At 41.3% G+C, this 288,358-nt stretch overlaps 1 protein-coding gene and 1 pseudogene across 5 annotated transcripts; one reads left to right on the forward strand and one right to left on the reverse strand.

Annotated features, from left to right (window-relative positions):
* Positions 1-2,678: 2,678 nt before the first annotated feature.
* Positions 2,679-3,669, reverse strand: LOC311183346 (phosphoglycerate kinase 1-like; annotated as a pseudogene). The gene has a single exon. The product of its transcript is annotated as a phosphoglycerate kinase 1-like (transcript).
* A 1,532-nt stretch (positions 3,670-5,201) lies between these two features.
* On the forward strand, positions 5,202-241,727 carry LAMA3 (laminin subunit alpha 3; the record flags this gene model as incomplete). Of its 4 annotated transcripts, XM_084252823.1 has the most annotated exons (75): positions 5,202-5,489; positions 28,653-28,805; positions 66,793-66,910; positions 67,618-67,736; positions 68,847-69,017; positions 74,704-74,795; positions 77,576-77,691; positions 78,924-79,042; positions 83,132-83,222; positions 85,417-85,548; positions 86,807-86,869; positions 92,481-92,615; positions 98,918-99,055; positions 101,222-101,268; positions 102,751-102,850; positions 103,536-103,588; positions 103,828-103,933; positions 104,632-104,731; positions 107,808-107,964; positions 110,023-110,155; positions 112,288-112,430; positions 116,216-116,313; positions 116,817-116,970; positions 123,810-123,970; positions 127,156-127,264; positions 129,642-129,739; positions 130,607-130,745; positions 132,842-132,968; positions 133,049-133,188; positions 134,802-134,917; positions 136,055-136,266; positions 137,352-137,556; positions 151,381-151,525; positions 152,165-152,305; positions 154,515-154,676; positions 159,196-159,294; positions 161,360-161,443; positions 169,508-169,738; positions 174,112-174,225; positions 178,729-178,838; positions 181,761-181,841; positions 186,287-186,393; positions 189,659-189,709; positions 190,576-190,727; positions 195,093-195,203; positions 195,308-195,419; positions 195,618-195,785; positions 196,757-196,953; positions 198,076-198,192; positions 198,847-199,001; positions 199,245-199,386; positions 200,335-200,437; positions 202,098-202,214; positions 202,469-202,648; positions 203,144-203,286; positions 206,774-206,944; positions 209,270-209,421; positions 209,581-209,743; positions 210,163-210,296; positions 211,478-211,622; positions 214,840-214,959; positions 215,326-215,459; positions 220,592-220,709; positions 221,112-221,252; positions 221,977-222,116; positions 222,845-222,976; positions 223,983-224,136; positions 228,200-228,369; positions 231,884-232,067; positions 234,204-234,344; positions 237,279-237,438; positions 237,543-237,673; positions 239,421-239,514; positions 240,698-240,817; positions 241,582-241,727. In XM_084252823.1, 75 exons carry the CDS (start codon positions 5,202-5,204, stop codon positions 241,725-241,727), a joined length of 10,005 nt encoding a protein of 3,334 aa, XP_084108949.1. The 4 variants fall into 4 exon arrangements, with proteins under 4 accessions (XP_084108949.1, XP_084108950.1, XP_084108951.1 ...); XM_084252824.1 differs by lacking the exon at positions 195,618-195,785; XM_084252825.1 differs by lacking the exons at positions 5,202-5,489; positions 28,653-28,805; positions 66,793-66,910; ... (33 more) ...; positions 161,360-161,443; positions 169,508-169,738 and adding an exon at positions 171,417-171,587.
* Positions 241,728-288,358: the final 46,631 nt, after the last annotated feature.

The raw sequence follows: 288,358 nt of genomic DNA on the forward strand, positions 1-288,358 counted from the left end.
TTTCAAATCTGAAAGTATGAGTCCTCTAACTTTGCTTATATGTTTCAGGGTTATTTTGACTATTCTGGTTCCATTGCATTTCCATATGAATTTTAGCATGCAAAATGTCATTTGGGATTTTAATAGGAATTGTGTTGAATCTGTAGATTGCTTTGGAAGATATTTTAAGGGGAAGATATTATCACCCTTAAAAATATTGTCTCCAAGTCCATGATTATGGGCTCTCCTTCGATTCATTTAGATATTCTTTAATTTCTTTCAAAGATGTTTTGTAGTTTTCTTTGTATAAATCTTACACTTCTTTTGTTACACTTAGTCTTAAGAATTTAATTCTTTTTGATTCTACTGTAAGTGGAATTGATCTTAAATTAATCCTGGGATTGTTCAGCGCTGGTGTCTAGAAATACAACTAATTTTTGTACACATTTTTTGCATCCTTTTTCTGCTAAAATGTTATGAACATCTTTTTATGTCAGAAAATATACTTTTGAAACATCATTTTAATGACCTTGTAAGATTTTACTATGTGGACATACAACTTATTTAACAAGTTCCTTCCAGTGGACATTTAGGTTGTTTTAACTTAACAAAATTTATAAATAACTTCGATAAGTACTTTCCATTAAATCTTACAAACTTACCTAATTATTTTGTGGGTATAAATCTTTACAATCAGAATTGTTAGGGCAAAATACATGTACAATGAAATCATTTGCTAAGCACTGCCAAAATTTCCCTCCTGAAAATTTATAAGGTTTTCACTTCAACCAAGGGATTAATATTTGATTCCCTTAATTATCTTCAACTTTCAATTTTATCACTTAAAAAAATCTTTGCCAAGGGCCTTCCTGGTGGCGCAAGGGGTTAAGACACAACCTATGAAGCTGTCTGCAGCCTCTGTAGCACGAGTTCGATCCACGGCCGGTCAGGGAGCAACCCACATAGCGCAGCAGACCTCTCCTGACTCACTTGCTGCTCCCCTCAGCAGTGTATTTCAGTCAATATACCTGTTCTGTTCCCCACTCTATCTCTGGTGAATCTTCTCACCTCCCACACCTCTGGCCTATATCCCAACTCTTGTATGAATAAATAAATAAATCTTAAAAAAAACCTGCCAATTTGAAAAGTGAAAGCTGAATCTCATTGGTACTTTGCTTGCATTTCAAGTTCCAAGAAGATAAAAAAAAATTCATGTCTGTTAGTTTGAAAAATTTTGTTTTCTTTTAAAATTTTTTTAATTTATGTATATATTTTTTACATCATTTTTCCTTTTTGTACAATGCATGCCTTCTCCTTTCAGGTGTAGTCTCTGTGAAATTCCCACCACCAATTCACCCGTGCACCATCACCATAGTCCCTTGTGTAAGGACATAATCCCTCTCCTGTATTGATCCTTCTCCCTTTCCCGCCCCCTGCAGTGTGTCTCTGATTAATAGTTGCCTGTTAAATTATTTTATTTATTTATTTATTTATTTTTTTTTTTTGTGGGACCCTCGCTGGTGGCCGGGGATTGAACTGGCGCTGCAGAGGCTATGGGCAGCCTCGCAACCCGGTTCTTAACCACTGCCCCACCAGGGGAGGCCCTTAATTTTGTTTTTTAAATTTATTATAATTGGGCTTCCCCTGGTGGCGCAATGGTTGAGTGCTGGGCTGCGGGCAGCCATTGCAGCGCGGGTTCAATCCCTGGCACGCAGACCTCTCCTGCCGCCAGCTGCTCCCCTCAGCAGTGTACTTCTTCATCAGTCTGCCTGTTCTGCTCCCCATTCTGGCTCTGGTGAATTCTCTCACCCTCCTGCACTTCTGACTATACCCAGTGCTTGTATAAATAAATAAATTCATTTTAAAAATGAATACATTATTAAATAAATTAAAAAAATAAATTTATTATAATTATTTCTTTTTCCTGGCCCCTTTTTGGTTTCCCTACATTCCTCCTATAAGTGAAACCATCTGACATTTTTCCTTTTCCTTCTGACTTATTTCACTGAGCATAATCCCTGGAATACTACTCAGCAACCAAAAAAGATAAACTCATGCCCTTTGCAGCAACATGGGAAAATTTTGTTTTCTATGCACTGTACTAGATTTTTTAGCCTTAAGTGTTCAACTTTTCCTAATTGCTTTGTAAAAGCAGTTCATACATTAAAATCATTAATCCCGTATCATTTATGGTATAAACTTTCTCCTTCCTCATTAGCGTTCCATTTTTGTTTTGTTATGGTGTTTTTTGATGTACAAACTTTTATTATAGTTTTTGTGTGTGCAGTTTTGTTTTGTTTTTTTTGGTTTCAATGGATAGTTGTTATTTACTAGCCCACCAATTTCATATTCCTCTCTCCCTATAACTGGAATTTCATCTGCTTGTGAAACAATGACAAAGCTAATCAGAATAACTATTGATACTTCAAAACAAGAACTAAGCTAGCCCAGCTCACTTTCTTCTAACAGGCAAAATAAAAATACATGCCCTCTAGTATACATAATGGCTTAGTCACTAAGACATTCAAATGGGATCTTGAAAAGTGTAGGTAAATCCAGGGCATAGTAAAGATGAGCTGAGACACTGTCACTGTTTAAGTGTTCCTGGTGAAGCATCTCTTGGTCACTACCTGAATCTTGTGAAAACTGGGGGATGACTTTACCTAATGCCAAGCAGACATGCAGAAGTGACTTCGGGGCTATGCACAGGAACCAAAAGGCAGGAAGTACCAACCACTGCTGAGAGGCTTTACCCCAGGTAAGGATTTTACCTTTGAGGAGTTCTAAACTGGCTCTGCCCTCAGAGCTCACAGGCTGACTTTATCCTTTGTATTCCATTTAGCACAGCAAGTAGCAGTGTCTCCCCAAAAAACAATGGAGATGCAGCCTCTCTGGCTTTGGCCTTGGGCAAAAGCTTCCCATTCAAATATAGCCACAGGTCCATTTCACACAATCTGCTTAGATGGAACAATAGGGTCAATACAGTTCTTGGTATTCTCAGGACCACACTGCAAGCCCACCCAACCAGCAGGTATGTCAGAGGCCACTATGGCTTGGCCATTGTCTTGGCATTCTTATCAAATTTATCAGCAAGGACAAACTAAAGCAGGAAAGGCAATCTTCACACACCATTCTTCCAAGCTTTGGACATCAAGTCTTTGCCAATCTTGGTTCCTTTTTCATCAAACAGAGAGGTGCCAAACTTCATGTTGTTGAGACTTTGTTTAGCATCTTATTAGTCAGCTGAATCTTGTCTGCAAGTTTAGCTCTGCCTAGGATGGCCAGAGAGGGTTTTTCTGGGCCCTTAAAGGCCTTGGCAAAATAGTTCAGCTCCTTCTTCATCAAAAAACCTCCAGTCTCCTGTGGCAGCTTGACTCCCACCAATAAGTGGGCTGTGGGGTCGGTGAATGGTGCCAAAAGCATCATTGATATAGACATCCCCTACCTTGGAAAGTGATGCTTGGAAGGGTTCTATTTCAGCTGGTGCAGCTTTAACCTTGTTCCCAGAAGCATCTTTTCCCTTCCCTACTTCCTCCACATAAAAGCAGAGTTTCTCCAGCAGGATGACAGACACAGCAGTAGGGTCAACACACTTTTCTCCACTTCTGGGCCCACACAGAACAAAACAACCTCGCCTAGCAAAGATTTGAGTTCTACAGCAACTTGCTGTAAGGAGTACTTTTTAGGCATGGAGACACCAGCAGGCCCGCCCCCCAACACCCCATGTCATCACCCCTGAGTGGTGGCTCATAACAGCAACTGACATGGATCCATTGTCCAAGCAGAATTTGGTGTCTGGGGCTGGCAGCTTCAATCTTCTGGTTGTTCTGCACAGAAACACTGAAGTCCACTTTCATGAAGACCTGCTTTCCCTTTGTGCTCAACCTGTGCAGAGACAGCTTTGTTGGGAAACAACATCTTGGCAATGCCACTGTGCTAGATGCCTGGGGTGTCAGACAGCAGAGACAGTGCCTAGGTGCGCTGAGGGGGCACGTGGAATCTTTATTTAATAGAGCAGTCTTTATGGATTCTCCTTTTTATGCTCACAAATTATTTTCCCTCCCTTTTTATTTTTGAAGAACAGACAGAAGATGAACACTTCTTTCCACCTTAACATAACCCCTCCTGCAACATGTATTTACTAAATATACAGATGAGTTCTCTCTCCTTTCATCTGTACCATTTTTATGCCTGTGTCTCAATTTTTGTTGAAGTAATGCTCTTACAGCACTTACTGTCCCTCTTTTCTCCTCTTCCATTCTTCAAAACTCTTCCAGTTTTACTTCCTCAGGAGCATTTTTGTCCATCCTGGACAGTAGCACTGACAACCTCGAGTGGGGTGTTTTGGTGAGAGGTCCTGCTTACAAGACCAAGGCCCAGGTCTGGCCTGCGTGGGAGCTCTGGGTACACTAACAGACTCAGCCATTCACTCCACATCTTTCAGTTTATCATAAAACGTAGCAGATTATGCATCTGAAGGATTTCCGCCAAGGTACCTTTCCAGTTTGGCAAACTACAACTTGCACTCCTTGGCTGTCTTTTGAATGTCTTCCTTCTGCCACTCCCAGTTCCCGGAGAGAGCTCCTTTTGATTCTAACCTCATCAGAATCAAATGCAGTGCCGCGGATATCGTTGGCGCTCGGGGTTCGAGAAGGGGTGGGGATTGTCTTTTGACAAGTGAGACTTGTCTGGGAAAGCACAACGTCTTTGATGTAAGCTCAACAGGCAGTGGCAGTATCCCCTGTCTTCTGCTAACTCTCACCCCTGTTGGAGGTCCGAAGTGGCATTTTCTGACTTGTCCGAAAGAGTGACTATCTGGAGAGGAGAAATAATCTGCTGTCTGCCCTGGCGATGGGCAGGTGGGGCTCTCCGGGCCCCCAGGTTTAGCCTCCAGGGTGGGAACTTGGGAACGCCTTTTGCCGTCCCCGCCCGCGAAGTTCCTAGTGCGCAGCGCAATTGCAGGAGTCGACGTCTGCTGGCCCGAGGCTGGTGCTGTCAGTTCCTGATCCGGCGGGTGCCCGTTCCAGCCCCAGCCGCGTCAGGTTCCAGACCAGGAGCCGCCTCACGCCTCCGGCTCCCCGCACGTGGGGCGGGGGCGCGGATCCGCCGCCGCCCACACTCCGGGCTGCGCTCGTCTGTGGAACCAGGCTCTTGCCACCGAGCCCGGCGCGCCTCACGAGCGGTGCCGCGAGCAGCTGGGCGGGAGGGCGGTGCGCGGCAGGATGGCGGCGGCCGCGCGGGCTCCGGGCTTGGCACCTGGGCCAGTGCTGCTGCTGCTGCTGTTGCTACTAATGCTGCCGCTCCCTGCCGAGTTCGCAGCCGCTCGGAACACCCGCTCCGCGGCCCGGCTCAGCCTGCTCCCTCCTTACTTCAACTTGGCGGAGGCCGCGAGGATTTGGGCCACCGCCACCTGCGGGGAGCGGGCGCCCGACGGCGCGCGGCCCCGACCCGAGCTCTACTGCAAGTTGGTGGGGGGGCCCATCGCCCCTGGCCGTGGCCAAGCTATTCAGGTAAGGTCCTCGGAGAGAACACGGGAGAGGGACGTGCTGGGCGCCAAGGGGGTGAGCTTGCTCCCCGCGCGGGTCAGCGACGGGGCGAAAGGCTTGACCCATTCCCCGAGCGCGCTAATCACCGCGGGCGACCTGGAGAAATTCCCCACCCGCGCACAGGCGCGCTGCCCCGGGCGTTGGGCGCAACGACCCAGGCTCGATCCCGTGCGAGCATCTCCCTTGCCAGTGCGCCGCCGAAGGCGCAGATGGGTAAAACACCACAGGTGAGCGGAGGCTGAGGTCAGGTTTGGGCGAGTAGGGAAGAAAGTCGGAAGCTGCGCTCCAGGAATGCGTAGAACTCGGGTGGGGTTCAGCCTGCACCACCCAGGTAGCGCCGGACCAGGCCTTGAGTCCCCGCCAGACTTCGCCAGTGTCTGCTTGGAGGCCCTTCCATCTCTCCACCTTACTCGGAGGAGAAAACTTGGTAGCTGTTAACTTCCCTGGTTCTCGTAGGAGAGAACTTTTTGGTTGTTTCAAGAGTATCACTGTGATATCACCGAAAAGATGCACTTCACTAGACTGCCTAAAGTGTCACCATTCAGTCTTTGGGTCCGTGAAACTTGACGTGATCAAAGACAGAGTGCTCAGAACCTAGCAGAGACTCTTACCAACAACACCTGATGTAAATGATAGTGTCACTGGTGCTTCATCAGCATTTGGAAGTGTTCCAGGCCCTTATACAGGATCCTCACAGCAATGCTGGGAACTGGATGAGGTCAGCAGGTTAAGAAATATGCTTACCTCTTGGAGTAGGGCAGCTATGAACCCAATTCTGATGTCAAATCCCCTTTATACTAAGCCTCCCTCCCTCTCTTAGGGAGTACAGCTGAACATTAGGAGAGTGTTGATGGAAGAAGGAGTATATTTGGAACTTGGACTCCAAAAGGCAAAGATTATCATTGAGAATCTCCATCAGTGTTTTAGGAACTTTTTTTGACTATGTACCTCCATAAATGACAAGTTGTTGAACATTCAGTGCTAAGATGTGCTTATTTATTTATAAATTATATACATATAATTTAGTTTAGCACTTTTGATACAATTCAAAATTGGTTTTCTGTTAATACTTGAATTTAGCGGTTTTCATATTTGAAAAAGTACATCAAAAGTATGTAGATTCAAATGGAAGAAATGCATTGACACCTGAGTTCCAGAACCAGCTTCATAATTTACAGAGTCCAGTACAAAGTGAAAATGTGTATCTCCTTGTTAAAAATTATTAAGATTTTCACAATGGTGATTGCAAAGCTTGAAATTAAGTGAGGGGCCTTAATGAAAATGGAACTCTGTGTGATTGTACAGGTCTTGTGCTGAGTTCACTAAATCACAGTACTTATATTTCCACCTATCCTTCAATTATGTTAACATTTCTAAGAAGTCGAAACTTGGCCAATAGATGTTCCCTTTGCAAGTGGCACTCAGTACTTCCTGGTAGGGAGGTGTTGCTTTTTAATGTTTTAAACAAATGATTCAAAACTTGCTGTATGTCTTATTTTGAAAATATTAAATTATTAGAAAATGTTTCCATGTTTTTAAAATGTGCAAATATGACAGCTTTCAGAGTAACACAATTCTTTATTTAGCAAAAAAAAAATGAAACACTTCTAAACACCTATTTTCCAAAAATATTCCTTTCTAAGCATATATTTAGAACTGCATTTATTTTTCTACACATTGTTAAACAACACCTTTACTTTGATGGGACATAAATACCTACATTATTTTGCCAATAGCTATTAGGTAATACATTACTGATGGCCATTTTTCATCTTAGAAGGGGTTAACAAATTTGGAATTTTTGTGAAAAAGTGTAATTCTTTAAATTTAAAAGGTCTTTTAAGTACTTTACCATGACATAACTAGGGAACCTGGGTAGTCAAAAGAATTTCACTGTCACTCCCTATTTCAGTACAAGGTGGAGCTATTCTGTTATTTAGGAGACTAGAATCCACATGTCTATTCAGCCAGGCACATGCCAGTAACTCATGTGTCATGGTCAGATGATAGCCTGCTGGAACGCTCCTCTTCGACAGACACTCAGGACCACTGGTCACTTTGTCCAGCTGACTTGTGGTCTGGATGGAGGCCCCTAAAAGCAATCTGTAAATCTGTAAAACAGAATTTATTCATTTTTAAGTAGAATAAACATAAATGAAAATGTTATCTTCCCTTCTCACTCCTCACTGGATCACCTGGCACATCCAACTTTGGCAACAACTGTTTCAATTATGGGGAGAGCAGATGCAAGATGAAGCGATCCAAAGAATTTTCAACTGTCTCCTCTCTCCCAGATTTGCCTAGGAATGGGCCAACCCTCATTTTCCAACTGGTACTTTTTCACCAAATTTCACATATTTATTTATCAATGTAACCCTTGCCACAACACACCAACATGATTTCGTGCATTTAGAGGGAAACTATTTCCTGGGTAACTGGAAAATTGTGCAGATGCCTTTCGTAAGATCTTCATTTTAAGCAGCTTTATGGGAAAATATTTCATTTGGAAGTCTGCATTTTACTGTCAATGGACACCTTTCTTCATTTTGCTGTCATGTGCGCTCACCAAGTAGAACTTGTATTGATCGTTGGGAACCAGTTTTTCTTCAGGGTTCTGATTATTCTTTCTATCCCAACTGACACCTGGATTGAACAAAGCCAGGCTCATGATGTGTAGCATTGCTCTGGTAATGCCAGCTCCAATAAATACAAAGAGGGAGTTCAAGCTAGGATGCTTCTTGGCCTGACTGGGGGTCTGGCAGAGCATGGTTGTAGGTGAGGCCTTGGCCTGGAAAGCATGGGAGAACAAATGTGCAAGGCCTGGGACTAAGTATTCTCTGCCTTAACTATATTTTATTGAGTGTTCATAGGTTGACACCACTGTTTTGAAGGTCCAGAAAAGTTATATTTCCTGTCCTGATTGAGGTTCCAGAAGAGGTCACCAAACCTGGTTCACAGTCATAGATAGAACAGGAAGTGGCTATCTGAAGGTCACTAAGCAGAGCGTGTTTCTAGGCCAGGTTTGCAGAAGAGTGCTATCTGGTATTAAATCTTATTCTTCCCTGAAAATAAGAGGTGTATAAAAGATCTGCTGAATAATGTATTGTACTTCACAGTTGAGGGCGGAGACTCTGATTGCTCATGTGGTAGGTTTTCATCTAAGGATGAGAGAAGCTTGTTGGGGCCAAGAAGGGGAAGCCACGTTCCAGAGGCCCAGCTGTTAGACACCGGAGCTAGTCCAGTATAGGCACCAGCACGTACAGACCTGCCTCTCAGAAAAGTGAGGGGTGATGGGAGGTGGCGGGAGAAGGAAGGAGAGGTTATGATTAATCAGCTTGTTGTACCTGAGTGATGACCATCTTGAGTCTGCTCATGCACAGCTCAAGATGGAAAATGGACAAGAATCAAAATAGTTCCATTTTGTCAAGCTTTCTAAAAACAAATCTTTGGGGGACAGCCAGGATTTAGAATGTCAGGCTGAAAGGATTTTGCAAAACAATTTAAAAAGTGAATAAAATATCATGTCTTAGAAGAAAACATAGGTTTATAGTTGTGAGTCTATAACAGCTATGCTGCTTTTTCAATGGTAACATGGATAAACCGGCAGGGCATTTAAAAAGTCCAAATTTTGTTTGTTGTGTGAAAAATGTTCACTGTGCTTCCTCTGGTCTGAAGGTTCATTAAATAAGATTTTATATTCTTTTTTTTTTTAAAGATTTTTATTTATTTATACAAGAACCGGGGTACAGGCCAGATGCACGGGAGGGTGAGAGGATTCACCAGAGACAGAGCAGGGAATAAAACAGGCAGACTGACGAAATACACTGCTGAGGGGGACAGCGGGCCAGACAGGAGAGGTTTGCCTGGCCATGTGGGATTCTCGCCAGCTGGCAGGAATTTAACCCAGGCCACAGAGGCTGAGAACAGCTTCACAGTGGGCTGCGGACAGCTTCACAGTGCAGTGCTCAACCCCCTGCGCCACCAGGGAGGCCCATATTCTTGTTTCTTAGTATCTGTTACTCAGACACTAAGTGTCAGAGAGCTGTGTGCTTCAGAGACACTGATTGTCTTGTCCACATCTGTATCTAAGATGCTTAATACAAAACCTGGAATAGTATAGGTGGTTGGAAAATATTAAATGAAGCCACCTATACTATCAGTGTCTCTGAAACACACAGCTCTCAGACACTTAGTGTCTGAGTAACAGATACTAAGAAACAAGAATATGGGCCTCCCTGGTGGCGCAGGGGGTTGAGAACTGCACTGTGAAGCTGTGCGCAGCCCACTGTGCAATTGTATGGGGAATATAAAAATAAAATTAAAAAAAAAATTTACAAAAAAAAAATTCTAGACAAAGTAAAAAAAAAATGATAAAAAATAAACCACTGGGGGGGGAGAAAGAGTGGTAGAGTGAAGGTATAGTTAATGACTGTAGAGAAGTTAATGTAAAGAGTAGACAAGAAAAGTGCAAATTAATTCTATTCTGTTGGAAAGTAATTATAAGTGAAATATAATCACACTTTGTGCTTTAATTTTTTTTAAATAATAAATTTTATTTTTATATTCCCCCATACAATTGCAAACGCCCCATTCTGACCCCAATCCTTCCCCTCCCACCCCCCACCCCCCCAAAAGTGTCTCTGGTTCATAGTTTTTTGTTGATTTTGATTTTCACTTTCTTATATTCATTTTCCTGGTCCCTTATTTAAGTTTTCTAGATTCCTGCTATGAGTGAGACCATCCGGTATTTTTCTTTTTCTTTTTGGCTTATTTCGCTGAGCATGATTCCTTCCAGCGCCATCCATGTTGCTGCAAATTGCATGTGTTTATCTTTTTTGAATGCTGAGTAATATTCCATGGTATATATGTACCACATCTTCTTGATCCAGTCATCTATTTTTGGGCATTTGGGTTGTTTCCAAAGCTTAGCTATTGTAAACAGTGCTGCTATAAACATAGGGGTGCAGGTGCTCTTTGGAATTAATGTTTCTGTGTCCTTTGGGTAAATACCTAGGAGTGGAATTGCTGGATCATATGGAAGCTCTATGTTTAGTAGGTCCAGAAATCTCCACACAGCTCTCCATAGTGGTTGGACCAGTTTGCACTCCCACCAACAGTGCAGAAGAGTTCCTTTTTCTCCACACCCTCGCCAACATTTGTTGTTGCTAGTTTTTTTAATATGTGCCATTCTCACTGGTGTGAGATGGTATCTCATGGTAGTTTTGATTTGCATTTCCCTGATTACAAGTGATGTTGAACATTTTTTCATATGTCTGTTGGCCATTTGCATTTCCTCTTCAGAGAAGTTTCTTTTTAGCTCTTCTGCCCATTTTTTGACTGGATTATTTTCTTTGTTGTTGCTGAGTCTCATCAGCTCTTTGCAGATTTTTGTGATCAGTCCTTTATCATTAGTGTTGGGTGCAAAAATGTTCTCCCAGTTGGTGGGGTTTCTCTTTGTTTTTGTTATTGTCTCTTTTGCTGTGCAAAAGCTCTTTAATTTGATGTAGTCCCAGCTGTTTATCTTTGTCTTCACTATCACTGCTTTGGGTGATGTGTCTGTAAAGATGTCTTTGATGTGCAAATCCCGTAGTGTTTCGCCTATATTTCCTTCTATGTATTTTATGGTTTCAGGTCTTATGTCTAGTTCTTTAATCCATTTTGAGTTGATTTTTGTGTATGGTGTGAGGTAGTGGTCAAGCTTCATTCTTTTGCATGTAGCGACCCAGTTTTCCCAGCACCATTTATTGAACAAACTTTCTTTGCTCCAATGCATAGTCTTTGCTCCTTTGTCAAAGATTAGTTGACCATAAATCTGTGGGTTTATTTCTGGATTTTCTATTCGATTCCATTGGTCTGTATGTCTGTTCTTGTTCCAATACCATGCAGTTTTGATGATTATGGCTTTGTAGTATAGTTTGAAGTCTGGGAGTGTGATGCCTCCATTTCCTTCTTTTTTTTTTCAGTAGAGCTTTGGCTATTCGGGGTTTTTGGTGATTCCATATGAATTTCATCAATAATTGTTCTATTTCTTTGAAGAATGCCATTGAGATTTTGATTGGAATAGCATTGAATCTGTAGATTGCTTTTGGTAGGATGGCCATTTTAATAATGTTTAATCTTCCAATCCATGAGGAGGGGATGTCTTTCCATTTCTTTGTGTCTTCTTCTATTTCTTTTAACAGTGTTTTATAGTTTTCTTTGTATAGGTCCTTTACCTCTTTTGTTAGATTTATTCCCAAATATTTGATTTTATTTGTTTCGATAATAAAAGGGGTGGTTTTTTTGATTTCTTCTTCTTCAGATTTATTGTTTGTGTATAGGAAGGCTACTGACTTTTGTGTGTTGATTTTGTATCCTGCCACTTTACTGAATTGATTGATGAGTTGAATTAGTTTTTCTGTGGAGATTTTGGGGTTCTCTATGTATATTATCATATCATCTGCAAATAGTGATAGTTTGACTTCTTCTTTTCCTATTTGGATTCCTTGGATGTCTTTCTCTTGTCTTATTGCTCTGGCTAGGACTTCTAGTATTATATTGAAAAGCAGTGGTGAGAGTGGACATCCTTGTCTTGTTCCAGATCTTAATGGAATTGCTTTCAGCTTTTCACCATTGAGAATGATACTGGCTGTTGGCTTGTCATAGATGGCCTTTATGATGTTGAGGTATGTTCCTTATATCCCAAGAATTTCAAGGGCTTTTATCATGAATGGGTGTTGCACTTTGTCGAAAGCTTTCTCAGCATCTATTGATATTATCATATGGTTTTTATATTTCTTTTTGTTGATGTGTTGGATAACGTTGATTGATTTTCAGATGTTAAACCATCCTTGTACCCCTGGAATGAATCCAACTTGGTCGTGGTGAATTATCTTATGGATACATTGTTGGATTCTGATAGCTAAAATTTTATTGAGGATTTTTGCATCAGTGTTCATTAGGGAGATTGGCCTATAATTTTCCTTTTTTGTGTTGTCCTCATTCGGTTTTGGTATTAGTGTAATATTGGCTTCATAGAACGTGTTTGGTATTGTCCCTTCCTTCTCAATTTTTTGGAAGAGTTTGTGAAGGATAGGCACTAATTCATCTCTGAATGTTTGGTAGAATTCATTTGTAAATCCATCAGGTCCTGGGCTTTTGTTTTTGGGGAGGTTTTTGATTACCATTTCAATTTCGCTGCTTGTAATTGGTCTGTTTAGGTGTTCTATTTCTTCTTTATCTAGCTTTGGGTGATTGTAGAGTTGTAGGAATTTGTCCATCTCCTCTAGATTGTTGAACTTGTTTCCATATAACTGTTCATAGTAGTTACTGATTATTCTTTTGATTTCTGCTGTGTCCGTTGTGATTTCTCCTCTTTCATTTATGATCCTGTGTATTTGTGCTTTCTCCCTTTTTTCCTTTGTGAGCCTGGCTAGGGGTTTGTCTATTTTATTTATTTTTTCAAAGAACCAGCTCTTGGTTTCATTGATCTTTTGGATTGTTTTTTTAGTTTCGATTTCATTTATTTTTGCTTTGGTTTTTATTATTTCTTTTCTTCTACTGGTTTTGGGTTTTTTTTTGTTCTTCTTTTTCTAGATCTTTGAGCTTCGAGATTAGGTTGTTTCTTTGAGTTCTTTCTTGTTTTTTGATGTGAGCCTCTATTGCTATATATTTTCCTCTTATAACTGCTTTTGCTGCATCCCATACATTTAGGATATTGGTGTCCTCCTTGTCATTCAATTCAAAGAATTTTTTAATTTCTTCTTTGATCTCCTCGTTAGTCCAGTGGTCTTCCAATAGTGTGGCTTTTAATCTCTGTGAGGTAGGATAGTTCCTTGCCTTCTTTTTATGATTTATTTCTAGTTTGATGCCTTCGCGGTCAGAAAAGATGGTTGGTATGATTTCAATCTTGGTGTATCTGTTGATGTTTGTCTTGTGCCCCAGTATGTGATCGATCCTGGAGAATGATCCGTGTGCGCTTGAGAAAAATGTGTACTCCGTTTTTTTGGGGTTTAGTGTTCTATAGATGTCTGTTAAGCCCAAATGCTCTAGGTCCTTATTTAGAGCTTTAGTTTCTTTACTTATTTTTTGTCTTGTTGATCTATCCATTGTTGATAGTGGTGTGTTGAAGTCTCCCACTACGTGTTTTCTCTGATGTCTGTTTTCAGAGAGGACAACAGTTGTCTGATATATTTTGGTGCTCTTTTGTTCGGTGAGTATATGTTAATGAGTGTTATTTCTTCTTGAAGTATTGTCCCCTTAATCATAATGTAGTGACCATTGGGGTCTCTTTTTATTTTTTTGAGTTTGAAGTCTGTTTTATCTGATATAAGTATAGCTGTTCCTGCTTTCTTTTTTGGCCCATTTGCTTGTAGGATTGTTTTCCATCCTTTGACTTTGAGCCTATTTTTATCTTTTGTAGCTAAATGTGTTTCCTGGAGACAGCAAAAGGTTGGGTTTTGTTTCTTAATCCAGGCTGCAACTCTTTGTCTTTTTATTGAAGAGTTTAGTCCATTTACATTTAGAGTTAATATTGATATGTTAGCATCTGTATTTGCCATTATGTTTGTCTTTCCTTTGATTTTATTTATTTATTCTTTTAATAACTTTTTTTTTTTTTTGGTCTTCTTTCGTTGTTATTCGTCCCTCTGAGGTTCTGGCTTTAGGATTCCTTGTAGTATTTTTTGGAGTGGGGGTTTAGTCGTAATGAAATTCCAGAGTTTCTCTTTGTCTGGGAAGGTCCATATTCTTTCTTCATGGAGGAAAGAGAGCTTTGCGGGATAGAGTATTCTTGGTTGGCATCTGTTTTCTTGGAGTCTGTTGACTATGTCCCTCCACTCTCTCCTTGCCCGTAGTGTTTCTTCAGAGAAGTCTGATGTTAGCCTGATTGGTTTTCCTTTGAATGTTATCTGTTTCTTCCCTCTTGTCAGCTTCATTATTTTTTCCTTGTCCTGGATTCTTGGGAGCTTTACTATTATGTGTCTTGCTGTGTTTTTCATTTTGTCATGGAAGTTTGGTGTTCTTCTTGCTTCTTGTATATCAATTTTCAGCTCCTTCTTCGCATTTGGGAAGTTCTCTTCAATTATATCCATGAATATTTTCTCTGTTCCTACATCTCTCTCCTCTCCTTCTGGAATTCCTATAACTCTTATATTTCCTTTCCTCATGGAGTCAGATAGTTAGTTCCCGAAGTCTTTCTTCATTCTTTTTCCTTCGTACTTCTCTTTCCTTTTCTGTTTTGGTTCTTTTTATTTCTGTGTCTTCAAGAGTACTTATTCGCTCTTCCATTTCACCTATTCTGCTTTCATTGCTTTTCCCAGAGTTCTTTAGTTCCTCCATTAATTCTTTGATCTCCTGCATTTCTTTTACTTCCCTCTTTAGGGACTCAATTTCCTTCTTCTGATCTATCACTTTTTTAATCATGGCAATTTTAAATTCTCTTTCTGGAAGGCTCAGAAGTTCTTCTAAGTTGCTGTCGTTGCAATCTGGGGAGTGGTTTTCTTTTTGTGGTGTGCTTCTTTCCTGAGGAGTTGTTAGGTTGCGTGTGGTTCTTCTACTCCCTACTGTCTGTTTTCTAATTTGTCGTATGCGTTGGGACACTGTGTTGCTCGGACTGACTGGCATCTTGGGTGAACTTCTCCGCTCCCCTCTGGCTCTTCCAGGAGCCATCTCTGTCTTCTGGGGGAGCTTTCTGCTGGTTTTAGGCAGTTTTTACTGAAGAAATGTCCCTGTTCTAAAATAGCGAAGCGGGATGCAGTCCCTGCGCCTCCGGTTTCAGGCACACTCTTCTGCGCACCTGGTCTGCCCTGGACGTGGGTGCCTGCTCCCTCTGTGGGCTCAGACTGCTGGTCGGAAGGGGCCTGGTGTGGGCTAACTTCCTGGCTGGCCACTGGGTCCTCCAGAAGCCTTCTGTACTTTTTCAAGCAGTCTTAAGAAATTTCCTGTTCTATGGGGTGTTAGTGACTTTTTTTTTCCTGGTCGCTAGGTGGCGCCAGAGATCTCTCCTATTGTCCTTGGGGGGCTGTTTTTTGCCTCCCCCCACCCCGTGGGACAGGGAACAGAGCGGGAATGGTAGGGTACACCTCAACAGCTTTGGGGTGCTGTGTCTGCCTTGTGGCCCACCGTCGTGGAGAACCCACGCCCCGAATTTTCGTGCCCCGGGTCTCAGTTCAAAGCCCTCAGTTCCAGGACGTGGGCTGTAGCCCAGTTCAGTGGCACGGGAATGGCGCCTTTTGCACCGCTCCCGTGCCTGGGCGCCTGGTTCCTGCTCACTCAGGGAGGGACCTTCACCTCAGTGAGGACCTCCGCGCCTCCCCGCAAGCCTAGGTCGCAGGCGCGGGTACCTGGGCAGCCGCGATCCAGGTCTGCATTTGCTTTTCAAGTGCGCCAAGCGCGCTGCTTTTCCGCGCCAGCTTACCGGCAGCCTGGGCTGTGTGCGCGTCTCCCGGGGTCTTTGTTCTTCTCTAATGGCGCCCGGAGCTGTTCGCTCACCGCTGCGGCGAATCCTGCAGGGTTCGCCTCAGCTCCCGTTCACGGGGTGTGGGGGCTGCAATAGTTCCTTTCCACTCACAGTCCCGCTTGCTGCATCCTTTGTTCTTGTTGGCCGTTTTGGTTTGTTGTTTCCCTCCTCTCTGCCGGTCGGAGAGTGCCGCCTCTGTGGGCGGGGGAGGGGAGCAGGGTTCTGCGCTTCCCTCCCTTCTAGTCCTCTTTTATGGCCACTTTCTTCTTCGGGAAGTTTGCTGGAGTCACCCGTTTATCTTCCGTGTCCCAGTTCTCACTGAGACCTGCCGCTTTTCCTCCCTATTAACTTTTTTTAATGAGAGATCTTACTCGCAGCGTCTCCTCGCCGCCATGTTGCTCCGCCCCCCTGTGCTTTAATTTTTAATGTATACTTTACTTGTTAAATCTAAAGATAACATTACTTATGAAGACATCTCATAGAAGCAATGATGTGATGAAAGTGGAAGACTAACAAAAATTTAACCTTGTATGTGGCTTAGCTTGACTAAATGCTATAATCACAAGGCATAAAACACGCATACAGGTAACTCCACTTTTTGAAAGTTTGTGTTAGCCACTTTGCTTTTATGAAAGACCTACATTACCTGTTTTTGGTTACTGAAGAAAAACCAAAGAGGATTTTTACCTTTATGATATGGGTGATTAGGGAAAGTGGTACTCCGTTTGTTTTGCAGCAGCCTTTTTTGAAGCAGCGCTGAGCTCCTTCCGTGAACTACTTTATATAGATGGTGTATTTGTCTTAGTGTTTCTACTTTTATGAAATGCTAATGTTATTTTAGGTCTTATGTGTTATGATTTGGTAGGTTATTTCTTGGGCCTGGGAATGAGCCAATATTTCCCTATAAGAATTATTGGTGATTGTGTCTTTGCTTTACTCCCTGTAAGCTTACGAAAGGTTTCACAGGAATGCTCTCCTGTTGAATATCGGGGAAACATATATTTACCTAACATACGGTCTCTGTTTTGTTCATTGATAATTCAATACATCTTTTGCCTCATCGCACTTCAATTTATGTATAGACATATGTGTTTAACCTGAGTGATGTTGAAATGCACATGTGAGTTGAGGCTGAGGGTGAGTGTGCTTTCTCTAAGCCACAGAGAAGCCTCAGTCGTGTGTTTGTGTAACTTGGACTAATGACCATAAACAGGAAACTCAACTTCAGAAAAACTCTGTTTATAGAACTATTGTGAAAGAGAATCATTTGTTCACTACAATAGGGCTGTTTCCTTTGTGAAACTGATGTGAAAATATTGAGTGAGGACTAGGAAGTTTAAGACAGTTACTATGCCCATTGATGTATTTGTAATAATTATTAATGAGAAGAGTTATTTTGAGACTTCAGAGAAATGACTACAGTCAGCAATTTAAGGATAAATTATTCATTTTCCAAAAGTGATTTTCTTAGTAGTTGTTCTTTGTGGACATTAGCGAAAGTTCAGCAATGCAAGTTTATGTATAAATCATTTGAAAAAGACAAACATAGTTTCTTTCCTTTGGAGAGTCAAGAAACACGGCTTGATATCCCAGAATCTCAGCAATTTGAATTTGTTCTCTAACAAGTCACAGATTCCTGGAGCTCACAGGCCTTCATGGTTGCTGGTATGTAGCTGGAACTGTAAATGTTCATTACTAGTATTGCACAATTTTACTTAATGCTTGGAATTATTGGTCCCATTGACATTGTGGGTCATTTAATCTGAGAAAAGGATATACAGTAAATCTCACTGTCATCATTATGTTCTCAAAAACTGACTTTAAACCAAAACAGGTCCTTGAATGATGTTTGCTCATCAATGTTATAATGAAATGATGTGTTTTTCAAAGACCTAGTGTATCCAGTCATAGGAAAAGGAGAGGACAAAGCTGGTCATTACTTTCAGACCTTCACTTGTAAGAAGACTGGACATAATCCACTGTAGAAAGATAGTGTTGTGTATCTTTAGTGCACACATGAATGTGAAAACTAGATGTTTCCTTCACATCTTTTACCAAAACTAGAATGAAATATTTGTGTCATTTAATAGCTTTATGGATGCATGATTTAAATACCAAAACATACTTCCATTGTAAGTGTGAATTCATAAACTTTAGTAAATTTCTAGGATTGTGTTACTATCCCTAGAATCCAGTTTTAGAATATTTCTGTCCAAAGTTTCCTTATGCCTGTGTACACCTAAATTCATTAGTCTGACTTCTGTCTCTGAAGATTAGCTATTTCTAGAAATTTAAAGTAAATGGAATCATACTTATGTGATCTTTTGTGTCTGATTTCTCTTACTTAGCATAATGTTTTTGAGATATATTCATATTGTTGCATGATTTAGTAGCTTATTTTTAGTTGCAAAAAATAGTACTTCATTATATGACTGTACCTCAATTTCTTTATCCACTGATGGACATTTGTATTGCTTCCAGGTTTGGGCTTTTATAAACAATGCTTCTGTGAATATTTGCAAACAAATCTTTATGTGGACATGTATTTTCCATTTTCTTGGGTAGATTCTTAGGGGTATAATTGCTAAAGCACATAGTAAATTTATATTTCAGTTTTTGAAAAAGTTCCCATTGTTGAAAGTGGGATATTACTATCTCCAGCTCTTACTATATATGTATTTCTCCCTTCAATTCCTTTCCAATCTGTGTGACTTTATTTTTCTTTTAATCAGTCAATTAATGAGTTCACAAAACCTATTAAATGGCTATTACCTGTCAAACACCATGCCAGATGCTGTGGATAGAAAGATAATGGAGACAATCTGAAAAGATCCAGATGAAGTTTCTTTTCAAGGCCTAATTTTCTTGAAAGAGCAGGAGAATGTCTTCGATGGAATTGTAATGTCACCTCATTTTACATATTATCAAACTATTCTCATTTCATGGCAAAGAATTTTGACTTTGCAATCAGACCAGAGTATGAGTTTTAACTCTATCAGCTCTCTGACCTTGGCAAATTGCTTAATCTCAGTTTCTGGGTATATAAAACAGAATCAATAGTGGTATTTATCTCACAGCTTTATTGGGAGTATAAAAGCACTTAGTATATTCCTTATTGGCACAAAGTGCTCAATGAATGTATTTTTCATAGAGTGAAAAAATTCTAAGGTAAGTCTTCTAAAATGGTAAACTACAAAAAAGATTTGTAATAATGATCAGTTAAAATTTTTGAGTAAAATTCTTTTAACGATGAAATGTATGGTGCATTATGTACTGAACGTATTTGACATGACAAATAACGCATAAACATAAAGAAGACTTTCATAGCCTCTATAGTATAATATGTTAAGTTGATTTGGTACTATGTCAATAAGGTTTTTTTTAAGGTTAATTTTGGTGGCAACAATACATTCTCTCAGATCATAAAATTATTTCTGGTTTTGGTTTATGCTTTCATAAAACAAGTGTTAACTCTTGCTCAACATTTTAGAACCATTAGCCTAGTGGGGGAAGAGATTTAGTAAGTGGTGCCTAGTGGGTCTAAGTCAACGGAACTGCCTAAGGTTCTGCTGTCTACAAGGGCTCCTGACAAAGGGGCATGTGGGGCCCTTAAAATCCAGCCTGGGCAAGACTGCATCTTCTCAGAGGCAGGGAGTCCTTTTCTACTTCACAAAAAAGAGATGTTTTGATGGGCTTGTAGGGCCTGATTGCATCCTTCATGCCAACAGGGTGGAACCTGCCCTCGGGAAAGCCAACTCATTGAGCCCCACATGTCCTGCCAGTTTCTCAATGTGATGAGCATATTGTATTTTCTCAGTAGTGTTCCCATTCTAGCAGCTCTGCAAATACATGTGGAATTAGTAAATGAGTAATAGCTAGTGAGAAATATGGGCTTTAATTAGATTATCTATGTACATAGTAACTGTGAGAAGTGGGGGGAAAAGTAATTGTCCATTACTTTCAAATTTTACCATAAACTGTATATTCTATGTACAGGAATGATACCAAATAGGGGCGGGAGGATGGTGAGTAGGGAGGACTGCCTAATAACCATGGGTTTTTCTCCCTCACTTAATGGAGGGAGCATTAGTTTATTAATTTAACATGTTTACTGATCCTTGGCACCATTATAAAATACTTCACACATGTTGAGTTCTTAATCCTCACAATTTTGGTAGAGGTATTCTCAGTCGCTCATTTTACAGATGAGGAATCTGAAGCAGAAAGAGTTTGAATGATACCTCCAGGATCACGCTGCTAGAACATGGTGAAGTCAGGCACTTTGGCTGCAGAATTCAAGCTCTTGCCTATTTTGATATACAGCCACATAGAGCTAATTCCTCCCCCATCAAAGTTCCAGTCAAACTTTGTACTGCCTTGTGATTCCACTCACCACCTCGGGACCATTTATTTTCATGTATTTACCTTTGTTAGATCAGTGAGCTTCCTGAGGGTAGGGTTACATTTTATGGCTCCCCTAAGGGAACTCTATAGATGCTTTTTGAAATAATGTTCAAAAGGCAACACCATCGCAGAATTTTTCTAATAGAGTAACACCCTGATGGAAGTTGGAACAAAAGTAGCTGAATTTCAACAACCTGCTTTTGAAAGACAGGTGTGACCTTGATGTGTTACATTTCAAAGTTGAAGTGTCTGATGCAGTGGCCAAGACAAATGCCCGGGATTGGGCTACAAGAAGCTGGAAGAGGCAAGGAAAGTTCCTTTCTACAGGTTTCAGAGGAAGCATGTCCTAACAACACTTTGACTTCATAGTTCTAGCTTCCAGAACTATGAAACAACACTCTTCTGTTCTAAGTCACACAGTTTGTTGGTACTTCCTTATGACATTCCTAGAAAATGAATGCACTAACTGTCCCGGTCCATTTGGGCAGCCATACCAATATGACACAGTGGCTTGGAAACAGCTGAAATTTATATCTCCCAGGTCTGAAGGCTGGTAACTTCAAGAGAAAGATGCAGGTAGAATCAATATCTGCCGAGAACCCACTTCCTATTCAGAGGTGGCTGTCTTTTCCCTGTGTCCTCATGTGTGCAAGGAGTAAAAGCTCTCTGTGGCCTCGTTCACAAAAGCTCTGGTCCATTTATGTTGTGAAGCTTGGAACACAAATATTCATCCCATAGCAGTAACTTTAGCTCTAAATCAGTCTCCCAGTCAGCAGTCTTAAGCAAGCATTCAGCATGTGAGTGTTATCTGTGAGGGATGGAAGGTGCCATATGAGACTTTTTAGATTCCGGGGTCTTTGTTTTTGAGACTTTGCAATCTAATAATTCAGAATGTAGTTCCAAAATAGATGGAGGACTCTTGGTTGAGTAAATTTTGGGGATGACTATATTAAGAGCCATCCTTAAGGGCCTCCCCTGGTGGCGTAGTGGTTGAGCACTGGGGGAGGAGGGACAGGAGATCTTCAACTTCACATTTCACTTAATCTTTGCAACACTCTTGGGTGTACATCAAAGTATTTGAAACTTAAAGACAAAGCAGTGCAGACTCAAAGAGGGTAAGTGCCTTGCCTAAAACCACACAGCCAAGACATGCAGAAGCCATGACCTGCCTGTGGATCCGGTGACGTTACTCATGGCCCAGAATGCTTTCCATCCTGGCCCAGGCACTCTTCAAGCTACATCAAAGAGTCCCGTGTTAGATTTGGATAAAGCGGGTGAGGTTGCACTGGAAAAGCAATTATGTGATTTTCCAAACACATTCCCACAACCAGATGAGTGGAAAGACAGCTCAGCAAAACACCCAGTTTGACGGAAGTTTAGATGCCTGCCCGATGGCAAGCACAGAAAACCAGGCATGATGAGCATTTACCAACACCCGTCCATCAACAGCCTCATTAGTGACTACCATGTCATGCTGCCACAAACCCTGCTCCTCGACACCATTCAGGAAGTTTGCACAGGTTATATTCCTTAAAGGCTCAGACTTACTCTGCCATCTTCAGAACTATTTTTCCAGCCCATTATATCCCCATATTATGTTACTGGCACATAGTAGATGTCAATAAGTATTTGTTAATAATAGGAGTTCATGAATATTAGCCACAAATGTATGTACACAAATGTCTGCAGGAGCAGTTTTTTCCTTAGTTGGTAAGAATCCACATTAGCAATTATCAGAGAAAGCATTCTGCCAGCTGCTGCTGCGCTTCCAGTTCTTGAGGAGGTCAAAGAGCCAATCTGATAGCAACAATCAAAAACTTAATCACTGACTCTGCAATGTAGGCAAGAGGCACCAGGAAAAGGTGCCAGCTCCCCACTGTTCCATTTTCCCTGTGGATCAGCATCAGGCTGGGGTCAGATAACAGGAGAACGACCTCATAGCCAGGAGTCTCAAACAAAGTGTCCTGCGTTTTTATAGACCTAGGGGATTGGAGGGAAGAAGGAGGGAAGCAGAAATAGAAAAATACTTGATCAGAGGAGGAAAAGTACCCTTGCCTCTGAGAATCTTGGTGGAGGTGCCAGGGAGGTGCCTCCACTGGAGGCCTCTAAGGAGAGGCTGAGGAGGCAGATGTACACCTGGTGGTCCAGGGGGCCTCACCCTTGACTGCAAATCCATGTGCCCAAGTCTAGTGTTGGGAGGACACCTTAGCCCTGAGGCCTGCCAGTCAGGCATTGTGATTGCCTATGAGGGGCCTGAAAGATCGCACACAGGATTCATGCCCTGAAAATGGACTCTTGCATACAAGAACTGGGGTACAGGCCAGAGGTGGGGGGGCGGTGAGAGGATTCACCAGAGACAGAGTGGGGAACAGAACGGACAGATTGACTGAAATACACTGCTGAGAGGAGCAGCAGGCAAGTCAGGAGAGGTCTGCTGCACCATGTGGGTAGTTCTCTGGCTAGGGATCGAACTTGTGTTACAGAGGCTGCATATAGCTTCATAAGTTGAGTCTTAACCCCTTGCGCCACAAGGGAGGCCTTTGGATGGATGTGTAAATACTATTACACACTTCCATGAACTTGTTACCAAAGCCAAAAGTAGGGTATTGGCGATAACTTGCATCTAAGCATATGATTCCCCACCTCCCATACTTCTGTCTCCCACAATCTGGAGTAGCCATCAATTTGAATCATTATTATTTCTTTGCTTCCTTTGTATGTGATTTTTATTATATCTATGTATTTTCCTAAAATGTAAATGTTTTTCATTTTGGTTGTTCTTAGCTTTATAAAAAGTATCTTTTTTTTTGTTTAATGTTATACTACTTAGGTTAATCCAAATTGCTATATGTATTCATATACTTATTATTTCTATGTTCATTTATTGTGGGAATCTACTGCAGTTGATCCATTCATCGTCCTATGTAGTTAAGATATTTCTAGGATTTTTCTTTGGTGAACATGCTGCTATCACTATTCTTGAACATGATGTCATCAAGATTTTACAAGAATTTCTTTTTTTGTTATAGGCTTGAGACAGAATAGTTGGGACATAGGAAATGTGATTATTCAAATTTAGGAGATAGTGCCAAAATAATTTCCAAAGGCACTGTACCAATTCACACTCCTACCACATCCTTTCCAACATTTGCTATACTCAAACTTTAAATTTTGGCCTATTGAGTAGGTAGAAAACATTACAGAATGGTCTGGCCTAATCACCAATGATGGTTATGCTGAATGTCTCTTCAAAAGTTTATCACCATATGTGTTTCCTCTTCTGCAAAATGCCTAGTCCTATTTTTTGCCTATTTTTTCCTATTGAGCTATTTATACTTTATTGATTTGTAGGAGTTTGGTATATATTTCTGAGAATTCTTTGTTGATTTTATGTTCTTTGTTCAGTTACTGATTCTTACATAACATACCATCCTCAAACTTAATGGCTTAAAACAATTACAATATTTTTTCTTCACTACTGTGTGGGGTGACTGGGCTCAGCTGGGTAGTTCTTTTTGCTCTATGTGGTGTCAGTCGGAGTGGCTCACTTAGTTGTATTTAACTGCTATATGTACTGGACTGTCCCAGATGTACTGGATGTAAGGTGTCAGGTGCCTTAGTCTCATCCATGTGTTCTATCCCTTTGGTAGCTTGGGCTTTCTTTCATGTGATGATCTGGGGGTAGTTGGGCTTCTTACCTGGAGGCTGGCTTCCAAAAGGAAGGAAAGAGAGTCTGCCAGTCCTCTGAAGGCCTGTGCTTAAAAATCACAGAATGACACCTCTGCTACAACAAAGAAACTAGTGTCAGTCTGGATTCAAGGAAAGAAAAGAACTTCCACCTCCATGACTGGAGACTAGTTGTCTCTAATGTATTGTAACTATCTTTCAGTTTTTCTTTCTACTTTAAAGTGTTTTTGATCAACTGATAATAATAAATTTTGTTGTAGTCAAGTCTATCTCTTTTGTAGTGAGTGCTTTCTGAATCTTGTTTAAAAATTCTTCTCTTGCTCTAAATTTTAAAGGTATTCACCTTTATTTCCCACTAAAAGATTTTATTTCTAAAAGTTTTATTTCTGGTGTTAAGTCCTGAAGTTGATTTTTGTTATGGTTTGGGTAGGAATATGATTTTATTATTTTTATTTTCCAATGATTATAGATTACCCCTCCTTTTCCCACTTATCCAACGTATGATCTCTGTTATATAGTAAGGTTTCCAAAATGCATGGGTCTATTTTTGGGCTCTCTGTTCTGTTCCATTCCATAGGTCTGTTTGTCTTATTGGCTGTGTCTTAAGTATAGTAACTTCACAATAATCCCTAATACTTTGAAGGGCAAACTTCTCCCCTGGACTCCTTTTTTTAGCAGTGTCCTGGTTTTTCTTGGTCCCTTACTGTTCTGTATAAATATTAGGGGCTCTCAACAGGAGAATTTCTATTGAGACTTTTAAAAAAATTAACTCTTGAGGTCAATCCTGGGGGAAAATTGACAAGTTTTTGATATTATCTCCCTATTCAAGAAAATAATATTCCATTTATTTAGATTTAAAAAATTATCTGAATAGAGTCTAAATTATGATTTGTGAAATTTATTTTGAGAGATATGATGTTCTTTGATGCTATTGTAACTGGTGTTTTCATTTAATCACATTTTTCTAGTTGTTTGCTATTGTTGCACAAAAATGCAATGACTTTTGTATATTATTCTGATAGTCAGCTACCTTGCTAAACTCTCCTCCTATTTCTAAGTTTTTTGTCTGTAGATTCATCTGGGGTTTTAATGTAATAATTTTATCATCTATGATGAATGACAACAGCTTTATTTTCTTTATTCCAAATATGATGCCTCTGCTTTTTGTCCTACTTTAAAAAACTTCTTATTTATTGTTCAATTTTCATTTTCAATTCTTACTGGAAGCCATGAGTTGAATCAGAAGTAACTGAGATTTAGAGACTGAAGTCCCTTTGTGTATTCATAAAGATCAATAAATTAGTCTATGTCTGTTGAAAGAGGAGGCTGCAGGAAAACAAATATAGCTTCTCCCAGTGGTAGTGAGGGAGAAAGGGCTGCCCCAATGATCTTCAGCCTCAGAAGCCCCATGGATTCTTTTCTCTTTTGCTCAACGAGTTATATTTTGAAAACTGTATCAATTATTACGTTAAAAAAAGATAGATACAAGGTTGTCTTTTCACAAAACTCTGCTTCTTAGTGCCATTGCCCAACTTTTAGAGGCTGGCCATTGCCTTGCCTTGCCCTCCTTGAGAAAGTTGTTGAGCCTCAAGTCTAACCATTCAGGTAGCACATTTCTACCTAGAATTAAATCTCCATGAGATGCTCAAAAAAATGATTTGGAAGGTTGGATAGAGTTTTTAGCATTTCTAAAACTCAGACTTTTTTTTTTTTATTTCTAAATCCACAGTTCAATTTTCTTCAGGGTATTATTGAATTCTTTTTGATTCTTCCGATAAGTTGGCTTGTGATACATATGACATTTTAGATGAAGGGTGAAAATATTACTGAAACTTCAAGAAGAAAAAGAAGGAATTATTGAATAAAAACATTTGAATAAAAAAAATTCTCACTGTGACCATTTAAAAGTTACTTAAAGAAGCCAGACTTCTTAGTATTAATTTTTGAATCAGTTTTTAAATGTAATTAATTTCTCAGAAAAAAATTATTTTTCTTTTCAAAAAGAAAGTATACATTTGTTATAGTTTGCTTCTTATTATTTAACATAAGCTTGTGAATCTTTGTTAGAACTTATTTCATATGACAGAAGAGTATCATGTAAACTTGGCTAATATGCACAGTTAATCTATAAAAAACACGATGTTTGGCACGATTGGTTTGATAAATTACTTTAATAGATTCTGCTTTCAAGGACTTTTTTTCTGATGGCACAATACAGAAATTAACAGAAGACTTGGCTTATTTTTATTACTCAAAGTTCACTACCAGAAATTATATTTAGCTTATATATCTATTATATCAGTCACCTTCCAAATGTCAATTTTGACCTTAATCTGGATAACTATGACACTCCCTTGCCCATGAAATTACTAGTTTTTAAATGTGTACCTTAAAATTATTTATTGTTCACAAAGTTTGTACTTTAGTAATTAGCCCTTGGTCTTGGTAACATAATTAGTAAAGGCTACTGAGCTGGTATGTCTTTACCCAGTGAATATTATAACAGTTTTATTTAGGGAAGCAGAATGAGTAGGGTATCATCAGAGATAATTCCAAATAAAAGATGCATTGGAATCACAGATCTTAGGCAATTGTTAAGGCTACCACTTAAGATTAATTACAGGAAATAATGTATGTTGCTGACTATCTATCTATGGGTGGATAATAAACCAGTGTTGTAGCTGCTAGATGGGGGAAGAGAGTTACAGAATAGTGGCTGACATGCTATCTCTGGGGTCCTGGACTTAGGTCCTAATTCTACCATTTGCCAATTATGTGATTCTTGGGAAAATGAGTTAACCTCTCCACTGTGTGTCCTTATCTGTGAAATAGAGCTGAGCCATCTTAGGGTCCCCATTCTGCTCTTTACATCCTACTCTGTGCAAGTTCTATGTGAGGACTAGGATGCAAAGAGAGGCTCCCTGTCTGTAGTCAGTAATCTTAGAGGTGCATGGTGCCCACTGCTCTATACATGTTCTCTTTAATTACTATTATTGTTATTTTAAAATTGATAGAGAGTGCTTCTGACCAGGTGTAAATCTTCTAAACTTTGAGAGTAATAATTTAATTTTCTTGCCCAATAATTAATCTGGTAAAATGCTCTCTGGAAAAAAATGGGAAAAATAAAAATCTTTGAAAGGAAAAAATGCTTGTAAATGTATAGATGTCTTACCTTAGTTATTATATTCCTTATTATAATACTTTTATAGAAAGAATCCCAAAATTAAAAAAAAAATTGCTGATGGGATTGTTTCTTTATTGAACCTGTATGATATGCCAGTCACTGTGCTGAAACAGTGGAGAACAAGACACACAATCTCTGACCTCACAACCTGATTGGGCTGCATACTCCAAGGCACTGCTTATGAGTTACATAAATATGTTTAGATAATGTTGATAAATTGAGTTGTATATGAATATATCACCATGTGGGAAAGAAACCCCAGTTACATGCTTGATAAAAGCATTTGATCACATACTTGGTTACACATCAACATCAACTTTATCTTTGAACAATGAAGAATTAACTCCTAGTATTTCACTAGGGGCAAAGCTACCTTTGCCACAGCACATTTCAGAGGAAGTGTGATTGTAAGTTTTCTTCTTTGTCCTTCTCCCATATGGTGGTTGTTTTCTAAGATAATTTAATTTGGAAACAGATATTCTGTTTGTGAAGTTTATCACTGGGTAAGCAGGACATTTTGATTCACTTAAAATATATTGAATATGTAATAAAGGTCTGTGTTCAGCTTTTAATATGGTTATAAAATTCTGCATTGCAAAAAAAAAATATGCCTTCCAAAAAAGAGTGATTCAATAAGAAGTTAAATGATAATACTAAGTAGATTATCACTCCAGGTAAAAATGGAATGCCATTACCTATTGAATGAACACTCAGCTTCTCACTTTGGTAACCACAACCCACTATATCACCCCCATCTTCCTACCAAGCCCTGTCTTGTGTTGCTTGTATTGTTGACTGGGCTCTATGCTTTTGCTCATGCTGTTTCTTCCAATCTGAACACCTTCCCTGCTTGCTGTTCATGCACTTACCAAATCCTACCTATCTGCACAGGCAGCTTAAATTCCACCTCTTTACCTGACTTTCCTGAACCTATGGATTATCGTATGTCTTTGACCTTGTGCTCTAGATTTTGTCATTCCTCATTTCCCTTGTGGTTATTTGTGTACTTAGCTCATCCACTGGGATCATGGGTGGGGATCCTTTTTGTATCCCAGTTCTGACACAGAACTTGCACATAGTAGGATGTACAGAGTAAAAAGTATTTGCTGAAGGGGACATCTTTGCTCTTAAGTGCAAAACATCTTTAAGGCTCTTAAAGTGTTATATGGGACAAGAAAAACAGTCTATATTATGTAAGATAAATAGAACCTATATCCTAGAAACAAGATAAACAGAGGTATAAACAGGTGATATGGCTTAAGATTAAATGAAAAAGCAAAGGCCTCACTACTATCTTAAGAATATTATGATTAACGTCAACAGCTGACATCTGGAAGCTCTATTAAGTAGTTTTTGCTTTTGTTAAATGGATAAGAAAAAATTACTTGAAAATAAAAAAAGAACTTTTTTCCAGGGCCAGTTCTGTGACTATTGCAATTCTGAGGACCCCAGGAAAGCACATCCAGTTACCAATGCAATCGATGGATCTGAACGCTGGTGGCAAAGCCCTCCTCTCTCCTCAGGCACGTGGTACAACAGAGTCAATGTCACCTTGGATCTAGGGCAGGTGAGTTAACTGGTGTTGGGCAAATTAACTTGGATCATTGTTTCTGTGGTGATTTCTGATATAATAGTTATTTCAAAAAGCAAATTTCAGTTTGAATTCCTTAATCATTGTGAAGCCGTTATACAATGTTTGTATTCCTAGTATTAAGCACAGTGCCTGTCACAATGCAGACACCCACATCTGTCTACTACATGAATTTAAAAAAAAATTGTAAATATTTTCATTGGCAAAGATACTATTTTTTTTTTTTTTGGTGGGACCCTAGCCGGTGACTGGGGAATGAACCGTTGCTGTAGAGGCTGCGGGCAGCCTCGCAGCCTAGCGCTCAATCGCTGGGCCACCAGGGGAGGCCCAAAGATACTATTTTTTTTTAAAGATTTATTTATTTATTTATACAAGAACCAGGGTACAGGCCAGATGCGCAGGAGGGTGAGAGGATTCACCAGAGACAGAGTGGGGAACAAAACAGGCAGACTGATGAAATACACTGCTGAGGGGAATAGCGGGCGAGACAGGAGAGGTCTGCCACACCATGTGGGACCCTCGCTGGCCGCCTGGGATTGAACCAGCGGTGCAGAGGCCATGGACAACTTCACAGTATGGCGCTCAACTGCCTGCGCCACCAGGGGAGGCCAATACTATTATTTTTGATTGTTGTAAATTAAACATAAAAAAATTGCAAAAAAAATTTGCCATCTTAGTTATTTTTGCATGCAAATGTCAATAGTGCTTAGTATATCCACAGTGTTCTGTGCTGAATCTCCTGAAGTCTTTCTCATCTAGCAAAACAGACAGTATTAAACACTAACTCCCCATACTCTCCTTCCCTGGTCAACCACCACCATTCTATATGAATTTGACTCTCAGGTTTCTCCATATAATTGGAATCATACAATATTTGTCCCTTTGTGACTGGCTGATTTTACTTAACATGATGACTTGAAAGGTCATCCTTGTAGCATGCATCAGAATTTCCTTCCTTTTATTTTTTTTTTAAAGATTTATTTTATATATACAAGAACCGGGGTACAGACCAGATGTGTGGGAGGGTGAGAGGGTTCACCAGAGACAGAGCAGGGAACAGAACAGGCAGACTGACTGAAATGCACTGCTGAGGGGAGCAGCGGGAGAGACAGGAGAGGTCTGCTCGCCATGTGGGTTGCTCCACGGCCAGCGGGGATCGAACCGGCACTGCCGAGGCTGCGGACAGCGTCACAGCGCTGTGCTCAACCGCCTGTGCCACCAGGGAGGCCCAGAATTTTCCTTCCTTTTAGAGGCTGAATAGCATTGTGTGTGTGTGTGTGTGTGTGTGTGTGTGTGTGTGTGACATTTTCTTCATTCATCGACATTGCTTCCCCTTTTGGCTACTATGAATAATGGTGCTATGAACAAAGGTGTAGTAAAGATATTTTTATAGCACCCCCTTCCTTGAAATCCTGATGTAATATAAATGGTGTTAATATATGAGACTGAATGAGGATGAAAATAGAAGATCAAGGGCTGAGCCTTGGGACTCTCAAACATTAAGAAGTCATGGAGAAGAGAAGGAGCAAGTGAAAAAGACTGGGAAGTAGACAAATGGGAGGAGGACAATCAGGAGAATGTGGTGTCCTAATGGCCAGATGAAGAAAGTATACAAAAAAGGAGGGAGACATGCCACGCTATAGTACAAAGACAGAGACCAATTTTAAAAAATGGACAAAAGATATTAGGTAGTTCTCCAAAGAAATTTACAGTGCTCTCTAAATACATGAAAAGATGTTCAGCATCATTAGCCATCAGTGAGATGTAAGTAAAAAGCACAATGAGCTATCACTTTATACCCATTTGCAGGTTTGTAATTAAAAAGATAATACCAACTATTAGTGCGGCTGTAGGGAAATTGGAAATGTCACACACTGCTACTGGGAATATAAAATGGTGTCACCTGCTTTGGAAAGTTCTTCAAAAAATTAAGCAGAGAGTTACCATATGATCCAGCAATTCCATTTCCAATTATAAATCAAGAAAAAATTAAAACATGCATCTACTGAATAGTCATTGCAGCCATATTCATAATAGTCAAAGAATGGAAAGAATTCAAATATCCATCAACTGATGAATAAATAAACAAAATATGGTATTTTGTTATTCAACAGAATAAAGGAGTCAGGTTCGGATGAATGCTACAACATGGGTAAACATTGAAAACATACTTTGTGAAGAAGCTAATCATGAAAAAAACACATCATATGATTCCATTTAAATGAAATATCTAGATAAACAAATCTATTAAGACAGAACAGAAGCTAGTGGTTGCCTACTTAATAGGTATGGTTGTTTTGGTAGAATGATGAAAGCTGTGATTGATTGGATAACTGTGAACATATCAAAAACCTTTGGATTCTGTATTTTAGATGGGTGAATTGTACGGTATGTGAATTATATTTGAATAGAACTATTAAATAATTCATGGACTGTGTTTCAAGGGAAAAAAGGAGAGAAAAAAACTGAGTCATATATTGCTAAATCAAGTAAGATAGGATTGATAATGACCAATAATTTGCCATTGAATTCAATGTGGAGGTCACTGGTGACTTAGATAAGACAGGATTAAAATATCTGACTACGAAGATTTAGAGAGAATGTGAAATTGAAACTTCTATTTCAGAAATCTAATATTAAGACTTTTGCTACAATGGGGAGAAAAGAAGCAGGGGAAAAGCTGTTAAAAAGTCAGGTCAAGAGAAGATCGCTTGGGCCTCCCCTAGTGGCGCAGGTGGTTGAGCGCAGCACTGTGAAGCTGTCTGCAGCCTCTGCAGTGCCAGTTGGATCCTGGCTGGCCAGTGAGGATCCCACATGGCGCAGCAAACCTCTCCTGTCTCGCCCACTGCTCCCCTCAGCAGTGTATTTCGTCAGTCTGCCTGTTCTGTTCCCCACTCTGTCTCTGGTGAATCCTCTCACCCTCCCGCGCACCTGGCCTGTACCCCGGTTCTTGTGTAAATGAATTAATAAATCTTTCTTTTAAAAAAAAAAAAAAAGAGAAGATCGCTTGTTTGCTTGATGATGGGAGAGAGAGCCACGTGTTTGTGTGCAGATGGCAATATGAACAGGAGGGAGAGGATTGCTGCTGTTAGAATTTGCTAGATGTCAATAGCAACACCAATACTAACTTCTAGTGCTAATGTTTATACTAATTTTTCTGCTGGCTACAGTTGGGCCAGAATGCAGTTGCTTGCAAGAAATAAATACAGGAAATGCATCCTACAGACTGGAAACTGAGTGATACTGAGATTTCTTCAAGTGGCTGCATTTATCTTCCATTTGGTTGGAGGTGGTTTCATGATAGAAAGGTTCTCAACCTGTTTAGACCATGTGTTGTGTTAAATCAAGCCTCTTGAGACTGTTTGCACTGTCAATTTGCATGTAAGATAAATGAGAGAGCGCCTTCATGGTTTCATAGACAGTAACCCAATTTCAACTCTGAATTGGTCTTATTCCTCCAACTGCCTACCTTTAGCATTAATTCAGTACAGATTTTGCCTATAATTACCAGATTTTACCTGTTATACAACTTATTTAACTGAGAATTTCTGTAGTTAGTAGGATTTTAATCCATCAGAATGCAGAATGATCTTTTCTGAACACATCAATGTTTGCTGGACTTACTCTTTCCCACTTATTTTATTAAAAAACAAAAAAATCAACCTTTTGATGTATTGAAAAGTCTCTGTGCAGTTCATCTATATGAATTAAAACAAAACAAAACAAAACAAAAACCAAAAAAATAACCACACCCGTATAGGATCAATTTAGTAAATTGCTGGCAGACATTAACCAAGGCTACATCCACAGGTAGACTCTGGTGCCCCACCCCCTTCCTCACTGGGATCCTACCCCGTGGGGTGCCTGAGGCAGTGGGTCTGGAGTCAGCCCACCTCACTCTGTATGTGGACAGAAAACTTTTGTAAAACCTTAAGCAACTTAATTGTTCTCTATTTCCTCACTTACAAAAGAAATGATAATAGTGTTTATCTTGTAGGATTGCTATGAGGTTTAAATGAATTAAATTCATTTTTAAACCTCTTAAGACCAGTGATTTTTAAATTAAATTTCTATTTACTCAAATGAAGAGAACTTTCATACATGCTATCAAACAGGACATACTCTAGGGCCTCCCTGGTGGCGCGGCATTTGAGCGCTGGGTTGCAAAGCTGCCCGCAGCCTCTGCAGCGCAGGTTCAATCCCCGGCTGCTCCCCGGCCACCGGAGGAGGGTCCCACATGGCGCGCAGACCTCTCCTGCCGCCCGCTGCTCCCCTCAGCAGTGTACTTCGGTCCTTCTGCCTGCTCTGCTCCCCGCTCTGGCTCTGGTGAATTCTCTCACCCTCCCGCGCTTCTGACTGTACCCAGTGCTTGTATAAATAAATAAAAATAAATCTTTAAAAAAAAAAAAAAGGACATACTCTAGAAAATAACATATACAATATAGTCGAAAATACTCTGGAAAAGTCTAGAACAGGAAAAACAATGTGGATTATGTCATATTGAAGGAGTTTCTTCCCTCTTTTGTGTTGGAGCAACTTCACTTTTAACAAGCATGTTTTGTTTTGTAAGAGTTGCCTTGTTGTGGGATCTGTGTTTCCTTTCTTTCCTGGAGTTAACTATGAAATGTCACGGAGAGGTTATGTTTTATCAGTGGATAAAATGACCGAAGATATTAGTGGATGAAATAACTTAAGGGCCTCCCCTGGTGGCACAACAGTTGAGCACTGGGCTGCGAATCTGGGCAGCGGCAGTTCGATCCCCGGCCTTGAGCAAGGGTCCCACATGGCGCGCAGAACTCTCCTGCCGTGTCCACTGCTCCCCTCAGCAGTGTACTTTGTCAGTCTACCTGTTCTGTTCCCTGCTCTGGGTCTGGTGAATTCTCTCACCCTCCCATGCTTCTGACTGTACCCAATGCTTGTATAAATAAATAAATATTTAAAATGACCTAAGAAGTTAGATTTAGAGAAGTATTACTTTTGATGTATGGTTGGGAAATAAAATATGAACCATAAACTTATTACTACCAAATCACCTTTTTCACCTACTGAGGACTGAAATTTGATTTTGATGTAGTCTATCTGACAGTTTTTAGTGTCCAGGGAGTTGTTTTTCTTGGTCTCCTTTTAGGCAAATTGGAAGTTTTCATAAGTACAGGTTTTGGCCAACACAGTTGACAAATAAAAAAAAAATTATCTTTTTGAAGGCCATTTTCCCCCTTGCCAGATGACAAATGTTGGGTTTTCCTGTGATTCACTGAAGGCAGTGACATTTTCTGGCTTCTTCAAGTTCTTCTGATTTAACATTATTCATTAGTTTCAGGCTGTAGAATAAGAACACGATGTCTTACAGGAAAATTTCATCTCATCTGGCCAAGTATAATGAATTCATTTTTACATTTAAAGCAAAATGTGGATATCCAGTTTTTAAAAAGAGAATCTTTTGAAAATAGAATATTTGTTTCTTCCAGGACTCTGGGTGGAACATGACCTCCAGAGATCCATTGTGAAATAGGAGGGTGGAGCAACTCTCTAGATTTGCTCCTGGATTTTCTACAGAACCCAAATTAATCTTCTTCTATGGGCGCTTATAGTCATCTGTTTTCCCTCTCACAGGGTGAGGTGTAAGGAAACACGTGGAGATGGGCATGGCAGGGGTTCTGATGCGTCCCTGAAGTTAAGATGGTCTGGAGTTTGGGAGAGGCTGGTTGTCAGGGAGGAAGGAAGAGGTGAACCAGTGTAGGGTTAAGACAGGATTTCCAGCAAACAAGCCTGGCTCATCTTTCCCAGGGAGTAGCAGGAAAATAATTTTGAATCATTTTAAGGCTTTTATGCAACTTAGAATGCCCTTAGGAGTGTTATTTTTAACTTAGTAGTAGTAAAAATAAGGAAAGACAAAACAACAATTAACTCCCCCCCTCAAAAAAAAGAAAATCTTCAAAAGGATTGAATGTGCTTCTGAGGTCAGCGGTATGAAGAAAAAGGTGACATCATATATTGATCTGCAGGGGAAAGAGACCTGGCTGGAGCAGGAGACAAGAGAGGTGAAGGCTGTAATGTTAAGGCCCCTCACAATCCCGTGGCCCCCACTGAGGGGCAGTCCAAAGGGACAGTTCCTGTACCTGTTCACATGTCCCATCTCCAGGGCCTATGCCTGAGTTCTTGTTTCCTGCTCAACGGCACCTACCAGGGCCATGAGTACTTTCTTAGCCTGTGAAAGGAGAAGTGAGGAAGTCCAGGTTTTTTTTTTCTTTAATTTAAATTTTATTTTTATATTCCCCTTACAATTACAACCCCCTTATTTTAACCCCAAGCCCTCCTTTCCCCGCCCCCCCAACCCCCAAAGAGTGTCTCTGGTTCATAGTTGTTTGTTGATTTTGATATTTTCTTTCTTATAGTTATTCTTTTTTCTGGTCCCTTATTTAAGTTTTCTAGATTCCTGCTATGAGTGAGACCATCCGGTATTTTTCTTTTTCTTTCTGGCTTATTTCGCTGAGCATGATCCCTTCCAGCTCCATCCATGTTGCTGCAAATTGCATGTGTTTATCTTTTTTTGAATGCTGAGTAATATTCCGTGGTGTATATGTACCACATCTTCTTGATCCAGTCATCCAGTCATCTATTTGGGTTGTTTCCAAAGCTTAGCTATTGTAAATTTTGCTGCTATAAACATAGGGGTGCAGGTGCTCTTTGGAATTGATGTTTCTGTGTCATTTGGGTAAATACCTAGGAGTGGAATTGCTGATCATATGGAAGCTCTATGTTTAGTAGGTCCAGAAATCTCCACACAGCTCTCCATAGTGGTTGGACCAGTTTGCACTCCCACCAACAGTGCAGGAGAGTTCCTTTTTCTCCACAACCTTGCCAACATTTGTTGTTGCTAGTTTTTTAAAAATGTGCCATTCTCACTGGTGTAAGATGGTATCTCATGGTAGTTTTGATTTGCATTTCCCTGATTACAAGTGATGTTGAACATTTTTTCATATGCCTGTTGGCCATTTGCATTTCCTCTTCAGAAATTTCTTTTTAGCTCTTCTGCCCATTTTTTGACTGGATTATTTTCTTTGTTGTTGTTGAGTCTCATTAGGTCTTTGTAGATTTTTGTGATCAGTCCTTTATCATTAGTGTTGTATGCAAAAATGTTCTCCCAGTCTGTGGGGTTTCGCTTTGTTTTGGTTATTGTCTCTTTTGCTGTGCAGAAGCTCTTTAATTTGATGTAGTCCCAGCTGTTTATCTTTGCCTTCACTATCACTGCTTTGGGTGATGTGTCTGTAAAGATGTCTTTTGATGTGCATATCATGGAGTGTTTCACCTGTGTTTCCTTCTATATATTTTATGGTTTCAGGTCTTATGTCTAGTTCTTTAATCCATTTTGAGTTGGTTTTTGTGCATGGTGTTAAGTACTAGTCAAGCTTCATTCTTTTGCATGTAGTGACCCAGTTTTCCCAGCACCATTTATTGAACAAACTTCCTTTGCTCCAATGCATATTCTTTGCTCCTTTGTCAAAGATTAGTTGACCATAAATCTGTGGGTTTATTTCTGGATTTTCTATTCGATTCCATTGGTCTGTGTGTCTGTTCTTGTTCCAATACCATGCAGTTTTGATGATTATGGCTTTGTAGTATAGTTTGAAGCCTGGGAGTGTGATGCCTCCATTCCCTTCTTTTTTTTTTTTTTCAGGAGAGCTTTGGCTATTCAGGTTTTTGGTGATTCCATATGAATTTCATCAATAATTGTTCTATTTCTTTGAAGAATGGCATTGAAATTTTGATTGGAATAGCAATGAATCTGTATATTGCTTTTGGTAGGATGGCCATTTTAATAATATTTATTCTTCCAATCCATGAGCAGGGGATGTCTTTCCATTTCTTTGTGTCTTCTTCTATTTCTTTTAACAGTGTTTTATAGTTTTATTTGTATAGGTCCTTTACCTCTTTTTTTAGATTTATTCCCAAGTATTTGATTTTTTTTGTTTTGATAATAAAAGGGATTTTTTTTTATTTCTTCTTCTTCAGATTTATTGTTTGTGTATGGGAAGGCTACTGATTTTTGCGTGTTGATTTTGTATCCTGCCACTTTCCTGAACTGATTGATTAGTTGAATTAGTTTTTCTGTGGAGTTTTTGGGGTTCTCTATGTATATTATCATATCATCTGTGACTAGTGATAGTTTGACTTCTTCTTTTCCTATTTGGATTCCTTGGATGTCTTTCTCTTGTCTTATTGCTCTGGCTAGTACTTCCAGTATTACATTGAAAAGCAGTGGTGAGAGTGGACATCCTTGTCTTGTTCCAGATTTTAATGGGAATGCTTTCAGCTTTTCACCATTGAGAATGATACTGGCTGTTGGCTTGTCATATATGGCCTTTATGATGTTGAGGTATGTTCCTTGTATCCCAAGAATTTCAAGGGCTTTTATCATGAATGGGTGTTGCACTTTGTCAAAAGCTTTCTCAGCATCTATTGATATTATCATATGGTTTTTATATTTCTTTTTGTTTTTGTGTTGGATAACGTTGATTGATTTTCGGATGTTGAATCATCCTTATGTTCCTGGAATGAATCCTACTTGGTCGTGGTGAATTATCTTATGGATACACTGTTGGATTCTGATAGCTAAAATTTTATTGAGGATTTTGCATCAGTGTTCATTAGGGAGATTGGCCTGTAGTTTTCCTTTTTTGTGTTGTCCTTGTTCGGTTTTGGTATTAGTGTAATGTTGGCTTCATAGAACGTGTTTGGTATTATCCCTTCCTTCTCAATTTTTTGGAAGAGTTTGTGAAGGATAGGCACTAATTCATTTCTGAACGTTTGGTAGAATTCATTTGTAAATCCATCAGGTCCTGGGCTTTTGTTTTGGGGGAGGTTTTTAATTACCATTTCAATTTCGCTGCTTGTAATTGGTCTGTTTAGGTGTTCTATTTCTTCTTTATCTAGCTTTGGGTGATTGTAGAGTTGTAGGAATTTGTCCATCTCCTCTAGATTGTTGAACTTGTTTCCATATAACTGTTCATAGTAGTTTCTGATATTTCTTTTGATTTCTGCTGTGTCTGTTGTGATTTCTCGTCTTTCATTTATGATCCTGTTTGTTTGTGCTTTCTCCCTTTTTTCCTTTGTGAGCCTGCCTAGGGGTTTGTCTATTTTATTTATTTTTTTGAAGAACCAGCTCTTGGTTTCATTGATCTTTTCGATTGTTCTTTTAGTTTCAATTTCATTTATTTCTGCTTTGGTTTTTATTATTTCTTTTCTTCTACTGGTTTTGGGTTTTTTTTGTTGTTGTTCTTTTTCTAGATCTTTGAGCTTCGAGATTAGGTTGTTTCTTTGAGTTCTTTCTTGTTTCTTGATGTGAGCCTCTATTGCTATATATTTTCCTCTTATAACTGCTTTTGCTGCATCCCATACTTTTAGGAAATAGGTGTCCTCCTTGTCATTCAATTCAAAGAATTTTTTAATTTCTTCTTTGATCTCCCCATTAGTCCAGTGGTCTTCCAGTAGTGTGGTTTTCAATCTCCATGAGGTAGGAGAGTTCCTTGCCTTCTTTTTATGGTTTATTTCTAGTTTGATGCCTTCATGGTCAGAAAAGATGGTTGGTATGATTTCAATCTTGGTGTATCTGTTGATGTTTGTCTTGGGTCCCAGTATGTGATTGATCCTGGAAAATGATCCATATGCACTTGAGAAAAATGTGTACTCAGATTTTTTTTGGGTTTAGTGTTCTATAAATGTGTGTCAAACCCAAGCACTCTAGATCCTTATTTAGAGCTTTAGTGTCTTTACTTATTTTTTGTCTCATTGATCTATCCATTGTTGATAGTGGTGTGTTGAAGTCTCCCATTACATATGTGTTTTCTCTGATGTCTGTTTTCAAAGATGATAATAGTTTTCTGATATATTTTGGTGCTCCTTCGTTTGGTGAATATATGTTAATGAGTGTTATTTCTTCTTGAAGTATTGTCCCCTTGATCATAATGTAGTGACTGATGGGGTCTCTTTTTACCTTTTTGAGTTTGAAATCTGTTTTATCTGATATAAGTATAGCTGTTCCTGCTTTTTTTTTTTTTTTTTTTGGTCTATTTGCTTGTAAGATTGTTTTTCATCCTTTAACTTTGAGTCTATTTTTATCTTTTGTAGCTAAATGTGTTTCCTGGAGACAGCAAAAGGTTGGGTTTTGTTTCTTAATCCAGGCTGCAACTCTGTGTCTTTTTACTGAAGAGTTTAGTCCATTTACATTTAGAGTTAATATTGATATGTTAGCATCTGTATTTGCCATTGTGTTTGTCTTTCCTTTGATTTTATTTATTTATTCTTTTAATAACTTTTTTTTTTGGCCTTCTTTCGTTGTTATCTGTCCCTCTGAGGTTCTGGCTTTAGGACTCCTTGTAGTATTTTTTGGGGTGGGGGTTTAGTCATAATGAAATTCCAGAGTTTCTGTTTGTCTGGGAAGGTCCTTATTCTTTCTTCATAGAGGAAGGAGAGCTTTGCGGGATAGAGTATTCTTGGTTGGCATCTGTTTTCTTGGAGTCTGTTGACTATGTCCCTCCACTCTCTCCTTGCCTGTAGTGTTTCTTTGGAGAAGTCTGATGTCAGTCTGATTGGTTTTCCTTTGAATATTATCTGTTTCTTCCCTCTTGTCAGCTTCATTATTTTTTCCTTGTCTTGGATTCTTGGGAGCTTTACTATTATGTGTCTTTCTGTGTTTTTCCTTTTGTCATGGAAGTTTGGTGTTCTTCTTGCTTCTTGTATATCAATTTTCAGCTCCTTCTTCACGTTTGGGAAATTCTCTTCAGTTATTTCCTTGAATATTTTCTCTGTTCCTACATCTCTCTCCTATCCTTCTGGGATTCCTATAACTCTTATATTTCCTTTCTTCATGGAGTTAGATATTTCCCGAAGTCTTTCTTTGGTCTTTTTCCTTCGTACTTCTCTTTCCTTTTCTGTTTTGGTTCTTTTTATTTCTGTCTTCAAGAGTACTTATTCATTCTTCCATTTCATCTATTCTGCTTTCATTGCTTTTCCCAGAGTTCTTTAGCGCCTCCATTAATTCTTTGATCTCCTGCATTTCTTTTACTTCCTTCTTCAGGGACTCAATTTCATTCTTCTGAGCATTGTTTTCCTTAATGACTTCCATCAGTTTTTTCATCATGGCAATTTTAAATTCTTTTTCTAGAGGACTCAGAAATTCTTCCAAGTCACCGTAGTTGCAAGCTGATGGGTGTTTTTCTTTTGTGGTGTTTCTTTTTTCTGAGGCGTTGCTACTTTGCTTGTAGTTTTCTTTTCCCTGCTGCCTGTCTTCTAATTTGCCTTATGTGTTGGGACACTGTGCCGCTGGTACTGGCTGGCATCTTTTTGGTGTGTTCTTTCGGGAGTTTCAGAAACTGGCAATCCAAACGAGTCAAAAACTGTTATGCCAGAAGTATAGTTTGGCAGTGGTACTTTGAGTATGTTAATGGTCACTGTCACAGAATCTTTCCTCCTTCTGTGTTTAGTTACAAAGGTGCATCTTGAAGTCCCACAGACTTCCCTGGAGGTGGGGCAGCTGGATTGCACTCTGGGTTCCAAATCTCTGGATCCTCCTCTGGGCTCCAACTTCCTGCCCGGTGGGACTGGGCTTGTAGGGGTCTTCAGCTCACCTCTGACTGCGCAGGAAACCTTCTCCCTCTGGCTCCACAGGGAGCCTTCTGCCAGATTCAAGCAGTCTTTATTGAAGAAAGGTCCCTGTTCTATAATGGCGCTTTGGAGACAGGCACACTCTTTCGTGCACCTGGTCTGCCCCAGCCGTGGGTGCCCGCTCCCCCTCTGGGCTCAGACTGCTGGCCAGAAGGGGCCTGGCATGGGTGAACTTCCCAGCTCACCCCTGGCTCCTCCAGGAGCCCTCTGCCGGTTTTAAGCAGTCTTTATTGAAGAACAGTCCCTATTCTAAAATGGCGATTCAGAGACAGGCACACTCTTCCTTGCGCCCGGTCTGCCCCGGCCATGGGTGCCCGCTCCCCCTCTGGGCTTGGACTGCTGGTCAGAAGGGGCCTGGCCTCGGTGAACTTCCCAGCTCACCTCTGAGTCCTCTGGGAGCCTTCTGCTGGTTTCAAGCAGTTTTTACTGAAGAAAGTTCCCTATTCTATGGGGTGTTGGTGATTTTTTTCCTGGTCACTAGGTGGCGCCAGAGATCTCTCCTAGTGTCCTTGGGGAGCTGTTTGTTTTACCCTGTGGGATAGGGGAACAGAGTGGGAGTGGTGGGGAAAGCCTCAACGGCTTTGGGGTGCTATGTCTGCCTTGTGCCCCACCATCGTGGGGATCCCACGCCCCGAATTTCATGCCCCGGGTCTCAGTTCCAAAGCCCTCAGGTCCAGGACATAGGCTGTAGCCCAGTTCAGTGTCCGCAGAAATGGCGCCTTTTGCACCCTGCTCCAGTGTCTGGGCGCCTGGTTTCTGATTACTCAGTGGGGACATTCACCTCAGTGAGGGCCCCTGCACATCTCCCCGCAAGCCTAGGTCGCAGGCGGGGGGACCTGGGCAGCCGCGATCTTCGTATCCTTTTCAAGAGTGCCGCTTTCCCGCACAGGCTTACCCCGCACAGGCTTACCAGCTGGCCCTGGGCTGTGTGTAGGTCTCCGGGAGTCGCTCAGCTCTGCAGCGAATCCTGCAGGGTTCTCCACAGCTCCAGTTCATGGGGTGTGGTGGCTGAAATAGTTCCTTTCCACTCACAGTCCTGCTTGATGCATAGTTTGTTCTTGTTGGTTGTTTTAGGTTTTTTGTTTTTTCCTCCTTTCTGTTGGTTGGAGAGTGTCGACTTTGTGGGTGGGGGAGGGTAGCAGGGTTCTGAGCTTTCCTCCCTTCTAGTCCTCTTTTATGGCAACTTTCTTCTTTGGGTAGTTTGCTGGAGTCGCCCGTTCATCTTCCATGTCCCAGTTCTCACTGGGACCTGACGCTTTTCCTCCCTATTCACTTTTTTTTAATGGGAGATCTTACGCGCAGCGTTTCCTCGCTGCCATGTTGATCTGCCCTCCAAAGTCCAGGTCTTAATGCCCTCAAGGGAAACCCTAATGCAGGAGGGGCAGTTGTTGGCATACTCCTCCCACTCCCCAGCCCCACCAATTTCTTGTCTCTCTGAAGGACAGTCTGAAGTACATTCTTCGTAATTTTTAGAGTGTCTCCACCACGATTGAGCCCTAATAGGCTCTGGTAGTGTTACTGAGCAGTGGCCTCACTTGATCCAATGTGCACAGAAGTCAATTACATAACATTGGTTTTGTGAAAAGAAAACCTTTCATTGCAAGGTTGATGAGCAAAGAGACAGCAGGTAAAGTTTGTGTCTATCTCCCACTCTAGGAAAGTGAAAGGGTTTATTCTGTTATTTATGGAGTGAGGTTGAGGATAAAAGAGTTAAATTTTGTTTGTTATGGAGTAGGCTAAGGGCAAAGGAATGTGGGCTTGGCTGAAGTTTATCCCTTAATTACAAATTGGTTCATAGTGAGCAATTTTCTTTCTAATAAATACATCTTCCATGTTGATAGACCTACCATCCCAATGCAGTCTGGGTACATCCCCCATTCACCAGGCACCTTGTTGTCAGTTCCTTGGATCAACTTAAGGCTAGTCTCTTCTGCAGATGCTCAGGTTGCATCACCAGCAGATAAATGTCCAGGTTCTGCTATGTCTGTGAAAGCAAGTGTCGAATAAATACTGGATAAATTTTGTGTTCATTAGGAAACTTGGGTCAATCTGTCCTTTGTTTCAGTAGGAATCTAGTCATTAACTTTTCTTCTTTCCTTTGTGTGTGTGTGTCTTTCTCCCAGTTTGTGCTTCTTGAGATCAACTCCTCAATAAATTACCTGTACTTGAGTTTTTGTCTCAGAATTGTCATAAAAGAGGATAAAAACTAAGAGTAGAAAGAGGTCCTAGACTGAGATCCTGAAAGCCTCCTAGGATTTTACACAAAAACACACTTAAAAAAGGTTATTTAAAGTGTGATAAGTCAAAAATTCAGAATATATTTCTAAAGTCCTAAGAGTAAAAGTAACTAAGGAAACAACATTTTAACTCTTTCAGGAAAATATTGGCCACAGGAGAAAGTTCCCATTACTCTTTATATTTCATGGACTCAAGATAGATCTTGAGTTCCCCAGGGGCCAGATGCAAATAGAGGAGCCACCATCTTTGAGTGAATTAGTATGTCATGCTTTCTATGTTATTTATTCTCTCTAGTCCTCTTCATCTTTTTTGAGACTTTGGTTGATAAATCCAAAGTTTACAACCCTTGTCAGTTCTGGCTCAAATGAGGAGGAAGACCTGGGTTAATGTCTGAATTTGTGGGCTTTGGAAATTAAATTGATTCAAGGGATGCTTGACAGAGGTGGTCACTAAGAGTTTGACTCATCTAGGCCCCTGGGTGAATAATGTCTAATCCAGAAAGTGGATGATTCTTGGATTTGACCCAATCTTCTGACTCCCAGGAATTCTCCAGACTACAAGCTACAGGGACTCTATCTTCTTTTGCTCATTACGTGATGCTTTGCTCCCAACATCTTGCACAGTGTTCAGCACAGAGCAGATGCTCAAAAAATATTTGCAGAGTGAATGTACAGTGAACCGAGGATGGCTCTGGGTCAATTTGAATTTTCCCAGGATATAGTGCTGGTGGACGCATGTTGCTGTGAGGTCAGGTCTCTGGGTGGGAGTGGACTAGTCTTAGCTCTGTAATTAACAAGATGGCTGGTTCCACTTATGTCCTTGGGTCTCTCAGGGTCATTTAAGCATTTTGCAGCTATAACACAATTAGAAGATACAGGGCTTATTCAGTACATATTTATAATTAATAAATATTCTACTAATGAACATATAATTGTGAGATTCAACCCTTGAAAGCAGATAATTCATTAGTTGGTAGAAAAATAGGGACCAACAAAATCTCCTGCATTACTGAGATGCAACTTTATCTTTTATGCTACTGTGGTAGCATAAACATATTAATTTACCTTTGAAATACACTTATGGAATTTATACATTGGAAAGAAACTAGCATGCTGGCATTTTATTTTTATGCAAGAAAAATTGAAGGAATTTGCTGGATCCAGAGTGACAGACTAGAATCCCTGAAATGTCAAATTTACTTAGCTCTCTAAACTGCTATTCCAAACAACATTGATAATACATGTTAGTAAAATAGTGTTCAAAATCTTTAAACACTTCTATAGAAAATGTCTGGGAAGTAATTTCTGACCTAAAAGCTATCTGTTCTCTGGCCATGCAAGCTCTTTTTCTGTATTTTTCCCTCAGTTAATGTATTCTTCTCGATTGACACATTTTCCCACCATCTACCTATTTCCTCAAGTCATAATACTCCATGTATTACTTAAGATTATTACTTAAGATTATTTTAGGTTGAAATAGACAACTACTGCCTCTGATGGCTGAAAAAATGCAATTTTCTCTTTCATGCACAGTTAAGACATAATTGAGTCCAACCAGACTTCTCCCCTCCAAACAGTGGTTCAAAGACTTAGATTCCTCCATATTTTGGCTCCATATCCTCAAAAGATGGTTCGCCCATTTGTCCCAAGGGCCATTTCCATTCCAGCCAGCAGGAATGGGAAACGTGGAATCCTGTGTGGGAGGTTTTTATGGGCAAGATTGGAGGGCCACAGTCTTATTCTGGAAGTTCTTAGTCTACTGGCTAAAATTCAGTCACATGACCACACCTAACTGCAGAGGAGGCCAGGAAATGTCTAGCTGTTACCCAAGAAGAGAAAGCAAGCGGGTAACCAGCGACAGAGTCCCTTCTAGGTGTGCCACTAGTGACACCTACCCATTGTGAGTACTGATTCTGTACGTCTTTTCCCAGGTGCCACCATTCACAGCGGGAGCATATATGCCATCGAAATTGGCAAATCAGGGATTTTTTTTTTGTGAGAGCCAGTTTACCAGTGCACCACTCAGAGTCTCTTCCACATCCTTCCACCCCTCTCCCTCTCTTCCCTACCATTTAATTGATTGTTATCTGTTGCTGCTTGTGGTCTTAGGGTTAGCTCCTCTTCTCCATAGATACTAGTTTGGCCTAGTTTGGCCCATACCTTATTTTTCTGTGATGAATCCACCAACCTTCTAACCAGTTTCCTAGCCTCTACTCTCAGCTCACCTTGTTTTGCAGTCAGCCTGGGAGGAGCAGGGTCACTAATGATGGGATGAGAGCTAGAAACAATTGAGGTTGGGAGTCTTTGAATGGTCTGCCTATCAGTCTTTCTCATTGCTTCCAGAATGAGACAAAAATTTGAACATTGCATTCTTTCTGAAATCCTTTGATGGCTCTTCATTGCTTTCAGGTAAAGTCCAAGTTTCTTAGCATGGCATGAAAGCCACTTCACAATCTAGTTCCTACCTCTTCTCTAGAGGCCACTTTTTCTTGCAGAATCCACACTAAGTTAGAACCTAATTGTAGTTCCTTAAACACTTTGTGACATTTCTTGCTTCGGTTTTGTTCAGTTCTTGGGTAACTTCCCGCCCTGCCTGGTCTGGCTACCTCCTTCCCAAGATATATAAGGCAACATCTACTGGAAACCCCTCCTAGATACTTGTTACACCCCCCCGCCCCTGTCTCCCCACCTCTTTCTGTTAATGCTGAGGGACTTGCTATGCTGTGCTGTGAAGACTCAGTACCCTCTAAGCTTTTTAAGGTCAAGGGCTGTGCATATAGTTTTATTCCTCTTACCTATGGGATTTAAAGGTCCAGAAGTGTACCATGTCCTTAACACATGTTGAATTAAGTGAAAAAAATTTCAATACTGTTCTTTTCACATTATTCTGCATGATTATATGTCTTACTATAACCGTGAACAGCTCTGCTTTATTTTTAAAAGATCATTAACATTTATATGTGCTAGCTTCCATATAATGACAAATATAGCAGCACCACAAATAGAGCAGACACAACAGAAAGCAAATTAAATATGTTTCCTTCCAAAACACTCAGTAAGTTGTTGGGGACAACATAAATCCAAGAAACAGAAGCAGGGATAGAAATTGTAGTAGAAAGCAGCAACACTTTCCTTCTAGAATTTTTTGCTAAACTCTTTACAGATAGAAGTTAACATGGTAAAGTGATAAAGGGGGGTCACTGTAACCCCTTGGGGACTCTTGTGGGATTACTTTGACTGGCACTTGGCTGTGTCCCAGGATGAAGACTGTTGAAATGTTACAAGAGGGATCTTTCTCATCTAGAGGGGTGATGACCAGGGTTTGGCGTCCCATGGGCAGTGTGGCCTACAGTCCAGGGGGTGACCCAGGGAGGGTAGAACCTCCGGCTGCTGAATCTACAACCTCCCCTGTTGTAGACATCGCTTTACTAGGTAGACAGCAAACAACACACGGAGCTTATTTCTTGACAGTTACTAGGGTCATGGCTCATACCAATGAAAGAAAAATAAACAGAAAGGAAGCTATTGGTGCCTTTTCTTTGAGAGTTGGCCAGGCAGTTAGGAAGACTGAGGAAAAATGAATGTCATGGCACTAACAATGAGTTGCAGGTAGCTAGGTGTTGGCCAGGAAGATAAGGCACTTTTTCTCCTTGAGAAGGACTCAGGCTGCTGTGCTGACCTTTGCTTATGTGGGGGCCTTTGAGTTGGGGAAGAGACCATGGCATGGAACTCATGCAAGCTGGGGTCAGGGCACCCAGGGGTGGGGTGGTGAGCAGTTGTGGGGGAAGACACAGTGCGTGTGGCTGGAGCCACTGAGAATGATGGATGTGAACATGGAACAGGTATGACCATTGCAAAGCACTAGATAAACACGGAATAGTGTTAGTATTTAGAGAAACCATCTTGGATGCATCTACCCATGTCCCCTTTTCTAGACTTCCAATGAGCTTAAATGGCATTCTATCTTCTAAGTGAATGAATTATCTCTAAACACATTCATACAAATGTTTAGTGACTCAGTGTTTCCCAGAATACTTGTCTTTTAAAAAATTAATATCTTTGTCTCAGAAGGAATTTACCATGAGGAAATAATGAAATAAATGCTCAAAATGTTTGCGCAAGCATCTTCTTGGGAGCATTGTTCATATAACAACATAGGAAACCATCTCATGTCTATAAAAGAGAACTGATTTATTGAAAGGATTAATTGGTAACCATTAGAATGATGTCACAGAGGGGGGTCTTTACTTTCGTATGTCTGTGCTAGATTGTGAAGGAAAAAAATCCATTTATTTGTAAGCTGTGTCTGCATTACGGTATGATGACATTCCCCCCGCCACCACCCATATAACAAAGAAAATAATTCCAGAAAAGAGAATCTAAAGAACTGAGAATACTTTTCCTTGGGTGGTGGGCTATTGCTGACTTTTACTTTCTTCTGTGAATCCCATGTATAGTGTAATTCAGATTTGCTGGCTCTGGGTTATTACTTAGGTACAATTCTGTTCCACAACTTTCCAGTCATGTGGCACTCAACCTTCTTGGTAATGTGGTGTCAGTTTCTCTGAAATTTGGGGATCAATTTAGTACCAACCTATAGAGTTCTTGTGAGGAATCGAAAAAGTTATTTATTAAAAGCTCTTAGAATTATACCTTGCATACTCTAAGAACTCAATCTATGTTAGTTTTTATATCTGCATTTTTCCCCATGAGCTCATATTAATTTTAGAGTTAAAAAGACAATAAAATTAATTGGGAAACTTTTCCTTTTGGGAACAAAGAAAAGTTCAATACAGAGAGAATAACTATTCCTGATGGGATTGGAAGTGTGGCTGGGGATTCTTACTTGGAACTCTCTGATGCCCTCCATCCCCCAACAGAAGTTTCTGACCCTGTCAATCCAGACCAAAGTTGGCCTGCCAGAGAGCTTGTAATGCCAACAGACTCAGAAAAATGTCCAGTAAATGGAAATAGATTTAAAAAATTCCTTAGCTAATCTTGAAAACTATTTTATATATTTCTTCCCTTGTGAAGCATTCATGCTTTTTGGCATATTTTGGCTTTAAATCATGGCAGATTTTCCTATTGCTATTAATGGCAAGCATATATAAAGAAAAACCGAATTTCAGGAATTTTTCACAGTGGTTCCTAGGCGAGTTCAAGTTCAAGATACTGTCTCTGGGGAGTCCTCAGGGCCCCGTGATTCCAGTCCTCTGCCAGCTGCCTTCCAGGACATCCAACTCAGCCCCTGCCAGCTGCCTTCCAGGACATCCAACTCAGCCCCTACAGAGCTTCTGCTCCTACTTGTGCCCACCAACCATCTCTGCATTTCTGTACCACCAAACTATCTCTTCTTTCCCTACTTCATTTCTACAATTTTCTTCTCTTTTGTTTTTTCACTTTTCATTGCATTTCATTCCCTTTTGGAAAACCCAAACCCAAACCAAAAAACTACCTTTTGCTGTGATCGCTGGTAGCCTTCAGGAGTAGTGTTCTGGGCCACCTCTTCCAGCCCCATAGTGGTGCCCTCACTAGGCTGATTGTGGGGAAGGGGTCAGGGTTCCCTAAGAACTGCTGGCTCCGGCAGGACCAGGCTCTCTGCCTAGCTAAAGCCTTACCCATTAGCTCTCCCCAGGGGCCCTCATGACTGAGGCAGTGTGGATGTCCCACCTCCCCAGGACTTCTGAAGCTCCCTCCAGGTCAGAGGGGACAGGTTTCCCTCCCCCACTTGCTGTGGGCAGCTGCTGCCACTTTTCTGCACAAGGTTCCCTTGGGCTATGTAGCCTGCTGATGAGATGCTTCGTGCTCCTTCTCTAACTCAAGAGCAAGCTCCTGTGCTATTTGCCATCCTCTCTTTAATCTCAAGCTAATGTAAACATTACTCACTTTAGGGATACTTGATTCAGTGCTTCGTGTATGGCATGGTCTGTTCCATATGTTTAAGTACCCTGAGCGATGAGATTGTACGTTTACCTTTGTAGTTTTCAACATCCCAGAATAACTGGAGCGGAATACTTGGTTCTCTCCTCTGCCTTTCTCATCCTAGCTTTAGCAGCCTCTGGCCATCTTGTGCACTGTCTGTTACAAGCACGCAGTGTCCCAGGAACTCTTGCAGCTAGAAGGGGTGCAGGCCAGCAAAAAGCAGCCTGAGGTGGAGGTGCTTGCTTTCTGTTTCAGGATCAGTCTGACCTGCCAGATGCTGGAGGGCACAGCAGCATGAATCCAGAGTGCTGTCCGTATCAGAGGGTTCAGGAGGCCTGAGTAGTGGGACACTTAGGTGAGAGAGCAAAGGCCAGGGCCTGGCCAAGGTAAGGCAGAGTGCATGGAAGCAGAGTGCAGCCTCCCTCCTGTGGAAGATGAGGGCAGGGAGGCTGCATGAAGGGCAGCTGTTGTGCAGATTCCCGTGTTGCAGGGTGAGGGCATTGCCCCCATAGCTCCTTGTCTGGCTGACTCTGCTTAGACCTGGTCCTGAAAGGACCTGAAAGGACCTGGTCCTGAAAGGACAGCTGGGCCTGGCACCTTGCTCCCTTTAGTAGATTGCACTGGCATTCAACTTACCCCCTTTGAACCTCATTTTATTATTCTCCCAGCCTGTCATTCACTCAGTCCTCGACTCTCTTCTCTTCCTTTGCCTATTTCTTCCAGTTCACATGCCACTAGCACCCCCCCTCTGCCCAAGACTACAAAAACCACTACCCAAACAAGGGCACATTCACTACTCCACCCCCCAAACCCTGCTTATTTTCAATCAGGCCAGAAATGCTGCTCAAAGCATGAAGCCTTGGATGGGCTCCTCATGAGAGTGTGTTAGAAATTTGGGGTTCTAACAGTTTCTAATTTGATACAGTTTCTTCTGCTTCAGGCTCATTTTTTGCATAATAGGAAGGCAAGTGATTTTTGTGAACTGACTTTCTGTCTTGCTATTTTACCGAACTGGTTTATTGTTTTAATTCATTTTTCTATGGATTTTTTTTAGGATTCTTTATATATTATAATATCATCTACAAATAATGATAGCCTTACTTCTTTCCTGATTTGGATTCCTTTTATGTCTTTCTCTTGCCTAATTGCCCTAGCTAGGCCTTCCAATACTATGTTGAATAGTAGTGAAATGAGTGAACATCCTTGTCTTGTACCAGATCTAAGTGGGAAGTCCTACAAGTTTTCTCCATTGAGAATGATGCTACCTGGGAGTTTGTCATGTATGGCTTTTATTATGTTGAGATATGTTCCTTTTATCCCAAGTGTTTCGGAGATTTTATCATAAATGGATGTTGAACTTTATCAAATGATTTCTTGGTATCTATTGATATGATTACATTGTTTTTATCTATCTTTTTTGTTCTTGACTTGGTGAATTATGTTGACTGACTTTTGGATGTTAAACCATCTGTTTGTCCCTGGAATAAATCCCACTTGTTGTAGAATCCTCCTGCTGTATTGTTAGATTCTGTTTGCTAACATTTTATTGAGGATTTTAGTGTTGATGTTCATTAGGGAGACTGGCCTGTAGTTTTCTTTTTGTGAGTTGTCTTTGTTTGGTTTCAGTATTAGTGTAATGTTGGCCTCATAAAATATATTTGGAAGTATTCCTTCTTAATTTTTTGAAAGAGTTTGAGCAGGATAAGTATTCGTTCATCTTTAAAAGTTTGGTAAAACTCACTTGTAAAACAATCTAGTCCTCAGCTTTTGTTTTTTTGGAAGAGTTTTGATTGTTGTTTCAGTTTCCTTGCTTATAATTGATTTGTTCAAGGTCTTCACTTTTTTTCAGCCTCAGTTGTATAATTCTAAGAATTTGTCTCTAAATCTCATGTAGATTGTTGTGCTTGTATATCCTGACTGCTGAAAACTGTGCTAAGTCGGTTTCAAGTATTAACTCATTTCATCCTCACTACAACCTTAGAAGGGAGGGACCCCATTTTCTAGAAGAGAAGACTAAAGGTTAGATGTGTAGCCTCCCCATGTTACATAACCTATAGTCCGGGGGTGCCCATGAGCACAAGCTCCACCCAGGAATAGCACCCGAGCAGTTTGGCTGCAGAGCTGGCATCAGCGCCGTGGAAGGTAATGCACTCAGTGCTCCTGTTCTGTCCAAGCTCTGGCTCCATGAAACTCTGGTGGCCCAGTGGTTATCAGTTTTTAACTGTTCCCCTTTCCATCACCTTCCATAGTGTTCCCTGTGACAGTCCTTTTGAGAAATACCTTTAGTCTAGAACTAGTTTTGGGATTTGGGGGCCATTAATGAACCAACCAACCAACCAACCAACCATAGAAACTGGGATCATGTTTCCTTCCAACCTTCTAGATTGGCTGCAGAGCACTTTCATGACTCTGCCTGCAGGTGTAGAACTTCCTGACCTGCATTTGTGTGCAGACTTCACTAATTTGGGCTCAGTATTTCATCCCTCCTGATATTTTCCTTTTATTCCATTCAAAATTTTGATTTTTAATCACTTCATATTCTTTTTCTTTACATCCTTTACAATTTAGATCTCTAAATCCTTCCCCACTATGTTTTCTTTAAAAAAATGGGATGCAGATAAGTACAAGCAATATATTATACATTATAATCAGTGTTTTCCTTGCAGCCCTGTATTTTGTTTTCATTTGGAATAAACTCTCAAGACATACTTTACCATACTTTGTGATTATCCTGAAAGTTTTATATGTTTATATGGAAATAATTCTCATTTTATGGAGTTCAATAATATTTGAATCCTTCTGAGAAATGTAGGGCAATTCTGTAAAAAATACTCACTTTGTAAGCTGCCCCTGGCTCAGCTTTAAAGTTTGCTTCTTCAAAGTGCAATTTCACAGAGAAGCTCAACATCAAGCAGAATGATGGAGTATCAAAGACGGTCTAAAGAGCATGCCAGGTCATAATTTTCTTTTTGTAATACATACCAGATAAAGAACTAGCTTCTACTCAGCTGTTTCCTTTTAAAAACCGATTTGATATGTTTTTATCCCCTAGAGCAAACGTATCCTTTAATTATAAGATCTCATTAGCTATTGTACTAGTTCATTTCCAGATATTTTTTTTTCTTTTGGTCCTAAACGTTTCCAGTGACAGTGGGATAATAACATGTGTAGCTGGCTGAGAGTGGGTCTGTTGCTAAATGTATAAGGATTTATCCGAAGCCTTCATATCATGACTCAGAATGTCTCCCCAAGGCATTCTTTCAAAAGACCCCTTCCCACCCTCATAGTACCTCTTCCTAGTCATTGTTTCTCCTCTTATTAACAATTATTGCTCACATTGCAGAACATTTGTGGCTTAATAAAGCATGTTCTATGCTGACTTTTCCTGCTCAACCTGTTATCCTATGAAGATAGACCTTTACTAATAGATTGTAATTTGCCACCTGAAGATACTTATTTTGTATCTTCCCTCTCTTCCTGTCCCCCCTCACCTTCCTCTCTGAATCTTTAGTCAGGGCTTGGAAAACCTAGAGTTCACTGCTTGAAAAACTGGGTAGCATTTTATTGAGATGGTTGTAGCTGTTGGCATGGTGTGATTTTAGGATGTACAGCAGGCTGTTCACCAACTCCTGGGATTCCTTTTGCTGGGGACAAAGCTATTAAAAGGCTAATGTTATTGGGAAAAGTAATACATTGACATATGATTCACTTGAGACTTCATTTCTATGGAAGGGAGGGCCATGCTGGTAGTGTGCTCCTGATGAGAAAAAAAGGACATGTATTATGGACTGGATCAGCACTTCTCAAACTATAATATACATCTGAAGTTATTCCAATGATTCTGACTCAGAAGTGGGTATGCCTGCGTATTCTGCATTTCTAAGATGCTTCCTGGGGAGGCCAAGTCAATGGCCAACCCCAGGGCCACTCTCTGAGTGACCAGGAGCTGGAAGAGCACATAACACATTAACGTACTTCACCAAGATGTGAAGAATAAAGGCAAAAGCCAAGGTCAGCAGCAGGGGGCTCAGAGAAGAATCGAGAGTTCTGGTGTCAGTAGAAGACATCCCAAAGGAGTGGGGAACCCTTCCAAAGGATCTTGCAGGTGATCATGGACATTGTGTAGGTGCTCTTGCACACCCAGGGATTGGGACAAAATATCCTTGCATCCTGATAATTATTTTTTTAAAGATTTATTTATGTGTACAAGAACTAGGGTACAGGCCAGAGGTGTGAGGGTGAGAAGATTCACCAGAGACAGAGTGGGGAATAGAATAGATGGATGACTGTAGCAGGCGAGTCAGGAGAGGTCTTCTGTGCCATGTGGGTCACCTCCCTGGCCTGGGATTGAACTTGTGCTGCAGTGGCTGCAGATAGCTTCCTAGTGCTGCGTCTTAACCCCTTGCATCACCAGGGAGTCCCCTCAGCCTGATAATTCTTTGTACTCCTCCTGCTTCTGGTTTTCTTGGCCATGGTACATACGGGGACTGGAAAATCAAGCAGAACCACCAGGGAGGAAGGACTGGAGGTGAGCAGCTTTGCAGAATCAAACCCCCATTTGGGCTTGTCTGGCCCTGTAGGTTTCCACAACAGCAGGGTTGGTAACTGCTGAGGGGCAGGCTTGAATCAGATAGATGTGGGCTCGGGTCTTTGCTTTGTGACCTACTCACCTTGTGACTACTGACATGTTCAGTGTCTTTTTAAAACGTAGTTTCTGCATCTCTAGAGAGAATATCTGTACCACTCTCCTAGGGTTATTGTAAAGGCTACAAAACATAAACATTTGTGGTACATACCTTGACAAGTGCTGGTGTTTATCTTCCTCTTGTTCCTTCACTTTATCACTATTATTTTAATTATTTTTCTTGTCTAATCGTTCTTGCAGATGTCACCTTTTTCTTCTTTAACTGGCTATTATAACTACCCACCCAATTTTCTTATCCCTTGGCCCTGCAATTTCTCAAGCTCAGGGAACTGATCCCAGTAGACAGACCATGGGTTCTCAGACTAATCTGTGGCCCAAGGAGCAAGGCAGAGGAGCCCTGGGTTTCTGGCTCAGCAAGCAGCACGTGGCTGGCCATGGGCTGTCTTAGTGCCCCAATGCCATTAAACCCCCACATTACACCTCTCCACAACTCTACTGTGCTGGCATTGTGAGAGGATTTCTGATTCTAACACCAATTCCAACATGTAGGGGTTTCTAAGCGATTTTCATCTAAGCAGTTCTTGGATGCCAACTGGATACCCTATAGTTCAACTCAATTCTGACATTTTACCTGGAGAAAACCTCAATTCCCACATGTCAAGGGCTCAGTCTTATCGCCTGTCACCCCCATCCTTACACTTCAGACATTGATCACAAGTCCAGGCTGTCACCCATGTTTCTGGCCAAGTGGCTATGGATAGGCGTTTTCTTCCTCAGACTCCATTAATTTATAGAAAAGCTCACAGAACTTAGAGAGACATTTTACTTATGAAGTTGCTGATTTATTCTAAAAGGTTATGGGAGAGATGCATAGAGCAGGTTTGCAAAAAAGGTGCAGAGCTTCCTGTCCACCCTCCCATAATCCCCCGCAGTCTCGCCAACCTGGAAGCTCTCTGAACTCTGTTATTTTGGGTGTTTTAATGGAGGCTTCCTAATGTTGGCATGATTGATTAAATCACTGGCCTTTGGTCATGATGCAACCTGCAATACCTCTGTGCTCCCTGGGGTACTAGTAAAAGTAACCTCATTAACCTAACATGAGACAGCTTTGTTCTTATCACGCAGGAAATTCCAAAGGATTTTAAGAGCTCTGTGCCAAAATCAGGGGCGAAGATCTAATATATATATTTTAATATAAATCACAATTATCATGGCATTCCTTCCTATATTTTTGGATTTCACATTCTTCTTAGGGGGGCAAATACATGAATAAAGAATTAGGGTAACCTTGGTAAGTGTGACTGCCATGGAGAGAGATATTGTCTCTGCTTCTGTGCTTGGGATCTGTTGAAGGTTTTGCAAGGAAGCAGCTTTGCCCTTACTTAGTCTTTCAAAGATAAATAGAAGTTTGTTGGGTCAATACTGGGCCAAATGTCCTGGTTTGCCAGACACTGAGGGGCCTTCTGGGATGCATCACTGAAACAGGACTGTTCCAGGCAAACTGGAGTGGCTGGTCACCCTTACAAGCCCTCGTGCCCATCTGTCTGGACTTTAGTGTCTCGATTTCTTTTAGCAGTTGTGTGAGTCTGTAATCTGTGGCTGGGATCCTGCTATCAAATTCTGGGACAGAACGTGACTTTCTGCCTGGAGCGGTGCCAACTGTCAGACTCTTCACTCGTTTGTCCTATGACTTGGTATTTGGACTTTTTTTTTGTTTACCAGCTTCCCCTGTGTGAGCCTGTTTTTAGGTCTGCAAAGTTAGTCCTGGAATCCCTGTGCTCAGAAGGTGACCCATACTTATGTTTGCATTTGTATCTTGCAAGTGGAGACCAAAGGGACATTGGGGAATCTGCTAGCTTACAAGCCATTATGCTTCTCTGGACAGATTCTTAGCCACCTGCTACCCCAAACTCTGGCATCTCAATACCTCTGATCCTTATCCTCCCTGTCCCCACTCCACTGCCCTTTGCCCCCTTGGCGGAGAGCAGGTGCATGGGGGGTGTCTGAATGTACACCAGAAGGAGGAGTGACATGGCAGCACTGGCCTGTCCCCAGCTAGTGGAACAGTGGGTGACTTGGCAGGGATGAGCCTCAAACCTCCAGAGACCAGGTATGTGCCCAAGTACGTGCCCATGTACAGTTGGCACGTACTGTGCCTCAGAGGCCAATTGTGTGTATTGGCTGGGGCGGTGGAACCAGAGAAAGAGGTGACTGACCTCCTTGCCCCTGGTCAGGTCACGGCATGTTGTCTGTGTCAACCCAGCAGCATTGGTGGGGGGGATACTGGCATGGGGTCCCACGTTGCCTGTGAGGGTCTGCACTCACCCTGAGAGAATCCCCTTACTTGAGATAGCGCAACATTAAGCAGCAAATGAAAAATACCATGAGAGGTCAAGAGAGAAACTAGAACAAAGGAAAATGTATTTTTCAGTAGCTTTAAGGACACTCTCCTGCCCCCCACCCCCACCCCCGCCATTTCTATTCTGCTCTGAGCTCTGCAAATTACATAGCTGGCCTGATTTGCGGAGGTTTTACTGTCCATCTACTGAAAGAATTTTCAGAATGGCAACCTGGGAATCTGCATTCAAACATGTGTATTCTGGGCCTCCCCGGTGGTGAAGCAGTTGAGCGCTGGGTTGCGAAGCTGCCTGCGGCCTCTGCGGCGCCGGTTCGATCCCCGGCTGCTCCCCGGCCACCGGAGGAGGGTCCCACATGGTGTGCAGGCCTCTCCTGCCGCCCGCTGCTCCCCTCAGCAGTGTACTTCGGTCCTTCTGCCTGCTCTGCATCCTGCTCTGGCTCTGGTGAATTCTCTCACCCTCCCGCGCTTCTGACTGTACCCAGTGCATGTATAAACCAAACAAACAAACAAATAATAAATAAATAAATAAGACATGCCTCTAGAAAATTAAAAAAAAAAACAAAAACATGTGTATTCTCTTTGTGTGCTTCTAACACACACTTAAATGTGAGTGTCATTTTCCCCCAAGAATTTAGTGTATTTCTCAACCATACTCATCCTTCATGACCAGCATGCGTAACATGGGCAAAAAAGAACCCAACACCTTGTTGCCAAATATGAGCCTGTTATGGGACGGCACAGAAGTCAAAAACCATGCCACCAGCTTTTGAGAAAAGACCCAGTTTAATGCAAGGTCCCCTGGCAGACTGGAGGGACGGCTCAGGTCACTCTGCCCGAGGAGGGGGCTTAGAGTATGTGTGGTGTAGAGGAACAAAGAAAAGTATAAAAAATGCGTGTTGTTAGAGTCTGATTGGGTGCTTTCTGCTAAATTATGGTGGAACTGGAATTTGGGTTCAGAACTGCAAAAAAACTGAGCACTCCTCACTTCTGTATGTGTCCACCTAACCATGAACGGGCCATCTTAGTTCTATCTTCCCTGGCTGCTTTTCAGTCCAGACAATGAGAGTTCACTTTGAGGACAGTGAACACTCTTTCGGACCACAACTCTCTGAAACATAACTTACCTAATTATAAAAAATGTATAAATAAGTTTCCCCTCCCCCTTTTAGAATGGGTAGGGGTAATTTTTGCTTTTTGCAAGCCAGCCCTAGTGTTTTTGCAAGATAAGCAGAAATAGGAAAACACCATTATTTTTAATCTTTGATATCTCAACTTCTACCACCATTGATTTCTGACCTATGGGGGACAGTAAGGTCAAATTGATTTGAAATGGGATCCTTTAAGCAGCGGCGCCTGTGCATTTCCAGCTGACAAGGATTTCCAGGTCTTCTCATTCCAGACAGAAGGCTCTTGCCTGTCTCATGATGGAAGGCTTTAGCATACCACATCCTTCTGCTTTTGTGATGTTCCCATCAATGGAAGGTCCATTGGTTTGTGTCCCTGTATGGGACAAATCCTTCAATAGGCGTGAAGCATGGGTATGAAATTTTGTTGTGAAAATTTGTAAAATATTGTTTTTAGCAACTGAGATCTGGGATTAATTGTCAGTGCAACACAACCAGCCTATCATGACATACACAGGCTCCATTCTATAACCATCCCCAACCTCAGTTGTAGAGCAAAAGGCAGGTGCACAGAACTTCCCACATCAATTCTCTGGAATGGAGAAGAAAAAAAAGCAAGGATTTCCTATTATAGTTTGATGAACAGAGAATAGATTCTGGCTGAACTCTGGCGATGAGAGGGTCTCCTGTAGCCATTCTCAGACCTCTGTGTCCCCTACACCAGAAATTTCAAGAAGTGACCAGTTCTGGGCTTAGCTTATGGAATGCTCTTGTTGGTCTGGAAAGAACACTGAGGAAGGAAGAGGCCAGAGGTCAAAAGTTCCATGGAGATAGCAAGCAGGACGTAGGGCTTGGGTGGCCAGCAGGAGCGGAATCATGTCATCCTTGTGGATACTTTCAAGCTCAGAAAGTTTCCCCAAATTTGGGTTGATTTATTCCTTGGCTACCACTAGTGGAATTGCAAATCAAGTGGAAGCAGTTCTCTTGTCTCTTTGCAAATCAGGTAGTTAAGATGCTTACTTCTCTTGGCCATTAGGAATGAATTAAAAAATTCTTAATTATTGGCCACCAAAGCCACGAGAATAAAGTGTTTCCTTCTAGGGGGTGTGGGTTTACATGCTTTGCATTTATTTATTTATTTATTTAAAGATTTATTTATGTATGCATACAAGAGTTGGGGCACAGGCCAGAGGTGTGGGGGGTGAGAAGATTCACCAGAGACAGAGTGGGGAACAGAACAGGCGGATTGAATGAAATACACTGCTGAGGGGAGCAGTGGGTTAGAGAGGAGAGGTCTGTTGCGCCATGTGGGTAGCTCACTGGCCAGCAGGGGATCGAACTTGTGCTGCAGAGGCTGCAGAGGCTGCAGATTGCTTCATAGTGCTGTGCTTAACCCCTTTCGCCACCAGGGAGGTCCACTTGCTTTGCATTTATAAAGCTCTCCAAATATGTCATCTTCCTTCCTCTCTGAACGAAACATGGTACCTGCTGGTGGTCTGGAACCAGGAGAAAATCCTGATAGGCATTTCCAATGGATTCCTGGGATTTTGGGCAAGTTACTTGACCAAAACAGGAGACAATATACATATTTTGTGATCACTAAAAGCTGACTTCTCATTTGGTTTTGATTGTGTTAATGCCTTGGGAAGCAACTGGAGATTTTAGAGATATGGCCCTCACTTCCAGGAAACGAGCTAATTACACTCTTCAGCTCACAGCATGTTACACACCATGTTCCGTTCTTGCTTTATTTTCCTATTTCTCCCATCATCCTAGATCCCCATTCCCATCTACTCCACTTAGCCAGATGCATGCAGGTGCCCTGCTGGGATGCTCACTTCCATAGACTGAGCATTCCTGCTTCCAGCTCTGAGCCAAGTGTTCTCCTGACATCAACTCTTCACACTAGCCCAGTGGGCACCAATATTTCTATCTATGCGAGGGGATATCCCTGGGTGGCTCTGCTGGCCTTTCTTTGTCCCCTCTTCTGGACGGATATGGGATTAGAACTGGGCATGCACGGTTCTGTCCCTTCCCTTGGGGATGGACATCAGAGGCAGGTGCTCCTCTCTGCTTTGCCTGCAGAGCCTCATGACAGCAGGCCACAAACAGTTCATCCAGGATTCATGTTAGCAGACAGACTTCACCTCCAATATCAGCTTCACCAGAAATAAGAGCAGCATTTTCCCTATCACCCTTGCCCCTTTGTCTTCTTTCTTTCTTTTTTTTTTTAAGATTTATTTATTTATTTATACAAGCACTAGGTATAGTCAGAAGCGTGGGAGGGTGAGAGAATTCACCAGAGCCAGAGCGGGGAGCAGAACAGGCAGAATGATGAAATACACTGTTGAGGGGAGCAGCGGATGCGACAGGAGAGGTCTACGCGCCATGTGGGACCCTCGCCCACATGGTGAGGATCTAACCGGGGATTGCTGGGGATCGAACCGGTGCTGCAGAGGCTGCGGGCAGCTTTGCAGCCCAGTGCTCAACCGCTGCACCACCAGGGGAGGCCCCTGTCTTATTTCTTAATTGATTCTGAGCTAGATAGAAAAGAGGATGACTTTTATTGGGCCTTTTCAAAAACTCCAACATTAAGTGCTGCTGTTATTCCTTTTATAGATGAGGGTACTAAGGCTCAAAGAGATGAAGGGAATCACCCAGTTTACACAGATCAGAGAAGAGTCAGGTATTCTGGGCCCAGACCTTACCCTCTCAAACGTAATGATCCACTGCCCATGAAATATAGTGTGGTTTTATGTCTCTCTTTCTGTGTAGCTCTATGTGTGTATGAGTATATGTGTGTGTAGTTTGTACGAATGTGCTGTAACATCTCCTTTGATGACTTTCATTGTCATCATGCACTACCACTTCGTGTGAATGTATTTCACCACTTCGTGTGAATGTATTTCCTTGCTTCTGACACTTTGAGATTGGTATTTGTAAGATCATTAGTGATATGACCTCTCACACTGGTTTAGTTAATATCGCCTTTGGTGAAGTGATGTGTAGGTATACATGAGGTGTGCACCACCAGTTACATCAGATAGTTTGAACTCATGTTTCATTTTTTTTCCCCCAAAGAAAATGTTATAAATAAGAAGGCTCGCCTAAGTTATGTCTTAAAAACCCACTTAGTCCCTTTTGTAGCTGTCATATTCCACATTTGCAAAGTGGGATGGTGTAAATGTTATGGTATAATCTTCCTCCTCCTCTGTGTAGCTTTTGGGGTATAGGAAGATAAAGACATCCCAGATTGGAAAGGATTATGGAAGGAAGATCAGGGAATAAGAAAGTGGGGAGACATAGGCCTGTGGGAAGTGGGGAGGGGCAGATCATTGCGTGGCGTTTGGGGCTTCTGAAACTTTGGCTCTTCTTCCACCTCCACCCCCAGGCCCTCCTTTCTAAAATGCCTATCCTCTTGCCCATTCTACCTTTTCAGACCTAGACCTCATTTCCTGCAAGGTGGCCGATTGCATTTAATGGGATCGTTCCTATTGGCATGGATGGAAGGTGTTTCCCCTGTCAGTCCCTCCCTTTCTCCATTAGTTGAGAGTGGGAGCACTCTGTGTCCATGCTCACCAGTGTTCCTGGAGCTGATTAGCCTCTGGCTCTAGCTTCCCTGTTTATCCCATTCCTGTCTTTGTGGATCCGTCTGGCTGTCCTGCCCACTTTCTTGGCTCATGTTCCACTTCACATAAGAATTGGAGAAGTTCAGGTCACTCACCAAGGTCACCTGACATATGGCCAACGCTGACCTGGGCACAGAGCCAGTTTTCCTGATGTTGCCAGCCATGGAACCCATCCAATCTTTACCCTCTGCCCAGCTACCTCCCCTCACCCCAGTCTATTCTCACCCTTCACACCCTGAATCTCTTCCTGTCCTGCAGCTTCACTCTTTTCCACACATTTCTCTTGCTATGAAGGATGCCAGCCAAGGGACCCCAGCGAGGCAGAGAATGTAAGTGGTGGCATAGGAACAAGGGGCAGTCTCAGGTCCAGATCTAAGTGTTCAGCTAGAAATGTACCTTTTCAACACAGTGAAAGTGACCTTGAGTCCTGTTTTTTATGCCAAGTAAGTGTAATCCTTAAAGTCTTGGCTGACGACCCGCATCACCCTCATCTAGGCAAAGTGTGGGCATGGCCCTGGCCTACAACTACTTTTGGCCGAAGTCTCCCTATTGCAGTTCATGAGCCAGGAGAATAATCAAAAACACACCCTATATTCACCAGACCATGTGCACTCGAGCCATAAATATTTATGTGATTGCTCCTGTGATAAGTGTTTTAAAGGAAAAACACAGTGCTCCGGAGGCTGAAACGACAGACCTAATATTAGCTCGAGATCGTGAAGACTGTGTTGAGACCTCCAGGTTAATATGAGCGAGCAGATTCTAGGGGGCTGGAATAGGCTTCCTTGGGTCACACTGAATTGAGATGGATGCAAGAGATCTCAAGTGGACATTTAATAGACACTTGGAAAGATGGGTCTAAAGTTTATGGGCTAGAGATATCAACGGGGAGTCCTGGTGTAAGATGGAAATACTGGGGTGTGGGGTGAGAATAAGCTGAGAACTGGGCTCTGGATGAACTGGGGGCTGAGTTAGAGGTGAAGAAGGGGGATCAGATAAGGGACCACCCTTGGCAGAATTGTGGCTTTAGTGGCGAAAAGGGCATAGGGTGGAACTAGAAGAGGGTTGAATGGAAGGAGAGACGTTTTCTCTTTTTGGCATGAAAGAGATGATGAAAAGCTGATGGGAAGAGTCCAGCAGTAGGCAGGGGAGATAGGATATCCAGAGCACAGAGGGAGGGATTGATTTTTGATAGGAAGAGGCTTCTTGCTTCATTGGTCCAGACAAGGTGAGGATATGCAGATGCACATGTGGTCATAGATTTGGGAAGGAAAGGCAAGGGAATCCCTTTTGGGCATTCTGGTTTTACCAGGGAAAAGGAAAAAGTCACCCTCTGGGGTGAAAGGAGTGGAGGTAGGTAGGTGAAGGAGGTTTGAGGAACATAGAATGAGAAAAAGCGAGTTTTATGAGGATAATCAGGCCTGGATAAAATATTTCCAAACAACCGAGAGTAACTATGCAGAGTAGAAGAGAATATAAGACTTAATTATGAAATCCAACTAGTTCTTGGATTCTACGTTATTTAAAACAATCACCAAATCTATTTGAAAATTGTTAGTCATGGATAAAAGGCCCTTGAGTTACATATTTTAGTCTCAAGTTCTGCACTTTGAATCTACTTAGGGACTAATGATTAACATCCAGCGGACTGAAAATCACACTATTGCCATCAATCTTTTTTTTTTCTCCAGAGTTAAGAATCCATCACTAATTTTCTCTGTCTTTCTATTTTCTTTTCTTGAAATCTTCCATGAAAAAAGTAGCAGTCATGTCATTTTCCAAGTTACTAGAGTGATCCAAACTTTAGAGGGAGGTGACCCACATGGCACAGCAGATCTCTCCTGTCTTGCTCACCACTCCCCCCAACAGTGTATTTTGTCAGTCTGCCTGTTCTGTTCCCCACTCTGTCTCTGGTGAATCCTCTCACCCCCTGCACCTCTGGCCTGCACCCCAGCTCTTGTATGTATAAATAAATCAGTCTTTAAAGAAAAAAAAAGAAACCCATTGTCTTCAACTGAAATGCATAAACGATGGGCTGTAGGGGACTGTATTTCAGAGGCTTTAGTGATGGGCATTTGGAAGAGACAGGGTCATCTTCCTCATCTTAAAGACTTTTGAAGTCAAAGTGCCTCATATACCACCTTTTATGATTATTATCTGCTTCATTAAAACATTATTCAAGGGCCTCCGCTGGTGGCGCAGTGGTTGAGCGCTGGGCTGCGAAGCTGCCAGCAGCCTCTGCAGCTCTGGTTCCATCCCCGGCTGCCAGGCGAGGGTCCCACATGGAGCGCAGACCTCTCCTGCTGTGCCCACTGCTCCCTTCAACAGTGTATTTCTTCAGTCTGCCTGTTCTGTTCCTCACTCTGGCTCTGGTGAGTTCTCTCACCCTCCCGCGCTTCTGACTGTATCCAGTGCTTGTATAAATAAATAAATAAATAAATCTTTTAAGATTGGAAAAAAAAAACATTATTCAAAATACTACTTTACATTTCTGGGATAAATGATCATGAACAATATTGAAACCACCGTTAATTTGCTCCAAGCGCACTTGGAGAAGGGGTTACAACTCAATCCTTTTTGGTCAATTTTTCCTCTGTATCTTTGATTCCCAAGTGTTGTTTCTCTGAAAATACATAACTTTGCCTTTGCTTTTCTGCTTCTCAGGATTCCATAGCTTGGCGCCTTTTACCTTCATAAGGGGCACACATGTACATTAGTGAATCTCAGGCAGCATGAATGCTTTGAAATATTTTGAATAAGCAGTGAACAAACAAAAGTAATTGATGCTTATCAGAAGGAGCCATTGAAAAGGCACATTATTTTAAATTATCAAACAGAAGGGGATAAATCCACACCTTTCCATTTAATGGGTTTGGGCCAGGCTGTGAACACACTTTGGAGGTCTTGAAGAGACAATTTAAATCTTCAAATCTCAGAAAGGATTTGCTGCAAAGCTGAAACACTTGGCAAAAATAGACTGCAAGTCACTCGATGGTGGGGGTGATGAGAAAACAGTCTGTCAGTGTAAAAGGACTCAGAGAAAATGAACTGCTGCTGCCAGCAGTCATGTGTGTGGAGGGTCGCATTTTGAAGTGGAATGATGTCTTGGGTGACGGATGCTGCAGATGAGGTGGTGCAATTAGTGGGCTTATTAAATTAGGTCTGTGTGGCTGACTCATAGAGCAAGCAGAGGACACCCCTGGGCCCGTCTCCAGCTGCTGCTAGACTGGGGGTTTTTAACTGCTGTGCTGCTTCAAAGGGGTCACACATTATCTCAGAACAGGATGAAGTGAAACAAGGGAGGCTCCTGTCTGAGTCATAGAGGTGATTTTATTTTCTTGGATTTCCAGTAGCAGAACCTGCAGCTTTGGCAAAATTGTACTCAAATAACCCTCGAGATGTATGCTAGCTTGTGGGCTTCCTATAATGAAATCTTGGCATACTTGTAAGTGATGTCTGGAACTTTTCTGGCAACTATTTTCCCCAGGGTGGAACAGGTCAAACATTAAGTACCTATTAGACTGTGTGGTGTATAGTTCAGCATCAGTGAGTAGAAAAAGCACCAGCACTGGATATTTACCCTGCAAGATTCAGGCATATTCCTTAACCCCCGAGGCCACATTTCTTCATCTGTAAAGTGGAGTTCATAAAATCCTACTTTCTATTGTGAGGTCTAAATGTGAGAATGTTTGTGAATTAGTTAAAATAGTACCTGAAACATAGCAATCAATAACTCATGAATTATTAAATAAATAGGTTTTTTTGTGGGCAGGGGGAGGTAGACAGTGCTATGATTATAGAATTTTGATGGAAGAGTTTGACAATGCTTTGAATGATTCCTGTATCAAAAATGTTTCATTTTTATTCTATCTTATATATCTAAAAAGTCTTACGTGTGGTCTGAGAGAGGCTGCTCGAAAGATGACAAGGATGTGCAGTTTTAAAGGAAGTATGTTCTGATTTTCCAAACTGAGAGTACTTAGATTTCCTATGAGTTCTTTCACCACATAGTAGCTGTATTTGTCTTTTGGAATAATTTCTCCTACCTTTAGATACTGCTTTATGGTTTTCAGAGTAATTCCTACTTTTTTTTTTTTTCTCAATGAGGTTGAATCCTTTCCCCTTGAGGATTAGTAGACAAGCTGGAAGCATTAATCTGAATGCAAGTGGCAATTTTTTGTTCGTTTTTTTTTTTTTTCATCAAAGACCAATGTTTGAGACAGAACTGACTGAATTTAGGATTTTCAGTAGTTGGTGTGGGGATTCTTCCACAGGCACATAAACATAGGGGCTTCTTGGAGCAAGGGGAATCTCTGTGACCAAGACTAGTGGTTCTCAAAGTGTGACTGAGAAGCCATGGGGGGGGTCCCCAGGAACTTTCAGGAGGTTCTCAAACTTTAAGGTCAACATGAAGCAGATTTCTGTCAGCTACATTAACTAGATCAGTGTATCATAGCAGATTGTATGCAGAAGCAGACATGAAAATTCAGCTGTTTTCTATTTAAGGAAATTTAAAAATGTAAAGCAAAGCCATCATTTTCACTAAAATTTTTATGTTTGGGAAAACTTTGTAATTTTTCATAAAATATGGTATTTGTTAACAATTAATGAGTATAGTTTTATTTTTAATAGCATATATATTTAAATTTTCATCTGGTATATATTAATAGACATGACCCTACAAACAAAAGATTTTTGAAGTTCTCAATAATTTTTTAAGTGTAAAGAGCTCCTCAGACCAAAAAGTTTGAGAACCATTGTCCTAGATATTTTGACTTCTAGTACTGAGTTTGGAATATTTACATTAGCTAAGAGTTCTGAGTCTTGAAAAAAGGATGCTCACCATACTATTGTATATGAAAAATATGAAGGTGAAACTCCTTTATTCTTTCCCTATGAAATAAATAAAATACTGCCTCTCTCCCTACCTAGATGTGCTTGTTGTTCAAATGGCCCTGCTGGGTTTGCTGGGAGACATGGGGAGTCCTTTTCCAAAAGTCACTGCTGAATATGTCCTTTTGGGTCAGGGAGTGTGGAGTGGGTGTGGGGGAGTGGATATAGCCTTGCTCATGTTAACATAGATTTGTTTCACACCCATGTGCATTGTCATACCGGACTCTGGGAAATACATAGGCTTTTAAGATTCAAAATTCAAGTCAGATACATTTTGAGAGAAGAGGGGAGTAGAATACAAGAATTCAGAGGAGGCATCTTGGAGTTGAAGAATGGGAAGATGAAGAAGCAGGACTGAAATCCCACTTCTTCACTGTAGTACTCTTGCATTGTCTTAGCCATGGGCAAAAGAGTATGTGGGTGAACAAGAAAATTAATAGGAGGGAAGCAATCAGGAGAAGAGGAGACAAGAGGAGTGGTGCAGGAAAAGGAGGTTTGGCACCGCAGCAATCGGCCTTTGCAGGCTCAGCTCTGCAGCTGTGAGCCCTCCAAGACCTGGAGTCAGACCATGACTCCTGGGAGACACTCTGGCTGTACTATTGGCTCTTGGTCCTGGAAGGGCTTAGCACGCGGTGACTGTTGCTTGACATCAGATTTCACTGAATGTACAGACATCACACTGCCTGTAAGCTCTTTGAAATTCAAGGGCCTAGTGATTAAGGCATAACAAAAATGGAGATTAATGTATAGATTTGGTTGAGAAAGGTTTTGGTTTGAACGCATTATGCTTGAGAGGGTGTACCCAAGTAGAGATGGCCAATGGACAGTTCGAAATAGGGCTTTTTAACTTGGGAGAAATACTGCTAGATGTAGGACCTCAGCAATCAGCTTCAAATAGAAATGATCAAAGCTGTGGGTAAGTGAGGTGTTTATTTAAAACAATTATTTTTACTGACCTATAATTGGCATATAACATCATATTAGTTTTAGGTGTATAACTTAATGATTTGATATTTGTATCGGTTATAAATGACTGCTGTAATAAGCTTAGTTAACGTCCATTACCTCATGTAATGACAATCTTTTCTTGTAATGAGAACTTTTTTTTTTTTTAAAGATTTATTTATACAAGAACTGGGGTACAGGCCAGAAGTGCAGAAGGGTGAGAGGATTCACCAGAGACAGAGCAGGTAACAGAACAGGCAGACTGATGAAATACACTGCTGAGGGGAGCAGCAGGTGAGACAGGAGAGGTCTGCTGTACCATGTGAGATTCTTGCTGGCTGGCGGGAGCGAATCCGCGCTGCAGAGACTGCGGACAGCTTCACAGTGCAGTGCTCAACCACCTGCGCCACCAGAGAGCCCATGATAAGAACTTTTAAGATCTATCTTCTTAGGAACTTTCAAACATACAATGCAGTATTGTTAATCATCGTCACCATGCTGCACATGATGTAATATTAATAATTGTATCTGTTTTGTTTTCTCAGCTCTTCCACGTGGCCTATATTTTAATCAAATTTGCAAATTCTCCTCGCCCTGATCTTTGGGTCTTGGAAAGATCTGTAGACTTTGGGAACACCTACTCACCCTGGCAATATTTTGCCCGTAAGTAATCTTGCCTACCATGTTTAAGGGGTTTAAATTGCTTGCAGCAAATCAAGATTATGGATTTAATTAGAAACTTAGTGTTTCAGTATGGCTTGTTTGGGACTGGTCAGGTTTAACCTTTTGGGTTACCCTCAGAACATCCCCATTTCTCAAATGTGTCTGTACCAGTTCTAAGGACCACACGAAGAACTGAAGTTGAAATGTCTTTTTTGATATAGCAGCTCTCCCATTTTTGGGGGGATGCAGTATACCTATAACTGGGCCATACATCCTGTCCTCTTCCTTTTATGAAGGATTAGGAACTAAGTCCCATCTTTATGGACATCACCTACCTTGACCCAGTCATCTTCACTAATGAAGAATATCAGTGTCTAATGTGCCTTATGGGGAATTGAGATGGACAGTAACAATCCTTACAAAGGCATGGGGTTTTCCATCAATGCTCCTTAGAGGGTCAGCTTGCATAATGAGGATTGAGGGTTTAGGACCACTTTTCAAGATACTGCTGTTGAAAGTCAAGTTGCCTGACATGACTTGGTGTTTTCTTTCATGAATTAAAACTTCAAGTTTTTGCATAAAAATCTTAAACCCTCCTCTGTTCTTTTCGTTTTTCTGTATTTTCTGACAGAAATATGATTTCTTTAGAGATTTACTTACAAGATGATAATATTTTATCTTATAATATGAAAATGTCCCCTTCCTAGATTCTAAAGTAGACTGTTTGGAGCAATTTGGGCGGGAGGCAAATAAAGTTATCACCCGAGATGATGATGTACTTTGTACGACTGATTATTCCCGGATTGTACCTTTAGAAAATGGTGAGGTAAGTAGATTTGGGAGGCTGTGAGAGGTAAGACACAGAAGTGACCATGAGGATGTCAGATTTTCCATCATTGTGAGGCTTGCATTTTTAAGGAGGTCTAACATAGGTCAAGATGGAAACCTGTCCTTGGGACAAACACTAAAGACCCACTCATGGACTTCCAGAAGGAATTGGGTCAGAAATTCTGTATGGGTTCTTGAATTCTCTCCAGGAAATCAGAATTTGGAATTCAAGATTCACAGTTCTTGAGATCTCCTTTCTGTGTGTTTAGAAAGTGGGGTGCTAGTGATTGAAGTAAAGACTCCTCCCACCAGTTCATAAATTCATTATCTCCATAAGGGTGAGGAGATGAGAGGTGGGTGGCAGCATCAATCCCATGTCCCTTTGGACAAGGTGGCATCTATTGGGGAGAAAATATTTGCTATCCCTTTAGGTTGCATTTGGCCCTGTGCCGTCAGCAGACTATGTGAATGAAGACTTGTGGAGAATCAGAGGACAGTTCAGGGAAATTATGAGGCCATAGCAAGCATAAAATAGCTCTCAGATAAACTCCTTTAAAGGGTGTAAGTTTACCTTTTATAGACAGAGAGATCTTTCTTGAGCAGCTCTGTCCTGATTCTTCCAAAGATTAGTGCATAGTTCATATCACAGATGATTGCGATTTGGATTTTATCACCTTAAAACAAAACCTGGGTTTTGTATGCAGTTTTTTGTCCTCTTCTTGCCAACTTTAATCCAGATACTTCCTTTATTCCTAATTTAGACTTTTAAAAATTACTTTAGATTTGGTTCTTTAATGCAACTTGACAAAAAATGTTTTCTTACAGTTATAGATTTAACATTTTACTTTCAACATTTCATAGCACTAGTGTCCACAACCACACTGATTGTACAAAGATTTTGAAAATGAAATGAAAACATCTGAGAGCTCAGGATTAAGGACAGATTGCCAGAATTCAGAGGAAAGATGCAATTAGCAGTGATATTTTTAGACATAAACAAGACTCATGACCACCTACAAATATCTGATGACTCAAAGAAACCAAAGGCTTTGGGGCATTTGAGTTATTTTTAGTTGCTTGCAGGTAAATTTTGTGTGTGGTACTTTAGGTTGTGGTATCCTTGGTAAATGGCCGCCCAGGTACAAGAAACTTTACTTTCTCTAATACCTTGAGAGAGTTCACCCAGGCAACAAACATCCGCTTGCGTTTTCTCCGAACCAACACCCTTCTTGGCCACCTCATCTCCAAAGCACAGCGAGATCCAACCGTTACTCGGAGGGTAAGTGGTGTTTTTTAAGCGTCTGTGCAGTAGCTTTTCTTACTTTTTTGGTTATCAAATTAATTGCCTTGAACTCTTTCAAGGAATCTTTATAGCTGGTACTGGTGTAGGCATTGGAGTTCTTTTTTTTTTTTTAACTTGTGTAGAAGAACTGGGGTATAGGCCAGAGATGTGGGGTGAGTAGGGGCAGGAGTGAGAGGATTCACCACAGACAGAATGGGGAGCAGAACAGGCAGATTTACTAAATACACTGCTGAGGGGAGCCGTGGGTGAGACAGGAGGAGGTCTGCTGCACCATGTGGGTTAGTTCTTTGGCCAGGGATTGAATTCAGGCTGTTGTGGTGACAGTGCTGAGATTTAACTCCTAGCCACCAGGGAGGCCCCATAGGAGATATTCTTGCCTGAAAGACTGAATGTCATTTAGGAGTTTGGTTGTTAAAGAAAAATCACATTCAACGATCAAAGGTGGAACCTGGCAAGATGGTAGCAGAGTGAAGAAACCAGACTTGCCTCCTCCAAATATGTACAAACAAATTATATGTAAACAGAGACAATTATCCCTGAAGGATGACCAGGTGCATAAAGAGGGATGACACAGTAAAGAGGGTAGGGAAAATTGAAATATTGCTGTTGGCATGATACTGGGCAGCTGCAATGCATGAGAGAGTAGAGGGCTATGGCATGGAGTCTCTCTATTGTTGATGGAAGGCCTCATGCCCACATTGAGAACTTTAGAATCAGGGGCTTTCCTGGAGAGAGGGGTGCAAATAGTGAGTATATAAGACCAAGGGTTCTAACTTTAGAGAACTATAGGAGTAGAGGAGCAGAGGTCTGTGATAGAACCCTGGAGTAATAGGTGACATGTACAAAGGCAGAAATTATACAACTGGATAGCAACCATATACCCAGAGCCAGAGTGAGACACCCCATAGCCCTAAACAGGGATGCTGAAGGACTGTGAATTAGTCTTGGTAGCTGCTGGTATTGGACCTCTGTAAGATGGTGACTATTGGCTTGAACTTGCAGCTCCAGTATTTGAGTGGGGAAGGCTGGAGTGGGGAAGGCTAGAGAAGCTCACCTGTGCCTTCATACAGACGAGGCTCTTTTCTATAACTTGTGACTTTCCCTAGCTGGGACCCAAAGTCAAGATAACAAATTAGGTTCACAATGCCATCAATTAGAATTTAGAGTATCTGGGCCTTAGCAATAGGAATAAACACCTTAGGACAATACTCTATACTTAAACAGAGAAGGGAACAAATCCTTTTTGGAACTCTATCTCAAACTTAGTCCTCTCTCATTGCTACACTTAATAAGAGAGGCCTATAGGGGAGGTAGACACCAAAATTATATAATGTAGAGGAGTCAAAAAGGAAATTAAAGCAGGAATTAAAATACCTGGAGAAGGAAATACATTTAACCACAAAAGATAAACATGGACTGAAAGTAAAAGGCTTGAAAACAATCCTACAAGCAAATGGACCAAAAGAAGGCAGGAAGAGCAATACTTACATCAGCTGAAATAGACTTCAAATTAAAAAAAGAAAAAAAGAGACATAGATTATGATCAAGGGGACAATGCATCAGGAAGATATAACACTCATCAACATATACTCACCAAATGAAGGAGCACCAAAATATATTAGACAGTTATTATGAGCTCTGAAAACAGACATTAAAGAAAATATATATATAATGGGAGACTTCAACACTCCACTCTCACCAATGAACAGATCAATGAGACAAAAAATAAATAAAGACACTACAGCCCTAAATAAAGACATAGAATTCATGGACTTAACAGATATCTATAGGACACTGCACCCAAAAAAATCCGAGTACACATTTTTCTCAAGTGCACAGGGATCATTCTCCAGAATCAATCACATACTGGGCCACAAGACAAACATCAACGGATATATGAAGATCAAAATTATTTCAACTATTATAAAACACAGTTAAGAGAAATAGAAGAAGACACAAAGAAATGGAAAGACATCCCCTGCTCATGGATTGGAAGAATTAACATTAAAATGCCCATCCTACCAAAAGCAATATACAGATTCAACACTATTCCAATAAAAATCTCAATGACATTCTTCAAAGAAATAGAACAAAAAACTGATGAAATTCATATGGAACCACAAAAAAAAAAAAAATGAATAGCCAAAGCCCTACTGATGAAAACAAAGGAGAAAGGAGGTATCGCACTTCCAAACTTCAAGCTATACTATAAAGCCATAATAATTAAAACAGTTTGGTATTGGAACAAAAACAGACACACAGACCAATGGAACTGAATAGAGAGCCCAGAAATAAAACCACACTTATATGGACAACTGATCTTTGACAAAGGAGCAAAGAATATGCAATGGAACACAGTTTATTCAACAAATGGTGCTGAGAAAACTGGACCACCACATGCAAAAAAAAAAAAAAAAGAAAAAGAAACTAGACCAATATCTTTCACCGTGCACAAAAATCAACTCAAAATGAATAAAAGCACTGCACATAAGACCTGAAACCATGAAATATATAGAAGAAAATATAAATAAAACACTACAAGACATACATCACAATAACATCTTTAAAGACTCATCACCCAAAGCAAAGAAAGTCAAGGAAAAGATGAACACCTGGGATTACATCAAACTGAAAATCTTCTGCACAGCAAAAGAGACATTAACCAAAACAGAGAGACATGCCACTGATTGGGAAAAAATCTTTGCACCCCAGTCAACTGATAAGGGACCGATCACAAAGATATACAAAGAACTCACATTACTCAACAAAAACAAAATAAACAATCCAGTCAAGAAATGGGCAGAAGAACTTAAAAGACATTTCTCCAAAGAGGAAATGCAAATGGCCAACAGGCATATGAAAAATGTTCAACATCCCTTATAATCAAGGAAATGCATATTAAAACCACATTGAGGGCCTTCCCTGGTGGCACAGCAGTTGAGCACTGGGCTGCGAGGCTGCCCGCAGCCCCCCCAAAAAAACCCACATTGAGATACTACCTTATACCAGCAAGAATGGCACATATCAAAAAAACAAGCAACAACAAATGTTGGTGAGGATGTGGTGAAAAGGAACTCTCCTACATTGCTGGTGGGAGTGCAAACTGGTCCAACCACTATAGAAAGCTGTCTGGAGGTTCCTCAGTCTACTAAAAATGGAGCTACTATATGACCCGGCAATTCTGCTACTAAGGATCTACCTTAAGGACACAAAAACAGTGATTCAAAAGAACACCTGTACCCATATGTTTATTGCAGCACTATTTACAATAGGTAAAGCCTGGAAACAATCAAAATGCCCAAAAATAGATGACTGGATCAAGAAGATGTGGTATATATACACAATGGAATATTATTCAGCAATCAAAAAGATAAACATGCCATTTGCAGCAATGTGGATGGAGCGAGAAGGAATTATGCTCAGTGCAATAAGCCAGAAGGAAAAAGAAAAATATCAGATGGTTTTACTTATAGCAGGAATATAGGGGAACCAAATAAGACATCAGTGTAAAAAAATAACAGCAATACAAAACATAACAAAGCAAAAATGGACAATTATAAATCAGAGATATCCTGCAGGGGAGGAGGAGGGCAAGGGATCAGAGGGAGAGAGGGAGGAGCACAGGGGACTGAGGTGATGATGCACAGGTGCATTGGTGAAGGAAACTCTATGGTGACTACACCTGAGGGGGCGGGGAGGGGAAGCAAATATTGTTTAAAAATTAACAATGATGTAAAAGAAATCAATAAAAAAAATACCTGGAGACAAAAGAAAATGAGGACACATGCTATCAGTGTATATCTCTGTCTATCTATCATTTATCTGTCTATCTATCTATCTATCTATCTATCTATCTATCTATCTATCTATCTATCTGGTGTGTAGCCCCTCCTAGGTGCAGGAACCTGGGTAAAGCAACCTGGCAAACATAGAGGAGCTATAGCTACACAGCAGTCATGTCTCCTGGATAGGATAAAGACCCCAAAACCTTTCTTCTCCTACCTTCTGATCTGCTCTCAGGGTCTTCCATTGGCTAAACTCACTGGGAAACCAGAGGGCAAGAGTCCCCATTGTTGCAGCCCATCAAGTACATCCCAGGACAGAGGGCAGGACTGAGAATCGTGGCGGGTAGACCAACCCACCTTATAGAGTAATATCAGAGATCTGGGATTAAGAAGGGAAAGAGAAAAATAAGCTTTACTATAGTTTTGAAGATTTTCCAGAGAAAGTATTCATCTTGTATGAATGTGGCCTTGCTTCTGCATTTCCTTTGGCTCTCTGAGCTGCTATGGGTGGTGACTAACAGTGGAATTTATAAGGGAGAGCTGGTTTTTGATATACCTAGCTGGATTGAATTTCCATTCCTTCTCATTCCTCTGGGTGTTTTGGAACCTGGCCAGGAATAACTCTTACCACTTTTCCCTCCTTTAATTGTCTTTCTGTGGTTTGCAAGGTTTGTGCTTGGAAGTATGTTTATTTCTTTTCCCTTAGGAGAACATGGTTTTGTATGGAGTGCACCACATATATAATCTTGCCTCCTTCCCCAATCTAGTTTGCTTCTCTGTAATAGAATACCAGCTAGCTTCACACACATCAGGTGTGCTGCTGGGATAGGGGTTGTCTTTTCAAGTGCTTCTCTCTCTTGTTGCTGCTGTCCTTAATGCATGTGTAGAGGGAAGCTTCCATGAGGATTGCTGCAAAAGACTCTGAGTGTTAACTTGGCACAGAAAGTTCTCTAATACTGAATTTTTCCATATGAACAAGAGGGTTGTTAATACTTTAATACTTGGTGAGATACTGCCAGGAAACTTAGACACCACAACTTTTGAAGAATAAATCAGAACTGAACCCCCCATAGCATGAATAGGGTGCTTTAAGATAACACTCTTAAACTACCACAACAAAAAAATAACAAAAACCCTCTTGTCCTTGTGAATGCATTCAGCAGGACCTCAATGAAAAAGATAATTCTACAGCCCCCATATTTCTTGTGGAATCCTGTGTATCCCCTGCCAAGTCTGAGAGTAAAGGAGATGGTAGCTGTTGCCACCAACTGTCACTAGTGTAAAGGCCTCCACACAGGAGCAGGCCTTGTATAAGACATGGCTCATTCATATTGTGGGCTGGTTTAGGGACTGTCCTCCTTGGGCCTGAGCTTGCTCTGCCTGGCCTTTAAGAACTGGGACCTCTTTCTCTGTGGTCATTGCCAGTCTCAGTGTAAAGATTTTTTCCCTTCCCAGAACCTGCACATAGTAGGTACAAAATTTGAGGCACAAAAATTTAGTTTTTGTAAATAAATATATTCAATTTATAAAACTCAAATTTATATTTAAAAAAATTCCAATAACTAGGAAGCACTTAATCCTTTTCCAAAAGACTCTAGAATGTTATTCTTTCCCGAGGCAGTTTCCCTCTACACATTTACAGAACTTGATTTTTTAAAATGCACAACTTCCATAACATGTTATTAAACTTGACTGAGCGATGCATTTATTTTGAAAGACAAGTCACATTCAAATGTGACTCCCTTTTATGTTGAGGTAGGCTCAAGAGTAGAGGATAAAAAGGAAGCAAGGACAATACACATGTGAGTTAAAGCTAGGGAAGGAAAGTTTTTGTTACTGTTTTGTAAAACTGGCCTCTTCTGTTTTCTGTTATATAGTATTATTACAGCATAAAAGACATCAGTATTGGTGGACGGTGTGTTTGCAATGGCCATGCTGAGGTGTGCAGTGCAAACAATCCTGAAAAATTGTAAGTGCATTGTACAAATTTTTTTAACCTTGGTGTAAATAAGTCTAATGTCTCAGTGGATGTTTGCATCTCACTAATATTTCTGTTCCTGCCCTCAGCAGGAATGTCTCAACGTCAACAAATAGGTAATATGTGTCTCTTCTCCTTGGGCCCTACTCTTTCCTCCACATACCCCCACCAGCCCATAGCAGACATGGCTTATTAATATTAGCACTCTATGGGTGATCTGGAATGCAATCATCAAACCTTTCCCCCTTACTCCAGACAGTGCCCCAGGCATCCACAAATAGTTAATTAGAGTTGGCAAGAGAAGTAAAACTTGTTTTTGCTATCTCTGGATCTCTGGTCTGATGGCACCAGGAGTATGCATTTTCAAATCCTTTTTTTTTTTGAATTGTAGTAAAAGACACATCATATAAAGTTTGCCATCTCAACCATTTTTAAGCGGCAGTGGTCTGAGTTAAATAGCTTTACATACATTCGTATTGTGCAGAGAGTCTCCAAAACTATTTTCGTTTTGCAACATTGAAATTCTATACCCATTAAACAACTCCCCACTCCCCGCTCCCTGAGCTCCTCACAACCATACTCTACTTTCTGAGTTTACCTACACTAGGTATTTCCTTTAACTAGAATCACACAATATTTGTCTTTTCTTGTGAGTAGTTTATTTCACTTAGCGTAATGTCCTCCAGGTTCATCCTTGTTGAGGCATCTGCCAAAACTTTCTCCCTTTTAAAGGCTGAACAACATTTCATTATGAGTATATCACATTTTGCTTATCCATCCTTCTGTTGATGGACACTTAGGTTACTGCCACCTTTTGGTTATGGTGAAGATGTCGCTAAGAACATGTAAAAGGGTGCACGCTTTTTTGTTTTTAATTGAGGTAATTTCACATACAATAATGTGCATGATTAAGATTTAAGTGCTCAGCAGTTGTATAAACTCACATTACCACCACAATAAGGATACTTATAAGGGCTGGAAATTACTAGCTGTTAGATACAGTAATAATTTTCTTTCAATCATTTAGTACAAGCCTACAATTCCCAGATTCATGTTCATACATTTAGCTTCCCATTCAGGCTAAGGTATAGATACCAACTTACATACTCCACTTTGAGGAGTTCTTCTCCCTGACCACCAACAATCCCCAGTGTTCTCAGAATGCCTTCGGGAATTAGGTGGCGTCATCTGAAATGTCAATTTGAATCCACCAAATGACAAGCCTTTGATCAGCAAGGACTTGTTTATTAATAATCCATCATTTCTATATAGCTTCCTGGAGGGAAGGGTCCTACTGTTCAAGATGTCAGGTCAGGAAAGTCCTGAATTGGAGAGAAAGAGGAGAGAGGGTCAGTCTAGTGAGTCTGAAAATGGTGCCATTTGGAAAAGGAGTTGAAGCCATCTGAGAGGGTCTGAACTTCCTACTTGGGAGAACTGCCCAACCCTGTCGACCCTGGGAGACCCGGAGGGGTTTTAAACTGAGTAGGTAATTGCTCCCAATATTTGTGTGTGGAGAGGCCATCTCCCCATGCCTCTCTGAAAGGTGTAGTTTACCACCAGTCTACACCAGCACAACTGCCTTGTCTCTGCCTGCTTCCTGGTTGCTTCTGCACAACAGGCTGATCTGCACATGATTCATAGAGACTTCTATGATGAGGAAAAAAATCTCATATTTAAGGGGATTCAGTGACTTAATGAAGGGCATCAGAAAAGTTAGTATAAATCAAGCAGAACACATGAAGAAGCAGAAGAGGACTTTAATCAAGTATGCTGACCTTGATGCATGGGTTGAGCACAGATTTAATTCTGAGCTTCCTAGCAGCTTCCTTTTTTCAACTCAAAAAGAGAAACCTGCTCAGTTTCATCTTTCACTATAACTGTAATCTAAAAAGTTGCTTAGGAGAAACTTGACACTAGGGTCAGATAAGGAATTTCCCTTAGTGTCAGGTGATGTTCATCATGAAGAGGATTCTCCAGTTAACATTGTCAGCAATATTCACAGTAGATGTGAGGATGAGTTTTCCAGATGGGCCTGGGCTTAAGTGTCAGAAAAAGCAATTATTTGGGGATGCCAGTATCATTCAGACAAGTATCCTCCCCCTGCTTTATTTTGTTATGCTCATGTAAATCTCCCGATGAGAGTTGTGCAGAGCTGTTTGCTTGAGTGGGCAGAGCCTCGTGGAACAACATCTTCTGAGATTGTGTTCGCAACTGTCTCTTGGATTTGGTGACTCTGTGCCTGACCCAAGACTGAGCAGGAAACCTGAGCAGACCTTTTGATCGACTACTCCAGATCAACACAGCTCAGTAAACTCAGCACTTGCTTGCTCATGTGTTCATTTATTGTGATATACAGTGGTGGGGAAAAAAGAGCTGGGACTTTTGAGTTAGACAAATGTCGGTTTAGCCTCTGTCCTCTATCATCGTTTGACATTTGACAAGTATTTTAATATCTCTGAATCTTAATGCACCCTCTGTAAGATGGAGATAATAGGTTGAATGAAAGGGGATGTTAAAATAATATATGCAAAGTGCTTTGTTATCTTAATTACTCAGTAAATGGTAAGTGGTACAAAGGGTGACCATGATGACTGTATGAGTGTGTCAGTTTTTAATACAGAAACTGATCTCTTCTTTTTGTGATATTGTAATTTACTCATTTATTTATTTTAGTTTTAAAAAATTTCTTACATCATTGTTCATTTTTGTACAATATTTCATTCCTCCCCTCTTAATAAAGACTTTCCAGTAACTGAGATTTGCTCCGACAGGTTTCGGTGTGAGTGCCAGCACCACACCTGTGGACAGACGTGTGATCACTGTTGTGTTGGGTACCACCAGAAGCATTGGCAGCCTGCCACACGGGAGCAGAGCCATGAGTGTGAAGGTGAGTGCTGGGGAGAGGGGCCTAGGCAATCTTCTTACCTAGTATGTTTATCTAGGGACTTGATTAAAACAGAATTTTTTGTAAAGTCTTGGAAAATTTGATCTAGGCGGAATGTAATGAAAATAAATCCTGTCTAAGAAAAAGCTTGTTAATTTTTAAAAATTGGCTATGATGATAATCCTAAATGGGGTTTAAATTACATTTTCAAATTTCAGAAGTATTACATATATTGACAGAGAACTTGGATATTTTAAAAAGCAAAGTAAAAGCACCAAAATTTGTTTATTTTCTGGAGAGAACCACTCTACTATTTTGTCAGATATTTTTAGTGTTTTTTTTCCATACATACTTTAAACATATATGGTTGTATTATATATATATACACAATTTTATATCTTGATCTTTTTGATTTGATATTTTATAGTATTTTCCCCATTTACTAAAAACTCTTTGACATCCTTTTTCATGTCACATAGTGTTTTCATTTGATGGATTACATATATCCAGCAAGTGCTTGCTGAGTGCTACTACAGGCTGGGATGTGTGTTCTACTGTATCCAAATGTGAGAAGTTCCAGGGAAGTGACTGTTAAGAAAATATATGGTTGTTTGCTTAACTGTTTTCTATAATTATACATTAAGCTCACTTCCAATTTATTAATATTATCAATAGTGCTGAGAATGAAAGACTTGGAGTATTGGTTGAGAGAATAGATTTTGTAGCAGAACAAACGTAAGTCAGGATTCTATCTCTGTTACTTATAGACTGTATAACTCTGGGCATATCCTTTAATCTCTCTAAGTCTCAGCCTCCTCATCTGGACTACAGGGACAAAAATACCCATATTAGAGAATTATTGTGCAGATTAAATGAAATCTTATATGTAAAACACTTTCAAAGTATACCAAGAGCTCAGTTATTCTTGTTAGTGGTAATATCCTTTTTGCACATGAAATTTAACTGGCTGTGTAGTTTATCTTAATTTGTTGTAATTATATAACATTTTTAAAAAGAGAAATCTCTCCCACTTAATAAAAATGAAAGAAACTGCTAATTGCTTTTTACTATAGACCTTTCTTTGTGTAAAAATTCCTAGTATTTCTACTAAGAATATTTACTTAGGATATTTTACAACAGATATTTTTGTAGTTCCATGAGCAGCAACACTGGGAGTATTTGCAAAGTGTCTCACAGTAATGATGGGATATTAATTTGGAATGATTTTTTTTCAGCATGCAACTGCCATGGTCACGCCATCGACTGTTACTATGATCCAGATGTTGAGAGAAAGCAGGCAAGCTTGAATATCCAGGGCATCTATGCAGGTGGAGGGGTCTGCATTAATTGCCAGGTGAGGCACAGTTTAGACCAAAATGGATGTCATTATAGGACAGAGCATTTAGTAAGCCTGTTCCTAAAAGATGCCAAGAAAGTGATATACAATTAGAAGTATTTTCTGAGACAGTTTTCCCCACTTTTATACACAAAACATTAGAAGGATAGAATGACATTGTTAAACACCTTGCCTTAATTGATATCTATAGAACACTATTTCAACAAATACAGACTGCACATTATTTAAAGTACACATGATACATTCAACAAGATAAACATAAGTTTGGGCTATGATATAAGTTCTGTCACTTAAAAAATGATTAAATTCATATAGCTATAGAGCATGTTTTCTGACAAACATGGAGTTAAATTGGAAGTCAATATTATTGGGAAAACCTTCAGTATTTGAAATAAAATACTTCTAAATAATCCACAGTCAAAGATGAAATCATAAGGGAAATTAGAAAAGATTTCTAAAAAAGATTAAAAGATTTAAATTTAAATTTTAAATTAAATTTTAATCAGAAAACACAATGCATGAAAAATTGTAGGATACAACTAATGCAGTGCTTAAAGAGAAATCCATAGATTTATTTTTTATTTTTTTTAAGATTTATTTATTTTATTATACTAGCACTGGGAACAGTGAGAAGCGCAGGAGGGTGAGAGAATTCATCAGAGCCAGAACGGAGAGCAGAACAGGCAGAGTGAGGAAGTACACTGCTGAGGGGAGCAGTAGGCACTACAGGAGAGGTCTGTGCTCCATGCCATGTGGGACTCTCACCCAGCAGCCAGGCATCAAACCGGCGCTGCAGAGGCTTCAGGAGGCCCGCAACCCAGCGCTCAACCACTGCGCCACTGGGGAGGCCTGAAATCCATAGCTTTAAAAAGAAATCTAAAATTGGTGACCCATAGTTCAACCTTAAGAAGTTAGTAAAAGCAGAGCAAGTAGGTAGAAGGAAGAAAGCAATAAATATAAGAACAGAATTCAACATAAAACAGTAAAAAAAAAAAAATAGAGAAAATTTACAAAGCCAAAAGCTGAGCTATAGAAAAGTTTGACAAAATTCATAAGCTCTCAGCTATACTGGTTAGGAAAAAGGAGGTGGTTAAAAGTTACCAATACCACATACAAATAAGGATTTAGCACTAGACATTAAAAGCAATATAAAAGAATACTATGAACAACTCTACGCCAGCAAAATTGATAACCTGGGTTAAATGGACAAGTTTCTTGAGAACTATAACTTTCTAGAATTGATACAAGATGAAACAGAACATTTGAATAATCTGGTACCTATGTAAGAAATTAAATTTATTATCAAAATTTTCTGACCAAAAAAGTGTCAGGCCCAGATGGTTTTACTGGCAAATTTTATTAAATATTTAAGTAAGAAACACCAACAATTTTATGCACGATTTTTCAGAAAATAGGGAAGAACATTTCCCAACTTGGTGATGAGGCTAGTTTAAACCTTAATCCCAAAATTTGACTGACATTACATAAAATAAAATCACTGGCCTATAACTCTCATGAACATTATAGATTCAAAAAACATGTACTTATAGTTAGAAAGTAGAATTCAGCAATTTATTAGATGAGTGAGGTTTATCCAAGGAAAGCACTGTTTTGAACATTCAAAACCAATCTGTATAATTAATCATATTAACAAGAATAAGTGAAAAGAATCACGTGAAAATTCATTAGAAAAAACCAATACCTGTTTTATGATAAAAACTCTTAGCAAACTAGGAATAGAAGTGAATTTCTGCAATCTGATGAGGGGCATTCATGAAGAACCTACAACTAAGATCATGTTAGAGATCAAATATTGAAATATTGGTTTTTAAAGATTTGGGTTGAGGCAAGAATACTTGCTTTTTACCACTTCTTTTAAATGGTGCCCTGGGGGTCCTAACCATTGCAATATGGCAGGAGAAAGAAAGAAAAGGCATTAAAGTTGGGAAGGAAGATGTAGAAATGCCTCTATTTACAGACAACATGGCTGCTATATAAAAAAAATTTTAAGAAATATGCAAAACAACCACTAAAATTAATAACTGAATTTAGTAAAATTACAGGATTCAAGGATAATATGTAAAAATTATGCTAGCAACAAACAATAAGAAGATGGAATAAAACTTCAATTTAAAATAGTGTCAACAATAGGAAATGTTTAAAAATAAATTTAACAAAGGACATGCAAGGCTTCTGTACTAAAGCTAAAAAACATTGCCCAGAAATGTTTTTATAAATAAATCTTAATAATGTTCTTATAAATAAATCTTAATATATTTATTAAGATGCCAGTTTTCCACAAATTAATCTGAAGCTTTTATGCAGATTTTTACACAGAAATTGACAAGGCACATTATAATTTTATAGGGATGTCAAAACCCTAGACATACCCAAAGCTGTTTGGAAGAAACACAATGAAGTTGGAGAACATATGCTATCTTACTTCAAAACTAGCAAGAAAGCTACAGGAGTCAAAGAAGTATAGTATCAACATAGGCATAGGAAAGGGGATGTGTGCATTTGTGGGGTGAGGTCATTATCTCCTGCATGGTTCCCAGAAGTGCCCTCCCTACAGTTTGGCTTGGGCCATTGAGGTTTTCTCATTTTAAGTGTTATGCAAATGCAAACTCAAGTACCCATCTGTCCCAATGTGCTTGCTTCCCCCAGGGCCTCCAGGATAGAAATTATGGAGCCATCTGGCCTTGGGTCTCCATCTGGCTTTGGTCTAACCACGGCCATAGTGTCTGTGCTTAAATTGGTGTGTTCTTCCCCTCAGGGTGCTGGGGTTTTAGAGAAGCCAATATTTGAAAACATATTACAGGTATTGTTCCATCTGCAGAGTTACTTGTTACTCTTTTGATCATCTTAAAAATATTACTTCTCTGTGTCAGATGCTTCACTGACCAAAATTTGTGAGAGAGGGGAAACCCCCACTGGGGTCCCACTTTAGAGAACTTTACCCCTTTTCTTCCTCCAATTAGGAAAAACTGGGGAACCAAGTTTAACCTGCTGTCCTTTGTCTGTAATAAGTCACAATGGCAAGCAACAGAGTTGAGGTTAATTGGCATTGGATAGAAGAGGGAGTAGACTACAACTGTTTCTTATTGGTCCAAAATGTTTTTATGCATATAAATGTTAAGTCAGAGAAGTGGGCCATTGTGGTTATAGACCTCACTGTTAAAGTGGATTCAGATTTTAGCCCCCAGACAAAGGGTGGTAATAAGTAAAATCTGTAATTAATAAAAATAATCTAAAATGGGGGAGAGGATACAGAAAGGGTCTTTGTTCTCCCCACTGTGTTTCTGTGGTGATTCTTTTTGGGTCAGAGTATGTCATATTTTTTCCTTTTAATTTCCTATTGCCTTTCCTTTTACTAATGAAAGAACACTGTCCTCCTAATTGTTTCCAAATTAGAAAAAGAGAGGCAGACTTGAGCTAGATCCATGTCATGTAGTTCTTGGAAACTGATGATGCATGTGGGTAATTTGATTGTGTGGCAATTACAGGGATTAACCATGAAATATGAAAACCCCCCAACTATTGTACTTTAAATGAGTTCTATGTGTGAGATTCATTCCTATATTTTCTGTTCATGTAATAGAAACAGTTTCATGACTAAAGCACAGATAAAATTAGAATTCTGAAAGAAAAGGATCTGTATGTGCTATTTCTTTCAAAGTTGAAGAAGCTAAAAATACACACATGACCTTTTCTTTATTCCTTGGGTTAAACCTGAGGGTAATTTTTTCTCCATTCTTCATTTCTTCTGAATGAAACCATGAAGACTGAACATTTGGAGTTTTCACTCAAGGATCAGGTGTCTTATTGAGCAAATGGTGGAAGAGAAAATCTGGGCTCTCCAGTTCATGGAAGTCACCCTCATTTTCTTCCAGTGGACAAAAAACTCGAGATTCAATATTAAGTCTGTGTCCTATAGTAAATCTAGGAGACTCAAGGTCAAGACCAACATTTTTTTTTTTCAGAGACTAAATTTACACAAGTATATGACAGAAGTATTTCTCTTGTATGAATTACACAAAATAAGAACTCTTACATTCTTCCTACGTTTCTTTTGTTTCTTTCCAGCATAACACAGCTGGCATAAACTGTGAAAAATGTGCTAAAGGCTTTTTCCGCCCATATGGTGTTCCAGTTGATGCCCCCCATGGCTGCACCCGTAAGTTTCATCCCGATTTGGTGGCTCTTTACCTCTGAATATTGCCTGAGGGATGTTATTAAGCAAAATTCTGACTGGTTAGTAGTTCTCCTCATTCTCTTTCTCTTCTTATTGGTTCTGCTCTTTACTAGCTCTGTCAGTCAGTTACAGTCTTGCTGAGCTTCACATTTTTTTTTACATATAAACAGAAAAGATAATATATTCCCTGAGGTGAAATGACATCAAAAACACCTAGGAAGCTTGGAAGACACTGAGCTTTGAGCCCTTTATATACTGGACATGCAATAAATATTAGTTCCTCCATTTCCTGTTATTTTGACATTTTTTTATGATCGCCAACAGTTTTGGATTTCATCAGAATACCATCAAGTTAACATGGTAATGATTTCACAAGGAATTACTTAAAATATTTAAAATAGCTATTGGGCACTTGTTATATGCAAGGCACTCTCTAAATACTTTTAGAAATGCCTTATTTAAATCATAACATACGTAGGACATTCATTTTTATTCTGTTAAATATGGGGAAGCCAAAGAGGATGAGTAGTTAAATATTTTGACTCAGTGAAAAATACAATAACTGGTTGGTCCAAGAAGTGGTTCATGTCTGTCTGGTGCCTCTGCCCACATCCATCATCCAGAAGAATGCCACTCGCTTTCCCAGCAGAGTTATCAGTCCTAGGTCATATCATGAACTTTGCCCTGCATGGGTGATCTGTACAGTTCTGGTACGTTCTTTGGATATCACAGTTGGGGAGCAATTTCCATCCTTAAGTTGATTTGTGTCCACTGTCCTCCAAAATTTATTCATCATATCATTAAATTATGGACATCAAAAGCCAAAGAATTTGTGAACCCTGATTTGCTTCTCTCTGTGGCACTCTTAGTGGTTAGCACTGTGTCTGTTTCCCCACCCTCTTCCATGTCATGCCCATCACTTTCCTGGTGCCCGTGAAGAATGGGCAATGGTGAAGGAAACAGGACATAGTGAATGCAGTCCCATAGGGTAGGAGTCTCAACTCTCCACCACTTTTCTAGTTTTTAAATTATTATTACTGAAGTGGCCTTGTGGAGATACTAGAGGTTGAGCACAAAGTATCCACAGGACATACGAATCCTAGATAAATTAAGCAAAGGACCCCGGAGAAGGTCAGCTGGAGAGATGCTTCATGTTCACAGCTTTAGCAGTCTCCCAGGTCCTCATGGGGCATGTACTCAGCTGATCTATGCCACTATTTTCTTTTCCAGGTCAAGGAAAGCTCCCAAATGTGTGTGTGTGTGTGTGTGTGTGTGTGTGTGTGACCAAACCTCTAATACCCCAAGTATATCCCTTTGAAATGCAAGCCAAATAGTCTTGTTGGTTTGCACAAAAAATGCCTTCAGTAAGCTCTATCAGTCAAATTTAACATTTGGGTTATGGGTGCAATCTTGCAGCACTGTCCAAGATGCCCTATCAGTACCTAGTCACCCCCCATCACACATAACGGCTGTGTAACAATGAGCCCTGTGTGGATGTTCACACTTGGCTCCTGGGCAGGAGAGGCTGTGCCCAGCAGGAGCTGTAGCACACACTCACCCAGCCCCTCTGATTGTAGTCTGTGCAGGCTTTGCCCCTTTACCCGGTGAGCTGGGCAGTGCTCATGTAATGAACTACATTCTTTTTTTTTTTTAAATAATAAATTTTATTTTTATATTCCCCCATACAATTGCAAACGCCCCATTCTGACCCCAATCCTTCCCCTCCCGCCCCCCACCCCCCAAAAAGTGTCTCTGGTTCATAGTTTTTTGTTGATTTTGATTTTCACTTTCTTATATTCATTTTCCTGGTCCCTTATTTAAGTTTTCTAGATTCCTGCTATGAGTGAGACCATCCGGTATTTTTCTTTTTGGCTTATTTCACTGAGCATGATCCCTTCCAGCGCCATCCATGTTGCTGCAAATTGCATGTGTTTATCTTTTTTGAATGCTGAGTAATATTCCATGGTATATATGTACCACATTCTTGAGCACATCTCAGTGTGGCTGCTCATCAGAGCTTACCTCTGAGGTTCAGTGTGCACCATCTACCAGGGATGCAGTGAAACAGGCCTTGTGCTTTCAAGCATAACCGTAGAGTGATGACAAAGTTTTGGACTTGTGTGCCTCATTAAGTGCAATGAAGGCCTGATCCTTTGGAAATTGGGACTTCTTTCAGCTTGCAGCTGTAACCCTGAGCACGCGGTTGATTGTGAGCAAGGCTCCGGCCGCTGTAACTGCAAGCCCAATTTCCGCGGAGACAACTGCGAGGAGTGTGCGGCAGGATACTACAACTTTCCGGTTTGCCTGAGTAAGTGCCCCTGTGGCAGGAGAGGTCTCCCTTCTTGGCTCAAGCTGGATTTTGTGCATTACACCAGGGCAAGGGGTGGGCACAGAGCATGCATTACGAAGGTTGTATTAATAAGAAAGTGTTTGATCCTGAAGGTTATCAGTATGCTTTATAGTCTTATTTAAGTGTTAGGGTCAAATATTGACAATTTCAATTCGACAGTAATCCATGTGTGTAATTTTTCCTCATTAACCTCAAAGAAATATCAGGGCTTCTACATGTTTTGGGTGTCCAAAGAGGGTTGTTTTCCCCTTTCTGCTGTGCTTAAGAGAGGCCAAGTTACCACAGGACCTACCTCACACCACTACCATTATCTAAGTGAACATCTCAGCATCTAGAAGATAAAATTATGTATCCATCAGAAATACCATAGAACATGCAGCAGGAGGGCCTGTGAAATCCACTATGCAAGTGATGTTAAGAGCCATGGCTCCCTTTGCCTTGGTGCTAAGACAAAGACTCTCAACAGGTGACACCCTCCACCCCCTGCTCCCTGGGTGCTTGTTCATCCCCACCCTCACGGTCTACAGTCACAGGAAGAGCACAGTGATTTGTGGAGACCTGGGGCAGGACACATGTGAGTGGGTGGCTGTATGTGCTAGCTCACACCAGCTGCCCCAGGGTAATGATTTAACTAGCCCCACTCTCACCCCCAAGTGTCCTGCTTTGGATGAAACATTACATAATTATTGTATATTTAAAGGGAGCAAAATTTTCAGTTCAAACAGAATGACGCTGAATCAGGGCTTAGTCCATTTAGAATCTGTAACTACCAGCTGGAGGCTGAGCAGAAATTGCATTTGCCTTTTTAGTGAAAGAAGAAACTTGAAGCAATTTTATGGTATCAACAAAATTTTCAGGAAAGAAACTTAAAAAAACTAATCTCACTTTTACATTAAAAACCAACAAAGATGCAAATGAAACCCAATGTTTAGATTTAAATCTAAACCCCTGTTTAGATTTAAATCTAAACCCCTGTTTAGATTTAACTCTTAGGAATATGAAATGTCCATTTCTGCTCAGTAATACATAAATCAGTATCTAGTTTAATTTATTAGATGTATTTTGAATATGGTAGTACTGCCTTTCTTTATATTAGTTGCTACATGTTTCTTTTCACTAAATTAGAGGAGGCTTTCTCCTAGTTAGTGAAATGTAATGTTTTACCTTATTGTTTCCTTAATCTTTCTCTGTATATTTTAATAAACCATTGCTCTAGGAATTCCCATTGCTGCTATTTCTACTCCTAGTCCAGATGATCCAGAAGCTGGAGAAATAAAAGGTAAGCAACCTCTCTGTTGGCTAACCTTTCAGTGAAAATCTATGCTCTGTTTTTTTTTCCCCCCACTTCCTGTGCATTATTACTATGCACAAGTTCAAATCATGTTAGGGGAGGATTCAGGCGCCTTGCAGGTGTCTCCTATTTGGGCTCCTCGCCCCTATCATGGTCTATTCCATCATGGTCTTGCAACGGCAAGACCTGACTAAGGAAATGAAGCAGATCTTGGGTCATAGGTCACTACTTTGCTCAAAAACCTTCAGTGGCAGTCAGTCTACTGTCTTATTTGCATTCTCTAGAAAGAAACTCCCAGAAAAGAATTGAGTACAAGCAGTTTATTTGCAGGTTTATTTCCCGCAGTTTATTTCCTTGATCCCAAGGAACTCCAGTTCGGGAGTGGATGAGGAAGTGAAGGGACCCATAGTGAAGATGCATTAGCAGTGTCCTCCCTTAGCACCTGGAGCTTTGTCCCTCCTAAGTCACTCCAGTGTCGAACATGCTCTGAATTATCTCATCTGAAGGGATTACTTCAGCTACCTGATTTTGGTGGAGGGCTGCTTCTGGGCATTAACTCTTTTGGCACTACAGCTTGACTTACAGAAAGGCTAAGAAATTCCTATAGCCAGCTAAGTATTCCTGGGCAGAGAGTAGCAGGGGTGCCGTAAGCTGACTTTGGGTTGGAGAGGTGAGTAACGAGCAGGTGTGGGTGCTACACCTACCTATTCACTTGTTCTGCAAGTATTTCTTGAGCTCCTATTATTTGGACACCACCTTTCTGTTCTTATCAATGAACAGAATAGGAAAAAATTCCCAGGAGCTATATTTCATTGGGGTGGGGAGTGGGGTCTCATACTATAACATGTGCAATATGTAACTACTGAACAGGTAAAATCTCTAGTCATTACATTATGATATGAAGGGTTGTGTCCTACACAAGGATGCTGCTTTTAAGGTGGAACCATTTACACGAATCGCATAACCTGATATATATGAGAAGATCCCAGACCTGTAGGTTCACTTCTGGAGCTGTGGGTAGTTTCCTACATAAACCCATAAGGGAACACACACAAGAATGCACACATTAAGAATGGCATGCCTGCACGAACGTAAGGGCACACCGAATGCAAACAGCCCACGCCTATGCCCCATCTAGGTCATGCTAGGGTCACCCACTGACTTTGCTTCCAGTCCCTCAGGATGCCTGGAAGGACCTGATGGCCACATGCTCACCTGTTGGGGTGGAGGCAGTTCGAGGTGTATGAACACATGTACCCTTTCTTGCGGCATGTCCAAGGTGAGGGTGGGCAGAGAAGGGATATTTGACTAGACAAGAAAATGGTTTCTGCAGAGTTCTCCTGGGTGGAAGAGTTCAGGTTCTGCAACAGTATGGCAACAGGGTATGGGCCAGAGGCAGCCTTGGCCACGAGTACATGGGGAAAACGAGACCCAGAGGGAGAAGGGAATGGTGTGGTTTGCAAATTTAAATACAGTGGATGTTTATTTATCTTTTTCTGTATTAGCCAAAATATTGCAACTGGCTTATTTGGAAACTTGAGGTATCTGTGTCTTACCTCCTTAGATCCTTCACAGATTTAGAATGCAGTCCACCTGAGCACGCTCTCTCTATAGGGAAGTCAGGGAAGATCTCATTAAGGAGATAACTAAACAAGGACCAGAAGGGGTAGGGGTGAGTCATGCAGGTGTCTCTAGAGAAGCATCCAGAAGCAGGAGAGAGCAAGCACAAAGTCCTTGGGACAGGAGCATGTCAGGGATGTTCACGGAACCAAAGGGAGATCAAGATGTGAAATCTGAGTGAGCAAAGGGGACAGGAGAGGAAATTCTGGGGAATCAGGTCGTGGACTCAGCTTTTACTCTGAGTGAGGAGGGAGCCAGGGAGGATTTGGTATAGAGAACGACATTGCACAAGGATTTTTGCAGCTACTGTGTTGAAAACTGATTAAATGGAGAGAAAAGAAGAAGCTATTTTGATCATTCATGAGGAAGAGTCCAGATACTTGGATGTTGTCTGTAGAGGCGACAAGAAGGAGATGGATTGTGACTATATCGAAGGTAGAGCCCACAGGCCTGGAAGTATACTAGGGAGTGACTCCAAGGCTTTTTGATGGAGCAAACAAGGAAGACACTGCCCTGTACTGACCCAGAGGCCACCTTAAATGAGGAGGAGGAGCATGTGGCCTGGGGGAGGGACAAGCAGAGGTCCTGGTGGGAACCTGTGGAGGCTTTCTTCTGGTTTTTACTATTTTTCTCTATGAAATAAAAACCAAGATCTGGGCTGAAAGGGAGGATGGGGGACCTGGGAGTCAAGGAGAGAGTGTGAGTGTCATCCCCAAACAACATGGGGAGTGACTGGACTTGGGGGATATTATAGGATTTGGGGGCAACATAAAGGGCTCCGCTGAGGTCAGTTGCAAGAGATCCATTTTCCCTTCCTATGCTCTTTCCTACTTCTGCCTAATCCAAACCCAGCTCTTCTGATCAAACCCTGGTGCTCTGTGTCATTATGTGGGGTGTTGTCTCAAACCTTCTTCAACACTCAGTCACTTGCTGACGGCAGCCATGCTTCTATGGGTATCTAACCCCCAGTCTCTGCCCTGGCATCCTGCCCATTGTGGGCATCAGCCAGCCTTTCTTTAAATGTTAATTGACAAGAATGGAAGTCAGCTTTTGAGCCTTGATTACCATATGCATCTCTGCTTTTCTTCCACAAGAATGTTTCAGATCTCCCACTTACTGTCTGTTTACAGTAATCTCTTTGTTACTCAATTCCTTTTTCTCCCTCAGATTGCTGGTGACTTCAACAAAAGAAACTTAATTGAACTTGAAAGGAAGTCCAGACGTCTGTTACAAAATATTAGACACAGCCTGGAGGAAAAGTAGTTTCAATTAGTGAAATTGGAATTATTTGGGAATTTGAATGCACAGATATTCACTTCAATTTGGTCTTCCATTAATGCATTTTAAAAGCACACATTGTGGGGTCTCACTGCTGGCAGTGTACATTAGAAGAAAACTGTCTCAACTGCCAAAAGATACACAGCACAGAACAATGCAAACACCCTCCCCCGTGAATAATTAATTCTTTAAAGCCTGTCAGTGCTTTCATGTCCTCTACCACAGTGCTTTTCAATCAGAACTGTGTTTTAACCTCTCTTCCTTCCATAGCATATACATTCCTGTGTGTCACCCCAGATCTTAGGTTTTCAGGGGTGAAGCTGTGGCATTTAATTTGAACAAGTTTTCCAGATAATTCTGATGTGCAGCTTGTGTTAAGAATTGCTTCTCTATTAGTAGAAATTCTCATTTAGGTAGTTGAGAAACTCCTGTAAAGGGCCATATAGTAAGTCTTTTCGACTTTATAGGCAAAGTTGTAAGAACTCAACTTTCCTGTTGTAAAGGCATGAGTTTGGCTGTGTTCCAGTAAAATGGTATTTACCAAAACAGGAATGGATTTGGCCCCTAGACCATAGTTTACAACTTCTGGGGTTGTATTGGAATCTCTTAGTCTGGGACCCCACACCCAGGTAATGATATTTTTCCCAGGAAATTTAAGTGTGCAGCCAACATTGAGAATTACTGGGCTAGAAAATCCATATCCCTAATTCCAGACATTGAAGAGTTGGAGCAAAGGATAGAAGCATTTTGCTGATCAGTATGTTTTCAGGATTTCATTATATTTCATGACCTTGAATATAGTTAATATGTTCTGGGTCTGAGTGTTCATCTTAAGATGTATTTTTTGGAATTAATATATAATAGACACGTCACCTTCAAGGGCTTATTTTGAAAGTGACAGCATGCACTCGAGAGAGATACTAGGTATATGTGTATTTTTATTACTTCAAGACCAGAGCAATGGCAAACAAAATCAACAGCTGTGGGAAAACTGTAGGTGCTTACTTCAGGAGACTGATCAAATCTTGGGGTGATTATGTAAAGCAGTCTAATTACCCTAAAGACGTAGCTGCCTAGGGGGGTTCTTGACAAATAATATGGAAAGGTTTTGATTCCCCTAATCACTTTGGAAGGAGCTACTAGTCATTGCCAACATGGAGGTCAGTTTGTCTGGGGCTGGGGACTTGCTGAAGATGAAAAATCTGAGAGGCGATGACAACAGTGGGGGCAGGCTTTCCTGGCCATGCCCTACTACCTTCCCTCCCTTTCTCCCTCCAGGCTGGGCATTTCATCTGTCTGGCAGGGTGGGGTGATAGAGATCTGCCTGATAAGGCTTAGACAAGCAAATTCTGGTATCTCAGTTTTGGAGGCTCTGTGTTTGACATATATTTGTCCATTTATAAAGAGTTAAGCATGAACCCTATATTTCTGAGAAATATTTACTTCTTGAGAAATACTGTGTGATGGCAGGAGGAGCCCTGAGTTTTCAGCCTTAGAGGTGGCTCACTCATCTATTGCTGTTCTACAAATCATCCCAAAACTTAGTGACCTTCAAACAGGGTGGTTTCTCACAACTCTGAGTGTTGACTGGATGGTCTTTCTGCTGCATTTGCTGAAATTTCTGTTGGACTTCCCAGAGGGTGAGAATGGAAACCTCAAAGCCTGTTGTGACCTGGGCTCAGAAATACCACTACAGTACCTACACCTCCTCCCAATGGTCAAAGCATGTCATGAGGCCACGGAGGGATGTCAGCAATTAAAGTGTGAAAGACAAAGCCAGCTGAGAGAGGGGATAAGGTGTGGACATAAGGGCATCTCCTGGTACAACCTGGGGAGGCCTTCCTGAGGAGTTGACTTTGAACTGAGAGGTGAAGTATGAGAAAGGACCAGACAGGGCATCACAGGCAGAGGGAAGAGCCAGATCAAGGATGTAGAGGTGGGAAAGCACCTGTATGAGGAATTGGAAGCAGCCTGGTTACTGAGATGGCATCAGGCCTGGAGAATTGAGTGAGGCAGTATGAATGAAGCCTCCTAAAGCCCCATCTGGCACATAGTAGGACTGAATTTATGTTCTCTTCTTCTAAAAAATGGAAAGTAGATATATGTTTAATTCAAGATTGCCACTAGATGGGAATCTATTAAAGTTTTGCCAAACAAGGCTCAGGGGTAGATGTTAACAGATTATAACTGTTTTGCAAACTAGTATTACTCTAGTATCTCTGGTTTCTTAATAGCATCTTTACCTTTGTGGGCTATTTTTTTAATATTTTATTTTATGTAATTCTTACATCATTTTTCATCTTTGCACAATGTATGCATTTTCATTTTGGTTATATTCCCCATACAATTGCACCCCCCTTTATTTTGACCCTAATCCTTTCTCTTCCCTCCCACCCCCCGGTAGTGTGTCTCTGGTTTATAGTTACTTGTTGATTTTGATTTTTACTTTATTATAGTTAGTCTTTTTCCTGGTCCCTTATTTAGGTTTTCTAAATTCCTGCTATGAGTGAGACCATCCAGTAATACCTTTGTGGACTATTTTATTTCCCTCTAAAATATAGTCTTTTCAGGTTAAGAAGGTCCATAAACCTTAGATAACTTATAATCTATGTTTCCATATCAGATAACTGGGGAAAAGACAAAACTGGCAAAGGAATAGCGAGTGGAGCCCCCCACTCTGACAGCTCCTTCTCTCTTGCAGGGTGTGACTGTAACCTGGAAGGAGTGCTCCCTCATATATGTGATGCCCAGGGAAGGTGCCTTTGCCGCCCGGGCGTTGAGGGCCCTCGGTGTGACGCCTGCCGTGTGGGTTTCTATTCATTTCCTATCTGCCTAGGTAAGTGGACAGCACCTGTTGTGGTGATCTCAGTCCCCAAGGTTTATTTCCTCTTGAGGAAATCCAGAGGTTCTTTCTGGAAGAACTGTGTGGCCTGCAGTTTAACAAGCCAGGCTCTGGCTTAGGTGCATGTGCTCCAGGGACTGACCTCCTATCTGGACCCTGTCACTTCCCTTCTTTATTCTGTGCAACCAGCCCTTTCTCCTTCCTGGTGGTCGAGGGCAGGGGCTGTGGTATCAGCTGCCTGGGTGCAGATCCTGGTCTGGAGAGGCAGTAGGGAGGTACCTGAACAGTGTTGGGAACCTGCCAGGCAGACACAGGGAGGAGGCGGCACATTTCAGGGAGAGAGAACAGCAGACAAAACCACAACTGCCTCCCTCCCCACTTGGTTTTTCTCTTACTATCCCATCCTAGTAAGGGTCCCTGAAGGGATGGAGGGTGGGAGGAAGTTATCTGGCCCAGTTCCTAGGGAATAATAGGTATATGTCTATGTTGCGTGAATGAGCAAATGAATGAGTGGGTTTGTCCAAGTTCTTTGCCTACTTCCCTCTGACTGTCATAGGGGAAAGGATGAGAAAGAAGAAGACTATCAGTTGGGGTTCAGGGTAAGAATTAAGCACCACCCCAGGTATTATAAGGAAGGGAACTTGCGCCCAGGACATTAGGTGCTAATCTAAGCTGTTAAGGGTGCAGCAGCAGGCCCTAGGCTGGGCTTGGAGGAGGCTGCCAATAGCGTGGCTGAGTGTGAAGCCCACACTGCTGCGGCACAGCTCAAGGAGAGAAGGAATGCAGTCCCACTCCCTACATGGCCATTTCTTGGCACGCAGGGCGCCAGACAGGGCAAAACTCTGGAATTGCCCTCCCCGCAGGCCACAAGAAGGCAGCCTCCTCCTTACTTGCCAACTTTCTTATCTTATGCAAGTATTTCTTATTTGCAAACCCAGTTGGCATCCAGAACCCAGCTCCAGGAGAATCCCCTGGGAGTGCTGTTTTTAGCTTTCCAGCCTCCAAACACAGGAGAAGGTTCAAATTGTGATGAGCAACATTACCCACAAGGGTATGGGCTAGAAGTAGGAAAAACCCTCCTGGAAGCTGAAGGATAAAGTTATGAAGAGCAAGTTTCTCACTAGCAAGTTTCTCTCATTTTAGGCAAGTTGCTTAGCCTCTCTGTCCATCCCTCAGTTTCCTATAACAGTGCCTACTCATATGGGGGGGGGGGGTCTGGATGACTCCCCGTACCCTCCCATAAAGCTCTTAGAGCCCAGGAAGCCCTTGCTTCTATAGGTTGGCTATATTATTCTTTAATCCCCATTCTGCTCTACACGACCCTTGACATTATTTAAGAGTCTCCAATCCCAGCGGCGCCTCCTGTGTCATAGATGTCTGTATGTCTCCCAAGTCCTTCCTTTCCCCCTGGACTCCTGGATGTTCCCTGCGCGTGGATCTCTGTCTCCTACCCTGTTTGCAGGAGAGAGGCCACAGGAGCTCTGAGCAATCACTGTCCAGAGATTTGGTCTGCAGGTTGGAGGGGGAGCAAAGAGGGTGTTATCTTTTCCTTCTCTGTCTTGACTTCAACTGGAGAAATTCCATATTAGAAGTTGGAAAGCCCAATGTACTCCCTATGGAAACATCATTGCAGGTGATGCTTATTTCAAATTGTGTGAATCATGCTGGAGGTAGATTCTGTGCTAAACTGGCATCATGGAAGGTGTGGTAACCTCTTTCTTGCACATAACATTGTTTTTGTGGAAAGCTGTTCCATGTTATGAAACTTTAGAACATGAGTTGGGGATGCCTACATATCTATTTTAAGATGAAGACACTGAGTCTCCTTGTCTTTCCCTTATCTTTAAAAAGCTTCCCTTGCAAATTTATTGTACATTAGGAAACTTAACTTTAAAAAGCAACAGTAAAAAGATATGTCATCTCTGCTCTTGGAACAGGTTTCAAAATATATTACTTACAAACATATTTAGTCCGAACACAATCTTTTAGACAAGTTGTCTCTATCTATATATATGTATATTCTGTCAACATTTTCATTGCACTTATAAATACAAGATTCACATAGCACCCCATTAAAATGTATTGAGACTCCTTATTAATAGCTACAGATATTTCTCACTTATAAAACTTTCAAAGGAGTGCTCTGTAGACATGGACTCTGGTGCTCCATTTACTGGCACAACTGATGCATTTAAATCTATAAAATTTTCTTTTTCCATAAAACACTGAAGAGCTACCAGGCAGGAGGGGGAGTGCCGTGGACCAGCACAGCAGTGAACGAGGTCACTGCAGGGGGAGGTGCAGCAGGGGAGGATGGGCCTTCTATGTCAGTTGCCCACATGGATCCACGCTCGTGTAGCTTGTGTTGGGAGTAGGTGTGATTATGACAGTGAAGATGAGCTCTGTTCAGCAAAGCACAAGTGTCAGAGTAGCCAACTGCATCTTCTCCCCCTTCCCTATCAAATGCTTCAATGGAATCGCTAACAAATGAGCATCTTTCTGATTTTTTTTAAGATTATTTTTATTTATTTATGCATACAAGAGCTGGGGTACAGGCCAGAGATGTGGGGGGTGTGAGGATTCACCAGAGACATAGTGGGAAGCAGAACAGGCAGACTGACTGAAATACACTGCTGAGGGGAGCAATGGGAGAGTCAGGAGAGGTCTGCTGTGCTCCTTGGCTGGGGATCCAACTCATGCCGTAGCGGCTGGTGATAGCTTGATAGCGCCGAGACTTTAACTCCTATGCCACCAGGCACAATATTAGGATGTGTTTCTCTTGTGTAGAGAGAAAAAGAGATAGACTGAGCTTTATTTGAAGGAATTGGCTTACAGAACTGGAGATTAGTAAGTCCAAAATCTGCAGGCTGACAGGAGACTCAGGAAAAATTGAACCAGCAGCTTGAGCCCAAAGACTCTCTAGAGATAGAATTCCTTCTTTGTGGGGACCTCCAAGATTTCTCCAGAGGCCTTCAATTGACAGGATGAGGTCCACCTGCATTAAGGAGCATAATCTCCTTTATTCAAATTGATTTAAATGTTGGTCCCATCTCCAAAAACAGTAATATCGAGACTGGTGTTGATCAATGTCTGAGCCTATAACATAGCCAAGTGGACATATAAAATTAACCTTCCCAGAGCCAGGAAACAATTCTTTAGCTCTCTGCAGACAACCTTGGGAGAACCAGAGGCCATGGAAGGACAGGATGCAGATGGCAGCTGACCCATGTCCTTGTTCTGCCAGCTGCCAAGCTGGCTGAGTGGTATGAGGCACATTTCTTTTTTTTTTTTTAAAGATTTATTTATTTTTATACAAGAACTGGGGTATAGGCAAGAGGCGCGGGAGGGTAAGAGGATTCACCAGAGACAGAGTGGGCAGCAGAACAGGCAGATGACTGAAAACACTGCTGAGGGGAGCAGTGGGTGAGACAGGAGAGGTCTGCCCTGCCATGTGGGAATATCCCTGGCCAAGAACTGGGGTTCGAACCCGTGCTGCAGAGGCAGCGGACAGCTTCATACTGCTGCACTCAACCTGCTGTGCCACTGGGGAGGCCCTGAGGCACATTTCTTTATCCTTCTTACATTTACTTTCTTGGTGGGGGAAGAGGGCTGCTTCATACGATGTCAATGATTTTCTAGGCTTTCTTCTAGATTTTTAGCTTATTGGAGTTGGGATGCATGTATTTTTCATATTTTCCTCTACAGCAACACCTAATTACAATGAGGTTGGACACAATAGTCCAACAAAATCAGCTGGCTGGGTGAATATAAAATAGGTGGGGGAGGAGGGATTGCTAGTAAATTTTCTAGATCTGCTGTTCCTTTAACTGTACCTGTCTGAACACTTCATGGTCTGTGGTGATTTCTAAGTGAGAAACCTAGCTAAGTTCCCTTCCATCAGTGAGAGTTTATGATTCCAGTGACAACTGCAAATGCTACCTTGATCGTCTCCACTAAAAAGCACCTGAGTGACTCCCACACATGGGTCTGGGCTGAGTCCTCTCACAGAGAATGAAAGTGGTGTAGTCTTGCCCCTGCAGGAGTGCTGTGCTCCAAGGTTTTTGCATGTGGGCGTTTGCAGATCCTAAGGACACCTGCAAATAAATCATCAGAACTGACACTTTGCTGCATGAATGTTATCTTCCCCAAGATCTCAGTAAGTGTGGAGTCATGGCAACCTTGCAAACAAAGTCTTATAGTTCTTACTATATATATTGAATAGAAATTTGGAAATCAAACTAATCCATTGTTTACCTTCACTGCAGCACAAGATTATGTAAAGAAGACCTCCCAGGCATTGGGGGGCTGACTTGGATCTTCAAAGTAGTAGCATTACTAAGAGAGAACACTTACAGAGAACTTCCTCTATGCCACACATGTGCTCAGTGCTTTTCAAGTTTTGTCACTGGTGATTTTCTAATGACCTTAAAAGATAGGTCCTATACTTAATTCGAGTATATGGAAGAGGAAATTGAGGATAAAAGAGGTTAATCAGTGTGTCTTTGATTGCACAACCTATTAAGCGGCAGAACTGGTACTTGAATTCAGATATGTCTGCTCCAGAGACTGAAGACTTTTGCTACAGACTAATTAGGTAACCTGGGAAAAGTCACATAACTTCTGCGCTTTGCTGTATAACATTGGAATTCCAGGAGATAACCTCTCCAATCCCTTCCAGCTCTTAACACATGAAACCCTCCAGCTCAGGAATTCAGTGGCCCATCTCCTCTGCTCACTTCTCCAGAAGCAGGTGCTTGCCCTGCACATGGAGCTGGTAGCTGAGGAACTCAGTCCTATAGGAGATGAGCCTCACAGACATGGGGTCAGTAGGAACCTGGGTCAGTAGGAACCTGACCCAGTAGGGAACAGAGAGGGAAATGGCCAGAATCTGTCCTCTCCATCCCTGTATGTTTAATTTACCTAATGAGGCGGGAAGAAGGAAACTGTTACAGAGCAACCCCAATATAAAATGGGTTGCCTGACTGTGGGCCCTCACCCGCACACTTAAAGGGGACTTATTAATGCTAAACTGCAGACACACACAAAAGGTTGATAAAAGGTTTATTTACAAGTGAAGGAAAAATGGGAAATGAATAATCAGGGAGAAAAAGAGGGAGATAAGTTTGTAAATGCGTCCTACCTGTTCCGCTGACCTGGAATCCCAATGACCCACCAAGCTGGTGAAAAACCGAGCAGGCCACATGGCCAAGAGAGCGACCCCGGGCCAGATGGCCAGTTAAATACTCAAACAGAGAACATAGTTGCTTAATTCCGCCCTCAGGTCCTCACAACTTCCCTTTGGTGATCATGGGATTTGTAGTTCCCAGTGTCTTGATGGAGTTGGGGGTGGAGTCCGCAAAGCCTGTATGGAGTTTGCTCAGGACATCCTGCCCCCTAACAAAAGAGCACGCTTTCCTCATCTATTCTCACTCCTGCCTCCGTATGTTTTTTCATGTTTATTCATCCCCACTGAACCCTGAGAAATTAGTTATGGAGAATGAGGGACAAGGAAAAAAAGAGGGACACTTGTAGGCTCATCTGGTCTGGAATGGTTTGCGTTTAATCCCCAGTGGGATATAGACTAAAGTGACAGCTCCAATGTGTAACATCCCCTCTATCACCTGTCCCTCCTTCTTCTTCGGTGAGCACCAGTTATGTGTAAGAAGCATCCCGAAGCCTTCATTCTCAGCCAGCCACTCTTGCTGAATGTGAAGTTAACAGCAATAAAAACCAGCACATGTTGAATGTTCACTAGGAGAAAAGGCTGTCTCCAGTTCTTTCAAGTATTATCTGACTTAATCTCTACCTTAACCTTATCAAGTAGACACTACTATTATTCCCACTTAAGAAAGGGAAAATTGGGGCCTCACTGGTGGCGCAGGTGGTTGAGTGCTGCACTGTGAAGCTGTCCATAGCCTCTGCAGTGCGGGTTCAATCCCGGCCGGCCAGCAAGAATCCCACATGGTGCGGTGGATCTCTCCTGCCTCACCCGCTGCTCCCCTCAGCAGTGTATTTCATCTGTCTGCCTGTTCTTTTCCCCGCTCTGTCTCTGGTGAATCCTTTCACCTTCCTGCACATCTGGCCTGTACCCCAGCTCTTGTATAAATAAATAAATCTTAAAAAAAAAAAGAAAGGGAAAATTGAAGCTTATAGCAATTAAGCAACTTGTTTCTGATTCAGATCTAGTAAGAGATGAAACTAGAGTTAGCAAGTAGGTCTTCCTGGCCCCAGCTTGTGCTCTTATCCAGTATGCTCCTGTACACCACCTTGTGCCTGACTGAGGACTTTTCTTCCAGCCTGTCAGTGTTCAGCCCTTGGCTCCTACCAGATGCCCTGCAGCCCAGTGACTGGACAGTGCGAGTGTCGCCCGGGGATTACGGGACAGCGGTGTGACAGGTGTCATTCAGGGGCCTACGACTTCCCTCACTGCCAAGGTAGAGAAGGTATCAAAACATGGGGGTGGAGGAGGGTACTCTCTCGTGTGTGCAGCCAGCCTCCCAGAGAAGCCTGAAAACCCATAGACACACACACCCCACCCCCCGCCCCGCACAGTCACCTCTACCACACTTGCTCCTAATTTGCCTGGTTCCTCCCCACTTCGAGTCCATTGAAAACACACCACGTGTGCATCTTCAAATGAATCCAGAAATGATTACTGTTTTACGATCCACATGTAAATCCTCGGGATGTGGCAGTGTGGCAAAGGCAACTCCTTTTAGCGACAGTGAGCATTTGTTGCCCTGGCCCCAAGGCTGCTTTCTGGTCCGGGCTTGTGACACCCATGTTGGCTGCCCTGTGACCCCTTGTGGGGGGTTCTAGTAGGTCCTCTTTGCTGGCTGGCAGTGCAGGACCTTTATGGGGTTCCTCTCCTTTCTTGCCTGCCACAGGGATTTGTGTCTTTACACATGAGCATGGGTGTGCAGGGAAGAAGGAGGAGGGTGAAGTAGAGTCTGTTGGGTTTGAGAGTGAGCCAAGGAGGGAGTACTGCCTGGGGCTGCTGTGGTGCTCACCCCTCCGTTTACAGGAGAGCCCGAGAGATGCCGAGCTCTGTGGCAGAGGGCACAGAGGGGATGCCCTGGGAATATCCCTCTGCTCCTTCCAGAGCCTGCAGCCTCGGGTGTAGGGTAGCTCCTGCCAGTTGCATTCAAAGGACCCTTTCCCTGCTGAGAAAGGGATGTTTGTGGAAGGCTGTACTGGACTTTCCACCAGGAGAAGGTGGATTTCTCAGGCCCCATCCTGCTGTTGATAGCGCTTTCAACCTCGAGTTCAGAGCCATCTGCAGATGGGCCAAGCTCCAACTTGAGTCCCTGGAGCTTTGCTCACCTGAGTCCTCAGGAGACCAGGCTTTCTTGCTGGTGGAAATTTTTTTTTTAAAGATTTATTTATTTATGCATACAAGAACTGGGGTACAGGCCAGAAGTGTGGGGAGTGAAAGGATTCACCAGAGACAGAGTGGGGAACAGAACAGGCAGATTGACTGAAATACACTGCTGAGAGGAGCAGCGGGCAAGTCAGGAGAGGTCTGCTGCGCCATGTGGGTAGCTCCCTGACCAGGCATCGAACTCATGCTGTAGTGGCTTGGGACAGCTCCACAGTGCTGCATCTTAACCCCTTGTGCCACCAGGGAGTCCCTTGCTGGTGGAAATTGTAACTGAGAGGGGTCTACTGGGCTTGGAGAAGGCCCCTAGAGTGGGAAGCTGTCCCAGGTGAGTCTGCTGGCCTCCACGGGGTCAAAAAGAAGAACACAGCAGGAGCAGAGGGTCTGGGCAGCCCCCATGATTTCTCCACAGCTGGATGGCAGCCTGGGGAAGAGCCAAAGGCTGGGTGTGAGTAGGCTGAAAATCACAAAGCGCCGAGGGGTTGTGTGGACTATTACAGAAGAATGAGGTGAAACTTCAAAACAAAACAAAAAAAATGAAAAAGAAGTGAGGAAGAGGCAAAAAGTCTAAGAAACAGCCCATTTTATGTGTTCATGTAAATTTGAAATATCAGGCTCAGAACAGGCTTCCCAAGCCCTCTTTATTCCTAATGCTGAATAATAGTAATACTGAGAATGGTAAGATCCCAGTGTATTGAAGAGAAATAACATTGAATTTGTAATACTATATTGAATAAGGTGGGAAAGAAAACTAATTTTAAAAGTAACTTTATACTATAAGTGGGGGACAAAGGGTCATAATAATCAAAGAATTAAGTTTTAGTTAGCTAAAAAAAGGTACTTACAATTTCTGCAACTTTTTATGGACAAAAATGTCTCTTGGTACAACATCGCCCTCTTCTGGAAAATCCTTAAGATATGCAAAATTTAAGAATCTTTTCCAGTCTCCATCATCATCCTTTAGACATGAACTTTCAGTAGTATCCAAGGAATAGTCATTCAGTGGCTCTCGTATATTGGGGTGTATTGGGGATTAAGGATCATCAAGGTTATTCAGTGTGCTTTTTTATGAATTATATGCAAAGTCTTTGGCACCCATCTATCAATAAACATAAATGTAGATTCACTGTTAAAAAAATAAAAGTAAAACTTTTAAAACGCAAAATAAAGAGACAACCAATTAAAACTGCAGACATTTAAAACATTTCTGAATCACACACAGGCTCCAGCAGCGCCTGTGACCCAGCGGGTACCCTCGACTCCAGTTTGGTAAGTAGAGGGTGATCAAAGGATTGCAATTCTATATTCTGATACTTAAGGAAGAGTAACACATTCGGGAGTGCCCGGAAATTGAAAGTAAGTTAAAATAAGATCTGGGACCTTCCTTAAATAGGACATTGTTCTCTTTGAAAGTGCGTATGTGGTACTGTGATTCCACCCCCCCAACAACAACAAAATAACAAGTTTATTTTAACTTATAATTCTAGTGTCCTAGAATTTAACGCTCCTTCTCCCTCAAATTTTATTGATTTGCCAGTCATTTACATAACTGTACATTTTGGGGGTACATCTTCACACCTCAACATGTGCACATAATTCACTCACACCCCACTAAGGCTCCAGTGCAGATGTCTTACCCCCCTTCCTTTCCCAGGCCCCTCTTCCCTCCCTCCCATCCCCTCTGGCAACCACTCACCATGTCCTTTGCAGAGTCTAAGAATTATTTTATCTGTGCTTTGCCAGTTTGTTTTCTTTGGTTATTTATATTCCACAGTGAGCGTCTTTCACTTTGTAACTTAATTTTGCTTAGCATAATCACTTCAATATCCATCCATTTTGCACCAAAAGGCACTATTTCATCTTCTTAAATAGATGAATAGTATTCCTTTGAGTCTATACTCCACAATTTCTTTATCCAGTCATCTGTCATTGGGCATTTAGGTTGGTTCCAAGACTTGGCTATTGTGGATAATGCTTTTGTGAACATGGCAGTGCACAAATCTTTTCTTATTAGAGTTTTCATATTCTTTGGGTAAATACCTAACTCTGGTGTTACTGTAGTTTACAGTATTGTCACCCTGGAGCCCTGAACATCAGCCTGCCATACCAATCAAAATGAAGAAACAAAAATGGCCAGTGCACATTAAATAAAACTGTGTGCAACGTAATTGCAATTTATTTGATATTATTCCTGACACAGTAGCTTGGTATCCTGATTAGTTTTTGCAGCGCTTTAGAAATTATTCATCTTAGTTTCAGAGACTGGAGCTCTAGGCCCTAGGGGGGCCAAGGAGATGGTCTTAAACAAGACCAAGGAGGCGTGGCCATGTTTGAGCAAGGCAGCAACTCCCGCGTATTACAGAAAACATCTTCAGATACATAATTCCTTATCGATTCTCAACATGTTAAATTTTCAGACATTTTTCCTTTTAAAGGTACAGTGTATGATGTAACAGAACTAACAAATAATGACAATGTTAAAAATAAGAGTGATTTCAACATGTTTCTTTTTCCTTATTTTCCAGTCTTGTTTCAACCACCAGTATGCATTATGTGTAGAAAAAATAAATAAATAATAAAACAAAAGCAATGAGCAGACTGTTGAAATCAGCCCAGTACTTTTATCCCGGCTCTGGATATACTTAACTTTTCATGACCAAAATATGTTCTGTGTCAAGCTTTGTTCAGAACACAGGCTTGTAAATGTCTTCTTTCCAAGATGTCAAATGTTAGTTTGATTTTCTTTCAAAGGGGCATTGCCAATGCAAGCTTCATGTGGAAAGTCCTACTTGCAGTGTCTGCAAACCATTATACTGGAATCTGGTCAAAGAAAACCCCGATGGCTGTTCAGGTGAGGGTTCTCGCACACAATCGTCTATTGTAACTTCCTCTTGAGTGTGTCTACCTCAGTGATTAAATCCACAAAAGAGCTATTTGTTTAATCAGTTCAATTTGTCTTAATTTCTGTATAAATGTTTTGATGTTTCCCCCTCACTTTTGGCAGAACTTCTGTCATTTTCAATATCTCCGCCAGGGATTTATGTCCTGTTTCCATATGTATTTTGTTGTTTGCAAAGGCAGCTATTTGATAAATGGTTTTTACTGCCTTGTTTTCATAATCTCCTCTTTCTGGGAGACATTAGTTTTCATTTTTTGCCTCTGTTTAAGTCAGGATAGAAATTTAAAAACACTAAACTAAAGGTGGTTAAGTGGAGTGAATGTCCTGAAATAGAGTGTATTTTCATATAAGCCTGTCAGTAATGACCTCGATACAAGATGCATTGAAAACTCCCATAATGCTGCAGTTTTTGTCTTAGAATGGGTGTAAGGCAGTCATTGCTCCTTGTAGGGGGATGGAATCCATCCTTTTATTCTGCTGGCCCCAGGAAGCAATCCAATTTTAGGCTTTAGTGGTGCAAACTGGAATTCTGCTGCAGTGTGCTAGAAAGTGACTGCACACGTTGCTGTCATGTTCCTATTGGGACAACTGTCCCTTGTGTAACCCTTGGCCCAAGGACACTGTCTTTTCTTCACAGAATGCCAGTGCCATATGGCGGGAACAGTGAGTGGGATTGGAGAGTGCGGTCAGGTAATGAATGTGGGGTGATTTTTCCTACAGTACTGGGGGAATGTGATAGCAATCGCTTATGGAGTTTCTGTGGGAGGCTCTTAGTATCTCTGTCATTGTACAATGCATGGGAATCTTATGGGAAATTTTCAGATCTGGCTGCACTGCTTCATATTTTACAATGAGCCTGTTTTAAATCTGGGAAACTAGGGATCTCTATAATCTTACCAAGTTTTATCATCTGGCCCATTGTGCCACAGCGGGATGGGGACTGTCATTGTAAGTCCCACGTTGGAGGTGATTCCTGCGACACATGTGAAGATGGATATTTTGCTTTGGAGAAGAGCAGTTACTTTGGGTGTCAAGGTAAATTCTTACAGTGAATCCCGTGTAAAGCTCAAGGGCTGATGGATAATGACAGAACAGCCTTTTCTTGGGGTCCATTATCTACACACAGACTTTCTGAGACTAATCATTTGTCCAGGGAACTCTGTGCAGGAAATGTGGGCAAACATTCAGTTGAAACTAGTAATTACAGAATGGGCTGCCTCCACTTCTCTTACACCTGCACACTATAGTTTTTATTATAAAAAATAGAATCAGGATGGAGAGGGAACTCACCATAAATAATACAAAGGCAGAATTTTAAGATGTATCTTGTATTATCCAAAAAGCTCATGCCCGATTTTGAGAGATAATACTATGTTAAGTCATGCAATGGATGAAGTGGGTGCCCCGCCAGGTGTTTGTCTTACAGTCTCTCTTTAGCACATGTTTATGTTAGTACTATTTTTTACATCATGGTTGGCTCCTGGGCTATGGTCCTCTTATGTTGAACTATGAGTGCATCTCCAATGAGCACCTGGACTTTGGGGAGGGAGGCATGTTCTCTCACTTTGGGTGGTCACTATATATATCAAACACCTGCCAGATATAGGATGTATCTGGAGGGAGAAGACACAGTTCTGCACCCCTGGTCTGGCTGCTCCCCACTTCTCTTAGAGAGAAGGAAAGCAGGGTGGAGAGGCTTTGATGAGTAACTGCTATTGTTTCCTGAATTTTAGGGTGTCAGTGTGATATCGGAGGAGCTGTCACCCCAATATGCAGTGGTTCCTCTGGGGTGTGCCAATGTCGAGATCACGTCGTAGGGAAGGCATGCCAGCGGTGAGTGTCAGGGAGGCCTCTTCCTGAACTGATGTTGGGGAAGACTGTCTCACTAGTCCTGTCTGTGCTGACAGTGCTGGTGAAGAGAGAAGCTGTCCTAAGTAGAGAGGGCAGGTGAAGGTCAGACATCTGGACACTTCTCAGTAAGTACAACTAAAACAAGAGGTCAATTACCCATAAAGCCTGGCCCACCTTGCAGGTCACAAAGCCACCTCACTGGAACCTTCCAACAGGAACAAAGAGCCAAGTGGGGAAACTAGAGCTTTGTGTGTAGATGCAGGAGGTGGGGTCCCATGGTTGGGGAAGCCCAGGACAGGGGCCGGCTCCTGGCCAAGGAGATTCAGCTCCTGCTTCTCTCTGGGGATCCATGAGGGAGACTGTAGAAGGGCCAGCTGTGTTACAGGTAGGGAGGGTGAGAGTAAGAAAAGTTCAGGAGTGGATAGAAGTGCCTCACCTCACACAGAAATAATGAAAATGAGCTGCAGAGCAGGGGGGAGGATGGAGGCTGAGACCATGGGAGGCTGCAGCCTGTGTCTCTTTGTCCTAACATATTTACATAAAATCTATGCAGTTGGTCCTTGAACCACATGGGTACACTTATATGTGGATTGCCTTGTACACAGACATTGTAAACCCATTGCACTGATAAGTTCCTACTGTAGTACTATAAATGTATTTTGACTTGTGATTTTCTTTTTTAAAATTTTTTAATTTTTCTATTTATTTTTTTTACATCATTGTTCATTTTTAAACAATGTTTCCCCCCACCCTCAGGTGTAGTCCCCATAGAGTTTCCTTCACCAGTGCACCCGTGCACCATCACCTCAGTCCTCTGTGCTCCTCCCTCCCTCCCTCTGATCCCTCTCCCTCCTCCTCCCCTGCAGTATGTCTCTGACTTATAATTGTTCATTTTTGCTTTGTTGTGTTTTGTACAGTTATTATTTTTTACACTGATGTCTTATTTGGTTCCCCTGCTGTAAGTGAACCCATGTGATATTTTTCTTTTTCCTTCTGGCTTATTTTGCTGAGTATAATTCCTTCTAGTTCCATCCACGTTGCTGCAAATGGCATGAGTTTATCTTCAAAAGAACACCTGTACCCCTATGTTTATGGCAGCACTATTCACAATAGGTAAAACCTGGAAGCAACCCAAATGCCCCAAAATAGATGACTGGATCAAAAAGATGTGGCATATATACACAATGGAATATTAATCAGCAATCAAAAAAGATAAACCTTGTGATTTTCTTAATAACATTTTCTTTTCTCTAGGTTACTTTATTATAAGAAAAGCCTTTAATACATAGAGCATCCAAAATAGATTTTAGTCAATTGTTTATGTTATGGGTAAGACTTACAGTCAACAAAAGACTACGAATTATTAAATTTGAGGGGAGTCAAAAGCTATACACTGATTTTTGACCACCTAGGGGTCTGTGCCCCTTACCCCTGGGGTTGTTCAATGTCCACTGCATATGTTTTTGAAACCATAATCCATCCATAATTTTTCCACTCTGAAGGAAAGAAAAAACTAATTTTTAATATAGTTTTAATCATATGCTGTAAACTCTGAAATGCAACTTCTTTGAAATCTCCAGTATCTCTATGACTGCATTATCAGCAGATTAAAAAATCTTTCATGTAGCTAAGGTAGACTATCCACGTCTGGTATGTTCTTCTCACCTTTCCTTCAAAAAGCCAGAGCCGCCCTGCTCTGCTTTCTTTAGTACTTTCTGACCTGCAGTCACCACCCACCTCATGGGGAAACGGACCTGTGTGTGTGTGTGTGTGTGTGTGTGTGTCTAGATTTATTTCCTTCAGGTGTTAGAGGCTCAGGATGGACCAGAGAAACTTTGTAAATAGGTCCATAAATATTTTCCACCCATATTTTACCTCTTTACCCCCTTATGTTGATAAAGTAAGTTTTCTCCCTACTCAGCTAGCATAAGACTTTTCTCTTCCCAGTGTGTATGTAGCTGATTGGCTAATTTGGGGGTTGAAATAATGCAACTAAATAAGAACTCAACTAAATTTCCCACTCTGAAGCAAAAATATTGAGTTATAGTTAACACATATGTCTATAGTTAACACATATGTCTATAGAATTTAGACCATGTCCTTTGATTAGTGGTAAATGATAACTGGAATAAAAGGATAGATAAACCAGCATGTAGATGCCGTAGCACCTTTTCTCCAGGTTGGTAAATATTTTGTTCTAAATTCCCCCTAAATGTTTGTTTGTGATATTATCTGAGCATGTTTAATTTCTCTTAAAGTTTAAAAAGCATTCACTTTCACTTTGTTTTCTAAATAATTGTTGTGATAATAAATGTATAGTGTCTTGTAAAATTTCAATTGCATATAAAAATAAAATCTTCATTTCACCGCCCAGAGATACTCCTTTTAATATTTTTGAGCATTCTCTGTGACTTTCATTATTGGATTCTTGAAAGGATCCATTTGCATGCATATTGTTTAAGAGAAAATAAGGCATCAAAAGCTACTCTAGTGATCAGTATATAGATATGATACATATATGGGATAGATATGATTTATATGCTCAATATATTAACATAAAATTAGAATATAGGTCATTTGAATGACTTAGATATGTTATATATAAAATGTGTCAAACTTGTAAACTTAGCATATGAATTATTGCTTTTATTGTATCTATTTTACTTAGCACATAGATATTACCGTATCCGTGATTCATTAATAGAAGTATATAAATGAGCGAATGAATAAATTTATAGTACATAATTTAATTTAACTTTGCAAAATTGTTGGCAGCCATTTACAACATATTAAAGGATTCTACCACTATGGGTTTTTCTAAATGACTTTCTAGTTTTCCTGCTTGGAATGAGTAGGTAAGGGTTTTTATGTGAATGTTTACATGACTGAAGCAACAGTTTAGAAAAAAAGCTGGGGGTGAGGGACTTGCTCATTTGTCCTTGTTGGATATACTCTTTCAACTTGGTGGGAGTTTTTAGTAACTATTAGGATTAAAGGATATTAGAATTATCAATGAACCTAGCTTGCCATATTCATGTTTGCCTTTTATTTATGAAAGACCTGAAAACAATTATTATTTCCCGGATTTGCATCATATGAAGTATGAGATTGAAGATGGCAGTCCACCTAATGGCAGAGAACTCCGGTTTGGATTTGATCCCCTAGAGTTTCCTGAGTTCAGCTGGAGAGGCTATGCTCAGATGACCTCGGTGCAGGTATGTAGACAGCAGGAGGAAGTTTTAGGGCAGAGTAGCCTGTATCCTTACCCACAATACTCCCAGTGAGTTTCCCTAAAGGTGAACTGTCCCCCAAAACTGATTCCAAGATTCTTTAGGGTATGGTTGAGACTTGGGTAGGGGCTGGGTTAACTAATAACCTTATATATGTATTTCACAGTTTATTGTTACTTTAATTTGGGCCCCAAATCAGAAACTGAGGCATTAAAAAAATGGTGTTTTTTTATCCCTGGAAGTTTTATAAGAAGAAGGAAGTTCCCTAAATAAGTCTAAGGTATATTTTAACATTAGAGACATTTTTTTTTCTTTAAAGCCACGTGTGGAAAATAATAAGGAGTTGACTAATTTCAGTAATGCTTGCATTGCTAATTTTTGATGGCTTTTTTTTAAACTCTGATTTAGTATGTGAAGAGAAACTGAGATAAATAAGAAATTTTACATAGTGCTATTTAATTTTCCATTCTTACATTTCTCCTTCCCTTCACTCTTCTCTAATATATCCATTTCTCTCAGTTTTGTATTGGAAAGAATAAGGGAACTTGTACATTCTTTATTTACCATTAGAACTTAGACAGTATTTATAACTAGAAACTTCTATATAGTCATTGAGTAGTTTTGTTATCAGAGTTTCTCTTTGAGATTGGTCTCTTAAAGCTGTTTCTCAGTGGAGAAATTTAGAATAGAAGAGGTGACCCAATATTTGTCCCCAGCAGATCCAGAACCAGTACTTGCTATTACTGTCAGGAACTGGGACAGGTTGAAGTTCCCTTGGAGTCCTATTGATTCTAAAACTGTTTCTGGTCAGGCCAGAGATCCTAATCAAGGCTGCCTTTCTCAAGCAGTCCCTGGGATTTTAAGATACTTCGCTCTTTTTCCCTTTTTTCCAGAGATAGAAATTCATTTTCTTTAGTTACCAATCTTATTTCATTAATCAGAAAAGAGGTAGTGGGCTCTATTGGGTCATAATAGGATACGCATGACTGAAAGCCCTTCAAGAGGAGACCTCACAGGTGTTTACAGTTTGAAAGAATAGCTGGCCAACATGAAGTAATTAATTTCTAATGATACATTTTTTGTAAGTATTTATTGACAGAGGACAAATGTCCCTATATCATCACTTACTTTACTCTGCTTCCACTATGTTTTTGCATTTTTATTTTCCAAATTAGGGCACTAAAAGATGAATTCCTCTCAACTGGAGGACCCACTGGAGTTACGTAGTGTGGGTCAGCTGCAGTTCCTGCTTCCAGAGCAAGGGCAAAGTCTTCTTCATTTTATTAGCCAAAGGATCAGGGGCAGAGTCCCGAGGAACCACTGATTTGGGGGAATTTCCAAATTTCATGAAACTTTCTTGGGTCACAGCTGAATTTTGGCATGTAATCTGAAGTTAAGAATTAAAACAGTCCAGGAGCCCAGGCACCTAGAGGGCCCCTACCTTGTCCGAAAGCCCACATTCTTTTGAATAGGAATTGAGATCAACTTCATTTGTGGGCATATTTTAGTGACATACAGACTTCTCAGTACTGTGTTTGCAACCCGATAACTATTCCTTAGCAACATCAGTTTCTGTGACCATTTAGAATTTTATGCGTGTGAAGTGTAAGCTGCAGTGGTCTCTCTGTGGGCTTTCTGTGGGGTATGTGTGAATAATACACTTTCCTCTCCCTCTCTTCTGCCTTATTTCTCCCAGCCAGTGGTGGTTGCCCCTGTCACTGTGGCTTTCCCTAACTAGTCCATCTAATATACCCTTCTGTATGCCTAGTTACGAAAAAAGTCAAAAGAGGATCTCAGTCACTGAGGTGGTGCATTTTCATTGAAACTTTAATTGTAAGTGATCTAAGTTTATTGTTAGGCTTATTTGTTTACATCTTCCACAGTTGTTGAGTAGGTATGAATGTATATGCTTGTGTGTGTGTGTGTGTGTGTGTGTGGACACTACAAGCCCAGTAGTGAACCTGAATAATGTTAGTGTTTGGATAACATTTCTTTCAACTAGTTGTTTTTTTCTATACTTTATGGCTTTTTGATATTTTTCAGAATGAAGTAAGGATCATGTTGAATGTGGGGAAGTCAAGTCTGTCCTTGTTTCGTGTTATTCTGAGATATGTTAACAATAGAACCCAAGCAGTGTCTGGCCGTGTGACTATTTATCCATCCTCAGCTAAGACAGGTAAGTAAATTTTCAAGTCTCTTTTGGATTAAGAAATGATTAATTAGTGAAACATTTAATCCAATTTATTTTATTTTAAAGATTTATTTATTCATACAAGCACTGGGTACAGTCAGAAGTGCGGGAGGGTGAGAGAATTCACCAGAGCCAGAGTGGGAAACAGAACAGGCAGACTGACGAAATACACTGCTGAGGGGAGCAGTGGGTGTGGCAGGAGAGGTCTGCGCGCCATGTGGGACCCCCGTCTGTGGCCGGGGATCAAACTGGTACTGCAGAGGCTGTGGGCAGCTTTGCAGCCCAGCGCTCAACCACTGCGCCACCAGGGAGGCCCCATTTAATCCAATTTTTACAAAGTTCACCTCTTTAGAAAATGTGAAGCCTGGTATGTGGTCTGAATAAGACAGTGTTCTGGGTGCCCTGTCCTTGGCTACCTTTGCAGTCTCTAACATTGTACAACTAAAGTTATCATTAATTGACATTAAAAGAATTGGCTGGGATGAACTCCACAGGGTTATGATATCACCACAGGGCCAAGCTAATGTATAACCCATTCATGGTAAAGGAGTATCACCTTTGCTATGTAATCTGAGATAATTTGACCTACTGCCCTAAATTCTCCCACTGTTCCAGACAAACCAAATAGTGCAGGGAGGAATGGGTGTGGTTAGGTGTTTTTAAAATGTATGCTGTGAAGTGTGACATCCAGAGGAGCTCCAGATAGGAGGAGCCTGCAAACTTGGTTCAGAGGTGGGGATTCCTGGGGGCAGAGAAACAGTGAGAGGGCGTAGAGTGCCACAGTCAGAGGTGAGACCTGGGTAGCTGTTCAGCAGGAAGTTAGGGCTTTTACACCAGTTCTGGAAACATTCCCGGAAGCATTAATAATCATTCAAAGAGACAAAATGATGCTGCCGATGGAAATCTTAATTTAGAATTGAAATGTAAGCATCTTCTTCATTTAGCGAACATGGCAGAGATAGACCTGGGGGAAGAAATGCTGCTCCCCACATGTGTCGACCAGGCTTGTGTCAGGCCAGAAGTTGGTTAACTAATAACCAACTGGAAGAACCAGCAGCCTTGCTTTGTCATTTACAGAGCTCTTTGGCATCCTTTCTTCACATAAGAACTTTGTGAACTCAGAGGATCAAACAGGAAATAGCTGAGAAGTGGAGTAAATTGCCTAAGTGCCCAGCTGCTTTATGTAGATAAGTCCCAGTCTTCAAACCCCAAACTCTAAGAGACCCTCTGCCTCATAGGTGACAGTGCCTTTTGCAACTTGCCTGCTGTTAATTCAAAAATTGGAGGACATTTTAATTTACTTGCTCCTGCTCTGGGACACCTTTTCTAAGCTCTTGTGTCTGAGTCGGGAGTCCAGCTCGTGAATTACTGTAATGACCTAGGTCTCTTCCCAAATTCCACTGTCTGTATTGTGCCGTATTCTCCTACTTTCTGGTCCATGATGCCTCATCTCCCTGTTCCCATCATCAGGGAGCAAAAGCCATGTTTGCTGTGTTCACTGTCTCATGCCCAGAGCCTAGTTCCAGGCCTGGCACATAGTGGGTACATAGATATTTGTAGAATAACACAAGGATTTGGAGTAAACATTCTTCTGAAGAGAAAATCAGGTTTGGACTCAAGCATTGCTGTTGCTGTTATTTTTAAACCTCCCAAAGATCCTGTATTTGTTTAATGCCGAAGAAAATATGGCATCCTGAAAACAAACAGAAAACCAAAATATTCTCTTGTTTCAAAATGAACGTGTGTTAGTCAATAGAAATTATTACTTTAAATTACATATAAGAAAATAATTTGATATCTAATGCAAATATCAAACACTTTATTATATGCAAAGAAAAATTTTAAATAGTTCACTTGTATTAACAAACGTAATCATTTAACAAAGCAAAAAGTCACTCACAATCCCAGCACAGACAGCCACTGCTAAATCCTATCAATTTCATTCTAGGTTATTTTATACAGAGTATGTGTATGCATACAACTAAAAAATTAATATCAGTAAATTTGATCAGTAAACTATCTTTTCAGCTGTAAACTGAATTTTAAAACGGAGTATCTAAAATCATAACACCGACTACTAGAAAAATTCCCTAAGCAGTTCTTTTTATTTCTCCCAGGTGCTGCTCAAAGCAAAGAGGTCCTCTTTCTGCCAAGTAAGAAACCAGCTTTTGTCACCATCCCTGGAAATGGCTTTGCAGACCCTTTTTCAATTGGACCAGGAAAGTGGATTGCATGTATTAGGGCAGAGGGAGTCCTCCTGGTAAGAGATGTTCTGAGTGGAGAACTGTATGTGATTCTCCCTCTCACCTTCCTTAGAAAAGCTCCATCCACTGTGACCCACAGTGACCAAAACTTACCAGAATCATAAGCAATTTCCTTTCAGACCCAGGAATCTCTGGTGACATTTGCCCTCAAATGACCCATCGAATCAACGTAAAATATATGTTATATTCTTCTAGGCAGCTGCTCTCAGACAAAAAATAAATTAAAATTGATAATGACCTGAAGTCATCAGAATAAATCCAAACCTTTAATGAGCTTATGTCCTCATCTTTCAAAATCTTCTTTGGGATTTTTCATTAAGAATCGGAAGGACATTAAAAAAAAAAATCAGCTGTCGGGGACCAGCCTCCGGCAAAATGTTGTGTCAGGGGTTCCTGAAAGGATGAGACGGCCTTGGCGAAAACGAATGAACTGAAACTTAGGGGCTGAGGGGAAGGGAATGAGGAGACATCGACACTTGGTGAGGTGTTAGTATCTTTTGCCGAGAGGCTCAGCAGGTTTTTTATTTATACATTTTTTGCAAGAAGTGAGATTACATTATCATGTGCATAGAAACGAAGCAGAAACAACCAGTGCATCTCTTTTTCTATGGGCTTTTGGCCACTACATGCTCTCAGTAAGAAGGCAACATTTAAGGTTAATAAAAAACTAAGTCTTACACTAGAACTCATTGTTTTAGCTAAACAATAACCTAAGACAGTACATAGCCGCCAGTGCATCCCTATCAGCCAAAGCCTAAGCAAGAAAAGACTTTTTTTATTCTCATGGCCTTCAGCCGGGGACCGGCTGCTACTTAGCTATCAGAACTTTTTTCTATTTAGAAACTCCTAACTCAAATAGCTTTATTTAAAAACTTTCCCAGGAAACTTCAAGAGAAGGCAAAAGAAGGACGCACTACAATTGTTGTGCTGGATTGCTTGTCAGGCATGCACAACAAACCATCTTCCATTGTCAAGTGGGCCAAACTGCCCAACAACTAATTTTTAAACAAACAATTTTTTGTGCTATTTACTTACAGTATGCTGATACATATAATTTATTGCCTAATATACTTTTTGATAAATTTTTTTCTATGACCATGAACAAAAAGCAAAGGATGCCAGATCTTCAGCCCCATGGTGTGAGGCCCTTTCTCTTAGCTGCTTGTCAGTATCCTATCTGGCTGGAGCAACAAGGCCTCCTGCAGCAATCAGCATCTCCGGGAGTTGTTTAGAATGAATCAGAAGACACTAGAGGAAGAGACAACTGTAATATCATTGAAGTGCTGGGTGGTAGAAAGAGAAGGGAGAGGCTGGAGTAGCCAGTCCTTCTCTGTGACACTCTTCTTGCCTTCTGCTACCTTAAACGTGTGCAAAAGTCTCACCAAACAGGTTGCCTCTTCCTCAAGGTAAAATGCTGAGGACCTGGATCAAGGGTGCTGAAGCCATCATGGTGATAGAAAGAAACCTGCTATCTGACAATACCCCTTTTTGATGTCTGCTTTATATAGCAAGGTCTTTTTAAAACAGTCTTTCACAGTACTTGGTTTTATGCAACCACAGCAGAAACTCGGTTTCCTTCTGGCATAATCCCTTCTACTGACTATGTCAGCAAACAGGAAAGTCCCTTAACACCAAGCCTGCCTCAGTTGTTGACAATAGGCATAGTGTGTATTCTTATGAGTCCTTTCTAAATCTGAGGTCATAGAGATAATGGGAATGTTTAGGTTGTTCATCCAGTCTGCTTTTCTTGCATCTTGTCGGTAGGCAATTTTGTTGCTTTATAAAAGTTTAAGAACATTTCACAGATGTTAAAAATGAGAACAAGACAGTGCTATCAGGCTATCGCCAGCCACTGCAGCACAAGTTCAGTCCCTGTGCCGGGGAGCTACCCACATGGTGCCTGCAGACCTCTCCTGTCTCACCTGCTGCTCCCCTCAGCAGCGTATTTCAGTAGATCTGCCTGTTCTGCTCCCCACTCTCTCTGATGAATCCTCTCAACCGCTGCACCTCTGGCTTACACCTCAGTTCTTGTATGCACAAATAAGTATATCCTTAAAAGAAAGAGAACAAGGAAAATGCTGTTGATACCAATAATGGGTACAAAGTTAGAATAAAAGAAAGAAAAAGCTCATTTATAAAAGTTACCACACAAGTGTGGAAGACGCTTGATGACATTAGTCAGTGTGATTGTGTAGTGATTCTGATATGTGCTTTCATATTATGATCCCATTTTCTCTAAAAATATTGAGCATTTATTATCAGCCTTTACTCTTCTCAGATGAAGGGGACCATAAAGTAATGAGGAAATATGGACCCAACCTAAGGAAACTGACTGTAGAACAATAACCATTTTTAAATTAAAATGCTCTCAAGAATAAGACCACCATGGTAGACCTTTTTTTTTTTTTAAAGGAACCGAACATTTCTTTTCTTTTTTTTTTTTTTAAAAGATTTATTTATTTATTTATTTATGCAAGCACTGGGTACAGTCAGAAGCGCGGGAGGGTGAGAGAATTCACCAGAGTCAGAGAGGGGAGCAGAGCAGGCAGAAGGACCAAAGTACACTGCTGAGGGGAGCAGCGGGTGGCAGGAGGGGTCTGCGCGCCATGTGGGACCCTCCTCTGGTGGCCGGGGAGCAGCTGGGGATCGAACTGGTGCTGCAGAGGCTGCGGGCAACTTGCAACCCAGCGCTCAACCTCTGCGCCACTGGGGAGGCCCCACTATGGTAGCCCTTTGAGCCCCCCTGGGTCCATCTCCTCCTTCCTCCTTATCCATTTCTCCTCCTCTCCATTATGGACAGATTGAGGGCTCTGGAAAGAGAAAAAGCCTTATGGCCTATGTATGAGTCTCTCCACTGTTGTGGCAAACATCCCCCCCTCCTTCATTCTGCAGAGCAACTGTGATGCCAGCATGGCTGTGCCCTGTCAATCATCTGTATGTCAGAATCTCGGAAGCTGCTCTTTCCCGGGGGCTGCTTAGCTGAGTTTTATTTTGCGGGCCTCATTTGGCACACTCAGTGGAACATGTTCTTCCTCTCATACCCTAGGACAGGCAGTAGGCCAGCAGTGGTCTGTGCTTTACCAGGATCACAAAACATCGTTTCTGAAGGCCATCATTATTCCAAAGTAACTTTTTACCAGTGGGCTGTTTATTATTATTAATTATTATTATTATTATTATTACCTCTATTTATACTTGAATTTATTTACCTCTATTTATACTTGAACAACCTAGAAGAGAGTAAAATTTTCCCTGAGATTTCAAAAAGACACCATTCACACTGAGGAGCTTATCTTCAATGCTTAAAAGCCCCTGTGATGAGTTGGCGTGTCCTGGTGAGTTAGGGCTCAGGAAAAGCAGTTGATGTGGAGAATTTTTTTTTTTTAAAGATTTATTTATTTATTTATATAAGCACTGGGTACAGTCAGAAGCGCGGGAGGGTGAGAGAATTCACCAGAGCCAGAGCGGAGAGCAGAGCAGGCAGAAGGACCGAAGTACACTGCTGAGGGGAGCAGCGGGCGGCAGGAGAGGTCTGTGCGCCATGTGGGACCGTCCTCCGGGGGCCAGGGAGCAGCCGGGGATGGAACCGGTGCTGCAGAGGCTGCGGGCAGCTTCTCACCCCAGCGCTCAACTGCTGCACCACCGGGGAGGCCCTGATGTGGAGAATTTAACTAGCAATTTCACTGGGTTATTGTGCTCTTAGCCAGAATTTTGGTTAATTTATTATGAGAGTGGGGCCACCATCAAAATGAATGATAATTTTTTTGTCTTTATTTACCAGGATTACCTTGTGCTGCTCCCCAGGGACTATTATGAAGCATCCTTGCTGCAGCTGCCAGTCACAGAGCCTTGTGCCGAGGCAGGACCGCCCCACGAGAAGTTAGTATGGTTGACAGGTGCATCACTGGTGTCTTCTAAATTAGGAGCATTTGAGCACAAAGACTCAATGTAGGCTTAAGAGCCCCAACTTACATCCAGGTGCTCAGTATCATTATTAATGTGACTTTTCTCTGAGGTAGTCAATTGTCTTTCACGTAAGAATCACCAAGCACTGTGTATATTGTAGCTGGCACTTCTGAGAGACTTCTACCCACTGGCATGTAGAAATGCCACTGCATGGCTGAGTGAAGCCCTTAAGGTCCTACACCCTATGAGGGGAATAGCTTAAAATAGAATCTGGGTCTGTGACCTTTGCTTCTTCCATTCCTCATGCAGATGAAAATATGCTGCCTGATTCCCGAAGTAGGCACTCAGTAGGAGTTTGTTGAAGGCATGATGAATGAATGACTGGAATAAATGGAATGGATAAGAGACCTTGGGGGTACACTTTGATAATGCTTTTTGTTCTCAGTTATAATTATTGTATTTTGTTGTTGTTGAAGTTGCTTGCTTTACCAGCATTTGCCAGTGACCCGATTCCCCTGTGCCCTGGCTTGTGAGGCCAGATACTTCCTGCTTGATGGGGAGCCAAGACCCTTGGCAGTGAGGCAGCCCACCCCCGCACACCCAGTCATGGCGGACCTCAGCGGAGAAGAGGTGGGGCAGCCTTTTATTTACTGTCAAAACCCCATCTGTGTCTGCTGAAAGCCCTTGGCCACAGCAGCTTCTCAAATTCAGGGGACCTGGAGGAATTTCTCAGAGGTGTTAATTAAAGGTGTCCTGAGTTCTCTGATTCAGGCTGGGGCTGGGCAGTATACCACACAGATTCAATGCATTCCACGGAATATGGGTAACCATAGAATTCTCTCCTTTTGATTACTTAGACTTATATGGTGGCATCCCATTCTATCTAATTTAGGGCAAGATCTCTCTAAAGAGTTCACCCTAAAAGGATACAACCCTCACTGACTGTTCAAACCCTTGGGCTAAACAATTTGTGACAGCTGAATTCCTGGAGCTCAGAATCTGGAACTGCTACTCCCCAAGGCGATTCTTCTTGACTTGGAGGACAGGATAGAGCAGGTTTAGGATTATGTTTCTACCAGGAGTTCTTTGAACTTCAAAACACTTAAGACTATACTAATTTAAGATTTGTTAGAAGGACTATATATCAAGAATAGCAATAGGAACACACAATGAAACACCTCAAAATGAAGCCTGAAATAAAACTTCCTCTAGATTATTTCCATTTCTCACTTTTTACAACATTCTCTATTTTGTACCTTTAAGGAAAATGTCTGGGGGATTAAATTTGTGGAATGGCAATATATATATGATATTAATTCTCATGGATCATTAGATGTGTACCTTTTTTATAAACTACATTCCTAACATTTTTCAGAGTAGTAAAGAATTTAAAGGATATTTCTTAAGTTTGGTCTTCATTTCATTTTATTTTGTTAGTTTTTATTTTACAAAAAATACCTCCACATACTTGTAGCAAGTAACATAGATGTGCATAAAGAGAAACTAAGTGATATTAATTCCACTCAATTTTAATATTAATACTCCACAATGTTTTTCCCTACCCATGCTGTGTTCTCTCTCTCTCACACACACACACATACACGCACACACAGGTACACATGTGTATGTGTTCCTCAGACACCAGGAGGTCTGGGGAACCAACCTCCCAGGAAGTGATGATGATGATTCATCAGGCGGTATTCTTACCTTTGATTAAGCTCAGAGCCATTGCACTCCAAATATTGGGCATAATGAATAAAACTAAGCCTTTGTCTGGTTTTATTTGTCTTTCTTTTTTACTGTTTAATCTGCAAGTTTACAGACTTGTCTTGTTTAATGTAGTAGCCACCAGTGCCATGTGCTATGCAAATTAAATTGTGGTTCTTTGTCTCACACAGGAGTCATGAAGGTTATGTTCCTTTTTCTTCTTTTTTTTTTGTTCTGATTTATGTTTTGCTTATTTAATTTTTTATTTATGTATTTTTCACATCATTGTTCATTCTCCTCTCAGGTGTAATCCCCCCAAAATTACCACCACCAAGACACCTCTTGGAGATATCTTCCCTGGACTTCAGCTCTCTTTTTCACTCAAGGATGTAGTCTCTAGGCCTAAAAATAGTCATTTTCTGAAAATTTTCATCACTGCAACATGATCCTACATATTCTGTTTTCTTCTCCTTTGTATTGGATCCTCTTTCTCCTGACAATTGGACCTTTATTTTATTTTGTAAAGATTTATTTATTTATTTATTTATACAAGCACTGGGTACAGTCAGAAGCGCAGGAGAGTGAGAGAATTCACCAGAGCCAGAGCAGGAAGCAAAACAGGCAGACTGATGAAGTACACTGCTGAGGGGAGCAGCAGGCGGCAGGAGAGGTCTGCGCCATGTGGGACCCTCGCCCGGTGGCTGGGGATCGAACCGGCGCTGCAGAGGCTGCAGGGAGCTTTGCAACCCAGTGCTCAACCCCTGTGCCACCAGGGAGGCCCTGGACCTTTATTTTAAAATTTTATTTATTGGGCCTCCCGGTGGCATAGGGGTTAAGTCTCAGTGCTATCACACTGCGGCCTGAGTTCCATTCCCGGCCAGGGAGCTACCTGCATGGTGCAGCAGACCTCTCCTGTCTTGCCCGCTGCTCCCCTCAGCAGTGTATTTCAGTAGATCTGTCTGTTCTGTTCCCCACTCTGTCTCAGGTGAATCATCTCACCCCAGTTCTTGTATGCAAAAATAAACAAATCTTAAAAAAATAAAATAAAATTTTATTTACTTATTACACCTCTTCAGATATGTGTTACTGCACCATACCCACCACCAAAGCACCCATAATCCTCCACCATAGTCCACTCAGCACCTGCCATCCCTTTGTTCCTTACCTCCACCTTTTTTTTTCAATTTGTTTTCTCATTTTCGTACATTATATCCTCCAATGATTTCCTGAGGAATGCTGCACATAGGAGGTATTTCTTTTTTTTTTTTAAGTCTTGCATATATGAAAATATTGTTATTCTACTCTCAATTTTGATTTATTACTTTGGCAAGATACAGAATTCTAGGTTAGAATCAATTTCTTTTCAGAATTTGATGACATTTTCCCATTGATTGATAGTTTCAAGTGCTCTGTTGAGAACTTACATTCTAAGTCCTATTCTTTGGAATGTGACCCTTCTCCTTTGTTAAAGCTTTTGAGACTGTCTCTTCATTTCTTGTGTTCTGAATTTCACAAAGATATACCTTGATATAGAGAGCATGTCAGCGAGTGTGCTGGGCTCTTAGCAGACCCAGTGAGCCTGGAAACTTCCATCCATCATTTCCATCTATCATTTTTGGAAATTTTCTTGAGTTCTTTAATAATTTATTCCTTTATCTTTATTCCAGTCTTTATCTTCTCTCTGTCTCTCTGTCTCTCTGTCTCTCTCTCTCTCTCTCTCTCTCTCTCTCTCTCTCTCTCCCTCTCCCCCACTCTTTCTCACACTCTATTTTTATCTTTATCTCTTTTTCCTGTTTTATGATTTAGAAGATTTTTTTCTCCCAACCCTACATATATACATTCAGACATTAGTTTTGCTTTCTTTGGTCTCGCTAATTATTAACATCCATTTGCTGTCCAACTTCCAATATTTTGTTGATTTCTGTGGCCTGCTTTCTTCCTCTCCTCTTTTTCTTTTTGGGTTTATGATTTAAAATAAATTCAGAATTTTCAAGGGCTTAAAAAGATAAAATAGTACATGGATACACATACACACACACACATACCAGCTTCAGTGGGATCATGGGCAACACCCTATAATCAAACAGGTTACTATTTTTCCAATGAAAAGCATGAATAGGTCCTCCGTGGGAGACATATAAAGACTATTACACATGGACTTACATCGGTTCAGGTCAGATTTTGCCACCAAGTGGTTAGGTTTGCCACCAAACAAATTTCAAAAATTTCCTTTCAGAGTTTGAGGATTTCAGATGAAGCCTCAATATACTTATTTTGAAGTCCTTCTCAGACTATTTCATGAAATTAATCTCAACTCAAGTGAGTTCATCTAATTGATGATATTTTTGCCTGTGTTTCTTTTTTTTAATTTTTTTAAAAGATTTATTTTTATTTATGTAAGACCTGGGTAAGGCCAGAGGCATGGGAGGGTGAGAGGATTCACCAGAGACAGAGCAGAGAGCAGAACAGGCAGAAGGACCGAAATACACTGCTGAGGGGAGTAGCGGGCGAGACAGGAGAGGTCTGCGCGCCATGTGGGACCCTCGCTGGCCGTCCAAGATCCAACCCACGATGCAGAGGCTGCGGACAGCTTCACAGGGCTGTGCTCTACCTGCTGTGCCACCAGGGAGGCCCTTGCCTATTTTTCTTAACATTAGCTTTCTTTGCATGTTTTGGGGCTTATTTTGTTTGCAGGATTTTTGACTTATATTGAGTGAGAGTTTTTTAAAAATCCTCTTCCACTTTTTCTAGACCTATTGCAGTTTATTAGTTTTGTAATGTCTTACTTGTCCTATGGACCCTTAGCCCGGAGCTAGGCATTATAGTGTGCTACCTCGATTGTTATGATACTAACATAGCAGTATCAGTTATGATACTGAACCCACAGGTGCCTTAACTCAGTTGCATTTCACAATGCCACAGTTTTGATCTTTAGTGCCCAAATTCTATGGCTTCTTCTAAAGCCAAAACCCAGGTAGAAATTTATCAACACTTTTTTTTTCACCAGCTTTTCATATGAGCTACCCCACCACAGGTCTACTTCCCAGATTTTCTTCATTTCTCTTAATCTCTCTTTCTTGTCCAGTACATCATCTTTCATAAAGATCTCTGCAATAGGCCCCCAGTTCGCTTACTCACACCAGTTCCTGCCCATTGCATTTCCTTGTTTATTCTCCATAGTAGTCAGCGTTTTCATTTTGATAGAGACATCTAATAATCACTGACTATCTCACCCTGCCCTCACGCACAATTTAAACATTACGCTAATACCTGATTGATTTGGGATAGAGACAAAAAAATGTATTTCCTTGTCAGAGTGCCATTCTTACCTCCCACTTTTATCATACCTCCTCTTGTTCTCTATTCCTCATCGCTATGTCCCGTCATGAGTCTCTTAGACTAACATTATATGCTACCCTATGGCATTGTATGTTGTAGGTTAATTTCCTGCTGTAGTCTGTTCCCTCTCTCTGAATGCTGTTCCCTCCCCACATGTTCTGGTTATATTCCTTGTCCTCTAGTGCTCAGTTCAGTTATTGCTTCTTCAGGGAAGTCTTTCCCTCCCCCCTCATCTCCTTAGCTAGCTTAAGAATCCCCTTTTGTGTTCCCATATTATCTCTTCAGATCATTTGTCATGTGTAATTTAACATTGCATTTGTCTAACAATTATTTGATTAAATTCTGTCTGCACTCTGTCTTGTTTCCCACATGGGTTGGCATAGAGTAGGCATTTAATAAATATTTATTGACTAAATAAGTTTGAAACTTCATTTTTGTATTAGACATGTTATCCCTCTTAGTTTTGTCTAAGCAATAGATTTGATAAGCCCATTTTTTATGTTTTTATTCTGAAAAACTGATAACTAGGTGAGGGCAGTTTTATGCCAGAAAACCAGAAAAATCCTTCCAGGTTGTCAGTGGTTCCATGAAAGGGCCTTTTCAAAGATAAATAACTGATAGCAAACAGCAAATAATGAAGTTTGTTTGCAATCTTTTATGTCTTTTATCTCAGTTTCTGAAACCCACTTTTATCAAATATATTTAAGACCCTCCAACAAGTCTTCCAAAAATCAATCCATAGGAGCTGGAGTTGAAGGAGTAATAGAAAATTATAATAAAATACCATGATAGAACTGGCAGCCAAAGTAACTTCTGGGAGAAAACTCAATATATCATTGATTTGTGTGTGTTTTATAGTGGGGTAAAAACAGCTAAGCCTTTGTTTGGAGATGCCCAGGGGAGAAATACTAGTAATAAACTCTCCCCCATGGGGGCTAATGGCATTGCCATATTTCATTCTGTAACACAGAGTAGAAAAGTGGTGTGGATTATCCACATTTTTTTCCCTGATGGAACTCTTTCTATTATTTAAGTGATAGAAACCTCACTGTGGAAAATAGCAGCTGCATGATTCAGGGCAGTGCAGAAGGAATAGTAAATGTGAATTTCCTGTTGGCAAAAGGACAGGAAGATTTTAATTGTGGTAAAGCTTGGCTGGGCCTGAACTTATAGGCTGAACTAGGTTAAAATTCTGAGAAATGTAGTTTTAATTTTGGCTAAGGTATTAAATATGTACATGCACTTTGATCTAGCAGTTCCACTTCTAGGGAACTTATAGAAATACTAGTGTAAGGTGATATATACATATATACACATTTTAGCACAAGAATATACATATATATTATATATACACACACATATACACACATATGTATATACATTTATATAGTACTATAAGTTGTAGGGAAAATTAGACACAACCTAAGTTTCATCACCAGAGGTTTAATTAAATAAATTAATTTATATTCATAGTTGGAAATGGCAGGCAGTCATTAGAAAAATGAAATATATCTGTAGGTACTGATAGACACATGAAATACTGATGTGCCAAATACAGTTCCTAAAGCTCTTCATATATTAACTCATTTAATCCTCATAACAATCTTAAGAAGTTTGTACTTTTGTTATCATTTTTGGGAGGCACACAGATGTTAAGTACTTACTCAAGTACTTAACCTCACACAGGTGGAGGGAGTATGACTCCAGACTCCAACCTCCTAAGCCGTAGGTGATGGCAGATGACATACATTTTCTGTATGGCTAGCTAGTAAATATTGTTGGCTTTGTGGGTCATGTGGATTCTGTTGCACCTGCTCAGCTTTGTTCATGGCGCAAAATCATCCCTGATGCCTACTATGAGCACAAAGGTAGTATATATATATGTGTGTATTTATAGCCAGTGGCTTGGAAGTATGATTATTAATCATAATCCCAGGAGTGGAGGGTGTGTCACTTTTACATTATTTTCAGTTATATAATTTAAAGTTTCCTTTTAGATTAAACAACAGTTAAAGATCCTCAAGGCCTACTTCCTTTTTTCTGATCCCCTCATGGAAATTCCTTTTTACACTTCAAGTTTTAGAGTTGTCTTTTACCTCAAGAAACAAGGCAAATTAATATATGGTAGAAGGAGTAGAAGTCCCTAGAAGTAGGGTTGATTTAAGAAATAAAAAGACAGGATGACTCATTAAACTTGAATTCCAGATAAATAATTATTATATGTTATTTATCTGAATTTCAAACTTAATGGAACATCCTGTATTTTATCAGTCACCCTGACCTATAGGACCACATTTCTTACCATAAGGATGTATAAAGCAATTTCCAAGTGTCTGCTCAGCATTTCTCCCCCTGCTGCCTATGCAAATGCATCCAGTGTACTGCATGTTGGCATGATGGTCTGTCTGCTTGGGCTCTGACAGGTGGAACTGCATCTGCGGCTGCAGGTCCCTCAGGTGGGCCACTACGTGGTCGTGGTTGAATATGCCACGGAAGTAGACCAGCTGTCTATGGTTGAGGTCAATGTGGAGAGCGCCGGGTCTGCCCTGACAGGACAGGTGAACATCTACAGCTGCAAGTACAGGTAACCAGCCCTGCCCCCAGGGATTTTCCTGTAACTGAACATTTGGACGGTCTGTTTTTTGAACCTTGGTTATTATATGAACTGGAAGTTGTTTCCTTTTTGAAGCTGACCTTGACTATTTGCACAATCCACCCCAGTGAAGCTATTGGGAGGCTTCTCTGTGGGCAGCTTGATGAAAATGTTGCATTTTCTTGAACAGCTGTATGTTCTACTTATGATTTCGGCGCAGAATCACAAAGCAACCCAAACTTTCAATATTATCCTCTATCACCTCTTTGTGGTGCAATGAACTTAATGCTCTCACCCCAAACACAGTGTGGTATAAGGAAAAAAACTAATTCTTAAAACGTTCATCGGTGCCCACGCCTTCACAACACACCCTTCAGAACTGAGGATGATTAATGTTTGATGATCATCAGGTGAATAATAATTTGACAAAGAATTTTAACATTCAGCCAGATGAAGTTTGTCTCTTCCATGAGCTCTGACAAGGATTCATTGAGCTTGTTTTCTTTGCGTAATATTTCAAGATATATGAAATGTTTGGAATATGCTTCAGTTAAGGAATCAGGGAAGGGACTTTGCCACATGAAAGTAACTTTATAATAAATGGCAGTGAAAGTCAGAGTCCCTTGAGATAGCAAATAGAGAATTACAATGACCCCACCCAGTTTTTGGCCAAGACCTTGAACATTTTATTACCTTTACTTCCATGTTGCGTTTGGTCAAGCCCTCAATGGCCTGAAGTAGTTCTGTTTTGCAAATGAAACACCTTATGAAAAGATTTACTTTTAGTTGCTTAGAAAGAACACTTTTATGAGACTCGAAGATACGATTATTGAATCAACATCATACTCTGCACCACCCCTAAAAGGAAACTGTGAAGTCTTGTTTTAAAAATCTAATCAGCTCTTGTCTGTGGGGTAATATCAAAAACAAAAATAAAAAACAAGAATGTAATTGTATGTGGATCTTTAATGGGAGTATCACATGGCCCAAAATATTCCCCAGAATATTATGTCATTACCTGATAATAATAATCAGCCACTGGTGACATCAGCAACCACTGGAACATGCACTTCTAGATGGGTGGGCCACCGCACAGCCACAGGACTGACACCTTCCACCTTCCAGGTCACATGGCTTGAGCCCAGCTCCTCCTGGATACAAAGGGAGATGGTTGAGGGAATTGCCGGAGCTTTCCATAATGACCCCAGTGATTCTCTGAGTCATTTCAGAAAAGACTGAGAATATCCTTGCCAAACAGAGGAGTGATTTCAAAACTAGAGAGAAATGACACCCTTTCAGGATTCCATAAGCAGTTGTTTCAAGATCTTGGTCTGAATCGCATTTTGGGGGGAGAACTATATATATTTTGTACTTCATTTGGGCTCTTTAGACAGCACAACACCAAAGTTCCAGTCTCTATGCTTAGAATTGTATTCAACTAGGATTTTATCTATGTTACTGCTCTCAGGAAAGTCTCAAAAGTGTTTTTTCACTTATTGAACATATTTCCTTTTTCCATGCTTTGCCTGTGGTGTGACCAAGTGAAAATGAACAGACTATACAAGTACCGGAGTTCAAAAATTAGAAAATAGGGCCTCCCCTGGTGGCGCAGCAGTTGAGTGCTGGGTTGCGAGGCTGCCCACAACCTCTGCAGTGCCAGTTCGATCCCCGGCCACTGGTGAGGGTCCCACAAAAAAAAAATTAGAAAATATTTGACCCCCAAACCTATTTTATTTTATTTTTAAAGATTTATTTATTTATTTATACAAGCACTGGGTACAGTCAAAAGCGTGGGAGGGTGAGAGAATTCACCAGAGCCAGAGCAGGGAGCAGAACAGACTGACGAAGTACACTGCTGAGAGGAGCAGGGGGCTGCAGGAGAGGTCTGTACCATGTGGGACCCTTCCCCGGCGGCTGGGGATCGAACCAGTGCTGCAGAGGCTGCAGACAGCTTCTCAGCCCAACGCTCAACCGCTGCGCCACCAGGGGAGGCCCCCCAAAACCTTTTTTAAATAATAGGTCCTTTTAGCCTTGCAGCCTTTCCTGCTGAGGTTTGAATCTTTCCAGCATTTCTCAAGTGAGTTTTAACTATGGTGTTAAAAAAAAAAATCCCAATTAAAAAAACAGAAATAGTACTTTTCAACATTGCATTCAATAAATCTGATCTGCCTTCCCTAAGAAGTGATCATTACTGATTAAATCAATCCAGTTATCAGTTCTATACTTAGTAAGAATTTAACAGAGTATAGAAATAAACTAAATGTAAGTGAATCGCTATATTTAACTTCCAGGTCTGTGATTGACTCCAAAAGGAATGCACTTTAATTGATAAACACACTCATACCCACACACATACACCAAAGAAAATGACTGTTGATTGAGTTTTTAATATATGCCAAAAACTGTGCTTGGATTTTATGTACTATCTCATTTTAATCGTTACCAAAAGAGTCACTGCATACATTATTTCAAATATTTCCCAGAGATAATTATTTTGTTTTAATGTCTCTAATTCCAAATCATACTTACATCAGAAAAGTTGCCACAGAGCATGAAGTCAGAAGCATTCCTCAAAAAATACTTCCTCCTAAGGGTTTTATCCTTAGGGTGTATTCTTTTGTTTAAATGGTGATCTTTTAAGCATCTTCAAGCCCTGCATTTCACCTGATGGCATCCTGAAAGAAGTGAGGAAGAAGGATGAGGAACTGACTGAGCTTACAAGGGCCAACTGTGGGTTTCTGGACTGGAGTCAGGCAGCCACAGTTCCTGATGAGGCATAGAAGGCTCATCATGAGGCCAGTGGGCAACTTCAGTAGACGACGGTATCAAGAATATCTGTAAATTTCTGAGAAGTCTGTGACTTAGGGGTCAGATATTACTAACCCTGTACTCTTTCTCCAGATGAGGAAACCAAGTATTCCATAAAGCAGAATGGAGAAGGTGAGCAAGGCCTTTACCTGAGAAGTGTAGCTCAGGCCACAATAGGCAGGCGCCTTTTCCCTTAGAGGCTGTGGGCTGTCTCCCTCTTAATTCCTTGTGCAGGAAAAGTCACTATTGTTCACGGGGTTATAAGCAGGAGAAACAGACGAGCAATCCGCCAGATGATATGAAGCACAAAGTGAGGGAAAGCAGGGGCCAGGCACATGGGGCTGAGCAAGCTGTGTTCCCTCTTGCAGTATCCTTTGCCGGAGTACCATGACGGATGGCCAGGACGTCATGGCCGTGTTGGAGCTGCTAGGGGATGCAGACATTCAGCTCAAAGCACACTCAGCCCGATTCTTTCTGGTATGCCTATTTTGTCCAGTGATATTTATAAGCATTTTGTTGATTTCTATTTAAGTTTATTACAATTTTGCTAGGATTTTGTATCTCATCTATGACATTAACCTCTGACAACTCACCGGTTTCATGATGTTTGTCATTCCCATCTAGAAATCTGACTTTACCCCTTTGTTTGTTGAAGCCTTTTTTAAAGTATCCAATAAAGTTTAATCGTCAGATTTGGATATATCTCACAAAATCCTATATCATTCATTGTTACTCTTCTGAAGGAAATATATTTTGTCATTATACTTCCTAGTTTATTAATGTTTCCTGGTATATTATTATACTTTCTAGTTTATTATTGCTGATGTAGAGAAATGTCATTAATTACTGTTTATGTTCTTCTCCATTTTATTATTGTGTCCTTGCAAAATTCCTTCAGAAATTTTAAAGTTGTAATTACCTGGTATTTTTATTTCATTAATGTTATTATTGTTATTCTATTTCAAAAAGAATATTATTCAGTTAATTAACTATGCAGATTTCCCTGCTATCCAAAAGTAGAGTATTTCTTCCTCTATAAGCTGAAATGATGTAAAGTGAAGAAGCAATTACCATTAATTTATATGAAATAATTTTTTAGTATTCCAAGATCCCAAAACTAACCCCAAAATAACCAGATAAAACATAACATGAAAGGGCCTCCCTGGTGGCACAGCGGTTGAGCGCTGGGTTGCTAAGCTGCCCGCAGCCTCTGCAGCATCGGTTCGATCCCAGGCTGCTCCCCGGCCACCAGAGGAGGGTCCCACATGGCGCTCAGACCTCTCCTGCCACCCGCTGCGCCCCTCAGCAGTGTACTTCGGTCCTTCTGCCTGCTCTGCTCCCCGCTCTGGCTCTGGTGAATTCTCTCACCCTCCCGCGCTTCTGCCTGTACCCAGTGTTTGTATAAATAAATAAATAAATAAATCCTTAAAAAAAATAACATGAAAAATAACACTAAGGTAGTAAAAGCAAGAGTGATGGGATAAAGAAGCTTGGCCATTCTCACTGCCTCCAGAATAGCTGCTGCAAAACAACCATTGCGCACAATTTTCACTTTTTGCTTTTTGTCATAAAAGTGAAAATCCTCTTGGGATTTCTTTCAGGTAGCAAAAACAAGTACTAATAAGGTCTTTTGTAAAAGAGAAGTAGTGTGAAGCAAACTTTCAAAAAAGCAGGGGAAGCCTGTAGCTGTTAAGTGTTAAAAGGCCGTGTCTGGCAGATTAATGCCCACCCTCTTAACAGCACTACTTGAACAGGGAGAATTAAAATTAAACAGGCAGTGGATCTGGGCTAGGAAGGAGTGGTGAGATTTACAATAAGTATTTCAGGGAATGTAAGGCTAGCTAAGTCTGAAGCAACTTCCTGTTATTACTAATATGAAGTGTGTATTATACCCTGGGAAATGCCAGGCAAACCTGTTTTAAATATTTGTGACTGACGTGTTAAAAACTTTGAGTTTTCTCTTAATAAGTACCTGGGATTGAGCTTTTTAAAATGATCATATTAAATATGTGATAATTTAAGACTTTCTTTTTAAAATTACAACTCTCTTTTTAAACATAATAATCCAAGTAAATTATAACCTCTTCATCTTTGGAAATTATAATGGAGCTGTATCTTTACCTTTTAAGCATAAGTCTGCCCTTTTTGAAATAGTGTAATGTCTTCAGAGTCAAGGCTGATGAAATCTAAGTTTCATGAGGGCAAGGGTTGCGGGATCCTCCCGTCTCTTTGACTGGCACATAGTAGTTGTTCAATAAAAAATTTTGTTGCTGTTACTGAAGAACTTTGTGATCAAGCTGGCAATAGTACAATTTTGATTTAAAATTAAAACTATTGAGACACTGATGACCAAGTTTCTTTTGTGATTCAAATGCTAGCTCTGGAGACAGTTGCTTCAGGAGTCCAAATGTGACAGGGATACAAGTCATCTTTTATGAAGGATTATTTCTAGAAGGAGCTGCCCTCTCTCTGAGCAGCAGTCTCCCTGGCTGCCCACCACACCCTAACCCTCCCCCATCTCTTTTCCAAGGTATCTAAGAGACAGCTTTGGCCCTGGGCAGGAGTGGGGAAATAAACAGGCACTAAAAACCACTAAGAGTTGTTTTGAATGTTTATTTATGTAATTATTTATGTAATTATTCTGAGCAATTTATTTAGTAATCCTATATAATAATGAAAAGGATTTGTTTTACCAAACATACCACAGGGAGTACCATCTGTAGTTTTTACTACTTTAACAACTATAATTGCTCTGAATGAATTCTTTACTCAACAGCTTTTTTAGTGTGTTTGCCCTTCCCATGGTTTCACTCATAACTGTGATGAATCTCTTTATATTGTATTTACTTAACAGCATCAGATATGTATCATACCCATTGAAGAATTCTCAACTGAATATTTGAGACCTCAAGTCAAATGCATTGCCAGTTACGGGCAAATAGTTAATCAAAGGTAATATGTTTGCTGCTTCTTCCCCATCTTTCTGTTCTGAGAGATACTACCTTGCTCTTATAAAAGGCTGCAACTTTAACTTCACTTCCTAAGTGATCCTAAGTCAGTGTGCTAAAGCCTCGTGATGGATTAAAAAAATAAAAACCCAGCTAAATCATATACCCCAGCAACCTTTCCAGATTTCCATATCGGGAAGTTGACACCATGTATCTGGGGGAAATGGTTAAGCTTCACCCTCCAGGGCATGTACTCTGACTTCTACTTTGAGCACTTATAAAGACTCATTTTGTTCCAGCCCTTTAATCTCTGTCTGAGGCACTTCATTTAAAAAAAAAAAAAAAGAGTGACTACATTATGAGAATTATCTAGCCAAAGCTTATTGAGGTGGGGTTGTTTTGATGTAAATTCAAAAATAACTTATATACACAGTGATGATATCTTGTGCACATGGTTATGATGGTAAAAACTACCAAAACAATGAAATCTGACTTTGCCTAAAACAAAGGATGTGTATGTCCTCTCTTTGTTTTTATATGGTTGATGTCGATATTTATGTTTAGAAGTGAATAAAAATGTTTCACTGCATTGTTCTTATTCAACAATAAATATTAGTTGTAGAAGGGAAGTTTTTATGCATTTCTCTCTAACTTCACTTTTCATCAGAATGAAGATTTTTTTCTTCCTGTCTTAGCTCATTGTATTGAGCAAGTGTCTGGAATTTATTTGGCCAATTGCACTGTCTTTATAGAACCAAGGTTCCCTCCAGACTGGATCCTTTTGAGGCTCACGTGGCCTTATGCTCAGTCTGTATCTTGACCAGTGTATGGCTCTTCCATTTGGATTATTTTCAGATATTCTATTTTTCAGTGCTACTTGTGTCTCCCTGGCCCCGGAAACTCCTCCAACAGCATTAATTTTTCACATCCCGAGTGGTGGGTCTTCCCCAATCCCACCCCAGTTTCCTTCTGCTGACACTGTCACTGGAGTCACCTTGAAGGCGCCACAGGTAGGACCCCCCCAACCCCCCACCCCACCCACCTATGTGTTATTTCTAAACTATTGGTTCTCAAAGTGTGACACTGCCCCCCCACCTCCGCCCCATCATTCCAACAGCATCCACAAATGAAATGCAAATTCAGACTGAATCAGAACCTCAGAAATCTGTTTTAACAAACTCTCCAGGAGATTCAGATGCACCTAAAGTTTGAATATCTCTCCTCTCAACTGTGGAGAATCCTAGGCAGAAGCATCATCTGGTCAATCCTGTCTCCGACCCCCTTGTTACCTCGAGGTGCAGGACAGAAGAAAGACAACTCAAAATCCAAGCAGAGAGACTTAGAGGGGCCACACCTCAGGAAGAGGCACCCCTTTACAAGGAAGTCTCACATTTACAGAGGATCAGGGTCAAGGAAGGCAGGCAAGGACGGTGGAGGAATCTACTCTGGTGTGGATGTGCATTGGTGATGCATAATTGCTGGCACAAGATGGGAAGTCAGTGAATAAGGGCTGTTGCCTGCAGGGGCTCCATTGTTCCCACTGAACAAAAAATCCTATCTCTAGGTCCTGTTCTCACTTAACTTTCTGTTAAGGTCATCTAGCTGGTTTTGCTAATCTGGCCATAAAATTGCCTGCTGTTTTGAGCAGATATTGGTTTCCCAGTATGTTCCTCATACCAGGCCTTTTGCCCTTAGTGAGAGGCGCCCTGCCTGACTCTACCTTTTTGCTTGACCTGCAGTAACTCTGCATGCCAAGACAATATCCTTGAGAACAAGGGGGTTGGGGATCCCACACTCCCCATCCTGCTGTTCTTTTTCCTTCTTCTATCTCTGTTTATACAGTTATTTGGCATTTTTTCATGACCCATCATGTGACACCTCACATTTTCATGGGTTACTGAAGATCCCTTGTTCTCCCGAGTTAGATAGTAAGCATTTTTACAGTAGCTGCTGTGGCTAACAATTTTTTTGTATCCACTATGTGACAGCATAGGAAATTCTCAATAAATATTTCTCCATGTATCCTCCAGAGCACAAAAATGAAATATAGTAAAGAAATGTATTTTTTCACTGTATACTATAAAATCACAGAACGTAGCGTTTGTTGTGATGTATGTCCTTATAACCTTGGTGTGAGGGCTTCTGTCAATTCCCATTGCATCAAGTTAAGAAATTAACAGTACTTGACAAAGAAAATTTAATAAGACTCCATATGGGAAATGCAGCCTACAACAGTAGGGGAAGTGAATTGAAAAACCACTTGCTGGAACTCTAGTTGTGGGTTTGCTACCAAATCAGTGGGTGAACTTCAGCTAGTTACTTAGCCTCTCCTGTCATAGGAAGATGAGGATGATCATTTATTGTTGTTGCATTCTTGTACTTTTTGGGAGGATTTGAAAAGACATATTTCTGACATCGGCTTTCTGGAGAGAGCAGGGCTCACATTCAAGTCTGAGCAAAAGGAAGCTGTGCCTTGGGTTTTCGCTGTGTTTGGTGGGTATGGGGGGAATTGGGGAGATGCAGGGTAATGGCTTCCATTTCTTTGGGTTAGAATCTGTGTGGTTTGAACTTCCTGATTGTGCTAAGTCAGTGATGAGCACCACCAGGGCTTTCTTACTGGTTTGTCCAGGTGTGGGGCAAAAGGAAAATGTAAGTTATAGGACTTGAAAACTGTCAGAGGTCAAGCATCAAAAATGGAGCTTCTTTATTGTATGGTTGTTCCAAGCTGAGCTTACAGTCAAGCTTGCAGTCTTTTGCCAAGCATATGCATTTCTGTATGGACCCAGGAGTGCAAATGACTTTGGCAAATATTGCCAGTGTTCCAAATTGATTGTACCAATCAAATCATACTCCCTTCAGCAACATTTGTTACTCTACCACAGTTTTTTACCCATTCTACAGTTAAGGGGTGTTTGTTTAGTTCCCAGTGTTGGTGATTACAAATAAAGCTGCTATCAACATTCAAGTGAAGGTCTCGTGTGAGCATAGATTTTTACTTTGCTTGGGTTAATACATTTGTTTTTTAACCTCAAAATGTGCTGGGATTCTAATTACTCATAGTTCTTCAACTTGAGGGGTTTTATTCCCCCCTTTTTTCTATCCCTAGAGCCAAGTGACTCTGAGAGGACTGGTACCACGCCTGGGCCCATATGTCTTTGTCATCCACTTTTATCAGCCAGAGCACCCACAGTTTCCCGCGCATGTGCTTGTGGAAGGCGGGAGGAAGTGGCCAGGTGAGCTGGGTGCGTGACCTCAGCTGCTGGCTCACACGGGCTTGCAGTGGAGTGACAGGAATGCCTCTCTCTGTCCCCAGGTGTCTTCCAGGCCTCTTTTTGTCCCCACATGCTTGGTTGCCGAGACCAAGTGATCTCCGAAGATCAGATTGAGTTTGATGTCTCAGAGCCTGAGGTGGCCGTGACTGTGAAGATTCCAGAAGGAAAGTCCTTAGTACTGGTATGTTTGCTTGTCCCTCAGTTTTCTCTTCACATGGTTGCCTTGGTTGAACATTTTGCATGTCTGTTTGGATTATGACAATAATTCCTCCAAGGCATTCAAGTGATATCCATAGGAAAATGTTTAAATGACACCCTCCTTAAAAAAAAAAATGTGTATGACAATTAAAATCAAGGGAAATTAGAATAATAGAGATGTGAATAGAAAGAAAAAACTCCCCCTCAAGGAGCTCTAATGAGTGAGTGTCTCAATTTTCATTGGACTGGTCTCTCTCAGAAGCATTTAACATGTTTTTGTCCTTGAAACTGCTTTTGTGGGGGTTTCCTAACTTTCTCTCAGCCCTCCCTACCTTCTCTAATGTTCCTCCATGGAATTCTCTTTCCCACAGTCTCCATGTGTTGGCATTCCCTTGGGTTGGACACTGAGCCACCTCGGCTCATTATTTCTCTGTGGATAAGATCATTGGCACCTGTTGTTATTCTTCTCTTCTGTTTGGGAATGACATCCACATCTGCGAGTTAATCTCTGGTCTCTCCTGAGCACCAGGCCCAATATGGGGCTGTCTCCTGCAGATCTCTATAACAACAGACCTTACAAGTCCCTCAAACTTTGTCCTTACACAGCCCAGAAGACCCCTACTTTGATCATTACCATGGCAGATGGGCTCATGCACCTGAGAAGCATCCAAAACACCAGGAAGCACTTCCCAGACCCTGCACTGTGCCCTCTAGTTCCTAACTTATGCCTCATCTGTCTGAAGTATAATCTTCTGAGGGCAGGACCTGAATTTATTCATTTTGTACCTTCTGTGCCTAGAATCCCACCTTGCACACAGTGCTTGGCAAACTCTATTGAACTGAATAGTGTGAGAGCAATAGGCTCTCTGTGCGCTGTTTAAGGTGGTGAGTAGTTGACAAGGATATTTGACATTCCCTGGCACATTTACTACTGGCATTGGCTAATTTCTGTGGCTCCAGAGAACTAGAGAACTTTTTTTTTTTTAAGATTTATTTAGTTTATGCATACAAGAACTGGGGTGAAAGTCAGAGGTGTGGGGGGTGAGAGGATTCACCAGAGAAAAAGTGGGGGCAGATTACTGTGCTCAACTCCTTGCACCACCAGAGAGGCCCAAGAGAGCTTTTAAAGACAAGCTACAATTAATCATGAGAGAGCATTAGCTGGGATACAGACTTCAGGGGCAAGTGACATCTCGAGTTTCCACATTGGTCCTGCCTTTTCAGTTTATTCACCATTAAAAATGTAAAACAGCAGCTTCTGGAGCCCCAGAGGTACCTCGGCCAGTAATGATAACTGGCCCTTGCATACCTCTGGGGCTCCTGTCCCCCTCAGCACCTCAGGCTACTGCTTCTCTGGGCAATTGCCCCAAGGGATCTGTACTCATTGCTGTCTCCCAAACAGGAACACTGGGTGAGCCTTTAATTCTTACTGAAGGCTGTTCTCATAATTGTTTGTTCATAAATCCTGTTTCATTTGCTTTTGGGCTTAACAATAAGGAACATCGAACTTAATGAAGATTGAGTATAGTGCATAGCTGTGGGTGTGGTGTGACCTGTTTTTGGAAATGCTAAGGCATGCTGATGGGTTTCCTTTAGGTCCGTGTTCTAGTGGTGCCTGCTGAAAATTATGACTACCAGATACTTCACAAAAAAACAGTAGACAAATCATTCGAATTTATTGACAATTGTGGAGGAAACAGTTTTTACATTGAGTAAGTATCACTTTGTGGGAAGGCCCTGGAATGCAAGAGGCTTTCCCATAGTCCTGTCCCAGCAATGCCCGGGGAGGGGCTGGTGTTGGGTCTGTCTTCTTTTTCTGGGCACCGAAAGGAGTGGCAGTGAATCCCAGGTTTGGGGAGGGAGATGTTCTTCCCAGGATACACGTGTTCCCCAGAAGACCTCATCATGTACCTCTGGGTAAGATTGTCCTCCTCAATTTTCATAACTGAGTTATATCTATAAAGGTAGGACCCACAAGTTGCTTAGAAAGTTATCTTCTTCTTAGCTGCTTTCTGTTGACCAACTGAGATTCCTACAAGATACTAAACAGGGTTCTGTCCACTGGAGAAGTATGTTAGCCCTGATTCTCAATAGTCTTCGCCATCTGATTGAGTGGGGAGAGTCACAGAGACATGGACCTACACATCCTCTTTCCTCAGGTCCCTGAATGCCAGGAGCTTAGGACAGCCCTGAGTATTGGCTTCTGACATTCTCTTCTGAAGACCCAAATTGCCCCCTTGTAGGTTTCTGAGGAGCCGAGGAGCTCCAGGGGACCCTGGTAGGTAGGAGCCTCCAATTTAGAAAATATTGACTGAAGGCCCTGAAGTTAAACAGCTGAGGTTTTGCTTCTCTACATAGCTCTATGACCTTGAAAGTGTCCTTAACATCCGGAAGCATACTAGCCTTATCTATGAAATGCTGCTTAGGCCTAATTGGTTGGGTGCTTGTGGGGTTATGGTTGTGCAATACGTAGACGAAGCTTCTAGCAAACAACATGCAATGCATGGTAGTAATTTGCCTCCTCATTATTGTTGGTGGTATATTATTACACTTATATACTGAATATTCTTTTTTAAACTAATTTATTGAGATTTACTCCACATACCATACAAATCATCCTGTAGGTGAATTTTCACCCTTTTATTCCCGCCACAAAATGTTGCTACCTACCAGTCCTGTGAAGTGTTCTGGAGTAGATGGGGGGGGGTGAAAGGGCTTCTTTCCAGACTCCAGAGTCAGAGTCTCTCCCACCCTCAACACTGCTTAGTGGGGCAAGTAGACAGAGAAAGGTTGGGACCTTTTCTGGGCACATCCGCCAGGGAGACACTGTGCTGTTTCTATCTCCACAGCCCTCAGACAGACTCCCAATTCTGCAAGAATTCAGCCAGGTCCCTGGTGGCTCTTTACCACAAGGGCGCACTGCCCTGTGAGTGCCACCCCACTGGCACCATTGGTCATCACTGCAGCCCCGAGGGCGGGCAGTGCCCATGCCGGCCCAGTGTCATCGGGCGACAATGCACCCGCTGTCGAACCGGCTACTACGGATTCCCGCACTGCAAGCGTAAGTGCACTTTCGCGTTATTAGAGGCACCTCTGGCCCAGGAGATGATGCTCATCTAGGGCAAGGCTTCTCAAACCTCGCTGTGCTGAAGATTTACCAGGGGATCTTGTGAAAATTCGGGCTCTAAATCAGGAGGCCTGGGCTTGGACCTGGGAGTCTGCATTTCTAATAAACACCCAGATGATGCCCATGTTGGTGGTCCAGGGACCACACTGATTAGTAAGGTTCTAGAGATAAACATTTGTGTTTCTCATGCTATGCAACTCATGCATTTGGCAAAGCAGTTGAGTGTTCATAGCCATAAGCATCAAAATATTGGACAGCTCAATCCTCTTCCTTGCAGAAGACCTTCAGTCTTTGCAACCTAAGCAAAACTCGGTTGAGATGGGAGGAGAGCAATGGTCACACGGGCATACTGCTTCCTGAACAAGAAGTCCTTAAATCTTTAAGAACCATCCTGTTACCTAAGACAAAGCGTCAGCCCAGGTCATGTGATGGCAGTAAGGGGTGTGTGGCAAACAGTCCTCCACAGAGACCAGCCTCAGCCTCCTAGGGAGAACCTGCTGCTGCATCCTGCCTGACCCCAGCTCAGTGCACTGTACTGATGTGGAGCCTGGAGCCTGTGAGCAAATGTGCTTTGCTCATGATGCATCTGATGCAGGCTGTCTCTGAACTCGAAAATAGAGGGAGAAATTTTCCCTCATATTTCCTTTAGGTTTAACTCCATGAAAACCGCTAGGTCATTTCCAAATGGTAGAGTGAACCATTTGAGTTGGTACCTGGACAAAGCAGACATTAAAAAACAGCCTTTTTTATGTCCCTTGGGGTGTCTTACAAAACAGAGGTTTGGGCCGTGGGCCCAGCTGGGCCCCAGAGTTCCCTTAGCATGCCTGCCATGGACATTTGTCTTGTCACCAAGAAAGCTTCTACTGGATCAACCCCATCACTAATGCTATAGTGAGTGGAAAGTGAGATCTTTCTCCCAGACCTCTTTGGAAGCTTCTGGAAATCCTGGCAGTGGATGCTCATCTCCTGGAAGTCAGGTGGATTATAACCCTTTGTGTATCTCTTTATTCCTTGGCCAGCATGCAACTGTGGTGGGCGCCTGTGTGAGGAAATGACAGGGAAGTGCCTCTGCCCTCCCCGCACCATCAGGCCCCGGTGTGAGACTTGTGAGGTGCATTCCTTCAGCTTCCACCCCCTGGCTGGCTGCAAAGGCTGCAACTGTTCCAGAAGGGGTACCATTGGTGCTGCCACCCCAGAGTGTGACAAGGACCACGGGCAGTGCAGGTAAGCTCAGGTAGATCAACCTGTCAGATCCTATAATTGGAAGGGAGGATGCCATCTGCCCTTCCATTTCCCAGGGGTCCTAGGGCTATGCTGGAACTACTCACCCAGAATGGCTGCAGGTGGAGGATGACTAGTCCCCTCCAGCTTGGAGTAGCTCAGCACAGCCTGTGTGGACAGATGGCCAGTGGCCCGAGGCCACAAGCAGCATGGCCCATTCAAGCTGGCATTGTTCTCAGTATGTGCCATGAATTATGCAGACTTAAGTGATCTGTGTCTTCTACTGAGTTACCTTGTGGTGAGTGCCTAACAATTGGTATTTAGATTTGGGTTTCAAACCTTTATTCTAGAGTTAGCTCTCACTTTTGCCAAGGACAGTTGTATGACAAAATCTGGCATCGTTGGGCCTGCCGCCATAACTGATTTGGGTGACAAAGAAGGCTTTCTTGGGCTCCAGAGTGGGGCTTAGTTGGGGTGGGCAGGGAGTTAGGATAGGCAATTATATACTAGAGAGCCTGCCTGGGCATCTTTCTGTCCTCAGAGGACCACTTTGAGGTCAAAAGTACGTGCTCAGTAGCCAGGAGACGGCACCAAACATCAGGTCAGTCAGAGGCTGTATGGTTAAGAGACTCAGCTCAGTGGGGTATGCCCTTCATTAGAAACATGTGTCACGTGATTCCAGCCTTACCTTACCAGGGCTGGAGAGTGATGGGAGCCATTTCTAGAAGTTTCCTAGAAGGGGTTAGAAAGAATTAGAGAGGGGGCTATGTGGTAGAAAAACTAAACTAGAGGTTCTTGAGCTCAGACCATATGTAGGAAAGAGTGTAAGGGTTCAACATACATCTTACATTCCCCTCCAAACACACACACACACACACACACACACACTCACACACACACACAGAGGTACAGGCATGGTCTGGAGTTTGTGTCTGTGGTCTGAGTTTGGGGGCCAGGAGGGGCTGATATTGTGAGAGACAGGTGTCTGTGGCTCCAGCTCCAGGGCAGCTATATGAATTTCCTCCTATAACAAATTACCACAAATAACTAAATTTATTCTCCCATGGTTCCAAAGGCTAAAAGTCCAAAATAAAGATGTTGACAGTGCCACGTTCTTTCTAAAATTCTAAGAGGGACTGTTCCATACCGGTCTCTTCCCTTCCTGTGTTCCCTTGGCTTTAGATATAACACTCTAATTGATGCCCATTGTCACCAGAATTCTCCCCAGGTGTCTCTGTCTTCAAGTGAAATTCTCCATTTTGTATGTGTGGCTGTGTCTTTTCTCCTCTTCTTATAAGAACACCAGACATATTAGATAATGGTCCACCTTATTCCAGCATGACCTCATCTTGAATTGATTATATCTACAATGATTCTATTTCCAAATAAGGTGACTTTCTCAAGTACTGGGGTTTAGAACTTGAACCTATATTCTTGGGGACAGATTCAATTTTCCTTAGCAGCAATGTTTGCTTTTCCTGAGGAAGGACCCTTAACCACACCTTCATTGCTGCCCGATACCTAACAACTCCTTTTATTCTGGAACCTTGTAAGGAAGCTGAGTGAGAACTTGAGTCATGAAACATTCCAAGTCTTTAAAACCACATCTCTGAGTCCTCCTTGAGTCAGCTCAATTGCTCATTCTTCTCAAACTATGAGACTAAACCGAATGTGAATTACACAGAGTCGTCTAAGATGGTATCTGGACAGGGTTTTATTTTTTTTTTCACAATTAATGAATTTATATTAGGTTCTTTTCTCTCCAGTGCTTAAGTTATTCCCTGGAAGTCAGGCACTTTGTTCATTACTGATGGTTCTCAGATGTCCTGAGTGCACCTATGGACCTGTGTCTAACTTATTTCCACTAAGTAACTGTTACATAAGGAGAACAGCGCTTAGTGTGGACACAGAAGCTTCTACCAGGACTTGCAGGAATACCTCAAAGCAAAAAGATGCACAGATTGTACCCAGGAGTTGCCTGCAGTCTTGTACCTGGAGACAATGGATAAGTGGGGAACTCCAAGCACCTGGGTGTACAAATCATGACTCAACAGACTTGATCAAAGGTGAGAGAAAGAGCAGTTAGGTGTGATTCTTTGATTCCATTACTGATCTAGATCTGCTTCTCTACTCACTACAGTGTTCAACCCTGGGTCCAAAAAGTAACTGGACAAATGCCAGGACCTGGTGGACTGGGTCCATCACATGGCCATGCTGCCCCCTATCAGCTGGGCTGTGTGGCTTTCCTCTCAACTACTCTCTTCGTGTCCTCTTCATTCACATCTCTACCGTTGCTCTTTTTCCTCAGCTCTTCCAGTTATGGGTATCATCTTCCTCTCCGAGCTAACAGTTCTACTATCTTTTTCATCTTATTCTTTTCTACCTCTACTTGGAGGTATTTAAGAGTCCTTGCCCCTCGAGAAACAAATATTTCAATAATTTTCTATTATTTCCTTACCTCTCATCTCTCCTTTTGTTCCATGGGTGCTAATCACTTTTCCTTGAAAAACAAAATACTTTGATTGAGAGGAAATGGATAGTCAGCCATAAGCATTTGATACTAGAGCTCAGAGTATTTGTATGGCTCCTGGTAGAAAGATCTGCAAGGAGAAGGAGAAGGAATTTCTGTGCACAAAGCCAAGAGAGCATCTTGGGTTTGAAAAAATGGTCACAGGAGAGTTAGTAAAACAGTCAAAAAATAGTTGACCAAGCCAGTCTGTTGCTACTGAAATGTACTTCAGCAGTTTCTTGATAGGAAATAGAAAAAAATCCCTCAGTGCTCCTTAGCACATCTATGAGAGCAAAAGAACTAGAGAATTAGAACTGGCTTTGAAAAAGGAAATCCCAGGTGTTATAAAAAGAGAAACAGATTATATTAGAAATAATTATTTTAATCTCATTATATTTGAAGAATAAATCAAAGGAAATAATTCAACGTCTTTTTTTTTTAAAGATTTATTTATTCATGCATACAAGAACCGTAGTACAGGCCTAATGAGCGCGAGGGTGAGAGGATTCACCAGAGTCAGAGCGGGGAACAGAACAGGAAGACTGACTGAAATACACTGCTGAGGGGAGCAGCGGGCAAGACACGAGAGGTCTGCTGCACCATGTGGGTATCTCCGTGGCTGTCTGGGATTGAACCCGCTCTGCAGAGGCTGTGGACAGTTTCACAGTGCTGTGCTCAACCTGCTGCTCCACCAGGGAGGCCCAATAATTCAACATCTTTATGTGAAATTGGTGAATCCTTCAGAGGAAAGAAATGTCTGAAAAATAAGCAGAATCGGGGTGGGAGGAGGGCTTAGCATAAACATCCTTCACTCACTCAAGGGCATTATAGCAAGAATCTGGATATTTAAAATGTTGAAAGGACAAGATTTCTTTTGAAAAGTGAAATTATCAATCCATAACCTTGGGAAAATAAAGAAAAAAATAGAAGAGCAGGAGAAGATAAAGGGGTCCATGGAGTGGGTATTTGGAAGAGGAGGCCCTGGCTGGCTGGAGTCCACTACTGTAAGCTACATAGAGCCCCAGGTGCTCAATACCGGTTGTGTCCCCATATATAGTTAGAAATAAAAATGTAACTACCTAGGAGTGGAATTGCTGGATCATAAGGAAACTCTATCTTTAGTAGGTTGAGGAATCTCCACACAGCTTTCCATTGTGGTTGGACCAGTTTGCACTCCCACCAGCACTGCAGGAGAGTTCCTTTTTCTTCACACCCTCGCCAACATTTGTTGTTGCTAGTTTTTTTAATATGTGCCATTCTCACTGGTGTAAGATGGTATCTCATGGTAGTTTTGATTTGCATTTCCCTGGTTACAAGTGATGTTGAACATTTTTTCATATGCCTGTTGGCCATTTGCATTTCCTCTTTGGAGAAGTTTCTTTTTAACTCTTCTGCCCATTTATTGACTGGATTATTTTCTTTGTTTTTGTTGAGTCTCATCAGCTCTTTGTAGATTTTTGTGATCAGTCATTTATCATTAGTGTTGTGTGCAAAAATTTTCTCCCAGTCTTCAAAGGGCACCTGCATCCCTATGTTTATAGCAGCACTATTTACAATACCTAAGCTATGGAAACAACCTAAATGCCCAAAAATAGATGACTGGATCAAGAAGATGTGGTGCATATACACAATAGAATATTACTCAGCAATCAAAGAAGTAAACACATGCATTTTGCAGCAACATGGATGGAGCTAGAAGGGATAATGCTCAGCGAAATAAGTCAGAAAGAAAAAGAAAAATACCAGATGGTCTCACTCATAGCAGGAATTTGGAAAACTTAAATAAGGTACCAGGAAAAAGACTAATTAATACAAAGTAAAAATCAAAATCAACAAGCAACTATAAGCGAGAGACACACTATGGTGGGGAGGGGGGTGGGGAGAGGAAGGATTAGGGTCAAAATAAGGGGGGGGTGCAATTGTATGGGGAATATAACCAAAATGAAAATGCATACATTGTGCAAAAATGAAAAATGATGTAAGAATTATATAAAATAAAATATTAAAAAAAGAAAAACATAACTAAGCTACAAAAGTAGGGCAAGGAAGTGCAACAAAGTTCTTTTTTTTGTGCTGTAATAACTACTTCAGTTTTTTTTCTGAAAGCAGTACATTCAAGTGATGGCCTGAGGATCTGGTCTAAGGATCAAGCCTTAGAACCCAAGTGCACAGGTTAGCATGGGTGAGGGCCTTGAGGAGAAAGTTGGTCCTGGAGGGATACCTGTGTTTAATCACAGAAAGTAAAGGAGCCAAGGACATGGAAAAGCAGTTTTCAGGCAGGAAGAGAAGCAGTAGATTTCACTTCTGAGAACTAGTGGAAGAATTTAAAGGAAGTAGTTGGTCAACAAGAATAAATGGCTGCAAACAGAAACTCACACAGTTTAACGCAGAAAAAGGAAACAAAGAATGTGTTAAGTGAAAAAATCAATTGAGATACCAGAGGATGGTGAATGGACTTATCATAGTAGTATCTTAGATAAAAATCCTAAGGCATTTTTAACAAACCTTCACCGGCCAATGACAGTTTAGTAAATTGAAAAATACCTAACTAGCAGCACTGTGAAGCCGTCCACAGCCTCTGCAGTGCCAGTTCAATCCCAGTGGGTGCAGAGATACCCACATGGCACAGCAGACCTCTCCTGTCTCGCCCGTTGCTCCCCTCAGCAGTGTATTTTGTCAGTCTGCCTGTTCTGTTCCCCGCTCTGTCTCTGGTGAATCTTCTCACCCTCCCACACATCTGGCCTGTACCTCAGTTTTTGTATGTATAAATAAATAAATCTTTAAAAAGAAAAAAGAAAAACACCGAACTCAAGATCAGGATGTGTTGTACAGTTTTGCCCAAACCCGAGAGCATCAACAGGAATGGGCCCTCACTGACCTGATTCACACTTAAGACATGAGGTTAAATTGTTTACCTTGACATTGTGGATGAGACTTTATAACCTAATGGGATGATGTGTCTATCCGTGATCAGGCTTGTCAAGGAAGGACTCTTGGCAGGTCATATAAGAAAGGCTTTCAGTTTATTACATGACTATAAATTGCACAATTCTCCATGCTAATTTCAGTGTAAATGCAGAAAAAACTTTTCTTGCCTAAAAGGATTATTTCTTTAGAAAATAGAAGTTGAAAGAATGCTTTATTTCCCCAGAAAATATCCTACTGAAAATGAAGAGTGTTTAGAGGAACCTAAAGTTCATGTGTAAAATAATCAGTAATACCTGGAGTTTCCAATAAGAAGAAAACACATGCTTCTCAACTCTATGACAGACTTCCTTCTTGTACAAATTGTTACTATTCACAAAGTTTGAAAAGTGGAATTTTCTAATTTTATTATTTTGTTTCCTTATACTGTTAAAAGAAACTGAAAGTCAAACTGTCATATTACTCTACCTTAAATGAACTACAAAAATAAGTCTGACAATCCACAATACTCAACCCTTATTTAATTAAAACCGATATTATAATCTTAGAGAAAATTGGGAATAAATTACGTTGGAGCCATTGATCTGAGTTCTTCACTCACCTTTGTTACAAGCTAAATAGGAGACTCTGGGCAAGTCATTCTGCCCTTTTTAATTTTTTAATGTATAAAATGAAATTTGGTTAAAAAATCATCTCAAACTTCTTATCTAGATTAAAATGATGATTCTAATTCTTTTTCAGTTTCTGATTTTATCACAGAAAATGCTACAAAATTGTATTTGGTGAAATAATGTACTTCTCAAATGTCCTTTAGTTCAGCCAACTGTATATCTTAATCAAAATTTCAATTTTTATAACAATGCAAAACAGTAATTTAATTGGTTTAATAGCACGGAAAAATCACATTTGCAGCTACTTTTAATAATGGAAGATGTAGTAGTTTCTTTCAGCAAACAAGCTAGAATAGCTTTAGAGATTTTTATCAATCAGTGATACATTCAAGGAAGAAGGGAATCACTACTTTTAAACACTATCATGATGTTAACCCCTTTCAAACTCTTAAAGTTGATTAAAGGAGCTGTCACTGCACTTGAAGATCAATGAAGTCACATATACATACAGATGTGCCTTTTCAGAAGAGCAGTATCAAGAAGAAAGGTGTTTTTTTAATATTAATTTTTTTTGCATCATTGTTCATTTTTAAACAATATTTGCTTCCCCCCACCCCCTCAGGTGTAGTCCCCATAGAGTTTCCTTCACCAGTGCACCCGTGCACCATCACCTCAGTCCCCTGTGCTCCTCCCTCTGATCCCTCTCCCTCCTCCTTCCCTGCAGGATGTCTCTGATTTATAATTTGCTTTGTTGTGTTTTGTACTGTTATTATTTTTTTACACTGAGTCTTATTTGTTTCTCCTATATTTCTGCTCTAAGTGAAACCATCTGATATTTTTCTTTTTCCTTCTGGTTTATTTCACTGAGCATAATTCCTTCTAGTTCCATCCACGTTGCTTGAATGGCATGAGTTTATCTTTTTTGATTGCTGAATAATATTCCATTGTGTATATATATCTTCTTGATCCAGTCATCTATTTTTGGGCATTTTGGTTGTTTCCAGGTTTTACCTATTGTAAATAGTGCTGCAATAAACATACGGGTACAGGTGTTCTTTTGAATCAATGTTTTTGTGTCCTTTGGGTAGATCCCTAGGAGTGGAATTGACGGGTCATATGGTATTTAGTAGACTGAGGAACCTCCAGACAGCTTTCCATAGTGGTTGGACCAGTTTGCACTCCCACCAGCAACGTAGGAGTGTTCCTTTTTCACCGCATCCTTGCCAACATTTGTTGTTGCTTGTTTTTTTTGATATGTGCCATTCTTGCTGGTGTACGGTGGTATCTCAATGTGGTTTTAATTTGCATTTCCCTGATGATAAGGGATGTTGAACATTTTTTAATATGCCTGTTGGCCATTTGTATTTCCTCTTTGGAGAAATGTCTTTTAAGTTCTTCTGCCCATTTCTTGACTGGATTGTTTATTTTTTGTTGTTGTTGAGTCATGTGAGTTCTTTGTATATCTTTGTGATCAGTGCCTTATCAGTTGACTAGGGTACAAAGATTTTTTTCCCAATCAGTGGGGTGTCTCTCTGTTTTGGTTAATGTCTCTTTTGCTGTGCAGAAGCTTTTCAGTTTGATGTAATCCCAGGTGTTTATCGAGGAAAGGTGTTTTTGAGTGACCTCTATCTCAGCCAATAATCACAGATTTACTAAATTTTTGTAAGACGGAGAAATAAATGACCAGAAATGGTCAGACTTGGCATTCCTAGAACAATGAGACATAAATCCAGGAGCCCTAACAACTTGGAGAAGCAATTCCTTTGATGCTTGTTATAGAAACACAGGAATGCTAAATCTCAGGCCACATGTAGGTGGTAGGTCACAGCCAGCAGGATGAATAGGGCTCTTTCTACCTGGATGAAGCCTAGAGATCTCATCCAGATTCCCTCTGTCTTCTTTGTCTTCTGTGACACCAGCATCTCACTTCCATCTCTGAATGTTCTGTTACTAACCATTTCACTGGCTCAGTCTCCTCCACCTGCTCCCACATGAGAGGACATGTGATGTGAGTTTGCAGAAGTTTGTGTCCTGTCACTGCTTCTCACTATCTAGGTGGCCTCAGCACATTACTTCTCTCTGTGCCTTATTTATTCATCTGTAAAATGGAGATATTGGAGATACCTACCTCTTAAAATTCTTTATAGGATTAAATATCCCATGCAAAATCCCTCAGAACAGTCCCTGACACACACTAACCCCCAATAAATATTAGCTGTTACTATTTTTTTGTGAAATGTACTGCCTGTCTACCTTCCTACTGCTATATTTTGTCCTCTGGAATTCCCACCTGTTCTGATTTCAATCACATTCACTGCTGATGATTCCCAGACCCAGAACTCCAGTCTTGATCCTTGATGGCTAATTTATCCCAACTTTGTCTCAAGGCTTTACTTAAGTGACCTTAGACAAGTCCCTTAAACTCCTTGGTTTCACGTCCTTCTCACGTTTAAGGAAAAGTCAGATAACATGTTCTTACAACTCCAGTCCCGTGGCTAAAACCCATTCCATTTTCTTGCACTCAAGCCATCTTTTTCTTTGAATTAAAAAAAAAAAATCCTCCTAGTTCCCAAAGCCTGACATTGCAGTAGCATCCTTAGAATCAATGCTTTTCTCCTACAGTCAAGTGTCAGCTTCTGGAAAGGTATATGCCTTTCACTGCCTTTCACTGCCTTTCACTGGCTCGCCTTTCACTGGCTCTTTGCAACCTGCTGCCACCTGATTAAGTCCTTTACCCACTTCCTGTGGATTAATTAAATACACATGAATTGAATCCACTTCATTGAATGATATTTATGGTCCTCTAATTGCCCTTACTTTGATGGTTTACACATTCATTCATTCATTCATTCATTTCGACCCCTTAGTTCAAGAGGAATATGCTAAATACACTGGGTTTTCAAACTCAGTTTCCCCATTTCACTAATACACAGAACTATTAACCTAAAAAACTTGGAGCAATATTGATAAGTGCATATGTGCTTATGATTTTATCTTGCATGTTATGTGTTCTATTTTTAACCAGCATGAGACATTTTACTCTGTTCCTTATGAAATTTTTTGCCTTAAATTCTACTTTGGCATATATCAATATGTTTTATCACCCAAGCTGCAGTATCTTACACCACTCCAGTTTGGGGACTGTAGCCTGCGCAGAAGGCACACAAATGCCTGTAACAAGAGGTCACAGTCTGGTCTGGTGGGGGAACCTCTACTAACCAATAATGACATGCAGCTTGGTGAGCGCATGTGGAGTGCAGACAGGTGTGGGGCAGATGGTTCTGCTAAGCACTACTTCCATCACATCACTCTATGCAAGAACCTTTCTTAGCTTCCCATTGTCTGACAGGATAAAGATCAACTTTCCATGGTAATGAAGGAGGAGGGTACCTGCTCTAACCGAAGCATTTTTCAGTTCTCTTCTCTGCTTGGTTTGTTCTCTTTCTTTCTTTCTTTCTTTCTTTCTTTCTTTCTTTCTTTCTTTCTTTCTTTCTTTCTTTCTTTCTTTCTTTCTTTCTTTCTTTCTTTCTTTCTTTCTTTTCTTTCTCTTTCTCTTTTTTTAGATATTGAATACCATTGTTTTACATCCTTGTTAGTGTTTTGACAGTATAGGTTCCCTCCCCTCAGTGTAGCCATGTCCCACCACTCTTTCTCCTTCTGACTTATTTCACTTAGCATACTCTCTTCCAGCTCCATCCATGTTGCTACAAATGACATAAACTTATCTTTTTGTGAATGCTGAGTAGTCCATTATGTATATGTACCATATATTTCTGACCCACTCATTTGATTTTGGGCACTAAGTTTGTTTCCATAACTTGGCTATTGCAAATTGTACTGCAGTAAACACAGGAGCTCAGGTTTCATTTTGAATTAGTGTTTTTGTATAAAAATGGATCTGCCATATGACCCAGCAATTCCACTTCTAGTCTTTTTCACTTTCTCATAACACTTTTTGCATATTTTCCAGTTATCAGTTCTCCTCCTCCATTTCCTTTTACCCCCAAACTGTACATATCCTTAGAGATACAAATTCTACAAATGCCTACATCAAGTGGAATGCTCGGCCACCCTATGTCTCACATGATCACCTAACTTTCTACATCTCTCTCCTATGTCCTTACTGAAAATGTGCCAAGTTCATCGCTGGCTCATTCCATTTTGTCCCCCACCTCTTGTGTCCCCTAATAGAGGGATGCATATATTGAACAGTCAGTAATTATTGAATGAATAAATGGATGAGGTGGACTTTGCATTCTAGATTAAAATGGGACTTTAATATGCATATGAATGAAAGGACTCACAGTATTTAACAAGCAGGGTAGAGTTCACCCTAACCTCTGGTTTTCTGGCTCTCTGTGAAATATGGTGAGCACTCACACACGCGCAAATGTTGTTACATAACACTTGGCCACAAGCCCGTTGCCTTAGAGATGACCTCGCTTGACCTGTGTCCCTGGTGCTGCTATTCGTCACCTCAGGCATCATCTACAGGAAACTTCTTGCCTTTGCAGTCAGCGTAGCTCCTTGGGTAACAGAGCATCTCCCTGGATAAATGTGCCAAGGTCAGCCTAACCTTAGGTGATTTTTAGAAGCTACTTAGACTTTTGAAAGGGAAGTTTCCTTTTTATCCCTGTTGTCATGGCACCACCAAAAACTCCTTTGGTTGCTAGATTTTTGCACAGGATCCATATAGCTAATGCTCTAAGCATTACATCACTCAGCAAACCAGACATTATATTCTCCATGCTTTGGTTAACCCTTTCCTGTCAGTCCTCTTGGGTCCTGAGAGCTCAGTTTGAGGGCCACAGTTTTGATTACAGCTCCACTTTTTTTGCTTTTTCTCATCCAGTTCTATGTTCTTGGTTGCGCCGTATGTGCTGAGTGAGGCTCCCAACCTTTGTCTTAAATTACTGATGTGGTCAGCCCTCCTCTTCTTGCTACCACACCATGTCATATCATTCTGAAATAACAGGCAGACAGGTAATGATCTTGCCTGTATCTTTTCTTGTCTCAACAAGAACGTCTAACACTGCCCTCCCTGCAAAATACACTTCATTCCTTTATTTTCCAATGAAGTGAAAAACATAAAACACAGGCTGTTTGCTGTCCCCACCTCCAAGGCCCTGGTCCAGAAAATGTGCTCAGAAAGGTCACTTTCAACTGTCTGCCAATGCAGTGTGTAAGTTGCTCATTTGGCAACAACGTTCAATTAATGCACCCTTCGACCAGAAGCCCTGAAGATCTGCAGAAAGAAACGTGATAGACCTCAGATGACAAGCTGCCTGATTGGCTTTGTCACAACAGCAGCATGGTCCAAGTCCAGCATGGTCCTTTCCTCACTGCCAGGTGACAGGACCAGAGGCCACCTAAGTCTGGTCATGTCCAAGTGCTGCTTCTGAGCTGAGCTTCCCCTTTCTGACAGTTTTATTTGGGTCTGTGTTGCCTATGCTCTCTGCTTTCCCACCTCTAGCCTGCCAGAGTTCTATGCTCCACACTTTCTGCTTCCTCCAGAAACAGGGAATCATCTTCCAGCAGTTGTTTTTTGCTAGACTGTCTGATTGCATTGAGATTTGAGATTTACAAGAAGAAAGCAGGTGATTTTAACCTGGGCCCAAGAATGCAATGTTGTGTGTGTTAAGAGTGAGCCTGTGTGATGGGTTGTGTATGGTGGTAGTGGTAGCATGGTTGTGTGTGTGTGTGAGAGAGAGAGAAAGAGAAAGAGAGAATGTAATGTAAGTGGGTGGTAAGTACTTCTCTAAGAAGATGGCCCATGGCTTATGTAGCTCCCCAGAGGGGTCCCTCGCCCCTTGCCTATACCACCCAAGTAATCACTCCAAACAAAACATCTCATTTCCCACCTACATGACTACAGCTATAAAGACATTAATTTGCTCAAGGTTCCTCACCTAGTACACAGTACAGTAGGGGTTCAAACCTAGGCCACCAGGCCATGCATTGGTCTTCCTAATCCAGCACAAAATGCTTACTCTGGTTTTAAGCAGGTTTTTGCCAAAGGCAAACTTACTGGGACATAAAGTTATATTTATCTTTTCTAGGTCACTGGGGTAAGATATTTTAAAAGGTGTTAGGAGATAGGTGATAATTTAAAACTGGTAGCAAGTTAAGGAAGTATTTCTTATCAGACTGAACTCCCTAGAGGCCAATAACAAGCACACTTCCTAATGCTTTTTTGAGAACCACAAAGAAGGGTCAGTGGGTGGGTCCCACCAGACTTCAGACATGACCTCTTCCCTCTAGCCCCTTGGGTGTTGGATGCCTCAGTCTTCTTCATCCCCTGCTGTTCTTCTCACTTGTCAGCCTTTTCTGTATTTTCTCGTTTACACTTGTGTTTCCAGTGCATGCACCTGCTGATATGTCCCCCCCAGAGTTTTCTCATATGCTGTCCCTGCCAGACTCCACACACCCCCATTCCCTCTCTGCTCTCCTCCTCCTTCATTCACACCTCCCATCCTCACCATCACCTGAGAAGGAAACTGATAGTCTTCTTGCCTTCTGCTTTCCTACCCCTCATTCAGAATATTGCAAGTCCTAGCAACCTCACCCCAACATAGCTGTGGAGCCACCCCTCCTCTCCATCCCCAAGTCTCATCTCCTGGCTCAACAGCCTACTGTGAATTGACTTGCTCCTTCCACTCAGTTCTCCGCTCACATCCAGTCTCTCTCTGTCCCCTTGAAAAGTTTTTCAAGATGACGACCTCTTCTTTGAGAGCTTGCCACGTGCCTGGGGTGCCTGGGCCATCTCCATGGCAATGCTGTTAGGCAGCAGTTACTGTTCTCCCTATCCCACAGATGAGAAAACGAAGCCTTGGAAAAGTAGAGTTAGAGCACCTAACATTGTTATGTGATCAGCACATCACCAGTGTGTCCAGGGCTCGGCCAGAGTCTCCACTCCTGCAGACAGTGTCACAGCATCTAGCACTTCTGTCCCCATTAGTTGGCTCCCACCTACCTCTTGGCTCAGACTCCTGCCTCAGCACTCCCTGCTCACACTCCTGCTACTGTAGCACCACGCTGGTGTTCCCTGTACACGGGTGCCCTCCCCCTCAACTGTTCCTTCTGTCTGAATACCTACCTGTGCTCCTGCCTGTGACCCTCAACTTTTTTTTTTTGAAAGATTTATTTATTTATTTATACAAGCACTGGGTACAGTCAGAAGCGTGGGAGGGTGACAGAGTTCACCAGAGCCAGAGGGGAGAGCAGAGCAGGCAGACTGACGAAGTACACTGCTGAGGGGAGCAGCGGGTGGCAGGAGAGGTCTGCGCGCCATGTGGGACCCTCGCCCAGAGGCCGGGGATCGAACCGGCGCTGCAGAGGCTGCGGGCAGCTTTGCAACCCAGCGCTCAACTGCTGTGCCACTGGGGAGGCCCGACCCTCAACTTTTTGGCTCAGCTCAGGCATCCCTTCCTCTCCCTCTACCAGGGAAATGGAGTCATTTGCTGTTCCTCTGACCCTCTGTTCCCAGTTAGACCTCTAATGCGTCTTGTTCACATCTCCCTCTCACCACTTATCTGTGGGAACTCTTTAGACCTGGGACTGTGTCTCTTTGTGCCCCCAGAGCCTAGCGTGGAGTCTGGGTAGGGGCATGCACTGTCCAGGGTGGTCTTGACCTGCTTCTCTCTATTCTGCCCTGGTCTGTGAGCCCCCATGGACCTGCACTGTGTCCGCTGAACTCCCTTTGTACAGCTGCCACATATGCAGACTTTACAATTGTGTGCAGAAAGACAATGAGAACTTTTGCTTCCTTTGTTTGGGCTGCAGATGCAAGCCCAGAATCACAGGGCGGCGGTGTGACCGGTGTGCTCCTGGGTTTTACCGCTTCCCTGAGTGTATTGCCTGCCGCTGCAACAGAGACGGCACCAAGCCAGGAGTCTGTGACCCAGGGACTGGAGCTTGCCTCTGCAAGGTGAGACAGACAGTGCAACGTCAGGCACGTCAGCCACCCTCAGTGATGTTCTTCACGTTGAGTCAACGTATCCAAATATATGGGAAACAGGACAGACCCATAATTGCCATAATGAGGTAGTGTTTCACAGTCATTACCTCATTGGACAGAAATAGAAGGGAGACTTCTCTTCTTCATTTTGTCCTCTGAGAGGCCACAGATCTTGAGAATTTGATGACAGGTACAGACCCCTTCCAGAAAGATAGACACAAACTTTGTCTACAATCTCAAGAGGCCCATGGGTTTCCCTGAAGCCTATTTCTGGCCCAATGAGCTGCAGGTTAGTAATCTCTTCTCCAAGGGGTTCTGCCAGGTGATTTGAGAACTCCCAGGTCCCAGTGATCATCTGAGGTAATAGTAAGTGGTAGGATTCGTCCCCTCAAACTGTGACTGCTTTGGAGGATTTCTCTACTTTCAAGGTGCTAAGGAGTATCTTATAAAATCCAGGAAATTCTCTCCTCCATTTATATGTGGTGTTAAAGCTTAGCAATTATGTATTGAATTTCTTATGTGGGTCAGTATTAAATTTGTGCAAAGAGATAATTGCCATCGGGAAATCTTTAGCAGACATGATTCTTGCTGTGTATTTTACTTCTATAGGAAAATGTGAAAGGAGCAGAATGCAATGTATGTCGAGAAGGATCATTCTATTTGAACCCAGCAAATCCCAAAGGCTGTACCAGCTGCTTTTGTTTTGGAGTAAATAATCGTTGTCACAGTACACATAAAAGAAGAACTAAGGTATGTGAGGAATTCATATTTTTATTTTTATTTAGTACTTCTAAAAGAAGAAATGAATTGGCAGGAAATATGAAGGCTTGTGGAATGTTCTATAGATTATTTTGTTGAAATGTTAATACCATTTTTCTCTCTACAGCAGTCCTCACACTGACTCCAGGGGTTGTTGGGTCTGTTCTGTATCTCAAGGCCAGAGGGTATCTCCTTTGCCACTCACTCCAAAACAGCTCCCTGCTCACTGGCGATATGCCTCCCCTGCTCTGTGTACCCCACAGCTGTTCTCACTCCCTGACATTGTACATTCAGTTCTAGTGTGTAGCTTGTCTTCCCCTATCCCTGTTAGACCAGGGAGGGCGATGCCTAAAGAAAATTAAATAGCCAGCTCTATCTGAGACCCCAGGAAGACCCCAGACTTGACAGATTTGATCAAGTCCAGGCAGAGCCAAGAAGTGCCCAGAGGGGAGAAGGCAGCCCCCAACCCCAACCTACAGCCAGGCCAGTGAAGCTTGAGGAAAGCAAGAAGACCCAGAGGGGCGAGTCAGACCCCCCTCCCCAACTTGCTCCCGGGGCTGATAAAACTACATCCTGAGAGGGAGCACAATAGAAGAGGGTGACTTAGAAACTCCTGCTCAAACTAATAAATCAATACCCTGGGAGCAGCTGCTAGTAGACCCTGTTAGCAGACAGACTGAGTGGCACCCCAAGATGCCCAAACTTTGCATGCTCTAAATGGATTCTGCCATCTGCTTACATAAAGACAAGTTATACTCTTAGTGCCTAAGACCTTCAGTAGAAAAGAATGTTAATAGAATTAGTGTGTAATAGAGAGAAAAAAGGATAGTCCTGATAAAACACCCTAAGTTATCCATCCCCTTGTGGATAAATGCCCAGACAAACAGGACTGGCTCATACAAGTCAGGATAAAGGCTGCCATTGTCAGCCTCCCTACAGGTCTCTCACACACGGTCTCTCCCAAGTGTCTCTTTCCATGTCCTTCAAGTCTCTGGTGTAAGACCAAGGCCAAGAAGCAAGCGGGGCTTCTTTTTCATGTCTCTGTCCCATGTGCCCTTTCCAAGTTTTCTCTCTCAAGTTCTTTTCAGTTCCTTTAGCTGCTCAGCTCCACCCTTCATTAGTTGGGGCAGGAAACATGGAACCTCCCCTTTTTAGATTACACTGTTAAAACCCCAGAAAGGGATGGAATGAGCCATCCCCTTATGCCCCATTTAATCCAGGAATCCCCCACATTCCTCAAAGTTGTTCTTCCATGAACTCTGCCCACTCAGACCTCTTCCTGGGTGTACTGTTGCTAAATAAACTTTGCACTGCTTTGCCTACATGTGGCTTTGAATTCTTTTATGGTCATAGTCCAGAACAGAGGAAGCCCAAAACCTGGTAACAGCACCAGCATAGAAGGTCTGTGATGCATTCTCAGTGCCAGGAGCAGGAGCTGAGGCTTAGCAGATGCTCAGTGAACACTCAGTAAATAGATGGTGTTTGCTGTGCTTCCTTCTCTTTTGTTCTTCTTTCTCTTTTACTGTCTTTCTCGCTTATTTTGTTCTTTTCTTTGGTCACTTTTAAAATTAATTCCATAAAGCTTTTGTTTCCATCATTATTCCATGAACCAGTAGCCTGCCTCTTGCTTTCTCTTGGTGAGTAATGTGTTATGCCCAATGAGAAATTTTATTTTATATGTTTTATTGCCTGTCCCCTAAAAGGATTACAGGCTTATAATTGGGAGAAAAATTAGTTTGTAAATCCACTCTGAAGTTTCCTTTCCTTACCTCCAGAGGAGCCCGGAGGCATGCCATGTCAATTCCTTATTTTTCTTCCGCTTCATAACTTAATTCCTGGCTTCCTTTGCGATTCAGGGAAATACGTAATTATGATGCTCCATTTAGAGAAAAGTAATGATAGCAAGACCCTGTCTTCTATGTCATATTTTCTCTATAAGGAGCTCACCATTAAAATTATTTAGACATTTATTGGATACCTACTCAGAGTCAGGAACCAAGATATTGCAGCAATACAAAGAGTCACTGCTCTCCAAGAACTTCTAGTTGAAGGACAGAGGGCTCTGTCTTGGGACTCCAAGGGAAAACTCAAAGGGCGACACATTCAGGAAGCCTTCAAAGTCAGGAGCTTTCTATTCTGCGTAACTCAGCAATCACCCAAGATGCCCTGTGCGTTTTCCTCCCTTGCTTTTGTGTTCTAGTTTGTGGATATGATGGGCTGGCACCTGGAGACAGCAGATGGAGTGCAAATCCCTGTGTCATTCAACCCAGACAGCAACAGCATGGTTGCAGACCTCCAAGAACTGCCTTCAACAGTTCACAGCGTGTCCTGGGTGGCACCTCCCTCCTACCTGGGGGATAAGGTAAGGATGTCCTGTCCTGAGCCTTCGTGGGCCTCCTCCATCTCTGCATGAGTGTTGTTGACTGGGCATAAGTATCAGGAAGCTCAAGTGACATAAATTGAGATTAGGTTAACTACAAATTGGGAAGAGACGAGGCCTCCCTGGAAGGGGCTGACTAGAGCCTCACGTCCCCCACCCCATTAGTTCACAGTGTTTTTCATGATTTTACTTAATGACTAAGAATTTCTCCAGGGAAATAACCAGTTAAATAATATCTATTGCAAATGGGACATGTATGCTTTTAAATGCCAGTGTTGAGAATTCTTTGCTTTAAAGCAGAAGAAAGCCTCCTTGTCAGGAAAACAAAAGCTGAGAAGTGAGTCACAGGCTTATTAAGAGAAGCACAGTGTCTAGAGGAAGTTTGGCTGTCTTTAGCAGAATCACATGTGTTCAGTTAGACACTCCTTAGTGAGCTAACAAACTAGATGCTCTCCTTTGCAACCTAAATTCTTTGGCTGCATCAATTATGCCAGAATGTGGCCAAGTGTACTTGGCCAACTGGCCAAGGGTGGATCTCCTGGAGAGACATGTTCAGGTGACATGTGCATAGGGCAGAGCTCTTGAGAAGGTGTGGTGTGGTTTTGGTTCCTGGATCTAATTCCAGGGGGTGTGTGAGGCTTCCCCACACCTACTAGCAGTTCTCAGACACCAACAGGCTGTCCACCTTCCACTTCAGATGTCAGCCAGGTAACTGCCTGTGCTTCTGACCAACTGGCTAGCTTGGAGATTCCCAGAACCCCCTCCTCAGACTTCAGGTACCCACAGAAAGCCCAGATCAGCGCCTGTACTTCTGATGAATCCATCAATCAGTACCCTCCTCAGTTTCAATTAATTTGTAGATCTCAGGAAACCCATTTACTCACTAGATTGCCAATTTATTACAAAGAATAATAAAGGATATGAATCAATAGCCAGATACAGAAATCTAGGGTGACATCCTGGAAAAAAGTAGCATCTGTATTCCTGGAGCTTGGGGTGGCATGTGGCAGTGCTCTGTTCTTCAAATAGGAAGCTCTCTGAAGCCACTCCTTTTTGGGCTTTTTCATTACTTATACATGATTTATCAGGACACTGGCCATTGGTACTGAAATTCATCTCTAGTGTGTCTCTCTCCCAAGAAATTGGTTTCCTAGCAACTGGCTCCTACTTCTATGTGTTTTCCAAATATAAAGGCATTATAAATAATAAGGCACCCACTTAACTTTTATGGCTCTGAAACTTTCTCAGGAACAGAGGACAAAACACCAAATATCATGACAAAAGATGCTCTCCCTGCCTAAAGGCTCAGGAAATTCCAAGTTCTGGGAGCTGTGAGATCGATGAAGATCAAATATAGGAGAAATAAACCTTGCTCATCTGAGTAATCAAATATATATATATATATATATTTCTTATAAATCACAATAACAGGAAGATTTCAGAAGTCCCAGCTCAAGTAATGGTACTTTCTTACCTTTTGAATGTATCAGTATTAGGGCCTTGTTGGCCTCAGGTCTTTTAATTCTGTCTTCTGCCTGAAGGACTATGGGTTTTGACCGTTGAGTGTGGGAAATGCTGCTTCTCTCATATTGTTGCCAGAAAATACTGGATTCTTTCTGCCTACTGCAATTATCAAAACCAAAAGATAAAGCAAGAGATTAAATCTTTAATATGCACTTTAATTAGATCAGCAAGCTAATCTGAGAACTTTGAGCATCATGCTCCAAAGAAAACCCTTCTAGCACTTCATCTCTGAAAGGTTATTTTATAGTGAGTTAAAACAAAGACAGTAAATTATCAGTGAACAGCCTTCACTGCAGGCCTTTAACACCTTCTGGGAGTTTTATGGTGCCCCATCTACCTGGCAGTTCCCCCTTCACTGGCATCTGGATTTACAACACTTCACTCCTTCTGGGATGGCTTAGTCTGACAGAAATGGTGTCCATCACTCTTCTAGGCACCTCATAGACTGCAAAGTTAACTCAGAGCGAACAGGCCACAAGTCAAACAATATGTGTACATGCAGGTTCCTAAGCTATGCATGTACCTTCTAGTCCACCTCTCTGGCCCCTAACAATATAATCTCACTTCTCTCTCACTTAATACTCCTCTTCACCTCCATGTGGTAACAGCTTAAAGCAACAAACAATTATTATCTTATATAGTTTATGTGAATCAAGAATCCAGGAGTAGTTGACCCAGAGTTTCTCGTGAGGCTGCTGTCACCATGTTAGACAACACTGTGGTCATCTGGGACTGGAGAACCCTCTTCCAAGCTCACCCATGGGGTTGTCAACAGGTCTCTGTTCCTTTCTGGCCTCACCATATGAAGCACTCCTTAGGCTGAGCTCTCCTCATGAGGTGGCAGCTGACTTCCCCCAAATCAGCTGATATAGAAAAAGACAGAGATGGAGATAGTGTTTACTGAAAATAAAATCTCAAGAGTAGTTACATGAAGAGTTTATTAGATAGTAATAATTATTATTAGATAATCAAAATGACGATTTGAACCTGGTAAGCATATGGCAGATTTACTCTGATTTACACAGAGAGTAAATCTGTGTTCCAATAAACATGAATTTGAATATAGTTGATATAGGTAGGAATAGTGAGTCATTGTTATTAAAGTGTAATTGTTCTTGATAGGAAGGGCCCCTAATTCTAAGTTGTCCTGACCTAAAAATATGCTGATGCTAGAGAAAGGCAATGGCAACACACCCATCACTAAATCTTTTTCATCTGAAAAGATTGGCTTTACTTTTTTTAAAGATTTAATTTAGTTATATAAGAGCTGGGGTCCAGGCCAGATGCGTGGGAGGGTGAGAGGATTCACCAGAGACAGAGCCGGGAACAGAACAGGCAGACTGATGAAATACACTGCGGAGGGGAGCAGCAGGCAAGACTGGTGGGGATCAAACCAGCACTGCAGAGGCTGCAGACAGCTTCACAGTGCTGTGCTCAACCACCTGCACCACCAGGGAGGCCCTGAAAAGATTTACTTTACCTGCAGGCTGCAGCTTCCTGTATATAGCCTGGTGCCTGTGAAGATGGCTTTGCTCTCTTACCTACTAGACCAGGGGTAGGTCCACAGAAAATTTTACAATATGTTTATGATAGCTAGCAGCTAGATAGATACCAGACAGAAGCTGCATCTTTTCATAGTCTAATTTCAGAAATGACATACCATCATTTCTGCCATATTTTATTCTTTAGAAGCCAGTTATGGGCCTCCTTGGTGGCGCAAGGGGTTAAGTGCAGCACCATAGCCTCTACAGCACAAGTTCGATCCCTGGCTGGCCAGGGAGCTACCCACATGGCACAGCAGGCCTGTCCTGTCTCGCCCACTGCTCCCCTCAGCAGTGTATTTCAGTCAGTCTGCCTGTTCTGCTCCCCACTCTGTCTCTGGTGAATCCTCTCACCCCCTGCACCTCTGGCCTGTACTCCAGTTCTTGTATGCATAAATAAATAAATCTTAAAAAAAAAAAAAGTAACCAGTCACTATTTCCAGCCCAGACTCAAGGGAGGGAGAGTTAAGCTCTACCTCTTAAAAGCAGGAACCCCAAAGAATACCTGGAACTCTTGATTAAACCACATCAGACCAGCAAAAAGATAATACTTTATTTCAATAAGATGATTTAAGATGCTATCTTGGAATACTTCCAGACTCTAAGATAATAACTCTGGGAAGCTTTGCCAGCTTGTAGATACTGGGGACAACTTTAGTGGATTGGGGACCCTGAAGTGCTGCTCCTTCTCTCCTTCATGAAGTTATGTGCATTCTCCAGCAGGGAGAGTTCTGCCTACCTCCTCTGAGATGAAGTTGTTCTGATTCCATGCCTCTTTCATTCCTTCCTTCTGATTTTATTTTTTGCTTTAAAGAGGGTGGGTAGGTATCAGAAATGAAGGTTACTGTCAGAAAGCCATGCCCATCCTCCTTCACTGCCTTCCAACACCATGCATGCACCCGGTGCATCAGTAAGAGAAAGTCCACACACCTGATGGAGCTGTCAGACACAGCCAGGCACCAGGAGAAGGTGTCATAGCCTGGGAAACATTAGCAGCAACTCTCAGGAGATGTTTTGGTTTCTTTCCTTTTTTAAAAAAAAAAAAAATCTGTGTCTAGATGTTCATTTTATCAGATATGAACCAATCCTCTGTGTTAAATGAGGAGTCATCACTAGATTTCTCAAAAAGGCCATGGATTAAATGAACATTTTAGTTTGGTGGTCATCTAGAATGAAAGAAAGTTATTTGCTTCTGTGTGATCACTGTTTTTATTTTTAAGCAGAAGTGTCTGTTTTGTAAAAATCATGTTTGTGTTAAACATATTAAATACTAAAAAGAAGTAGAAAGTTAAGATACCATCTTCACTTCCACTCTAAGGATGACCACTGTGAACAAGGTGATCGTGTGTCTTTCCAGATCATACATACCTTTTGCATGAATTCTTGTTGCCGTAGTCTCTTGGCCTGTGTTATTGATCTTACTAATTCACTTTTAGGTTTCTTCATATGGAGGCTATCTCACCTACCAAACCAAGTCCTTTGGCCTACCTGGTGATATGGTTCTTCTGGAAAAGGAGCCAGACGTGCAACTCACTGTAGGTACCCGAGCACCAGCCAAGAGGCAGGATGCAGCCTTTGCAGTTGGTGCTGATGCAATTTTAAGACATTTTGATAAGAGACCTACAACAGATTTGATATAAGTTATTTCCAATAGGTTGTAGAAAGTAAAAGGGATGTCTAGAACATGCAGTACCTCCTCTGAATCCTCTGCCCACCACCATTTCAGCCCCAGTAGTTTATCTTCTCCCCACCCAAAGTATTTATCTGTATCTCTTCTTGCTGCTCCTAAGTTGTTGCTTCATGGTAAACTTTTTTGTTTCTGTCTTTCAGTTTAGTCTCAAAAATGTTTTCAAGCCCTTCCTGTCTGTAAGGTCACATAGCTGTCCTCAAAAAAAAAAAAAAAAAATGTAACCTAAGAAGGAAGACAAGAGAAATAGACAAATAGCTATAATACACTGAAAAGCAAGCATTGAATGTGAAGTTCAAACAAGGCACGGTACATGATGAGGTCCAAAGGAGGCCTCACTTAGTGGAGAGCCCCTCAGAAGGTTTGGTTGAAATGGTTTTTTTGAGCTGGACATTTAAACATGGGCATGAGAAGGAGAAATGCCTTTTGAGGGACTGTGGACAAGGTGAACAGAGGCAGGGGCAATGCTCAAGAGAGACCAGTCCAACTTGTCAGTCAATGTGTGCCCAACTATCCTGGAAGGGTAGAAAAGACGGTGTTCAATGGTTTGATAAGGAATTTGGCCTGGTGTAGACAATGGGCAGCAACATAGATTTTTTAAAGAGGCTCAGGGAACATCCACATACTATGTGTCAGGCACACAATTCAAAACTTTCATCTAGAAAATTCTTTGAGACTAGAGGTGATGACACATTCTGCTTTGACTTGAGATGCAATAGCCTGTACTTGGCTCTATTTCTGGGTTAATGCTGTGACTGATCAAGGCAGTTACAGCTTCTAGAAGGGTCTCCTGTCCTATTCCCTGTAAACCCACACTAGCAAGTCTTGCACATCTTGTCACAGCCCCAGTTCTCACGTTCCCATTGGTCTTTATGTCCAAACACTGCTGTGTGGCATTTTGTTTTTACTGGCTACGTTCATTAACCGTTGTTTTAAAAACTCAGAGGGATCTTTGCAAAACATTTTGAAAATGAAGCACCACAGATTTTAGTTGCAGTCTAAGGAAAAATACCTCCGCACTAAAAATACTTTCATGGCAGTGCTGTATTTTGGTTTCTTATTTTTCAGAGCATCTCAAGTTCAGGCCTTTAATATGCCTCTATTTTTACTGCCAATGTTTATTATGCAAACTGTTGGAATTCATGGAGAAGTGATGACCAGAAATTCTCTTAATTTTACCTTCAAACATGGAAAATAATTAAGGCTCATGACACACTGACCTGTTGCCTTGCTCCAAACCACTGTAATTAAGAGTCTTGGGAGCATGTTTCCTAAATTAGGTTTTAAGTGATGTGTCATTACAGACAGTAATCTCTCTGAAACACTGGTTCTAATGAATAAACTCTTTTCAGGCTTGGTACGCAGCAGACAAGCTGGGGCTCTTGTGTGTGTTTGGGATGGGGTTGCTGGTGGTGGGTGCTGACCTCCCCATCATGCTGCATCCAGAATCCGTCAGGAGCCCCTGTGATGGGGAGAGGGGATGGAGGCTGAGCAGAGCGAAGCTCCTGCAGTGCCAGCTCTGCTGCTGCCTGGCTCCACAGCTGGGTGCTGCCAACCCTCCTCATTCACCCACCCACCATAGCACTTTCTTGCTGCCAGTCTGGCCCTTTAGGCAGTAGAGGAAACGACATCTCATGCATTTGCTGCAACACATGGTTAAAAAATCGTTTTCATCTTTTTTGCCACTTACAGCCAAGGAAATTTTCCACTTCCTATTTGTGAAGAAGCACTGCATAAGGTTTTGTGATTCTGTTTCCATGTTACTAATCCTTTTGTCTGTTCACTTTGCAACTATTTTCCAGAGTTAGGCATTTTGTGTAATAGGAATTCATAGAAATTTGCTCTTAGATCAACTATAAACTTCAAAACATCCCCACCAAAGCACTAAAACATCCACCTTTTTCTTTCAACAGGGGCAGCATATATCCATCATCTACAAGGATCCGATTAGTCCCCGGCCAGACCGGCTGTATCATGGGCGAGTCCAGCTGGTGGAGGTAAAGGCAAATCATACGTGCTTCCTGGTGATCCTTCTTCTATGACTTAACTCTTTCAAATAATCATGATTTTTAAATGTATTTTATGAATTTAAAATAATTATATAAATTAATTTACATATGTAAATTTAAATGCAAATTATATTAACTATACAGAGCTCCATCTGCACGGTCCTTTTATCTTCATGGCTTACACTGTCTCTCCTGTTTTATTGTCAACTATCCTTGTCTTATAAATCCTGGTTGCTTGTAAATGCTCCTTTCATCCTTAGGTCTCCCTCAGTGTCTGGGATTTGGTAAATGTCCAACAAATGGTTGGTATTGTTAAAAAACAAATTTCACCACTTTTGAGATCTAATTGGCTTTATTAAATGGCTCATGAACCAGACAGTATCCCATCTAGATACTGCAAAGGCTCCTGAAAAATGGAGGGTATTTATAGATGGAAAGAGAGTGGTACAAGATTATTAACAAAAGAAAAGATTATTTCAGATAAGCCATCCCCTCAGGGGGAGGCAGGAAGTCTTATCATGAAAATCATCTCACTGGTGCTAATTAAGAAACTCAGATTGACTGGTTTAGAATTCACTCTTTTGAGAAAGGTTAAAACTGCAATTGGTCTGGATGGGGCCCTGAACAAAAGATTCTGTTATGGGCTTAATTTTCTATTTCTATCAGGATGAATGGTAGAAAAGCCACAAAAACATCTAACATCAAAAAGAAATATAAGTAACATAGCTAAATGAAGGAAAACTCATCAAATTATAAAACATTGTATTTTATCTACTTAATTACAATTACTCCTTTAAAATAGGTTCTATTTGTATTATTAATATTTCTAATACCTCAAGGTGATACTTTTCAAGTAACTTGAACTCACAGACATATTTTAACACTTCTTTACAGGTATGTCCTTACAATGGAATACTATTTGACAGTAAATGAAACAAAGTATTGCTACCTACTACAACATGAATGAACCTCAAAAACATACTGAGTGAAAGAAGCAAAAGTTGGGGTGCATTTTCCTCTGGGATCTCCTAAGCTGGAAAATATCAGACAGATTGTAAAAGGAAAAAAATTAAAAATTTAACAGTAACATGTATACTTCATATATACATATGGGAGAAACCCATCACAACCCAGTAACTTGCCCACATGGCTTTAGAAACCGTCATAAATAACTAAGACAGGGAGATTGGGGCAGGAGGGGAAATTTAGTTAAGGAAAGTATATTAGATAAAGATGTAGATTTAGGTTCCGCCTTCTCCTCTGAAAAGAGAGGAGAGTTGGGAGAGGACTTTAAGGGCTTCTTCTTTTTAAATATCTTTCACAAAAGTTTGGCCTCCACCTAGCCTTCCAATTCCCTCTATGAAATAAATCTTTTGTTAGCCTGAGACTTAGGGACACCCAGTTACCCCAAACTGTTAAGGGATGTGCACTTTAGATGGGTCTCTGGCCTCTGCATGCACAAAAGCAAAGGAAGCAGACTCGGTGTGAAAAATTCTTAATAGAATTGGTGTGCATAGAGAGAGAGGAAAGAATTTAAAATAATTGTCTCCAAATAAAACTCCCAAAATGACCCATCCCCTTTAGGGCAAATGCTGAAATAGACTCAGCTCAAAGTGGGCTGCTGAGGCCCAAAAACTTGCCACAAGTCTAAGGTACCTTTTGGCAAGTAACTACAAGAAAGGACTTTGGCAGTTTCCACAGAATTGGGACAGAAGTCAAGATACCAGCTGCCATTGTCTGTGCCAAGGACCAGGAGCAGCCTCCCCGAAATGTCTCACATCCACGTGTCATGTCTCTTCCAAGTAACTCATCCAAGTGTCACTGCATGTCTCTCCTCCATCTCTTTCTATATCTCCTTTAAGCAGTAACTGAATGCAAGTCAGAGCTGAAAAAAGCAAGAGAGTGCCCAATGCCCTCTGTGTTGTATGGGTCCACCTGGCCACTCAGCTCTGCCCCTAGTTTCCTGTAGCTTCCTCTCACAGGAGGTAATGTTTGTGGAATACTGGGATTTGTAATGCAAGATGGCTTCATGTAAGTGGGGACAAGGAAAATGGCACCTCCCTTTGACACGGGTCTGTCTGCTACACTTTTGCCAAAAAGACATATTTTGCAGTGGGAGGTTTTTGCTTTCCTACAAAAGACACAAAAGACCACATGTCATAAGATTCAACTTATATGATACAAACTTGACCTGCAAAAATGGTGGAGTAAGAACCTCTGAAAATTCTTTCTTCCATAAAAATAATGAGAAGACAAGCAAAAAATGGCCAGAATCAATTATTTCAGAACTCTGGAAATAAACCAAAGATTTTGAGCAATCTTGAAAGCATTTATGCAATAAAAATGTTTTGAACCTTGGTAAGAACAGCAAGCTTTGTGTGGCATTTAACTTGCTCTGTTCCCACCCACTTCCCTAAAATGTCACAGTAGCCCTGACAGTCAAGGTGAAAGCCAGCCACCAGAGGAGGCAAAGTGGGATTGGAGTGTCTTTAAAGGTCTGTTCCCTAAGAACTGTCATGTTTTGACCTATCTGGATTTTTTTCCTGAAGGCCCTACTTTCAAGACTATCTTTTTTTGGACGTGAGTGGAGCTATCCACAAAGACAGCATTTTCCCTGGGAGTACTGAAAACAGTTAGAGGCAATTGTTTAACTTCATGGTTGCCTGGGATAATGGATAATAATTGGGGCAACTAATAAACTAATCATGAGATTTAAAATATAAAGCTGGGGACACATGTCAAAAAAACTAGCAACAACAAGTGTTGGCGAGGATATGGAGAAAAAGGAACTCTCCTGCACTGCTGGTGGGAATATAAACTGGTCCAACAACTATGGAAAGTTGTCTGGAGGTTCCTCAAGATACTAAAAACGGAGCTTTCATATGATCCAGCAATTCCACTCCCAGGTATCTACCCAAAGGACACAAAAACATTAATTCAAAAGGACACCTGCACCCCTATGTTTACTGCAGCACTATTTACAATAAGTAAGCTATGGAAACAACCCAAATGCCCAAAAATAGATGACTGGATCAAGAAGATGTGGTACATATACACCATGGAATATTACTCAGCAATCAAAAAAGATAAACTCATGCCATTTGCAGCAACATGGATGGAGTTGGAAGGAAAGGGATCATGCTCAGTGAAATAAGCCAGAAAGAAAAAGAAAAATACCAGATGGTTTCACTTATAGGAGGAATATAGAGAATCCAAATAAGGGATTGGTGAAAAAAGGTTATTATAATGAAGTGAAAATCAAAATCAACAAGCAACTATAAACCAGAGACATTCTGCAGTGGGGAAGAAGGGAGTAGGATCAAACAGGGGTGAGAAGAGCACAAGGTGATGGTGTATGGGTGAATTGGTGGTGGGAATTTCACAGGGACTGTAACCAAGAAGAGAATACATATATTGTTAAAAAATGAAGAAGATGCAAAAAATATATAAAAGAAAAATATATATAAAGCTGGGAGGGGGAAGGTATCCACAAGGACTTGGAAAGATTCCAAAATAATCCTGGGATGTAGAAAGGAAATGTAGCATGTAGCATGTGTTCAGGAAAGACTGGAGAAGACCTAAGCCGGCACCTCTGGCTGGCCTGAGTCTCTGTGCAAGCAGGAAAGGAAGGGTAGAACAGAGTTGTCAGCTGTCTGACTGAGTGCTGAAGGGGTTTCCTTCCCTCAAAGGTACACAAAGCCCTTTTGGTTACAGGCATTTAAAGAAATCTCTATGTAATAATTAACTGACCATTAAGTACTAAGCAGACTCAGTGTCAACACATAGCAAACAACACAGACTTCAGAATTAGTTCCTAAAAATCACAGAAAAAACAATCACTAACAGTAACAACAACCAACAGCCTTTCCTGGGAATGGGAGAATAAAATTTCTAGAGTTACCACACTATATTACTTTAAATATCTAGTTTTCAACCAAAAAAAAAAAAAAAAAAACCCGAGAAAGTATAGACCTTGTAGAGGGAGGGAGGGGTGATACAGTAAATATAAACTCTCTCTGAGGATCCCAGGCACTGAATTTACTAGACAAAGCCTTTAAATCAATATTTTTAAATATTTCAAAGAACTGAAGGATACCATGTCTAAAGTACTAAAGAAAATATGAAAACAATGTCACCAAGTAGAAAATGTAAAGAAATAGAAATTATTAAAAAAAGAACCAATTAGAGTGTTAAAGAGTACAATAACTGAAACGAAGAATTCACTAGAAGGACTACTATGGACTGACTTGTGTCACCCCCAAACTCATATGGTGAATCTCTGACCCCCAGTGTGGTTATAGTTGGACAGAGAGAAAAAATGACTATTTATAAGCCAGGAAGAGAATTCAGCTCCAGCCAGGATGTGAATTGGCTGGCACCTTGATCTGGGATTTCTAGCCTCTACAACTGTGAGAAAATAAATGTCTATTGTTTAATTTGCCCATTTTAGTATTTTGTCATGGCAGCTAAAGATGAGTAGGCTAAGGGCTCATCAGTAGCTTTGAACAGGCAAACGAATTAGCAAACTTGAAGATGGTCAATTGAGATTTTCCAGTCTGAGGAAAAACAGACTCTGTTGGTGCCATCAAATGTACCAATATGTGTGTAATGGGAGTGCCAGCAGGAAAGCAGAGAAAGAAGAAGATTTGAAGATCTAATGGCTGAAAACTTCCCAAAGTTGATAAAAATCATGCATCTAAATATCTTAAAGTTGGATATATACAAGAGATCCACACAGATTCCACATATCATAATAAAGATGCTGACAGACAAAGAGAGCATGCTGAAAGTCGCAAGAGAGAAGCACTTCATCACATTCAGGGGTGCCCAGTAAGATTGATGGCTGGCTTTTCTTCAGAAACCACAGAAGTCAAAGACAGTGGGATATCATATTCAATGTGCTAAAGAAATACACTGTCAACAAAGAATACCAGCAAAATCTCCTTCTAAAATGAAGGAGAAATAAAAGCATCCATTCTAAACAAATCTGAGAATTCATTGCTAGCCAGGCTTCCTTTTTTAGAAATACAGCTGCTCTTTGTCTAGTGTCCTTTCACCAAGGACTCTTCAGTCAATATCAGAGATGAAAGCACTGATAAAGTTAACTACACAGGCAAATAGGAAGAAAGTTTAAGTAAAACTTTTGTTTGTAACTCTTTTCCCCCCTATCTGATTTAAAAGACAACGATATAAAAGGAATGACTCTGGATCTATTTGGATGAGCATGCAGTGTCTAAATGTGTAATTTATTTGGCAATAATAGCACAGAGGAGTGGGGGAGGAAATGAATGGAAGCCAAGTTTTATATGCTATTGAAATTAAGTCATCTGGCATGAACAAATCCATAGAGAAAGAATGTAGATTGGTGGTTGCTCAGGAGCGGGGCTAGTAACACAAATGGGCACAAGAGTTTCCTTGGGGGGAATGACAATGTTCTAAAATGATATTGTGGTAATCATTGCACACTTCTGTAAATTTACTAAAATGGTACTCAAAATGGGAAATATTATTTTATGTAAATTATGCCTCGAGCTACTAAAATATAAATTAAAGTTATGTGTTTTATTTATGCATTGATAATAATCGTTACCATTTATTGACTATTAACTGCATTCTAGACACTGTGTTGGAAATTTTATATAAATTATATAAATTAATTTACTTCAATCCTAATATCTTAATGCTGGGATATTTGATATTACTATGCCAATTTTAAAGATTTAGAAACTGAGCTTAAAAGAGGCAACAAAATAAAAAGATTAAAGTGTAGACTTTTACAAAATAAAAAGTTGATCAACATCATTAATTATTAGAGAAATGCAAACCAAAAGCTGAAACCACAATGAGATACCACCTCACACTTATTAGGATGACTGCTATTTAAAAAAAAATAGTAATTACAAGTGTTGGCGAGGTTGTGGAGACATTTTTAGAAAGGCATGTGGTTGGTAGGGCTATAAAATGATGCAACCACTGTGGAAAGCAGTATTGAGGTTCTTCAAAATATTGAACATAGAATCACCATATGATCCAGCAATCCCACTTCTGGGAATATATCCAAAGAAAATGAAAACAGAATCTTGAAGAAAATACCTATGTTGGTTGTGGCATTGTTCACAGTAGGCAAGAGGTGGAAGCAACTGAAATGTCTATTGACAGATTAATGAATAAAGAAAATATGAACCATATATAAGAATATTATTCAGCCTAAAAAGGGAAGGAAATCCTGTCATGTTAGCACATGAATGAAACTTGAAGACATTATGCCCAGTGAGGTAAGCCTGTCACAAAAAGACAATACTTCATGATTCCATTTACATGAGATATTTATAATAGTCAAAACCATAGAAACAGAAAGTAGAGTGGTGGTTGGCAGGTATGTGTGTGGAGGGAAGTAATTGGGAGTTAAGTGCATTGAGACAGTTTCTGTTTCACAAGATGATAGAAATTATAGATGTCATACAGCAGGGGGCATATAGTTAACCCCATTGTACTGTGTTAATGGTTAAGATGGTAACTTTTGTTACATGCTTTTTTTGCCATACCAAAAATAAACAACATAATGTGATTGTGTTTGTGCAAGAAAAGATTGTGTTTTCTGCCACCACCATATGCATTTAATGAGTGATCTAAGCAGTGTGACTGTTTCCATTTGCCGCTTTACTACGTGGTTCTCATTCCGTTTGCACAAACAAAAGTGCATTTTAGGGCTTCCCTGATGGCACAAGGGGTTAAGATGCAACCTATGAAACTATCCGCAGCCTCCACAGCACCGAGTTCGATCCCCCGCCAAAGAGCTAACCACATGGCGCAGCAGACCTCTCCTGACTCGCCCGCTGCTCCTCTCAGCAGTGTGTTTCAGTCAATCTGCCTGCTCTGTTCCCCACTCTGTCTCTGGTGAATCCCCTCCCCCCCACAACTCTGGTCTGTACCCCAGTTCTTGTATGCATAAATATTTTTTTTAAAAGTGCGTTTTACGGGCCTCCCCGTGGCACAGCGGTTGAGCGCTGGGTTGCAAAGCTGCCCGCAGCCTCTGCAGCGCCGGTTCGATCCCCGGCTGATCCCCAGCTGCTCCCTGGCCACCAGAGGAGGGTCCCACATGGCGCGCAGACCTCTCCTGCCGCCCGCTGCTCCCCTCAGCAGTGTACTTCGGTCCTTCTGCCTGCTCTGCTCCCCGCTCTGGCTCTGGTGAATTCTCTCACCCTCCCGTGCTTTTGACTGTACCCAGTGCTTGTATAAATAAATAAATAAATAAATCTTTAAAAAAAAAAAGTGCATTTTACAGTAAATCTTTTTTTTAAGATTTATTTATTTATGACCTGGGGTACAGACCAGAGATGCCAGGGGGTGAGAGAATTCACCAGAGACAGAGTAGGGAGCAGAACAGTCAGGACTACTGAAATATACTGCTGAGGGGAGCAACGGGAGAGACAGGAGAAGTCTGCTGTGCCATATGTGGGTAGCTCCCTGGCTGGGGATCAAACTCGTGCTGCAGTAGATGTGGATAGCTTCATAGTGCTGAGACTTAACCCCTTGTGCCACCACGGAGGCCCCAAAAGAGCATTTTAAAATAAGTATTAGCATTATTATAATTAGTATTTTTCCTGGTCTCTTAATTTAGGTTTTCTAAATTCCTGCTATGAGTGAGACCATCCAGTATTTTTCTTTTTCTTTCTGGCTTATTTCGCTTAGCATGATCCCTTCCAGCTCCATATAAGATGAAATTTAAAAATAAATGAATAAATAAAAATTAAAAAAAAAAACAAATACTGAGAACTGAAAAAAAAAGTATTAACATTGGGAGATATTATTTCATTTCATTGTTCTTTTTTTCCTGTCTTTATTTTCCCCTTAGCTCTCTTATTTCTTGGGAATGGCATGGGCCATCTGATATTGGAAAGTAAAGACACTATCTTACACTCACCTGTCTTTATTCAATGTTTCCTTATGCATTTTGAATGTTTTTTCTGTGACTTGGGGGTGTTTATTTTTTTGCAAGCCCTGGAATTGAGCTCGGCGAAAGCAGACCTTGCCTCTCTGTTTCTTGTGTAGGGAAACTTCAGACACGCCAGCAGCGGTGCCCCAGTATCAAGGGAAGAGTTGATGACGGTGCTGTCTAGACTGGAAGGCGTGCGCCTGCGAGGCCTCTACTTCACAGAGACGCAGCGGCTCACCCTGGGCGAGGTGGGGCTGGAGGAAGCATCGGCCACAGGAAGTGGGCGGCAAGCACATATGGTGGAGATGTGTGCCTGCCCCCCTCACCACATGGGTGATTCATGTCAGGTAGGAAATCCTCCTGTAGCATAAAATTCCCACCGGGGAAGTCCTGGCCACTGTCTGGCACTGTAGAAGGTCTGGGGAACTCCGTGCTTCCTGCAGCCTTCTGCTGGGCCTCCTGGGCTAGAACTTCTCTGCCCCCTGGAGAAGTTCTCTGCCCCCTGGAGAAGTTCTCTGCCCCCTGGAGAACCCTTAGGTGTTAAATAAGAAAAAGGAACCCCAGGTGCTCCAAAATCCACACAAAAGCTACCGAAGCTCAAAAGATCCTGGTCATAGAAATCAGTACTTTTGGACAAATCTGAAAAGGTTGGCTGGTCAGCATCCTGAGTCCCTGCTTCCTGGCAGCTGGTGCAGGCTTCTTATGCCCTTCATTCCTCTGGGCTTCTCTGCAGTACCAACTCCGCAGCGGAGTGTGTTCCAGAGAACATCCTGATCACAGCCCCACTCTCTAACTTGAAGCAGGCTCATGATTCGAGGCCCAGTCAACCTGACCTGTTCTCAGGTGATTGGAAAATAACCATATACTGAAACTATTTGACAAGTCAATAGCAAAGCGGGGAAGAAGCACAATGGTTAGTGCAATTACTAGGCAATAGCAGACATTGTCTTTCTATGTCTTCCTTACACCCAAATAGGTAGACTGAGCAACACCCTTCTTTTTCTCTCCTGATTCCTTGATAGCAGGGGTCTTGACATGGTTTGCATATAAGAGTTTCTTTTTTTAACCTGCATAAGCAGTTGATCCTTGAACAACTGAATTACACAAGTCTACTTATAAGTGGATTTCCCTCCCAATTAATATTATCAATGCGTGAGTCATTATACCTACAAATAAAAATGAATTTCTCACATTATCTTTTCATTTTTGAAGTCTAGTATTAGGAATACATAAAGCATGACAGTGTTTTGTAGAGAATATTGATGTGGGTACTGACAGACAGACAATTCATCTTGTAAGTAGATGATATACATTTATGGTATTGATGTACAATATAGTAATGCAAATGTTTCTTCTCTTCCTTTTGATTTTCCCAGTAACATTTTATTTTCTCTGGCTTACTTTATTGTAAAAATACAGTACCTAATGCATATAACATAAAATATGCATTGAATGTTTGTTATAGTTGAGTTTTGGGGGAGTCAAAATTTATGCTTGGATTTCCACTACATGTTGCCCCTAACGCCATGTGGTTCAAGGGTCAACTACACATCAGCTGACATGGTTTTCTAAGGATTCCTGTAGGTAACATTTAGTCCACAGGTGCTTGCATTCTTTTCCCACCTTCCTTCTATCTCTTTCCTAGCCCTATTAAAATACGTAGCCCAAGGGAAGGAGATGAACCTTGGGATTACCACCCTCCTGCCCAGGGCGTGTTCACTGCACATGACTCAGCCTGTGATTTACAGCTGCTCTAATCGGCTAGTGCCGTCTGCAGGGTGAGGTGGGTAGAAAGTGATGCCTGCCCCACCTCACAGGAATTACAGAGCGGTACGCTTCCCTGTGGGACTGTTATGTGTGCTCTCTCACAGGCTGACTCATGTGTGAAGTTTACAGGTGGGGCCTCCTGCCGCAGACAGCCTGCCTCACCTGAGTCAGGCGGGCCTGGGCACCGAGCAGGAAGGGCAGGTATAAGAGGCGGAGGCAGAGCCTTGTGTGCAGCCAGCAGGACGCTCAGGGACCAGGATGCCCCCGCCAGTGAGGTGGTCAACCCCAAGTTTGGGGTGGCTGTGGATCTTTGGTTCAGTCCTGGGGCAGTGTCTGGGATACAATTCACAGCAGCAAAGGGTAGCATTTCTTCAGCCTCCTGGTCAGAGTCTTCTGCAAGCAAGTCAAGTGGAGTTTAAACCCAGCCAGGTAATGTCCCTTTAAATTTTGGTTTGGGATGGGGAAGGGTACCCAGCTTTGTAGCATGTGAATGTCACAGGTGGGCTGGGGGAGGGACTGATGACCTCCTGTCATGTAGACTGGCAGTGTTTATTAGGGTGCCTGTCAGATTGCTCTTCTGAGCTATTAACCACAAACCCCATAAACATCAGCCCACCTGGAAATGCCCAGACAGCTAGGAGTTTAAATGCCTGTGGGGTGTTACTAGGCTGGGCAACTTTGTGCCCTTTCATGTATAACTCAGACTTTGGGACAAAAGTATCCAGTGCCTGTAGGATTCAAGTTCTGCTTGGAAAAAAAATTACCTGCAAAGTAAGGCACGAGAATCAGTGAAATGTATGTTCAAGAAAAGTGAAGATCAGGGTTGTATAATACCTAACAAACCAGCTTCAGTTTGCCAGGCATGAAACACTTTGCACTCTACTCGCTCTCTTTATACTTCCTGGATATGCCTTGCACACTCACAGAGGAACAGAATGTTTAGCTGGTGAAATAGTCCTGGAAACCTGATAGGGCCATCATGTGTGCTGTGAACATTTATCAAAAAGTTATTCTAAAAGTTATTCCAAAAGTTAAAAATGAGAAGTTGCAAAAGTCTTTTGCTAAGATATTTCAGTCTACATTTATTTTCATTTAGAATAAGTCTCCCACACAATCTGAATACTTGAACTGAATTTTATGTTAAGTGTGGAGTTTATGTGCTGTATAGAGGTGAGAAAAATGATTGGATTCTCTTTCAATAACTGACAGATGTTGTGAGAGTCACATGATACATAATATATGAAATAGTACTTTTTAAAAATCAAAAGCAAATTAAAATTTAACTTTATTCAGGATGGGCTATCTTTTCTTCCAAAGCCTGTTTAATTGAGACTTCCTTGGGTATGTTGTCATAAACAAGCAGGTATTTATCCATTTAGCTAATTTGTGCTTTAGCAAATGTAACTGTTTTATAAGCATATGTGATATATGGTGATAATTATTGGTAGATATTTATAGATACAATCAAACCGTCATTGGCTGAAATTTGTTCAAATGTGTCTCTTCATCGGGCTTTCAGCTACAGAGCATTCCTTTCATACTTTGGCGCTCCCTTAGACAAGCCTATTCATATAACACATAAAGTCATCTAATTTTGTGTAATGCATTCTTTTGCCTAAACATGGTTCCTAATAACTGAAGGGAAAAAATGTATTGGAAATTATAGTCTTATTATTGTGTACAGTCTGTAGTCATTGGTAATTTTGGAAGAAGCTCCTAGCAGCTGTGGGATATTCCACTCTGGGCAAAGTGTGAGCTTTGTTCCTCAGTTCCATCCGGTTAGCTTGTTCCTCTCCTCCTCTTGGCCCAGGAGACCTTTCTGGCCGTGGGTGAATGAGAAAGGACTGCTCATTTCAAGTCTTCCCATGACAGTAGTTTCAGCATCTGACAGATATATGTGCTATTTAAAGTACATTAGACAAAAGATTATTTATCTAGAACTATTTTTGCCTGGTGCTCTAATAATAGGGCATAGAGGAGGAGATTAGTAAAAGAAACAAGGGGCAGCTGATCTGATTTAAATCAGTGCACTGATTTGCTCTGCTAAAATAAAGAATATATCTATACTTCTCTTTAAAGAAAGAAATCTAAAATTTTAGCGTCTGGTATAATAATAATTGCTTTTTTTTTCCTCTTGAGGGCATTCTTAACTAAAATCCTTTAAAAGGTATCAGTTCATCAAAAAGAAAAAAGCTAATCATTTTCATCCATAAGAAAAATAACTTGTATTATACTAGAAAGAGACAACGTAGTGGTAGGAGTAATCAAAGTGATAGTGAACAAGAGAACAAGACACATCCGAGGCGACTCACTCGAGCTGGGTCCTTGCGTGTTCAATCAGAACCAAGCTTCTGGAAAGTTTCTGAGGAGGGAGCAAGCACATTTTCCTCCCCTGGGCTCCCTCTTGCTTACAGTGGCAGTGAAGTGATTCCAATGAAGAACCCTTAGTGATAAGGGCTCCCCTCCCTGCACCCCCTGCCAATGGCCCAGCCCAACTTGGAGAGGAAATAACTGCCAAAGAGAACTTGAGGAGATTTGCCCAGAGGTCCCTCCCCTAAGAATTGACGTCCTGACTCTCAAACTTGAGATTTGCTCAGAGGTCCTTCCCCTAAGAATTAACGTCCTGACTCTCTGCACGCTCATCACTCTGTCCCTCACTCAACCTCTAAACAAGTGAAACCCCACTTCCACACCCCACTCTCCCCACATCCCCTTCTCTGAATTCCCCACCACATGTCTCCTCAGGCACAGACACACACCCTCATGCATGGACCCTAAACAGAACCTGACAAGGAAAGCAAGTGGCCCCGGCTACTGTTTGAAATGAGAAAACCACCCACCAACTAAAGGAAAAAAGTTTTTTTAAAAAATGAATTCTTGACAGTCAGAATTGCCACATGCTATGGATAACTTGTTTTTCCTACTGGCTAACCGTTTTTTGTTATAAAAATAGGGTTGTAGCCCTGGATACTACTGGGATAACAAAGGCTCATATACTGGACGGTGTGTTCCCTGCAATTGCAACAGACATTCAAATCGATGCCAGGATGACTCAGGAATATGTATTGTAAGTAAATTGGTGCTGTGATGCTACCAGTAAGCAATATGTCTCTGTGCTTCTCCCCTATGAGGCTCTGAGACAGGAAATGTCACATGTCCTTACAATCTCTAAATAGAAGCTGCTGTGCAGATGTAGAAGGCTCCACAGTTACCAGGCCGCATGATTTTACACTTCATTTTTCTCCCGCATTTAACATGTGCCACCAGAGAAGAACACCTGTTTAAACAATTACATTACACCTTAGTTGCTACTTCATTAAGTGATATTAATGGGTGGAACCTGGGACTTAACTCTTGCCAAGATACAATAAATTGAAGGCATTACTTTAAACCTCAATTTTGTTGGGGTGCTGGGAGATTACAGATGGGGAGTTAAGTTGTTGTCAAGTGTACAATAGCTCCAGAAAGCAGGCTGGGGGGAGGGAATACTAAGAAAAACTTAAAGCATATGCTTGATCCGTCAAACCCAAACCCTTCACAGCTGCCAAGACAAAGTGGTTTACGTGGGAAAATAGGTCAGGGGGTCCTTGATGTCTATGGCTTATCCATCAGAAAATAATCATCTGGAATAGTTTAGAAAATTATTTCACGGAAAATTAGATTCTCAGGAAAATTTTCTTTTGTATCCTGAATCAGAACATTTTTTTCTACTGCCCTCCTTTTCATTGGCGTTCTTTTCCCTGGTAGCCAGGGCTGCCCCGACTAGAAGGAGACTGACAGTTGGAAGGAAAGGAGAGAGTGGCAGTACCCTCAGAAATACTGAGGCCCCAGTTATGTTGTGCTCTTTGGAAATAAATTCTTCTGGCAGAGATTTCTTTTGCATTGTGCAATGCAACTAGATGTGTTTCAACTATTTGAGTTCCTAGATTGTATTAAGCCAATTCAGTATGTCCCAGGGAACTGTTTCCTCTGCAAGATGGGACAGGCTGGGACAGGAAACTGTTGTAAAGAGTCTTACAGAATATTCTGGAGGATGTTAACCTTCTAAGTTCAAAATGAAAAAAAGACACTGAGAAATGATGTCTTCTAGCTCATAAGTATTCCCTATATAATAGTTTATATTTCATTCTGTATGTTGTGTGTAACACAAAGTAGATGCCTTAATCAAAAATAAACATTATCTGTCACTGAATCATTGCTAATGTCAGGTCCACTTTATAAAAGCTGCCAAAGATCAAAGGGAGTTTTCTCTCCAGGTCATTCACCTAATGAATGGATCACTAGTGAGTCATAATTTGTAAGTTTTCATCAAACAAGAAGATTTTCTTTCTCATTTCCTTTCTTTATAGCTCTGTCTTCACTTGTCCCTAATGGCCATATGGCATATAGAAATGAGTCATTCAGGAAAACCCATACTGAGCATTTTCTGCTATGGTAGGGATTGCGCGGGCTGCTGGGATCTAATGCATCCAACACAGCCCCTACTCTCAATAAGCTGCTGTCCAGTGGGCATATGTGTGTGCACACAAGTGCATGTATACACACCATGCTTAGACACACGTACATGCACCACACATGTGTGCACACACAGAGGTATGGAGCTTGTGTCTGTGTCCACTTAACAGCTTGATGGGAGGCATTGAGTGCCGACCCTGCTCTCAAATGTGGCCACCGTGTGAGAGCCAAGGGCATAGCCCTCATTCTCAAAGACCAGTAACGAGGCTATCCCCTCACTATCAAATGGACGGATTCTTCTGCAAACTGATCTCTGTCCCTCAGAATCCAAAGCCAGTTTCCAAAATCTGGAATCTTCACACATTTGCAATCTTCATGTTGCTTCAAGTTTGAAAAGAAAGTAGCCCAGCACCTTGTCGGCACAGCAGTGTATGTACAGTGGGGCAGGGCAGGAGTATAGGGCCATGTGTTCTGCTGGCAACTGAAGGGGCCTGGCATGGCTGGATCCTCTGTGTCCTCCCTGCCTCTCCTTGCCTGCTTTCTCCCCATATTTCCTCCTTTCTCCCCATCACCCATCTGCCTTGCCTTCTGCCATCTCAGTCCCCCCTCATCTTTCCCTCTGCTCCCATGTCCCTTCCCCTTCCTCTTATCTTCTTTCTCTGGTTTTCTTTCATTTTATTCCCTGTCACTTGAGCCTCTCTTCCCCTCCAGCCAAGAATAACTCATCTGAAACTCACAGTTGATGCAGGGGCCCCCCAGGAGTATACACTGCTCAGCTGGCTTCTGGGCCTCCTTGATCTGTACTGCTGCCTCTCCAGTTGCATCCACTACACTTTCACTTCACCCTCCAGAGCACCAGTGGCTTCCTGTTGCCCACACACTCCCAAGGTTCTCTGCACACAGCTCCTTGTGCCTGGAATGCACTTCCCTTGCCTCTCCACCCTGTTAATTCCACTCCTGTCCTTCATGCAGGCATTATTGCTTCCAGAAGGCCTTCCCTGAAGCTCTGGAAAGAAGCTGCCCCTCCTCTTGCTCTTATGGGGTGCCAGCACAGCTCTTATCATATTTTCCACAGATTGAATATGTCTGTTCACAGGGTTCTCTCTACATCCATGTCAGGGGACTACTCCATCTTTATTCCCTAGTGCCAGCATTCTTGGGCATACAGTAAGTGCCCAAGAGATGTTGGGTGTCAAAGGGATCTTTGGGGGGGTAGGGGGGGTACATCCTGTGGGAGTGGATGTGAACTCATTCATTCACTCACTCATTCACTCACAGTAAAAAACCAGGAAACTTGATAGGCAGATGCCTTAAGTTTGCAGGACTGAAGAGAACAACTTCCAGGACAGAAACTCCCAACTGAAGATGAGGGATATTTCAGATGTATGGGACTTACTACAACTACATCGTACTGACCCCTCTACAGCCCTCTCTACAGGCACTAGGATGACCAGCATTCAGAGTGCTTTTAGCAGGATACATATGGCCTCACCTGTTTCTCTACATTCTTACTTCTTCCATGTTTTCAACTCAGAACTAAGCAGACGTAGCACTAAAAAATGTCTATCCAACCATGTTTCAAATTTGCAGTTAAAAACCCAGTGTGAAGGTAAATAACTAGTTCAAAATAGCAGCTATTTTATGTTGAGTCATGGCAGTTGCACAAAGTAAAGGTAAAGGAAGCTGTCAACACCCTCTCCTGACAACCCTAAGATACCCTCTATGGATCCACAAACTCCAGTGGGGATTTGTTCCCAGGATCCAGACCAACAGGAAACGTCTGCTGTGACATTTTGGGAAGATGGGAAGGATATGGTGCGAGGGTCAGCTCTCCGGGATGATCAAATGTTCATGTGTGGGCTTCATAATCCTTTAAAGGTCTCCCTAGTTTTCCAAACTACTCACTAGGCCCTTGTGTTTATAGCACAATTTTGTATCTGGAAAAATATGAAAAGATAACATCTTAGTGGTGTAATTCAAAAGTTCGGAAGAGATAGATCTATCAAAGCCAGGCAAGTAGGTGACACTTAGGAAGGAAAGAGAGGCTTTGCTTCAGAACAGCGCCACACTCACTGATAACATGCAAACATACTGTCTTTCCCTAGCCTGGCTTCAGATGGTGTTTCAGAGCTCACATCCATTGGGGTTTCCAACTGAAGTGTCACCTCCACATAGAGAGATAGAACTCATGAGCAGGTTTTTTAAATTACTTACTCCAGGCCATACAATTAGCACAAGGATCTCTGAATTATCAAAAGCCCACAGCAATGGGAGAGAGTTCCTGCCTATTTTTGTGCATTTAGATTTTTATTACTAACACCAAGACAGGTTATACTGAGTTAAATACTCCACAAAATCAACACATTTGATAAAATCCATTACGTTTAGTCTCCATAGACTGTTCAGTTGCAAAGTTGTAACATCTCAACACTTTACTGAAGAATAACTTTCATTAGCCATTGATTTTAATGTGCAAATAATTAGATTTGCTTTAAAAAGCTTAGATAAAATTTAATTTATTAGGACCTTGGAGTGAAGTTGGGTGTTTTCTCAGATACAATGGAACTTTTATTGTATTAATATATATCATGTGTTAAGAATATTTCAATTTTATTGCTCTTCAGTATATCATTGTTAGGTGAAGTGTGAAATGAAACCAGGTAGATTTTCAGAGAAACAATTCTAAGGGAAAGAGGAAAGGAGTTTACGCTTACTATTGCACTTTTTAAAAGCCTCCTAACAACCTTGGGAAGTGGGTATTATTCTAAGTGTATGTAAATCATACATCAATGAAACTGGTCAGAGAAGCAAAAGAACTGGCACATGATCCCACAGCCAGGAAATATTACAGTGGCATTTGAAATGCGCAAATCTCTCTCTACTCCGTCATTCCTCATGATGGTAAGCACCAAATAGCTGATGGAAGGGCAAAATTAACACCCTTTTTATAGCACCAGCAATGATTGAATGGACAGGAAAAGTATGTGATTAGTGTACTGATATCTCTGTACAGTCAGAAGACTTGAATTATAACTGCATGAGTGATTAGATGACAATGACCTTATAGCAAAAATATAATAGGCTTCTATTAATTGTACTGTTCCTCTGTCCCAAGAACTGCCAGCATAACACTGCTGGGGACCACTGTGAGCGCTGCAAAGAGGGTTACTATGGGAGTGCCATCCACGGATCTTGTAGTGCCTGCCCGTGTCCTCACTCAAACAGGTACTGTGGAAGCTGGAAAATAATCTATAGGCAGGAAGTAGCTTGGTGGTTGCCTGGGACTGGGAATGGAGGGTGAGCAAGGATAGGAAGTGAATGTTAAAAGGGTGTGGGGTTTCTTTTGGGTTGGTGAAAATGCTCTAAAATAAATTGTACAATTTATTGTACAATTCCAAGAATATACTAAAAGTCATTGAATTGTACATTTTAAATAAGTGAACAGTATATATGGTATGTGAATTTTATCATAAGAAAGCAGTTAGATATAAAAAAAGAATGAACAAAAATTCTAAACAAAAACAGTTGTTCTAAGCTGTAAGCTTTTGGGTATTTCCTTTTATTTTTTCAAGATTTATTTTTATACATTCAAGGACTGGGGTGTAGGCCAGAGTGTGGGGGGTGAGAGGATTCACCAGAGACAGAGCAGGGAACAGAACAGGCAGATTGACTGAAATACACTGCTGAGGGGAACAGCGGGTGAGAGGGAAGAGGTCTGCTGCGCCATGTGGGTCAGCTCCTTGGCAGGGGATCAAACTCATGATGCCACAGTGGCAACAGCTTGATAGCACTGAGACTTTAACTCCTGCACCACCAAGGAGACCCCGATATTTCCTTTTGCTATTTATTCAGTGGCTAAACAGTTATTATTGAACATCTATTATAGGGTAAGGAATTGATTTTGCCAGATGCTAGAGAAACTGAAGTAAGGAAGACTGGCAAACTCTGATCTTACAAGGCTTTACCCGGAAAATTGGGGAGGAGTCATCACATGCAATGAATACATGTACAAATCAATAACTATGGTTTCAGATAGAAATGGTATTTTCTGCATTGATAGTAGAGTCTTTAGAAGAAGTAGTAGGAGTGATTTTTCAAATTATTGGGTAAGGATCAATGAATGATGAGATGGAGTGAGCCAGAGCAATATCTTAGCAATGAGGGGCAGGCAAGGAAAAAAACAGAAGAGAAAGCCCCCATAACAATGTGTTTGTGGACAGTCAGAAGGCGAGCGTGACTGGAGTACAGTGTGGGGGAGTGAACTGGGTTATGAGGTTGGCCAGGCAGTCACTGTTCAGATCTCCTAAGAACCTCACAGGCTATCTGAAATCATCTGGATTTTATCCTCATTGTGATGGAAACCATAGGACAGTCCTGAACCACAAACAACTCTAATCTGAGTTGTCATTCAGACTCTAGGATGGCCAATAGATTATGCAGGTGCAAAGTCACCATTTTCTTTTCACAATAATCCTTGTTCTTTTTGGTCTTGGCACCTTGTCATATTCTTGCTCATCATGACATGTTCGCTATGGTGCAAGCAAAACAAAACAAGTGACTAAGTGGAGGAGTGGATGTGAAAATCAGGAAGTACTGCCAAAGTTTCAAAAGTGCACAGGCTTAGGAGCACGTGTGCACCACAAGACTGATTGATAATCAGCACAGTATCCGAGAAACTGGCCAAGTCTTAACATGAGCAGGAGTCACCTGCCCCAGTGTGGCTTGAAATGTGCACCCAGCTTTGCTATCTGTGCCTTTGATGCTCCTTAAACCTGCCCTGTCCTGTGGCTTTATTTGCAAACGCATTTATCACTTTATACTTGCCCAGACTTGTTTGAATAAAAGCTAGAGAGAACAGGAAGCAGCAAGATTTCCAGAGTGCCTCAGAGAAACTTTTCATCTTTGGTGGCAAAGCATATTGTTATCATCAAGGTCAGCTTCCAGCTTCAAGGCAATGAAGTAACAGGCAGTTTCTCAGATTTATCGATAAGTGCCTACTTTCATCTGATTATCCTTCCAGCAATATTAATACTGCTGACGAATTTCTAACCATCTGTTTGGAGGTGTGACTCTGTATCCATCAAATAGACCAAGAGAAACTTCTCAAATAATTCTCTTAGCAAATGATAAAAGAAGTTAGTTTCCCTCAGACTTATGTCATGAATTTTATTTTTAAAGACTTTATTTATTTTTGTGTAGAAGAACTGGGGTGCAGACCAGAGGTGTTGGGGGTGAGTAGATTAACCAGAAAGAGAGTGGGGAGCAGAATAGGTGAATCAACTGAAATAGACTGCAGAAGGGAGCAGCGGGCGAGACAGGAAAGGTCTGATGTGCCTTGTGAGTCACCTCCCTGACCGGGGATTGAACTCAGGCTGTTGAGGTGGGCCACCACGGTATAGTGCTGAGCCTTAAACTCCGAGGCCAACAGGGAGGCCCTATGTCATATATTGTTCAACAGACAGATAGACATTTCACAAGGCAACAGCTTTTTTCATGATCTCTTTTTAAAAAATCTTCTCAACTATCCCAGTTTAGAACTGAAAGAAAGGGAATTCTACAACTTGATTTGAAAAATATAAAAGTCACTGATATTGTGCCCACAGAATTTTCTAAACATCAAGCATGCTCCTGCTTTAGTTCCTTCTGGGGAGCCAAAGGATTGCCCCCCTCCCAAAACAGCCCACTTTTTCTTCCCAGAAGGCACCATGCCCAGTAGAAAAGAGCTAGAATAAACAAGAAGAAAAACTTTTTTTTTTTTTAAGAATCAGAACTCTTTGTTCTTTTTCTGCCTAGACATGTTTTATTCCTTCCTTATTATTCCTGGAAAAATGCTGTTGTAATCATCTCTCCCAAAGTGAGTTACTTTGCTTTGTCTTAAGGGAAGGAATGTATTTCTCGAGGCCAAAAATAAAACAAAATACAGTCCTTCATGCCTTGTCCTTCATGCCTGGTTCACCAAAATGTGCCCAATGTCAGCTGAAGTAATTCATCATTATCTCTACAAGTCTCCATGGGCAAAAGTTCCCTTACACAAAAAAGCAGTTGGACCCTGGGTTTCCATTTTCACTTGATACAAGTCAGTTCTCTGTGGTAACAGAGCCAATGGAATTATTCTTTTACTGGGGCTTTTCTTTGTCTCCCTTCAAGTTTTGCCACCGGCTGTGTCGTGGATGGGGGAAACGTGAGGTGCTCCTGCAAACCTGGATACACAGGAACACAGTGTGAAAGGTGGGTGCTGCCCCTCCCGGGCCCGCAGGTGGGGTGGGCTCAGCTGGCAGGCGCAGCTGGCAGGGACTGTGGGCGGGGCTCTGCTGGAGCTTGGCTCAGAACTGGGTGGGGCAGCAAATTCACTGAGGCTGGAAATAGGTCTCTTGGGAAAAATACAAGACTGCCCACTTAATAAATCATTAACTTCCTTCGGTTTCTTATTTTGTACATGTTTCAGAAATTTGAGAATGAGTCCCAACATATATATCATAGCCCTGTATTCTCACCAACATGCAACCCCACATATCCTTCCCCTTACCCCTCCCAGCCCTATGCACCCCGACCCTCTGCACGTCTTATTGACGTTTTAATCTCACATCACAGCTAGACTTAGAATCAATGTTAGGCAAAAATTGACCAAATAACCTTGACTACCTCAATATCCCATTTCTCAACAATCCACAGTTCATGTTGCCTGAAATATAGATCGTGTTTGGGTACATCCCAAAACCACATTCAGTAGGGTGAGATCTGCACAAGGAAACCAGACCCACTGGGGAAATAGCAGATTCACATCCTTGGTGTCACGTTCCAGGGTATGTGCCCATTAATGATGGGGCAGGGGGCGGGGCAGCTGTTTCTCCCTCGTTTACTCTCATGTTCTCACACATGCTCTCTCTGTGCCAGGGAGAGTGAATTAAATTCACTTAAGCTTACTGTGTGAATGCAAGATTTCTATATAAATTTGCATTTATTTCTCTACATTTTATCTGGTTCTGTGCCATTATCACTTCTGTAGCATTTCTGAAAGCATAAAATGCCTTTGAAACGTGCTTTATTGTTTGTTTGTTTATTGAGTAACATAGTTTTACAACACTGTGTGCAGTCTAGAGGCACAGGATCACACCTCTTCAGATGGATGTTCACACTCCCCACCCACCATGGCCTCTACTGTAGTCCATTGCTCTCTGTCCTCACCCTGCTGTGTACTCTCCTTCTCTTGCTCTGGTAGCCTCAATTCAATAGACTTCCTTCTAGGGCCATTGAATATTTGATTAAGCGAGATGCCTCCTATCACCTTTATCTAAAATTTTTCTTTCATCATTCTGGCATATCGTTTCCTGGATAAACTTTGGAAGAGTTTTACTAAATTTCAAGAAAACCCTGAAAATTAATTCAACTGGTTTTTGTAATAAAGTATGTTTGGTCCCGCTACACTGTGGTAATCTGAAGCATTTTGTGGACTTCAGTCTAAGGGAGGACTAGAAACCAGCAGAGTTGGAAGCCGAGGTGGAAGGCAGCTGAGCTCTAGTCAGGGAAATAATGCAAGACAGCCTAAGGAGTGAGAGTAGAAGGGGGGCTGCCTTATCAAGGGGAACACTGAGCATCAAGTAGGAGCATGGACACTGTCCTGTGGTAAAAAGGAACATTTCAATGTTCTGTTTTCCATTTCAATGAGAACAACATTGCCCACACTTGCTTCGCATTTATATTCATTTTTCCTTCTGTAGGGGCAGAGAGGAAATGTCCCTCTATCCCTCTGGGTTCTTCTCAGACTGACTGAATGATCATATTAACATAAGACAGATTAGCAGGAAAAAAAGAACAAAGGTAGTTATATACAAATGGAGAATCCACATAAATTTGGATATTTTTTTCACGTCGATTTGGGAATAAATGGGACTTCGAGGAAAGCAAAGGGGACTCACATGATGGAGAGCGACTCTGGACAAAGACCAAATCTCTGTAATTAGATGTTTTCCTGTCCCAAAGATAGTTTTCTTTCATAGAAAGTTTATTTTTGGTAAAAATCCTAATTCTGGGTAAGAACCCCAAACTTTAATCTTCTAGGTAGTTAAGAGAGTGATAAAAGTTTCTTGAGAGACTGCAGGGCCTCTATTAACCTAAACTCAAATTAATCCACAAGCCAATGACATGTCTTGGGAAGGCATGTTCTGAATATCTTGGGGAGACTTACTATTCTTCACTTTAAATAAAAAAAAAATGTATGGAAATCCTAGTGAATAACTGGCACTGTGTCAAGAACCACAGGCACATAAGTGACCCCATCACAGACACTGCTCTCAAGTAGGGAACAGACATTAAGTGGTGAGGGCGACATACCCGTTTTAAGTCCGGCTGCAATAGGAGGGGTGCCCAACCAGCCTTGGAGAGTGAGGACCAGAAGGGGCACCAGGCCTGAGACAGGGAGGGTGGGTGGGATGGGGGTGGGGATTGGAAGCTTTGTCATTTGAAGCCATGGAAGTCATCCTTGGTAGAGATTTCCTAATTCATTCCTCCTTATGGTTCTTCACAAACAATGAAATAGAAAACAGCAACAGGCTAGATGAGACATCCACTTGGCAGGCAGCTGAGTTGTAACGAGGAAATCTTAATTAACAGCTCTCTCAACTTATGTTTGTTATGCTTGATGTAACAAAAAATCAAGTTATTGTTTCTGAAAATGTTCTTTTAACTTTTTCACAGGTAAATGCCATTATAAAGTCACATTTTTTCATTTGTTAAACTATTATTGAGCACCCACTCTGTGCCAGACCTCGCTCTTAGCACTAGTTGTTAATTATGCAAAGACAAAGACAGGACAGCATGGAGTGGGAGGTAGGATCATGGCCAGGACTTAGGTGGGCAGGACATAGTGCTCATTACCTTTGTCTCCCTCGGCCACCCAGAGCCACAGATGACAAACATGTTTTCTGCTCTTTATCTGTTGTGCCAATATTATCTATGAGATCCAGAAGCTTTACCTCAGTCCATTGTGTTTAACCACTACCACAGTGTGAGAATAAGGGAACCTGTTATTTCTTGTAATTGGTAATTAATACTCTGCAAAAGTAAAGAAAACAAGAATCAAACTTCCTAAATATTTATGTGACTATAATAAAAGTATTTTGTAGTTATGTGTCTTTTATGAGGAAAATAAGTGAAACATCTCAAGCTAGAGTATTTTATAACATAAGTCTTTTGTGTAGCATTTTTTTTGTTAGAAAAAAATATTTTGTTAGAATATGAGCTGATCACATGAAGTAAAGCCCTATTATTAGTGCATAACAATCCTGCTTAGTGGACTTAGGTAAGTCTCTTCAGTTCAACCACCTTCTTGGTAATTAGGGAATGGCTGAGTGTTTTGCTTCTCATTTATGTACTAAAATGTAGTAATTCCAAATGACACCAATGGCACATATATATTTACATTTCATCATGTGTTATAATGGTAGCTCCCTTTTCTTGAGTGTCTATTATGTGCAGGCATTGTACTACATTCTTTATACATCATTTCTTAGCTCATATCCATTGAACCAAAATATTTCAATGAGTCGAGTTCATTCACTCACTCAGTCAACATTGTACTTGCCTGGCACATACCATGTGCCCAGATTCTCTACCAGGTGGTAGGAATATATACATAAGCAAAACAGCCCAAAATCCATGTGCTTCTAAAGCTTACATTTTCATGGGATGCATGAAACTTGAAGGGTTAAGAAAACAGCTCAAGATCACATTAGTACATGGGAGAGGCAAGAATCTAGCCAGTTCTTTTTGATTCAAACCTGTGTCCTTTGCACACTTCTTGGATGCTAAATTTAAATTTGGAAAAGAGAGTCAAATACTCTGTTTCCTTGCTCCTATCTGTTCTGTTGATGATGAAACAGCACACACATTGATTTAATGAAAATTTGGTAGCAAGTGAGGGTGTGAAGAATAGGGTAGGAGTAGAACTTTGCTAATAGGCTTATTTTAATTCACATCCCACTTCCAGAAACACTGACATGTGTGTGTTTTGTTTTTTAAAAAACAGAAGCTCGGAACTAAGGAAATATGATCTAACTTGGAAATAAAGAACTAAGTTCTCATCATTAAATTATCTGGAATAATAAAAGCCAAGAGTAGCAGCTGTAACTGCTCTAAATTGTTCAAACTTGTTCTATACAAAACTGCAGGAAGCAGTGCAAATTTAACTTCTGCAGACTTGAAATTGAACAATAGGAAATATTAATTAAATCCCCCTTTATTTAAAAATTTGAAATTACATGAATTTTACTTTGAATCTTTTCTTTGAGGAAATTAGTCACAAATTAAGCAATATTTAGCTGTGTGATATCCTCAGGAACATAACTCTTGCATAAAAACAATCACTCCTGATTTCCATATTGGTTAAGCCACTAACTAACTCCTATGTGTATTTTGTTTATCTTCCATTCAGGTATAGGAGTAAATGGGGATTCGGTTGTTTTCATGTCAAGGAAAAAGAGAGCTTGCTTCTTCCTCTCATAAGTTCTCTTTCATGCCATACATATCTCTGTATTGAGACATACTCATTCTTGAAAATCAGCCTTCCTCCTATAGTGTTATAATTTCCCAAATAGGGAGCTAGAAGTTGAGTAAATTGACTTGTATGCATGATGAGTTATTTGACTGTTTCCTCTCTTTTTCTGTATTTTGTGTAGGTGTGCAGCAGGATATTTTGGAAATCCCCAGAAATTTGGTGGCAGCTGCCAACCTTGCAATTGTAACAGCAATGGCCATTTGAGCAGTTGTGACCCCTTAACTGGAGGTAAGATAAGCTCACATCTCTGTTAACCCACATTTATAAAACTGGTATAAACTGGTATAAAATAACAGTTGAAGAAACCAAGCAAACATTGTAAGGCTAGCATAATATCATCTTTCTTCATGTGACTATTTGAAGAAACCAAAATAGTCTTAGCCTAATAGCAATAAATGTTCTGGAATGTGAGTTGTAAATGATTGAGATGGATTTTGTATGCTGTGGAAAATACAATTGCTGAAAGTTAATATGGATTCATTAGGAGCAACTTGAAAGCCAGAGGAAGACTCCCTTCCTTTTTTGACAGAAAATATTAATATAATTTATCAGAAAAATGTTACTGATGTAATATGAGACCAAATCCTTGGAGAAATCTCTCATAACAAAATGAAGTACTAAGTCCTGGGTCTAGGGATCAGAACTGGTCAAGTGACTGTTCTCAAGGGAATGCCAGGTAAATGGGTCATGCTTCAGGGTTTCATCCTCTGTTCTCTGTTGTTCAGCATTTTTTACTAGAATAGACATACAGGTGGCATGCCCACCTAGCAATGAGATGATGCAAAGTTGGGATAGATCACAGATGCCTCCTGTGACACATTTAGAATACAAAAGATCCTCAACAGCCTGACATGATGGGCCAGTCCTAACCAGATAAAGTTATGTTGAGGATAAGTATGTGGTCCTAAAGTTAAATGGGAAAATAATCCACCCTTAAGTATGTGGTAAGTGAGTTGTGGCTTAGCAGCAGGAAGTGTAAAAAAACTTTAGGTTTCTGTCAGCAGAAGTTCAATTTGGCTCAAGAGAGTAATGTGGCTCCCTAAGAGCCCTTACACTGTCTTCATTCAGCTATAGTGTCAAAAATGAGTGGTCTGACAGGCCTCGGTCTGCTCACATAAGTACTTGTGTGGATTTGTGTCTTTAGGAGACAAGAGAGAAACTCTAGTTTGTTTAGAAAGAGAGGAGATTGTGAAGGGACTTAGAACCATGTCACATGAGAAACAATTGACAAGGCAGGAGAGAAAAGACTTGGAAAGAACTTATTTGAAAGACTGGTGTGTGGTCCAAGTATTGGTCATGTTTTCTTGTGGCAAATGGTACAGAACTTATACCAAGGAGTGGAAGGTAGAGGGAGCTCTATTTTTGAATCATTCCAAGAAAGAAGTGTCAAATGTTTAAAGATGAAAGGGGCTATTTTATTATTTTTTATTATTTTTTTAAAGATTTATTTATTTATGCATACAAGAACTGGGGTACAGGCCAGAGGTGAGGGGAGTGAGAGGATTCACCAAAGAAAGAGTGGGGAACAGAACAGGTGGATTGACTGAAGTACACTGCTGAGGTGAGCAGCTGCGAGACAGGAGAGGTCTGCTGCGCCATGTGGATTGCTCCCTGGCCGGCCGGGGATCGAACTTGTGGTGCAGAGGGTGTGGAGCGCTTCAGTGCTATGCTTAACCCTTTGTGCCACCAGGGAGGCCTGAAAAAGGCTATTTTAAAAGGGGATGAGTTCTATCACTGAGGTTTTCAAGGAGAAGTTTCAACATCACATACAGCTTATTCATGAAGCAACATCTTTTCAACCCTCTTTTCTCCTGACTGTAATAATAAAATAAGCAACCTGAAATGAGAATGGTAACTACTTGTTCCAAAAGTGGAAGAAAATACTCATATATGAGATTTGTTTGTTCTTGTGAGCTTTCTTTGTTGGTTTTTTGTTGTTGTTGTTGTTTTTAATCAATAAATACAGGTTCTCTGGTGCTCAGATCTCAAGCTTGTTGAGAAAATTGCACTGATAAGGCAATCATCCACACAAACCGAGTACCCCAGACGCCCAAGGTGCTGTGAAATTTTTTGAAGGAAACTAACCCATGTTTCATTTTTCCTGGACCGCAAGCACTTAATCTAATTGAGGAAATAAACGTCACACAACTTGATATGCATGAAAGAATGATTCAAATATTTTTTAAAGGATGAATAAGAGAAACTTGTAATTATACATAACAATAATATAAAGTATATTCAAATCTATATATAAAGGAGGCATTGTTTTCCCGTGATAGGATCAAGGCTTTTAATCCGATTTCCCCAAATTTTCCATAGTGAACTATAAATTTTATATAATTAAAAGTATATATGGGCCTCCCTGGCTGTGGCGCAGGGGGTTGAGATGTAACCTATGAGGCTGTCCGCAACGTCTGCAGCACTGGTTTGATTCCCCGGCCGGCCAGGGAGCAGCCCACATGGTGCAGCGGACCTCTCCTGGCTCGCCCTCTGCTCCCCTCGACTGTGTGCTTCGGTCAGTCTACATGTTCTGTTCCCCGCTCTGTCTCTGGTGAGTCCTCTCACCCCCCACACCTCTGGCCTGTACCCCAGCTTTTGTGTGCATAGATGGATAAATCTTTAAAAAAAAAAGTATGTATGATTTAAAATATATGCGTATACTCATTAAATGTGTAATATTATCTGTTGCTGAGTAGGAAAAGCATGGAAGCTTCTTTGTAGCCTGTCTAGGAAAATTCCAAGCTTTGAGATTTCGTGTGGTGTGGCTAGGTTATTTTTCAGAGGCACATGAGATTGTAAGAATGTATAGTATGGGGAAAAGAGTAGAAGTGGAAGAAGTAAAGTATGTCCAAGGATGACCAGTAGTCTTTCTAGATTCTTGCTCAAAACCTCCAAATTCCACTTATTGTAGTTGGTGGTGGTGTGGGTCCAGTAACATCGTGCACATGTCTCTCTCATAGTGTCTGTCACTGTTGGACAATTTGTTGGCCTCCCCTGTGGGACTACGAAACCACAGGACAGCAGGGATTTTTGTCTTGCTCTTTTTGTATTTTCTGCACCTTCATAGGGCCACGGCACATAATTGATGTTCAAAGGTGCTCAATAAATGTTTACTGAATGTTCGTGGATGATATTGGAAGAGATGCCAGCAGTTGTCTAGTAAGCTATCAAATAAATAACAAAAACCTTAACACCACTGATTGGGAATTTTAATTTGATAAGAATATCACCAGCTTTGTAGAGAAGAAATTGAAAATATTATTCAGGGTGGTCACAAGAGAAGTTTCTGCAGCAAGACTCAGCAAGAATGGTCAGAAATAAGAGAGATCTTGGAACAGTAATATGGGTAAGGGAGGGGAAAAGGAAGGGTTGGTGATGCTGGAGAGCTGGGTGACTAAAATTTTCTAAAACCAGCTTTTCTAACAACCAAGTGAAAAAGCAGATGAAGAGTACACTTAATAATACTATCTTCTTTAATTACTCCTCATTTCAGACTGCATAAACCAGGAACCCAAAGATGGTGACCCTGGAGAAGAATGTGATGGTGAGAGAAGAAAGCCCCCCTCCTTTCTAACATATGGAATTTAGTTTAAGATACATGAGCCCCAAGCTGAAGTGTGCAGTTTCCAATCTTGAAAAGTAACGATGGCAGGAGGGAGGTGGAGGACTACTTGGGGTCAAATCCATCGTCTGTCAATTACTAGGTGTATGATCTTAGAAATTAACCCTACTTCTCCAATCCTCATTTTCATCATTTGTAAAATGAACATAATAACCATGCCAACCTCATAAAGTTGCTAGAAAAATTCTTGTAATTCCTTTATCACAAGGCCTGGTAAGTAGCAAGCACTTAATAAATAAAAACTATTTTTTCCCTAGAACCATCATTTATTGCTCCTCTAATTTTTTGAGCTATAATTGACATACAACATTGTATTAATTTAAAATGTACAACAAAATGATTTGCTTATGTATATATGATGAAATAATTATCATAATAAATTTACTTAAAATTCATCATCTCGCTTGGTTTCAAATATTTTCATGACAACAACTTTCAGGATCTACCCTGTTTGCAGCAGCCAAATAGCCAATACAGTGTTGTGGACTGTAGTGACCATGCTGTACCTTATAGCCTGGCACTTATTTGTCTTAAAACTGGAAGTTTGAACCTTTAGAACACCTTCACCTATTTCCCGCACCCATTTCTTTTTAAAATGCTTTCTGCATACTTCCCTCATTCAGAAAGCTCAAAACCAGATTTGTGCAAAACTGATAAGATGTTCAGAATTTTTATTTTTGCCTGAGATGCTCTATATGCATATAACTGGGCAGATAGTCCTTGTGCTCTGTTTGCATCTCTGTGCCTTTGGCCTGCAGAACATTTGCTTTTGCTTGTGGCCCTTACAGATTGTGACAGCTGTGTGATGACACTCTTGAGCGACCTGGCCAGCATGGGTGACGAGCTTCGCCTCGTCAAGTCTCAGCTGCATGGCTTGAGTGCCAGTGTGGGCACCCTGGAGCAGATGCGGCATTTGGAGACCCAGATCAAGGATCTGCGGGTAAATACCTGTGGGCTCAGCATGCATCTGGCCTAGACACCTGCTGAGTAGGTGCTGCGTGAATGAGTAGGTGCTGCAGGGGCGGGGTAGGAGGGGGTGACTCCCTATAAGATTCAGGGCTTTCTTCCTCCCCTAATCCAAATGAAGATTAGATTTTTACTGCTGAACAATGCTAATGAACAACAAAACTAATACAAAGCTTATGATGGAGCTATATCCTGAAAAATCCATCCTAAGTCAAAAATATAGTAGGTCAAAATGCTTTTAAAACACCTAACCAACAGAACACCTAAACTTAAATGTGCTTAGAACATTTACATTAGCCTACAGTTGGACAAAATTGTCTAACACAAAACCTATTTTATCAAGTGTTGAATATCTCATGTAATTTATTGAAAACTGTACTGAAAGTGAAAAATAGAATGCCCTCATTCCAAATTTGGAGGATGCATGTCACTTTTGCATCAACGTAAAGTCAAAAAAATCACCAGTCAGACCTCTGTAAGTCAGGGACTCTCTGTTCTTCTAAGTAAAAGTTCTTTACCTCCTGAATGTTTCTAGGCTAATTTTTCTCCTAGAACTTTTAGTTTAGTATCTTACATTTGGAAGACTCAAAAAAAAAAAAAAAAGATTTGTATAGGTTATAGGAATTATTCTTTAAATATTTGAAGGGATTTTCCATGGGTTCTCTGTAGGCATTCCCATGTTGGAAGATTTTTCAGGTTGTCTATTTCTTTTTGGGTGATATTTGGGTGATATTTGGTAATTGTGCTTTTCAAATTTTTTTTTACATTTCATTGAAATTACCAAATGTGGTAATTTGTGCTTTTCAAATAATTTTTTACATTTCATTGAAATTACCAAATGTATTGACATAAAATTGTTCATAATTACCCCCTATTATCTCTTCAATATCTGAAAAAGCTATGGTGATATTCTCTCATTCATTCCTGAGATTGGCAACTTATAGTACCTCCTTTTTTCTTGACTCTTTTGGCTAAGGGCTTACTTGCTTTACTAAACCTTTTTACTTTTATTTATTTATTTTTAATTTCACTAATTTCTGTTATTATCCATATCTTCTTATCCTTCTGCTTGCTTTGGGTTTGATTTGCCATTTGGGTTTGACTTTATATAATATTACTGTTCTCTAGTTTCTTAAGGTGAAAGCCTATCTTACTGACTCACAATCTTTCTTATTTCTAATATAAAATGTAATGCTACAAATATTTCTCTTAAGCACTACTTTAGCTGTATTCCACACCTGTGGGAATGTTGTGTTTTCATTTTCAATCAATTTGGAAGATTTTCTAATTTCCCATGTGGCGTGTCTTTGGCCCTTAAGTTAATTAGAAATGAGTTATTTAATTTTCAATTGGTGGTTTTCCAGACAACTTTCTGTTACTGATTTCTAACTTAACTCTTTTGTGGTCAGAGAACACACTTATTCTTTTCAATGTTGAGGTTTGTTTCATAGCTCAGCATATTGTCTGTCTGGGAGAATGTTCTATGTGCACTTGGGAAAAAGGGGCCTCAGAAGGTACCCTGAAAAGTAATAGGGCTTAAATTATTCCTACAGGGCAGTGTTAGACTCCTTTTGGGATACTGAAGTCTCTTCTGCCTATTGATAGAGGCTGAAAAGCAACATTGAAATTGCTCAATGCTCACTCTTAGACAGTGGCTATGTAGGAAGCCAGAAAAGCTACAACCTTACCTCTAGAACCTGGACAAAATTCACAAACCAGGATCTGTACTGGAGTGTGACATCTTCAACATCACTTTAGTGCTGAAGTCCAAGGCTGCCAATAGAAGACCTAGTGCTGGACTAGGGGTAGGAGTGGTGGGGGTAGGAGTGGTGATAGCTGTAAGATCACTCTACAGGGCACAGAGATGCAAAGAGAGTAGTAGTATCCTCCTACTTAGGATGAGCCTGAAAACACTGAAATCGACTAATAATGCAGGAGACATCCATCAGGAGCAACTGTGGAGAGTTGTTTTCTCTTTAGAGAAAGTGAAAAGAATAGGACAATATGAAAATTACTTTGAAGAGTAACAGCTAGTAGAAGGAAAAAGAATTTAGGACATTTTTAGAACATCAGAAAACAAACAAGAAGAGGTAGAAAATGAAATTAAAAATCATGGAAATGAAAAAAATATCTCATGACAGTAAAAACAATTTAGTAAATGAGATAAATCCTAAACTAGACATATTGATAGAGGCTTTGGGGAGCGTTGCATAAGCGACTTTGAAATGAGAGCTGATTCTAAACACATTAATGAGACAGTGGCCCCTCTATATTTGTGAGTTCCATATCCTCAGGTTCAACCAACCCAAATTAAAAATGTAGCTATAATAGTTATGTCTGTATTGAGCATGTATAGATTTTTTTTCTTATCATTATTTCCTAAGCAGTACAGTGTAATGATGATTTGCATTTACATTGTATAGGTGTCCTAAGTAATCTAAAAAGGATTTGAACATTTAAAGTATGTTGGTTTTATGAAAATATTGTGCAATTTTGTATAAGGGACTTGAACATCTGAATTTTTTTTATCCAAGGGGATTCTGGAACCAAACTCCCTGCAGATAATGCAGATAGGGACAACTATCACCAAGGCAAAAAAAAAAAAAAGATGCTAGAAAAATCGCTTTTTCACAGGGTAATTTTCATCCAAGTTTTATAGATTTAATATACAGGAGAAGGAGGGAAAAAAGTCTTTTTGTTTTGAGAGAAAAAGAAACCACTGGCGTTATTTTGATGCCATTAGTACAACCCTGTGCTTCTTTAACAAAGGGAAGGGAACCAACATTTCAGTACTCACCCTGTGTGCCAGACTTAAGTCTCATAATATGCTAGTAGGAAAACAGCCTTATTTTCCTTTAACAGGCCTTTAAAAGCCAAGCAGCTTGTCTACAATTACACAGCTATTATTTGGTGGATCTAGAAGAATTCAAAGCCAGATCAAATTCTTAAGGCCACATTTCCCCACTATGCTTCTTGTCCAGGTGTTCCACTAACATTCCTCAGAATGATGTGCCTCAGTTTTTCATATTAAGATTAAATTAGAAATATCTTTTGGCTTTATCACACAAATATTATGTAAATTCAACAGTAATAAGTATGCAATGAAAACTAACGATTTTGAATGCTTTTATGTACATGACATTTTGTAATACTTTAGCCCACTTATCAGCAAAAACAACCCCAGCAGCTTAATATTATAATTCCCAGTTTACTAATGAAGGCTCAGGGAGGTTTATCTGCTAAGTGTGGACCTATGGTTTAGATGGTTTAGAACTACATTGTAAAGTCTCATTCTTTCATACAACACTTGCTCTCACATAGTAATGGAATAATTGTATGGTTTTTTCCTGTGGTTCTTTGCCAAGTATCAGTTTTTTCCAAAAGGTTTAAAAAAAAATTACCACTTTAGATACAATATACAGCAATGTCACCCTCAAAAAGTAATAAGACAGTTTAGTACCCCCAAAATTACAGGGGATCCAGATTTGGCCCATCCCAAATGAGCCCTAGAGACATGGCATGGACAAACCACACAACTTCTTTGGTTTTCCATTTTCTCGTTTGAAGATGAGGATATTCAATTAAATGAGCTCTGAGTTCCCCTCCTGCTTTAAAATTTTTTGAATCTAGGAGTTCTGTCATTAAAGTACCATAGGTGCCAAAGTTAGCATTATCAGGTTAAAGGAGCTGAATTTGGGCCTCCCTGGTGGCGCAGCGGGTTGAACGTAGTGCTGTGAAGCTGTCCACAGCCTCTGCAGCTCGCGGGTTCAGTTCCAGGCTGGCCAGGGAGATACCCACATGGCGCGGCAGACCTCTCCTGTCATGCCAGCTGCTCCCCTCGGCAGTGTTTTCAGTCATTCTGCCTGTTCTGCTCCTCGCTCTGTCTCTGATGAATTCTCTCACCCTCCCATGCCTCTGGCCTCTGTACCCCAGTTCTTGCATATATAAATAAATCTTTTTTTAAAAAAGTCATCAAAAAATAAAGATTTAAAAATAAGGAGCTGAATTTATTATAGAATCTGTAAACTAATACGTTAGGAAAGTGGTGTCACTTCTGTTTCTATATACGGTTAGGTCATTAATTCAGGTGAAGTATCACCTGACTCTTTATGTTTTGAAATCTTGCTACTCTTGCTTTAGGGTCATAGCACAGTTTACGTCACAAAGTAGATTCTTCAATGTAGCCTACTTCAGAGAACCATATTTTTCCCCCCTGTGGAAGCTGCTTTGGTCTTGATAAGTGAATTGTTTCATTTCATCACCAGGGTTATCAAGTTAATACCAGACTTGCTTCAAATTTCTACCATAAAGTGACATTAACTTTGTATTTTAATTTCAGAATCAGTTGCTCAACTACCGTTCTGCCATTTCAAATCATGGATCAAAAATGGAGGGCTTGGAAAAAGAACTGACTAACTTGAATCGTGAATTTGAGACTTTGCAAGAAAAGGTAATACATTAGGTCAAAACATTAATATATTTTGCATTCAGAATATTGTTAGTTGTTTTCTTCCATAATTTAGTTTGCTGCTAATCAATTTACTTTTTTTATAGGCTCAAATAAATTCCAGAAAAGCACAAACACTATACAACAATGTTGATCGGACAGCACAAACTGCGAAGGAGCTGGACTCGAAAATTAAAAATGTCATCCAAAATGTGCACAGTAAGAAGTGTTATTCAGTCAATGAAATATTTTTTATATTACATAGCCTTTTGTGCTATGTGATCTTATTTGTGAAAAAGATCCTGCAGTGATACTAAAAATCTATTAAGAACTCTCTATAAAAATATCTGCCTTTTTATTAAATAGTCTATTGGAGTTCAGAATTCCCACATTAATAAACTACTCAATGGTCTCTAGTTCTTGTGAAGCAGATCTCTGGGACAGATGGAGCAGGAAACAGAGTGCCTTCAGGTGATTTTTCCAGAGAGCTGGCTGAAGCGGAGCGCATGATGAGAGAAATGCGGAACCGTGACTTTGGAAAGCAGTTGAGAGAAGCAGAAGCTGAAAAGAGAGAGGCCCAGCTCAGTAAGGACACTCCCTAATTCTTACATTCAACCCATTCTCTTTGGTTTGAAATACAGTGTGCAAAGCACGCTGTGAGGGCTCTGGTTACAAGTAGAAAATATTGTTATCATGTATGTTGCTGTGAGAGCATCTTGTGGTGAAACAGGTATCCCTTCAAGTTGTCAAGAGGCTGTGGACTATAACATCTTACAAAAGAAGAAGAGGTTCATCCCCTAATATAGTAGTTTTTGGATACTGGTACCTCCTTTTCCATTTTAGTTGTGTTGTCATTCTTTTACTCAGTTCCTCTCAACTTCCTCATAGCATTTTTAAGGGTTATCTCACCACCACTGAATTTTAAAATCACAAACTGATATTAACACTACTAGTACAAAAAATGGGTACACTAGACATTAACTGAATATATCTAATGCTCTTATTAGGGAAGGTGCTTCATTGTTCAAAACTGAGAAATATTAGTTTACTGTATATATATATATATATATATACACACATCTATACATAAGCATATATTTTCAATTACTGATCTTCATTCTTGAGTAAAATGTTACATCAATAATTAATATACAGTAGGAGCAGTTCCCTGTTAGCATTTGTATTATTTACATTTAATATTGGCCTTGGCTTTTTTAACTGTAAGGAGACAGTATTAGAAGCAGTAGCAGCAGGTGCTATATAGTTGCAGTTCCAAGGCTGACTTGCTGGTCATGCAAACTTGGGTCATCACCTGATTTCTCACAGTCCCCATTTCCTTATCCAAAACAAGAGAACAATCATGATTATCATGAAAGTTAAGTCAGTGTGTGAGGCACATGGCAGGTATGCTACACAAATGGTAGTATCTTTCCCATTCCCTTGCAAGTTTAAGGAAAACCACTAGTAATTAGAAGCTCAAGTCTCCCTCTATAGTCTATAACTGAGCTTCAATGTACTCATTTCTCACATGGAAAACATAAAGTGATGTATTACAGTGCTGAATCAGATAAGGAGCTGGCTGGAGAGCTACCAGGGGGAGAGCAGTGGACTTGTGAAGAGTTTACAGGATTCTTTAAATGAATACGAAGCCAAAGTGATTGAGCTCCGTGATGCGCTACAGGAGGCAACTTCCCAAACAAAGCAGGCCACTGGCCTCAACCAAGAGAACGAGAGGGCCCTGGAATCCATCAGGGTGAGTTCACGGTTGGAATGGGCATGTCTCCGTAAGGACGGGATGCAGAATCAGGGATTTTGTTGTCATACCAAGCACCCCTCTGTCTGTCAATCCCTAGTGAAACAGAAATGGGGCATTCAGTTCCAACCAGAGTCATTCCTACTGCTCAGGGGCCAAAAATGTTTCTAAACTGAAACCACAGCAAAAGCAGAGCAAATTGCTTCACCCCTCCCCTGACTGGAAGCATAGTGGAGGGATAATGTTATCAAGTAGATGAGAATTTAAACTAATTAATTAATTCAAAAATGGAAATTGTATGCTTTAAACAACTGACTTTTCATATCAGATGTGCAGTAACCTAATCATCAACTAAGCCATGAAAAAGTCAGTACCTGCTCTCTCATTAGGAAATAAGTCAAAATCCAGGCTGCACATAGGAGATACAGGGATAGAATGTGGAGCTTAAGATTCTGTAGTTTACGTTTCAGAGGTGAGCACTGTGTGCTAAACCACCACAAAAATATGAGGGATTCTGAAGTGACAGAGATCAAGGTGTAATAGCATAGGCCTGACCCCACTAAAGAACTTAGTAAAACAAAATAAAAAATAGCTCAGCAGATGGCAATAAAGTTAACAGCCTCTGTGATAGTCAGAACTCTGTTCGAAGTGCCTGATTACTCCAAGGGAAGGGAGCAGGTCTAATTTTCTGGGTCTCTGAACTCTGGAAGCACCCTCGCCTGGCTTCCTCAGCTCCTGTGTGCTTCCCTACTGAAGCCCCCACCTCTTCAGGGGACTGACACGTGGAGAGTACTCATGGCTGGCGTTGGTGTATTTGATTAAAATCCCTCATTCTGATCCATGAGCCAGAAATTAATTATATACCTATATATTGGCCGAGTTGACCACAAAGGAGGAAGCTTCTTCAACAGTGGTAGCTGTTGTTTCACTGACCCCAGTTTGAGGAAACTAAAGTGGCACATTCCCCTACAAAGAACTGACCGCCCCTGGCTTCATAGCTGCCTCGATGGTCAAGAAAACATTCTGACTCTGAAAATGCTTCTATGCTATTGTCCAATCAGTTCCTGTGCTTTCTGATAATACAGCATGATCTCAAACAGATGCTGTCTTTATTCTCTGCAGAGACAAGTTAAAGAAATGAATTCCCTACGGAGTGCTTTCACCAAGTATCTAACCACTGCAGACTCTGCCTTATTGCAAACTAATGCTTCCCTGCAGTTGATGGGGAAAAGCCAGAAGGTAGGGATGAGACTTGTTTTCTAGAAAATTGAAAACATGTAAATTATATTGCAAGGAAGCTATGATATGGGTTGACTGATTGCTTTCTCCAACATAGGTCTTTAAGATGGAAGGAGATACACCAAAATGTTAACAGTGGTGCTCCCTTGGGGGAGGGGCATATATGATACGTCATCTTCATGTCTATCTGTGTTACTTAATTTGCTTACAATGTGCAAATGTTATTTTTGTGATACAAAAAAGATTGTAATACTATTTTTAATATACCAAGCAAACCTTTATTAGCAGAAGACATTTAGGATTGATAATAGAATGACATTTCTTAGCTGCCCAATGGGCATTTTGAAAATACCCTTTATAATTGCTACTTCTAAATCAGAGTGTGTTTTGGTGTTGTGTAATCTTACCTAAGGGTAACAAAATTTATCAAAAGTGGTATCCACCATAAAGAAAATGTTCCAAATGGTGGTAAATCTTGGGAGAATCAGTGTCACTATATGAAGTAATCAAGGATTAATTGGTGTCCCCTTAGGGCTTAGAAAACAATTTCTCATGTGTTATCTCCTAGAAATATGTCATATGACAGAATTTAGGGAAACGGCATGTACATTCTTTATTTAAATTTACACTGTTTCTGTTTACTTGGAAAAATAGGACTATGAGAAATTAGCTGCCACTTTAAATGAAGCAAGACATGAACTAAGTGACAAAGTGAGAGAACTTTCCAAATCTGCCAGCAAAACGGCCCTGGTGGTGGAGGCAGAAAAGCATGCGCAATCTTTACAAGATCTGGCAAAGCAGCTGGAGGAGTGAGTGGGCTGGGGGTCTAGCTGAGCCTAGTGTGAAGAGCTCCCGGCGAACAGGGTCTCCAGAACTGGGTGGAGGGTGGGGTCCAGGGCCCACGCAGGTCTGAACCCAAGCAGCCACAGAGGGCTGAATCCCGCTTGTCCTTAGGTACAGCTGGGGAGCTTGCAACCTCAGAATTGGGGTGTCTGGGGGCTCAACTAGAGGGAAGGAGGGCTGCTGGAGCACTTCATCTGTCTGTCTTCCAGGATCAAGAGGAACACCAGCGGGGATGAGCTCGTGCGCTGTGCCGTGGATGCTGCCACCGCCTACGAGAACATCTTGAATGCCATCAAAGCTGCCGAGGAGGCGGCTGACAGGGCCACAAGCGCATCTGCGTCAGCCCTCCAGGTGGGCAACTGTACCAGCTCCTTCTCCAGATGCTCCCTGGAGCTGGCTTGTTTCTTTCTGTGTGCACTGTGAGGAATATAAGGAAGCATTATTTTAAATCACACTTTGTTAATAGAATAGATTCAAACTTGCTCTAGACATGGGTCCTTAATATTTCTCTATACTATGTATACTATGTATACTAACTTCACTATCAAAATTGAACCAAGGAAAATATTACAACCTACTCATTAAAAGGCATGCTTTTATGCTGTGATTAGATTAGCATTTACCAAAGAAGAAAGAGAATTTTGTAAAGTAATTGATAACCATTTTCCCCAGACATTTGGTCCTATACCTGAGCACATCTGTGGCGCCCTGTGGGATATTACATGAACTATATAATATCCCTATATCTAAAAACAAAGAACAAAATATTAATTATCATAGAGGTAGGGGATAGGTCTTGGAAGTTTGAAGACTGATTTTCTAAAGACTCAAAACTTAAAGCAATTCAGTTCTATCTTCAGTTATCGCGAGGATATTACAGAAGTGACAGTGAGAAAACAAGACACACGTCACATAATTTGTAAGCTTGTCATCAGAGCTGGGTCTACTTTCCATACTAGGCTCACAAATATCTACCTGGTCCCCTAAAAAGTGTATCTATAAGGAACAGTCTTTTGAAATACACTGCCAAGGGGAAAAGCAGGCGACACAGGAGAGGTCTGATGCGCCGTATGTGGGTTAGCTCCCTGGTTGGGGATCAAACTCAGGCTTGGTGGTGATAGTGCTGAGACTTAACCCCTAGACCACCAGGGAGGGTCCAAGAAACAGTCTTTTTAAACCTCCTACTACCTTTGCGCCTCATCCTTTAAAGATTAAAGATCAGGGTAGGATCAAAAATCTTACTCCCTTATTTCCTAAGGCGTACCACATGCTTAAGACTGATAAATGCTTTGCTTTCAGACAGTGATAAAAGAAGATCTTCCAAGAAAAGCTAAAACCCTGAGTTCCGACAGTGATAAACTGTTACACGAAGCCAGGACAACACAGAAGACACTGCAGCAAGGTACTGGGGGCTGGGGCGACTGGGATAGTCAAGGGTCTGGAATAAGGAGCAGCCTTAGAAGCAAATGCTCCTCCTGAATCTCTGGATTTCATTGTTCATGCAGATGGTCCCTTGTAATCCATGGTGAACTTATAGAGTGGATGTTTCCACCTAGTATCCTATCCTATCATAGTATCCTGAATTAACCTAGTATCCTGAATTAACCTGAATTAATTTAGTATCCTAGTATCCTGAATAGTATCACAGTATCCTGAATTAACCTAGAACATTATGAATAAATGTAAATCTTGAGGGTGACAGGTCTGTTTAGTTTGTCTAATCTACTTGTGAGTGTGGCATTAGGAACCCAGGTAGTACAGAGGTATGTGCAGTGCTGGCTACTTCTTTAAGATCATTATTTCAGGTCATTAGGGCAACTGCATTAAAATTTCTTAAGTCCTAATATCTTAGCTACTAAAATACCAAAGTTCACTATTACTGTGTGTCATGAGAATTTGGCGGTGGGGGGTGTAAATTTCATCTTTGGACATTTTCCATGTATGTAATTTTTGAAAAAAGAAGTTACACTGTCTCAATCTCACCAAATTCTTAAACGTGTACCTAAAATGCTCTCTTGATTTTCTCTGGGTCTTGGATCTTTTATGTGAGCAAGCATCTGAGTCCACAGGCCTTACTCAGCTTCTTAGTCATTTCAGGGGGATTAAATGCTGCCTTCTCCCAGTAAATTTATTTATTTGTTTGTTTGTTTGTTTGTTTGTTTATCTATCTTGTTTTCATTTTTAAAGATTAAATTCTTGACACATAAAATTAAAAAAAAGGCATTAACATAAATTTCAGGTATTAAGATTTCCTAGTATGCCAATTTGTCTCAAAGTTTGATCTAAGAGGTGAAAGTGAATGTTTTACACAAGATTAGGGTACTAATTACATTCTAACTGGTTCTTTGAACCAGCCCTGGAATCATTAATTAAGATATATGTTATCAATTAGGTTGTAAAAGCATTCTCTGGCATTTTTTGTGACCCAAAGTTAGCAATATTATCAGTTAAGAATGTCTATGAACTCCACTCCTTTCTCTGAATTTCCTTAAATGTGTCATTTGGAAATGAACAGAAGCAAACAATGACTACTTTGTAGTGTGTTTGCTTAGCTGAGTCTCTCTCAATAGCACTCTTTCTTGCACTTTAACAGAAGAAGCATCCTTTTTGTATTATTCATGCATTTATTCATCTGTTATTCATTCATTCACTTATATATTTGTTCATTCATTCAACAAATATGCACTAATATTAAGCTGTGACTAGTGTCAGGCATGACCCTATAGCTGGGACTCAGCACTGACACCTCTCTTTCCTTCACAAATTGGAGAATTTTGCCCTGAACAATGTAAAAGTTAAGCTTACCCCTAAATTATCAAGCTTCTGCATTTGTTTCTTGTGTATTTCCAAGGAGCCTGTCACCACAGAGAACTCACAAGGCTCTGGTATGCCCCTGGCCTCTGTAACAGAGGACCCTGGAGATGTGAGTCTGGCACATACCTCTGAGATGACCCCCTAAGTGACAGGTCTGCCTGATGTTATGCTACTTCAGAGGCTACTGATGCCAATGGAGCATAAAAATCCACAAAGTAATTGTCTTCTTGTTCTTTGTTTTATTTTAGAAATCAGTTCAGCTCTCAATGACCTGCAGCAAACTTTGAAAGTTGTAAACAGTCAGAAAGATCTGATACACACCAATCTCACTATCATCCGTGATGATCTTCGTGGGATACACAGAGGTCAGCATCTCCCTAACCTGCTGTCCTTAGCTTCTTATGTTAAGCCCACTTACTCTATGCTGTAACCCCTTCCTCCTGCATTTTCAGCCTCTCACTCATTCTCAGGCCCAGGTCCCTAAATGTGGCTTTGATCCAGAAAGTAGGAAAGGTTGTGACTCATTACTGGGACAACTCTCCCCATGCTCTTGCTCATCTTTCCTTGATTTCTTTAAGCATTTTCAATACTTATACCTCTCTATTTGTTTGTGCATTAGATGACATCGATGGTATAATCAGTAGTGCAAAGAGCATGGTCAGAAATGCCGATGACATCACAAGTAAGGTTCTGGATGGACTCAATCCTATTCAGACAGATGTGGAAAGAATTAAGGATACCTATGGGAGCACACAGAGTGAAGACTTCGACAAGGCTCTCACAGATGCAGATAACTCAGGTATCAAGCAGCTTTGGCCTAGATATATTTGCCATTTTCTCCTCTGGTATGTATATACTTTGGTTAACTTTAATTCTCTTGATCTTAGAAATTAAAAAACAGTTCCACATAATATATACAAAGAGTCTAGCTATACTATTAGTTAGAAGGACCAAATAGGGTTTTTAAAAAAATATATTAACATTGCTATTGATTTTCCCTATTATAGAAAGGAGATAGAATCTCTAAATCAGAAGGTATTGAATTAAGGATATTAAGGATCAGAGAACAGAGATTTACTCTTTTTCTATAGTGGTCAACGAAGGGTATTTGTTACCTGGACTGCAGAGTAAAATCTGTGATGTGCTTAGAACAGTATTACTTGATTCTGAGTCCTCCACTCCAACATTTGAGACCAAAACACACCATTTGATAAACACTGTCAATGAGAACATCTGTTTTTAACCTTTTCTCAACTCACAATTAAAAATTTCTGTTTTGTATTTTCACCAATAGTGAAGAAATTAACCAACAAACTGCCTGATCTTTTGAGCAAGATTGAAAGTATCAACCAACAGCTGTTGCCACTGGGCAACATCTCTGACAATGTGGACCGCATCCGAGAGCTCATTCAGCAGGCCCGAGATGCTGCCAATAAGGTGGGTGTATCCCACCTGCCAGGCACAGGCCTGTTCTCTGAAAAGTTATTAAAGTCATCAGGAAAGAGTCACTTACTCAAGAGGTGCTGTCTTTCCTGCTCTAATTCTTTAGCTGCTTACAATATGAAAGTTGATTTCTTCCTGTCATCCTTCAAAAGTGCATAATCACCTTCAATGCCCTACAGGATCTAAGGTCCCCAAAGCAGCTTCCCTTCCTTCCTGCAGGCAGGAAGCAGGTTTCTCCTCCATGTTCCAGTTAGTAAAATGGGATTGCGAGTTCAAGTAAGGATTCTGTGATCAGAATGTGCTGCTGTGATACCACACAGAAGCTGCTTTCTTATTGTAACTTGAAAATTAGACTCCAGTTTCACTGAGACTGGAAGGATGGTTCTTACCAGCACGGGAAGCATTCTGGGAATGATATTCAGCAATTTCCCATCGTTGGGGACTGATCAGTAGCCTTTCTCATTTTAACCTGTCATTACTTCCTTGAATTCCTGACACTTCCTTCTCACAATTTGTTTTGTCCTCAAATAATATAAATGAGTTATCCTGTATTTTTCAGCAATCCCCTGATGAGATATTTGGAGATAGAAGGTTGGTTAGAAAGCCAAGTTAGAGTATCATTTCTCTGGAGGCATGGTGGTAAATATCTAGACTCAATATTTCCTATTTAGAATCTTAAAGTCTGTTCTTCAAGGTAAGAGAAGCAGTCCCAACATTAAACAAAGAGGAGACAAAGCATAAAGCAGTTATAAGAAACTAACCTCTGCATACCATATATATGTCATAAAAAACAAATGAAAAAGGATTTGTTTCTAACTTTTGCTCTTCTATGTTGATTTGCTAATTTATTCAACCAATTTTTTTAAATTTTCTTTTATATATTTTTTACATTATTTTTCATTTTTGTACAATGTATGCATTTTCACCTTGGTTATATTCCCCATACAAGTCCCACCCCCCTTATTTTAACCCTAATCCCTCCTCTCCTCCCCCCCTGTAGTGTGTCTCTGGTTTATAGTTGCTTGTCCATATGATCCAGCAATTCCACTCCTAGGTATTTACCCAAAGGACACAGAATCATTAATTCAAAATGGCACCTGCACCCCTATGTTTATAGCAGCACTATTTACAATAGCTAAGCTATGGAAACAACCCAAATGCCCAAAAATAGATGACGGGATCAAGAAGATGTGCTACGTATACACAATGGAATATTACTCAGTAATAAAAAAAGATAAACTCATGCAATTTGCAGCAACATGGATAGAGCTGGAAGGGGTCATGCTCAGCGAAATAAGCCAGAAAGAAAAAGAAAAATACCAGATGGTCTCACTCATAGCAGGAATTTAGAAAACCTAAATAAGGGACCAGGGAAAACACTAATTATAATAAAGTAAATATCAAAATCAACAAGCAACTATTCAACCAAATTTGAAGTGTCTGATAGAACACTGGCTAAAGCTGGTTACCCACATCACTCTTCCTTGGTTTTAATCCCAGCTCTGTCACTTGTGAGCTCACCTTGGGTCAGCCACTTCACCTTCTTCTCTTCTCTGTGGCTTGGTTTCTTCATCTGCAGAGCCAGATAAATGATTGTACAGACCTCATGAAATTATTAGGATTAAATGAGCTGATAGGAAACATTAGCTTGGCAAATAGTACCAGGTAAGAGGAAAATAATTTTTAAAAATTAGTCAGCAAGTGCTTTTAAACACTCATCTTGCCTGGAATTCTCCAGCTTGCCCAGGACACAGATTTTTAAACTCTAGCCAGAACTCAGGTAGTTCACCCACTGCTACAGTTGGACTACACTGACAAGCTGAAGAAGGTGTGGTATGCAAGGCTGGAAACACCCACTTCTATCTGAGAAGGTTCAGAACAGCATGAACTAATAACACAAAAGTACATGTGTAACAATGTTCATCATGACACTCCTTATAATCCCCAAATATATTTGGAAAAAGAGTCAAATGTCCATCAGCAGAAGATGGATAAAATTCTGATAAAGACCACACAACAGTAAACCTGAATGAGTCAGAGCCGGGTGTATCGACACAGATAAATCTCAATATAGGCAAAGAAAGCAATTTATGGAAAGCTGTGTAGAGTTGGATGCCATTTAAACACAAATATTTAAAATATTTGAAAACTAAGATTAATACAGTTGAATTTATACAGCTAGATACATGTTCAGTAAAAACATGAAAATATGCATGGAATCCAAATCCAGGAGAGTGGTAACCTCTGAGAAGAGAGAGGAGGCTGTCGGGAGAGGGGATATTCAAAGGGCTTCAATCATATCAGTGGTGTTTAATTTCTTAAGATGGTGATGCCCATCAGGGTGTATTCTCCAGCCTTATTTTTGTATAAATGAAATAATTTCTTCAATAAAAAAATAAGAGAATGAGTAAGAGTTTCCAGGTGGCAAAGTGAAAGGACATGGGAGGAATGATTCAGAATGTGCGTGGTTGTAATTAGCAGAGGGTGATTAGAACAGGGAGCCATCAAATAAGCCTTCTGTGTAGTAAGAGGAGCTCAGGCCTGAGCACCTTGGAGAAACTATGGCACCTGCATTGCTCAGCCTCCTGCACATGCTGCCTCTCATGCAGGGGGCCGCATACATGTTTACATGCTTGGGAGATAAAATGAAGACTTAGCATATGTTCCAGGAGTGACGTTTTGTACATCGTTAGAGACCATTTATTTTCTGCATTTTGATTATAAGCTACGCAACTTGGTCTACAGACCAGACCTAGTTAGAGAACCTTTGTTACTGATCTATTGCACATTAGTGTAAAATGGAAAGTAAAAGTCTAGAAACCTTAATAATTTGAAATCAACTCAACATATAAGCATGGTTCAGTGGGCATTCATTTTGTATTACTTCTTTCTTTCGTTTTTCTAATAATTTAATTTTTAATCTACTTTATAAAAGTATTGGTCCAGGGCAGAATAGAAGGGAAATAAAATGGTCCTTCACTGGTGAACTTAAGGAGCACTATTTTAGAGAGCCTTGCTGCATTCATTTTGAAGGACTAAATGCCTATGCTAAATGTAACCATTACATGCACTATGTTAACGGGAAGTGGTTTCTTAAAGAGTTTATTTTTAAAGGCTATTTTTGATGTATTATATATCTACTATATGGCAGCCTCCTTGTTAAGTGCTTCCATGCATGTTAGCTCATCTGCACAAAAACTTCTTACGGTTGGAATAATGATAGCTGACACAGAGAAGTAAACTCAGTAAACGCATTTCCCCAAACTCCCCTGGCTGTTAAAAAGGAAGAAAATGAATGTTTTATGGCCCGGCTCCTGGAACAGTCTCTTGAGTTTATAATCCAGATCTAGGAGACTTTCACACTCCTTTGCTCCCTAGTGACTTGGGAAAGGTTGACAGATAGTTGAAGAGAGTAGCTGCAAAGTCATAAGCTGTCACACTGAGCACACCTCCTTCTCACCTTAGATCTTATCCCTGACAGGTCGCTGTCCCTATGAGATTCAACGGTAAATCCGGTGTCGAAGTCCGGCTACCAAATGACCTGGAAGATATGAAAGGATACACATCTCTTTCTTTGTTTCTCCAAAGACCTGAATCAAGTGAAATTGGGGGAACTGAGAATATGTTTGTGATGTACCTTGGAAATAAGGATGTAAGTATTGTTTTGGCAATTCTCTTACTTTTAAAACAAAATGTGGTTTTTGAGATGCACAGCACAATTGTGTCAACAAACCCCATCACCTGTGATGGTGCCACGGGAATGGGGGTTTCCTGTCAGTCATGGATTGTTATCTGCTGAAGATCTGGAAGCCTTGCCAGGTGGGCCCAGCACATGGGCATATTTGTGTTCACATGAACACATACACACCTGGGGTTAAAGAGCCATATCCCTCCCCCAATTAACCAGGGCAGCTGTTTCCAGACTTGGTGGAAACCAACAGTAGATCTTCCTTAAAGGAATATGACCCTATCTTCTTCCTCAGAGTGCCCAGCTACAGACCCTCCCTCAAGTCTGGGGTGTGGGGACTATCTGTGAGGACTGGAGGGACTGAAGCCTCTCCTGCCCTGAAGAATAAAAAATGCAGTTACCCATCTCTTTACAATTCTAATTTCTTTAATCACTATAATCATAGGCATTTTGGATGGCTCATTTTAGCTTTTAGTCCCTCCACTTTAAAATACTTCTTTTTTATCACTGAGTAGTATTCCATTGTGTATACATACCACATCTTCTTGACCCACTTGTCTGTTTTGGGGCATTTAGGTTGTTTCCATATCTTAGCTATTGTAAGTAGTGCTAGAGTAAAAATAGGAATGCAGGTTTCCTTTCAAATTCATGTTTCTGTGTACTTTGGGTAGATTCCTAGTAGTGGAATCTCTGGGTCACATGGGAGATTCATTTTTAGTGTTTTGAGGAAACTCCACACAGCCTCCATAGTAGCTAGACCAGTTTCCATTCCCACTAGCAGTGTGAAAGTGTTCCCTTTGGGCCTCCCCTGGTGGCTCAGCGGTTGAGGGCTGGGCTGCGAGGCTGCCTGCAGCCTCTGCAGCACTGGTTCGTTCCCCGGCGAGGGTCCCACCAAAAAAAAAAAAAAAAAAAAAAGTGTTCCCTTTCACCACATCTTTACCAACATTTGTTGTTTCTAGTTTTTTTAATGTGGGCCATTCTCACAGGTATGAGGTGGCATCTCATTGTGGTGTTGATTTGCATTTCCCTGATAACAAGAGATGATTAACATTTTTTTCATGAGCCTGTTGGCCATTTACATTTCTTTGATAATAAGTGATGTAGTTTGTGGCAACATGAAAGGAGCTGGAAGGGATTGTGCTAAGTGAAATAAGTCAGAAGGAAAAAAGATAAATATCAGATGGTTTTACTTATATGGGAGTATAGAGAAACTGAACAAAGGGTTAGGTAAAATACAAAACTTGCAAGCTGACCATAGATCTGAGGCCTACAGCAGTGGAGGAAGAGAGATAGAGGGATCAAATTGGGGCGGGAAGAGCACAAAGGACTATGGTGATGGATCATGGGAGCTGTGGTTGGTGGGAGAATTACAGAGACTACACCTGAGGGGAGAAATCAAATACTGTCCAAAAATGAACAATGATGTAAGAAAATAAATGTTTTAAAAAAGAAGTAAAAACAACATTTATATACTTGAAATACATATATTCAAATATATATATATGTATATATTCTACTAAGTGTTAAAGGAACAAGTAATCACCGACTGGGTTAGAATATAGTGGTTGGAAAAGAAATATCAATACCATTATTTTAATCGCTCATGCTTCAAGATGGTGGTATTTTACCTATAGTTTCTTATGACTTTCACTTTGTGTTATGGCAAAGTGCACGTTACTATATTCCTTCAAATTTATGCCAGGTACCTACTAGGTGTCACACCCAGTATTTATGATAAACAAAAATTTGCTTCTTTATTCTGCTTAATGTCCAGTTAAAAATGGTTAAAACAGCCAATTTCATATTGTGTATATCTGACCAAATTTTAAAAAATTTTTATTTAACTTAAAGGAAGAGAGTTATATCCATATTCATAGTTGACCATGATAACACAGGGGGTTAGGTGTTTTAACAGAGGTGTGTACAAAGCGTTAAGAGAATATTATTTGGAATGAGGAGAATGGAGATGACTTATCTCCCTTAAAATCTAATGGAAGATTAAATCCATATTCTGGTTCATCTTCATGGCAGTTGCTTGGCAAGTATTTGTAGATTACGCAAATGGGGGTGTAAATGAGTGAATGCACTATAACATGAACCCAAACAGCTCAGGTGTTGTTGATATGTGTTTTGTCTTTATTCTTCTATATACAAGGATGCACCTCATTTATTTTTTTTGCCCAAGGCTTATTGATGCAAACTCGTTAGTCATTTAAATGTACTCTCTGGGGTGAGAAGTTGAGATGCTCTAATTTGTGCAGTGCTCTGAGGTGTCCTTAATGTTGCCAGACCTCCAAGGACTACATTGGTATGGCAGTCGTAGATGGCCAGCTCACGTGCGTCTATAACCTGGGAGATCACGAGTCTGAACTCCAAGTAGAACCTACCTTGACTGAGAGTGAAACTCAGGAGGCAGTTATGGACCGGGTGAAATTTCAGAGGTACTGGTTTGATCGACTACTGCTCTTTGTTAATCTGACCTACATCCCCTGACCTTCCGCTGTACATGTTGGTGCACCTCCTTTTAATATCTTGGCTTTAGTTTCCTCCATTAAAAAATGTGTTGATATAACTTTATTATCAAATTTATTTTTAAACAGAATTTATCAATTTGCAAAGTTTAATTATACCAAAGGAGCCACATCCAGTAAACCAGAAGCACCTCAAATCTATGAGATGGATAGTGGAAATAGCAACACACTCCTCAATTTGGATCCTGAAAATGTTGTATTTTATGTTGGAGGTTACCCACCTGATTTTAGAGTAAGTGTAAATGTTATTTTACTATGTGAAAATATTTAATTTTATTTGGTATTGTGACCTCATGTCTCTTTTCATTATTAATTGGATAGAAAATGAATTTATATATATATTCTTAAAATATATATAGCCCTAATAGCTAACACAACGAGCACTACCTATGTGAAGTAATCTAGGCTTATGTATATTAATTTAATTAAGAAGCACATTCTCAGATAAAGGAACTGAGGCAAGTGGAATGATTTGCCCAAGGTCATATAGCTAGTAAATAGCAAATCCAGGGCACCTGGCTTCAAGATCCACATTCCTAAGCCCTATGCTATATGGATGGTTTAAAGTGATAGACTTGTATTTTGTCTTGATCAACCTGGTCATTGTCCTTTGTTCAATCAGTGGAAGACTTTTTTGTTTCATGTTTTCAGCTTCCCAGTAGAATAAGATTCCCTCCGTACAAAGGTTGTATTGAATTAGATGACCTCAATGAAAATGTTCTGAGTTTATACAACTTCAAAGAAACATTCAATCTCAACACAACTGAAGTGGAGCCTTGTAGAAGGTAAATGAAGCCTTAAAACCAGTGTTTCTGTAAATGTGATTTGAGTAACTTTCAGGGATATTACATATAATAAAAGGATAAGTCAATGAGATGCAATTGAATTTGCTGGTTGCTTTGGGCCAGAGGTTCTTAAATTATGCTTACATAAAACATTGCTAATTCATTCCTAAAATCTAATAACAGTCTTTTCCTCATTTGTATAATGATTAAATTGATCAAGTTTCCTTGATTTGGAAAAAATAATTCTTTCTTAAATTTTTCATGCCTCTACTACAAAAATTCAATATTAGGGCCTCCCCAGTGGCGCAGTGGTTGAGCGCTGGGTTGTGAAGCTGCCCGCAGCCTCTGCAGCACTGGCTTGATCCCTGGCTGCTCCCCAGCCACCAGAGGAGGGTCCTGCATGGCGCGCAGACCTCTCCTGCAGCCCACTGCTCCCCTCAGCAATGTACTTCGGTCCTTCTGCCTGCTCTGCTCCCCGCTCTGGCTCTGGTGAATTCTCTCACCCTCCCGCGCTTCTGACTATACCCAGTGCACTTCTGACTATACCCAGTGCTTGTATAAATAAATAAATAAATAAATAAATAGATAAATAGATAAATAAATAAATAAATAAATAAATAAATAAATCTTTTAAAAAATTCAATATTAGGTAGCATCTGATTTAGGCACAGAATCATACACTTATTCTAAGGGTCAAAAAGTAATGGTCCACACAGTGCACCATGACTTCCTAGGTATTCTGATACCTGAAACTATTTGAAAATTGCTACCTTGAGCTTTTGACCTTCCCTAGAGTTAAAAGAACTTGGAATATTCTAACGCGGGACAAAATATTACAGAATTACATTTTATTTCAAGTTAATAATTTCTTGTGCTCTAAGATCTTCAGCTGCTGGGTCATATCTTCCTAAGTAGATATTTCGAAAGGGGACTCTTGAGTATTATCTTTGTTGAGCTATGAGGGTTTGATTATCAAGAGGAGAAGAGCACACCCAGGAGAAATAGCTGGATTTTTTTTTTTAATGGTTTAAATATTTTCTTTTCTTTCACAAAATCATGACAACTCTATTGCATGTTTTGCTCTGTTTTCCAAAATAGCAGTATATTAATAAATTACTTTTTGTGGTAGGAGGGTCTTCCTTTGCTGCTATCTTCTAACTTATGATGGTTGATGTTTACAGGAGAAAGGAAGAATCAGACAAAAATTATTTTGAAGGTACAGGCTATGCTCGAGTTCCAACTCAAGCAAATGCACCCTTCCCAACCTTTGTACAGACTATTCAGACCACCGTGGACAGAGGCTTGCTCTTCTTTGCAGAGAACCAGGTAATTTATAACATTCATCCATATACTATCAAATATGTCCATTCAGTTGAATAATTTGGCAGTAACTGGGTTATTATGAGCAACTAGCTAGATCTAGAAAAGCAATGTGCAAATGCTACTGACATCCTTTCCCTTATTCTACTTTGCTTACCCACAGGAGTATTTCAATGAGGCAAATAAGCAGATTGAGAACTTGCCACCAAAATGTGGGAAGAATCTCCCCCATCTCCCATTTTATTCTCCTTGTCAGTTTTATTCTTGGAAAACTACTGCTTGCCTCAAACTCTATGTATCCTGCCTAAACACTTGTGAAGATAAGACAAGCATTAAACTCCTCCTGGGGTTCCTGAGAGTTAGACTGCTTGATCTGTCTGCATCCAAAGTTTGATCTGCCTCTTGCCAGGCTGTGGGATTGTGTTTTTATCAGCCTGACCCTTGACTCACTAGCACACAGAAGCTTCTCTATTTTCCAGAAACTCCAACTCCTGGAGGCTGTTCTTACAGGAAAAAGTCCAGGGCCATATGCTGGTAAATGGGCCTGGAGTTGTCCACTCCCCAGGCTAGGAGCTTCTGTAATTACTCCATGAGTAGTATTTCTGAAAGAAATGTTGATCAATGCATGGGCTCTCTGGTCTGAGAACATGTGATTGATATGGAACTTGAGACTTTATCAGACCCTTGTACCTGTAGGTGGTGACACAACCATTTCTGGGGCTTATCTGGACCCTCCAGGAGACTGATTCCTAAGCTGAATCAGTTCTGATGGTTTGAGAAGATTCCAGTTTGCCTAAAAAGTACAGAGAGCTGAGAAGCCACACAACATATTCAGGGCAAGATGGTTATTTTCTTTTTTGTTGTTGTTTTTTTAAAAGATTTATTTATTTATTTATACAAGAGTTGGGGTACAGGCCAGATGCACAGGAGGATGAGAGGATTCACCAAAGACAGAGTGGGGAACAGAACAGGCAGACTGATGAAATACACTGTTGAGGGGAGCAGCAGGCGAGACAGGAGAGGTCTGCAGCAACACGTGGGACCCTCGCCGGCCGGCTGGGATTGAACCAGCACTGCAGGGGCTACAGTGTGGCGCTCAACCTCCTGCATCACCAGGGGAGGCCCCAAGATGGTTATTTTCTAAAACAAGGTTGTCTTTGGATTACAATCGAAAGTTCTTAGAGATTATGAGATAGAAATACTGCTTATATTAAAAGAAAACTTATGAAATGCCTTTAGTAATGAGACAGGAGAAAATGATCTAGAGTGCTGCATTAAGTACGATGGCTTATTACTCTCAGGAATCATGTTATTGTATTGATTTTGAGTGTGGTGAACCCTAACTGACTCCCAGGTTTCCAGGTAAGAACTGATTTTCTTTTTAGAGAAGGTCTCTAGCAATAGAATTCAAAGAGAGGCCTTCCTATTACTAGGAAATGCATAAGAGAAAACCTTCAAGTCCTACTGAAAAATTCCTCAGCTTATCTTTCCACAAAGGAAATAACTGGTTGAAGTATGTGCCATAAACCTTGATGGGGATGCAATCACCACCAAGACAGAATGATTCCTGCCCTCAAGCACCTTATAGTCTAGAGGGGAAGAAAACTATTAAACAGGGCCTCCCCGGTGGCGCAGCGGTTGAGCGCTGGGTTGCGAAGCTGCCCGCGGCCTCTGCGGCGCTGGTTCGATCCCCAGCTGCTCCCCGGCCACTGGAGGAGGGTCCCACATGGTGCGCAGACCTCTCCTGCCGCCCGCTGCTCCCCTCAGCAGTGTGCTTCGGTCCTTCTGCCTGTTCTGCTCCCCACTCTGGCTCTGGTGAATTCTCTCACCCTCCCGCGCTTCTGACTGTACCCAGTGCATGTATAAACAAAAAAACAAACAAACAAATAAATAAATAAAACATGCCTCTATTAAAAAAAAAAAGAAAACTATTAAACAGTTATGCTCATTAATCAGCTAATTAATTCATCACAATGGTAGTGAGCAGGAAAACCTTTGAGGGGAAATGAGGATGTATAATGGAGCAAAGGATTCTTCTTAATCTGACTCAGAGGACCCATAGAAGGCATCATCTGAAAGCCAGAAGTTAGGAAGCACAAAGAAGGTTCATAGGTGGAAAGGCAGGGAGCTGGGATGGAGGGTGACTCTTGTGGCCAGGACATAGAGCAACAGAGCTGGTCAGGGTCTCCCAGCATCTGCTCAGGAGTAGTAAGGGCATTTATCCAGTGAGCAAGGCAAGTCACATGTTTATGCTGGCATTTTCAAAAGACCATACTGGCTACAAAGTGAAAATGGATGCAAGGGGGTGCAGAGTGGACCTGGGAGGAGAGTGAGTTCTTACTGTGTAGCCCAGCTGATGGAGTTGTGGCTGAGACTAGGTGGCAAGAAATAGCGAGGCAGATAAGATTTGACGGCATGGGAACAGAAGGGAAGGATCCAGAATGATCCTAGTAAAAGTTGCAACTTACTTAGCAAGGTGAGAGAGAGAGCATTGTGAAGGATGGAGAGGCAGGCTTGGCAGCAGGTGGCAGGCAAGGAGAGCATGAGGTCTGTTTGAGAAATTACAAATTTGAGTTTTCTGTGAGTCACACTAGTGATAGTGGCAAGGTGTTAGATCCAAGGCCTGGCCCTGAAAACATAGGTCTCAGTTGGAGAAAAACGTTTAGGTTCATGGGCACAGTTGAGTTCCTGCTACAGGAGTGACTGTGATTCCAAATAAAGCATGTTGGGAGGGCAGGGTCTCATGTGGGATCCCCAAGGAACCCACCACATTTGAATGTCAGACAGAGGGGGGTGAAACAGCACATGAAGCTGAGACATAGGAATATGTCAGGAAACAAATGTTAGCTAGCTAAAGTAGACCATACCTCTCTCCAAAAGGTAGCAGTCATGTCTTCAAATGATATTAATGATTTGTATTTTTTCAGCTTCCATTTTTTCATGCTGGTTATAGATTGCTCTGAATTAAAATCATGATAACAGCTAGCATTTTTTTGTGTCCTTCCTGTGTGTCAACCACTGTTCATGCTGTTTAACATGACTACAATATTGAACCATCACACCCATGCCAGGGATTGGATATTATAGTACTACTGTCCCTTTTTACTAAGGAGGCAGTTGAAGCTGATACCAGATTGTGACTGAGAGTAACTTGTGTTCATTCTAGCACTTAGCTCTTCCTCAGTGGAGTCTTCTGGTAATCTACTTGGTTTCCTTGTTCTAGGATCGCTTCATTTCTCTAAATATAGAAGATGGCAGTCTCATGGTGCGATATAAACTGGATTCAGAGCCACCAAAAGAAAAAGGATTTAGAGACCTCATAAACAACGGCAAAGATTATACGGTAGATCCTTTGAGTCTGTTTACTTGAATGATAAAACTGTCTTTCCATATAAAGTCAGTGCCCAAAACACTTTTCTATAACCAATGAACTTACAGTTACTGAGAGACATATGCTTTTAAAAATTGAACATTTGGATGTGCAATATATAGCATTTATGTGGTATATACAAAATGTGATTAATTTCAAATGCAAACATTTCTAGTAAAGTATTTTAATATTATATTTATCCAGAAGTGCTATTGCTTAGTCTTCCTATCATTATATAAATGAATTTGAAGGAAGACAAACACACAATAGCTCTGGACCGCTGTGACTAGCATCCTTTTGTGTCTTGTTGCTTACCGACTCATCTCTCATTTGTCTCAGATTCATATTAAAATCGGAAAAATCCAAAGGCTTATGTGGATAAATGTGAATGTGCAAAGCATTAAAATCGAAGGTGAAATATTTGACTTCAGCACATATTATCTGGGAGGAATTCCAATTGCAATTAGGGAAAGGTAAGATGATGTGGGTTTTGTTTGTTTGTTTGTTTGTTTGTTTGTTTGTTTGTTTTAAAAGGAAGCAGATGACCCCTCATAGAGGCTATGATTGCCACTGGTCAGTCTACCTTTATAAATTCCAGCAACAAACATGAGAAGCTAACATTTGAGTATTAATAGTGTCTGTCAAAGCATAAAACAGGCTGTAAATGCTGGGTAATGGGATTAGCCATGGGGAAGGGAGATGGAGAGTAGAGTAACTGTACTCAACCATTGTTATTCTTGGGAGGAGAGAAACCACAAGGAACACATGTTGACAAAGCAGCCAATAGGAATGGAGGCTGTGACCTGGGGCCCTTAAAGGCCCTGTAGGAGAGCAGGCTGTCCTATGGTCTGCACTGAAAACTGGAGTTGCTGCCTTCAGGAAGTGTCTCCTAGAATGTAAAGCACATCTGTGTTGTCTACCCCTTATATGTGAGAGAATGTGCAATAGCTATGTAGCTTTTCTTGGATCAATCAATATATAAATGAATGAAATCAACGTGAAAGGAAGTGAAGCTTAATCTAAATGAGAATGCACTTAAAAATAATTTTTTGCAATTTGTTGATTTGTTTGTATCCTCAAAAAGCCTTTTTGATAGCTGTTAATGTGTAGAAAGAAGAATCCCTGCGAAGCTTAAAACGGCCTCATGTCTACATTAAAAGTGTTCCCAGAATACTTGATTATGATAATGACTTTTATATATTAATGCTTTTTCTAATTTATAAATCACTTTTTCTAATTTATAAAGGCATGCTAAGTGTTATATACAGGTATAAAGGCATTCTTTCTCCTGGAATCCTTATACATCTGTGCTTCCTTCCATCCTTAGCTAGGAGGTACTAACCTTTGTTTTAAAGTTATCAGTGTTGCTCCTAAAGATAAATATGCAGGTAAAAAAGCCTTTAATAGAGTTTGGAGGTGAAGGTCTTACTCCTTAGATTCTTTGGACTGGATGGGACCTGCATGATCATAGTGTGCAATCTTAGAGTTTTAAGGAAGAAATTGAGGGCCAAAGAGATGATATTAATATTTAATATCATCAATATTAAATAGCAATTCAACCATGATAGCTAGTTATGAATGATCAATAATCTGGATTGTATTCCTCTAAAATGGAATAAAATACCGTAACTTCAGGTGGTCAGCACTATGTTACACATGTGAGGCTCTTGTTCATTTGTTCATTACAGAAGTTTCATTGCATGTCTAGTGACGTCAGGCAATGTTGGGAACAACCATGAACAGAGAAAGTCTCCAGTGCAGGAGAAGGGAGACACTAGAATGTGACCAGTGTTGTGCATGAGGAAGATTGGGGTGCTGGGGTGCCTGGTCCAGTTGAGAACATCAGGAAAGTGGCTTCTGGCCAGGACCTGAAAGATGCTAACCATTAACACATGTATAGAGTCAAAAACTAGAGAAAACATGGGCTTTCAAAGAATTGGAGACCTCTGTGAAACAGGCCTGTGGCTGGTATGGGAAGCAAGGACGAGACCCCAGAGGCTTTTGAAAGTCATGATAAGGAGCCATAAGGAAGGTTCCAGCAGAGAAAGGGCATGATCAAATGTGGGTTTTCAGCAGCTCCCAGTGGTGTGGAGAGGAGACTGAATCAGAGAGGACAGGGGCAAAGGCCAGTGGAGAGGTTGATGAGTGTGTGAACACAGGTGAGTGATGAGGGTGGCCTCACCAGGGAAGCAACAGTGCAGGCAAGGAAAATGGAGTGGGTTCCCAATATATTAGCAAGGGGCAGTAGGCTCAGTGATTATTTTGGTTTGGGGAGTAAAGGAGTATAGAATGACGCCTGGCCTTTGACGTACACTGGGTCAGTGATGAGCACCAGCAGAGGAGCAGGGAGATGAGATGAATCTGAGATAGGTTGAGTCGCTGCAGCCTGAGGGACAGGCAGGTGGAAATGCCTGGAGACAGTTGCACATAGGCCTGACTTCTGGAGAGATGTAAGGAAGGGGTGAATGAAGCTGGAGGTACAGGGGTGAATGAAGCTGGTCATTGAAGCTGAAGAGGCAGCAGACTCATGGGGTAGAAAGGAATTTTCAGAGGTTTGCATTTGTGTGGTTCAATAGAGAAGTGGGTACCAGTCAGGGTTTACTGGAAAAGGGCAGCAGATGAGAATTAAAAAAAGTGTTCTAGTTTTGGCTCACCCACCAGAAAGAAGTGTGACCCTTGGTGAAGTCAGCGTTCAACCTTTCCTCCCTTATCACCTCTGTCCATGGAAGGAAAAGAAGTATGGATACATCTAGATATAAAATTTTCCTGGCAGTCAGTCTTAGGGTCTTTCAAACAAGGGACTGCTTCCTTTTCCTGCATAAGCTTTGACTTTTTTGACTAAAATTATAAGAATGTGGAAAATGCGAGACAGAGACCAGTCAAAAGACTTCACTGGCCTTTTGCTTCTTTGCATGTAAAATGCTAAGCAATGGTCAGGTGTTTGTGGGCATGCTCTATCCCTCTGGTGATGTCTTTGACAGCCCAGAGAGTTGCAGAACCCCCTGGTGATGGTCATTGGGGCTAGGTGGACATAGAAGAGTGCTTCCAGTAAGCCATGGCCCAGCGCTGAAGGGGCAGCAGACAGTTCATTCAAAGGAGGGGCCTCTGCTTAAATGGAAGATCTTTGGAGACAGTCAGCATTTCAACCTAATGTAGTGCACAGCTAATATAATCAACCTCCAAACAAGCAGTTTTAACAAAGAGATTTGATGGGTGTTCTGTTGTGTCCCGGCTTACTGTAGTCTGTCTCCTGGGAATAGAAACCCAGATCTCAAAATGACTTGTTCAAGATTATAGTCAGAAAGCACAATCTATTAAGCCCATCTGCTCCTCAGAGAAGAGCAAATCATCCCTGATTATGCCCAAGGGCCCCAAATCACCCACAGTCTTTTCCTGAGAACTCACCCCCTGTGTCACAGAATGCAGTGATGAAATGTTAATAAAATGAAAATAATATGAAAGTAAAACTCAGCCAAGCATCTATTGAACATCTGTGAAGTACCCAGTACTGAGTTGAGGACTCCATTGTACTCTTTCTGCCCCCTGAAGTCAGCCAGCAGCCAATGTGGAGCTGACTTTTGTGAGTGGACAGGCCCAGGGTGTGTAGACATACCCCGATGGACTGACTGTTTTTAATACCACAGCATATACCCCGAGGCTATCATATGCCTCTAGCAAGTGTGTTGAGACCCTGCATTCTGGAGTAAACGTGGAACTTGATGAGTCAGAATGTTCCATCTTAATATCTGCTGTAGGAAAGTCATGGTCACTTCCACGTGCTGGGGGTGGGTCACACTAGCTTGTGTGACACACTGACCACTTAGGTCCTGGTGCTGCCACCTTCCTGCTGCATGACCTTGGACAAGTTACATGACTTTCCCAGCCTCGCTGCTACATCTCCTACAGGGCATAGTAACTACCTTGCTCCTCCACTGGTTGTGAGGATTCAGCGTGAGTAAAGGAGTTAGCACAGTGCTCTGTAAGAAGTGGTCAATAATGAGATGAAATATCTCCCCCACAAGGTTATTGTGAGGATAGAATCATAGTCCCTTGCACAGAATAGGAGCTCCGTATCTGTCAGCTGTCCTTCTGCCCACCTCTTCTTTTCTGCCACATTTGTCCTCCTTTGACCTATACTTTGTGGAAAGAAGGCTATAGGGGTATTGACAGATCTAAAACATGCAGAAATCCAAGAAAGAATGGATCTCAATATATATAGCTCAATAAACAGACTCCAGGAATTAATAAGAACTTGCCTCATCTTCTGAGGCATAAGGCCATCTTTATAAAATAATTAAGCAGAGACTGCAGTACCAGTGAGGATCCTTTCCTCCTTTTAATGAAATTTAATTTTATGCATATTCCGACTTGTTTTTTTTATGATGAATTAAATAAAAATGAATGCAGACACGTTTCCATTTTTAAAAGTGTGCTGCCACAGGGCTTTATAATGAAATAGGCTTTGCGTTTTCTTAGAACATCATTTAGTTAAGAAACACAAATATTTGCCTGGCCTCCTGTCAGTTCCTGTGTGTTACTGTTTTCTGGGACTTCAACTCTAGACAGAACTAGAAGTCAAGTCAAAGGGAAAATGGCAGGGCAGCCACGGAAGCACTGCTTTAGAAATTGTTCTTATTGGGGCCTCCCTGGTGGCGCAGGCAGTTGAGCGCTGCACTGTGAAGCTGTCCACAGCCTCTGCAGTGCCAGTTCGATCCCCGCCGGCCTCAGAGCAACCCACATGGCGGGGCAGACCTCTCCTGTCTCGCCCGCTGCTCCCCTCAGCAGTGTGTTTCAGTCAGTCTACCTGTTCTTCTCCCCTCTCTGTCTCTGGTAAATTCTTTCACCCTCCCCCACATCTGGCCTGTACCCCGGTTCGTGTATAAATAAATAAATCTTAAAAAAAAAAAAAAGACATTGTTCTTGTTATAATGACAGAGCTAACATGAGGATAGTTCCTGGCCCGACCATCTCACACTGAGTCTTGCTCTGTACCAGACACCATTTGAGTGTGTTACCTGTATTTTCTCACTGAAGCTCATGACAACCCTGTGAAACAGATCAACCTATTCCTGTTGTATAAATGGGGAAACAGAGGCATAGAGCAGTTAGTGACCTTATCCTATAGCAGGCAGCCTGGCTCCAGAGCCCAAAACCCTAGGAGCACTACTTTACCTCTCAGAAAAAGTTTTCTAGAGTATTTCTGGCTCTAGTCAATTACTTCCTTCTGTAGTATCTATTACTATGTGTGTGTTATGTATAGTATGTTAATTTGTTAATCTACTTTCTCTTTACCATGCACCACCATGACTTTGCAAGGGAAATGGGAAGCAACTCTAGTTATTGTGCATCTTCTGTTTCTCTACCTTTTGGGGACCCTGTCATTCCTCTGTCAAAATCACTTTAAAACTAATAATGCAGATTTACCCAAAAAGGAAGTAGATTTCCCCAGCATCATAAATGACTAGCATTATGGAAATTCCATGAGAACAGATAAATCAAATAGACAATGGTAGGTGAGAAGCAGTCAAGGGCACAGTGTTGCATCTCCAGTTCTCAAGCAAGCCTGATGTGATATAGCTCTTCCTTTTTTTGTATCCCAAATCAGATTTAACATTTCTACACCTGCTTTCCGGGGCTGCATGAAAAATCTGAAGAAAACTACTGGTGTTGTTAGGTTGAATGATACTGTGGGAGTAACCAAAAAATGCTCAGAGGACTGGATGGTGAGTGAAGAGTCCAAAACCTTGTGGAGCAGTGCTCCCAACCAGCCCATTATGGTGTTCGGCCACACACCCATGTTTCACCTTTTTCTGGTAGCACAAGCCTTAGCATGAACTGGCTCATATACACTCCCCACACACTTGCAGAACATCTTCAGGTTTGCATATTAAACTTGTAGGAAAATAGGAGCATCAACTATACACACAGAAACTTACCGATGATTGATAAGTTTGGAAAATTATCAATACATTTAGATGATTGATCATGTAGGAAATCAAATTGTTTTTTCCCCCAGCTGCTTAAGTCACATTCATCAGATCAGGTGAAGTGACATAGGTTAAGATACTATACTTCAGCCGTGAAATATTACAATGTCAGTAACTTATTCCATGTTTGTTTTTCAGCTTGTGAGATCTGCCTCATTCTCCAGGAGAGGGCAGTTGAGTTTCACCAACTTGGGCTACCCACTGCCCCACTACTTCCAGGCCTCCTTTGGATTTCAAACCTTTGAACCCAGTGGCATGTTATTAAATCACCAGACAAGGGTATGAAATATTTCATGAATATTGAATACAATTTAATCCTGTCTCAAAATTTGATGTCAAAAGCAATAGAGAGATTTTGAAGGTAAATTAATTTTACAGTTGTCATCTTAATTTTGCTGATCATTTTTTTTCTTCCAAGTGGAATTTTTATAGTTTTCAACAAAATTAAGATGACAACTATAAAACTACACATATTTTTATTAAGAATTGACAGAAAGAATCAAATCATCTTGCCCAAACTTAAGTCTGCAGAGTTTGACTTTGGAAAATTGAACTTCATAGAATAATGACCAGAAAATAAAAAATTCATAATGACCGAAGAGAAGACATCACTATTATAATCATATATTTAAAAATTGAGGAATCAAGTTAGAAAAGAATTGATCCTGATAAAAATAACTTCAACAAGAATGAAAGAGAAAATAGAAAAATTTAGAATGCTTAAACCGTTTTTGTATAATTGATGGAGACATTAAATCAGTCCTTAAAATGATTTTGACAGATTCATCAATGTTGGAATAATTTGTTTAAGATTTTTATATTCATCGGCATGGAGTCAAAATAGTCAAAAATAATCTTTCAATGAATTTAGCACAGTCAAAACTTTCAAATCTAAATGCCCTGTTTTATACGTTGTTTTAAATCATAAAGTCTGTATTGATACATTCATTCTCCTGAAGTGCAAATTACCTGTGTTGATGGGTCTATTATATGCTGATTTCAGACTAGCAGCCTGCAGGTCACCCTGGAAGATGGTCACATTGAACTGAGCAGCAGGGATAGCAACAGCCCAATTTTTAAATCTCCACAGACATACATGGATGGGCTACTGCATTATGTATCTGTAATAAATGACAACTCGGGGTGAGTGGAATGGCAATTCACACATTCTTACTTTATTTAGTCTCAAGGAATTTTTCTGGAGTCCTTGGGGAAAATGTTTGTACTTAACACTGAAACTAGTACTACTAAGTCCTTATTTCTTCCTGGTTCCATATCAATTTCCTCATTGGGAAAAAAAAAAAAGTCAACAGTTGGATGGATGAACTGAGACTTGTTCAAAATGGAATACTATAAAGCAGTGACAATGAAAGAAGTACAGTTATGTACAATGACGAACTTCCAACATAATGCTGAGGGAAAGAATGTCCACATAAAAGACTTCATGTTCTATGATTTTATTTGTACAAAGTTCAAAAACAGGCAAAGTGGATTTATTGGAATTCAGATAGTGTTTACCTTTGGAAGGAAAGGAGGACTAGAGATAGAATGAAAATATGAGGCAGGGTCCCTATGGTTCTAGTCAATTCTGCTTCATTTGGTTGCCGGTGATGTTGGTATATTCACATTGCAAACGTTCAATGAGTTTTGCACTTGAGATGCAGGCACTTTCTGTATTTAGGTTACATTTTCATTAATATGTGCAAAAAAATGACACGTGAAAAAAATCTAATGCTCTTTAAAAATCAGGCTAGTTTAGTGAGTTGTTTTAAGTTAAAGAGAGTAAGTGTAGGTTAAGGACAGTAAGTTGACTACATGGTGAGACCCTTTTTTCTAGTAGTTCTCACCCTTGCATTCTCTTTCTGTTTCAGACTCCGGCTTCTCATTGATGACCAGCCTCTGAAAAATAACCAAAGGCTACAAGACTTTTCAAGTTCCCTGCAATCCCTGCGCCTGGGAGGGAGTCATTTTGAGGGGTGTATCAGCAATGTCTTTGTCCAGAGGTACATTCTTTTCTCTTTGCGTGCAGCTGGTAAAAATGGCTTGCCCACAGGGAAGGCATCTCATTGGCCTGATTATCAGAGTCAGATTTGTCACCACAGGCAGTAGGAAGTGCTCATACCAAATGCCTTCTTTGACACAACACACATCCAAAACAAACCACCAACAAACAACACCTGGTCCTAGCCTCCCTGTGAGGAGCACGCGTGGCACATAACATTGGCAAAGATCTAGTTGAAATTAACTTTCAGACTATCGCCCTAAAAATATTCCAGTTGAAGTGTTATTCATTTTAATGAAGATTGTGCAATGAGATTTAACATCCCTAGTTTTGGAAACGAAGGAATTGCATGACCCAGGGCAGTGGTAGGAGGCCAGATTGCCACCCGGAATGCAGAGAGCAGAGTTGGTACCCCTTGCGAATGTCTAAACAACCTTTTCTTTTGATACAAAATAATCAGTTTTAGATAAGAGACAAGATCCTCCCGGGGCAGAGAGAGCATCCAGGACTGGTCATGAACCTCCAGCCAGTGGGCTGGTGACCTTCAAGGCTCAGGCAACAGTCCTGAGATAATGCAGATTTATCTGCGAGACATTCCTACTCCAATGTCATAAGATAGCCAGTTAACCTACTCCTCAGGCTTTATGAGGTTCACTATTCTAGATCATCCAGTGCCCATGTTTCCCCTCTCTGCATATTTCATTTTCGTATTTTCTATGTTATACCCACCCCAAGGAAAGAACTATAGTATTCTGACTTTGCCATGTCCTGACTGCTCAAGTCAATAAATTTCTTCAGCCCTCATGCTGCCAAGGCCTGGTGCTGGGTATTTTAGGGATTGCAGAGGTGAGCATAGCACATCCTCCTTCAGTGAAGCCTAGTGTCTCCTCAAGATATCATTACAAACAGGTGATGAAAGTTTACCCAGAAATCATGACAGGAAGAATGTGTACTTGTGGGAAAATGTGTCTCCCTCAGCATGTCACTCTTTTCTGCCCCTGCTCCAGGCTATCACAGAGTCCTGAAGTCCTAGACTTGGTCAATAAAACTACTAAGAGAGATGTGTCCTTGGGAGGCTGCAATTTAAACAAACCACCTTTTCTAATGTTGCTTAAGGGTTCTACAAAGGTTAACAAAGCCAGAAGTTTCAATATTGACCAGGTAAGTGTCAAAACCTTACAATGGGCTGCTTCTTTCAAAGGATTCTCATAAGAAAATCCTGCCTCCAGGGCGATGTTAGGAAGGGAGTGGGAAGGAGGAGATATGTAGATCACTGCATCCCATGTGCTCACTGTCCCTGTGAAGTTGGACTGATGGGCCATTGGCAATTGGATGACACCAACGTGTAAAAGCAGTTTTTGTATCTTAGTGAAAACTTGATAATTTCTCAGTCACAGAACAGATAGAGCCTTGATTTAGGTTTGTCAATTTCTGCCTAGCTCTTTTGATACTTCTGATGTGTCTCCAGCAGATATAATGGTTGTCCTTACAATTACAAGAGCCCTGCCTCTTCTCCCCAGAGACACCCTCTGTCCTGCCACTTATGACAGGGTACACACATGCACCCAGACCTTGTCGAGATCAGTGTGGCTTGACCTTGACTCCACATGAGAAACACCTTGGGAGCTTTTAAAATCTCAATGCTCAGGTACTTGCCAAGAATTAAGTCAGATCATCTGGAGGTGAGTCCAGAAGGGGCAGCAGTTTGAAGCTCCCCAGGTGATTCTAGTGTGCAGAAATTCTGAAAAGAAGTGAAATCCTTATTTGGAGGTGTGTAGAAGCATTGTAATAAGTTGAGCAGAGAGCTAAAACAAAGAATCTGACAGTATTAGGACTGAAAGAATTTCCTTCTCTGTTTGAAGCCAGCAGTGTGACCTCAGGTCTGAGGTTCCAATTTATATGATTGGTATATAACACTGAACACCTCCAATGTGCTGGCCACTGCATTAAGCTCAGTAAATGGAATTTCCTACCAAGTAACCTTGTGCGATGAATACAGTTACTTGCCACATCTACAGGAAAGGATGCAGTGGCTTAGAAAGGTTTAGGAAACAATTTATCCAAGCCCCCATAGATGCAAGATGAAGTTGGTACCCAAACCCAGAGAGCCTTACCCAGAGCCCAGGCTCTCTTCAGAGAAACACACTCCTGTTCAACCTACTTTTCACTTAATGTCAACCACATGCTGCTTGTCTGTCAATATTTCCCTGCTGCACAATGATTTGGGGGAGTTGAATAGGTAGCAATGTTTTATACTATTAAGAAGACATATACTTCATAAATCCCAAAGGGTTGTCACTTTACTGTTATGAAAAGAACGTCGTGAGAACAGCCCCCATCAGGAATGAAGTCGGATCTTTAGTTATTCATTGTAAGGCTGAAAATTACCTAGAGACTAAATTAGCACAGCAGTAGTGGAGATGGCAAAAAGGAAATGGATTCAAAGCTGCTTAGAAGATAGAATGTACAGGAATTAGATAATAATTGAATGCGGGTAGCAAGGAAGAGAGGCAGGAGTTAAACTAATTGTGAGGCATCTAGTCCAGGTTACTGGATGGATGGAGGTGTCATTCATGGAGAAAAAAGAAGGAAAAGTATTTGGATAGAAAGAGTTTCAGTGCTATTAAGAGACAGGTACCTGCAGGACCGCCAGGTAGAGAAAGGTGGAAGGTAACAGAGAGAAGGCAATAGAGAAGGCACAGGACTTTGGGGTCAGACATCCTGGGTTTGCATCCGGCTTTTTCATTTGAAGGATTGTTTAACCTCTCTGTGTGTCTATTTCCTGTACAGCATAAATGAGATTCTACTTCTTATGATGATGTCATGAAGTAATAAACCAAAAAAAAAAAAAAAATAGTGCCTGACTCAGGGTAAACATGTAGTAAATATTGACTATTACTGTTATTAAGCACACTCATAAGCTAAGTGAAAGGTACAAAACCTGCTATGGGAATGGTTGGCAGGAATTTTCTGCCATTGATATGAGGTGGGTTTTTTAGGGGCGGTGACACACAAGTTGGGCCTCGAGTTGGGCTGAATGGAGCCGAGTGAATATTGTCACTGCCCGAGCAGAAGCCTGAAGCTGGGAGGCAGGATGTAGGCAGAATTCCAACTCACAGGTGCAAGACGCTGTCCATGCCTCCTGTTCCACCTTCACAGATCTTCATACAGTCCTTTTCAGTTCTCATCATGCCCCCCACCCCCGAGAGTAGAGCAAATGCCTTATAGGCCAGGAAAGTGAGTATCAGTGAGGTGACAGAAAACTTGCCTGAGAGCACCCAGGATACATGGCGGGCAGAGGTCACACCTAGGGCTGTAATCTTTCAGCAAAAGCACTCTTCGTCATGTCAACGCTACAGGCTTGGAAAGCTTGGTGAGCAGTGGGAACATTTGGTGGAGAAAGCAGGCTGGGGCAGGTAAGCTGGAAATCACGTGCCCCTGGAGCCAGAACAGGCAAAACTCATCTGCCCTGAAGTAACTTTTGACATTTAATTATAGTCAATGTGAAACCATTGAGAGCTTTTTTTTTTTTTTAAAGATTTATTTATTTATTTATACAAGCACTTCGTACAGTCAGAAGCGCGGGAGGGCGAGAGAATTCACCAGAGCCAGAGCAGGGAACAGAACAGGCAGAAAGACCGAAGTACACTGCTGAGGGGAGCAGCGGGCGGCAGGAGAGGTCTGCGCACCATGTGGGACCCTTGCCAGTGGCCGGGGATCGAACCTGCGCTGCAGAGGCTGCAGGCAGCTTCGCAGCCCAGCGCTCAACCGCTGTGCCACTGGGGAGGCCCGCCACTGAGAGCTTTAAGCTGTGTTTTAAGTAACCTGTGGGATGATATGATATAAACACATTCTAGAAACAAGGAGGCAAAGTGGCAAGCTACGACAATGGTCCCAGCAAAAGCCTGAGGGACCCAGCTTTCAGGGCAGAGGTGCCAGGAGGAAAAGGGAAAGAGTTGAAATAAAATATGCCACAGGGAAGACCAGCAGGACATAGAAGAGGCAAGGAGGAGTGGGTGTATATCTGTGATGACCAAGCCTTGGGGCTTGGGTACACTGAAGGAAGGACAATAGTGCCTTTAGGGTAATGAAGGAAGAGTTGGTGACAAAGGGTGTCCTGAAAACTGTTCATTTCGATGTTACACCACTGATACACAAAGGAGACTCTTTCAGGGAGGGAGGAAACCCCAGGCAGGAAGTTCCAGTAGGACCCAGGTTTTGGCTGTGATTTTAAGCAGTTAACTTTCTAGTGATTGATCATCTCCACTTTGCAACAGGCACACACAAAAGTTTTCAATTACTACATGAAATTTGCATTCTAACTACCCTATCAGGAATTGGGTTGGGGAGGAGAAATTTTGGCTGCTAGCTAAACCCACAGCAAAATGGCTTAAACAGTGAGGCGATCTGTAGGTGGGTCTAAAAGTCCATCCGGTATAGGCATATCCTAGCCCCACAATGCCCAGGGAGAACACATCAGCTGCCTTTCTCTCTCTGCTAGGAAACATTGCTCAGCTGCCCGCCTCCACTTTCCCTGAAGGTGCATTGGCCAGGCTAGGGCCACATGTTCACTCCTGATACACCTCACCCTTCACTTGAATGGGCTCCCAGCTGAGCCCTGACCCTGTGGGAGAGGGGGGACTGCAGAGAAAAAGAGGGGAAGAACTGGGCAGTCTCACTATCTTGCAACAATTTTACTATTCACATTTTATATTTAGTGTGGTTGTTCCCCAGTATTGACGCTCAGTCCTGTTCAAAAGTTCAGAGCATCATCCAGCTGAGAGAACAGACTTCTGTGCTGGCATCAACTCTGATGAAAGTGGGGACACGTGTGGGCCCTCTACCTTTCCTTTCCTGCTCTCTAGGTGCTTTCACAGCCCTTCTGCAAAAGTCCAAGTGACTGGTCCCCAGGGGAGGTGGTGGGTGGGCAGCTTCATGTCTGTCTGGCCAGATGCTGACTCTCAGGGCCGCTGTGTTCTTCCCCAGCGCCACATGGGAGGGGCGCTGCCGTAGCTGGTCCCAGGCGCTGCAGCTCTCAGGAACAAGACCAGCCTTGTGTAGGATGGGAATAACTTGTGTCCTCCCCAAGGATGAATTCATCTCTATAGAATTTCTCTCTTAGGAATGAAAGTAAAAACTGAGCCAGGCACTTAGCAAGAAAAACCTTGTTGTTTCCTTCCACTGATAATTAGCTGTCCTAATGTTTTGCTTCTCTTCCTTGCAGCCATTGCAGGACATGCCAGGGGCCTCCCGGAAGAGTGCAGAGACATGGCAAGATGCTCAGTCCTGCCCGCCCCCATCCCAAGTCCAGGCTAGTCACAGAGGCCTCAGGTTTGGGGACAATCCCACCAGCCACTTGCTATTCACACTTCCCCAGGAGATGCTGACACCCAGGTATTACTTAATTTTCCTGCCTTTGTGCCTACTGAGAGCCTGATTCTGCAGTGATTCTACCACCGGGCATGACACCTGTCACATGACACCTGGCACTAGCACATTTGTGAAAAGAGGGGCCGGCCTGCACAGGCCACAGCGTGTCCCCCCCACAGCTGGAATGCACATGTGATGTGATGTGAGGCGTGCAACTCGTAGGCTGAAACCATCAGCTCAGATCCCATTTAGAACTGATGGTGTTCTAAAAATAAGGAGGCTGGTATTTCTTTCCAAAGCTGCTATTTATTTCTATGATAAATCACCTTTCTTCTGTATTCTGTAGTCAGAAAAAAAAACATTCTTTTAGGTAGACTTAGTGCTAGATAGATCAATTTTAGAGAATATATTTGGACTTCTTGTGTGAACAAGTTGTATCTTTTAGGGAGGAGAGGAAATGAGCAGAGATGTTATGTCAGAAGAAAGAAGAAAAACATGCTTTGTTGTTTTCAGGTGATTTAAAGGACATAAATTTAAAAAAAAAAAAAGTGCTAAAACTCCTTTATGAATCATCTGCAGAAGCAGGATTGCCTCTGGGTCAAAATCCCTGGCTTTGAGACCTGGCTATCATCCCAACTTGGGACTTCTGGGATGTAGGTGCCAAGATAGGATTGGATACTCAAGAAATGTGTTGTTCTCCTGCAAGATAAAGTGGAAAGAAGCAGGTCCTGGCAGGGGGAGCCTTTCAGTGGAGCTGTGGGCCTGACACCTGTGAAAGGAAAGGGGCAGGAAGGTGGGGGGAGAGGGGTGAGAAGGGCCTCGGATTGATGCAGCCTGAGACCAGGCAGCTGACAGACACCTCCCGCCAAGATCATCCATAGGAGTTCAGTGTCGGACTCTCCTGTCCCAGCCTAGCTCATCCTGGGCTGGGAGTCTCGGAGGGTAGCTGCAGATCCCCTAGTATGGCAGCTAGGGGCTGGAGCCCCCTGGTTCCTCAAAGCAGGTTCTCCTGGAGGGGTCCCTGAGCAGCAACTTGGGGGCTGCCATAGGCTGTGGTTCAATTTTCCTAAGCCTGACCTTGTTTGTTTTCCACAAACTTGGCATCATTAGGCCTGTCTCACATATTTTCAAAAATTGCTACATCTCTTTGAACCTCAGTTTTCTCATCAGTTGAATGGGGATGATAATGCTTTCCTTGCAGGGAGGGGAAGTAATAGCTTCTAAGGAGCTGGCTCTAGAGGCCCACTCACTAAGGCAGGTTCATGATTTATAGGCAGATGTGAAGGTGGAAAGGGAAAAGGCTGAGTTCTGCAGGAGACGTCTTAGTCTCCCTCTCTCCAGCCTCCCTGGCTCTGAATCTTCAGCACCAGCTCTGCCCTCCCTCCCGCTGGAGCCCTCTCCCACCCCTTCCCCTTCAGCACACTCCATGTGTTATCCAGTCTCTTCTGGTGATCCAACCACAGCACCTGCCAGTCCAATGCTACATTATATGTAATAACTGGAAAATGTAACATTTTTGAAAGGAAAGTTTAAAAGTAGTCAATCATTTTGTAAATACAATTTAAAAATTATTATAGTCCCAAATACTGAGGGACTCAGAGTACATTTTCTGAAAGTTGCAAGACTTGGGATATTCTATTGTTCTCATTTTAATTTATATTTTAGCAAAATTTTGCCTCTTTGCCACTATTTTAACTTTTGGTGAATGTATAAAAGTGATGCTTCATGCTCTGCCTTCCCCATCTAGCCTCCAGTGAGGAAGAGTCAGTCACAGCCACAGCGTCATTTGCTGGGATTTGAATCTATGGCTGCCTTTTGGGGGGTGTTAGTCAGCTAGTCTTTTCTGAAAGGAAGTTGCTTTAAGAAATAATTGTGGAAAGCAAATGTCAAATTTAATGACCAAGCCCACATATGTAAAGTACTTTAATTCTGTAGCAAGTTCTAATAACCTCCTTAATTGGCTAATCTTCATTCTCCAAACCTCCGTACTAACACAGACACACTGAGAAATATTGAGCAGTGTCACCATCTGGCTCGTTGAATTTAACAAATACAGATTTCTTTTTCATTTTGAAGAATGTTACCCTCAAGGAAATTTGCTAATCTGAAGATTTAAAGCATATCTCTGTGTTTGCTTAGCCTCACAGTACTAAAAAGCAAAGAGAAGTAACTGATTTTTGTCTTCCATTTCCCCATTCTGCCTCCAACTTTTCATTTATCCATTTAATTTAATTAATATCATTTATCATTTAACTATTTATTATGTACCTCCTGTGTGCAAGATGTGAGGGATATAGCTATAAGCAGGATATACATTCCTGCCCTGTTCGGTTGCACATAAGCCATAGGGAATGGAGATGATGCCACTATCTCCACCAACTTTCTCACTGCGCTGTAAGACACCTCTTTCAGTGCACACATGCTCCATAGCAGCTTGAGGCACCATTCCTCACTGCATTCCCAGGGCCCCCACAGTGCCTTTGCACTTACTACATACTCACTAAATATTTGTGAATGGGTGGATGAATGGAAAGATGGAAGGATGGATGGATGGATGGATGGATGGATGGATGGATGGATGGATGGGTGGATGGTGGATGGATGGATGGATGGATGGTTATGTGAGCTTTCATAGAAAGTAAAGCTTGCTTAGTCAGATGTGTGAATGACACCATCACACAAATGAACATTAGTTTTCATTTCTGCTGTTATTGCATGGTGCTTGCCTAGTTCCTATTCCATCATAGGTGGGATACTAAGGTCAAAGTAATGTCAAGATTGATGGGAGAAGGTCTGTGCTTCTGTGTCTCTATTATAAATCTTACAAAAAACGTTTCCTAGATGCTTAAAGTCAAAATCTTGTTATTCAAGTTGCCCTCTGATTTCTCATAACTTCCCTCTCCTCCTTGCATGTATACAAAATAGAATGAGTACTCACCGTGCTTCAAAAGTACAGGCTGCTAAGTGAAATAAGCCAGTCACCAAAAAGACAAATGCTGTAATTCCCCCTAGATGAGGTGCTAGGAATAGTCAAAATTGTAGAGACAGAAAGTGGAAAGGTGGTTGCCAGGGGCTGGGGGAGGGGGAATTGGGGAGCTTAATGGGCATTGAATTTCAGTTTTGCTTAATGAAGTGTTTGGAGATTGGTTGCACAACTTTAGAATGTACTTAACACTACTGAGCTCAGCACTTAAGAATGGCTAAGATGGTAAATGTTATGTGTATTTTACTGTAAGACATGCTTATTTTCACCATGTGCCTGGACTTAACCCACTAATTATGTTTGCCATAGAATTTCCACCTTTTAACCCAACATGGTAAGGAGATTATTTAACAAATCATTTAACTCCTAGAATATCATGACTGTAAAACTTCCCAGAGAGACAGGTAATTTAATCAGCGCATGTCTTATTTTATTTACCTGAAAAATAGAGGCTTAGGATTCTGCTTCTCACCCTCTCTCCCAGCCTGGAAGATGTGGAGAAACTCTTAAAATCCCATTTTTCCTTCTCTACCTATTGCTTTCTTTTCCCCCCAGGCCAAGCTTTGCTATGGAAGTTCAGACAACATCTTCCCGAGGACTCGTGTTCTACACGGGCACTAAGAGCTCCTACATGGCACTTTATCTTTCAAAAGGACGTCTGGTCTTTGCATTGGGGGCAGAAGGGAAAAAGCTGAAACTCAAAAGCAAAGAGAAATGCAATGATGGGAAGTGGCACACGGTGAGTGCAGGCTGTGTCACAACCTGCTGGGGAGTGGGGGAGAGTTCCCTGTGGCTGAAGATTGGGTCTCACCACCCCCAGGCTAGAACCTGCACACTCTGGGGGAGCGAGTGTGGGCAGGGGAGTGAGTGTGGTCGGAGGCACTGAGTGCCCGACCTCTCAGCACCAGGACCGCTGCACACACCATCCACAGATGCCATCCTGAATGCCAGAATGGGCCTCTCTCACTGCTAATCTAGCCCTTTCCACCCCTCCCTTGGCCGCCTTACTCCCCTTGCCTACTCCCACCCCTGCTTCCTGGACCATTTCTCACCTCTGGGACAATTTCTTGGTCTCCAGTCCCCTCTCTGGGGCAGGAATGCTGTGTCCACAGCTCAAGTATGAAAACCACATCCCTGGCATCCCAACTCTTGCCTGAAAGCAACCCAGACTGAAGAGAAATACAGCCCTAAGGCAAGGAGGCGTTTTCTTTTTTTAAATGATGAGGGAACTGGAACTCAGAAAACATGTGATTTGACAAATTTCTCTCAGTGATTGAACAAATATCTAATGAGCTGTCATCCTGGAGCACATAAACGAAAGCCCCCAATATAATGTCAGATACTGGTACATGCTTGAAGAAAACAGTGGGCCGAGGTAAGGAAGTGGCTGAGCAGAGAGACTGGCTTGAGAGAGCAGTGAAGGAAGCCTCCAGGAGGTAACAATTGCATGAGACCATGGGGAGGGTGTTCCAGGTAGCAGGAGCACTGAATAAAAGACCCAGGCAGGAATGAGCTAAGTGGACAGAGCAGAAAGGATAAGGAATGGGCTTAGAAAGACAGGCAGGATCCAGCTCATTTAAGCTTTGAAAGCCAAATAGAGGACTATGGAAGCTTTTGGAGAGTTAACCTATAAAAAGAGAGTTCCATGATCAGGTTTATATACATATATATATATTTTTTTTAAAGATTTATCTATTGTTATACAAGAACTGGGGTACAGGCCAGAGGCACGGGAGGGTGAGAGGATTCACCAGATAGAGAGCGGAGAGCAGAACAGGCAGACAGACTGAAAGCACTGCTGAGGGGAGCAGCAAGCACGACAGGAGAGGTCTGCGTGCCATGTGGGAATCTCCCTGGCTGGCCAGGCATCAAGCCCATGCTGCAGAGGCTGCGGACAGCTCCACAGTGCAGCACTCAACCGCTGCACCACCAGGGAGGCCGCAGGTTTATATTTTTTAATACTCTGTTTAGCTGAAGAGACTAAAAGAGGGTAAGAGCAGAAGTAGGGAGACCAGACAGATGCTATGACCTTGACTTGGAGGAACAATGGTATAGGTGAGAGAAGTGGGGTGTCCAGGATGTGTTCTAAAGCAGAATGAGAGGGCTTGTGTGTACGTGTGAGAGAAACAGGAGTCAATAGTGAGTCCTGCGATTTTGGGCCAGCAGTTGGGTCACAAGTGGGGCTGATATAAGATAGAGAAGAAGGGGAAGTGGCAGGTATGGTTGGAGGGAGAGAGAGTTCAGAGCCAGGGAGGAGTGGAGCTGTGAACATTCCAGGGCTGAGCTGCCTGTCAGAAATCCCAGCTCATGTGTCAGAAGACAGCAGAGGCCAGAGGCCACAGCTGGGCATGTAAACTGGGGAGTCATTTGAGACTAGTTTCACAGCCATGGGATGGCAGAGTCCACACGGGAGCCCAGGGATTCTGACTTTTAGCAAGAGTCTCTCCTCTTGTGGGAAGAAAATAGCTGCTGCCCCTCACCCCTCACCCCCCATCCCCCGCCCCGCTCAGGTAACATGTGACTACTTGTGCACACGCTCTCCTTAAGTGTGTGTGTGTGTGTGTGTGTGTGTGAGATGTTCCTTCAGCTCTGCAGTCATTTATCTTTTGTTTAAGATTCCAGATCAATTATAACTTTTTATTCATTCGCTTTTGAGCAACCTTTTTAAAGCTCTCTTTTAGCTCACTCTGTTCAACATCTAACATCATCTCACAAAGGATGACGCTGATGACAATACAAGGCAAAAAAAATCTTTCCTTTTTTTTTAAAGCTACATGAAGGGACAGAAAACCCTTTTTTACAATTTCCTGTGACCGCTAATAAGACCCAGCACCAGAGGTAAGAGCATGGTTAACTCATTTTCTTTACTCTTTAGGTGGCATTTGGACAAGATGGAGAAAGGGGCCGCCTGGTTGTGGATGGTCTGAGGGCCAGGGAGGGAAGTTTGCCTGGAAAGTCTAAAATCAGCCTCACAGCTTCAGTTTCCCTGGGATCATCTCCCTCAGGGAAGCCAAAGGTAAATAGTTATGTTCAAATCATAGAGAAAGCTAATTTATCGTTTAATAAGACTTTATAACTATGTAAGATATTCAAGAATCTCAAAAATATTTTAGATTTTTTTAAAAAAGATCTAATATCCATGAGCCCACAGAGAGAGTATCTATCCCCCAACCCGAACCCTTCATTTTTAAGGTGCAGTTTGAGACACAGGCCCTGAAGAAGTGGGTGCAAGGCATCTCCATGGCTTTATACATATGAATCTCTTAGATTCTCATCCAGGGGATGCAAAAACATAGGTTTTTGGGTGTAGCTGGAAATTTTTGGTGAAGATAATGTTTTCCAAGCTTTGGCAATTGGTGCCACCTCTGTCATCTCTGCTATGTCCAGGCACCACGATTATTTAATGGTTTGCTCTCAGTCAACTCACTGTTACGTATCAATTTGTTTTAAAGGGTCTTTTCTCTCTCATAAATAGGAACCCCAAATCCTTTACTGTATGCAGTAAGTAACCGTAAAAAATAAATATGTGAAAAGTTATTGATGTCTAGCTAGACGACATGACCTGTACTTTCTTGACTCAGAGAAAAAGGAGCTTGATCAGGTGTGTCTTACGTAATTGTAAGAGGCATTTAAGACATATGAGCTCAAAGTGCCAAGTGTTCCTTGTCTAATCAGACAGGGCAGGAAAATGACAAACTTAATAACAAATGTGCTCTAATGTTTCCTGATATCTGAAATAAAATTACCGTAAGAACCAAACTTGGGGAGATTTTGGGCTAAAGGAAAGTCACCCCTTTATCTGTCCCCTGAGGGAGGGGTGCACTCATGGATTTGTCAAGATGAAAGTCTTTGATGGGACTGAGGCTCCAGGGAGCCCTTCAGCAGGCCTCTGTGCAGCCCTCTGCCCCTTGTCCTCCCCAATTTCCATGCTGCCAGAGTCATTGCTTCTGAGTTTTTGGTCATCTTCAAGATTTGCTTTTTCCCAACAAAGTTAATGTGGTGGCCTACAAATTGTCTCCACCTAAATGCAGTGTCTGATGCGTGGCTCCTCCTGTCCCTTTTCTCGGAACTAGGCACCCATTCCGGTGTGATGTTTGCTTGCCTGCCTCCTGGGGGAGGAAGGACCATGACTTAAATCTAGGCCAGAAATAGACATAATTAGGACACATCATTTTCCTGCTTCGATTATAGGGTGTCAGGCAGACCCAGCCTGTGGCTCCCCGAGGCTTAGCCTGGCCCGCTTGAGCTTCACACTGGGATTTGGGCCAAAGCCCCAGACGTCATAAAGTATTATTTTGCTTTATTACATATTACTTTTAGGTATCACACATAGTCGACAGCATTATATATGTAATACAGAACATTCATAACTAAGGAGGATGCTCAGTGTCAGTGTTTGCTTTCCATCATGTATTTCCCTCTCAGAGAAACCAGTGAGGGCTGGCTAGTTCAGGGCATAATTTAGGCATTCTTTTCACCTGGATAAATCACACCCAGCATCCCAATATCTGGGACATTCCATAGCAGCACTGTTTACAGCACTGTTTACGAGCTGTTTCTGCAGCCTCCCTTCAAGCTGTGGGTACAAGCCATCAGGCTGCCCTCCACCTGCCTTTCAGAGGGCAGGCAGCCTCTGCCAAGCAGTGTGTGCCTCTGAATACCAAGCCCCCGCCAGCCTGCAGGGTTCAACCCGAGGTTACGGCCTGTCCTAGGGAGCCCAAGCTTGGCTTCAGATACAAGCCCTTCATTGCATGTCATGGTGCATCTTAAGAAACTAGAAATGGGGCCTCACTGATGGTCTAGGGTTTAAGTCTCAGCGCTATCACCCGATCATCACCACTGCTTGAGTTCGATCCCCGGCCAGGGAGCTAACCCACATGGTGCAGCAGACCTCTCCTGTCTTGCCTGCTGTTCCCCTTAGCAGAACAGTCAGTCTGCCTGTTCTGTTCCCCATTCTGTCTCTGGTGAATCTTCTACCCACCCCCCACACCTCTGGCTTACATCCCAGTTCTTGTATGCATAAATAAATAAAAATAAATCTTTCAAAAAAATGAAACTAGAAATGTCATGGAAGCACAATCAGTGCTTTATTGTAGACACTGCATCTTCATATCACCATGTTCTCTTAAATGGTCATGTCCTCATCTGTCCCATAGGATCTGTCCCATAGAGTCCTAAAAATTTTTCTTCTAGAAGGGAGTTGAGAGATTTTGTTCATTGACTGAACTTCTTTGAGAATTTAATGAAAGTTACTGTCCCTCTTCCTAGGAGAGGGTACGTGCAGGGACCATCTGGCTGATAAACTAAGGAATCCCAGAAGTCCATCCTGGGCCCTGGGGCCAGCTTGGGCAGATACTGGGCTCTCAGAGAGCCCCCAAATCTTCCCACTGTGTCTCATGTTAACACTGCAGCAATCGTGATTTGCCGTTAGCACGCAGGACTCAACAATGTTGGGAGCTTTCTTACACTTTATTATTTTAGGAATATTTTGGCCTCTTTTTTCAGTCAGCTGACCTGCATTAAGCTATAGAACAGGCTCATAAAACACTAAGAATTGGCTTGTACCTGTAAAGAGATCTGTGAGTTGCAGGGTGGAAATTTCCCCTGTTGCAGCCCTGACTGTGTGGACCAGGGTCAGGTCCCCCTCCCTGTTCTTATTCCTACAGTGGCTGGAACCCTAACCACCTCTGCCCCCTGTACGCACACCACAGGGTTTGGTGGCAACTTCAAACTTCCACCACCCAGCAGGCATCTGGTATTCAGGCTCTTTTTGGTATTGTGGGCAGTGAATTGAATGGGACAGTCCTGCCTGACCCTGTAAGACAGGAAGGGTGAGCCCCCCGCCTCTTTACCCCCTTTTGAGGATAATTCCCCACCCTTATCATTGGATGCTGATGCTTTTCTGGAGTTGTGAGTAATGAGATTTTCTTTTTCTGCTGCTCGGTTGTAGAGTCTCCCCAAAAGCAGTTTTGTGGGGTGCCTGAGGAACTTTCAATTGGATCTGAAACCCTTGGATACCCCTTCTGCAAGCTTTGGGGTATCTCCCTGCTTGGGTGGCTCTTTGGAGAAAGGCATTTATTTCTCCCAGGAAGGAGGTCATGTCATCCTAGGTAAGAAATAGTTTGGAAGAATTTGTGTCTTTAAGTCTGAAGAGCTGCATCCTTATTTGAATTATGATGTTTAACTCTTTGCTTTTTTTTCCCCCTTTGGACAGCTAACCCTGTGTTACTTGGGCCAGAATTTAAGCTTGTTTTCAGCATTCGCCCACGAAGTCTCACTGGAATCCTGATACACATCGGAAGTCAACCCGGGAACCACTTATGTGTTTATATGGAGGCAGGAAAGGTGTGCAGTGTCTGATGACTTGGGGAGGGTCTGTGGGTCTACATTAGAGCTGGACTCCACCTTGGGAGACCCTAGGAGGTGAAGTCACAGTAGAGAGTAGGATCCAATATTGTAATCACGAGGCCTGGCTGCAGGGCCAATGTGCAATTTTCCTTTAGCAAGTAATTTGGCCCTCTGGGTGTTTGCTCTTTATGTCTTCAATCTTGAGAAAATGCAAACAAGCTGGCCTTTCTTCATTTCACCACTAATTATATGACCCTTGGGAAGTTACTTACCCTCTTTTAGACTCAGTTTCCTTATTTTCAAAATGTGTATGATTTTTATATCTTGGGCTTTTTAAAAAGAAGTTATAATAATTGCCATATACTTGGTAAATGTTCCTTTTCCTCTCCCCCACTTCCCCTTGTCACATCTCTTCTTCTATTCATACAGGCAGTACTAGAATAGGGTTTCTCTCCAGCAGTGTCCACCCACTCCCACAGCCCTGTGGCCACTGATGCCATCAACTGTCCTTGTCCTCTCTACACAACTCACTGGCCTTTGTGGTCTCTGCAGCCAATTTGGCCCCCAGTGTCCACACAGGCATCCTTTGGCTTTTTGTGATTCATTTTACAGTTTGTGCTTCTGTCGCTTTGTCCTTCCCATTAGTCAAAGGCCTGGTCAATCTCTTATTTTTGCCACCTCATTTTATCACTTTCCTTCTCAAAAAAACAACAATAACAAAAACCTCTTTAAAACCGGATTCTCCCAGGAAGCCTCTTTTATTTAAGATGTCCAGGCAAAGATTGATAAAATACCAATTTCCTTTCCTTCCATCCTTCCAGAGTTTATTAAATGTGAGGAAGAAATTTCCAAAAGAAAGTAAAATAGCCCAAAGTCCTAGAACACTTTTATTGAAGTTGCAGGCTATAATTTGGGCCGGCCTCTGGTAGGCCCAAGAAGCAGCCGTTGGGTTGAGAAAGCTTGGCTTTTCAGTAGTAGCGGGTGGAGGAAAGTCTACAGTAATAGTTTCTGATGGGAAATAATAACCAAAAAAAAAATGAAATCAAGATGTGGTGACCTTCATAATAGCATGACATTGCTTAACTTGAAAAATGCCTGAGAATAGGCTGCACTGCCTAATGCAAATTAAATGTAAATTATTTATAAACGTGCTTATTTTAGTCCTCTCCTCTCATTCACCTTTCAGCCCTAGGACTATCCTGACCTAGAGAGTGGGAATGTAGGAATGCTACACAATAAATAGCATGCTAAGGGTCTGACCACTTAAATGTGCCCAGTATATCGAATTCCTTGGACAAGAACCCTCTATAAATCAAGTTTTCATGGAATTACTATAATTGGCTGGTCCTTGCAGCAAGTCTCAGACAGAATTTTTGCCCTCCAGTTTCACATGCCCTTTTAAACGGAGCCACTGGCACATATTCATAGCTAAGGTAGATCCTTATGCTAATCAGTAACTATTGAGCAGGGCCTGGCAGGAGTAGGGGTCAGACGGGTAAGGCTCCTGGCCATCAGCAGCAACTCAGGTTGGGCATTGGGCTTGCAGCTTGCTTGCCTGGAAGGAATGCAGCAGAGATATTACTGCACAGCCTTGGACCCTATGTGATTACCTGGTGCTTCAGGGGAACCTATTGCAAAGTGCCCCTGTACCATTAAGAGTAGCAAGAGCTAGAAGGAAAATGGCAGGGGAAGTTAACGCCACCTACCTTTCTGGATAAGTTAAGAAAATGCATGTGTTTTCCAGGTCACGGCCTCTGTGAACAGTGAAGCAGGTGGGATCTTGACATCGGTCACACCAAAGCAGTCTCTGTGTGATGGACAGTGGCACTCAGTGGCAGGTATGGCTTTCTTAGCCTATCGTTCACACACTGAGGCAGTCTTCCTTTTCACCTTGACTTATTGTCTCAAACGCAGTATCAGTTCACCATCTGTTCATGTCTGGCTGAGGTCAGCCCCCTCCCCCCACCCCCGGTTAACATTATCACAGCCTCAACTGTATTTATATTTTTCATGGTGGTAGCCACCTAAAATTCTTCTTAACACAATGAGATTTTTTTTTTGAGTCCAGCAAGTTGATAAACTTTGTTTGTCTTCAAGGCAGTATAACATGGATTTATATTCTGACTCTGACGACAAAAATAAGAGGGCAAATCTCAGTTCTAGCCCTTAACTGTATGACCTTGGGCGAGCTACTTAATTGTTCTTGACCTTCAGTTTTCCCCTCTACATGGAGATAAAAAATAGAATACACCTCTCAGTAATATAAAAATTAAATAGAATAATGTATTTTATGTAAAGTGCTTAGCAATATTTGACATGTAGAATAAGTGTTCAGTGAGGATTTGTTAGGGTTGGTTTTTCAATAACCATTTACTGTTAATATAAACAATTGAGACAAACTTCTGGGTGGAGAAAAGATATGGTCTCTCAAATAGAATTTGCTATTTTATAAATAACTTGTAAACATAGGTTTGGAGATAATAGTAACCTGTACTGGCTAAAATGCCTTTTGTGAAAAGTGATCTTTTCTTGGCTAATTTGAAAACTACTTTGCAATTAGCTAAAAATTGCTAAGATGGGAGGAATTTTGCTTTGGGAGTCAAACGTGACACTCTGGAGTCAGTTTTCAGAAGTCACAGTGTTTTGGAAAGAAGTTGAGATGGGAGGCCGGGCCTTGAATCCCAGTTCGTTCAACTTATAACCAACCCTCTTGTCAACTTCCTCAGTGACTGAGAGTCACCATCTCTTCTGGGAAGTGGAAGTCATCCTATCCTCCTCACAGATTCACTTGAAGTGTTAAATTTGAGCATGTACGTGGAAGAACATAAATACCTCCTGGTGTCCAGAAATGCATTGGATGTATCTCTAGGTTGGCCAGATTCCTGGGAACAGTGCCCCCACCAGTCTGATAGAAATGAATTAAAATGCAGCCCTTAGTGACACAACAGTGTGGACATTAAACAGTGGACAGGGCAGGGCTCTCCTCAGTGGCTAGACCTGACCAACTTCCTTTCCCTCTAGTCACCATAAAACAACACATCCTGCACCTCCAACTGGACAGAGACAACAGCCACACGGCTGGGCAGTTCCCCTTCCCACGGGCCCACACTCCGGAGCTGCTGCACATTGGAGGTGTCCCAGGTAACCCTTATCCTCACTCCTTCTATAACCATGTTGCCCCATGTCAACTTTAACATGTCCATCTTAGCCCAACAAGTGTGATGCCCCAGTCCATGGGTTATTAGGGGCAGACATTGGCCAGATGGTGGAGGCGAAGACGCCTTTTGCTCCAGCACTCAGGCAAATCCACTTGCCAGCAACTGGCATATTTCAGGTTAGCCCAGCCCCATTACTGCTGCTTTCCCTTATCCCAAGGCTAAAATTTATCAGCCTCTCTTAAAAGTTTGCATTAACCTCTTATCAGAGGCCTGATATCAATCCAGAATCAGGAAAGGGACTGAAAAACTGGTCTCTCCTCTCTTCTCTCATTTTACTGGTGAGTTGTTAAGCTTGATGAAGCCAGAGTGAGAGAGCCAGGCGGGGTGAGATAGGGTTAAGTTCAGAACTAGAATTTTGTCTGGGAAGAACCTTGTCATTCTCATTATTTTATGTCCCTCTAAATAATTTGGATATTCATCAGTCTTCTGTGACCCAGAAAAGCGCTAGAGTTCAGAGTTATTATCTACTGATTTGAGCTGTAGCATCTCCCTCTGAAGAACCTGCGTAGTACCCTCTTGCTGATTTAGCACATCAGATGTAGCGTGTCAGATGCCCGCTTGAAGGAAGGAAATGGCTGGGTGCACTAGACCTTGGATGCCTTTAGCTCTAATAAGCCTGCACATAAATAGGCACACTCATTTGGTGGTATGAATTATCCATTGAGTGCCTCTCCTTTACTCTTTCAGCCAATCTGCAAACCCTGAAGCTCCCTGTGTGGAAATCATTCCTTGGCTGTCTGAAGAATATTCAAGTCAACGACACTCCCATCCCTGTCACTGAAGCTATGGAAGTCCAGGGCACTGCCAGTCTGAATGGCTGTCCTGCGCACTAGATAAAACCCATTACAGAGTGAGGAAATTCACCTTCAAAAGCACTGATTGCCCAAAGCATCTCTGCTCCTCACTCAGGATCATTCTTGATTTTAAGACATCATGCAGAGGGCTAGTAGCAAATCTGATTTTGAATTCCAACTGTGTGTACCCATCATTTTGGTATTCAATGCTACATGTGAGTTTTATATAAAAATTCCATTTTTCAAAGATGATGAACAAATTGTCATGTGCTTTTGGTAATATTCTTTTTCACTAAAAATTAAATGTCCTTTAAAGACCATTTTTCCCACTTATTAAAAAATAAATATCTTCTAAAGCACTTTAAAAACCCAAAAATGTTACATCTATTCAGGGGGTCTAACTTATGGAATTAAATTAATTTAATTAATTAAATACAATATATTTAAATTACAATGTGTTTTTAGCATAAAACCAATGGCTTGGTGGTCATTGTTAATCATATTAGTTTTTGGGTCCTTCTTCACAGTCTTGCCTACAAACACAGTTTTCTGTAAGTAATTACTGATCACATGCTGGTGAGGTACTGTGTGTGCTCATTGTTGAAACAGCTGGGTGGAAAAAGTAATCAATAATACCCTGAAGGAGTCTGCAGTCCAACTGGGGAGACCCCTTGTGTTGATAGAGTAGTAAAAAACTGACAAACCCAATAAATGAATCCACAATTCCACTTGGCTTCCCATGTAGCCAGTTTCCTACACCCAAGTCCAGATTATGACTATTCATTTCTTAAAGGCAAAAACTATCTAGTAGGGGAGCTGGGATGGATATGTGAACTATAATTAAAGTTTGCATGGCAAGTTAACAGCAATCATTGGAAAGGGGAGTCACTTCCAGTATCATCTACAAAATAAATGAACCCTTATACTAGATTACTATCATAACCTATCACATTCTCCCTAACAAGGAAGCCTATGCAACTATTTCTGTATCTGCTACATAGTATTTGCTCATCTGGAGAAAAGTAACAAAGAATTGTAAAATTTGGTTATAGTAATCCTGAATGGTGTCCTCACAGCTACATGCCCTCACCTGTGAAAAGGAGCCACATTCCCTCCAACTCAGTCCTCTTTGTGAGCCTCTGCTGCTGGCTTGCTGGCATGCTTTCTACCAACCACCTCTATGCTAACAGGGGATGTTCTCCCAGAGAGGTAGCAAGCTCCCCATCACGGGGGTATTCCATAGAAGCTGCCTGGAGGGCTTTAGGGATTCTATGCCAGGTCAGAGGCAGAAAGCATAACCCTCAGTCATATGCTTCTGAAAACAATGGTTTTCAAATGACAACTCCAGCAAATGATCAACACCCAGGAACTAAAACTGCCTCAAGAGCATCCATCCTGCCTGTCTTTGGCAAGTCTACACTCAATTGGTGGTTCTCTTCCAGATTCCTAATTGTATCTATAAAGCCACTCATTCGTGCTAATTATTTGTACTTTCTAGATTCATTATAATGGAGCTGTCAGTTTTTCAATTGTATCACTGGTTTCCCCTTCATTTTGTGGTAGCTTGAAGAACAGAGGTGCATCCGCCTTTGCTGTATATAATCCCAGCCACAGGAAGGCAGCAATGTCACATGGGACGATAGAGGAGCAACAGAAAGCCCTCAGCTTTTCAGACCTCAGAGTGTAAATGTCTGTTGTCTGAAAGGAGTGTTTACAGGTCCTCCACTGAACCATCATGGAAATTATTTGTAAGATCTAAAGTGCTGTACAAATATTATTGCTGTCACCTGGCTCATGGCCTCTCATATGGGCTGACGATGGAACAGGCTAAGTAGGGACAGGGGTTCACTGGTGGTTGAGTGACCAGTTCATGACTGGTCCATAGTTGGTTCCATTTTGGTCCAGGGGAGCAGATTTGAAAAAACCATCAGCACATCTCAGGCAGCAACCACTGGTTACCCCGCACAAAGTAACTAAGAAGAGAGTGTGTCCCTTCAGGGCAACTTCCTTCTGCTTCTCTCAGGGCAACTCTTAAAGATTTGTTTATTTACGCATACAAGAGCTGGGGTGTAGGCCAGAAGTGTCGGGTCAGGGGCAGGGTGGGGGGGAGACAGGGTGGGGAGCAGAACAGGCTAATTGATTGAAATACACTGCTGAGGGGAACAGTGGGCAAGACAGGAGAGGTCTGCTGCACCATGGGTTTAACTCCCTCACTGGTGATCGAACTCGTGCTACAGTAGCTGCGGATAGCTTCATAGTGAATGGTGCTTAACCCCTTGAGCCACCAGGGAGGCCCCTTCTCTCAGGGCACCTCCTGACCACATTCCTCAGTGCAAAGGGTGATTGAAATTTTGTCACATCTTGTAATCCCCTGGACAGAGAAGGCTGACTTTTCCTTCCTCCTGTCAAATCATACCCAATAGGGAGATTTTACGTTCATTAAACAGCAGAAAAACCTATATTCTTTTTCATTGCACATGCATTTCTTTATGAAATCACAATTTCACTACGTATTTTTTATGGCTTTAAAAATTATATGGTGTTTTCCTGTTCTTTGTAGACCATTCTATCAGATTAATTCACTGTAATATCGTGAACCATCCTTTAATTATTAGACAACTGGACTATTTCAATTTTTTTGCAGATCTAAGGAAATTAGAAAAAATGTAAACTTATTTATCTTCTTAGAATAACTTCTTAGAGCTATAACAACTAGGTCAAAGGATAAAAAATATTTTTATGCTTGTTATTAGGTTGCCACGTGTTCTACAACTATCCTAGGCTGGGTGGGTTCCTCATCGGTTCAGGCAGCTTGAAAGAGAACCTTAGAGCCTTTGGCATAATCCCTACAGATTAGGAGGAAACAAGCCAGCAGGGTTGGGCCCCCTGTGAATCTCTACAGGCTCTTTCCTCTCATGCCATTCTCCGCTGGTCTCTACTGCATGGTCCTCTGCCATACTCCATTCTCTGTGACGCCGCCCTTATAGGCTCAGCCTCCAGGCTCAGGTGTGCCCACTTATGCACGCCCACACCGTACTCCAGGTGTCCACCATCAGGCATGAGCACCCTGAGCCCATGCTCCTGAGTGCCTCTTGCATTCAAAGCTGCAGGTGATAGCCACAGAGGCCAATGGCACAAAAGCCTGATAGTCTTTAAAAACTGAACTTTTCTCTCCTGCCGCTCTCTGCTCCTCTCAGCAGTGTATTTAGTCAGTCTGCCTGTTCTGTTCCCCACTCTGGCTCTGGTGAATTCTCTCACCCTCCCGCACTTCTGACTGTACCCAGTGCTTGTATAAATAAATGAATAAATCTTTAAAAAAAAAAAACTGAACTTTTCTCCTGATACTAAATGTAAATTCGCCATGGTTACCACAATCTTCAAGACAGAGAACAGCTGTCGGAGATTCCCCTCTCCACCATGCCCCAGGCTCATCTAAGCTGAACTCATTCCACCTCGAAACACCTGGTCATCGGGTGGGCCCAGATGGGCGATTCTACAAAGCACCTCAGGACAGTAGACGGTTTCCTCATTCAGCCCTCTGAACCCACATGAAGTAAGTCACAGACACAGCCCGGTCTGCAGGAGCTCCAAACCAGCTCTAAGTGTGGAATATGGTCCCTGAAGGGAATAAGGTCTCCCCCCAGGGTCTGAAGAGTGTGCCGGTCTCTCCTCATGCCCAACCTCAGCCATAGGTACCACCAGCTTCATTTCTCTTCCACCTTCAAAAATGTGTTTCTTTGTGATGGGCAACTAACTTCTCAGGCAAAAGTTCCAGGACTTAAATGGGTATCAAGACCCTATGCTTCTATCCTTCACAAACTCTTCCAAAAAATTGAGAAGGAAGGGACAATACCAAACACGTTTTATGAAGCCAACATTACACTAATACCAAAACCGAACAAGGACAACACAAAAAAGGAAAACTACAAGCCAATCTCCTTAATGAACACTGATGCAAAAATCCTCAATAAAATTTTAGCTATCAGAATCCAACAATGTATCCATAAGATAATTCACCACGACCAAGTAGGATTCATTCCAGGGACACAAGGATGGTTTAACATCCGAAAATCAATCAACGTTATCCAACACATCAACAAAAAGAAATATAAAAACCATATGATAATATCAATAGATGCTGAGAAAGCTTTCGACAAAGTGCAACACCCATTCATGATAAAAGCCCTTGAAATTCTTGGGATACAAGGAACATACCTCAACATCATAAAGGCCATCTATGACAAGCCAACAGCCAGTATCATTCTCAATGGTGAAAAGCTGAAAGCAATTCCATTAAGATCTGGAACAAGACAAGGATGTCCACTCTCACCACTGCTTTTCAATATAATACTGGAAGTCCTAGCCAGGGCAATAAGACAAGAGAAAGACATCCAAGGAATCCAAATAGGAAAAGAAGAAGTCAAACTATCACTATTTGCAGACGATATGATATTATACATAGAGAACCCCAAAAACTCCACAGAAAAGCTAATTCAACTCATCAATCAGTTCAGTAAAGTGGCAGGATACAAAATCAACACGCAAAAGTCAGTAGCCTTCCTATACACAAACAATAAATCTGAAGAAGAAGAAATCAAAAAACCATCCCTTTTGTTATTGAAACAAAAAAAATCAAATATTTGGGAATAAATCTAACAAAAGAGGTAAAGGACCTATACAAAGAAAACTATAAAACACTGTTAAAAGAAATAGAAGAAGACACAAAGAAATGGAGAGACATCCCCTGCTCATGGATTGGAAGAATAAACATTATTAAAATGGCCATCCTTCCAAAAGCAATATACAGATTCAATGCTATTCCAATCAAAATTTCAATGTCATTCTTCAAAGAAATAGAACAATTATTGATGAAATTCATATGGAATCACCAAAAACCCCGAATAGCCAAAGCTCTCCTGAAAAAAAAAGAAGGGAATGGAGGCATCACACTCCCAGACTTCAAACTATACTACAAAGCCATAATCATCAAAACTGCATGGTATTGGAACAAGAACAGACATACAGACCAATGGAATCGAATAGAAAATCCAGAAATAAACCCACAGATTTATGGTCAACTAATCTTTGACAAAGGAGCAAAGACTATGCATTGGAGCAAAGAAAGTTTGTTCAATAAATGGTGCTGGGAAAACTGGGTCGCTACATGCAAAAGAATGAAGCTTGACCACTACCTCACACCATACACAAAAATCAACTCAAAATGGATTAAAGAACTAGACATAAGACCTGAAACCATAAAATATATAGAAGGAAATATAGGCGAAACACTACGTGATTTGCACATCAAAGACATCTTTACAGACACATCACCCAAAGCAGTGATAGTGAAGGCAAAGATAAACAGCTGGGACTACATCAAATTAAAGAGCTTTTGCACAGCAAAAGAGACAATAACAAAAACAAAGAGAAACCCCACCAACTGGGAGAACATTTTTGCACCCAACACTAATGATAAAGGACTGATCACAAAAATCTGCAAAGAGCTGATGAGACTCAACAACAACAAAGAAAATAATCCAGTCAAAAAATGGGCAGAAGAGCTAAAAAGAAACTTCTCTGAAGAGGAAATGCAAATGGCCAACAGGCATATGAAAAAATGTTCAACATCACTTGTCATCAGGGAAATGCAAATCAAAACTACCATGAGATACCATCTGACACCAGTGAGAATGGCACATATTAAAAAAACTAGCAACAACAAATGTTGGCGAGGGTGTGGAGAAAAAGGAACTCTTCTGCACTGTTGGTAGGAGTGCAAACTGGTCCAACCACTGTGGAAAGCTGTGTGGAGATTTCTGGACCTACTAAACATAGAGCTTCCATATGATCCAGCAATTCCACTCCTAGGTGTTTACCCAAAGGACACAGAAACATCAATTCCAAAGAACACCTGCACCCCTATGTTTATAGCAGCACTGTTTACAATAGCTAAGCTTTGGAAACAACCCAAATGCCCAAAAATAGATGACTGGATCAAGAAGATGTGGTACATATATACCATGGAATATTACTCAGCATTCAAAAAAGATAAACACATGCAATTTGCAGCAACATGGATGGCGCTGGAAGGGATCATGCTCAGCAAAATAAGCCAAAAAGAAAAAGAAAAATACCGGATGGTCTCACTCATAGCAGGAATCTAGAAAACTTAAATAAGGGACCAGGAAAATGAATATAAGAAAGTGAAAATCAAAATCAACAAAAAACTATGAACCAGAGACACTTTTAGGGGGGCGGGGGCGGGAGGGGAGGGATTGGGGTCAGAATGGGGGGGCTGCAATTGTATGGGGAATATAACAATAAAATTTATAAAAAAAAAAAAGAAAGAAAATATTGTTAAAAAATGAGCAATGATGTAAAAAATAAAATAATAAATGAAAAAAAAAAAAAAAGACCCTATGCCTCCCGTCATCCTGCCCCCTAACAGAGAAATCCTAAGCTGAAACTCTTTCCTTGACATGAGTGATAATAATAGTGGTAAGTAACAGGTGTGGTGTATTTCCATTTTCTTAATTTGCAAGACAATGTGACTTAATTCCTCAGGCTAGATTCCCAGCATAATGACTACATGTGTGACAATTGAAAGCAGAGACATAATTGGAATACCCCTGATAATCATCCTCAAGGTGAGTAACAATTAATCTCCCAAAGTGGAGGACATTTTTTCTTGAGATGATGAACACTATTTACTGGAAATGGTCTCTTTTCTCTTACTCATAAAGATTTCTGACCCCAGAAAGTAAAGTGACCTTTCCATTGCCGAAGGTTTTATTCCTCATCAATTTTGAATGTGTGGTTTATTCTAAATTGAGTTCTTGATAAAATAAGAATTGTAAATTTCAGAGGATGAAGAACCAGAACTTTCTGCAGCTCTTCCATCTTGAATGGACATGGATGGCTCTGCACTGATTAAACCATCCCTATTCAAAAGCTTTTGCTAGTTAATCCAGTAACTTGATATATTTCACACTTAGGAAGCGTGCATTTCTGGACAGTTATAATGGAGCTGGGTGTCCAGGGATGTATCTTAGCAAGTCTGCAGAGTGGTGTCCATTCAAAGGCAGGTCTCAGTAGGTATTTACTATTCCTATGGGAAATTTGCTTCTTCAGAAATGAAGTCTATATTCTGGAAAACAAGTGTCAGCATATCTACTATTCAACTGCATTGCTGTCAATAGAGTATAAGGCCTTTAATGCTGTTTTTACAATGTCCTTGGTGAGGGGCAGGCCTCTGTCAGAGGTTGAAGTACCTCCTGGGACTTCGGGGTCACTTCCAGCCACTGCTGTGACAGCTCCTGACAAGCCAGTTCCCAGTGGGATTTGTCTCCTGCTCCTCTGTTCCCAGTAATCCATCTCTTACCACTTCCCCACAATAAGAGGAAATTCCTGCAGGAAAACTGCCCCTATGTTCAGGAAAAACCCTTGCTTAAAAAGCACTTGAATCTGAGCCATTTCTTTCTCTCTTCGTCCTCTAATTTTAGTTGTTTCAAGCATGCAAACTTCTTGTAATTGGCTTAGAATATTCTTGAAGTTTGAAAAAAAGAAATTACCTAACTTCTCAAGGTTTCTCTAAGAGTTAAATGAGATGATGGATATAAAAATGTTTTAAGAATATCAGCTGTTGTCACTGTCAACAACTAAATAAAATATGGAGTAGAAATAGCAGAAGTTTGATACTTCCTTCCTTTTTTTAAAAAAAGATTTATTTATTTATTTATACAAGCACTGGGTACAGTCAGAAGCATGGGAGGGTGAGAGAATTCACCAGAGCCAGAGTGGGGAGCAGAACAGGCAGACTGACGAAGTACACTGCTGAAGGGAGCAGCAGGCACGGCAGGAGAGGTCTGTGCGCCATGTGGGACCCTCACTGGTGGCCAGGGATCAAACAGGTGCTGCAGAGGCTGTGGGCAGCTTCGCAGCCCAGCGCTCAACCTCTGTGCCACAGGGCAGGCCCCAATACTTCCTTCTTATGCCTTTGTTATTTCCAGGAAAGGAGTTCAAATATCCAAAACCATGAAAGTCAGAAACCTAATGAGGAGGCCTCCTGTTCTACATGTGACCACACGCCACTTTTTCTGATTTGTCATTATAAGGAAATAATTGGGAGACTAAATTTTCCTCTTTGCTGTGTAGCACAGCTGTGTACACATATGAGGTATTTTTCAGATAAAAGAGCAACCCCTGTAGTAGAGAGCACATTTTCCTTCACTCTGACACTTCAGGGCACATTGCTGTGCCTTCCGAGTGCCAGCACCACCATTTCCTTGAAGTCTTCCTTTGATGTCTGAAGTCAGCTATGGCCACCTGGGCAGCAGGTCAGCCACGCATATGGAGGATTACTACCCCAACAATCCTTGGGAGTTGGTGTCTATGACCCTTGTCCCTATGAGGTATGCCTTCTCCACTGGTTTCACAAGTTTCCAGAAGGTTTACTGTTATAAACCTCAGATCATTGTTGATGCAAGGCAATAAATAATACATTTCCTTGAACTTGGGTAACTAGGTAATCACTGGAAAAATTAAAGAGAGATCCTTACCTTCTACCAAAATTAATTCCAGATGGATTTAAAGATTCAAGTGAAATAAAAAACATAAAGGTGATAGAAGAAAATGTTACATAATCTTAGGTTAAGGAGTAGTTTCTGAAACATTGCACCAAATAAAGAAATTATAAGGAAAATATCGATAGATACAAACACATAATATCACATTTCTGTATGACGAGAAAAGCAATGAACTTAAACTTGGGTAATTCAGGAATGAAGAATGTGGGAATGAGTGTGACCGACAAAGGGAAGAGCATGTGCACAGACACAGAAGAGAGCGAGCATGGTTTGGAAGGGAACAGACAAGCCTGGAACAATAGGCAGCAGGAGGCAGGTATAAGAAAAGAAGAAACAGTGCTGGAAGGTTGACGGGAATGGGTCTGGGGGACTAGGTGACACTTGCTAGCTGCAGCGAAGCACTTGACTTAGCAAGAAGAGGCAGCTGGTATCTCTGGTGATGAGAATTTCAGGGGCATTGTTATAGGGCAGGGAGAGGAGCACCCCAGACCCCACAAACCTGCCTGCTCTCAGTAGGTTCTGCCATCCACCACATCAACACAAAACATGTAAGACTTTAATGAGAAGGATCTTTAATGCAATTAGTAAACAGTACAGGAGGCAAAAAATAGTTTCTAAGTCAAGCACCCAAAGTTAACCGTTCCCTCATGGGTAAAAGTCCACCCAAACGGGATTGGCCCAGAGCAAGGCCCCAAAACCTGCCACAAGTCTAAAGCATCTTCCAGAGGGGACCCACAGAAAAGGATCAGAAACAACCAGACAAGTCTGGAAGGAAAAGAGCAAAATCAAAATCAAGACAAAAACCGCTATTGTTAAACTCCCCACGGGTTTCTCACCCACATCTGTGTCACCCAGTCCACGACCAAAAGGCAAGCACAGTTCTTTCACGTGTCTCTCGGCTCCATGTGCCTCCTCCAGGTTTCCCTCTGGCTCCATCCTGTTTCCTTCCTTCCTCCGTCTCTTCTCCATCTTCTTTTCTTCTTTTTAGCTCCACCCTCCTTTGGGTGGGGCAGGGAAACTAGAACCTCCCCTTTTCCTGGGGACCACCCTATTACAGCATGATGGGGTCATAAGTCAGTCTAATAAACCAAAGAGGGGTGAGTGGGAAGTGAAAGAGTGTCAGACACTCATGGAAATAACTCTTTAAAGAATCTTCGTTATGATGAAAAAGAGAAAGAACTTGGAAGACATATGATTAAGGTGTATCACTCTGTTTTGTTTTAAGAAGGCAAAATAGTGAGTTTTATAAGCTGGGAAAGAATTGGTTTATAGGGGGAAGTTAATGATAAGAAGCAGATGGCAATTGATGCCATTGAAAGGCTGAGAGGGGGGCAGAGAGTAGACTTGGAGGACTCTTGGAGGAGAGGCCTTGATTGAAAAAAAGGAGGATACCTTCTCCCCTGATACTGGAGGAGAGGCAGCGAGGGTAGCTGGAGAGAGAGGGCACTGTGTGGGTAGGTAGGGAACTAGAGAGTCTGTGTTTTCCCAGTGCATTGGGAGATGACCTTGTCTGTGGAGGAAGCTTCAGGAGATGAAAAAAGTGTCCAGGACACTTCAGACAGTTTGAGGGTCAGCTTGCCAGGTTCATGAGCAGAGGTTACTGAGGAGGATGTGGGGCTTATTGTAGACCATGGTTTTAGTTTGTTTTTTTTTTGTCATGAACTTTTCTCCCCAGTTTTATTGAGATAAAACTGACAAATACAGCACTATATAACTTGAAGGTGTACAGTGTAATGATTTGACTTACATATAAAATGAAATGATTTTGAAAGCTGAGAGAGTAGATCCTAAGAGTTCTCATCACAAATGAAAGTACATTTTTAAAAATATCTATCTATGAGAGATGATGGTATTAACAAAACTTAGAGTCGTAATCATTTCCCCATCACTTAAACTTTTTTTTCAGCTCTCACTCATATAACACTTAGATAAGCAGGGAAATAAAGAATAAAACTGGACTATATGCCTATTTTTTCTTCTATTTTCATTTTCTATTTTCCAGAGGTCAAGAGTTGAATTATTCTCCCTCTAAAGTTTACAGCCTGGTTGGTTTGTCTCACCTAGGGGTTAATACTCATCATGGAGCATAACAGACTTTCAATACAATAACAATGCCCCCCAGATATACGACTTGGGGGGCATTGGGCTTTTACCTTTTTAAAGCATCCCAGGTGATTCTACTGGGCAACTAGGGTGGAGCAACCCTGATCCTGGCCATGTTGGGGGAAGAGTCCATTCCAGTTCCTTGGTGGCAAACAACTGAATATATATAAGAAATGGCCACTGAAATTCTTTTGAACTTTGTTTTATACACGTTGTTTTCACTACAGTGAACATACAGGGCTTTCATTTTAAAGTGTCCTTTTCAACAAAACCTTTTGCATTTCTCGAGTCTTGAGTTGACCCCTTTAAATATTGTTTTAGGTAGTGGAGGAGGGGTAGATGAGCCCACAGATCACCATGGGAACACATCAGCCCCTTCCAACTGTGACAGTTAGGGTCTTGCTTAGTAGGGGACATCCCTTGTGGAATGGGGGCACTTCAGCCTGATTGAAATGTGGGCTCATTACACTAGAGGGACTCCTCCAGAAAAGGAAGTAGGAAAAGGCACCAGGAGCAAGGAAGATGTTGCTGGCTCCATTGTTGTTGGAAGTGGATCCATAAGACCACACACACTTTTGGGCCTCCTTGGTGGCTTAGGGGCTAAAGACAGCGTTGTTGAGCTATCACCAGCCACTTCAGCACAAGTTTGATCCCCGGTCGGCCAGGGAGGTGACCCACATGGCTCAACAGACCTCTCCTGTCTCACCCGCTGCTCCCCTCGGCAGTGTATTTCAGTAGATTTGCCTGTTCTGTTCCCCACTCTGTCTCTGGTGAATCCTCTCATCCCCAGCACCTCTGGCCTGTACCCCAGTTCTTGTATGCATAAATAAAAGGGTCTTTTAAAGACCACACACAATCTCAAGTGACAACAAAGAGTGAGTGTTACAGCTAAGGGCAGTGGGGAAGTGGACTGAAGCAGTGTGTGACAGGGAGAGCACAGAGTATGTCGAATGATATGCTTCCATCACTGACCTGGAGGACTGCTGAATTGTCCTTGCCATAAAGGTGATATGCAGTCTCTTGCCGTAAAAGTGACATGCAGTCCATAACCCCCAGAGCTCTGTGAAAAACATCCACTGCGCTTGACTTTGTGTCAGTTATATCTGCTGCTGGTTGCCTAGGACACTCAGGACGTAGTTGAAACTATTGAGATAACTCCTGGGGTTGGTCTGAAGTGTTACCCTTTTCACAGCCCCTTCATGTCTCCTCCTGTCCTTGACCTACCACAGGCCACCCCTTAATCTGGCTCAGGGGAGTTGAGCCATTGCTGTCCTCAGCTCTTGTCTAGGCAGGTGGTAGCTCTTGGTGTCAGCATCCTCTGTAAAGCATCTGCCTGGTTGCTAGAAACTGTTGCACAGTAAAGGATCTGATTTTAACCCAGGGACATTGAAAGTCTATGAGGAAAAAAAAAAAAGTCTATGAGTAGACAGCTAATGGCTTCGAAAGCTTAAGCAATTCACCGAAGTTCAAAGCCAGGTTCTGTGACCTCACTGCACTTGTTTCCCCTACACCATGCTACTACTGGCTTGTGGAAGAGGGAGAAAAAACTGAACAGAGAAAGCTGAAAGAAAGTATTAGGGACTAATATGAAAAGGCCATGGCCTTTTTAAAAGAACACCTGAATCGAGAGAAGCTGAGCTGCAAAGAAAGACGTCTGTTGATGGGGGCAGCTGATAGATGAATCTCTCTAGTCCTAATTATCCATACTATTATTGCATCGCCAGTTGCTACGAGCTAACATCCCTTTGGTCTAAAGACGCTGCAGAATAATTACCACCTAGATGAAACCCTGAGGTCAGAGGAAAGGAAAATTTAAAACAGAAGCAACTAATTACTGTCCAGGGCAGTCATTCCCTTGCCTCAACTTCATTTCCTTTTCTTGGCCTTTTTTCTTAACACAAAACTGGAGAAAAATCTAAAATAAAAACAAACACCAGGTATATCACAAGAAAATGGGAGGCACCCTGAGTTTCGTTTGTTTCTTTCCATTAAATCCTTTTATGTAAATTGCTTCCTCTCTGTGCCTTGGGCATAATAAATATTCATTGAAGGAAGAAAAGAAAGAAATTGCACAAGTGGGAGATGAACTAAAATACAGAGATTTCAAACCTCACTCTCACTAGCATCGTGTTTTATTACCAAAGGTTAATGGGAAATTGATTCATTCATCAATCAATGGAAGACTTTTCAGAAAAGGTTGGGCTACTCATCCATTCCATGAAGACTAAAGAAACCACTTGTTCTCCTGTGTCCCAAATCCCCCAGGGTAAGTGGAATCTATTCAACCTATGGATTTATAAAAGTGACACCATCTTCTGTATGCAAAGTCCTCTTCAGGGATTTAAAATAATTTAAAAGATAAAAGAAATCTCTGGATAGAGCTGGGAACTATATCCCAAATGGGAGAAACAGGGTGAGGGGGTGTAGGGTAAGGAAAAATGTCAGGCTTTTCTGCCCTCCTGCCATCAGGATAGATGATGGATCCTTGTCCTGAATGCATGCCTGATGGCGGGCACCTGGAATAGGGTGTGGGCATAGGTAGATGGGATTCACCTGGGTTAAGACTGTGCTTTTTAAGGGTGGCATCATTGGGACGCCAGCAGCAGCAGAAGCCAAAAGAGAAGCTGAAGCAGAAGCCAAAAGAAGCCAAGAAGCAGCAGAACGAACACCAGAGAGCCCAGATAGAGTGAAGACTTGCTGGGGGCTGGAAGGACTGTCAGTCTCCTGGCCCCCCAGCACCCTTACCTGCTGTGTACCAGGTAAATCCCAATAAAAGACCTGCAAAAAACCACTGAGGACTCTGACTCTTCCTTTACCCAGTCTGCATGGGATCAGAAAACCTGCACTGTGGCCTGTCCTGCCTTTACAGGGGGCACATCTGCCCTTCCTCTGTCAGTGTCCTAAGATACTGTAGGGACAGGAAGGGGACACCGAGCAGGTTTTCTATAATCCCATGCAGACCGGAATAAAGGAGGAGAGAGTCCTGGAGCCCTCAGTGGCTTTTGCTGGTCTTTTATTTAGATTTACCAGGCACATGGAAAGCAAAGGTGCTAGGGGGCTGGGAAGTTGGCAGTCCTCCCAGCCCCCAGCAAATCCTCACTATCTGGGCTCTCTGGCGTTCTCTCTGCTTCTCTTCTTCTTCTCTTGGCTGTCGTTTGTTCTTGGCTTCTGCTGGCGTCCCCCTGACGCCGTCCTTATAAACTCAGTCTCTCAGCCCAGGTGTACCCACTTCAGGTGCCCGCCATCAGGCATGCATTCAGGACCACAGGGTTCCCTCATCTATCCTCATGGCGGGAGGGCAGAAAAGCCTGATACTTTTACCTTAACCTACAGATACCCAGTCTCAGACTTCTGTAACAAGGGCTCAAGGCCTGCCATGAAGGGATAAACCCACGTGCCATGTATTGGGCACTCGCAGGTGCTAGACACTGCCAACTCCTTGTCTACAGCTCACTCCACCCGAACAATGGCTCAAAAGCCGGGTATGATTCCTCCCTTGAGCACAGAAAACTGAATCTCAGAGCAAGCCCCAAAGTGGCAGGCCTAGTCTTCACAGAACTATGACTCACATGACTTTCTGATGCTTGGGAGGTGCAAGGGGGCATGCTGACTCTAGAGAAATATAACTCCTCTCAGGAATACCTAATTCCTAGAGATAGTGAAAGCTGGGAACATGTCCTTTCAGGTACAAACCAACAAATCCAGAGTCCACTTTCTCTAGGAACCTCACACACAGAGCCAATATCCCCCTGCCCGGATACCCCAGAGGCAGGTACTAGACAACTAGAAGCCACCCTTCTGCCCCCAAATCTACTAAAATTATTCAAACTAGCCAAACCTACGCCTGCTTATCTGCCTCACTCAGTGCTTCCCGGCGGGGCCCCCTTGTGTGGCGTGCCCCGCCCATTAGGATGTGTGTGTATATAAGCTCCCTCTTCAGAGCCGATTTGCTCCTGACCTGAATAATAAGTCCTAATAAGTCCTACATTTCAATATGCACATCCAGGTCGTCCTGCACTAACCTGAGCCACAAAAGTAGAACTATGAACAGGAAACGTCACATCCTGTTTATTTTTACTGGTGTGCTCAAAGACAAATCAAGTCCTTCCGGAGTGAAGCTAGTCTAACCCACAAATCCCCTTCAAGATCCAGATCACAGCCATCCATTTCCTGCATGATTTCAGTGTCGCTGTGATGACAGAAAAGGGGATGTTCCAACTAGCTGGGGGACCTTGACCTGCACATTCATCAAAAGGGGGTTAGAGAAGGTTGTGAGCAGCAGACCAAAACCACGCTCCTCCTTTGCTGGGTGGGCCCTCCGACATCCTGCAGAGAGTGTTCTTCCGTTATAGATGGATGCTTTTAAATTAGGGGTATAACTAGCTACCTAGAGACAGCTGGCCAATGAAGCCAACTTGCAACAGATAATTAAGCCAAAGACCCTGGTTGAAAATAGTAATTAATCAACAAAATAACTTTCTTCAACCTGTCGTCCCCCCCACGGTGCTGGGTAGACATTCACAGGACTGCGTTTCCGGCAGCCTTTCTCACCACAACACCACATTTATGAAAAGCAGCTCATACCCTGGTGAGCCTGCCTGCTTCAGCACAGCTCATTCTCATCCTCTCTTGTTTAAAGTGACTTCTGTACTCAAAAAAAAAAAAAAAAAAAAAAACCAGCATATAAAACTCTAAGATCCATGCACTCCAACCCCTCATTTTCTCTCAAAGGCGTCTTAGTCACACAAGATAGAACTAGCTTTCAACCATCTGAGTCACACAGCTAGTGGGGCCCCACTACCCATGATTGACACCCATAGTCACTGCCAACAGGAGCTGCCATTATCTGTACCTCAGTAATGATGGTGCATTACTTGGGGGCCATGGAGAGGCACGTTCTACAATAGGCACATCTAAACCAAGCTTTGTATACACAGGGCTTCCAAAAGAGAAGGTTAGCACAGGAAAAAAAAAATGGCATTACTACTTTTTGCGTCAATCTTCTTCTCTGTAAATGGGGTTAGGGTTCATTCTGTAAATACTAGAAGGCCCCAAGGCCCCCCCTGAGAGCCCTTCTCTGTGCACACACTTTCTTCTGAGCTGCTAAACCCCACCCAGACTTGAGAACGTCCAATGGCCTGTTTTGTATCTTCCGTTTAGACACCCAGTAGGCAAATTGAGCAGAATATGCCCCATATGAAAATTAATTACCCAGAAATAGTCGCCTCCTGAGTGTCCCCATTTCAGTAAAGAGTATCACTACCTAACTCCTTGCTCTAGCCAAAAGCCTGTGAGTCATCTTTGCTTCCTCCAGCCAGTCTTTCAAACCTATCTCCTAGAGACATCTCAAATTTGTCCCCTATTCAGCCCATCAATCTCTCTCCTGGGCTACCATGGCCAATTTCAAACTGGGCTCCCTGCATCAGCTCTAGTTACCATCTAAATCATTCTTCACCTTTTGACCAAAGTGACTTTTTTTTAAACACACAAGAGAGATCACATCTGTCAAGAGAATTCTTTATGAGGAAATAAATGTTAGAGACACTATTACGACAAATGTATTGAGAGTTATTTATTTCAATCAGATCTGAAGGAAAAAAACAAAGGCCTGATAATTTCTTAGGGGGAAAAAAGACTTTAAAACCCTTAGGGGTCATAAATAGTAGACTGACTGCAACTTTCTAGGCCAATCAATTAATATATTGCTTTAAGATTGATGGTTTCATTCTAAAGGAAATAGAATTACATTTTAAAGCCCTGATGTCTCTAAAACAGTTCTTATAAACTTGTGAGGACATGTTCATCATACTAAGTACAAAACAAGTCAATCTCACACAATGGGCCTTCACCCAACATGGGCTAGGATTACAGAGTAAGGATCTCCAAGTCAAATATCCTATCAATATTCCTAACTTTTAACATTTATCTATAAAGACTTCATAGCTCCTGTCCAGGCCTCTGCCGCGGACCAGCGGGAGGTGCAGCAGGCCTCCCCAAGACTGCTGAGTCATCAGCCTCTTACCTTCTCAGGGTCCTTTGCTAACAACTGCTTATTAGAAGGCTGTAGTTTCTGGCTTCATAGTTTTTAATAACTCTTTTAATAGCCCTATCAAAATTATAGGTCTTAGAGTTTTCTATTTCTCTATTAAAGAATGTGGGATTTATAATTCCCTGAACACATATTACTCCCCTGATTAAAGCTTTTGTGTAGTTTTACTTTGTTTCTAAAACTCTTCAGCCTGAAGGCAAGGCCCTCTGGCCACCTTGCTAGTCTCCTCATCCACCTCAGGCCACCCTCCAGCCCCTCCTAACATACTCTACTTATTCCCTCTGCTGAATGTTCTTCCTTGGTTCTGCTTGTAGCTGACCCTTTAAGCCTCATATTCAGCATCACCTCTGGATTAGCTTGGACTCAGAATGTGTTTGGCTGCAGACTAGCTATAGTTTTAAAATCTAGAGAGGTTTATTTTTCCCTCATGAACCATGTTGAAAGGTAGTGATCCACAGGGGTTCAGCAGCTCAATGACATCATCAGAACTCAGCTCTTCAGAGATTTCTGCTTGTCAGATTTTTATCTTCATGCTTGCTCTTTTATGATCTCAAAAAGCCTGTTCTCAGTGCAGATGACTCATCCATTTTATCTGAGGGAGGAAAAATGGGGGGAAAGGAAAAGACTTTCTTCTCACAGGGAAGGGACAGAAGCCTTATCCTGGCAGAGAGATCCCTTGAATCTGAGTCTGATGTCTGCTTTTATGCTAGTGACCACAAAGCAAAATGACTGACTTAGAACAATCATGATTCACCCCCAGGGTAAAGGTAGGGGCTAACCTCTCCTGATGGAAGAATCCCATGTGCCTCCTGAACACACCTGCTAGAAGGAAAAATAGAGGAGGTGGAGGGGCACTGGGAAGCTTCTACCACATCCTATCTCCACAGTGTTGCCTATACTGCAGCAACCATTATCTGTAAGGCCTTGTATATTTATTTATTTCCTTGTCTACTGCCTGTATCCCCTACTGGAAGAGAAGCTCCATGGGGTGAGACCTTCTTCATAGATGTATCCCCAGTGCCTGGCAACTAAAATGTGTCTTTGGATTGATGCGTGTATTCCTGTTGCCATATTTATGACCAGTCTCTGCACATCGGCTACTTTGCATACTTTGCATATGTTACTGCATTAAATACTCATAACTACTCTGTATGGCCCATAGTTGTCTACCCATTTACCAAGCAGAAAAAAACCTGAGGCTTAGGGAAGAGCTAATACTTGTGAGTGGTGGAGCTTTGTTGAGGTTTGGCATCCAATCTCCAGCCTAAATGATTCTTAGGTCACTAAGTGCCATCACTCCATGGATGTAGTAGCTGCCCGCTGCCTGTTTTTGCCTCCTGTTAACTGCCTCTGTTTTGGGGCATCAGTGGGAGACCAATTCTTGCAAGTTCTCCCCATTTTGCGTTGACAAGGTCCAATATACTTTGTGCCCATACACCAAGGTTCACATGCTCCAGCCAGGTGCAGCCTGGAGCGACAGGTGAGTTATTCACAGGAGGAAGTCTCAACCAACAGGGCAGCGGAGCCTGTGGATAAGTTCTCTGGCTCCTGAACTTCAGGTGGATAGTTCTGTTTTCTCCTCAGAATAGCAGTGGAAGAGAATGCTCTCCCCACAGCCCACTACCCAGTGTCCTCATTATAGGTAGAATAGTAGCCCCCAAAGATGCCCACATCCTAACTCCAGAACCTGTGACTGTTACCTTTCCTGGCCTAAAGGACTTCGTAGATATAGTCAAATTAAGTTCCTTGAGGATGGGAGAGAGGAGCCTGGATTATCCAGGTGGACCCAATCAAATCACATCCATTCTTAAAAGCAGAGAATTCTTCCAAGCTGTGGTCAAAAAGTGCTTTGAAGACAAAAAAGGGGTCAGAGAGCTATGATCTTGCCAGCTTTAAAGATAGAGGTAGAGGGCCTCCCTGGTGGTGCAAGGGGTTAGGGATATGAAGATATCCACAGCTACTGCAGCACAAGTTCAATCCCCGGCAAGGGAGCAACCCATATGGTGCAGCAGACCTCTCCTGACTCACCTGCTGCTCCCCTCAGCAGTGTTTTCAGTCAATCTGCCTGTTCTGTTCCCCACTCTGTCTCAGGTGATTCCTCTCACCCTCCACACCTCTGGCCTGTACCCCAGTTCTTGCATACATAAATAAATAAATCTTTTAAAAAATAAAGATAGAGGTAGAGGCCACAAGCCAAGAAAAACAGGTAGCCTCTAGATATGAGAAGCATAGAGACTTCAGAGAGAAAGCAGCCTTGCAGAGACCTTGGTTTTAGCTCAGTGGAACTCCAGTTAGACTACAGATTTACAGGACCATAGATAATACAGTTATATTGTATTGCATTGGGCTATGTTGTGCCACGACATTTATAGGAATGTGTAGTTACCACAATTATACTGACAACAATTGATTACAAATACATATCTCATTCCCTTAATAATATGCATTTATATTGGTTTTTCTGTCTTCCCTGTCTCTCCCCATTTCCTAACTCCTATTTCCCAGAACACTAAATACCTACACCCAATTCCTGGTCTCAGGTGCTGTTTACTAAGGCAACCAAACTAAGATAATAGACACAGTCTATACTGACCTTTGTATTTCTATATTCCCTACTCCACCCCACTCCACTCCTATACCTAGTTTCCAGTATCTCTGGAACTAATTCAGGAGGTTGTCAAGATTCTAGGTTTTTAGGCAAATTTGTAAGTTATAATAAACATATACCTTTATCAAATGAATAATTAACATGCTCTTGGCTTCTGGTAATCTAAAAATTATGTGATCATTTTCAATTACATGTTTTGCTATTTGGAATGGAATCAGAGCCTTAGAGAAATATTATTAAAATGAAATTAAACCCAGCTATTTTAATTGAACTAAGATCTTTTGAAATGTATTAGTTTATACTGCCTAGTGATGAAATCATATTACCGCTATTACAACCTATAATATCATCTGTAACAGCAAAAGCACTATCAAAATCATTCTGCATAGGGAGATTTGTGGAACCTAGTAAGTATAAATCCATGCAATACACAGTGGTTCCATTTAGTCACCTTCCTGCTATTTTCAAATCCTCAAGAATATGTTAGTGTCTTTACATGTCTCCTAACCCAAACAAGGAGCTTGTGCAGAAATTCACAAGGCAGCGGGAATTCCCAGAGATCGCTGCACATCTGTCCTTGGAGACCTCACAAGAGCCTTAACTGTAACTGAGCACCTAGTCCTTTATGTTTCTCTTTCAATAGCTACTGAGTCTGAATGAGTGTCTGAATGAGTGCAGGTCACAGCCTTCAAAAGGATTAATAACAAAGGGCTATTGGAAGCCATAAGTGACAGGAAACCCAGTTCTGGCTCAAAAATTCTCTTGTGTACATCTCTCTGCTGTAAGAGAGAGGTTCTATAAATAGCAGGCTGGGCAGAGCTGAGCTCCCCCTAATGCTTCTGTGATCCCGGACCTGAGCAATTGATTCCCTGAGTGAGCTATGGGTGGGTGGTTGTCTGCAGGACTCACTCTGGCTGGCAGCTGTTCAGCATTAGGGACGGAAAAAGCTGCTTCAGGAGAGCCCCGGACATGGTCAAAGCCACCTCCCTGCAGCAACCCAGTACTTTCACCGCTCAATACAGTGCATCTTTGAAAAATTTAGGCTCCAAAAGCTACAGTGGGTCAAAGGGGACTTAAGGTCTGCATGGAATTAGATGCCAAGTAAATAGACATATAAATACCCCTTTCCCAGCACCCCTGTCTATAGTCAGCAGGCAGGTTACAGGCAACTAGCCTCATGCCTCACTTCAGCTTGAGGTAACTAAAGGACTGAAGGTGACTAAACAGCAAGATGAGTAGCAAGGGAATGCCACATGAATACTAGCTGTCAGTGCTCGCTTGAATTCTTAGTATCTTCGTCACAGAGAGTTAGGAGATGGTGCAATGAGCATCAGACACAGACGGGTAAGTTCTGCATCATACCACAGGTGCCCACTTATTTCATGGGAACATGCAGTTAACCCTGGTCATGAAGGGAGAGAGGGGTGAGGAAGAAAGTTACCACAGACAAACTCCACCAGCCATTAACTACACTCTGTGCTCCCTCCTCTGCCCGCGAGTGAGAACTTGTCATTTTCCGAAGCAGCACTCATCTCGTAGGAATTTTTGCCAAATTTCTTTAGATGACTGCCTCAAGTTTCTGATTTCCTTCACTATGAAGAGTCTTTGAGGAGACAAACGAAGTGGATGATAGCATGCATTCATGTCCATAACCCCCTTATTTGTTTAGTCTTGATCTCAATCTTCCAGTAGGGAACACACTCAAATGAAATATTTGGCTACCCTCTACTGAATTTACTACTTGAACATTAACAATATTCAAGTTGTTCATAACATAAATGCAAAGATTGCCTGAATATGCAGTGATCTATGGGAAATTCAGTTATATACTCTTAAAGCAAAAACTAAGTTTCATACTGACTTTGGAAACAAGGTAAAACAATGTAAAGGTGTACAACAAAACATTTCAAGGTAGATAAATATAAAGGTAAATCAGCAAATAAAATATACAATATTTCCAAAAGCAATTTTCTCAACCCTTCTTGTTTGGATCACTTAAATTACATCTGAGATTAGGAAAAGCCCCAATTAATTTATGCCTTTTTGCTGCAATGAGATAATTATAGGCACATATGAAGATACTATACACACAAATGCACACTGAATTTTTCTGTTCTTTGTTTTTCATACTTTTGACTTAGCTGATTACATTTTAATTATTTGCTTATAGTATAAATATCTCTCACATACACACACACATACTAGAATGTAAGCTCCAATATTAATTCATGGCTGAATTTACAATACCTGGCACATAGTAGGCAGTCAATTAAAACAATGTTGCATGAATAAATAAATTACAAGTCTTTTGAAACAAACTATACTTTAAGTGAAATTCAGCACTTTAATAAAATTCTGGAGACTAGTTAAGACATCCCCAACTCCTCCTCACTCTCTAAAACTTAAACTAGCATTTTCCAGAGCAGACCTGGTACTTCAGGGGAACGGGAAGCCAACAGTTGTTCTGGAAAGATCACTAAAGAAGATTAGTAGACTAACTGCTCAGTAAAAGTAAGAAAAGCCTTTGCTTTATCACAGAGAAAAGAAAGCTGGAGTAAAAATAGTAATTTCTGTGAGAATTTATTTTTGCCAGAAGATGTTCTGAAAGGAAAAAAATTATTTTAGACTAAATTTTTAGGTACAGATTATTTGGTCTGCACTCTACATTATGTGGAAAATACTTTGAAAAGGAATAGTCTGATGCCAATAAATATGCTACAAACTTCTATAAAAAGAAATATGATTATTGAATGTGTGGTCAAAGTATGAGTTTAAATGAGTTTGCCTTTTGACCAGAGCAATTAGTGTGGCCTTGAGCTTGTTGCTCTGTGTCTTGATTTCCTCCTCTATAAAAAGGAGAAAATACCTTATCCCTCATAGAAGATTTTGAAGATTAAATGAGAAAACATCAAAAGCTCTGACTGACATATTGTGATAGCTCTATAAACATTAACTGTTATTAAAATCAAATTCAAATTCACCACCACGGGGCTCACAATATTTGAGTATGCTGATTACATGGGCGTGTTTCTCTCCTGGATTGTGAACTGTGAAGAGCCATCGCTCTTCTCACAGCGTGGGGCCCTGGCACTTGCTCATCACTCCCATCTGCTCCCACATTAGAGCATTCCCTCCTTGCAGGCAGGGATCATATTTATTCCTTATTATATGCCTAGCCTTGCTAGTTTATAATGGGGTCTCAGGAAAGATTTACTTTTAGGATAGGCATCTAATAATGATGTTATTATTACTTAAAAATTCAAACAAAGAGTTTAGGAAAGCTTCACTTGAAAATCTAAGACAAACCTACCCATTTAAGCTAAATTTAGGGACTCAAAATTTTTCAGACTTTTGTTTTGGACCAAAATGGACTAGGTGTCATTTTTGGAAACAATAGTCATATCAGAGGAATTTTTACCAAACTTTGGTAGGTGGTTGCCTCAAGTTTCTTATTTCCATTAATTAAGACTTATTCTTTGAGTAGACAAAGTGGGTGGTTGAATACATTCATGTTTACAATCCTATTATTTGTCTAGTCTTGATCTTGATCTTCAGGAAGGGAACATAGTAAAATGAAGCATTAGGCTACCCTCTACTGAATTACTACTTGAACATAATGCTATTCAAGTTGCTCATCAGATAAATGAAAAAATATCTTGGTGATAAAGTGATCTTGGGCAATTTGTCTTCTATTACATATTTGTAAAGCAAAGACTAAGTTTCAGAATGATTTTTGAAACTTAGTAAAAAGATTGTAAAATGTTTAGAGGAAAACATTTCAAAAGTAAATAATATAAAGTAGGTCAGTAAAATATAAAACATTAACAAAAGCAAAATTTTCAACTCTTCTTTCTTGGATCATCTAAGTTAAGGACCATCTATAGTCAAATCCAAGACAAACAAAATAGATGAAACTAAGTTCAAAGCTACTAGACATCAGGTAACAAAGAATTGTGGTCACTGAGAGACAGGAAACAAATGAGGTGAACCTAGGATTTCCTTGAGAGAGTTTCCAGGCCATAACACAGTAAGAGGAAACCCATATAGGTATCAGTAGATTTTGTAAGATAAGATGAAGCTGAGAGTCAGGAGAGTGAGACAGCTAGAATTCACAGAATTCACTTGCTTTCAACATCTTTGTATGTTGGAACAAAACTCAGTAATACTTACAGGGATACAAAAATATTCAGCATCCAATGAGAGAAAATTCACAATGTCTGGAATCCAGTAAAAAATTAGCAGATAGGCAAAGAAATAGGAAAATGTGACTCAAGATCATGAGAAAAATCAATCCATTGAAATTGACTTAGAACTCACTATTATGTTAGAATTAGCAGTCAAGGACATTAAAATAGTTACTACTGTATTCTATACTTCAAAAAATTAAGTAGATATGTGCAAAATATAAAAAAACCAACCCAAATCTTCTGGAGAGGAAAACTATGACATGCAAGATGTAAAGTACATGGAATCATATTAATAGCAGATTAGGCACAGTAGGCAAAAATGTTAGTCACCTTAAAGAAATAGAGTTAGAAGCCATCCAAAATGAAATAAAGAGGGGCCTCCTTGGTAGCCTATGGTTTAAGTCTCAGAGCTATCACTTCCACAGTCTGACTTTGATCCCCGATGCAGCACACCTCTCTGTCTTGCCTGCTGCTCCCTTTAGCAGTGTATTTCGGTAAATCTGTTTGTTCTGCTCCTCATTCTGTCTCTGGTGAATCCTCTCACCCCCCCTTACCTCTGGCCTACACCCCAGATCTTCTACACACACATACACACACAAAAAAGAAACAGAGAAAGGAGAATTTCTTTTCTTTTTTTTTTTAAGATTTATTTATTTGTGCAAGCACTGGGTAAAGTCAGAAGCATGGGAGGGTGAGAGAATTCACCAGAGCCAGAGGGAAGAGCAGAGCAGGCAGACTGATGAAATACACTGCTGAGGGGAGCAGCGGGTGGCAGGAGAGGTCTGTGCGCCATGTGGGACCCTCCCTGGTGGCCAGGGATCTAACTGGCACTGCAGAGGTTGCCGGCAGCTTCGTAGCCCAGCGCACAACTGCTGTGCCACCATGGGAGGCCCAGGAGAATTTCTTTTTAATGAATTTATCAGTGAAGTGTAGGACAATTTCATCTGGGCTACTATATGTATAACTGGAATCCTTAAGAGAGTGGACAAAAATAGAAGCACAGAAAAATAGATTGTGGAAATAATGGATGAGAACTTCCAAAATTTGGTAGAAACTATAAAACCAATACAGTCAGTGAACTCCATACTTAAGGTAACATCAGGCATGTTATGATTAAAGTGCTCAGAAACAGTGATAAATTAAAAAAAAATCCTTAAAAGCGTCAGATAGAAAACACATACATACATATACACTACATGCAGAAGACCAAAGATAAAAATTATAGCAGATCTTTTTGCTGTTAGGAGCAATGCAAGTAAGTAGACAATGCAATAACATTTTAAAAAGTACTAAAAGATCGTTAAATGAGGTAAGCATGACCTTGATACCAAAACCTAACAAAGAAATTACAAGAAAACAACAAACCAATATTGCTTATAAAGTCTGCTCTTTTTATTCACAGAGTACTGTGAATATGATTATTTATGTAGTCAATATGATGGACTCTAAAAAAAATATTAGAACTAATAAGTGAGTTTAGCAATGTCATGAAATACAACATAAACCTACCCAAATCAACTGTATTTCTATGTGCTAGCAATGAACAATTGGAAATTGAAAGTTTAAAGAACAATACCATTTACAATAATATCAAGTATATGAAATACTTAGAGATAAATCTGACACTGAATGTGAAAATCTTCTACACTAAAACTCACAAAATAAAGTTGACAGAAAGTATATAAGCCCCATATAAATGAAGAGCTATAGTATGTTCATGGGCCAGAACAATCTCTGAGAAGATGTTCATTCTCCCCAAATGAATCTATAGATTCAACTAACTGCCAATCAAAATACCTAAAAGCTATGTTTTTGTAGTAATTGGCAGCTAATTCTAAAATACCAGGGACTTAGAATAATCTACACAACATTGGAAAAAAAGAGCAATGTTGGAAGACTCAGTCTACCTGATCTCAAGATTTACTATAAAGCTCTGACAATCAAGTTAGTTAATATTGGCATAAAGATGGACAAATAGAGTAATGGAGAGTCCGGAAAAAAAAATATGGATATAGATATCTTGGAAACTGACTATTGACAAAGGTGCAAAGACAATGCTATGGAGAAAGGATAATCTTTAACAGCAAAGCTGGAATAATTAGCTATCTATATGCAAGGAGTTAAGATGCAACCTATGTAGCTATCTGCAGCCACTGCAGCATGGGTTTGATCCCTGGCTGGGGAGCTACCCACATGGCACAGCAGACCTCTCCTTGCTCGCCCGCTGCTCCTCTCAGAAGTGTATTTCAGTCAATCTGCCTGTACTGTTCCCCACTCTGTCTCTGGTGAATCCTCTCACCCCCCTCCACACCTCTGGCCTGTACCCCAGTTCTTGCATACATAAATAAATAAATCTTTAAATATATATATATTTATATATACACACACACACTAAAATGGACTTTATTCATATCTGGTACTATATACAAAAATTATCTCAAAATGATTCCTAGACCTAAATGTGAAACCCAAAATTATGCAGCTACTATTAGAAAACCTTGGTTAGGCAAAGTTTTCACAGTTACAGCACCAAAACTATAATCCAACACAGTAAATTGTGACATTGGACTTTATCAAAATTAAAAACATCTGCTCTTCCAAAGAATGAAAAGACTGTGTCATAGGCTAGAAGAAAATATTTGCAAATCAGATATCTAATGAAGGAATTGTATCTAGAATACACAAAACAAAACCATAAAGGGATGACACTACATACCTGCTATTGAATAGAATAACTAAAATGAAATGATTTCATATGACAAGTGTAGGTAAGGATGTAGAGAACTGAAACTCTCAAATACTGCTGTTGAGAATGGAAAACACGCTGGATGACAATTGACATATTTTTTAAAATTTAAACATACACTTATCATATGATCCGGCCATTCTACTTTTAGGTATTTAACCAAGGGGAAGGGAAACATATGTTTGTTCAAAGACATGTGCATACATGCTCAGAAGTTTAGTTTGATTTGTAAGAGGAAAACTAAAATGTACCCAAATTTTCATCCATAGATAAATTGGTAAATTATAGTATATCCATACAGTGGAATACTACTCAGCAATGAAAGGGGAATGATCTTATATTTGCTCCAAATCAGATGAATTTCAGCATAATGAGTCAAAGAAAAGGTGTCCATACTATTTATATGACTTATACCACTTAAATTAATTTCTAGAACATGCAAAACTAATTTATTATGACAGAAAGCAGATCAGATGCTGCCTGAAGATGCATAGGGGTGTAAGAGATAGGGAACAGGCATGGCAATGGAGCAGGAGGAAACTTTTTTGGACTGATGGATATGTTCACAATCTTGATTTATGGTGATGGTTTCACTGGTTTACATGTATGTCAAAACTTACCAAAGAGTACCTATTTTAATATGAGCAGCATATCACATGTTAACTATACATCAACCAAGCTTAAAAAAAATATAAAGCTAAAAATTATCTGTGAATAATGCTCTTAACCTTTACCCTTAACCTTGGCCAAGATGACCTCTCTTATGTAATCCTCATAGAGAAGGCAGTATCTCCTTCACTTATGGTGGTCAGCCATGTAGTAAGCAAATTCTTGCCTCTTAATATTTGTAATTCTAGCCCTAAGCTCATAGTAAGTACTTAAAGGGCACATAACAATAATACTTTTTGCTTAGTAGTTACATGGATCTAAAAATTCACCAAAAAAGAACTGTAAAAATGTGATTTTCTGTAAGTTTTATTTGGGGTATTCATGAAGCACAGCACCCCTCCCTGCTGTGTACCTGGTTGCTGCACTACATGTAAAAGCTCAGTAAAAGCCTGAGAAAGCCACCGAGGGCTGCAGGATTCTCCTTTACCCGCCTGCTGGATCATAACACCTGCTCTGTGGCCCATCCTGCCCCTACAGCCCTGAAGCCACCTACTTCGATTTTGCTGAACCAGCAAAATCAAATGACGGAAAAATGTTCTCCTCTGGTAGGAAAGCTGAGTGTGACTTGGGTATTAGAAAGAAAGAAATTTAACTTATGAAACACAACAGAACTAAAAACAGAGATTAAAGAGAGCTATGTATAATCACAGCAAATATTTATAGCTGCAATTTTCATTTTTATGGCTGAGTTCAATACAAAAACCTACAACAGTATTTTTATTTAACATCTGTTATGTGTCAAACATGTGGTAGTCATCTTCAAGACTGTTTAGCATTAGAATAAATTATAGGAGCTAGTGCAATCTTCTTTCTAAGAGGTCTTTATCATTTGGATAAATAAGTGCAGATCTTTCAAGACAAAAAGAAATGGGAAAAGACTAGTGAAGGTACTTTCTTGTCTTGACCTTCTTTTTTTAAATTTATTTATTTATATCTTTTTTACATCATTGTTCATTTTTAAACAATGTTTGCTTCGTCCCCTCGCCCCCCCCCACCTCCCTCAGGTATAGTCCCCATAGAATTTCCTTCACCAATTTCCCCGTGCACCATCACCACAGTCCCCTGTGCTCCTCCCTCCCTGCCTCCTTTCCCTCTCTCTCCCTCTCCCCTGCAGGATGTTTCTGGTTTATAATTGTCTGTTTGTTTTTGTTTTGTTTTGTATTGTTATTATTTTCCCCCAATCCCTTATTTGTGTCCCCTATAGTCCTTCTATAAGTGAAACCATCCGACATTTTTCTTTTTTCTTCTGACTTATTTCACTGGCATAATCCCTTCTAGCTCCATTCATGTTGCTGCAAATGACATTAGTTTATCTTTTTTGATTGCTGAATAGTGTTCCGTTGTGTATATATGCCACAACTATCTTCTTGACCCAGTCATCTATTTTTGGACATTAAGTTTTGTGGCATCCCATCTTACATAAATCATTAAGAGACCCATATGTCATGTCCCCCATATCTGGCCCAGTTATTTCAAACATTAACAATCAGGATGCTAGGCTGAGTGTCCAATTAACTTGGTTGAATAAAGACACAATGAATGGGGGGAGAATATACTTGAAAGTTCTTTTCTACAGATAAAATACTACAGTCATCTGTTCACTAAGCAAATAGATACTGAGTTCCCATACTGTCCATGTGCAAAGTGAAACAAAACAGACATATGGTTTCTGCCTTTATCCCAAAATAAATATACAATTGCACAGTGTAATAAATTGAAAAGATGTGTGTATACTAGGTGGCAGAAAAGACTCAGTGTACTGCTTGCTGTAATTGTAGTTCTTTCCTGTTCTTTCCTGAAATAAGAAAGGCATGGCTCCACTAACCCACAATTGTAGCAGCTTTTCTGTATTGTCGAATTAGTGGTAATTATGTGCACTTGACATTTTTGTGCTTGTTATGCGGCAACTTGCCTACCAAGAAGGGCCTGCTTCTTCCTCTGTGGAGCTATTGAGTAATTGGCAGGCAGGCCAGACCCATGGGCTACGCCACACAGATGGTGCAGGCAGCCAAACACTTCAAGCCCAAATGCTTGAAGTGAGATATGCTTGGTACGAGGTACTGGAGAGACAGCCTGAGCCTTTTAATCCCACTTACACATAAACGTGAACCACAATTATGTGAGAAAGTTCTGAGGAAAGCTGGGAGAGAGAATGGAACATTTTGCTACAAGAGCAGAAGCATTCTGAATTTATTGTCTGGTTCACTTTGCTGTCCCTCCTGAACATGGGGTCACTCCATAGCTATATTCATTGTGTACTTTGGGTAGACCACTCCTGTCACTAGCTCAGAAAGGCCAAGTCTTAAAATTGTCCTGTCTTGCTCCCAAGAAATCTCAAGTCTGTGGTAAGTAGCTTCATGAGACAGGATGAGTGATAAGAAGTACCACTGTTATTTTACATGTTTATCATTCATCTCATTGCATTGGGTAAGTTTATCTTCGAAGTTAAAATACTGCTGCAAATTGAAGACATGCTAAAAGGCCTTTCCATGTGAAATGGACAAGTATAGTTAAAAGAAATGCTTCCAGAATGTTTTCATAAAACATGAGAAGACTTTTTTTTCAGGGCCATTCTTCAAAATCTCTAATATTGAGCAAATGTCAGATGAAAGAGCAGTTCCATGGTGTCCTACAGAAGGGTGGTGAAAAGACATGAGTTAACATCAGGTTAGGGTAAGATAATGTCTACCCACAGAAGGTATAAAACATATCGATCAATACATGCCCACTGCACTTGCAATGATTAGTGAATAAATGACTGTGAAGTATGTGGTTGCTTTGTCAAAATCAAATAATTTAGTGGGCCCACACTTATATGTTTGTACTTTTATTTGGGTGAGAACTTATTAACTATATTAAAATGACAAAAAAAAAGTCATAGTGAATATAAGTTAAAGCTTGTATAAAGAGCTAAATGTGACCCTCCACCTGTGATATTTGGATTCTTCCACTCTTTTTGAGCTACTACATATACAACGGCAGATCAAAGTCCATTTTTCATAAATGTTTAAATAATGTCACTATTAGCAATACCACTCTGGATAATCATCTAAAGGCATTGCATATTATAAACCCCAAATCCCTTTTTAAAAATGATAACCCACTTTAATTATCACAGGAAATATAATAGGAAAGGAAAACAATTTGACGGTAGAGTTTTTAGTGACATTACCAACAATCAGCCAGAAAGATTTATATCCGTCTTAAATGAACAGTTATAATTAGCAAAACTTTCATATCTGAGATATGCTTGAAGAAATTCATTTTAGAAAGCAGTTAAAATTATCAGGCATATGAATCTCTGAGATAATAGAAAGTTAAGGCAATAAAATAGCAAGAAAAAAATGAAGGCTAAAACAGGGGTAAACAATCCATGCAAAAATATTCTATTATTTTAGAAATATTATTTATCCTTAGATATTTTGACTGAAAATATAGAAAGAAAAATAGTTAGGTCTTTCTCAACCACTGAAATGTTATTTTTATGCAATAAGAAAACTACAGAGATGAAATCCATTGTAGTAGCCAAAGGAAAGCAGACTATGTCTCTAAAATCTTTGTGCAAGAGTCCATCACTGTGGTTGGCAGATATTTTACAAACTCTTGGGGAATATATTATGAACCTCACACAGAAAACCAGGAGAGCATTGTATTTGTCCAGAAATCTACAAGATCAAAGGAAAAGGAAATCCAGGGCCCTCATCAGTCTAGTTTGATAGTTCCCAACCCCTCTACACCCCCACCCCCTACCCGCTCTCCCCTTTGCTGGAGTTCAATCTCACACACTGATTTAATGGTACTTACATTCTTCAGGAAATATCATTCGACCCAGTTTCAAGGCTTTAAAAGAGCCTCATTGCTATGCAACCAATGTTGGCACCCATTGCCCTGCTGTACCATAAATGACTCTTCTACTCAGTATGATACTCAGCAGATGAAAAACCAGAGGAAGCAGAAGCTATCAAGTCCACCTCCACCTTGGCTGCACTTTTGGGAGGTTGGAAACATGCTGATGCCTGCACTGCCACACCCTGCCCCAGAAATTCTAATTTCATTGGTCTGGCCATCAAGAATTTTTTCTTTTAAAATAATTATAGATCCCAGTACTCAAAACAACAGATGACAGTCAAGGAAAAGCCTTGACTCTAAGTCAAATAATTGAAAAAGTAAGTGTGCATTTATTCACTACATATTAAATAAAATGTTGAAGATGTGTATATATTTATTTTAATGAATTTTGGACTACTTCAGCTGAACTTTTTTATTAGCTGACCAACTATCGGCCCTGATTATTATATGAATATGCTTATTAATATAACATTAATAAAATTAGGTGCATAATTCTAATATAAATATTCACATGTAATTAACTTTATTGATATAAACTACTAATTAATATGCATATGTTATCATGTGCTAGGTTAAGTAAGAAGTTTCTGCAATGTTAATCTATTTTTCTCAAGAATAGAATTGTCAGTATCTTTGCGTACTTTCACAGAACATAGACTATAGATTTGTTACACTGAAGAGCACTTGTTTGCAATTTTCCTGTGAAAAAGTGTTGAAATATTGTACTGATTATTTATTGTTAAATATTTCTACTAAAGAGAAAAATATCACCCCCCCAAATAATAATAATTACAGATTCACAGGAAGTTGCATAGTTTTCTATAATGGCTTCATTGCTTACATAACTGTAGTTACATAAATGCAATATGAAAAATAGGAAGCTGACACTGTTGCAGTGTGTGTGCATAATTCTATGCCATTTTATCACATGGACATTTTGTATAAATCACGTTTACAAAAAATCACATACAGATGTGTATAAATCACCACTGCAATTAAGACAGACTCATTCCATCATCACAGAGATCATTCTTATATTTCCCAATATCAGGTCACCTAACCCCACTCCCTCTTTTTCCAACAAACATTAATCTGTTTTATATCTTTATATTTTTGTCTTTTCAAGAATGTTATATTAATGGAATTTTACAGTATGCGATGTTTTGAGATTGGCTTTTTCACTCACCATAACGTTGTTGAGAGCCATTAAGTTGTGTGTATCAATAGCTCATTCCTTTTTATTGCTAAGTAATAGTCCATGACATGGATGTCCCACAGTTTAACTATTCAGCTATTACAGAACATTTTGGTTGTTTATAGTTTCATCCTGTGTCAAATAAAACTGTTGTGAGCATTAGTAGAAAGGGTTTTTGTGTGGACACAAGTTTTCTAGGTTGCATATTAAGTGTATGTTTAGGTTTTTAAGAAATCTCCAAAATGTTTTTCCAGAGTAGCAAGGCCAATATAGGCCCCCAGCAGCAATGTATGAGAGATCCACTTTCATTCTATTCTTGCCAGCATTTGGTTTAATCGCTGGGATTTATTTTAACCATTCCGATGGCTAGAGTGGTATTTCAATGTGTACAGTGGTATTTCAGTGCGTTTCAATTTTCGTTTCTTCCATGACTAGTGATGTTGAATATTTTTTCGTATATTTATTTGCCTCTTCAGTGAAACATCTGTGGTTTTTTTGTCCGTTTTCTAATCAGCTTTGAGCATGGGAGGGTGCATTTTAAAAGTTCCCCATCCAAACTTAAGCTGTTGCACCTGTGTTAATATTAAAATAAGGCCTGTGTGGGCAGGAACAGCTAATTAAGTATGCCTGCAGTGCAATGGAGAGGAAACTAGATTTGTATTTCAGCTCAGTTTATTTGCATATAGTCACCTCAAGGCTAGAAGCATGCCTGAGACTTCCAAAGGACAATTCTGGACATGTGAACCAAATACATTCTGTTTCAGAAGTGTGTGTGTGTGAGTGTGTGTGCACATGGGCAGGTAATATGCCCATATCCCAGGTCCCAAGCCCCAGACTTAATTAAATCAGAACTTTTAAGGGCCTAGAAGTCTGCATACATAAAACAAATTGTTCCTATTGTTTTTAAAAATTTGAGACCTATCTTATTCAAGGATGTAGGGAACCAATTCCACTGTGGGAGTCTACCTTCAGGGCACAGAGAGATGCCCCTCTGCTAAGCAATTAGTTTAAAGAGGAATTTCCTGGAGCCAGTTCAGGGCATAGGCACTGTTTTCCTTCAGAAATGGGGAGAATTTGGGGCTTCCCTGGTGGTACAGGGGTAAAAGGCAGCGCTATCAAGCTATCACCAGCCATTGCAGCACAAGTTCAATCCCAGGGTGATCAGAGAGCTATCCACATGGTGCAGCAGTCCACTCCTGTCTGCCTGCTGCTCCCCTCAGCAGTGTGTTTCAGTAGATCTGCCTGTTCTGCTCCCCACTTTCTCTGGTTAATCCTCTCACACATACCCCCACACCTCTGGCTTACACCCCAGTTCTTGTATGCATAAATAAATAAATCTTTAAAAAGAAGTGGGGGGAGTTTGAAAAGCAAGTTTGCTCACTTCCTAACTGGTCATTCAGAAGCACTTCTCACATGGAACACACCTCTGTGTTGACAAGTAATTATGTGCAGCAATCAATAATGGTAATAAAAATAACTAATAATTACAGAGTACCTAATTAAGTGCTAGGCATCCTAATTCTTATAACAACCTAGGGAGAGATTATTATATTGTCCATATTGTAGAAGAGGAAACTGAAGCTCAGAGAGTTCTGGTCATAAAGCTAGAAGGTCATAAAGCTAGAAGATGATGCAACCTCCTCCATTTGGAATTCCCCCTCATTTTTTTGGACCCAAGCTCTAGTTTTTATTATTTTTTAGAAGACCTATTTGGACCTCACTTAAATAAATAAAAAAGTTATACGAATTTATAAATATATTTACATGACCCTAACTAACCTAACCATTTGCTGTTTGTGCAACTGGAACATCAGCACTACACTGAATAGGATTTCTAAGTAGGATTTCTCTGGTGTAGCTTTGCAGTGTGAACTGTAAATGTGAAAGTGGTTCTAAATAGAGAGAGTGAAGGTCTCAGGAGCACTGAAGTGGTAAACTACTATATAATGTTAAACATTATATACTATATAATGTTAAAGACTATATAATGTCCTGCTACTTAGGAGTGTGATTATGGCAGAATAAGCCACACCCTTTAAATGCACACTTGAGGCCCTTGTCTCCATGTGTACACTTTAAATGGCTGCTTCAGGAGAAAGCCCTTTCATTTTCCAGCTTCTTCCTGAATCATCCAAAGTTATTGCCTAATTTTTCTGAACAGCATTGACATAATTGATGTTTTCATAATCTACCCTGTCTCTTTGTTTATAATTCCTGGTTGCCTGCCATTTCATGTCTTTGAGCCTCAGGTAAAATGAGAACTGTGGTCACGTGAGTTTGAGTGAATGCTTTCTTCCTTTCCCTTCCCAGATCATAACCAGAAGTCTTCCTCCAAGGACCCAGTCTTCAGGAATCAAAAGGGGCTAATTTCTATGAAAATTAGCAAAACCTGGTGGAAAAATAGCCTGCAGCAAAGTTTAAGGTGCCAGACTCTATTCTAGAGCTGAAAAGTGGGGTGGGGCTGGGGGGAAGTTGAGTCAAGGAGAAAGTGGGAACAGATGCAGGGTAATGGGTGACAGTGCCATCAGAGAACCACAAGACCACACTGACCCTCAGCCAGCAGGACTCTGGGTAGGTCAGATGGCATCAGCACATCTTGAAATTGTCAGTCAAGGAGGAAGAAGGGAGATGAACTTATCTGCGGGTTCTGTTACAGGGCAGGGAGAGGGGCACCCCAGACCCCACAAACCTGCCTGCTCTAAATAGGTTCTGCCATCTCCTGCATCAACACAAAACAAATGAGACTTTAATGGGAAGGACCTTTAATACAATTAGTAAACAATACAGGAAAGGCAAACAATATAGTTTCTAAATCAAGCACCCAAAGTTACCCATCCCCTCGTGGATAAAAGTCCACCCAAATGGGATTGACCCAGAGCAAGGCCCGAAATCCTGCCACAAGTCTAAAGCATCTTCCGGTGGGGACCCACAGAAAAGGATCAGAAACAACCAGACAAGTCTGGGACGAAAAGAGCAAAATCAAAATCAAGACAAAACCCGCCTTTGTCACCTCCCCATGGGTCTCTCACCCACATCTGTGTCACCCAGTCCATGATCAAAAGGCAAGCACAGTTTCTTCACAATGTCTCTCTGCTCCATGTGCCTCCTCTAGGTCTCTTTCTGGCTCTCCATCCTGCTTCCTTCCTTCCTCCGTCTCTTCTGCAGCTTCTTCTCTCCCTGCTCAGCTCAACCCTCCCTCGGGTGGGGCAGGAAACCTGGAACCTCCCCCTTTCCTAGGGACCACTCTGTTATAGTTCCACCACCTCCTAACTCTCACTGGTCACATCTGGTCCCCTGTGGATTTAGCCCTTGGGCTGCTTTTTGCTAAAGTGCAAGATTTTCTGTGTAAGTCTGCAAGTGGTGGGGAAAGCCAGCACCTCAGCCAGTCTCTCCGAGTAGGGCCTGGGCTGCAGCAACCTTGCAGTGGGCACATAACAGCTCTGCCAGAGCCAGCTCTCAGCCATGGAGGGGGTTGGAGGGGTAGTGCACCCCTGGAGCAGGAAGCCAGGGCCCAGCAGAAAGATGGAGCCAACCAAATCTGGGAGGCACAGGGCATGGGCCCAACACAATACCCTTTCCAATTATAATATAGCTGTTCAGTATCAGGGTTCTTGATTGCAGGCCACAGGGATGTGTTCTATAGCTTTATTAACCCAGATAGGAATTTATTTGGTGTATCTTTAAGAGCATTCAGAGACTGCAGAATATGTCCTCTAGAACAAACAATAAAAGCTGCAATACCAGGCAGCAGGAACAGTAGTCTTCATACCCATCACGGTAACAGAATCCTCCGCTGCCACCACCTTAATTACTGCCTCCCCATGAGGCTACATGCCATGGGTAATGCCTCCAAAATAGCAGAGGGGGCTTGAATTGTTTCCCCCCCCCCCAAATCACATGTTGACATCCTAGTGCCCCGTAACTCAAAGTGTGCCCTTATTTGGAGATGTGTCTTTGCAGAGGTAATCAAGTATAAATGAGGTCATTAGGGTGGACCCCAATATGACTAGTGCCCTTCTGAAGTTGTACTCCCCAAATTATGTAGTTACATAAATGACTGAAAAAAATTTTAATGTGGAAGAGAAATTGATATATAACTTCAAGGAAAGGTGGGCGGGGGGTAGCTTAGACACAGACATCTGTAGAGGGAAGTCATAGAAGATAACCACCTACAAGACAAAAGGAGAGCCTCCCTCACAGCCCTCAGAAGGAACCACCCCAATGATACCTTGATATGGTACTTCTGGCTTCCAGAACTATGACACAATAAACTTTGGTTGTATATGCCACGCAGATTGTGGTACTTTTTTATGGACGTTCTGGAAAATGAATATAATGCTCAAGCATCAAGAAGAGAAAGTAAAAAAAGAAAATCTTTACCAGTTTGTTGAAATCTTTGTAGATTGCTAAAGCACTTTGATGTTCATTATCTCACCTGGCAGGACTGACTTCTTGGCATGAGACCTGTACAGTCACGCAGGGCTCTCTGTTCTCAGAGGCACCTGGCACTTGGTTTACTTCTATGCTGCCATCTTGAAATTGTTAATACTTTTTCAACAAAATCCCCATAGTTATATCTGGCACTGGGCCCCTCAAATCATGTAGTTGATCTGTCACCTGGTTATCCAGCAACCCTGAGGTAAACAGGGACTTTATCATTATTTGTGTTTATTGATGATGAAACTGAAACTTAGAGAGGTTAAGCAATTTATAGAACTACCCAGAGTTGGATCAAAAAATGAGGTTTCTGTTGCAATGACATCTGTGTTCCATCCAATGCTGAGGTCCTATAACTCTGGAACACATCTAAAAAGAAAAATAATTGGAGGTAAAAAAACCTTTGCATGGGTACCTTACCTTCACTCAGTTATCTTGACTCTAGTTTAGTATTTGAAATGAGGCTCAGTGGCCTCTGGATGATCCTTGATGTCCCTAATCTCATCGTTAAGAAGATACTCTGCTAAAATCTTTATTGCTGGTCCTCTCTAGGCCATTTTCACCTGTGTTTCTGTTGGATACCAACTCTCTGAAGAAATAGGTTCTAGCCTGCGTGGGCCCCAGGTCAACCTGGCTTGGGTTCAAATAGAAACTGCCAACCTCAGGTCACTGAATCTGTGCCCTTGATCAAGGAACTCAAGACATATATTCAGAAATCAATTCACTAACCTCTTGCTTAGTTCTAGAAATTCAGCCCCTTGGCTTTTCCTGTGAATTATGGAGTCTCACCATCTTACTCTATCTCTTCTCTCTTCCTGTTCTTACTTTACTGATGCTTTTCTCTCAGGCTAGTTGTCCTGGTTCCTTGTCTCTTCTTTGATTTCCCTACATTTTTCTCTAACCTCTTTTCTAATAACCTCTAGGTTCTTCATAGCTTTGACCCCAGCACCATCAACATACCCTGGAGGTTTTCAAGTTACATCACCAATGTCCTAAAGAAATATTTAATAAAGATGCATTTAATTTACTCTTGGGTTCCACTCAAACGGATCACTTTCCAAGTCCACCAAAATTTTTGGAAGGGAAAAGAGGAGGCTTTGGGGTTTTGAAATTTTTCCTTACTGTAGAATAGAACATTGAAGAGTGAAGGATGGAATAATTATATTTTGTTGTTTTTTCATGCTCTGAGAAAAACATAAGCTGTTTGTATACATTCCTCTTTGGAATTAACTCCCTCTCCATTCTGTGTGGGTATGGGGGGAGCAGTTAAGTCAGGGTGCAGTTAAGTCACCCCTTATTGCCTCCCTTAGTATGGTCAATATGACCTAGTCTGGTCAACCAGTACATTCCACCTTCCAGTGATGGGGACAGAGATTTTTATGCAACTCAAGTAGACTGAGCAGAATCACCCTTAGTGGTATAAAGAGATTGGAGAGAAAAATTATTTCCTCAAGAAGCAGTGGACAAACATGGAGACCAATGCTAACAGAAAGATCTGAAAGTGGGAAGTGAGAGTTAAACATAGAAGCTACACCTTGACAAACCCTTTAATATTGGTTACTAGCTGATAGAACCAAAAGCTATTAAGGGGTAGTGGTGTTAGAGAAAACCAAAATCTGGCAAACAGGAGCCTTGAATTGCTCATACCATATTGTATTGGTTCAAGATGGGGATTAGTACCACTCTCAGCAATTTTTTTTTAATGTATAAAGATTTCTGGGTAAGAGGTGCTTTTGGCTTTGGGAGGCTAGACTGTCATACAGGACAGACCTACAGAATGAATTGTCCTGTTACCTGTTCTTCCACTGCAGGAGAGAAAAAAGCCAACCTTAATAGAGTCCTGATGTCACTGGGTAACAACACGTGTATTTATCCCTGAAGATGCTTGAGTCCACGCTCAGGCTGTATCTTTCCACTAAAGCCTGTTTGGATAAGGTTGGGTTACCTGCAACAGTAAGAGAATGAGCAATCTCACATACCAGGAAGTAACAAGTGCCCTGGTTGTCTGCAGTTGCCTCTTGTGAGTCCCTAGTCATGTTCACATTAACATAACTCTTCATATTAAATCAAGTGAATATTATAGCTACCCACAACTCTGGCCTCATCATTCCCATGCCTAAATGCCTCACTGGCTCCTCATTGTCTATGTGTTTCATAGCAAGGCATAGAAAGTCCTAAAGCTCTGACTTCTATTCACATCCCCAGCCTCATCCTGGGCCCCTTCCTGTCTCATACTCTCCATTCTAGAACAACTGAATTGTTACAGATTTCTTCTGTTTCGTATGTCCATGCTACTGTTCATGCTGGTCCCTCTGACACATTTCTACCTCTCTCTTCTAGTCTTAGTTTGATTACCAAACCCCTCACAGGAATCCTAAGAACACACAGGTGGTCTAAAGCACCTCCTCTGTGCTCCCATAGCACACAGCATATACCTCTATTTATGACCATTTTTTAAAAGAATTATTTATTTATGCATATAAGAACTGGGGTACAGGCCAGAGGTGTGGAAGGTGAGAGGAGTCACCAGAGACAGAATGGGAACAGAACAGGCAGACTGACTGAGATACACTGCTGAGAGGAGCAGCAGGTGAGACAGGAGAGGTCTGCTGCACCATGTGGGTAGCTCCCTGGCTGGGGATCAAACTCGTGCTACAGTGGCTGCGGATAGCTTCACAGGTTGTGTCTTAACCTTGTACCACCAGAAAGGCCCCATTTATGACCATTTTAGAAGAGATTATCTGTTGATATATCTGTCTCAATCAATAGAGTAGAAGATTCTTTGATTCAGGGGCTGTATCTCACTCAGTTTTATCCTCCATAACACCCAGCACAGTGGCTAGCACAAAGTAGGTCCTTGAAAAAGATACTATTGAGCTGAGTTGGCCTTTGTCATAAATATGAGAGTCCTTCTGCTATATCAGTAATCTGTCCTCTTGGAAAACATTTGGGGTGACCTACAATTTATATAATGCATAATCCTTAGACTGAGTCACTAGAATACCTAAGACCATGTGCCAGGCACTTACATGAAAAAGAGTTCTTTGTGGGCAAATACTTTTTAAAAATTGCTCAATGCACTTAACTGAAGCAAGTAAAATAATAAAACTGATATGTTAAATGTAAAGAAATGAAAGCAGTGTTTTTTGTTTTTTTTTTTACGTGATGTCATTGTAGCACTCAGGCAAATATAGCGGGGTAGGGGTGCAGAAACTGTAACACTGCTTTCAGGCAGAGCCGCCAACCCATTAGAATTCATTTCCCTTTCAGGAAGTTAAAAGAAATAAGATTGTGCCTGAACCTGGTAAGTTGTTGTTCTCTGACCTGGTTTTAGGAATGAAGAAACTAGTTCCTGTGGTATCTGGCCATTCAGCTTCCTATCTGTGGATATAAACCCGTTCTCATTTTCCCTTTATCATCTCACAGTATCCCCTTGTTTTCACTGTTTTTGTCTCAGAGGAGATGACAGGGTGAAAAGGGTGAGAAGAAGTGAAGAAATGTGTATTTTTAGCCATGACACAGCTGAATGTTCTGAGTCTTCCTTTACAACCACATTTAAAAATAAATGTTGAGTTAGGATTTAACTGATCTCTTAATGTCCACATTCTGCTTTCCTCCTTAATGAGGGCCTGTCTTCTGACTGGTTATGCTTCTACAGAATTGTTTATTTCAACTCCAGATATATAAATCACTAGCCAATGGAATGCATTCGATTTCTTAAGATATTATGTGAAACACTTCTGTTTTTAAGATTTAGATATATACCTTGAGCCTTATTTTAATAATACAACTGTTCATATTCAAGGATATAAAATGACTTAACATCAAAATCATAACTTAAGTTACACTTTCACTCATTTATTCTTGTAATATTTTTGAAACATATGCTAAGGGTAAGAATCAAGCCAATGTACACAAAGATGAGCAATAACTGCTCTGCTTTCCAGGAGCTGTCATCTAGAAAACTCTTCTGCATAGGGCTGCTTGAGGTTTGCTGACATTAGGATCACCTGGTGTTCTAGGGAAAAAAGATATCTGGGCTCCACCCCAGTTTCAGTGAATCGGATTAGATAATCGGGAGATTTTATATTTGTATGTATTCAAAATGCCTTCTATGAGTATTGATATTCTTATGTTCAGGAAGAGGTACTGATGTGCAGATGGCCCTCATAAAAGAGGGTGTGTGTGTGTGTGTGTGTGTGTGTGTGTGTGTGTGTGTGCTCATGCATGTGCAGTCCTCAGTCAGGTCTCCAGGAGCGACTAGATTTTACTTTAACAACTAGGGGCCTCCCTGGTGGTGCAGTGGATCGAGCACCGCGTTGTGAAGCTGTCCATAGCCTCTGAAGCATGGGTTCGATTCCTGGCCGGCCAGGTAGATAACCACATGGCACAGCAGACCTCTCCTGTCTTGCCCACTGCTCCCCTCAGCAGTATATTTCTGTTGTCTGCCTGTTCTGCTCCCTGCTCTGTCTCCAGTAAATCCTCTCACCCTCCCATGCCTCTGGCCTGTACCCCAGCTCTTGTATAAAAATAAATAAATCTTTAAAAAATATATTAAAACAACAACAACAGGATTTACCTGCTGTGGGCAGTGAGACCTATATATCAAACTTACTCTACCCATACTGTCTGCATGGCCTTGAGAAAATGATCCAACTTCTTTGTATAGTTGGTGGTTGAAAAACATGGATTTGAGGGCCTCCCTGGTGGCGCAGGCTGTTGAACACAGCGCTGTCAAGCTGTCCGCAGCCTCTGCAGTGCCGGTTCGATCCCTGCCGGCCTCGGAGCGACCCACATGGCAAGCGGTCCTCTCCTGTCTCGCCTGCTGCTCCCCTCAGCAGTGTATTTCATCAGTCTGCCTGTTCTGTTCCCCATTCTGTCTCTGGTGAATTCTCTCACCCTCCCGCACATCTGGCCTGTTGTTGTATAAATAAAAATAAAATCTTTTAAAAAACAAAACAAAACATGGATTTGAATACTGAGGGTCCGTTTAACCAGTGACTTTTTTCTACCTGTGTTTCTACATTCATGGATTCAACCAACCACAAATTTCCATTTATTAAATCCCTGGATGTGGAACCCAGGAATTGGGAAAGCACTATAATATACATGCAGATCTTTGACTGGGGGTCTATATTCCTAACCCTCCATAGTTAAAGGGTCAACTGTCCTTACTTTCACATCTGTAAACTTGGGATAAATTGCAACTCACAGGTTATTTTGACAATTAAGTGAAACAAAATATGTAGAATCTTAACCCCAGCGCCAGGCTTTTGGTGCTGGCAGTCAATAGCTGTTCTTGATTTATGGACCTGCTGCAAGATGAGTTTTTTTTTTTCCATAATAACCCGGTTCTTTGTTCCCCAGATATTTGAAATCAAAGTTCAAGCCATAAACTCCCTTCTCCCACTATTCTATACCCTGTGGTTTACAATGATTGTTAAATTTTTTAATTAACAGCTTTATTAAAATATAATTTACCTACTGTAAACTTCACTATTTACAGTGTACAGTTTAATGGTTTTTACAGAGTTGTATAACAATCACTGCTATGTAACTTTTCAAGCTGATGGGCATGTGCATGAGCATGTGTGTGTGCGCACGCATGTGTGTGTGCCCTCCTTCAGGAAGTGACCATGTTTAGTAGAATTTTTAAAAACAAATATGCAATATGATGGACTGCAGAAGATGCTTTCATTTGTACCTTGGGAGAACACAAATGTTTTCTTTTTTAAGATTTTTTTTAAAGATATTACTTTTCCCCATCTTTCCTCTTCTGGAATTATCCTCAAAGTTTTATTCACATTATTTTATTTTATTTTTTTTTAAATGTTCATTTCTCTTTTTCTTTTTTTTTAAGTTTATTTATTTATTTTTAAGATTTATTTTTATTTATTTATACAAGCACTGGGTACAGTCAGAAGCACGGGAGGGTGAGAGAATTCACCAGAGCCAGAGCGGGGAGCAGAGCAGGCAGAAGGACCGAAGTACACTGCTGAGGGGAGCAGCGGGTGGCAGGAGAGGTCTGCGCGCCGTGTGGGACCCTCCTCCGGTGGCCGGGGAGCAGCCGGGGATCGAACGGGCGCTGCAGAGGCTGCGGGCAGCTTTGCAACCAGCGCTGAACAGCTGCGCCACCGGGGAGGCCCCTATTCACATTATTTTAAATATCTTCAGGTATGGTGAATATTCTTTTGAAGATAGATATGAAAGTGATCTAAAACTGTGATTGAAATCATTTATAATCTATTAAGGAGTAAACCCAGGAATTAGGTGGATCATCACACACTTCATACCTTGTCTATGATACCACATTGTACTTTGAATGTGTATCTGGCTACAAATCTCACAGTAATGAAGAGCCTTGTAATATTTACCTAACTATTCCAAGCTTGTGCCCCTCTTCTGAGTCAGTGGGCACACTTAATGAGTGCTCTGTGAACAACCAATGTCAGGAACTGAGTTCCTGGGTGTTCACACATTTGCACAGGTTCATATATTGGCACAGGTAGGACCTGTCTGGATTACCTGCGTGACAGAAAACTGTTTCTTCAACTAATCCCCCACCAAGTTACTGTGTCAGTGCAGTGGCTGATCTCTGGATTGGGATACCTGGATTGCCAGCTTAACCTCAGAGTAAAACATAAGTAATTTATGAACAGGCATACTTTTATATTGACAATGTGTCTCTTCTTGCAAAGATGAATAAAAGATGACTACGAAAAACATGTTCTAAATACCAAAGAAGATGCATTTAAAAAATTTTCATGCCAACTACTGAGTTCCTTTTTTAATCCTCCACACAGCGTCAAAAACATATCAATGAGTTATTAAAGTAGAAACACTTCAGGTCCAAATGATCTAAAATCTGGATATTTTTACTTTATATTTTTATAGATCTGAAGAAAATGTTCCTCAGATTGCATTAATTATAGCAAACATGTATTGTTTATATTAAAATGGTTTAAATTAATCATCTCCATATGATACATCTGGTTATTTAATTGCACAGATTTTCTTGTAGCTGGATATTTCAAGATGATATTGCTAACTAGTAAAGATATGAACAGAAGAATCCATTCACTTTAATATTAGAAAACTATTTGTTTCCGTATAATACCTTGCTATTGCAGCTTACAAAGTATATTGGCATATATCCTGTTTCATTTATTTATTGCCTTGAATGTAATGATTATCTTCATAATAAAGATGGGGAAACAGGTTGGAAGCTCTTAAGTAAAATTGTCCCAGGTTTCAAGATAGCATACTACCTACTTTATGATTTACATTTCTATCCCAGTCACTCTCCCCCTGCACTACCACCCCACCCTCTTGATAACTCAGCTTCACCAAATAACTCATAATTTTGAGCAACTACTACGTGTCCTAGCCAGTCCCAGGAAATCTGGCTCTACTTTAAGATTTGGAAACAAATCCACTCTGTGAGGTGAAAGCTAATAGTATTGCAGATACCACTCAAAATAGATTCATCTATATGGGAGGTGAACAGAAAGGTATTCCTCTTGCAGTTAGCAGAGAAGTCTAGTGATTAAAAAGAAAAACTGGGTAGGTACCATTTGTTGTCAGTAACTATAGGAAAGGATTAATAACACCTTAGCATAATAAGGCCAAGCTGTTAGTAAGAAATAATACAAAATTACATGAGTAGAAGGAAAATAAATGTCTTATGTCAATATAAATGGAAGTCCAGATAGAAATTAATCACAGTAGAAGATATGTTTGGCTTTAGGTACAACAAGAGAAAACCTACCTCTGCACTGAGTGGGACCTCCCACACCTTTTGACATCTCTGCCCTGCCTCACCAGAGGTCATCTGCTGACCCAGATCTTGAACCTGAGACATCTTCTCTCTCTCTACAGAGCAACAGTGGGCAGAGAAGTCATGGACAATCACCAGAGGCTGAGAAGGGACCAAAGGAAAGGAAGATTAATTCTATAGGTGGAGGGAGGAATGGGAGATCTTAGAACAGTAAATATCAGTGAAAAGGAAGCAGACATAGAAAGGGAAACATTACAGGAAAGTAGGCAAAAGAAATGGGAGGAGGAAGGGGGGCAGTTTGGTATCCTGCCTTCAAATGCGTGTCTGTAGAGGCAGGAAGACCACTAAGCAGGATTTTTGATCTAGCAGACCCAGTAAAGGAGGAGTCCTGGAGCCCTTGGTGGCTTTTGCAGGATTTTTATTGGGATTTACCCAGTACACAGCAGGCAGGGGTGCTGGGGGGCCAGGAGGCTGGCAGGATTCCCAGCCCCCAGCAAGTCTTCACTCTATCTGGGCTCTCTAGCATTCTCTGCTTCTCTCTCAGCTTCTACAGGTGTCTCCATGAGGGCACGCTTAAAAAGCCCAGTCTTAGCCCAGGTGAATCCCATCTACCTATGCCCACACCCTATTCCAGGTGCCCGCCATCAGGCATGCATTCAGGACCGCAAGGATCCATCATCTATCCTGATGGTGGGAAGGCAGATAAAGCCTGACATTTTTTCCTTACCCTATAGCGTCCTAATGAAGGACTTGGGCAGGAGGTCTCACTGCTTGAGATACCCAAGGGAGCAAATACTTGGAGAAGGGACAGGATTCCTTCTCCTCCAGTCTTGCTCCTGAATCTATGCAGCAGCAGAGCAATAATCTAATTTCTAGGACACATGCTTAGATCCCTGTTGTGATCTATGTTACTCAGTTTGGGAAATGACAGAGGAGGAGGTGTGCGGTTCCCATTGAAGGAATGGTTTCCTGCTCCAAGCCCATTGCTGTGGGCTTCAGGATCGGAGACATTCATCTTGCTGGAGAAACATCCAGGTGGACCCCACATGCTCCTTCCTTAGATGCTAGCCACTCACCTGTAAGCTGAACCCCTTGATCTGCTTTGCCTTCTAATTAAAATTTCCCTTACCTTGTGCCTCCCTGGTGGTGCAAGGAGTTAAGACACAACTTATGAGGCTTTTTGCAGCCCCTGTGGCACGGGTTTGATCCCCGGCCAGGGAGTTGCCCACATGGCGCTGCAGACCTCTCCTGTCTCGCCCACTGCTCCTCTCAGCAGTGTATTTTAGTCAGTCTGCCTGTTCTGTACCCGGCTCTGTCTCTGGTGAATCCTCTCACCTCCATGCACCTCTGGCCTGTACCCCAGCTCTTGTATGCATGAATAAATAAATCTTTAAAAAAAATAAAATTTCCCTTACCTTAAGTAGAGTAATAGGGTTGAATTCAGTAGCAAAGCTAACTTAACATGAAAATGTAGTGCCATAAATTTCCCTGCTGTAACTCTTTTTAGAATTTCAGACATTTGGGAACCTGTATTTATTTCAACTGATAGTGCAGCTTTACAAAAAAGATACATTAAAGCATGATTATTAGCATTACAAAAAATTTTAATATAACCTAGGCACATACAATATATTTTTAAGATAGTATTGTCTCTTGTGCCTGGTGGCACAAGAGGTTAAATCTCAGCACTATGAAGCTATCCCCACCCAGGTTGCTGACCCACATGGTGCAGCAGACCTCTCCTGTCTCGCCCACTGCTCCCCTCAGTGTATTTCAGTCAATCCGCCTGTTCTGTTCCCCACTCTGTCTCTGGTAAATCCTCTCACCCCCACGCACCTCTGGCCTACACCCCAATTCTTGTATGCATAAATAAAAATGAATCTTTAAAAAAATAGTATTGTCTCTAAATGTATTTAAAATGTAATTTCAAAGACTCAAAACATGTTTAGGAAGACAAGGGTAGGGGATGTTTGTTGCTTGTCTTTCTGACATCCATTCTGTAGGGTAAATGATGTTCAGGCTTTTCGTCCCTCCAACTGTTAGGGGGAAAAGGATGTCCCAAAGCAAATTCCATATAGGCTTTGTGGACTCCACCCCCACCCCAGGTCAAAGCCAAAGACACTGGGAACTCCAAATCCCATCACCACCAAAGGGAAGGTGGCTGGGACCTGAGGGTGGGGTTAAGCAGCCAGGTGGATACAAAAGGCAGACACGTGGGCTTTGGGGGCTCTCCATTTTTGGGCTCTCCGCCAGCTCGCAGCGTTAGGTCAGCTCTGAGGGTGACTTTGGGTTTCCAGGTCGTCGGATCGGGTAGGACGCATTAAAGACTTTATTTCCCTATTTTCTCCCTGAGTTGTATATTTTCCTTATTTCTTTTTCTCTTGTAAGTAAACCTTTTATTAACCCTTTTGCGTGTGTCTGTAGTAGAGTATTCATAAGTCCCTTTAAAGCGCGCGGGTGAGGAC

The sequence above is a fragment of the Talpa europaea genome (genome assembly GCF_964194135.1).
Source record: "Talpa europaea genome assembly, chromosome: 13".
Lineage (NCBI taxonomy): Eukaryota > Metazoa > Chordata > Mammalia > Eulipotyphla > Talpidae > Talpa > Talpa europaea.